Here is a 247744-nt window from a genome sequence, read left to right on the forward strand (position 1 = left end):
CCCTGGGATCATTAGCTGAGACGATTGAAGTCTGGAGCTGTCCCTGGTCATGCTCCATCCCCACCAGCCTGTAGAGGACGCTAGTGTGTAGTAAGAGAGAATACGATCAAAATACTGAAAAAAGCAGAGAGAGAAAAAGAGTAGGAGCAAAAGTGAGAATGAGTGTCGTGATGACTCTGAATGCCTGGATCCAGTCATTACTGAAGGAAGCCCTTATCCTTTCTCCTGTCTTAAGGTAGGAGTCAGCACATTGCCTTTTTTCCTCAAGCTAGTTTGATTTGGGATTTTTATCTAAATAAGCCATAAGGACAGCTACTGCTCTGTATTTCAGGAGTACTATCTATATTCCAGCTAAGACTTAAGCAGTGCCTGGTACATGGCAAGTGCTTAAGACATATGTGTTGAAAGAGCAGTAACTCCTCCTTGACAGTGGTTAAGCTCTTTGGTCATTCTCTTGATTTCTTGGTGCATTGATTAAAACAGGGATAACATTCATCTCCTTCACTCTCTTGTTTCACGCATATTACTGCTGGCTAAATTTGAGTGTCTCAAATATAGCTATTTTTGCAACTGGAAGCATGATTTTTGTACAGCTAGAAAAAGCTATTTCCAACACAGATTTCTAGTGCAGTTTTCTAAGAACTCCTTACGATATGCAGCACAGCGGGCCCACCACGAGGCACATCAATCATCTACCGTGTATCAGGCACCTTTTACAGGATTTTCTGTGATCTTGGTGTCAGTGCACATTCTGTATCAAGGCAGAGGTGATATGTAGGAATCTGGCAGCTATTTAGAAGGGAGGCCAGGCAGTGCTGTGCCAGTATAATTAATGAGAGTCATCGCTCTGGAAGCAAGAGGAGAGGGGGGTTGGGAAGGATGTCTTTCACCAGTCAATGGCATTTAAGAAAAATTGGTGCTTTCATAGCCCTTTTACTGCTGGGAGGAGGTTAAGTCAAAGGAGTGCTGTAAAGGGCTTTCTGTAACTCACTGCATGGATGGAGGTCCCTGTGTATGGGGAAGCTGAGAGAATTAAACCCCAGATTTTTCAGCAGGGCTGATTTCAACCTTGAATTGAGCTAGCAGCAGGAGTTCCTTACACTTGGAAATCCTTACTAAAAGATTATAGCTTACGTGACCAAGAGACCAGTCAAAAAAGTACTTTATTACCATATAAGACTTTTGTTTTACCTGCCTAAAGAAGTGTTAACCTAGGTCCCATTTTCTCCAATTCCCTTGTAACCAGTGAATGCAGAAGGGGGTATTATTTGTTTTGTTTTCCTATTGACTGTTCGGTAACCATGGAAGGGTTTGTGTAACCTAGAGAGGCTGTTTACTACCCACTGTCCTACCCACTGTCTAATCCCTTTGTTATTTTTCCCTCTGATTGTCACAAGCAGGGAAAAATGGTTCTGTCCTGCTTCTAAAAACTTAGCAATGAAACAACAACATTTTCTTGGCTTTAGTTAGTAATTTTTCTCTGATTAATGGTGAAAAAAAGACTCAGAGGGAAAAGCTACATTAAAAGATTTATGGATATATACGTTAGGACCATGATGAAGTATGATTCACACCAACTTCAGAATGGTTGCCTTTGAGGAGAAAGGGAGGGAGAAGGGCCAGGAGATGGGATTTTACCTGTATCTGTAACACTTTATTTAAAAAAGAAGGGGTGGGGGAGGGAGAGTATGATATGCATGTTTGCCTTGTTTTTGGTAGGTTTGAAATATTGCATAATTAAAAAAATTTAAGTTCTCAAAATTATGGAAATCGATTAAAACTATCAAAATAAAGAATGCACAGCAAACAAGTGCTATGTTATGAACTTTGTATGAGTTTATTTCACCATTTGCATCTGCAGTCTTTGATATGAGAAAGACAAACACAGGAGGTTGGGGGGTGGATAACTTCCGTGGTTGTGTGAGGGGGTGTCTTGGTATCTTTCTCTCTCTCTCTCTCTCTTTTTTTTTGTTTTTTTTGGCGTGGGTGGGGGCACTTCCTACTCACCATGGAGGTTACCAGTCAAACAAATCTCCAAAAAGCAATCTAGGGGAAGAAGGGATATCTGTTTAATTTCTTATAAACTGGGGATTTGCAGCTGGGCAAGAAAATTTGGGAAGGTTTCTTTCTATGGAGCCAAAGGACCTTATACATCTTTTCCCAGACTCATTTCTTCCTGGTACCCTGGCAGGAAGAAATCCAAGTGACTATTCTGGTGGCTTTTTCCTTTTTTCTGAAAGTCCAGGATTGCTTTCGGGATAAAGTTTCTTCTTGCCCATGGTGCTTTGCTGTGACATTGTAATTGCCTCTGTTGAATTGAATAATACAAATGGGTTGTTTCTATGGTATCGGCTAAGTGGGATGAAAAGGTGAAACCTTAGATCTTGCGCTGAGAGGTCACGGTGCTACCACCCCTCACACTAACTGTCCATCAAAGTTGACGGGCAGCCAAGCTCTCCGAGCTCCGGCACTCATTTGTAACTTCCTGAGCAAATTCACGCTTGAAAAAGAAAATGACTTTAGTTTATGTTGTCACTAAGCCCAGAAAATCCCTGCCAACCCCAAGCTGCCAGCTTTTCTAGGACCTTCTTATTGGTGGAGAATTTTAAACTGAAGGTGAGTGAGGAGCAGCGTCTCCCAGTCCCTCCCAGCCAGGCTTTGAACTAACAATAGGGCAGGTTGAATGAAGGCTGATAAATGCAAATCCTGGAATCCCGAAGCCGGATCACACTGCTGCCGCCCGGGCCAGCGGTGGTCAGCGTTCCAACAGCCGCAGCGACCTTGTCACTCACCACGTCAGGACACCCACTAGACTTCATCGTTTCAGCACCATTTGAGTGCCTACTGTGTGCAAGCTTTCCTCCGCCAGGGCCGTGCTCTCATTCACCGCTTGAGTCCACCTGCCATCAAATTGATCTGATTGAATAATTGGCCTGTTAGCGCTTAGGAGAAGCATCTGGAAGAAGAGATGGGGCGGGGGTGGGGTGGGGTGGGGCGGGAGGGAATAAAAGCAGTGTTAACTACCCTCTCTCTTCCTCAGTCTTAGCTGGACTTGACTCCCAACAGATCTCGTTGGTTATATAGCAGCATGATAGATGCTGTTTTTCTTAGAATGGTACAAAACGCGAGGGGAGAGAAAATGGGCAGTTCGGAATTTAAGATGTGGTTCTGACACTTTTTACTTTGGTACAACCTGCACACAGTCCCTGCGCCCTTCCTCTCCAACTTCATGTCGCCAAACTCCTGTACTTTCCCTCCACCGCTCTCCGGAGCACAGCCCCAAAATGAGTATCAAGGGGGTTTCCCTGGGTTTGAGAACCTTTGAAACTTGAGGAAGAAGAAGAAAAAGACTTCATTCCCAGTGCTTCTGGCCCTTGCCTGCCGGCGAGCCCCACAAGGAGGTGTAGGCCCAGGGGTCCAGGTCCGGCGCTCGGGCCCCTCCACCGAGCCGGCTGGGCCCAGTGTTGGCGGCGGGAGCTCCAGTCCGCTCTCCGTAGCTCCAGTTCCTGATTTCCGCGGGAGCTGCGGGGCTGGGAGGGAGGGGGCGCCGGAGTGAGCGTGAGCATTTGAATGAGAAAGCAGGTTGTGGCAGCGGCGCCCCACTCTGCCCAGCCCGTCTCGGGGGTTCTGCAGGCCGGTGTGGAGAAGGGCCCTTCTTGGGGGCTCTTCTGCTCCTCGACAGGGTTTTGAAGTTGGAGCCACAGGGGCCAGTAACTCATCACGCCAGCACTTTGGAGGCTGCTGCTCTGCCGGCGACTCCGAGAAGTCCTTCATCTCCCGAACACTCAGAAGTTGAGCAGGTCAGTGCTTTGGGGGGGAATGGGGCGGGGGACGAGAAAGAAGAAGAGGACTGTTACAGCAGTCCCCGTGTGCAAGTGAGCAGGTGACTCGAGTTCCTCTCGTTGCAGTTCCGGCCGGGACACGCTCTTTAGGACAGTGTGAGTGGGGATCCCCCAAACCCCTGTGCGGAGAACTGGACCTCGGCTGGTCTTGGGGATCCGTAATTCGGCAGAATGGGTGTGTGAGCCCGCGCCAGAATTTCATTCTCGGGTCTCTTGTGGTGGTGAGTGGGGTTTACGCCCCGTGGAGGGTAAAGCATCGCTCGTTGCAGGATGCTTCACCCCTAGGCGGGACCCCCGGGACCGGTCTCTGACCGCCAGACGCCGCAAAGAGAGCAGGTCCGCTTTTCCCAGCAAGGGGAGTGCGGTGTCCATTACACTTGGAGTCTCACGGTTCTTCCTGCGCCCGGTGACCCCACTCAGGGCGTTGTCGGAGAAGACCTGGTGCTCTCAGCGCGAGGAGGATTTACTCCATTGCCCCTTCCTGGAATAAACCAGGGGCAGCGGAGCGGCGCGGCGCTGAGCGGTAGAGGCAAGTCCGGGCCACACAGCGGCGCGCTCTGCGCCTGCGCGGGGTTCCCATGGCGACCGCGCCGCGAGTCCGCGACGCCACCCCGCGTGCCCCCAAGCCCTGTTCCCTGTTGGGCGTCTGCGGCGCCCTCTTTCGCGCTCCCTCAGACTTATTCTTTGTTGTTCGTAACTCGGAATAAGTTTATGATTTCATTTTGACGTTAGGAGTTCAGCATTCAAACAATAACCAGTTAAAATTTAAAAGAGGACTCCCACCTCCCATGGCAATACCACTTTGATCTTAGACTGAAGAGGTGAGGAATTGCTTATTAGGGCAGTATTTGAGATCCCCCCTCCCCCCTTCTAGCCCATGAAAGTGGAGACCAATAAAATATTTTTACTTGTTAAGCAGTTTAAAAAAAATTGGTCAGGTGTTTGCTCTTGAGCATTAAGGGGACAGACCTGTGCCGCCTTTCCGCAGGTGGAGAGCCGTGCGCGTACAAACTGGCAGCACCTGTGTCTTCCTTTTGGCTTGTTTACGAGAACGAGATGCGTTCCAAAATGGACCAAAGTAAAATGCCAAAGAAAAGAAACAAGGGCTTTCCCAGGGGAAGTGATTGTTTTTCCAGTTGCTCCGGCGTTTTGGTCACTTCTGGGTTTAATCTTCAGGGAATGTTCAAGAAGCCTTGATACGAACCAGTCAGATTCCTCAAGCTTTCTGTTAAGAGGTTGAGAGTCATTTTCCTTAAAATTGTAAGTCTTGACAGCTCCATCCCCCTTTAAAAGTTTCATTTGTTTACACACAGGTTAGCATTTGGCAAGGGTACACATCTTAAGGGGCATGTAGAATGAGCTGTAGCTTCCTGTCGCTCACTGTTTCTTAGGTTGCATCAGTATTTGGCAGCATGCTTGGTATACCTAGTTGCTGTTAACTAAACATTGGTTAGAATTAACTGCTAATAAAAGTTTTAAAATGAAGTTACTCTTCCTGGGATAAAGTGTGGCATAAAAATACCTTAGATGAAGTAACACATGAGTACTGTCTTGCAGTATCCTATTTTTAAATAATCTGCCTTCAAAAATAGCAAATGTTTATTAGTGGTAGAAGTTTTCAGACAATATCCTTCCACCATCAGCAAATGAAGTCAACGGTAGTATTTTTCAGATGATTAACAGATAACGTGCTGTTAAAGTTCTCTCTCCCATCGCAGACATTATAAGTGCCAAGACATTATGCAGTCCATCTAGCTCAAATGTTTAAAAATGTCCAATTAAATTTTTCTTTTTTTCATAATTAACAAAATAGAAAACCTCTTAATTTCCAGGTTCAGATACTTTGTGACCCTATTTGGTGGCTCATAACTGCCTCCAGTTCCCTAATTCTCAGTGACATGTGTTTCTGCTGGTTCCAGGAGGTATAAACTGCAGTTTAGCAGATCATGGGATAATGAGATTGGGAGTGCTTGGGGGAAGGCTGGGGAGTGGTGATGGGATGAGACAAAGGGAGGGAAGGTTGATGGGCAGAGCCAGGATTTATCGCTGCACCAGATTCTTCATAAAAGCTGTTACAGTCATTGCTTCTGTTTGATAACATTTTCCCACATCATCAACATCAGTTAAACTTATTTTTAGAATCAGTCTTCTAAATATAAGGATAGAATTATAGAAATAGAATATGATAAATGTGCTTTACGTTAGGGTGCTTTGATGTAATATACTAGGAAAACTGTTACATGCTTTCTACTTAATTTATTCATTTAGTCAACAGATATTTATTGAAAGCTAGTTATATATGATATAGACAAATAAACCTAGATTTGTCCTCAATGAACTGAGACTCGTGACTTCTGCAATAATTCTAATCCTGTTTCAGGTTTTCAGGGTACAGGTACTATCTGGTATTCTTAAGGGGAGCACTTAATTAAGTGCCAAGTAATCAGATGTCTAGATTCAGAAACAAATTTTTAAATTCTGATTTAAAAAACCCTGAACATTGTTTTTGAACATTTTAGATAAGAATCTTATATATATGGTAAGAAGCATTGTGTGCACCTATCTTTTTTACATCTTTGTAATGTAGTCTCGGCCCTAAAACCTTCCTCCTTGGCAAGTGCAGCTCTGAGTTTGGGAGCAACAGAGGAATCCTGTAATTCTCAGGTTTCTTAGATGAAGATAAGGTGAGTGATTCAGTAGTCCTTTGCTCTGGCTCCGTGTTTCACGACATAATAAACCTCCTGCAGCTCCCTTCTAAGAATAGTGTTGGTCTGCATGCTTGAAGGATCATGACTATCATTTCTCTAAGCAGAAAAAAACAAAAAGGATACAAAATTATGGTAGACGGATAAAAGGAATACAGTAGGGCATTTGAACGTTTTAACTTTTGAACTGGAATAATTCCTAGGCATTTTTCATGAGTTCAGACTCTATTGAAATCCATTACAGCAGTGACAAACCTCTGGCATAATATTGACCAAGGTTGACCAACATTTCCTATTGTCACTCCTAGGACATAGAAGATTAGGGAGACTGTAGCCTCCTTTCCTTCACCACCTCATGAGTCTACTATTATCAGCTCAGAGAAGCTTGCTGAAGATCATCCCCATTTGGTTATTGCTCTCTGTCTTGGAAAATCAGACTCAGCTGTGAATTGTGGCCCAAGTGGTGCAGAACTCATTACTTTGAACAATGCCTCCTTGGCCTGGGAAGCATGTTCTCTTTCCTCACTAGTAGGGGCTTATTCCAGGCCAGCTTTGCTCACAAGGAAAATCATTTAGACACAGTTCAGTGGACACTCACTCACATCTCTTTGACACCCGTGACCATTTTTGTTTAAGGAGAAATCCAGGACTGCTGTGGTAGGGTGTGCCGAATTAGAAGTGCATTTTAAGAAGCCCATGAAGAAGTTTACACAGCTTTGTGTTATTATCCTCAGGGTCTCTGTCTTCCGTGCTTCAAAGTAGAAGAGGACAGGATGAACACAGAGCGACAACTAAGAAAACTTTTATAGCAAAGTTAAAAAAGATTCTCATCAAGTCTGCATTTTAGATGCACTAAACTAAATGCTTGTGCCTCATGATCATCATGAAATTACAGAGCAGAAAAATACGTCTAACTATTTTTATTATATGAATCAGGACACCAGGGCCTAAGGTTGCTGAAGGATTTTCTTAAAGTCATACAGCTAATAAATGAAAGAACTGGGGTGAAAATGTTCTGATTTCTAATGATCCTGCTGTTTCTAGGAAATCTAGGGAGGACAGATATGAAATCCTTGCTCTCAACTTTGGGTATTTGTAACCGTATGAACTTGCTATAGTTGTAGTTATAAAATGGTCAAACACCAGCAATGTTTTATGACTTAATCTAATTTCACTGAGTGGAATTGACAGTGGGCACCTTCTGATATTTGGTTATAACCACGTGTATGTCATGAGAACGTATATGGTTCACATGAATAAACGCAAAAGAGATATTTTTCAGTATGTATTTTGGCCTGAGGAATTCTGCCATGATTGGGATTTAATACATGATAGAGCAGCTTTTCTGGTTATTTTCCAGTAAATATCTTAAACAAGGGACTCTGGAAGAAAAGGAGGAAATAAACATTGATTTATTCCAACCATGTGCCTGGGCATTTATTTTAGGTCAGTTTAAAATTCATAAAAAGACGCAGGAATTATTATCCCATGTTACTAGTGAGACCTGGAGATTAGTTTCTTGCCCAAGATCTAAGTGGGTACGGAATAGTCTTGGAATTTGAACACAGGTCTGTCTGCCTACGTGCTCTATTACATCATGATGCCACTCAGAAAGGCAAGGCTTAATTTATGAAAAATACTGAGTTTTCATTTCAAACTCACCATGCCAATCAAAATAGACGTTTAGAGGTCTTTCTGATCAGCTTTTTGGTGACTGGAGAAGCTGCATTCCCTCCATGGAGTTTAGGACGTTATAAATTCAGGCCTGGTTCCAGAAACACATTCAAGACTTTGTTTATAAACTGTGTTGGCTATTTGTTTAGAAGTGAGTGGTGTTTAGATTCTCTTCTGCAGATGCTTTTTCACATCAAAGTGGCCCACTTATCACTTTGAGATTGTGTTGTCAAATTGTCTAAGAGGGTCTAAGAGGACCCCTCATGATTTTAATGTGTATTTTCTGGCATCCCAAGACTTAGATGTTGATTTTTATCTTGCATAAACTTTACTGCTGGATAGAATCAGATGGTGTCTTTCTGTAATGCTTTTCAAATTGGAGACCTGAATCAACTTGCACAGTTGCTGAAAATTTCTAAACTTAGGCTAGAATCTGGAGTTTTGGTGCTTCTAAAACCACTCTGGCTGTGGTGTTGAGACTGTACTAAGCTGGTTTCAGATTTGCAGTATTTTTGAGTGGGTTTACCCATGAATAAACTGAGGCTCAGGAATGTCCACACTCTCAGAGCTGAAATGGGACTTGAACCTTGACATTGCCAGCAGACACCTGGTCTACTGACCTTATTAGTACACCACACCTTAAAAGCACATCTCTATCCTGGGCCTTCTTTTCTCCCTATGTCTCTGACTCCAGGGGAGAAGAAAAGGTGGAGGGTTTCAGAAGACTGGATGCCGGCAATTCATAGGGCCCTGGAGTGCTCTGAGTTTCCTTCTTCATGAGTTTTTCTGTGTCTTATCCTACTAGCAGCCTCTTTTCTCTGTGGCTCGGTCTTCTGAATTTAGCAAGGGACTTAGGAACCTGTCCAACCATTCAGGTGCCCATGCCTTAGCTTTAAATTGCCACTGGAAGGCAGAAAGATCTAGTTTGGTGCTATCGCATGTGAGTTACTGATTAACTGATCTAAGGCAATCATGGTTTCTCTTAGATCTGCCTTCACTTCCTTGTTGCTAGTCCACCAGAACCAAACATTTGAATTCAGCTTCCCACTTCCCTCTTCTCTCCCCCTTCAGTTTAACTGAAGGAGCCTCTGGATCTTGGAACAGGTCTCCGTGGAGTGCTAGCGGAACCTCTGGTGGGAACTTTGAAGACCTGTATGTTTTTTTTTTCAGGGGTCAGAATCCTGGACCAGAAGTTAAGTGAGTTGATTTGCTATGTAATTGTATGTTATTTAGTTCTCTAGACCTCCTATTTCTTTTTGCCAAGCAACTCTTTCTTAACTTTGAGTGATATGGGATTGAAAGGAAATTAAAAAAAAAAAGATTTCTTTATAGAAAAAGGAGTTAGTATCATGAAAAGATCCTTTGATTTTTATTTCAGTGTAAAGACTGTTGGTTCCATACAACCATTTGTGTAAAACAGAAAGGGCTGAGAAAAGAAGGGAGGGTTTTCTTCCATGCATATAGAATATTCCTTGAAGGGTACACTAGAAACTAATGTTAGTTGCGAGACAGATACCAGAGGTAAACTCTTCATTGTATACCTTTTTATGCCTTTAGATTTTGAAACTTAATAAGTAAAATTAAAGTAAGAAAAACAATACTTGGGTTTCAATAATAAAGAAATAAGTAACCACCTCCTGGGTCCTAAGTGGTAGAAGTAGGAAACTGGGAAGTGATTTCAAAGAAAAGAAATTCTCTTTTTCACTATCTTTTTAAGTCTCAAATTTCACGTTTAGTAATTTTTTTTTTGTATTTAGTCATTTTTAAATGTTTTTTTAACACTGGATTCCAATAACAGGGCTTGGGGAGGTTTGTTTTGAATTTTCATGGTTTTCTTCCCTCTCATAGAGCATCACCTATTGGCTGCCCCCAGACTCAGTGAGCCAATGCGAATCAGACCTGTCCCACTCCTGAATCACTAAACCTGTCTTATGCTGGCAGTGTGTTTATGGAGTCAAGCCCAGAAAGCCCCCCACACCCCGCCCCATTTTTTTCCCCATAGAGAAATCCCTATAATGTGATGATTTTATTTTGCTGAGCAGTGTCTGAATGTAAATGTTGGAGGAATCTTTTCTTCTCAAATTGAACAAGGAAAAAAAACCTTGTGTACAAATGTTTTACTGTGAACCACAGCTTTTCTTGTTTGAAATAGGTTGTGAATTGGAAGTAGTTTTCTGTTTACTGGGTAAATCATTAAAATACAGTCTTGGGGGGCTTCCCTGGTGGCGCAGTGGTTGAGAGTCCGCCTGCCGATGCAGGGGACACGGGTTCGTGCCCCGGTCCGGGAGGATCCCACATGCCGCGGAGCGGCTGGGCCCGTGAGCCATGGCCGCTGAGCCTGCGCGTCCGGAGCCTGTGCTCCGCAACGGGAGAGGCCACAACAGTGAGAGGCCCGCGTACCGCAAAAAAAAAAAAAAAAAAAAAAAGGGAAAATACAGTCTTGGAAGAGAGTGAACACAAACTGTGTACCAACTTCTTTTTCACTCGTCAAAAGAGAAATGTGAAATCTATTACTTAGTGTCCAGTTTCAATCAAAAGCAAAAACTCAAGTCAGGGTCAGCTCTCAGCACTTTCTTGAAAATTTCTCATCTCAAATTTGGTGAAGTAAATAAAACATTCTTTCCTCACAGAATTCTTATTACTCTGTAACTTTTGCTAGAAAAGAAGAACTGAATAGATCATACATTCTCATGTGTAAATTTTTTTTTTAAAGCTAAAAGGGCATATAGTGAAAATTCTCTCACCTCTGTCCTTCAGCCATCCAGTTCTTTAATAGACCAATAGTGTTATTAGTTTCTTATGTATTTTTTCAAAAAGATATATGTATATACAAGCAAATACATATGAATGCTTCCTTTTAAGAATCAAATGGTAATGCACCATCCATATGATTCTGCATTTTTTCTTGTAAGAATATATTTTGTATATCATTCTATATCAGCACATAGAGCTTCTTCTTTTTTTTTTTTTTAATTTTTATTTATTTATTTATTTATTTATTTTGCTGTAAGTGGGCCTCGCACTGTTGTGGCCTCTCCCGTTGCGGAGCATAGGCCCCGGACGCGCTGGCTCAGCGTCCATGGCTCACGGGCCCAGCCGCTCCGCGGCATGTGGGATCCTCCCGGACCGGGGCACGAACCTGTGTCCCCTGCATCGGCAGGCGGACTCTCAACCACTGCGCCACCAGGGAAGCCCCCGTAGAGCTTCTTAATTCTTTTTTCTTTTTACTTTATTTGAAAAAAGCAGTTGTAGGTACACAGCAAAATTGAAGGGAAGGTGCAGACTTTCCCATGTGCTCCCTGCCCCACCCATGCATAGACACCCCGTTACCAACAACCCCCAGCAGAATGGTGCATTTGTTACAATTGATGACCCACATTGACACATGATAATCACCTAGATTACATGGTTTACATTACAGTTAACTCTTGGTGTTGTGCATTCTATGGGTTTGACAAATGTGTAATGACCTGTATCCATCATTGTGATATCATACACTGTGTTTTCACTGCCCTAAACATCCTGTGTTCTGCCTTCACCTACTGCAGGATATCTCGATTACTTCCAAGTTTTGGCCATTATGAATCAAGTTGCTATAAACATTCATGTGCAGGTTTTTGTGTGGACATATGTTGTCAACTCCTTTGTGTAAATACCAAGGAGCACAACTACCGGATCGTGTGGTAAGAATATGTTTAGTTTTGTAAGAAACTGCCAAACTGTCGTCCAAAGTGGCTGTGCCATTTTACATCCCCATCAGCAAGGAAGGAGCACTCCTTCCTTGCTCTACATCCTCACCGACATTTTGTGGTGTGAGTGTTCTGGATTTTGGCCATTCTAATAGGTGTGTAATGGTATCTCGTTTTAATTTGCATTTCCTGATGATGTATCATGTAGAGCATCTTTTCGTATGCTTCTTTGCCATCTCTATATCTTTGGTGAGGTATCTGTTAAGGTTTCCGGCCCATTTTTAAATCAGGTGTTTTTTTTGTGTTTTAAGAAGTCTGTGTGTACTTTGAATAATAGTCTTTTATCAGATGTGTCTTTTGCAAATATTCTGTGCCAGTCTGTGGCTTGTCTTTTCATTCTCTTGACATTGTTTTTCACAGAGCAGAAGGTTTAAGTTTTAATGAAGTTCAGCTTATCATTTCTTTGTTTCATGGATCATCCCTTTGGTGTTGTATCTAAAAAGTCACCACCATGCCCAAGGTCATCTAGATTTTTTTCCTATGTTATCTTCTAGGAGTTTTACAGTTTTGTGTTTTAAATTTAGGTTTGTGATTCATTTTGAGTTAATTTTTGTGAAGGGTATAAGGACTATGTTTAGATTCATTTCTTTGCATGTGGATGTCCAGTTGTTCCAGCACCATTTTTTTTTTTTAAAGAACTGTCTTTGTTCCATAATATTGCCTTTGCTTGTTTGTAAAAGATCAGTGATTCCATTTATGTGGGTCTATTTCCGGGCTATGTATTCTGTTCCATTGACCTATTTATCTACTCTTTCTTCAATACCACACTGTCTTGATTACTGTAGCTTTAGTCTTGAGTAGGATAGTTTCAGTCTCCCAACTTTGTTCAATATTATGTTGGCTATTCTGGATTTTTTTTTAAGGGCCACATATTTTCCAATGTATGGATATACTAAAATTTAATCAGATTAATGGACAATTAGGTTGCTTCTGATCTTTTGAGAACAATGGTACAGTAAATAACTCTATATATACACTGTTTGCATGTTCAAGTATGGCTATAGAATATATTTTTGGAAGTGGGATTGCTAAGTCAAAGGTATGTACGTTTGTAATTTTGATAAATATCGTCAAATTGACTTCAATAGAATTTGTACAATTTTTACCCTTATCAGCAATGTATTACATGATGATTTCTCCACACCCTCACCAACACAGTTCGTCATTAAACTTCTTGATTTTTGCTGACCTGATAGGTAAAAAATTAGCATCTTGATATAGATAAAACTTGCTTTTCTCATATTCACTTACAGGTGACTTTACAAATTTCCATTTTGAGCAGAGCCTCAGAGTAGAAGGTGTCACTTCATTCTTTCTATTATAGATTAAAAAATCAGTTTTGAAGAAACAAATGAATAGGTTTCAGATCACTGCCTGATAGAGGATCAGAGTCAGCACACTTAACTTTTCTTATATGATAAGCATTTAGTTGCTTTTCACACTTCCTTCCAAGTCTCAAATATTTCACTCATCTCCTCAGGTCTGAGAGAGTTGGTGTCTTTGGAATCCAAAGTTATCTCCAGTCCTGGCAGGATGGTGTCAACACTGGGCTTGGCTATAGCACTGCTTGGTTCCCACTCCCTGGGATCGAAGCTAACTTGAATTCCTTATTGCCTCTTGTGGCTGCATAGGTTCTTGTGTCCTAGCATTATTGAAGGAAAGAAGAAATGTTGAGCGTTCAGACTTTGGTGGGTTCTGACTGGACACTCAGGAGAGCCCTGCTCTTCCTTGAATGTGGACGAGATTCTTTTGGAATAATGGAGGATTCTGAGGGTGGCCATGAACCAAGACCTGGCCGCTAGAATAGTCTCGGTCTGGTTCCCATGATTTTAGTGGGAACATGTTAGGTATTCAAGGGAAGGAAACTATGCAAGAGAATATAATAGAAAACATATAGGCCAGTGACAAATAACCAGGAGTTAGTTGCTGTGTCTCTAATCTATTTTGTTCTAGTTTAAAAAGAAAACATCAAATCCACACTATAAATTTCATTTGAGGAATTTGTAATACTGTTTGGGTTTTATTTCCCTATTTTTTCTCATTAATGCTTTCTATGACACCTTTTGTCAGATGGCAACTTCAAACAGGCTGTTTATTACCTAGACTTAAAGAATCAAGAACTTATAAGCTTGAAAAGAGTAAGTTAACATGAAATGTGTTAGATGCATTTAACTTGGGCTACCTCCATCAGCTTCGGATTTTTTTCCCCAGAGCTTCTTAAAAATTAAAGATTCGGCACATGAAAAACAAAGCTGAGTTTCCACAATTCAAAATATTTGACTAGATTTTTTTGCTGTTCTTTTGAACTTGAGAATTTAAATGAGCAGATTAGGTTTAATATCCCTTCTCCTTCTATATTGCTTTGAGGACATTTTACTTGTCCTTTTTATAATTTCTGATATTCTTATATTTGCATTGATATAAGTTCTCTGTTGAACAGTTAGAAAGTTAACATCTCTGCTGGCTTTAGAGAAACTAAACTTTAATTCTTAATTTTGCCACCATTGTCTTAGACTGAAATGTTTGCAAAATTGTCTTTGATCACTACCATCATTTTAAAGAGAGGCCTATTGCAGGATTTATATTCTGAATAAGTTATGTTTAGGCATTCTTGGTGAAATGTTATTATTGCCAATTTCCTTATATATACTTTGTTATATCACAATGTACTTTTTAATTTTTTTGGCTGTACCATGCAGCTTGTGGGATCTTAGTTCTCTGGCCATGGATCAAAACTGTGCCCTCAGCAGTGAAAGGGGGGAGTCTTAACCACTGGACGGCCAGGGAATTCCCTATCACAATGTATTTAAACATCATATTAACAATGTAAATTAGTAATTTTTACCTTGATAACTGAGCAGTATTTTGAGCATTCACAGTGCCTTCCTACTAAACTGCCCTTCCTATTCCCCTCCATCTCATCTTCCCTCTTTTAAACCTACTGATCCTTTGAGATCTAGCTCTATGCTCCCACCGTCCAGGAACTCTTTCCTGACAGCCTTGGTTTCTTTTCTTTGAACCTTTACAGTATGCTTCATTTGCCACCAATCATACATTCTGCCCTTTTCTGTGCAAGTTTTATATAAATCTTTTGTTTCTACCTATGCACTATTCTCCCATCTAGATCGTTGGCTTCTTGATGACTGGGATAGTGTTTAGGCATCTCTCCATCCCCTCAGTACGTATAGTAGGGCCCAGAGCATACTTGTGGGTTATTTGATTCATAAATTGATTTGATTATAGCTTTTTGCACATTAAGGGGTCCTAAGATCCTATTTTTGAACACAAAAAGGGGGGCACTTCCCCTACTCACCCTGCTGTGGTTGGGAAGGAGAGAAGGTATTGACTGGAGGTTTAATTGCCCAGTTCAAGGCAGATCTCCTGTTGGAGCCGTGCGTATTGCTGGGTGGAAGGGTTAGGGAAAGCAGGCAAAGTTGGGAATCCAACACATTCCTTGTGATAAGCTCCCTTCTGTCACTGGTGGGTAGGGAAGTGGACAGGAGAGAGGGTAAGATGAATTTGGGAAAGCTGGGGGATCTGCCCTTCTCTGGGGGTTGCCATTCTGAGACTGAATTTTGGGCATCCTTATGTATGAAGGAATTGTGGGTGGAGCTATTCTGAAGTCCATTTCTAATATTCAAAAAGTATGGAAATCACTGGTTTAGAGACAACTAGTATAAATCAAGGATTTTTTGGATGTTAGTGTGTCATCAGGAATAGTTTTCAAATGTGATCAAAGGTGTTAATATTTGGCTGGATTTCAAGACTGATGGCCACTGAGAGTTGAAATCTAATTACCAAACAGTCATTCCTTTGAGTGTTTTTTTTTTTCAATGTAGTTTTAATTTCCAATCTGCACTTCATGCCCACTTTTAAAATGAAGGAATATATTTTTAGAAAGATGAAAAATATCTCAACCCTTACATGAACATAGGGATTTGGAAAAGATTGTACATTGAAAAGTCTGGATCTCATTACTGAGTTTGCCATATCTAGTAGTGTGTTCACTCCCTTTCTCTTTCTTTTATTGTCTTTTTTTCTCTTTCCCTGTCTTATATTCATTATTTATTAGGGAGCAAAATTACATAGATCTTAAGAGTGTAATCACTGAAGTTAATTTTTATTTAGTTCAAGTACCAGTGCTGTCACTTGATAGCTGTGGACCTTAGGTAATTACTTAATCTCTCTGTGCTTCAGTTCCTCTATCTGTAAAATGGGGATAATAATTATAGCTAGCCCTTAGGATCACTGTAAAGATGAAAAAAATAATGTTTCATAAAATACTTACCACAATACCTGGCACATAGGAAGTGCTAAAAAGTATCAGCCGTTATTACAAATTAGCAGGCACTGAGCCTAATAAGCTCTTGGGTTACATCAGGTCCTGATTTGACTGTCAGATTGCAAGGTTCTGTGGCTTTGAATGTGAATTCCCAGGCTTGAATTCTGTTTCTAGCAATATAGTTCACTAATACTCCCGATGAAACAATTTGAATATGTTGGGTACAGTAGAAAGATTATTTTCTTAAGTGCAGTAACCTGTAAGAGAGCAATGAATATTCAGGCTTTAAATGCTAAGTGAAGAGGGGTCTACTGAGCAATGAAGCTGGCTTTTTGCCTTGAGGACATTTGCTAAACCAGGTTAACTTGAACTTCTGCTTTCATGGCCTGAGGGCACAGGGGACAAGAGATAAAGTTAAAACATCTGAGAGGGACCATTTGGTCATAAAGCTAGGACTTCAAAGGGCTTCTCCCTCATTGTAAGGGTGAATTAGAATAAAAACAAAAATAAAAATAATTATCTACCTTCTTTCTAACCCTATAATATTGTAAGGAAAATCACCTTTCAAAAATCTCGGTTCTGAGCAGATCCTGATTATTTGGTCCTGAGAATTTGTGATCCTGAGCCAGCTTTAATACAGATTTGCATCTGGAATCATAATAACTAGGTGGTCAGAAAAACCTCAAGATGAAAATTTGATTTAAAGAGTTCCTACATTGCAAGTGTCCCTGGTACTGAGCGAACACCAATTTTCCCCCTTCATTTGGAAGAATCTATTTTTATCCTAGACTTCAAAGAATCCCCACCAATGAAATTACTGGGTGGGCCAAAATGTGCCTTCTGTTTTTTAAGTAAAAATAAGACACATTTTTCATTTTCACCAAGAACTTTATTAAACAACGTATTCACCCTTTTGTTCCACTACCTTCTGCTATTTTTCATGAAACTTCATAATTTCTTCTTCCCAAAACTTTTTGATCAAAGAACTGTTCCAGGTGCCTTTTACAGTCTTCCAGGGAATTGAAATTTTTTCCATTAAGAGAATTTTTAAAGACCGAAATAAATGGAAATCTGAAGGTGCAACTTCTGGTGAATATGGCGGATGAATCAGAATTTCCCAGCCAAGCTGTAACAGTTTTTGCCTGGTCATCAAAGAAACATGCAGTCTTGCGTTATCCTGATGGAAGATTATGCGTTTTCTGTTGACTAATTCTGGGCGATTTTCATTGAGTGCTGCTTTCAGTTGGTCTAATTGGGAGCAGTACTTGTTGGAATTAACCGCTTGGTTTTCCAGAAGGAGCTCATAATAGAGGACTCCCAATCCCACCATATACACATTACCTTCTTTGTATGAAGACTGGCCTTTGTTGTGGTTGGTGGTGGTTCATTTCCCTTGCCCCACGATCTCTTCCGTTCCACATTGTTGTACAGTATCCATTTTTCATCGCCCATCAATTTGTTTTAAAAATGGAACGTTTTCATTACGTTTCAGTAGAGAATCGCATGAGGAAATACGGTCAAGAAGGTTTTTTTCGCTTTACTTATGTGGAACCCAAACATCAAAGCGATGAACATAACCAAGCTGGTGCAAATGATTTTCAGTGCTTGATTTGGATAGTTTGAGTATGTCGGCTATCTCCCTCGTGGTATAATGTTGATTGTTCTCAATGTCTCAATTTGATCACTATCAACTTCAACTGGTCTACCCAACCATGGAGCATCATTCAGCGAGAAATCTCCAGCACGAAACTTCACAAACCACTTTTGACATATTTGATCAGTCACAGCACCTTTTCCATCACTGCACAAATCTTTTTGTGCGTTTCGTTGCATTTTTACCTTTCTTGAAATAATAAAGCATAATATATGGAAAATGTTGCTTTTTTCTGCCATCTTCAATATTAAAATGGCTATAAAAAATTCACCAATTTTGATGCCTTTAAAAATTTTTATTTTTAAATAGATCTTTATTGGAGTATAATTGCTTCACAATACTGCATTAGTTTCTGTTGTACACCAGAGTGAATCAGCCATATGCATACATATGTCCCCATATCCCCTCCTTCTTGAGCCTCCCTCCCGTCCTCCCTATCCCACCCCTCTAGGTCATCGCAAAGCACCGGGCTGACCTCCCTGTGCTATACTGCTGCTTCCCACTAGCTAACTATTTTACATTCAGTAGTGTATATATGTCAATGCTACTCTCACTTTGCCCCAGCTTCCCCCTCCCACCCCGTGTCCTCAAGTCCATTCTCTGTCTACATCTTTATTCCTACCCTGCAACTAGGTTCATTAGTACCATTTTTTTTTATATTCCATATATATGCATTAGCATACGGTATTTGTTTTTCTCTTTTTGACTTACTTCACTCTGTGTGACAGTCTCTAGGTCCATCCACCTCACTACAAATAACAATTTCGTTTCTTTTTATGGCTGTGTAATATTCCATCGTATATATGTGCCACATCTTCTTTATCCATTCATCTGTTGATGGACATTTAGGTTGGTTCTGTGTCCTGGCTATTGTAAATAGTGCTGCAATGAACATAGTGGTACATGTCTCTTTTTGAATTATGGTTTTCTCAGGGTATATGCCCAGTAGTGGGATTGCTGGGTCATATGGTAGTTCTATTTTTAGTTTTTTAAGGAACCTCCATACTGTTTTCCATAGTGGTTGTATCAATTTATATTCCCACAAATGGTGCAGGAGGGTTCCCTTTTCACCACACCCTTTCCAGCATTTATTGTTTCTAGATTTTTTGATGATAGCCATTCTGACTGATGTGAGTTGATACCTCATTGTAGTTTTGATTTGCATTTCTCTCTTTTTTGACCCACCTCCTAGAGTAACGCAAATAAAAACAAAAATAAACAAATGAGACTTAATTAAACTTAAAGCTTTTGCATAGCAAAGGAAACCATAAACAAGAGGAAAAGACAACCCTCAGAATGGGAGAAAATATTTGCAGATGAAACAACAGACAAAGGATTTATCTCCAAAATATACACACAGCTCATGGAGCTCAATATCAAAAAAACAATCCAATTAAAAAATGGGCAGAAGACCTAAATAGACATTTCACCAAGGAAGACATACAGATGGCCAAGAGGCACATGAAAAGATGCTCAACATCACTAATTATTAAAGTCTTTTTAAAAATGCACACTGATATGACAGCTATCACATACAATTTAACAAAATTGTTTCAAATGAAGTTAAAGGCAACTAAGTGCTACTAGAGCCATCTTATGGAAAAAAGTGAATGAACCTTTTGTCCTACCCAGTAGAAGGAAAATGAGCATCTCATAGTTTGAAAAAAATCAGTAAACACAAGATTTAAGCTGAGAACCAGAAACTCTGAACACTAACCAAGCTGATTTGAGAAAGAACCAAATATTATAGAACTTGGGGGAAAAAAAAAAAACTCAGTGAACAGATTAACCCAGGCTGAACAGGGAAATTGTCAACTGAATGATAGATCTGAAGGAAATTTTCAGATGGCAACAGAGAGGTAAGACAATGAAAAACCCAAAATAAAGGTTAATCAATGTGGAAGATAGAGAATTCAGACTCAATGTAAGTTTAATTATAATTTCAGAAGAAGAGAGAAAATGGGAAGAGGCAACATTTAAAGAGATAATGACTGACAGTTCTCAAGGACTGATAAAAAGTATCACTTTCCATATTCATGAAGTCATCTGAATTCCATTCGGGATAAGGAAAAATCCACACAGACAAAATATAATTAAATTGCAGAACACAAAATATAAAGAGAAGATCTTAAGCAGGGTCAGAGAGAAGAGGCAGCTTATTTTCAAAGACATGACAAATTATCCTGACGGTGTGACAATGGAAGCCAGAAGACAGTAGAATATTAAATTTCATGCCCTGATAGAAATTAACTACCAGCTTAGGATTCAGTTTTCATTAAGAATATCTTTAAAAAGCAAAGACAAAGACTCTCAGACTTAAAACCAACCAACCAACAAACAAAAAAACCCCTAACAAACCCTAGAATTCTAGCAGATCCTCACAAAAAGGATACATTTCAGGCAGAAGAAAATTATTACCAGATGGAATGTCTCAGAAACAAGAAATGAAGAACAAAGAAAAGGAAAGTTTGTAAGTGAAACACACATTGACTGTATAAAGTAGTAATCATGTCTTCAGTGGGAACTAGGTAAAATAAGTGACATAAATAAATTGGAGAAGCAGGAGTCAATATCTTCTAAAGTTCCTGTATAGTTTGGGAGGAAGTTAAAGATACAGATTAAATTTATACTTTGATAAGTAAAGTGTACCTGTTAAAATTTCTAGGGCAACCACTAAAATTTAGTAAAAGAATGAATGAATAACTTTCCAACAGGGAAAATTGAAATGAAAAAACTATTAAATCTGAAGTCAAGAAAGTTGAGAAAAGAAATATAGAATAGGTGACTAGTAGCAAACACAAAATAAGATGTAGAAATAAAATCCAATGTATTACCAACTATAAAGAAACCAAAGATTTTTGGACTAGATGAAAAATGAAAATTCAGCTATTTGCTGTTTATAAAAGACATGTCTAAAACATAAGGGTACAGAAAGGTGAAGGTAAAATAATAGAAAAAGATAAATGGGTGATTACAAACTAAAAGCTGTCACTATTAACATCAAAAACTAAAAGCTGGCAATATTGATATCAGATGAAATAGACTTTAAATGTCAAGAGCATTTTTAGAGATAAAAGAAGGTCATATTGGTTCAAAAGTTTGAACTCATCAGAGAAAAACCTTTTGTGGTTTTTAAACATGGTCTCAATATATATTACGCAAAACATGGTCTCTAATACGTGGTCTCAACATATATTATGCAAAAATTGAGAGAACTACAATGGGAAACATATATTCCCAGTGATTTTTTTTTTTTTTTTGCTATACCGCATGGCTTGTGGGATCTTAGTTCCCCAACCAGGGATTGAACCTGGGCCCTCGGCAGTGACAGCATGGAATCCTAACCATTGGACCACCAGGGAATTCCCTTCCTAGTGATATTTTAATATACTTCATCAGTACTTGATAAAGAGGGGAAAAGGTCAGCTACCACATACAAGATTTGAGCAATACAGTTAGTAAGTTTGAGCTGATAGACATGTGAAGGTCATTGCATCTCAAAACTGCAGAATACACATTATTTTCAAACACACATAGAACATTATAAAAAGTGACCTCAAACTATGTCATCAAGCAAGTCTTAACAGCAAACAATGATTGGTATCATCCAGACCAGATCTGTGACCACAGTGCAGTTAAGCTAGAAACTGATAACAAAAGATGACTATGAATAATTATAGAAATATATTTCAAAATGACCCTTGGATCAAAGAAGTTGCAGTGGAAATCAGAACATATTTTTAACTGAATGATAACAAAAATATTTTGGGTCAAGACTTGGGGTGGGGATAAGCAGCTGAAGCATGTATAAATGCTTATATTAGAAAAGAAGAAAGCCTGAAAATTAGCTAGATGTTGAAGAGTTAGAAAAAGATGCAAAATAGACCCAGAGAAAATAGATGGAAGGAAATAATAATAATTCCATATTATTCAATGGAGAGGATCAAAAATGATACAGTTTGGCTCTTGGTAAAAGCTAGTAATGTTGATGAACACCTGGTGAGGCCAATTTCAAAAGAAGAGGAGAGAGGCACAATATTCCTAAACAATATTAGGAGTGGAAAAGCAGATGTTGTAGATAGTAAAAAAAAATTATGAAATACATTATGCTAAAACATTTGAAAGCTTAGAGGAAGTGAATACCTTTCTAGACAAGTATAACTTATTAAAACTAAATTAGAAAAAATAGGCTGAATAATTCTATAACTTTTAAATTAAATAAACCATTAGTCAAATATTTCTCTGTAAAGGAAGGTCTAGGTTTAGATGGGTTTATGAGCAAGTTCTACCAAGCACTCAAGGAAAAAATAATTTCAAACTTGCATAAATCATTCCAGGGAATAGAAACATATTTTTTGAAGCTGTGATAACCTCAGTATAAAAACTTGTCAAGAACAATATGAGAAATGGAAATTATAGGCCAGACTTACTTAGAAATATACATGTAACAATCATAAAACCTGAGCAGGCCAAATCTAGCAATGTGTTAAAAAGATAAATCCAGGGCTTCCCTGGTGGCGCAGTGGTTGAGAGTCCGCCTGCCGGTTCAGGGGACACGGGTTCGTGCCCCGGTCCGGGAAGATCCCACATGCCGTGGAGCGGCTGGGCCCGTGAGCCATGGCCGCTGAGCCTGCGTGTCCGGAGCCTGTGCTCTGCAACGGGAGAGGCCACAACAGTGAGAGGCCCGCGTACCGCAAAAAAAAAAAAAAAAGATAAATCCAATTTGTTCACAATGCATTATCTTGGGATTGCAGGGTTGATTTAACATTAGAAAATTCATATTAACAGATTAATGGAGACATATCTTATGATCTAAGTAGATGCAGAGAAAATGTCTTATAATGCTTAATATCAAATTATGCAAAAAGCTGTTCAGAAAATCAGAATAGAGGCAGTTTTCTTAACGTAAAGAATATTTACAAATAACCTATGGCAAACATTACACTTAGTGGTAAAATATTAAAAGCACGTTGTTTCTTAAGATCAAGATCCATTATTCTATGCAATACTGCTTTTGATGGTTGATATCATACTGTATCCTATTTTTTCACATAGCATCATATCATGAGCATTTTCCATGTTCACTTACAAAGTTTTTGCAGAACACAATTGTTAATATCTAACCTACAGTTAATGCTACCCCAGTAGCTGACTATTTAGTGCTCTAATTCTTCTGCATCATAAAAAATGATGCAGTGAATATTTTTTGTGTATACATTTTTGTATCTTTAAAGATTTCTTTTTGATATATTTCCAGCAGCTGAATTACTGAACCAAAAGGTATGAACTCTTTCAAGCACTGGATACATATTATTATATACTTGAAACCAGCCCTTTCAAATGAAGCATCCATGTGTCTTTGGAGGGTGATTGTATCTCACTGCTCAACTTAGCTCAGAGCATTTTCAGCTCCTGATGGCTTAAAGAAAACACACCGGGAACTTGGGGTTTAGTGGTGTCCCCTGTGAGCCTTAAAAAATGAACAAAGTACCCTTTTATTTCTTTCCCTGTGTGTACATAGCTGGGAGGGGGCTAGCTATGGAATTAGGCTGTTTGCAGAGCCCTTTAACAACCAGTTTGGCAGTGCTTGGAAACCTGTGGGAAGTGGGGGAGGGAGCTTATGAAGGGGGAGGGGAGGATAGTGACCTACCATCTGCGGAGTGGAGTGGGGCCCCTCTGACCAGGGCCTTCTGACCCAGGCATCTGAGCTGCTTTAGAACCTGTTAGTCTAGGCCTGGTCCAGGGGACAGGAGCCGTGGACCCTCCCATCCCATCCCTGCGCTGTGTAAGTCTCTTGATTTATTTGTCTTAAAATTAGTGGAGAAATGAGAGAAGAGCAGCTGTCTTTGAAATCTTAGCTTTTAACTGGACTGAGTTTGAATTCTCAACCATTAGAGAGACCTTGGTGCAGAAATTCCCAAACGTGTTGTGTCAGAGGCTGTGAGGTGCAGGACACAGTTTGGGGACTTTCCCCCTCTGCCTTCCTCTTTCTAAGCACTTCCTGTTTTATGAATATTGCTGTCAGAGCATATTAGTTACGTCTTTTGTCTCTCAGCGAGGCTTAAGGAGAAGGAAATCACTTCTCCATATGAGTTAAAGGGTATACTAATGGGAATTAACTCTGGTTTCTCAGGGCTATTTTAATTTATAATTACAGCTGAATGATGGGGATATTAGTCGGGGGTAGGGGTTGCCTATAGTCCTTATTAATGTAGAATATTAAGTTTGGAAGCTCTGAGAGAGCATCTCATTCACCACCACTCGTCTTTTGTTCCAAAGATGAGGCAGCCCGAGCACAGGGGAGTGAAGAGATTTACCTGACACTGTTTAGTCAGAGGGCGGACTGGGCTGCAACTCTGGCCTCTTGACATCCAGTCAGACATTTTCCCATTGTTCCTTGATGCCTTACTGCATCCCATGAAACAGTTACTCCTTTTCCAACAGCAGGGTGAGTTTATGCATTGTTCTAATTTCTGGCTATAGCCTTCCTCCCTGTTGTTAGCAATTTGGAAAGCACATGAACCCCTCAGATAGTTTTCACAATGATTTCTGGCTCGAAAATTTGGCCTTGGTGTTTCTGAGCTTGGTCCAAATAGCTCACTCAAATTTCATTGCAAAGAAACCTCCCACCATTTGATTCTCAAAGAACTGACACTTTGCTTGGATCCCCTCCAGTCTGTATACTCCAAAGTCTCCTGGCTGGAGGGACAAGGTAGGTATATTTTGAATAAGTAATGTTTCATTTAGTCATCTCTTCTCCTTCTTCTGTCTCTTCCCCTTCACTAACCCATAGTGGAGTTGGATTGAGTGGTGGAGGTGAGAAGAATTAACCTTGTATATTATGAGTAATACAACTCTAGGTTTTTTCCATAGGGAAGGAGTGTCAGGGAGGAAACACGGCTGGACAGAGTGTAGCCCTGGGACTGGGACAGTGGATTTGGAGTCAGAAGACATGAATTTGCAACCTACTATTTCCTATTAGCCTCTTTGAACTCATGCTTAATGATGCATGACTTATAGGACTATTGTAAGGATCATTTTTTTAAAAATACAAGATAGAAATGGAAATATTGTATGAACCATAAAATGATTTACAAATAATATATTATTTTTAAGAAAGAAAGAATATAAAGGAGTGGGAGTGGGAGTGTTGGTTTTTATGGAAGAGGGGTGCCAGAGAAGAATTGGCTGTGGTAGCAGCAGTCACAGTAGGTGAAGAGGTGGAGATAGTGTGTAGTAACAAATCCCTGTACTTAAAAAAAAAATGTGTGTGTGTGTGTATATATATACACATACATACACATATATGAATATATTCCCCCTTCCCCAAAGTTCTCTTTTAAGATTCTCCTATTCTTCCTTTTCCTTTGTTAGAACTCTGATTTCCATATATGAGCTTGAATAGTTTGTCTTTTATTAAGCCATTTAAGTGGCTTGAGCAGATTTGTAGTGTTCCATAAAACTCATGTTAAAGCAGTGATATAGATTTGCCTCACATGTAAAAACAGTTAAGAGAATTCTAAAGAAGAAAAGATTTCAGGGTTTGCTCTACTTAAATACACCTTCAAGGTGTGTGAGGGAATCCTTTACTACCAGAACAAAGGACTTGAATGCAGCATATCCCTAGGGAAAGCCCAAGTAAATATGGAGTCATATTTTGAAACTCAGAGGACCAGCTAAAAAACCTGGCCCAAGGTCCCCCAGTGAGTGAATTGTTAGAGATGAAACCAAAAAAGAGAGCTCATGACTGCCCAGTGGGCTCTCTTTACTCTGCTTTGCTGACATACTTCATCAGTCAGAACTCTCTGGTTGCAAGTGACAGTAAACCCAACTCAATATGGCTTAAACAAAACTAAACAAAGCAAGGAAGGGAATGTACTGGCTCATTTAAAAAGTACAGGGGGCTTCCCTGGTGGCACGGTGGTTGAGAGTCCGCCTGCCGATGCAGGGGACACGAGTTTGTGCCCTGGTCCGGGAAGATCCCACATGCCGCGGAGCGGCTGGGCCTGTGAGCCATGGCCGCTGAGCCTGCGCGTCCGGAGCCTGTGCTCTGCGACGGGAGAAGCCACAACAGTGAGAGGCCCACGTACTGCAAAATAAAAAATAAAAATAAAAAGTACAGGGAGAGATCTGGCTTCAGTTGTGCCTTAAATGATACCAGTAGGACTAAGTTTATCTTCATTCCTCTGGGTTGAATCCAGTCTCACATAGATTTTTTTCTTCTCTTGTAGTAACAAAATGGCTGCCAGGAGTTCTAGGTTTCTAGGCTTCACAGCCTCACAACCTTGAGTCCAACAGAAAAGAAAGTTTTTTTTTTCTCCAACAGTTCAGACAGACATCCATGCCTGGCTCTCAGTGGTCCGAATTAGGTGGGCCATGTGCTCCATCTGTACTAGTATGGCCTGGTGGAGGCAGTACTCAGCTTTGTCAGACCTAAACCATGTCCCCACCTGAATTGTGATGGAGCTGACACCAGCTAAGTCTCATGGAAAGAAAGTGGGAGAAGGTGTTTCCTAGATGAAAACCAGAGGAAGCAGGGGGACAACCAGTAGATGGCTGCCACTGTGTGTTTTTTCTTAGGGGACTTTAGTTAAAATGAGTGGGTGTTGCTGTGACGGATTTCTCTTTCCTTTGTGGAGTTTTAAATGCATTGACAAATGCTAATTAATCAAAATCGTTCCTGCTTTTCTTAGTGAAAAGTGTCCTCGAATTTCTAATATTTTCTTTCTTCATGGTGTCCTGCCACCACAGGTTTATGTCTGGTCTGTAGTTTGACACTGGCAACTTTGGTCATGTATCTATAGAAAAAAGTGACAAAAATAAAGAAATGTGGAATGATTATAAAAGTTACTAATCGCTTATAAAATGGGCTTAGGGGGGCTTTCCTGGTGGCGCAGTGGTTGGGAGTCCTCCTGCCAATGCAGGGCACAAGGGTTCAGGCCCTGGTCCGGGAAGATCCCACATGCTGCGGAGCGGCTAGGCCCGTGCACCACAGCTGCTGAGCCTGTGCTCTGGAGCCCGCGAGCCACGGCTGCTGGGGCCCACGCGCCTGGAGCCCGTGCTCCACGGCGGGAGAGGCCACCATAGTGAGGGACCCAGGCACCGCGGCAAGGAGTGGACCCCGCTCTCTGCAACTAGAAGAAAGCCCATGCGCAGCAACGAGGACCCAACACAGTCAAAAATAAATAAATAAAATAAATAAATTTTTAAAAAATGGGCTTAGGAACATTTCAACTTTTTAGATATTTTTAGTTCATCTGATGAATCCTCTGCATACTTGCTTGGCTTCTTTTATTTCTTGTTGCTGCTTTAGAGTTTATGGAGTTTGGAGGTTTTGAGTAGAGCTGATTACAATTTCTTTTTCAAGTCACATATGTATTCTGTAGAAGTATGTTTATTGATATGGCTAGAATGTCACAATATATTAGTAAGTTATGTGAAAAAAAAAAAAGGCTTCAAATTAATAGGATCTAGTTTGTTTAAAAAAAAGACCACAGTATCCATGGTAGTTGTCTTTGGGTGGTAAGTGATATCACTATATAAGGTTTTTTTTTTTTTTTTAGCTTTTCTGCACGTTTCAAGTTCTAAAAATGGATAAAAAGAAATTGTTAAAGATAAATACATACATATAGCATTTCCTATAACTTTACCATCCACGAAAAAAGTTCCTATTAACCTTGTTCTGAAGGCAGAATTTGAAACTAGTCTTAATAATGAGTTGTTTCTCTACCCGATGTTCCTAGTCACTGTCAGTTATTAATTTTTTACAAGGATTGGGGATCTGTATGTTCTATAAAGAGTTCCAAATGTAACATATATTAAATAGCAAATATTAAATCAATGAAAGTATATTTTAGTGGATATTTTCACCCATTATGTTCACACAAATGGGATCATGAAACACTCAAAAGATCCCTGCTTTGGTACTGCTGAGCCTGGGGTTCCTGCCAGCTTTCTCGAATAGCTAGCTAGCAGTGCTATCTTGCAAGTTACACCTACTTTCTGGGCCTCAGTTTCCTTCTGGCTACACCATGTGAGGTTTGTCTGAGCTCGTTTCTAAGGTCCCTTTTAGTTGCTTCCCCTTAGTGAGTGCTGGGCCGCTGGTTCATCTAAATCTGGTTGTGGCTGAGATTGGCTTTATTGCACAGCTGTCTCTTCCCCTGCCTCAGCCCTACTGACTCCATTCATTACCTCCACCTCCAGTATCTCTCAATTTTGAAATCATTTGCTGTGATCCTGGAGGCCAGAATGGGCACTTCCTTCCTTCAGTCTCAGACTGGAGGGAATCCAGGAAATGGGGCATAGAACGAGGACGTCACTGATGTTTACCGAGGGCCTGTAGTGTGTGCACAGCTCAGGTCTGGCACTCAGGGGTGGCTTACTCTCTGCCCTTCAGGAGCAAACAGATGCCGGGGGCGGGTAAGACATGCCAGTGATTAACCAAAATAGGGGGCACACAGCCTGGAGACCATAGGGTTCAATTACTTATACCTTTGTGTTCTAGTTCAGCCATTTAAACTGAGTCCCCTCTTCTTAAAAACACCTACCCAGAAGAGTTTGTAATCCAAAGGTACGATTTCAAGTCCCACTGCTGCTTTTTCCTAGCAGCATGGGTGAGTCACGGACTCTAACATCCTCTTCTCTCCTTTCATCTGGTTAAAAGGAAGGGCCAAATGAGAGTCAGGCATGTGCTTATGTTATGTTAACTATACACAAAAGCACCTTATTCTTTCATCTTCTGATTCCACTAACCTTCTTCCTTGGATTGAGAATGAACAGAGAGGGCAAAATAAAGAATGACACATGAGAAGCAACCTAAGTGTCCATCAACAGATGATTGGATAAAGAAGATGTGGCACATATATACAATGGAATATTACTCAGCCATAAAAAGAAACAAAATTGAGTTATTTGTAGTAAGGTGAATGGACCTAGAGTCTGTCATACAGAGTGAAGTAAGTCAGAAAGAGAAAAACAAATACTATATGCTAACACATATATATGGAATCTAAAAAAAAAATGGTTCTGAAGAACCTAGGGGCAGGACAGGAATAAAGATGCAGACGTAGAGAATGGACTTGAGGACACAGGGAGGGGGAAGGGTAAGCTGGGACAAAGTGAGAGAGTAACAATGACATATATACACTACCAAATGTAAAATAGACAGCTAATGGGAAGCACCTGCATGGCACAGGGAGATCAGCTGGTGCTTTGTGACCACCTAGAGGGGTGAGATAGGGAGGCTGGGAGGGAGACACGAGAGGGAGGGGATATGGGGATATATGTATACATATAGCTGATTCACTTTGTTGTACAGCAGAAACTAACATAACATTGTAAAACAATTATACTCCAATAAAGATGTTAAAAAAAAGAATGACACATGAAACCATAAGATCAAGTTAGTAAGGAAAAGTTAGCATGAATGCAGACAGTTCTCCTTAACTCTGTGTAACCTAAAATATTTCTTTTTTTGTAAAATATTTCTAATATAAATCATGAATATACTTTTGTAGGAAATAGTTATTACTGATATTACTGAAAATTATTTCCAATTCTTGAAAAGTATTCTTATTAAAAACATGTCTTCAAAATCGAATACATGAATATATGTATAAATTAATGCATAAAAAAGACTGGAATGATTCACACCAAGCAAAAGTGGTCATTCCAGGAGAGAGACATGAAATGAGGGAGGAGGGGATTTTCAATGAAAAAATTTTTTTGAGTTTCAGTATTGAGTTTTTTAAAACTGAGCATATCTAACTGTATAACTAAAATACTTTTTGAAAGAAATCCTTGTAGTATGGAGTACTGGGTGGGGAGGGGACAGGGAGGGTTGTCTCCGTAATCACCTGTTTTCTATCTTATTTTACAGTTGGTTCCGTGAGTGATTGTATCTTGGCGTGAAGGGACTCACCCTCAGCCCGAGGGAGTGGGAGAAGCAGCCAGATTTAGCCAGGTGGGGGTGGGGTAAGAAGAAGGGGGGGGTCAGGTCTCCTGGAGCCCGAGAAAAGGTAGGATAGGTTACAGTTAGGGGAGGGAGGAAGAATGAGGCGTAGGGAGCCCAGGAGAAGCTCTGGCAAGAGCTTTAGGAACCTGCACCAATTGTGGTTCCATTAATGAATAGGCACAGCTCTGATCATTTATTGTTTTCAGTACTGACTCCATCCTGGAGTGCCTTTACAAAAGTCTAGATTGCTTTAATAGGACAGATGACAAATTGTTTCCCACCTGTGGATTTTCCTTCATGTCAGCCTTGCTTGGTTTTGCCTGGCTTTATTCTGTGACCAGAAAAGAAGATGGAATTCTGAAAAGTTGCTTTAGCCAAATCCTGTGAACAAAGGGAGCCTTGTTCGGGGTTATGCACACCAGCTTTTGGAGGAGTCTAATTCATCAGCTGGCATCTCTACTTTTCAAGTCCTTGCTCTGGTGTTTCTCTGTCCGTGGAGGGGCGAGCCTTCTGGAGGAGCAGGCCTGCTGCTTGTTCACCCGGCTCTGGTTACAGGGGGCAGAGGCAGGCCCTAGGGGCCCTAAATGGACACCCATAGTGAGTCCAAGAGAGGGAGGCAGCCTTTGTTACTGTGTTTGCCTGGCCCATGGCTACATGGATGCCATTATAATTTCTAAGATTTCCCTGGATTGATCAGGTATGCAGTCCACCAGACTGGTGCTGACACAAAAGGCGGAAACTGGGAATGACAGTCACCCTCCTGTTAGTCTCCTCCCCGCCTGCAACTGAGATTTCCTGAAAAGCTACCAACACTGACTGGTTTGAGTCCTGGCTGAGTGTGGGCGAAGCCTGGAGCACATAAACCAGTTCTGAAACTTGTAATGGATTGATTTTTTCCCCCCAGGACAGCGGTAACTTTGAGCCCCGTAAGGTGCTATTAGAAAAAGCTCCTGTTGTGGTACGTTAAGTGACCTTCTATCCAGTGGGAAGACTTGTGGGGAATTTCTTGGAGCCTGGGGCATTCCAGCTCCCCACGTGGAGAAGGTGTGAGGCCTGCATGCCGCCCGCTAAGGCCCGGGGACTAACGGCGGCGTTAGGAGGCCAGCGAGAGCGTGTGGCTTCCGCCTTCTTCTTCTTCTTTTTTTTTTTTTTTTTTTGCGGTACGCAGGCCTCTCACTGTTGTGGCCTCTCCCGTTGTGGAGCACAGGCTCCGGACGCGCAGGCTCAGCGGCCATGGCTCACAGGCCCAGCCGCTCCGCGACATGTGGGATCCTCCCGGACCGGGGTACGAACCCGTGTCCCCTGAATCGGCAGGCGGGCTCTCAACCACTGCGCCACCAGGGAAGCCCCGCCTTCTTCATTTTTGTCTCCTTTTGTTTCCCTTGACAGAGCAATTTGGTTTTGATGCTGTGCCAGAAATCTTCTGACAATGAGTTACTGGAACTTGGAGAAAAGGAACTGTGTGCAGTACCGCAGGCATTTTCTGGTGGACAACAGTCTGTTTCACGGTGAGTTGCCTTTTCTACTCCTGTAGGCGGATCTTTTGTTTCTGAGAGCACTTTTATTCCAGCACTCTGGATGCATATGTGGTATGATTGTTGGGTTGAACCAAGAGCCTGAGTTAACATGTTGATGAAAAATTACCCAAGAATCCCCACTGGACTCATTCTGCAGAGTTGCAAGCTGTATGCCGCCCCTCAGCAACCATAACAGCATCTTTACTTTCTGCCTCTCAGGTTAGTTTATGTCAGTGCCTTTCCTCTTCTACACTGTCAACTCCAGTAATATCCCTTTCCGATGTTTGAAATTGGGGGAGCTAGACCCATAGGTAGTGCTCGGTTAATATCGGTGGATCATCAATCAGGGCTTATAACCAGCATGGTGTGTGCCTTCTATTAGGCTCCATATAAAAACAGAGCAGGTGAGGGCACTTAACCATAACGATCAGGGTGGATGACTGCAGCTGTAAATCAGAGAATAATCAACATTAGTCATTTTCATGGCAAACTAAGATGAATTGCCTTTACCCTGCTGGCATATTTGTTTTGTGATATACAGCCAGGAATAAGCTCTGTCAATCCTGATATCAGGATGCCCTTGAGTGAACTTTACTTAAGAGTCAGAGATTCATGTGTTGGTAGAATTTTTTGGAGTAATCTCCATTAAGAGCTGGTGGAATTGTAGAGAGAAGAGAGAGATTTCATGAGAAGTGGAGTGCTGCTGAACAGAATCCTTGATCTAAGCTGCCTTCAACTTTCTAAGTTTGGTTTTTCTTCCCCAATTTAGTACAGACTTACTGTTTTGTTTTTGTTTTTTTTTGCTTTAGATTAAGTTTAAAATAAAAAACTTAACCCTACTTACTTTGTTAAAGCACATTTTACAATGTTTTTTCACGTTCATTATGCCACCTCACTATCGGACTTTACTCTGTAGAGGATGCCTTCATTTACAGGTCAAGAAAGGGAAGCAGAGATGAAATGACCAGCCCAAGTTGGCATAGCCAGTTATTAACAAGGTCAGATCTAAAATTCTAGCCTCTACGCTTCCAGGCTGGCTCTCTTGGCATTGCAGTGGCGACAGACTCTTAGCAAAGGAGACTAAGATATGGTGACTTAACACGCTGGCACTGAGTTCTGCTTTGTTTTAATGGGAACCTCATCTAAGGACCCTGTTCGTTGCTTCATCTCTCACACAGTGTTTGCTGTGTGGTGCTTTCTGTTACAAATTTACTTGTATTAAAAAAAAAAGAATAAATATGATAAAGAAACACAGGAGTTAGAAAAATTAGCTTTATTTTTTCCAAGTTTTGTGCCAATTTTGAAAAAGTTCAGATTTTATTCATTCATTATTTTAGAATACCTTTGTCCAGGGATCTCAAAGCCTATAACAACTTAAAAACAATTTCCTATGTATTGTTACAGCTGTGTTACCACTTAGTGAATTACTGTATTGCTGATAGTTTTGCTGAGGGCTTGAGGAACATGATCCTATTGAATCCTTTCAACACCTTTGCGATAGTTATTATTCATCCCATTTTATGGATGGGGAAACAGAGGTTTGGGGAGGTTGTTGAAGTGGTGATCTAAAATCAAACTCATATCTGCTTAACTCCAAAACCCCACTATTTTTTTCCAGGCTGCAACTCCATTTTAATAGAAAAATTAGCACTCTGAGAAGTTTAAGTTCTATTCAACAGTATTCGCTCTGCTATTAACTAGCCATGTCTGATCTTGACCACGTTATATAATCCTTCAGGATCTCAGTTTTCTCCTCGGTGAAATGAGTGTGCTGGTCTCGATGATTTTTTAGATTCTTCCTAGTTCTAGTCCCTGAGATTCCATTGAAGTATTTCTGAGAATTACAGTTGCTGTATGATTTCGTGAGCTATCTTGTCTCTGAACATGAGATTCACAAGAGGGCAGTAGAATACTTAAAATATGAATTGGTTACTTACGTTGAAGAATTACTCATTTGAGAAGATTTAGAGAAATCAAATCTTCCCAAGATTAAAAGGACTAAAGCCAGTTAGAATTATGATTCTGTTCGTTTATAATAAAGCAGTAGCTTTAAGTATTTTTGATAGTTAAAATATCATTTTGGATCTCTATGCCAAAGGATATGTAATTCAGGAAAGAAGGATGCCTCTGCTCTTCCACTGTATTTACTTCTGCAGAAAAGTAATGTCTGTGAAGACAGGAATTTATTTAACTTTATGGAGGATTGTGAGGAGTCTTGGTATATTTTAAGCCAAGGGAGCACTAGTGATAACATCTTTGTAGATGATTTCTGAACATTTATGAGAAAAGATAGGGGACAGGACATGTTGAGTTAGAAAGGTCAGATTTCTTTTAGAGGGGCTTCTCCTGGTCTGCTGGTAACTCTCCTTACATAACCAAATCAAGCCAAACAAAAAGAAACAAAGTCCCTCCATTATAAACAGAAAAGAACCATTTCCTCTGCAAGATAATAGACTTTTAGAATATGCAGACTCAGATGTGCAAATTGTGCTAGCCAGACTTAGGCAGTATTCCCAGGAGAAAGGAACCACCTTAAAATGAGGACTAGGTGGGCAGTAGGGGGTCATTAAAAGTAAAAATAAAAATGTAATGTTTGTGTACTATTTCACAGTTCATAAAGCACATTCATAGCCTCCCTTTCTGAGTATAGAGGAGGTAGGTTCTCATTGGAAACAATGTAGAAAATTACCCACAATCTCACAACCCAAAGAGTAACACTAATTGTCTGTTTCTATCCGGTCTTTTATCTCCTCTCATCTTCGCAACAATCCTGATGTAGGAATGGAATACCTGGAAAAGGTAGGAAACGGTGGGTACTAGGCAACAGAAATGAGCTGGTTGAATTAACTTAATTCTGTGTCAGTGAGGAGAGGACCCCTGGTAGGTATTATGATGAGCTGTTGTTGTATTTCCCACTTGTCTGGCCTTTGCCCAGATTTTTAGGGAATCTTGAATCCAAAGGGATTTTGAGCCTATCCAAGAAGGCAATTGCCAGAGGTTTTCTCTAGTTGGCTTTTGTTTGAACATGTTTGATATAGAGAAAAAACTTGGGCAAAGAATAATTTGTGTAGTATGAACCTTGCTTTAATGGCTTATATTTTCATGAATTATTTTTATTTGAAAATTACCTGTACCCTCAGCTCTTTCTCTTGGCTGTTGTGAATTGCAGCATTTTTTTTCTGACCTGGGACACATATTCTTAAACCTGTTATCAGTGTATTTACAATTTATATATATCCAATTTCTAATGCACATAAGCTTTTTTCAAACATTTGATTTCCTACTTGGAGGTAACTTAATTTTTGTTTTCATGCATTGCTAGTTATAATTGTGATGTTGGAAAAATTGTGAGGTTGGAAAAAATTGTGATGCTGCTTTCCTGTAAGTTATATGGTATCACCCCTACTTACTATATTGAAATTTATTTCTGTTGCTCTCATGTTGTTATATGAATGTTTCTGAATGACCAAGGCAAATCTAGACTAGAAAGGTTTTGAATTGAATTACGAGTGTCTCTTACTATCTAGGGATAAAATTAAGGATAGTTCTGGTATTAAATATTTATGTAGTATGTCTTTTTAAAAAGTGCCTTATATGTACTTTGACTTTGCCTCACAACAAACTTCTAATCAAACTAATTAATTTAGTTTATTAAATAATTAGTTTTTAGCCAGCCTCCCCTTCCTGGCCAGAGGCCTAATTGGTGATGTAGCGCAGAAACTGGACTGCCAGTTTGTAAAGGAAAGTAGGCTTGAATTGGATCCCAGAGACTAGTTCTAGCTCCATTTTTTTTTTTTTTTTTCCGGTACGCGGGCCTCTCACTGTTGTGGCCTCTCCCGTTGCGGAGCACAGGCTCTGGACGTGCAGGCTCAGAGGCCATGGCTCAAGGGCCCAGCCGCTCTGCGGCATGTGGGATCCTCCCGGACCGGGGCACGAACCCGTGTCCCCTGCATCGGCAGGCGGACTCTCAACCACTGCGCCACCAGGGAAGCCCTCTAGCTCCATTTTTATGACTCACTTGTGTAGCCTTTGTCACCTAGGTGACCCTCAGTTTCCCTATTTCTAAAATGAGGGTTTTTCCGGATTCCAAAGTTCCCTTCTAGCAGCAACGTTGTGGTCTCTGTGTAGTCAAACAGGATGTGTGGTGAACGGGAGTGTCCTACAGGCCAGAACATGGGAAGAGAGGGCTGACAAGATGGCAATGAAGAGGAGTAAGATTCTTGTTTGATTGTAAACTTTGTAGTTACATTTGCACTGGCAAAAAGCTGCATTTCCCTTTAGGTGTGTATGTGCGTGCGTGTGTGTGTGTCGTGTGTAGGGTTGTTCTTGAGTCCCTCCCAAACATGGAGAGACCAGTAGCTAGGACTGACAAGCTTTCAGGACAAACGTCATTATACTCAAAGAAGAAGAGTGGAGAAGTTCTCACTGGAATTCCATCCTCATTGTAAAAAAGAAGAATGCCAGATCTGGCCTGGTAAATATGAAAGGAGAAGGAAATTATGCATGAATTTCAGTTCTCATTAATTTAGGCCAGTTTATTAGCAAGGTATGACTTTGGCAGCCTGCCTGCTTTAGCGGTTTGGGGCATTACTAGATTTTTTATCAGAGTGTCATTTCTTTACTGAGTCAAAGCCTAGCTTTTCCAGCCAATGACTGTATATACATCCTCTTCTAGGTCCAGAAAAATACCAGCGTACAGAGAATTCCTACTAATGCAATGATAGTCAAGATATTGTGAACATCATTAAGATCAAAAGTATTATCTCTTAGAGGAACACTGCATGGAAAAAATTTCAGAGACAGTTGAGAGAAAGTATATAAAAAAAAAAAAGATAGGCCTTAAAGGGAGAGAATGTACTCGAGTCATTTAAATGATATAATAGAACTAATTCTGGAAGCAGCCTTGCCCAGAAGATTCCTCTTTAGCCCCACACTCAAGTCTCCCCCTCCTCCCTCCACAGCCACCAGGCAGAAAGCACAGAGGGCAAGTATACTTTCAGGTCTGTGATGTTCAGGGGCATCTCGCGAACATGCCAGAGGCAGTGCAGGCTCAGCAAAGGGAGCAAGGCCTGTCCCAGGTGTGGCATCTTGCAGGGGCCACCCTCCCTCTGGGTTGCTTTGGATGAGTTGTTCCTTTGGGACTAAGTTTCCATGTCAGCAAAATGCTTCAATTTAGGACAAATGACCTCTAAACGTCTTCCTAAGTGGTAAAATTTCAAGAAATTCTTGTTTCTCCACTTCCCCTCCTCAGGCCACTTTTAAACAGAGGCCAGCTGGGGAATTTGCAGTGAATTAACTGACCACATTGATTCATGTACTTCTTCCCTTGCCCGAGACAAATTAGAGCCAGCCATTTAGGCCTTACAAACGTAGATACTTATATCTAGTTAGAACACAAACTTTAACGTGAGCTAGTATGAAACAATCTTATTCTATAACTTTCTGGGAACATGTGTTCTTCCTTCATCCCTTGGAGACAGAGAAAATTGTCAAGGAAAGTCTCAGTGAAATGCTATTTATATCAAAATCCAAAGTTCATTTCCTTTTTTTCTTTTCTTTTCTTGGTCTTTCTCCATGATGACCAAACTGGTTTATTGAACATTCTCAACTTAGTGTAGCATATAAACAAAATTGTTTTATTTTTCACCAATTACTACTTTAAAAAATACTCTTTGCAACATCTTGGGCAGATTCTATTACTTTCTGGCTACTTTTGGTTACTGAGGGTCTAATCCAGTTTAAAAGGTTAATCTCAAACTCATCTAAATCCCATCTTCTCCCTTCCCTGCAGCGTGGGCCTGACCTGTCTGTCAGGAGTTGGGAAGTGGGGAGGCGTTCATTTGGCTCTGCTATAGTTCTTCTCCTTGAAGAGGAATTCAAGGCCTAGATCCTCAGATTTTGGTACAAGGAAGAGAGATGGGGGAAAGCAAAGGTCTTTGAGCTGCATCCCGGCCAGTTTGTATGTTAGTGGCAGTGAGATGATCAAGACTCTCTCTCCTGTTCCATCTTCTGTGGATGTTTGGTTTCACCCTGACCCCACTCTGTCACGAAGGACTCTGCAGAGAGGACCCGCGGACTCCCTTCAGCCCCACCTATTGTCCATTTCCTTTTTTTTTTTTTTTTTCTTCTTCCGTACGTGGGCTTCTCACTGTTGTGGCCCCTCCCGTTGCGGAGCACAGGCTCCGGACGCGCCGGCTCAGCGGCCATGGCTCACGGGCCCAGCCGCTCCCCGGCATGTGGGATCTTCCCAGACCGGGGCACGAACCCGTGTCCCCTGCATCGGCAGGCGGGCTCTCAACCACTGCGCCACCAGGGAAGCCCCCCATTGTCCATTTCTTATTCCCTCTGGCTGAAGCCTGGCTGCCCTTGCCCGGAGGACTCTTGGGCAACTGCCTGGTCCCTGCCTTTTCTCTCATCTCCATGTTTCTGCACATGGAGTTCTGCAGGCTGCTGCAGGCTGTGGAGGATGGGCTGCTTATGAAGTTGCTCCTGTCCTCCTCCCAGACCTACTGATCTCAATCTCTCTGTTTCTTCTCACGCTGTTATGGGGGCTACTCCCACAAGACTTAGGAAGCCTCTGAATTATTCTTTTGTAGCTCTTCCCCTGCTTGTCTCTGGGAATGAGGGGCGCTCCGATTTTAATCCTCAGAGTACTGTTTGTGCCACTCCAGGTACCTAGACTGTACACATAACAGGGACTCAGGTCATGTGATTTTGAATGGATGGAATCCCACCCTCTTTACCCCTGCCAGTTCTCCTTGGACCTCTCTAGAGCCGCTCCAGGCTGGTCCTTGTCCCTGAACATTTTGGATTAGAGAGACTTCCTTTCCCCAAAGGTACTAGTGTTCTTTATTGTGCTTGCTTCTTGCAAGGTTGTGTAGCTGGATTGATTAGAGCCAAGCAACGATCTAGATTTATAAAAATCCATGGTGAGATGTCTCGGCCTCTTTTCCCCATCGGGAATCTAATTTGATGGGATTTTGCTGACAAAAGAGAGCCCACTGTGTTCTCTTTTGTCATGCTTTCTGTGTTGAGGTCATTCACATTCTGTAATGATGGAGGGCATAAAAAGATCCCGGTGGAATGCGTAGCAAAATGGCAAATTGAAGATCTGGATACCTGGGAAGCCCAGATGGATGAGAAGTTAACAGTGGTCAGTCTTTGAAGCTTTAGCTTTAGTCGTTGTTTGAAACAAGACTGTTGTGTTAAGTGATATCTTTGGCTGGCCTTTCCTGATAGACTCTCAAATTCTCTCAAACCTATGGCCATTGGGAGTCCAGTCAAGCAGAAGGGCCCTTGATTATTTTATTCCTTTATGCTTGGGAATACCAATGTTCTGGTTACTAAGTTAGAAGAAATATATCTAATAAACAGTCAATGTTTCCTTCAGATTTGCAGACTTCTCACGTTTTAAGTGGTTACTTAAGAGAATTATGTCCCCTTAGACGTGTGTTACGAATTTAAGCCTTTGTTCTTTAAGCTGCATTTTCATAATTATAATTAATTTTCCTCTGCTCTCTCATTTTCCCAGTTGTCTTTTCTACTCTGTGCCTAGTGTATGCACAGAGATTGATGGGAGGATGAAATGTCTTTCCACGGGTAGATTCAGGGTTCTTCCAGAGCAGCATAATTATTTAATTTAGTTATACAAAAGATCCAGATTTTTTTCTTGGACCACAGTAATAATTATTAGTGATTGTATTTGTAATCACAAAACCCTCTTTTCTCCCATCTATCAAAACAAAGATTAAAAATTCCAGTTTGGTCCTTTACACTGTGTAAATGAAAAGTCATCCCAGTGGACCTGTGATAGTTTATATATTTTTAGGGCTCATTCCTTTCAGCAGGTATGTTTGGGGTTGTTACAGATGCAAACTGTTAGTTTCAAAGGGATAGTCAGATTTTTAAAAAATTTAAAGCCCATAACCTAGTGTGTTTTTCACCCATTCCAGCAGCTTCAACTCCCATCTATGTGCCGATAGCTCCCAACAGTGTATTCCTGGCTTAGCACCATACCCAGTTGTCCATCCTCCTACCTGACAGCTCCACTGATGCCTGCAGGTCCTCAGACTCAGCATGTCTGGAGCAGAATTCCCTCTTCCGCACCGGTACCAGGCTGCCTTGCCAGCCTTATCTCTTGCTTCCCCTCCCTCTTTGCACCACAGCTACACTGACCTTCCCGTTCCTTGCCCACAAAACTTACCCCTTCTTTGCTTAGCTGGCTGCTACCCCATCCTTCAGACCCCAGAATAAGGGTCCCCTCTGCAGAGAAGCTTACACTGACTTCCCAGACTGGGTCAGTTCCCTTTTTATGCTCTCCTATCACCCTGCATTGCTGCCTCATTGCATTATCACTGTTGTAATAAAACAATTAATTTTGTGATAACCAGTTTAATTTTTGTCCTCCTTGTACTTCTAAGTTCCAGGGGAGCAGAGACTGTTCTCACTCGTATCTCCAGTACATAGTAGAGTGCATTGCATATGCTCATCTTAATTACAGTGGAGATAAGAACCACCTACTGTTTCATTATTTTTGCACTCTCAAGTTTGGCCTTTAATCTTTTTTTCTTAAATTAATTTTTATTGGAGTATAGTTGATTTACAATGTTGTGTTAGTTTCTGCTGTACAGCAAAGTGAATCAGTTATACATATACATATATCCACTCTTTTTCAGATTCTTTTCCCATATAGGTCATTACACAATACTGAGTAGAGTTCCCTGTGCTATACAGTAGGCCCTTGTTGATTTTCTATTTAATATATAGCAGTGTATATATGTCAATCCCAATCTCCCAATTTATCCCTCCCCCCAACCTTGATAACCATAAGTTTGTTTTCTACATCTGTGACTCTATTTCTGTTTTGTAAATAGGTTCATTTGTACCATGTTTTTAGATTCCACATATAAACTATATCATGATATTTGTCTTTCTCTGTCTGAATTCCTTCACTTAGTACGATAATCTCTAGGTCCATCCATTGCTGCAAATTACATTATTTCATTTTTTTCTATGGCTGAGTAATATTCCATTCTCTCTATATACCACATCTTCTTTATCCATTCCTCTATTGATAGACATTTAGGTTGCTTCCATGCCCTGGCTATTGTAAATAGTGCTGCAATGAATATTGGGGTACATGTATCTTTTCAAATTATGCTTTTCTCTGGATATTTGCCCAGGAGTGGGATTGCTGGATCATATGGTAGCTCTATTTTTAGTTTTTTAAGGGACCTCCATACCGTTCTCCATAGTGGCTGTACCGATTTACATTCCCACCAACAGTGCAAGAGGTTTCCCTTTTCTCCACACCCTCTCCAGCATTTATTGTTTGTAGGATTTTTGACTTTGGCCATTCTGACTGGTGTGAGGTGACAACTCATTGTATTGCATTTCTCTGATAATCAGTGACGTTGAGCATCTTTTCATGTGCCTCTTGGCCTTTCATCTTTGTGCTGTGGAATGCATCAGTTCCTTGGCTGCAGACCCTCTTCTTCCCTTCACTCATGCTTTTGCCTTGGAGAACAAAAGAATACACCTAAACCATTCCTTCCTGAGATTGAGAAGGGAAAGCCCACTTTGCTGAGAATCCTAGTGTGCTTTAGAAAAGATGATTACAAATGTATAATGCCTCCAAGTGGAAAAGGACAAACCCATTTCTTTAAAAGAATTTCTTAGACTTTTGGAATTCATTTAATAATACTTTCCAGGGCTTCCCTGGTGGCGCAGTGGTTGAGAGTCCGCCTGCCGATGCAGGGGACACAGGTTCGTGCCCTGGTCCAGGAAGATCCCACGTGCCGCGGAGCGGCTGGGCCTGTGAGCCGTGGCCACTGAGCCTGCGCGTCCGGAGCCTGTGCTCCACAACGGGAGAGGCCACAACGGTGAGAGGCCCGCGTATTGCAAAAATAAATAAATAAATAATACTTTCCAGAATTTCCATGTTGGTTATATATGGGTTTATTTTATTCAACTCTGAAAATGGAGGTTTTGCCTGTTAAAATAACCCTGTTAATAAAAGATGTTTAATTGCAGTATTTTGCATACTATTAAAATTCTCTGCTGCTTGAGTCTGAAAATCTTCAGGCACAGAAGTGAGTTGTCATCTGTAGGGTAATTCTTACCCCAGAGAGCAGAATAGACCTGCACCAAAACAAAAGCACCAGCTTTCTCAGTAAGAGAGGAGGAATCACCTGGGGGTATTGAAAAAACTGTTGTGTGGGTCCCAGCCCAGAGGTTCTGATTAATTGGTCTGGGTTATGGCTAGGGCCTGGGGGAATTTTTAGAACTCTGCAGGTAATTCCAGTGGGCAACCAATTAGATTCTGGTGTGTTGGATACTCGAGACTTAAGGTGGCAAATACATATTCTCTCAGCGGAACTATAGAATTCATGAATTTGATAATGGTTATTTTTCTGTGATGATAGACTATTTTATACTGAATCTTAAAGGCATGGGAAGGGGGGACATCTCATAAGAATATGGATGCAAGTATGTGTTTGAACATAGAAGCAGAAAATGTAGGAGTCATATATGCTTGGCATTGTATGGATGCTGGTTTTCTATAACTTTTTTTTCACTTAATTTTTTTCTGATAGCAATACAAGTTCACCATTGAAAAGTTGGAGAGTATAGAAAAGACTAAAGAAATAGGAAGAAATAATCTATAATCTCAGTATGTGTTTTAAGTCTGTACTTTCTTAAAGTGATTTAAAAACCAAAGACTGGACTTCCCTGGTGGGGCAGTGGTTGAGAGTCTGCCTGCCGAAGCAGGGAACACGGGTTCGTGCCCTGGTCCGGAAAGATCCCACATGCCGCGGAGCGGCTGGGCCCGTGAGCATGGCCGCTGAGCCTGCGCGTCCGGAGCCTGTGCTCCGCAACGGGAGAGGCCACAAGAGTGAGAGGCCCGCGTACCGCAAAAAAAAAAAAACCCAAAGACTAAGTAGTGATTCTTTATTTTTAAAATAATTAATTTATTTATTTAGGCTGCATTGGGTCTTTGTTGCTGCGCGTGGGTTTTCTTTAGTTGCTATGATCGGGGGCTACTCTTCATTGCGGTGCGTGGGCTTCTCATTGCGGTGACTTCTCTTGTTTCGGAGCTCGGGTTCTAGGCATGCCCGCTTCAGTAGTTGTGTCCCCCGGGCTCGCTAGTTGTGGTGCACGGGTTTAGTTGCTCCGCGGCACGTGGGATCTTCCCAGACCAGGGATTGGACCCGTGTCCCCTGCACTGGCAGGAGGATTCTTAACCACTGCACCACCAGGGAAGTCCTAAGTAGTGATTCTTAACTCTAGTTATACATTAGCATCTGCTGGGGTGCTTAAAAAATACTGGTGGTTGGGTTCTACCCGATCCTACTTAAATCATCTCTAGGCGGGTGGGGGTGGGTGCCTGTGTGTTCATCCTTTTATTCCTTATATCTGTGTCTTTCTGTTTAACTTCAGGTGATTTTGATGCACTGTGAGGGGTGAGAATCACTGGGCTAAAATTGTTGACTTACTAAAATATTGATCTAATCAGTAAACTAAATCGAATTAATTTACTGATTTAGAACAGTATGTAATTATTTGCTAGTTTGAGCAAAAGTGATGTATGAAACTCTTGATTTTATGCAGAGGAGTGGGAGGGGCAAGTGATATGCTCACCTTCATATGGTCATTTTCTTCCAACAGATTTATTTCATATTCCTTTTAATATCATGCTTTCTTAGTGCCCTTTAAGTATGACTTGTCTTAACATTACAGCTGATATATTTGTTGCATGATACAAATATATATCTTTTAGGCTTAACTGACCTCACAGGGTTATCCATGGCCTCCTGATGGTAAACAGAAATACTTTGGGAAGATTCTTAACAACAGGAAGCAGAATGTATTAAGTGTTTTGTTTGTTTGTTTGTTTTTTTGTGGTACACGGGCCTCTCACTGTTGTGGCCTCTCCCATTGCGGAGCACAGGCTCCAGACGCGCAGGCTCAGCGGCCATGGCTCACGGGCCCAGCCGCTCCACGGCATGTGGGATCTTCCCTGACCAGGACACGGACCCGTGTCCCCTGCATCTGCGGGCGGACTCTCAACCACTGCGCCACCTGGGAAGCCCAAGTGTTTTGTTTTGATTAATCCATAATGAGGACTGTACAGTTCACAACAGGATAATTTAAAGGATGGATGCAGAAATAAATATGAAACACAGGAATTGGGAGAACAGTACCATCATTTGGAGTACATCAGATTAATCTTGAGTATTATTAGAATTGTGTTTGTCTATCTACCCTGGAAAACTAAGGCAAACTTTGTCAGCCCCTGTAGACATATGTTCTGCCTTCATCACTTCACATGTGAGAAGACTGATTCTCAGTGTCCCTGTGTTATTCCTAGAAGTTCAGAGTTGTGAAGGAAAAATCTTGTCTTCTTAGATCACTCTTGTTTTGCCTGATAGTTCCTTCTTTGCACATTGGAGTCATACGGGGAACACAAAGAGGAATTTGGGGTCAATGTTAAGATAACTAAGTTTAGACCTTGTCAGGAGGAATCGGTGGATTCTGTATTCCAGTATTCTTGGGGCACCATCAGGAAATGTTAGGGCTGATGCTGAATCAAGGTTATCATTAGGCCTGGTGATGCTGGTTGCTTTACTAGCATTATCTCTTTTAAAAAAATTTTATTGAAGATTTACAATGTTGTGTTAATTTCTGCTGTACAGCAAAGTGACTCAGTTATAAATATATATATTTTTCATATTCTTTTCCATTATGGTTTATCACAGGATATTGAATATAGTTCCCTGTGCTATACAATAGGACCTTGTTGTTTATCCATCCTATATATAATAGTTTGCATCCAGCGTTATCTCTTTTAAGTCTTTCATCAGGACAGTTTTAGGGATGAAGCTCAGAGAGGTAAACATTTTGCCAAAAACCACGTTATGGTGTTCAAACCCAGGTTTGTCATACTCTAAAATCCAGAGTTTTTCCACTATTGTGACACAATGATGTATTACACGAAGTATTTTCTTTTAAAGCAGTTTGGATTTGGGGATGGGTAGGATGGATTCGAATGTTTTAAAAGAACTTCAGAACTTTTAGAGGTCACTAGAGAACTCCATAGAAACACCATGGTGAGCTGTCCTCAGGATGAGAAGGGAGCTTAGGGAACTGGGGTAGGGGCTGAGAGCTGGTATCTGCTGGAGTGGTCCCTGGGAGCTTGTTAGAAATGCAGACTCACAGCCCCACCTGGGACCTGCTGAATTGGAATCTGCATTTTCCCCAGATCTCCAGGTGATGGAGTGTACAGTAAAGTGTTGGCAGTGCTGCTCTGAGAGACTCACTGGGCTTGGGTGTGAGTCCTCATGAGTGAGGGATTAGTCCTTATTCTTCAAGGAACTGGTGGAAGAGGAATGGGGTTAGAGGGAAGAGAATAACTCCCACAAACCAACACATTTAGAGGATGGAAACTTGTGTATATAGTTAAGGATGTAAGCAACACCCTGGTCTGCAGTGTGCATGGCATAGCAGAACTAGAAAGGACTTGAGAAGCCATCTGATTGGGGAATTCTGAACAGAACCTCTAGCTAGGCTTCAGGAAGCTGTGAAATCTCTGAAAATATCATTCCAAACACTCTGTGTATATATGCATATACATTTGTTCATCCCCCTCCTATGAACAAAGTCCTTAGCTTTCATCATATTTCAAAGCAATCTGTTACTTGCCCCTTTGGAACATTATAAACCTTTGACTAAAACCACTCCTTTTATAGATGAGAAAGCATATTCATATTCAACCAGCTAGCTGCAGGGTTAATTCTAAAAGCCAACATTCTGCCATGCCAACTCAGCTGGCCTTTATGATCTGAGCTAAATATTATGAAATGGTAAGTGGATTTTCTGTGGGATCAATCTCACAAATCTCTGCATTTTCTGATTATTGGAAATGGTTACATCTTTATCGCATTGGACTATTGTGACATAAAAGCAATTTTACATGAAAGCATTTTAAAGCCTCTGTGTGTTGGCCAGGTGAGTGTGAAGTATTCATTGCAGAGCTGCTGGAGGAGGGGGTGTACTGAGCCTTACCCTGGTTTCTCCATCACTGAGGGCAGCAGGGCTCTGTGAGGCAAGACTCTCCTCACCTGGTGGCATCCAACTGACTTTTTTTGTCTTCATGGCTAATAAATGATTATTAACTCTCTATGGGGAACCAGGTGCTGAACTTTACAAATAAAGTCATATAATCCATGTAGCATTTAGATCAAGTAATGATTTCACTATCTGGTAATTTACTATCTGGTAAAGTGTTGACTCCATGAATCCAAAGGACATTTAGAACATTCTTCATTTCTAGTAATAAAACGTTGAAAGCTGCTGCTTTGTAAAACCACAGATGAATAGCCTTTAGTTGTGGAAGTTAACTCTTTAGTGGTCCCTCTTTGCATCTACCAAGAACTAGTAAGAGTGTCCAGACCTTTGTGAATTATGTTAGTGTCAGGAGAATGGTTGTTTTTCAAGGACAAATACTCAGTTTCAGTTATCTCAACTTGCAGCCTGTGATTGCAACCATCTTTCATAGATGTGTACTCCTATTTTAGCTCCTGAGAACCCATCTGGGAAATAATATTCTCATATGCCTCTTACTTTGATTTCTTTGAATCTCATAATTATATTTTTTTGATCCTCTACCCTTACCATTTCTCCTAAATTGTATAAAGCAGTGCAGATGTTTAACATCTGGCAAGCATAGGTACCATGTTTTCTGATACTGGTAATATAAAAATTTTTCTTGGCTAGATAACAAGTTCTGCATAAATCATAGTAAATTATTACTAAATTAGATTAATTTATATAAAGTGATAAAATGTTATTGGTTTCCTATTTTATCATCTTTAGTATTCATGAAGGAGCAATTCTTTCCTCTTTTCTCCAAAGTCTTTAACACAATTAGCCTTTGTAACCACTTTTGTGCTAGTTGACTGTGAATGAGGAGGACTGATGAAGCAGAAACTTAAAATACTTTTGATGCTGTAATTTTAATACTAATCATTAATCTACACTACAAAGTTGTTTTTCTCATTGATAAATTTATTGCTTTTAAAAATGTATTTCTCTCTTTATAATGTTTTTTCTATCTACAGAGCTCTGTTAGATTTTTGAAATTCTTGCTATTTATATAACTTTTCAAGGAACGAGAATTTTGGCAACTAAAATCAACTTGATCATTTGCAGAAGGCTTAATTATATATGCTCTTAGGCATTTCCCTGCCTGTGTATACAGACTCCTTTTAAGTTATGAACATAGGGCATCTGAGTATATTTTCACCTTTAAGAGAGTATGCATTTATTATGGGTACTTTAGAGAGTGGTTAAACTATAATATTCATTCTTATTTTTGAAGTAAAAAGCCACATAGGGCTTCTCTGGTGGCGCAGTGGTTGAGAGTCTGCCTGCCGATGTGGGGGACACAGGTTCATGCCCCGGTCCGGGAAGATCCCACATGCCGCGGAGCGACTGGGCCCGTGAGCCATGGCCGCTGAGCCTGCATGTCCGGAGCCTGTGCTCCGCAACGGGAGAGGTCACAACAGTGAGAGGCCTGCGTACCGCAAAAAAAAAAAAAAAAAAAAAAAAGCCCCATAATTTTTGCATAGAATTTTCAGGGCTGGAAGAGACATCAAGAAATTATTTAATGCAGTCAGTTGTGAGATCCCGTCTAGAATGAAAGCTCTAGAGAACAGGGAACATGACTTGAGGGCCTGGCCTATGGGAGACATCCGGTAAGTACTTGGTGAATGAGTTAGTAACCTTCCACATTTCATCAGTGAGGACCCTGAAGCCTGGGAAGGTTAAATGGTGGGCCCAAGCTGGGTCTAACCGAACTCTTAGTAAGCGGTGAGAACCAAGGCCCTGGTAGTGCAGTGTGCAGTATACACCATGTCACACCATGTGCCTCTGGTTGAGATTCCTTGGTCTTATTCTAAACAGAGGCAGCTCACTGATTCCCAAGGGCTGGTGTAACCATCAATCATTTGTCCTTGCCCTGAGCCCTTATTCTCCATGGGATGTTGCCCTTTTCTCCTTCCTGCCTTAAATATTTATTGACCTAGGTTCTGTGCTGCGGATTTAGCAGTTAACAAAGAATAAATGGCCCCTATCTAAACAGAGCTTTCAATCTCGCCTCTCTTTGCTCTTACCCTCTTCTTCCCTCTTCTCCCCCAGAGCTCACATGGGACCTTTATGTTACATTAGCTTTTTCTTTGGAAACAATTTTATCTTCATAGAAAAGTTGCAAGAATATGCAACAAAGAACCTCCATATATCCTTTACCCAGATTTATTTACTGTTGAATTTTACCCCATTTGCTTTATCACTGTATGCTTGCACACCTTCTCTTTCCACACACACACACTTATTTTTTCTGAATAATTTGAGAATAAGTTGCCTACCTCATAGCTCTTTGCCCCAAATACCTCATTGTGAATTTCCTAACAATAGGGATATTCTCTTACATAAGCAGGGTACAGTTATTAACCTAAGTAAATTCAACATCGATAAGTCTGTTTAATTTCTTTTTAAGGTCCTTTATTTATTTATCTATTTATTTTGCGGTATGCGGGCCTCTCACTGTGGCCTCTCCCGTGTGGAGCACAGGCTCTGGATGCGCAGGCTCAGCGGCCATGGCTCATGGGCCCAGCCGCTCCACAGCATGTGGGATCTTCCCGGACCGGGGCACGAACCCATGTCCCCTGCATCGGCAGGCGGACTCTCAACCACTGTGCCACCAGGGAAGCCCTAAGATCCTTTATTTTGGAAAGAACTTTTTTTCAGCCGATATCTATAGGGAAACAGAGAAGGAGAGTAACAAACATGGAGAAAATGTTACAGCATCACACAACCTACCAAGTTCTTAGGGTGAGGGCCAGCTTCACTTGTGTGTGATCTGTACCTTAGAAGGACTCTGTGCTTAGTTTAATGCTCTGCTGTTGCTGTCATTAAAACTCTTTATTTTTGGGGGAAAGCCCCATATTTCCATTTCACACTGAACTTGCAGATTATGTAACTGGTCCTGATTAGAGTCTTTCTGTACTGGGCTAGGAGCTTTTGCATATGTTATTGTAGGTACTGTTGGAGATGAGGAAACTGAGGCTTCGAGGGACTTAAAATAACTTGGCTCAGATTGCTGAGCTACCTGGTGGAACCCAGATTTGACCTCAGGTCTTTTTGATCCCATATCCAGTGGCTGTCACATCGCTTCCAATTATTATTCCATGCCTGCAACTCTCCCTGCACTGTGTTTAATTATTTCCGGATTTGGACTTGACCTGTCCTTTCTGTTTTTCTCCTTAGGAATTCTACCTTCTTTTTGGTACCACAGGCTGGCTCTCTTTCATCCTAAATTCCTGGAGTAAAGTGTTAACTAGAAAACCATTTGGGAAACTTTAATAAATCAGTAATTTTTGTCTCAAAGGAACTGCCTATGAGTAGTTTCTATATTAATCTTCTCCTATATTTGTAGAAAAAGGCTGCCTGTGGTCACTCCCTCATTCGCCCTTACTGTATATCACAATTCCAGCAACTGGTTTCCTTCATGCTCCTAGCTTTTGGAGTCCCTCTGTCATCATTTGGGGTCCAGGTCCTGCTTTATACCCAGTGTCTGTCTGAGAACTGGAGAACTGTTTGGAATCTGAGTTCCTGTGTTCGGTTGGGTCTTCCTGCTCAGACCTTCTTGGTGTCACTAAGGCCTGATCCATTCTAGGCCCAGGGATACATCAGTGAACAAGGAAGTCACCATTCCTGCTCTCAGGGAGCTTACATTATGGTGCTCTGTTTGCTGTGTCCCATCTTACCTGTTGGGATAGCTATTAGGCATAAAAAGAATAAATCAAGATCATTGTTGAGGAAAATAAGGAGAAAGGCTGAAGAAGTGAAGTTGTTTGACTTGGGGAAGAGAGACCACAAAATATTAATACGTGTGAAAAATGCGCTGCTGAAGTTGGGAGAACATTCACTTTCTATTTCATCAAGAAGGAGACAAAGGAGTCGATTTTTCATTTCTGTAGAGTAATCTACATTAGGAATTTAGACTGTTGTGATAGTTCTGTGTGCTGTGACATAATGAAAATTGTTATCAGAGGAGTCAGTACCATCTCTTACTTTGGTTTTCTTCCAGAAAGAGGGGTGATGTCTCTCTGCCTAGGTCATTTAAGGTCATCCCTTCCCTAAAGGTCATGTTGTGTTATGAAAATGTCCTCCTCAGCCATTACAGGATTAGATTTTCAGAGGAGTGCATCTCTTTTTCTGTCCTTCAGGGGGGTTAATGTCCACCCAGTTCTCCTGGAGACCAGCTTCCTATTCTCTGGAGAGTCTCTGGTCAGCTGCGCAAAGGTCAACAGCCCTGAAGCCAGATTGCTATGCTGAAGGAGCCTTGGGGTCTGGCCCCTCCTTAGCCAGGCCTTGGCTTGGGCTGGCCTGTGAGAGACTTTACAGAAGTGTGGCTTCTGTCTCTTGTGCCTGAACTTTTGTGGCTACTGACTCTGTATTCTGGGCACCTGAGTTGCTCTCAACTGTTTGTACTCAGAAGAGCTTTGTATAGAAGGAGGTTGTTTCTTAATCTAGAATCTCCTTTTCCCCACTCCTCTCTCCTCATAGTTATCTTTATGTTTGCATTCCTCATGGGATCAGTCTGTATATATAGTGTTCAGGGGTTCAGTATCACCAGATAAGGGGGTTGTGTTATGATGACCACATGTGCCTCCCATTTGAATGAACATATTGTAATCCTTCTTTAACTGGCTGTAAGCCAAGCAAGGCCTGGCACATAATATCATTTACCTTTTATTAGACCCAGGGATGTCAGGTTAAAGCATGGAAAAATTTCCTCTATTAAAATATCAGATATGGGGACTTCCCTGGTGGCGCAGTGGCTAAGAATCCGCCTGCCAATGCAGGAGACACAGGTTCGAGCCCTGGTCCGGGAAGATCCCACATGCCGCGGAGCAACTAAGCCCATGCACCACAACTACTGAGCCTGTGCTCTAGAGCCCGCGAGCCACAACTACTGAGCCCAAGTGCCACAACTACTGAAGGCCGTGTGCCTAGAGCCCGTGCTCCGCAACAAGAGAAGCCACCGCAATGAAAAGCCTGGGTGCCGCAACGAATAACAGTCCCTGCTCGCCGCAACTAGAGAAAGTCCGTGTGCAGCAATGAAGACCCAACACAGCCAAAAATATAAATAAAATAAATAAATGTATTAAAAAAATATCAGATACGCACAAGCATGGTTATTGTATAAGAAAACAGTCCTCCTTTAGCTGGAGAGTACAAGCACTTAGGGTTTCTTCCGGACTTTTATAGTCAAGCTGTCCAGCTCCTCCTCCCACGGGAGAAGTTTAAGGGGCTTCTCTGTTCAAGGTACAAGTGCCTCCTGAGTGCTTTGGGGGAGGTTGAATATGTAACTACTTCAATCTTGAGAATTTAATTAAAGCATTAGCCCTCAGGGTAGATACTTGTTTTAATATATGTCACTGTCAACAACCATTAGCGATTCCCACGTGCCTACCTGTCTCTGGTTAATTCACCTTCTGTTAATGTTATAATTAACACTGATCAGAACTGATGGTAGATATCCAAACAGTTGATGCTGATTTATAAAGTCCGGCTACCTTTATTTATATCTGGGTATGAGTTCATGAAACCCAAGTGTCAGTTGAATTTTCACATTTCTCAAGTCTCTATCAAAACCATTTCAAGTGCTGTATATGAGCACTGGCTGCAAGCTCTTGGGTTTCTTACAGTGAATAAGATCCTGCCCTTGAGGTCTCAGTTGTTTTCGTGGATAGTTCAAGCTGAAATCAAGCTCTGAGCCTACTAGGGATTTTATTTTGAATTATATTGACATCATCATCAAACTGATAGTGATGTGCGTATAAATTTTTATGCTAACCCATAAAATTTAAAGTGACATGACCAACAAATAGTCAAGTCTTTTAAAAAAAATGAGAATTTTATTTTAAAGCCAGGAGTCTTGAAGGGGAGATCAATAAATCATCAAGGAGGCATCATTTCAAAGAACTCTTGGCCTAAAGTGTGGCTCCTCTCTGTCCCGTGGAACACAGCAAAATTAAATATGGGTAATACTCAGTTTGTTTTGGAATTCAGATGCTTAAAAATGTGTAGCAATTGTGGCCTACTGATGTGTGTCAGGTTTCTAATATAGTGGAAGTCCAAATTGGTTTACTTGACAAGATGTGTGATCTATAGGACATGTTGTATATCATTAGAATGTATAGTTATTCTCTCCGATGTTGAATAAACAGCCATGTTAATCCTGCTGTCTAAATAAAACCCTTGTTTCTGCCATTCTCAGTATTAGTTTAACAGGCGCTGGATGGAAACCTACAGTTCTATCTCTGCTCTCAGCTGAAATTTTTGTTGTATACTGGGCTTGCAATTTAAGGGTTTTTTTATTTTTTATTTTATTTATTTTTTTGCGGTACGCTGGCCTCTCACTGTTGTGGCCTCTCCCGTTGCGGAGCACAGGCTCCGGATGCGCAGGCTCAGTGGCCATGGCTCACGGGCCCAGCCGCTCCGCTGCATGTGGGATCTTCCCGGACCTGGGCACGAACCTGCGTCCCCTGCATCAGCAGGCGGACTCTCAACAACTGTGCCACCAGGGAAGCCTGCAATTTAAGTTTTTGGTTACACTCTGTTGTCTAGCAATTGATGATTGCCGGCAATAATCTGTTAAGCACATATGCATGGTATGCAGGAAGAGCATGAGGTTATCATTATCATTGCTATTGAATATATTGGTACTTCGTGTACACCTTTGTCTCTGGGGCACCTTAACTCTTCCTTTGAAAATGAACTCATGGTAACATTTCATTTTGTTCCATGGGACTGGGTGGAAAAGTTCTAGCAGTTTTTCAGCATATTCCTGACAGGGGGTTCTGAGCTTTACATAATGGCGATTCCCTCAAATGCACTGGTGATGAATAGGCCACAGGCATGCACTGTGCTGGTTTGTTTGAATTGATATATCATCTCTACTCTTTTTAATCCATTTAACTCCAAATTTGCAGTGGCTGCAGCAGCTTTAATCTAGTGAGTTGAGTCCATTGTAAATATAAACTGAGAGCAGATTTTCAGTGCGAACCCATAGATTAATAGACACTCACAAGCTAAAGTCTCTACCCTTCAGTTAGCTGCTTTTTTTTTTTTTTTAATCTCTGTGATTCACATAGGCCAAGTAATGGGATGGTGGTGCCTCTACTTAAAAGCCAGATATTGCTCAGGACAGCTAGTTGAGTACAGAAGGCTTGAGTAGTCAGGGGATTTTGATGAAGGACTGGTGCCCAGCATCCCCAGAATGACCTGGAACAGCTTGGGGCTAAGCAGGGGGGCTCACACAGGACAGTGCTGCAGTGGTAGGTACCCTCTGTTTTCTGGAAGCAAATGTGTTTGCTCATCCTGGGAACACCTCCCTGAAGCATCTATGTGGGAATATCCCCACATCTAGCTCTTTTGGTTTGCACGTATATGTAGGATTCTTGTTTTGGGGTTTCATGTGTTTGTGTAGTTACACTGGTGATTTTGCTATATGACTTATTTTGAGGACTTTGGGTTTCCTGTGTAGTTTAGCACACAGTGAAATTTTCTGAAAGGATTTAAGCTCTAGTAGCTCTTTTTATTGTTCCACGGGGCTTTCAGATGAAAAAAACAGTTAGCAGGATATATATGACATGCTCAAGATCTCCGTGTTACCTTATCTGCTGAAGAGTACTGGCCCTGGAGACAGACTGTGGGCATTCAAAGCCTATGTCTATCACTCATTTGCTGTGCCAGCTCAGGGAAGTTACTTATCTCTGCTTCAGTTTCCACATCTGAAGCTGAAGAAAGGATTATACCGAATTCACTCACAGGGACACTGTAAGGATTAAATAAGGTGTGTACAATGCTAGGAGCAGTGTCTGAAACATAGTAAAGTGCTTCAGAAATGTTAGTAATCCTCAAAATTCTACATTGTTTCAACACAGCAGTGGGAAAGGATTATCTCCCCCCTAGTTGAGTGTTACTAAACTAGCTACACTGTAAAAAAAAAAAAAAAAAAAAAAAAAAGTTTTTTCCCCTGAATAAAAGAAAGAAATGCTGGTTCTAAAAAATTACAATAGGGCTTCCCTGGTGGCGCAGTGGTTGAGAATCTGCCTGCCAATGCAGGGGACACGGGTTCGAGCCCTGGTCTGGGAAGATCCCACATGCCGCAGAGCAACTAGGCCCGTGAGCCACTATTACTGGGCCTGCGCGTCTGGAGCCTGTGCTCCCAACAAGAGAGGCCGCAATAGTGAGAGGCCCCCGCACCGCAATGAAGAGTGGCCCCCACTTGCCGCAACTAGCCCTTGCACAGAAACGAAGACCCAACACAGCCATAAATAAATAAATAAATAAAAATTAAAAAACCCCAAAATCTTAAAAAAAAAAAAAAAATTACAATATAGTTAAATTTCAGAAGAAAATAAGAACACTTGGAGGTTCCATTGTTAATCTTTTCCACATGTTTTTTCTAGTCCTTTATTCTGTGTTTCTATACACATGTATTTTACATAATTAAACACGTATATTTAGTTTGGATCCTTTTTTCACATAGCTTGTCAAACATTCTCTAGGTAGTTGCAGTGTCTTAAAATCATTATTAATGGCTAGGTAGTATTCCAGAGCATGATTATATATTTTATTTAATCATTCCCTTGTTGATAGGCATTTAGCTTTATTTATTTACTATTATAGCTAATACTAAGGAAATATCCTTGTACATAGATTTTTATATTGCTGGTGATTGCTTTATGATAGCTTTCTAGCTATAATGATTATTGACTAAAATAAGTACAAACATTTTTACGAAACTTGCTACATCTTGCCTGATGACTGACTTCTTATTAAATTTGTTACGATTCATGATCTCAGTTTATAATACATTAGCCGTGTGTGAAAGTTCCTGTGAAATCCACCCCTCACCAAATTACCTAGGTGCTTTGAATGAAGGGCCAGAGGACAGGGTCTGTGGAAGGTCCAGGCTGGGCACCACCTGGAGGCTCTTACAGTGCGAAGCCACTGCTGCTCTGGCATTGTGTGGGAATATTCTAACTGGGAGAAGCAAGGAATTCTGAAATCAGGCCTGAAATCTTGCAGATGGTTCCCATGACCTGAAACGTGGAGCTGGTGGGAAGGGCCCAGATCTAGAGTTGGCCTGAGTTTGAATTTTTGTTCTAGCACATCTTGTCCACTTGAATATTTTTCTTGGACCTTAATATATCTCCTTGCAGAAGTTTCATGAAGATTTAGAGAAGGGCATGTTTGTGTAGTGGTCTTTGGTAAATGGTAGCTTTTATAATCATTGACTCATTAAGTGACGTGGCTGCCATGTTTGTGTCATCCAGTGTCCCTGCTGACTTTAGAATTGGTGTTTGTTTTATGACTTTTTTTGAATGGGCTGCACAGAAGGTTATTTACTGCTGCTGAGACATTGGGTATTTAATAAGGGGTAGATATTTCTGGGCTCTCAAAAAATCCATGAGTGTTCCTTGGTGGTCAAATGCATACTCATGGGCCATGCCTGCTTTTTTTTTTTTTTTTTTTTTTTGAGGTACGCGGGCCTCTCACTGCCGTTGCCTCTCCCGTTGCGGAGCACAGGCTCCGGACGCGCAGGCTCAGCGGCCATGGCTCACGGGACCAGCCGCTCCGTGGCATGTGGGATCCTCCCGGACTGGGGCACGAACCTGTGTCCCCTGCATCGGCAGGTGGACTTCCAGCCACTGCGCCACCAGGGAAGCCCCATGCCTGCTTTTTAAAAGTCATCTGCCTGCCCTGTGGAGCCACTGAGCGCTCACACTGGGTATCTGGCTTGGCCCTTGAGGGTGCCCCAGAGCCATTCAGGATAAACGCAAGGCACTGCCCATTGCTGTGGTGTTGGGCTCCATATCTAACCTGTGCACAAGCTTTTCCAGGGAGGAGCCTAGGGTGAGAGGACTGGAGAACTTTTGGGGAGGAAAAGACTCCCCTGTGGATGAGGAGGGTGAGGAACAGTTTGTTCCCTCCCCTCACACCCCCTTCTCTTGACATCACAAGATTGTGGTGGGGGATCTTTGTAAGGAAAAACAAGAAGAGAGGTTTTCCAAGCCTTCCTTGGGGCCACTTTGCTTTCCATCTCTTTTCCGGATTAAGTGGGAAATTGACCCAAAGATGCCTTTTGCTTTTCAGGTAGCTTTGGTTCTGGGAAGCTAAAGGAACTAGAAATCCATCACTTGGCACCAATTTTGTGTTACGGAAATCACTGTCTTTTTGTAAAAGATTATCTAGGAGTATTCATTATTTAACAGGAGTATTTCTGAGATATCTCAAATTTTGGGGTGCTACTGTGTGTTCAAAGTCCTGGTTAGTTCAGATTAAACAATAAAATCCACTTCTTTTCTGGGTTGACGTAAAGGATTTCAAGACTAATAATAATAGCATAACAATGATAATATAAAATAATTGTGAGTCTAAGCACTTTATTAAAATTTTGCAGTAACACTTTGAAGTGGGAACTATTAGTATGCCTATTGTACAAATAAGGAAACCAAGGAGCAAAGAATTTAAGTAACTTGCCCAAGGTCACACAGCTAGTTGGTGGCAGAGTCAGTATTTGAACCCAGGCAAACCTGGGGTCTTAAACTCCTTTTTTTTTTTTAAAGTATTTATTTATTTATTTATTTGGTTGCATTTGGTCTTAGTTGCGGCTGGGAGGCTCCTTAGTTGTGGCATGCAAACTCTTAGTTGAGGCATGCATGTGGGATCTAGTTCCTGGATCAGGGATCGAACCCAGGTCCCCTGCATTGGGAGCGCGAAGTCTTAACCTCTGTGCCACCAGGGAAGTCCCCATAGGCTCTTAAACTCTTAACTGCTGTTTTGTATAGTTGTGTATATATGTATGTCAGATAAAATCTTGCCAGAAGGATGTTTTAATTGTTTGTACCCCCACACACACCTTTGAAATTCAGATTTCTCAGGAATATTTAAGAGTGAATAGTGGGGTTTGCAAATTGGCTGAGAGGTAGGCCAATTGGGAAACAGGTGAATGGGAATTGGGGTAGAGCTTTGCATCTTAGAGGAGAGGGGTGGGTTAGGAGTCTGGGCTGGGTGGTCCTGATGGGAATGGAGTAAAGGGGTTGACACTGGCTTGGGAGGTGCTGGGAGTCTCAGGGGCCACATCTGAAGCCGGGAAGAAGAAAATGTTTAGAGGGGTTGATACTAGATAGAGAATTCTGGGAGTAAGGAAGTTAATGCTCAAGATGAAGAGACCTAGTTACAACGCTTAAATACAAGACTATAGTAAATTGTTTTTGAAATATCTACCTGTCTGTCTACCTGTCTCTATGAAGAAGTGGATTAAAACATGCAAATAATGCTTTTGTATACTTGAGGGAAAATTGTCCTCTGATAACATGCTGGTTCATTCACAAAAAACTGGCTGTTTCAGACCCATTCATGCTACTTACATTGCCCACAGGGATATGCTTTTTACCTGAGAAGTAACCCTCACTGCCTAAGTGTTTTGTTACTGTAACCTCATTCATTCTAAGTTGGAAACATGCCAGTCTTTTCTGTGATCGTTGCTATGTTGGTGTGTGGAATCAGAACAAAAATCAAGGAAAAGCTTCAACACTGTCAGTACATATGTGCTTAAGCTGACTGGCACAAACGCAGTGTGCAATGTACAGGACCACACGTAGCTTATTTTCAGTGGATTGTTTTTGCCTCAAATGGAGTGATGTTTGCTTCCGAGAGTGTGTGCGTGTCTGTGTGTGCTTCTGTGTGTCTCTGTGTGTGCATTCATTTTCTGCATTCAGCCTGCGTCACTACCATGGTAATCAGTGTTTCTCAATGGCCTCTGTAGGTGAGGAGGTTTCTTTGATGGTTAAAGACGTACACTTCCCAGACATTAAATGTGCATAATGCCTTGAGGGCTTTCAGCGCTGCACTAAGCATGCATGTCTCATACCCAAAGTAGCCACAGTGCCTGCATTCCCACAATAGCGGCAGCCCTGAGCAGATGCTTCTAGTGTTCTTATCTGGCTGTGCTTTTCACTTTGGGACAAAGTTCTGTAATCATATCTCATGGATTTATTTTTTCCACACTGTAAAGCCTGAATTGTGAAGACCTCATCATGCCATAAAGGGCAACATGAGTCAAGTTCTTGGGGCTGCTAAGGATTTCTTTGCCTTTTTTTTTTCCTTTTTCCCTTTTGGAGATGTGTATCAGGAAAAGGCTTTGCCTTTAGAGAGAAATTTTACTGCTCTTGCCAATAATGTTTAACAATATTAAATTTAATGGCAGACCTTGAAGTGTATAAAAACTTAAGTCCAGAAAAAGGTAAGAGTCATATTACCAGTTTTAAGGTAAGTGTAATAGTCCTAGTAAAAGATGCTATACATGTCATTTTATTTCATGTTGAGTTAAGTTAAAGATTTATTTGAACTCTTGACAACATATTTGAGGTATTGTATTTCAATATGAGATGAAAAGGTAACAAAGTATTTTTGATTAGTCTTTTTCCTTGCCAATGTGTGCTTTTATAATGGTAGAATTTGCATGCTGACAAATTGGAAGTGTATCATTATAGTAAAGTGGTCAGTGACAAAACCATTTGTATTCTTAGGATATAAGTCAAGGATACAGACGTGCTTAAAAATCTCATCTGTCCGATACTTATAAACAGTGGGTTTTAATTTAAACATTGTCTAGTCTTACTCAGTTTGAATAATGATGGATAAAACTCTATTTTAACTTCCTACAGTAATCTGGACAAAATCATTCCCAATTTGTATCAATTAAAGAAAGTCATGAAGAGTGAAAATAATTAGCTTTTGAAAATGAAATGGCATAAGTATTCAGCATGGATAAAATGGAGGCAGAATCCATGTATCATGTTCTCAGAGCCTATCTGTCAGCTCCCCTGCATGAAAGAAACATTTTAAAGTATGAGTTAGGAGATCGGAAATTTGAAATATATGGAGATTGTTTTTGAATTATAAGAAATGTTCCTGCCTGGTCAGACAGAGTAAATGACATGTCAAGAAATGTCTTCTGAACTTATCTTCAAACTGAAATTTGTCAGCCATTTAGATTATTCATGTGCGTCTACTCAAATGTAACTTTATCATGTGAATGCTCCATCTGAGAGCCTGTCTCGAGGTTGTTGCTAGTTGGTGATATCAACTTTAATGTGCCATGTTTGCAGTACCAGCAGGGATGCTTGCTTTTTATTCAAAATATAAATTAAACCATGGTTGAGGTTTTCTGGGTATAACTGACTTTTCTAGGACTTAGGAAGGAGCTTTTATACAGAAATAGGGTAGGATTTGGGTTACTCAGTATGCAGTTTGTCAGAAGGATTTTCCATTAGAGTTTTATCTTTTAATATGTTTGGAAACTCTTTTGTACGCTGAATGTGGGAGTCAATTGAATGGCATACCATAGCATCAGAATTGTCTTGCTTTACACATCATGGAAGTAATGATGAAAATGACTTCTATTACTTTTACCACATAAAGTAATCTTTAGGATTAAAGTTAAAATTAAGCTTTGATTCTTAAACCTAATGGAAATTTGAATGAATTTTTCTAGTCAGATAAGCCTTTAAAGTTGACAAATGTAAGGTGTCTTGTTTGAAGGTAGACGTAGTCACATAGAGATGGTCTTACTAGAGATTTTTTAAATGGGCATATACTTCATATTTTACTTAAAAGATTTTCATTTATTCATTTTAATGATGTATTTTGCTGAGTAAAAAATTTTCTTTATGGACTGTCCATCTTGGTATTAAAATCATCTTAGTGGGTAGCAAGACTTTTTAAGAATAAATCTTTCTTCTGAATTCCAAATCACTATTAAGTGGAACCTTTTAAATTATACAGATCAACTCCATTTCCAAGTGGGTAAAATTAATAGATTCTGAATTCTCTTGAAATCTGAGTTGCATTATTTAACAGTAATGTCAGTGGAAGTGATTTCAATTGATGGGGGTACAAAGTTCAAAAATGTTCATTCAGAGGCAGGAAGACCAGAAAGAAGAAACCTGAGTTTTGATGGTATATCCTTAGTCTTAAAACATCTATTAAGTGTAAAACTCATGTTTGCGCCTACATTTTGTATTTGTGCATATCCTTAGGGAATTATTCTTATTGTCATCATTTGCCTTATAATTTAATGCAATGTACTATAAACCTCCAAATTAGAAGGCATCTTTATTGGTTCTTAAAACAACACTGAATATGTAAGGGACTTGATTTGCAGCATAAAAACAGAAGTCAGAGCAAGCTTCGGGCATGTAAGGCAAGTGTTTTATAATCTCATCATGTCTAGGAACCCCAGTTTCCTTTTTAGTAACAAGAGAGAACACTGCTTTCTTGCTTTACTTCATAAGGTTGTTATAAGAATTACTGGTATAATGACTCTGAAAGCATTTGGAAGATGGAAAAGGACGACAGAAATGGAAAATGACATAGTCATGAAAATAAGGATAATGCATATTCTGTCTACTTTAGTTGAAAAGAATTTGCATTTGTTCTGGAGTGCAGATCAAAAGCACTTTGACCTAGAACCTTGGTACCATCTGCTACTAATTTTCCCCTTGGCTTAGTATAACCTACATGCCAGCAGTGTGTGTGCTGTGTATGAATGCCTTATGGAAGGGCTGATGTCAAGGTAGGAGTGAGTCCTAGATTCCTAGAGCAGGAAGAAACCATAGTAATCCTTCTCTTTTTAAAGGAGGAAAAAACATAGGCTGTGCAATTTTCTCTTAAGACATGGAGCAAATCTGTGACTGGAATCAGGCCCTCCAATTCCCAGATCATGATGGCTGGACCCACTCTCTTCAAATACAGATTTTTGCTTTTAGCAGATGCTAAACATTTAGATATTTGTGATCCCTCTCATCTTGTGTCATTTGAATTCTTTGTTCAAGTCCATTTTTAAGGAGGGGAAAACTGAGAGTTTCTTGTGGAATTCTTAACTGCTGAAAATGAATAACCAAATATATCAAATATATACTTTATTTACAAGGTTCCAATTGGGGGTATGAAAGTGAATAAAAGTATTAACCTCTTTTCCAGTAACTCATGACCTAGTGCAAAGACATGCTCATATCATTGTAACTATGGTAGCACTGTAGCAGAGGAGCATTCCAGTGTTACCTTGAGCATGGAGAAGTCAACAAAGGATTTCTGGAAGTGACATTTGAACTGAGCCTTGAAGGATAAGAAGGATTATATCAGGTGGATAGGCAAAGATTGAAGATGAAGTAGGCAAGGACCAATAAAAGACCTCATAATCCAGGTTAAGAAATGTAGGCATTATCAAAGAAAAAAAAGCCGATGGTTTTAAACTGAGGAGAGAGTAACCTGATTTGAATTTCAGATCTCTCTGACAACAGTTTAGGGAATGATGGGAGGGATGAGACTTGAGCAAGGGAGACCAGAAGGCTGTTGAAGTAAACAGGTGAGAATACAGTGGCCTCAACTTGGGTTTCTTAGCTTAGATGTTCTTTCAGGAGAAAACACTAGGCTCTCAAGCCCACATTGGTGTCCTTTGCCCTGGTCACAGCCGCCCTAGAACTCACACTGCTTCTTCCTCTGCATACGCTTTGTATCCAGTCACTGTCTTGTAGTTGAACTAAATTAACTACAAGTAGGTATTTGCCTTATACGAAATTTAACATTTCTGTTCTTACTAAGTTTGCAACCTCTTGCCCATTAGACAGAATTGTGCCTAATAATGAGTATCTCTGCTCTTCTCTTAGAACAAAAACCTATTTCCCCAAGAAGCTCAAAGAACTCCAACTCCACCTTTTTTAGGTTGTAGGACATTGGTTTCAGTGTTGTCATGTTGCGTGCATAATCACTCCAACTAAAACGTTAGAGTAGAGAGGTTGGTGGCCATTTCTTGGTACTTAATTTTGTTTTTGTTGAAAATGGCTATTTCCTTATTTAATGAAGATGATGCTCATGACGCTGTGTACTTTATTCTGATCCACAGATCTATCAGTCAATTTTTTTTTTACTTTTTATATTTTTTATTAGCAGTCATGCACATCTTGTCATACTTGCCTCTCTCCTTCAGGATAAACTCCAAGAAATGGAACTGCAGGGTCAAATGGGGCAAACATTTTTTTTTTAACTTTTTATTTTATATTGGAGTATAGCCAATTAACAATGTTGTGATAGTTTCAAGTGCACAGCAAAGCAACTCAGCTATACATATACATGTATCCATTCTCCTCCAAACTCCCCTCCCATCCAGGCTGCCACATAACATTGAGCAGGGGTCCCTGTGCTATATAGTAGGTCCTTGTTGGTTATCCATTTAAAATATAACAGTGTGTACATGTTGATCCCAAACTCCCTGACTATCCCTTCACCGCATCCTTCCCCCCGGTAACCACAAGTTCATTCTCTAAGTCTGTTTCTTGAACTATCTGTTAGGGCAAGTTCTCCAACATTGTCCTTATTCAAAAAATTTTGGCTCTTTTCATGTATTTTCTATTCCAGATGAATTTTAGAAATAGCCTCTCTAGTCCCAAGAGTAATTTTGTTGGGACTTTTTTTATTGGCATTGCATTACATTTATAAATTAACTGCGGAGAACCATCAACATTAAGATATTGAGTCCTCCTTTTCAGGAACACAGTAGAAGGCACCATATTTAGGTCTTCTTTTATGTCAGTGAAGATATAGAGTTTTCTCATGCAGGTTGTCCACGTTTCTTTTTAGGTTTATTCTTGTGGTTTTAGTTGGTATTGTGAATAGATTTTTTTCAGTTACATTTTCTTATTTTTGAAAATAGCTAAAATTTAAACATAGTAGTATAGAAGAATTAGCACAAAAAGTATAGTTCCCTCTCTTAGCCCTCTTCACCTCTTTCCTAAATAAACTACTTTCACTATCCTTTTTTGTAGAGTTTTAGTATTACTTTCATATCTCTAAATGATGTACTATACTATTTACTGATTTCAATTTTTGATATTGTCTATTGATTTTATTCTATGGTAGATGAGGAATTAACTCACTTATAACCCATGTCTCTCAGTTACCCCATTGCTTGCCTTTCTAACTTTAACAATTCTTTTATACTTTCATGTTCTCTGCTCTGCCAAATAGAAATACTCTATTCAGGGGGCTTCCCTGGTGGCACAGTGGTTAAGAATCTGCCTGCCAATGCAGGGGACACGGGTTCGAGCCCTGGTCTGGGAAGATCCCACATGCCGCAGAGCAACTAAGCCCGTGTGCCACAACTACTGAGCCTGCGCTCTAGAGCCCACGAGCCACAACTACTGAGCCCACGTGCCACAGCTACTGAGGCCCATGCGCCTAGGGCCCGTGCTCCACAAGAGAAGCCACTGCAATGAGAAACCCGTGCACTGCAATGAAGAGTAGCCCCCTCTCGCTGCAACTAGAGAAGGCCCGCATGCAGCAACAAAGACCCAAAGCAGCCATAAATAAATAAATAAGTAAATTTTTAAAGAAAGAAAGAAAGACTCTATTCAGTGATCATAGCACTCCCTTTTACCAATCCTTTCTCTCGGTTATCCCTCCTAATTTTTCTCACGTATAATAATTTGTCCATTCTTTTTTTTTTTTTTTTTTTTTTTTTTTTGCGGTACGTGGGCCTCTCACTGTTGTGGCTTCTCCTGTTGCGGAGCACAGGCTCCGGACGCGCAGGCTCAGCGGCCATGGCTCACGGGCCCAGCCGCTCCGCGGCACGTGGGATCTTCCCAGACCGGGGCACGAACCCGTGTCCCCTACATCGGCAGGCAGACTCTCAACCATAGCGCCACTAGGGAAGCCCTCCATTCTTTTTCTGTATTTATAAATACTCATTCCATGTTTCAATAATAGGTTGATTTAAAAAGTTTATTATTTTTGTTGGCTGCATTGGGTCTTTGTTGCTGCACGTGGGCTTTCTCTAGTTGTGGCGAGCGGGGGCTACTCTTCATTGTGGTGCGTGGGCTTCTCGTTGTGGTAGATTCTCTTGTTGCGGAGCATAGGCTTTTGGCGCGTGGGCTCAGTGGTTGTGGATCGCGGGCTCTAGAGTGCAGGCTCAGTAGTTGTGGCGCATGGGCTGAGTTGCTCTGCGGCATGTGGGATCTTCCTAGACCAGGGGTTGAACCCATGTTCCCTGGATCGGCAGGTGGATTCTTAACCACTGCACCACCAGGGAAGTCCTAAAAAGTTTATTATCAGTAAGCAAAGTTCATATACTATGATTACATACGTTTAAACAGTTTTGACTATATGAATGCTTACCAGAGCAAGGTAATTGCCTAAGTTAACTTTATTTAAGGGTAGTACTTCAGAAGTTGGTATATGAGGAAAAGGACAGATTCTGGAGATTTCTTTATCACATGATGGCATCAAATTCATTAGAGAAAATTGAGAACCTGATAATTTGACAACTAGCAGTCTTGATCATAGCCCAATGAGGCAAGTATAGGTATCTCCATTTTTGGGGTGAAGAATTTGAGGTGCGGAGAGAGAAAAATATTGTAACTTGCCCTAGGTCATAGTGTAATGGGTAGAGCTGACATTTGAATCCTGTTGGCTGACTTTGGAGTTCGACTTGCAGTCATGTTCCCTCTCTTAGTGATGATATTATTGTCCTGTAGGTGGTAAGATATGTAGTCAGGAAGCAATCGATTGCCTTCTCTGTACAGGGTTCTCTACTGTATCTCTACAGACATCTTGGTTTAACTTCTGCTTTCTGCAGATGTCTTTCCCCAGCCATCAGCCTGGCCTGACATTACCTTAAGTAAAGGGACCTGCAAATGAGTACTTCCTGAGTAAGAAACAGAAAGAAGAATGTGTGGTAGATTACATGGGGGTTGGTATAGGGAAGCAGTGGGATAAGAATGGTTAGTGTGGGACCAGATCACACAAGGTTTTTGATACGCCCATGAGGAGTTTGGGCTGGATCTAACAAAGAAGGGGAGAGGATGGTAAGCTTTGGAGTGAATGGATGATATAAAGGTGGTATTTTACAGAAAAAAAATGGTATTTTAGGAAAAAATAGGGTATTTAAGGAGAAAAGAAGTGCTGTGAAGGACTGATTCAACAGCCAAAGATAAAGAGGCCTTCAGTCTACTTGAGAAATTGGTTCAGGCATATCAAGGCCATGAACACTTGTCATTGAGGTTTTGACTAATGATCTGTTACTGTCTCTAATTACTTGTCAGCAAAACAGAAGCTACCATGAGTGAGCTAGAGTTACTTCAGCTGTCTCTTTGAAGAAAGGTGAATGATTGTTTCTACTGATCTGTTTAAAGAATAAGCCACAGTGGTAGATGTGTGTAACATAAGGTTTCCGTCTAATCCAGTGACCTGTTGCTTCTCACTTTTCTTTAAAATTGATGTCAGTATTGTCTGTTTTTCCCCCCAGGGAGGCTATGAAAAAATAAAATTTGAGAAAATATACAAGCAGGGGTCTGAGGCACCCACCCCTTCAAATGTACAAAATCAGGAGAAGAGATAAGAAGGAACGATGTAAAAGCTGTGAAGAACAATTTTGTTACTTTCCCTTTTATAGTTTCTCTTTGCACATTTTCCCCTCACGTCTAAGTTCTTCATTTGCCCTTTTCTTTATTGTTTATTTTGAATGTCCAAAGTTATGTCCAAAGACTGTTTAAAAAAACAAGCAATACTGATTTTATATTAAGTGCTAAGTGAAATTTCCCCTTGCTTTTCTCACTCCTCAGATAAAATTGTGCTTGGTATTTTGGCCTGTGGGTTTGCATCCTTCCAGGAGTGTGTGTTATATGTGTGCACACATATACAGAAAGGAGTTACATCAGTAGGGAAGGTTTCCTGGGGAATTAAATTTTTATGTAATCAGCAAGGAGGATGAAAAATATAAATTGTGTGGACCATTCGTAACTTACCTTCCCATCTTTTCTTGTTGAGCCCCAGTATGAACATGAGGTAGGACCTCAGCTATTACTTATTTAGCTAGAATTACTTAGTTACTAAGCTAGATTTAGAAACTAAGTTCCTCTCATACAATGAGCATTCTCCTAATACTGGGGTTTTAAGGTTAATTTATATTATTTCATCCTTATTCTCTCATTTTTGTACTTTTTATTTACTCATTTCTTTTCTCAGGTTCTCACTGATATTTCGAAAAATGAAGCTCAGAAAATCAAGTAGGAAAATGAAAGAAAGCAGGCATGGGGAGCGTAATAAATAGGAATATACAAATTTTGGTGGTGCAGTGGGGGGAAGGGGGTAATCATGTTTTATATTTCTTATTTACCACTTTATTTTCATCTTATTTAAAAAATTTGGTTGACCAATCTTATTTAATCATGGTGTGTAGTCATTCTGAACTTTAGTTCATATTCTTTCACTATTTACTTTTTTTCTGTCTCAAATTTACACCTATTTTTCCCCTGAAGATGTGGCAGATGGAAGCAAGATAGGCAGAAAGGAGCAAAGGAAGAATAAAATGAATGAAGAATGAAGCCACCCCATTCTTCTTAGGCTTGCATTTCTTTCTTTTTCTACTTTGAGCACTCACTCTTGTTGCTTGTGACCTCTCCTCCACAAATTCTTCTTTTTTGTTTTTAAACGTCCCTGCCCTAGTTTTCTAATTTCCTTTTGTTCTTTTTTTTTTTTTCATAGAAATAAAATTTCGAATGTATTTGATTTATAAAGCCACATACAGGTCCATGAAGATCAGAATCAGTGGTTGGTATTCTGGTTCAGACATGGTTAGCTGTAAGATCTTGGAGCAGTTACCTACCCATTGCGTTGAGTTAGGGAATCTTTCTAAGATGCTTTCTGTGATTTTTCTCATTCTGAGCTCAGAAGTGTTGTTAAGAACAAAAACAAAGCAACAAAAACATTGGCAGCCTTGGCAGAAGCCACAAGGATCTTGGAGAGCAACAAACTGATGAAAGTTCTAAAGTTATCGACCATTAGTACAAATAGTGTCAGCAGGCCATGGCTAACGTTCTCTTGGGATTTACTGGGTGGATGTGGCCCTTATTTGAAGAACGAGTTCAATTTTGGTCACTGCATTTAAAAAGGGTGGAAATTGGTGTATGGTAATGAATAGTAACAGAATGGAAAATGGATTCCTTTAGGAACAGGTCAAGATTAAGGGGCTGAACATACTGTTTCTTGGTTGAACAATTCAGTTTTGTAATTCTGAGGTTTCTAGCTATTTATTTACCTTTTTATACTTCTTAACTTCTTCATTTGACTAATGTGTGTTTTCTTCTATCTGTAATCTTATTTTATTAAATTTAAGTTTAATTTTTATTTTATATTGGAGTATAGTTGATTTAAAATGTTGTGTTAGTTTCAGGTGTACAGCAAAGTTATTCAGTTATACATATTCATATGTCCATTATTTTTCAGATTCTTTTCCCATATAGGTCATCACAGAATATTGAGTAGAGTTCCCTGTGCTATACAGTAGGTCCTTGTTGATTATCTGTTTATATATATAGTAGTGTGCATATGTTAATGTGGGTTTTTTTATGCCATTGTTTTGTGCTACTCTTTTATTCTTCTGGACACAGTTCCACATTTACACTCCTTTCTTCAAATTCTTTATTTTCTCATTTATTCAATGCATAATTTATTTTCCTTGTTCTTTTATTCATGTTGCTGGGACCTTCCCCCATTCTCACATTTTTAACTTTACCATTTCTTTGTTTCTTTGTACCCTTTAATGAGACACAAGGGAAACTGGTGGCAGGGAGAGCACAGGATTTCTCCAGTGCAGTGGTACACTGGGGGAGAATGTGGGATTTGGAATAAAATAGCAGCAAAAAACAACCAAAAGTTCTAATAGCAGTTTAGCCTTTTAGGTAATCACCTGGGTCAATTTCTCTGGCACTCTTTTCCTCATTTAACAAATATGGATTCCATGCATTTTGAAGAATTGTGAGGATTAAATTAGAAGATGTGTGTAACTAGTCTTGCCCAGTGCTTGGTACCTAGGGCTTCAGTGAATGTTGCATCCCTCCCCTAATAATACACGCCTGCTCATTTCAGTACCTGTGTTCTACACACCCCTCATCTGTGTCCCCTCCTTCCTTTCTCTCAGTGTTGACAACCTTTATCAGTTTCTATTTGTATTTTTCCACTCATTCTTGGGTACTTAGCCTTTTAGGTACCTACTATATAACCAAAACCAAAAATAAGTCAAGCATTGATAAAAGTATGAAAGAAAAAACCTAAGGAAGCAATAAGTTAAATAAAGTTGATTATAATTAGCAAAACAGCTTTTTAATTTAGAAACAGATTATCCACTCAATTCTGATAGTCATAGCTCACCTACAGTATGCAGTATCACTTGGGAAGTATCCCCTGAGAAGAGTTAATATTTGATTGTTCGTACTGATTTCTTCATGTTAAGTCTTTCAAATCCAGAAGTTGCTCTGCTTCTAGTCACTAAGACCAATTGTATAAATTAAGCATACTGTCACCTTAAAGATAACTTCTAAATGTTATGCATTTAGGATCTTCCACAGATGAAACAGGATGTTTTTTAAAAAAAATACAAGGAAGAGAACTAAAAAATTGTTTAACTGTGTTTTCAAAAATTAATTGAGAGGTTTGTTTTTTGTTTTTGCCTAACCTGACTGGCAAAGGATAAAAAAAAAAAAGATATCCAGTGTCAGCAGAGGTGTGGGAAAATGGACATTTTTATACATAGCTAATGGGAATCTGAATTAGTATTTCTGGAGGGCAGTTTGATCCTTGGTAAAAAGTCTTTTTTTTTTTTAACTTTGTAAAAGTACTTGCACATTTTCACAGATATATCTATCAATAGGAATGTATTGCAGTAATTTTTTTGGTAATAGCAAGAAAAGGGGAACAACCTAAATGTGCAATAGGAAATAACTGATTTTTGAAAAATAACACATCTATATCATGGGGCAGTGCAGCTACTCACAATGATGTGAAGATCTTTTGACATGAGGAGATTTCCCATGGTTATATTCATTGGAAAATATTATATTCCTATTTTTCTTAATGCCTACATATATGTGCATAAAAAGGGAAAATAAGTTCAGAAGTTTATGCCTCAAAGTTATAATACTAGTTACTTTTGACTACGGGATTATGTATGTTTTATTTTCTTCTCAATTCTTCATACATTTATAATTAGCACATATTACATTTATAATCAGAAAAAAACCCTAAAAAACAAGTTATGAAAAGAAAAATCTTCTGCTAGCTTACAGCTCTGCTCTGATTATGTCAGGACTATCCTGAGACTCTTGAGATGGTCTCACTGCCTTGAGCCTATTCTTCCTCTGGTTGGGTGTACTAATTAATGGCACTTCTCTTATTTTGGGCTGTCTCTTTTTCTCTCCAAGTCCTTTTTCTTTAGGGTTGTAGACAAGTCCCTTCCCAGTGCTTATCTTTGCTGGCTCTCCTTCCACTGCTTTGCTAATTTGCTATCTAACCATTTAGAACAATTTGTACTCTCTTAAACGCACCCCTTGCTTATTCTGATATATCTCCTGTCTGAAATATGATCTGTTCTGCTTCATCACCCTGATAAAACACAGCCTTTACATCTCTTCTATAGCTGACTGTAAACAGCACTGGACCTGGGCACAGGCTGCATTTGTTAAGGGAGTTTCTGTAACAGATAAAGCTCTGTATCTCCGTGGCTTAATGCAAATTTCCTGCAGCTTTCGTACTCTAATAATGCAGATGTTTCTGGTTGGGTGGCTCTCTTCCAGGTGGTGGTTCATGGACTCAGGCTCTTTCAATTTTGTGGTTCTGCTTTTGTCAATATGTGACTTACAAGGTTGCCCTAGGGGTGCCTCCTTCTCAGCCAACTGAAAAGTGTAAAGGAAAAAGAGAATCGTGTATAGGAGATTTTTATGAGGAAAATTGAGGGGCAAGGTGGAAATTCTACTGGCCAGAACCCAAGCACATGGACATACCTAACTGCAGAGGAGCCTGGGAAATGTAGTCTGGTGTGTGCCCTGGCGGAAGAGGAAATTACTTTTGGTGAACACATAGTAATCTCTGCCTATTATGCAGAAGATCAGATCCTACCTCCACTCCTTGTTGTGGGATGACTTAAAGTTCTTTATTTGAGCTTCAGTTTTCTCACTTATAAAATGAGGATAAGACCTACCCACTGCAAAGAGTTGGTATGAGGATTAAACTTTGAGTCATTATATATGAAATAGCTTCATTATTTCTGAAATGTTACACAGATACAAGGGGGAAGCTTTCACCAACACAGATATCTCTGTTTTGCGTTAAAGAATGTACTCGACCTGTGGATTAGACCACGAATTAGCAAACTACTATTGGCCTGTGGGCCAATCTGACCTGCTGCCTGTTTTTGTAAATAAAGCTTTATTGGAACACAGCCATGTTCAATAGTGTACATATTTTCTAAGGATGCATTTGTACTACAAGCGAAGTTGAGTGATTGCCACAGAGACTGTATGGCCCACAAAGCCTAAAACATTTACTATACGGCTCTTTACAGAAAATGTTTGCTGATCTTTGGACTAGACTGTGAGTGTCTGAGGTCTCATTCATTTGATATTCAGTGTAGTGTCTGAGATGTAGCAGATGCTCAGGGAATCTTTACTGAGGGGCTGAAATCTCTTTTTAGAGCCCTGCAGCTCAGAGATTATGCAGCTGGAAGGCAACTTTAGGAGGAAAGATGCCTCTCTGTCAGAGTGGATGAGCACTGTAGGTTCCTTTGCACTCTTTGAATAGCCAAAGAGCAAAAATAATCAGGCACCCTGAGTGCAGGCCCAGCTGAAGCCCCTCTACTATGCTGCCTTTGCCAGGTTCTTTTCTGAACAGAAGCAAATGCTCTTTCTCATCATTATAATTGGTCCAATCATCAAACTGTTTATGGTGCATCACTATTCAACTCATTATCATTGGCAAATATTAACTGAGTGATTATTGCAGGGAGTAAAAGGCAGAATAAGGGAGTTGACTGAGGAATGCTTTTATTTTACAAGTGCACTGTCTCATGAATGTTTGTTTTTGCTTGTTATGAAGCCTGACTTTTGCAAGTTTGAAGACATGACAGCCTGAACAATAGTAGTGCAAACTTGATAATAACTCTTTTCTTCTAATGATTGGCAAATTAAGAGTATATATCAGGGACTTCCCTGGTGGTCCAGTGGTTAAGACTGCACTCCTAATGCAGGGGGCCTGGCTTCGATCCCTGGTCAGGGAACTAGATCCTGCATGCTGCCACTAATATCTGGAGCAGCAGTCTATGCAACTGGAATAATCAGGAGGTGGAAAACCTTGGCTAGCTTATGGAAAGTGAAGGAGAGGGGCAGAAGAGGAAAGAGAAAAAAAAGTATAAGATTTCATCAGTTAGTTAGTGATAGAACTGGGTCAAGATTTACTTCTCCATGAATATTCTTAGTTACCCAAACCTAACCAAAGGCACTTGTCTAAGTTGATTAAATCACACGTTACAAAAGGGATGTTTTTACAGCTATGTATAGTACATATGTATTCGTAGCTTTTTCTCATTTTTGTTTTGTGCAGTTGTATTTTATAGTATAATCTTTGTAAAACCTAGCCATTGAAAATACGAGGATAGGAGATTGGTTCAAGATGGCGGAGTAGAAGGACGTGCTCTCACTCCCTCTTGTGAGAGGACTGGAATCACAACTAACTGCTGAACACTCATCAACAGGAAGACACTGGAACTCACCAAAAAATATACCCCACATCCAAATACTAAGGAGAAGCCACAATGAGATGGTAGGAGGGGCGCAATCACAATAAAAACAAATCCCCAAAACTGGAGAACACTTATACCACAGAAGTCCACACACTGGAGTGAAGGTTCTGAGCCCCAGGTCAGGCTTCCCAACCTGGGGGTCCGGCAATGGGAGGAGGAATTCCTAGAGAATCAGACTTTGAAGGCCAGCAGGATTTGATTGCAGGACTTTGACAGGACTGGGGGAAACAGAGACTCCACTCTTGGGAGGGCACACACAAAGTAGTGTGCACACTGGGACCCAGGGGAAAGAGCAGTGACCCCATAGGAAACTGAACCAGACCTACCTGCTACTGTTGGCGGGTCTCCTGCAGAGGTGGGGGGGTGGGTGTGTCTCACCGTGGGGACAAGGACACTGGCAGCAGAAGTTCTGGCAAGTACTCCTTAGCGTGAGCACTCCTAGAGTCCACCATTAGCCCCAACAAAGAGCCCGGGTGGGCTCCAGTGTTGGGTGGCCTCAGGCCAAACAACCAACAGGGAGGGAACCCAGCCCCACCCATCAGCAGGCAAGCAGATTAAAGTTTTACTGAGCTCTGTCCACCAGAGCAAGAGCCAGCTGTACCCACCACCAGTCCCTCCCATCAGGAAACTTTCACAAGCCTCTTAGATAGCCTCATCCTCCAGAGGGCAGACAGCAGAAGCAAGAAAAACTATAATCCTGAAGCCTGTGGAACAAAAACCACATTCACAGAAAGACAAGATGAAAAGGCAGAGAGCTATGTACCAGATGAAGGAACAAGACAAAACCCCAGAAAAACAACTAAATGAAGTGGAGATAAGCAATCTTCCAGAAAAAGAATTCAGAATAATGATAGTGAAGATGATCCAGGACCTCGGAAAAAGAATAGAGACAAAGATTGAGAAGATGAAACAAATGTTTAACAAAGACCTAGAAGAATTAAAGGACAAACGAACAGAGATGAACAATACAATAACTGAAATGAAAAATACACTAGGAGGAATCAATAGCAGAATAACTGAGGCAGAACGGATAAGTGACCTGGAAGACAGAATGGTGGAATTCACTGCTGTGGAACAGAATAAAGAAAAAGGAATGAAAAGAAAGGAAGACAGCCTAAGAGACGTCTGGGAAAACATTAAACGCAACAATATTCACATTATACAGGCCCCAGAAGGAGAAGAGAGAGAGAAAGGACCTGAGAAAATATTTGAAGAGATGATAGTCGAAAACTTCCCTAACATAGGAAAGGGAATAGCCACCCAAGTCCTGGAAGAGCAGAGTCCCATACAGGATAAACCCAAAGAGAAACATGCCAAGACACATAGTAATCGAATTGGCAAAAATGAAAGAAAAATTATTGAAAGCAGCAAGGGAAAAATGACAAAAAACATACAAGGGAACTCCCATAAGGTTAACAGATGATTTCTCAGGAGAAACTCTACAAGCCAGAAGGGAGTGGCATGACACATTTAAAGTGATGAAAGGGAAGAAACTACAACCAAGATTACTCTCACTGGCAAGGATCTCATTCAGATTCGATGGAGAAATCAAAAGCTTTATAGACAAGCAAAAGCTAAGAGAATTCAGCACCACCAAACCAGTTCTACAACAAATGTTAAAGGAAATTCTCTAAGTGGGAAACACAAGAGAAGAAAAGGACCTACAAAAACAAACCCAAAACAATTAAGAAAATGCTCACAGGAACATACACATCGATAATTGCCTTAAACGTGACTGGATTAAATGTTCCACCCAAAAGACACTGGCTCACTGAATGGATACAAAAGCAAGACCCATATATATGCTGTCTACAGGAGACCCACTTCAGACCTAGAGACACATACAGACTGAAAGTGAGGGAATGGAAAAAGATATTCCATGCAAATGGAAATCAAAAGAAACCTGGAGTAGCAATACTTATCTCAGATAAAATAGGCTTTAAAATAAAGAATGTTACAAGAGACAAAGAAGGACACTACACAGTGATCAAGGGATCAATCTAAGAAGAAGATATAACAATTATAAATATATATGCACCCAACATAGGAGCACCCCAATACATAAGGCAACTACTAACAGCTATAAGAGAGGAAATCAACAATAACACAATAAGAGTGGGGGACTTTAACACCTCACTTACACCAATGGACAGATCATTCAAACAGAAAATTAATAAGGAAACAGAACCTTTAAATGACACAATAGAACAGATAGATTTAATTGATATTTATAGGACATTCCATCCCAAAACAGCAGATTACACTTTCCTCTCAAGTGCGCATGGAACATTCTCCAGGATAGATCCCATCTTGGGTCACAAATCAAGCCTCAGTAAATTTAAGAAAATTGAAATCATATCAAGCATCTTTTCTGACCATAATGCTATGAGATTAGAAATCAATTACATGGAAAAAAACATAAAAAAACACAAACACAGGGAGGCTAAACAATACATTACTAAATAACCAAGAGATCACTGAAGAAATCAAAGAGGAAATCAAAAAATACCTAGAGACAAATGACAATGAAAACACGATGATCCAAAACCTATGGGATGCAGCAAACGCAGTTCTAAGATGGAAGTTTATAGCAATACAATCCTACCTCAAGAAACAACAAACACCTCAGAAAAACAATCCTTACACCTAAAGGAACTATAGAATGAAGAATAAACAAAACCCAAAGTTAGTAGAAGGAAAGAAATCATAAAGATCAGAGCAGAAATAAATGAAATAGAAAAAAAGAAAACAAAAGCAAAGATCAATAAAACTAAAAGCTGGTTCTTTGATAAGATAAAAAAAAATTGATAAACCATTAGCCAGACTCGTCAAGAAAAAGAGGAAGAGGACTCAAATCAATAAAAATAGAAATGAAAATGGAGAAGTTACAGCAGACACCACAGATATACAAAGCATCCTAAGAGACTACTACAGGCAACTCTGTGCCAAAATGGACAACCTGGAAGAAATGGACAAGTTCTTAGAAAGGTATAACCTTCCAAGACAGAAGCAGGAAGAAATAGAAAATGTGAACAGACCAAACACAAGCAATGAAATTGAAACTGTGATTAAAAATCTTCCAACAAAAGTCCAGGACCAGATGGCTTCACAGGTGAATTCTATCAAACATTTAGAGAAGAGCTAACACCCATCCTTCTCAAACTCTTCCAAAAAACTGCAGAGGAAGGAACACTCCCAAACTCATTCTATGAGGCCACCATCACCCTGATACCAAAAGCAGACAAAGATACTACAAAAAAGAAAATTACAGACCAATATCACTGATGAATATAGATGCAAAAGTCCTCAACAAAATACTAGCAAACAGAATCCAACAACACATTAAAAGGATCATACACCATGATCAAGTGGGATTTATCCCTGGGATGCCAGAATTCTAAAATGTATGTAAATCAGTCTGTGTGATACACCATATTAACAAAGTGAAGAATAAAAACCATATGATCATCTCAATAGATGCAGGAAAAGCTTTTGACAAAATTCAACACTCATTTATGATAAAAACTCTTCAGAAAGTGGGCATAGAGGGAACCTACCTCAACATAATAAAGGCCATATATGACAAAGCCACAGCAAACATCATTCTCAATGGTGAAAAACTGAAAGCATTTCCTCTAACATTAGGAACAAGACAAGGATGTCCATTCTCACCACTGTTATTCAACATAGTTTTGGAAGTCCTAGCCATGGCAGTCAGAGAAGAAAAGAAATAAAAGGAATACAGATTGGAAAAGAAGTAAAACTGTCACTGTTTGCAGATGACATGATACTATACATAGAGAATCCTAAAGATGCCACCAGAAAACTACTAGAGCTAATCAATGAATTTGGTAAAGTAGCAGGATACAAAATTAATGCACAGAAATCTCTTGCATTCCTATACACTAATGATGAAAAATCTGAAAGAGAAATTAAGGAAACACTCCCATTTACCACTGCAACAAAAAGCATAAAATACCTAGGAATAAACCTGCCTAGGGAGACAAAAGACCTATATGCAGAAAACTATAAGACACTGATGAAAGAAATTAAAGATGATACCAACAGATGGAGAGATATACCATGTTCTTGGATTGGAAGAATCAATATTGTGAAAATGACTATACTACCCAAAGCAATCTACAGATTCAATGCAATCCCTATCAAACTACCAATGGTATTTTTCACAGAACTAGAACAAAAAATCTTAAAATTTGTATGTAGACACAAAGGACACAGAATAGCCAAAGCAGTCTTGAGGGAAAAAAGTGGAGCTGGAGGAATCAGGCTCCCTGACTTCAGACTATACTACAAAGCTATAGTAATCAAGACAATATGGTGCTGGCACAAAAACAGAAATATAGATCAATGCAAATGGATAGAAAGCCCAGAGGTAAACCCATGCACCTGTGGTCAACTAATCTATGACAAAGGAGGCAAGGATATACAGTGGAGAAAACACAGTCTCTTCAATAAGTGGTGCTGGGAAAAACTGGACAGCTACATGTTAAAGAATGAAATTAGAACACTCCTTAACATCATATACAAAAATAAACTCAAAATGGATTAGAGACCTAAATGTAAGACTGGACACTATAAAACTCTTAGAGGAAAACATAGGAAGAGCACTCTTTGACATAAATCACAGCAAGATCTTTTTTGATCCACCTCCTAGAGTAATGGAAGTAAAAACAAAAATAAACAAATGGGACCTAATGTGACTTAAAAGCTTTTGCACAGCAAAGGAAACTACAAACAAGACGAAAAGAGAACCCTCCGAATGGGAGAAAATATTTGCAAATGAAGCAACTGACAAAAGGTTAATCTCTAAAATATATAAACAACTCATGCAGCTCAATATTAAAAAAAACAAACAACCCAATCCAAAAATGGGCAGAAGACCTAAATAGACATTTCTCTAAAGAAGACATACAGCTGGCCAAGAAGCGCATGAAAAGCTGCTCAACGTCACTAAGTATTAGAGAAATGCAAATCAAAACTACAATGAGGTATCGCCTCACACCAGTTAGAATGGGCATCATCAGAAAATTTATAAACAACAAATGGTGGAGAGGGTGTGGAGAAAAGGAAACCCTCTTGCACTGTTGGTGGGAATGTAAATAGATACAGCCACTATGGAGAACAGTACGGAGGTTCCTTAAAAAACTAAAAATAGAATTACTGTATGATCCAGCAATCCCACTACTGGGCATATACCCGAGAAAACCATAATTCAAAAAGACACACGCACCCCAGTGTTCATTGCAGCACTATTTACAATAGCCAGGTCATGGAAGCAACCTAAATGCCCATCGACGAATGGGTAAAGAAGATGTGGTATATATATATATACAATGGTATATTACTCAGACATAAAAAGGAACGGAATTGGGTCATTTGTAGAGACGTGGATGGACCTAGAGACTGTCATACAGAGTGAAGTTAAGTCAGAAAGAGAAAAACAAATATTGTGTATTAACGCATATATGTTGAACCTAGAAAAATGGTACAGATGAACTGGTTTGCAGGACAGAAATTGAGACACAAATGTAGAGAAGAAACATACGGACACCAAGGGGGGAAAGCAGGGTGAGGTGGTGGTGGTGGGGTGAAGTGGGAGATTGGGATTGACATATATACAATAATTTGTATAAAATAGATAACTAATAAGAACCTGCTGTACAAAAGAATAAATAAAATTCAAAAATTCAAAAAATAAAATAAAATGGGGAAAAAAGGAAACTACTCAGATATATTACTCCTAAGAAACTAATAGAAAAAGGATAGAGTCTCATTTCACTTGGCCCCCTAGAATCTACAACAGTGGGAGTTGGTCCTTAATAATTGTTTACTGTTAAAATATTGGGAATTTTAATTTAATAATCCTTTTAATTATTGAAAAAAGAAATACATAGACACAGGAGGCAAAGATCAATCTGTGAACAATTCAAAGTTCTCATTGGGACTGGGGATATTTGGTTGTAATGCATTCTCTGCTCTCTCTGGTTTCTTATTTTCTAGTCTCAGGCTTATGGTAAAAAATATATATATATTGCTTTTAGGTCATGGTAGTTTCTCTCTATAATTATGAATGTCCCCATGATAAGCTTGTACAAAGTTGTGCCTTCAAGGCCTTTTATTGAGCTGTGTGGGTGATGGGCCCCCAGCCAGGATATGGAGATGATAGCTCCATCTTGGGTCAGTTTTTGGGCTTTCTGTATTGATTCTGCTGACCTATCAAGGGGACAATACTCCCCTGTTCCTCAATATGCCAGTTTTCCATGTGACATTATGTTTGAAAGCCTCAAGCGGGTGGGGATTTGGGCTATATGGAATGTTCTGCAGAGCACAGCAGACCTTTGTCATTTGGTAAATTTCATATGAAATTCAATTACCTATGAAGTCACTCTAAGGGAGCCGCTCATCCTAAGGTACATAGGAAAAGGAAAATGGTCAATTCATTTTCCAACAAGGGATTTCTTTTTTTCTTTCTTTTTTTTTAAAAAATATCTTTATTGGAGTATAATTGCTTTACAATGGTGTGTTAGTTTCTGCTGTATAACAAAGTGAATCAGCTATATATATACATATATCGCCATATCCCCTCCCCCTTGCATCTCCCTCCCACCCTCCCTATCCCACTCCTCTAGGTGGTCACAAAGCACCAAGCTGATCTTCCTGTGCTATGCAGCTGCTTCCCACTAGCTATCTATTTTACATTTGGTAGTGTATATATGTCCATGCCACTCTCTCACTTCGTCCCAGCTTACCCTTCCCCCTCCCTGTGTCCTCAAGTCCATTCTCTATGTCTGTGTCTTTATTGCTGTCCTACCCCTAGGTTCTTCAGAACCATTTTTTTAAAAAGGGATTTCTTTTTAAAAGGAGCATGTTGATTTTCTTTTAATAATGTAAAATCCAAATGCACAAAAGGTGAAGCAAAACTCATGAGACTGATATGGGTAAATGTGTAGAAGGATTATTTTATGCCCCCTTCCCCACCTTCCCATTCCTGCAGTAGTTGAAATAATTTAACGAAAGTTCAGGTGTAGCTGTAGTTAGATCACTTCTAATATTAAGATATTAGGAGGAGTATATGTTTCTAAGGGACAGAAACAATGCTGTTTTCCTTGTAAATCCCTATGCTTTTTAATATAGTGCTGTGCACATAGCGGGTTTTTAAGGGCTATTAACTGTTAAAACATCCTTATTGTGTATGACCTACTGTAGCTGGCTGGAAATAGCCTTGGAGTTGGTCTGCTGCTGCAATCTCAATTTCACATGCCTTCAGCTTCTGTAGCATTCTTAAGAATTTCAGAATTTGCTCTGAGAGCTAGCTTAGAGAGAGAAGAGGCTGGTAAAAATGGCTGTTGACTTGTGCAAAGAATACAGTTCCCCTAAAGATGATGTGCACAGGTGGTCACGGGGTCTGCACTATTAGGAAAAGTGTTTAATTGTGTTCAGCCTGTTAGGCACTGAAGACTGCCACACAGAGGGGGCAGTGCCTTTATAATCCAGGTATGGATGCCTTTTCAAAAAATACTTCCATTCTTGGGCTTCCCTGGTGGCGCAGTGGTTGAGAGTCCGCCTGCCAATGCAGGGGACACGGGTTTGTGCCCCGGTCCGGGAAGATCCCACATGCTGTGGAGCGGCTGGGCCTGTGAGCTATGGCCGCTGAGCCTGCGCGTCCGGAGCCTGTGCTCCGCAATGGGAGAGGCCACAACAGTGAGAGGCCCACGTACCGCAAAAAAAAAAAAAAACAAACTTCCATTCTAGAAGACATCTAGCTCCCCCTTTCATGTGTATAGGTAATGAATTTAGAGATAGAAATGCTTTCCATGTTAAATAAGAGAAATCACATAGTAGGCACTTGATATACCCATGTCAAATGAAGCAGAAGGCCTCGTTCTCTCATGACCGACTGATGTTGGAAGAAGATTAAGGGTGAGTGAACATCTCACTGCTGTCAGGTGGTCAGGAACAATAAAGGAGTATTTTGCAATTTTGAGTTAGGGAAGTCTCCTTGGTTGTTGAGACATATCTCTTATCCTGATGACTAGGAACTTGTCCTTCACCATCTTCAGCTCCATTGCTTCTTCATGCTTCAAAGAAGCTGAGGAGGCTTGGTTTCCAGTGACTGATGCGTTGCAGTGGGCTCTATCCAGCTCCAAACAGTGGTGATGAGATAGCTAGGGAGACAATTTGGGTTTGTCTTTGTGAGTGTGGTACTACTGCTTTGACAAGTAGATAGGTTAGTTCTATGGGCTGCTGGGTAATTATGTTTTCTAAGTAAGATTAACTTCTTAATTGCTTCTGAAGGAGAAGCTGTAATATCAAACTGTGATTGTTTTTGGCAGGCAACCAAGGGAAAAAGAATGCAGCTAAATGTGTGACTACTTCTTTCCAAGTATGAAAGGCATACTTCTCAGTAGGATTATTTAACCATTAGATAAAAACAGACTTAAGTTGTTGCATCAAAGATGAATAGAGATTAACTATGGAAACATGCTTTTTTTTTTTTTTTTTTTTTTGCGGTACGCGGGACTCTCACTGTTGTGGCCTCTCCCATTGTGGAGCACAGGCTCCGGACGCGCAGGCTCAGCGGCCATGGCTCACGGGCCCAGCCGCTCCGTGGCATGTGGGATCCTCCCAGACTGGGGCACGAACCTGTGTCCCCTGCCTCGGCAGGCGGACTCTCAACCACTGTGCCACCAGGGAAGCCCCAGAAACATACTTCTTTAAAAGCAAGTTTTATTTTTTAAGAAATGTTCTTTACTAAATGACATTTAATACTCTACTAATAAAGCATAAGGAGTAAAAAATGGGAAATGATGGGGAATATCTTAGCTTTTTCTCAAAAGTATAGTTTCAGATTTTATAATTCAATAAATATTTTTGAAATAATATAGGTGAGGAAAAATTATATTTCCTACAACCCTCCTAGGTTCTCTGGCAGAGGGCCCTGTAAATTGGACTGCCACATATAGCATACAAATTTATTTAATGTAAGTTTTATATGACACAGGAGCCTTCATAAGGAAATGAAGACCTGAAGTACTGGTTAAGCCAGAGTGTTTTTATAGTAGGTTTGATGAAGAGTGGAAAAATGTGATAGGAAAAAAGGGTATGAGCTAAGGGTAGTAAACTAGGGGAAATTTAGCAAGGCCCGTGTATTTGGATTCCTCTTGGCATCCCTCTGTCTAACAATCCCCGGTAACCACCACTCCACTCTGTTTCTATGAGTTCAGTTTTTATAGATTCCACATATAAATGATATCATACCGTATTCGTTTTTCCTGGTTGATTTACTTCCCTTAGCATAACGCTCTCAAGGTTCATCCACGTTGTTGCAAATGGCAGAATTTCCTTCTTTCTCATGTCTGAATAATATTCCATTGGATATATATGCCACATCTTCTTTATCCATTCTTCCACTGATGGACACTTAGGTTGTTTCCATGTCTTGGCTATTGTGAATAATGCTGAAGTGAACATGGGAGTGCACATACTTCGAGATCCTATTTTCATTTCCTTTGGGTATATACCCAGAGGTGGGATCGATGGATCATATGGTAGTTCTGTTTTTAATTTCTTATTTATTTATTTATTTGTTTGTTTGTTTGTTTGTTTATTCTGCATTGGGTCTTCGTTGCTGCGTGCAGGCTTTCTCTAGTTGCAACCAGCGGGGGCTACTCTTCATTGCGGTGGCTTCTCTTGTTTCAGAGCACGGGCTCTAGGCTTGCGGGCTTCAGTAGTTGTGGCATGCTGGCTCACGGACTCTAGAGTGCAGGCTCAGTAGTTGTGGTGCACGGGCTAAGTTGCTCCGCAGCATGTGGGATCTTCCCGGACCAGGGCTCGAACTCGTGTCCCCTGCTTTGGCAGGTGGATTCTTAACCACTGTGCCACCAGGGAAGCCCTATTTTTAATTTCTTATAGAAACTTCATACTGTTTTTCCTGGTGGCTGCACCAATTTCCATTCCCACAAATAGTACATAGGATCCTTTTTTCCCCCTACATTCTAGCCAATACTTGCTGTCTTTTGACTTTTTGATGATAGTGTTTTAAATAGGTGTGAGGCAATATCTCACTGTGATTTTGATTTGCATTTCCCTGATGATTTCATGTACCTGTTGGTCATTTGTATGTATTCCTTTGCCCATTTTTTTTTTTTTTTTTTTTTTTTTGTGGCACACGGGCCTCTCACTGCTGTGGCCTCTCCCGTTGTGGAGCACAGGCTCCAGACGCGCAGGCTCAACGGCCATGGCTCATGGGCCTAGCTGCTCCGCGGCATGTGGGATCTTCCTGGACCGGGGCGCGAACCTGTGTCCCCTGCATCGGCAGGCGGACTCTCAACCACTGCGCCACCAGGGAAGCCCCCTTTGCCCATTTTTTAATCAGAGTTTTTTGGTGGCTATTATGTTAAATGAGTTCTTTATATATTTTGGAGATTAACCCTGTATCAGATATATGATCTGAAAGTATTTTATCCCTTTCCGTGGGTTACCTTTTCATTGTTTTTTTTTTTTCCTTTGGCTGTATTTTCTAGTCTGGTATAGTTCCACTTACTAATACTTGCTTCTGTTGCTTATTCTTTGATGTTAAATCCAAAAAATCATTGCTTTCCCCCTTTTTTTTGTTCTAGGAGTTTTACATTTTCAGTTATTATGTTTAAGTTTTTAATCCATTTTGAGTTAATTTTTGTGAGGAGGTATAAGATAGGGGTCCAATTTCTTTCTTCTGCATATGGTTATCCAGTTTTCCCAGTACCATTTATTGAAGAGGATACATTCCCTGTTTAGTATTCTTTGCTCCCTGGTCAAATATTAGTTGATCATATATGTGAGGATTTATTTCTGGGCTCTCAATTATGTTCCATTGGTTTATATGTCTAGTTTTATGCCAGTACCATACTCTTTTGGTTACTATAGCTTTGTAATATATTTTGAAATCATGAAATGTGATGCCTCCAGCTTTGTTGTGGTTTCTCAAGATTGCTTTGGCTACTTTGGATCTTTTGTGGTTCTATACACATTTTAGGATTGTTTTTCTTATGTCTATGAGAAAAAGTCATTGGACTTTTGTTAGAGATTGAATTGAATCTGTAGATTTTTGGGGGTAGTATGGGTATTTTAATAATACGAATTCTATCCATGAATATGGGATATCTTTCCATTTGTTTGTGTATTTTTCAGTTTCTTTCATCAATGTAATGTAGTTTTCAGTGTACAGATTTTTAACTTCCTTGGTTAAATTATTCCTGAGTATTTTTATTGTTTTTGATGCTATTGCAAATGGAATTGTTCTTTTTTGTTTTAATTTCTTTTTCAAATTTTTTTTTGTTGGTGTATAGAAACACAACTAATTTCTTCTTCTTTTTTTAAAGATCTTTTTTTTTGATGTGGACCATTTTTAAAGTCTTTATTGAATTTTTTACAGTATTGCTTCTGTTTTATGTTTTGGTTTTTTGGGCCACGAGGCATGTGGGATCTTAGCTCCCCAACTAGGGATCAAGCCAGCGCCCCCTGCACTGGAAGGGGGAGTCTTAACCACTGGACTGCCAGGGAAGTCCCTAGAAACACAACTAATTTCTCTATGTTGAATTTGTGTCCTGCAACTTTACTAAATTCTTTGATTAGTTCTAACCACTTTTTGGTGGCATCTTTAGGATTAAAAAAATATATATTTCTTAAAAAAATTTTTTTAATTATTAATTTATTTTTGTCTGCGTTGGGTCTTTGTTGCTGCGTGTGGGATTTTTCTAGTTGTGGTGAGCGGTGGCTACTCTTCGTGGTGGTGCACGGACTTCTAATTGTGGTGGCTTCTCTTGTTATGGAGCATGGGCTCTAGGTGCACAGGCTTCAGTAGTTGTGGCACGTGGGCTCTAGAGCACATGCTCAATAGTTGTGGCACACGGGCTTGGTTGCTCTGCAGCATGTGGGATCTTCCTGGACCAGGGCTCTAACCCATGTCCCCTGTATTGGCAGGTAGATTCTTAACCACTGCGCCACCAGGGAAGTCCCTAGGATTTTTTATGTGTATGATCATATCATCTGCAAACAGATAGTTTTACTTTTTCCTTTCTGATTTGGATGCCTTTTATTTCTTATCTGATTGCTCTGGCTAGGACTTAACAATACTGTTTTAAATAGGAGTAATGAGAGTGGGCACCCTCGTCTTGTTCCTGGTCTTAGAAGTAAAGCTTTCAGCATTTTGCTATTGAGTTATGATGTTGGCTGCAGGTTTATCATATATGGCTTTTATTGTGTTGAGGTTTGTTCCTTGTATACCCAATTTGTTGAGGATTTTTTTTTATCATGAAAGGGTCTTGTATTTTGTCAATTGCTTTTTCTCCATCTATTGAAGTGATCATATGATTTTTTTATCTTTCATTGTATTAATGTGGTGTATCACATTTATTTGTGTATGTTGAACTAGCTGCATCCCAGGGATAAATCCCTCTTGATTGTGGTGTGTGATCCTTTTAATGTGCTGTTGAATTCGGTTTCCTAATATTTTGTTGAGAGTTTTTGCATCTATATTTATCAGGGATATTGGTCTATAGTTTTATTTGCTTATAGTGTCCTTATCTAGCTTTAATATCAGGGTAATGCTAGTCTTTTAAAATGAGTTTGGGAGTGTTTTGTAAGAAGGACTTTCTGACCCCCACCCCCGGAAGCAAGTCATAAAGTTTTTATGTAAGAGGTGCCCATATAACCAGAGGAAAAGAGTTTCTTTATCTCTGAAGACAAAGGGGTACAGAGAGGAATCTGAAGAAACAGGCCTTGCTAGGTTTACCCCCATTAAATGAACTTACTTCTTACTCTTTGTCCTATCATATTGCTGCGTAACTTTCCACTCTTCACGAAACTTAGCATTAAAAACAATCAGGTTTAGGGCTTCCCTGGTGGTGCAGTGGTTGAGAGTCCACCTGCTGATGCAGGGGACACGAGTTCGTGCCCCAGTCCAGGAAGATCCCACATGCTGCAGAGCGGCTAGGCCTGTGAGCCATGGCCGCTGAGCCTGCGCGTCCGGAGACTGTGCTCCACAACGGGAGAGGCCACAACAGTGAGAGGCCCGCGTACCGCAAAAACAAAAACAACAACAACAAAAAAAACCAATCAAAGTCTTCATTTCCTTATGAAGCCTCCTGTGTCATGTAAAACTTATATTAAATAAATTTGTATGTTTCTCTCTTGCTAATCTGCCTTTTGTTGAGTTCCCAGTTGAGAATTTACAAGGGTAGAGGAAAATTGTAAATTCTTGTAAATTCTCCCCTATACTGAAGTCTTGAAAGTTTTTGTTTCATATATTTTGTTCAGTTTTTTTTTTTTTTTTTTTTTAAAGTGGGTTACTCTGTCTTGGTCAGAAGCAGAAATCCCTTTTCTGAGCTTCTGCTTGTTTATTTTTCTTTGTACTAAGAATCAACTTGTTTACCTGCAGAAACACCAAAAATTAAAAAAAAAAGGTTTTTTTTGTTTCTGCTTATGGTGTTTTCTTTCCCATTATATCTTCTAACTGGTTACTGCATAATTATGTGATTGTATGACATATGACTATATGTATGTTAAGTTTATAGCTCTATGCTTTACTAAATTATTTAAAATTTTATCTTTAATTATCTTGGGTTTTATAGGTATACTATTGCATAATCTACAAATAGAAAGGAAATGCAATTATATCTAATTTTCATGTCTTTAGTTGCTTTTTTCTTGTCTGATTACATTGGGTAATGCCTTTTCTAATACAATATTATATAAAGATAATGAGCATCTTTGCCTTATTTCAGACATTAGTCAAGTGATTCTAGCTGGCTTTAGGACTGAAGGACACACTTATACACTTCCATTAGTTTTTGAGTGTTTTTTTATTTTCTTTTTTGAAATCAGGAATGGTATTGAATTCTATCAGAGGCCCTTTTAGTATTTCTAGAGAAAATCATATGGTTTTTCTCCTTAAATCTGTTAAGATGGTAAATTACATTAATGAATGTGTAATGTCTAAAAGTGAATCATTCTTGCAGTCCTGGAAAAAAATTCCACTTGTTAATGCAATATTTGTATTTTTTGTTACTCACTTTTTATATATGGTTTTACATCAGTATTCATAAGTGAGATTTGTAGGGGTTTTTTGGCAGTCTTTTTAAAAGTTAAGTTTAGGTATCAGTATTATATCTGCTTCATAAAATGAATTTGGCTGTTTATGCTTCTTTTTGTTTGCTCTGGAGCAGTTTTATTAGCATAGCGATTATCAATTCCTTGAAGGTTTGGTAGAACTTCCCCCATAAAACTACATGGGTCTGTGGTGCTTTATGGCAGTAGTTTATATGGGGGAATAATTTTCTCTATTTCTTCTATGAAAATTGATGTTTAAGTTTGTGTTGGAAATGCAGAAAATGCATTGTTTTAAGGAAAGTATCCCTTTTATCTAGGTTTTCAGATTTATTTGCTTAGAGTTGGTGAAAGATTGTTTTTTGGTATTTTAAACATAACCTCTGTATCAATATTTTTTCCCTTTTGAAGTTTTTTATTTTGTTTTTATTTGAAGTTTTTTATTTTGCTTTCTCTCTTTTTTTTTTTTTCTTGAGTATGTTTGTTATTGGTTTTGGGGGTTTTTTTGGTCTGTTTTGTTGGTGTTTTCTACCAAGGAATCTGCATTTTAAAATTTATTTAGTAATCTTACTCAAAAATTTTCTTTTTTCCTTTCTGCTTTCTTAGGGTTTACTAGCCTTTCAGATGGTTCCTTTTCTTTCTGAGAGAGATTTTTGTCTGTTTTCCACCATTTCCAGGTCCCTACTACTACCCTCTTCTTTTTTTCATGCAATAGCTATCTGATTCTGGGACTGGCTATGTTTGGTTATGCCATGTATTTGATCGCTTTTATGTAAATCAAACTCTGTAGTGTACTCTGACTCCTAGCTATGCTCTGGGAGTGGGTTATAGATGGTATCAATGTTATTTGCTCTTCTTTGGTGGATGTATGGATTGATCTGGATTCAGGCAGTTTCTTTTATCTGCAAAGATTCTGAAAGTACAAGATCGATCCAAGTACCAGAGAGAAATAGCTACGAAACGGGAATATTTTAGATAGAAGGTTCCAAGAAGACCTTTATAAGAGGTGACATTTGAGCAGAATCCTGAATAATGTGAGAAAGTGACTGTATAAGAGCTAAAAGAATATTAGGACATGGAGTCAGAGAAGTAGCCACAGGTCCAACCATGGTATGTATATATTTTTTTTTTTTTTACTTTTTAAAAATATCTTTATTGGAGTATAATTGCTTTACAACGTTGTGTTAGTTTCTGTTGTACAACAAAGTGAATCAGCTATACATATACATATATCCCCATATTCCCTCCCTCTTGAACCTCTCTCTCACCCTCCCTATTCCACCCCTCTAGGTGGTCACAAAGCCCTGAGCTGATCTCCCTGTGCCATGCCACTGCTTCCCACTAGCTATCTATTTTACATTTGGTAATGTATATATGCCAGTGCTACCCTCTCACTTCGTCCCAGCTTCCCCTCCCTTCCCTCACCACCCCCATGTCCTCAAGTCCATTCTCTATGTCTTCGTCTTTATTCCTGCCCTGCCACTAGATTCATCAGTACCGTTTTTTTTTTTTTTTTTTTTTTTTAGATTCCATATATGTGCGTTAGCATACAGTAATTGTTTTTCTTTTTCTGACTTCACTCTGTATGACAGACTCTAGGTCCTTCCATCTCATTACAAATAACTTAATTTTGTTCCTCTTTATGGCTGAGTAATATTCCATTGTATATATGTGCCACATCTTTATCCATTCATCTGTTGATGGACATTTAGCTTGGTTCTGTGTCCTGGCTATTGTAAATAGTGCTGCAATGAACACTGTGGTACATGTCTCTTTTTGAATTATGGTTTTCTCAGGGTATATGCCCAGTAGTGGGATTGCTGGGTCATATGGTAGTTCTATTTTTAGTTTTTTAAGGAAGCTCCATACTGTTCTCCATAATGGCTGTATCAATTTGCATTCCCACCAACAGTGCAGGAGGGTTCCCTTTTCTCCACACCCTCTCCAGCATTTATTGTTTGTAGATTTTTTGCTGATGGCCATTCTGACTGGTGTGAGGTCACACCTCATTGTGGTTTTGATTTGCATTTCTCTAATTACTGTGATGTTGAGCATCTTTTCATGTATTTGTTGGCAATCTGTATGTCTTCTTTGGAGAAATGTCTATTTAGGTCTTCTGACCGTCTTTGGATTGGTTTGTTTTTTTGATATTGAGTTGCATGAGCTGCTTGTATATTTTTGATCCTTTGTCAGTTGCTTCGTTTGCAAATATTTTCTCCTATTCTGAGGGTTGTCTTTTCATCTTGTTTGTAGTTTCCTTTGCTGTGCAAAAGCTTTTAAGTTTCATTAGGTCCCATTTGTTTTTTTTTTGTTTTTTATTTCCATTAATCTAGGAGGTGGGTCAGAAAAGATCTGCTGTGATTTATGTCAAAGAGTGTTCTGCCTATGTTTTCCTCTAAGAGTTTTATAGTGTCTGTCCTTACATTTAGGTCTTTAATGCATTTTGAGGTTTTTTTTGTGTATCCAACCATGGTATTTAGATTTTTTCCTATGGGTAACTGGAAGCCATTGGAGGATGTTAAGGGGGAAGTGACAGAATTCTCTTTAGAGGGACCTCTTGGACTGCACCACAGAAGATGGACTTGATGAGTTGAGAGAAACTGGGAGACTAATTACAATGTTATTGTATGAGATGATGATGTCTAAACTGGAGTGATAACTGGGCATGTTATAAGAAATGATCAGTCTCAGAATATGTTTGAAAGGTTTACTGGATGCGACTTCCTGATTGGCTGGATGTGGGATGTGCCAGAGAACCATCCAGAATAAATAGGGTGATGGTGATGCCTTTTTCTGAGATGGAAAGGTTTGACTGAAGAGCAGATCGTGGTGGTGGTGGTGGGTGTCCACAGTTTTTCTCTGGACATATTAAGATTGAGATGTTTAATAGACCTCTAGGTGGAGATGTTGATAGGTGAGAGAGTGTAGCTTTGTAGATATACATTTTTGAAATTGTCAGCATACTTAAAGTCACAGTAACTTGCTAAGCTCTGTAAGGAATGAGTGAAAGAAGATGGATTTCTCCAGATTTGGAGCTCAAGGAAAGAAGGAACCAAACAAAAGAAACCAAGGAGGACTGGCCAGTATGATAGGAGAAACATTAGGGGAATATGGTGTTGCAGGAACCACTGGGGGGCAGCCTTTCAAGGAGAAGGTGTGGTCAACTGGGTCAAATGCCACTGTGGAGTTGAGTACAATGAATACTAAGAAGTGGCCGTTGGATTTGGTAACATGGAGGTCATGGGCATGCTTAATTAGCATGGTTTCAGTGGAGAGGTAGAGGGAAAGCCCTGGTTGGAATGGATTAAAGAGAAAGTGGGAGGGAAAGAAGTGGAGAGAGATAACCGTTTTTGAGGAGTTTTTTCACTAAAGATATATAGAGACATGGGGTGGTCACCAGAGAGGAGTATGGTGTCCAGGTGTAGAATATTTAAGGGACTTTTTATGGCACATTTGAAAACTATTACGTATCATCTAGTGGAGACAAAACAAATTGATGATGCAGGAGAGAGAGGAAGCAGTGCGTGTGGACAGTAGATAAAGATGGCAGGTGGAATGGGTGATTTCTCTACCTATTTCTCATATTGGTGAAATTAGAAGCACAGTTATTAGCTGAGGGTGGGAAGAGTATTGGAGATTTCAAGAGAAGAGTTACATAGAAGTCATTTTGGAGTGTGAGGGAATGAACTGAGAGGGAAATGAGGGCCCGTTTGAAAACCAATGGTGTAACTTTAAAAATGAGACTTGTTCCTGTGCTTTGTTCTTGCCAACCGAGTGCAGGCACGGAAGAAGTGGAGACAGGCACTGACGTGGGTGAGGGAGAGTAGGGTGAAGGAATTTTGTGTGCATGCAAGGCTGTCCAACCAACGCTGGGTAAAGAGGGCCATGAGGAAGGCGTACGGACAGTTTAAAAGCAAAAGCCAGAAACTAATGATGGGGTCAAGTAATTGGGATAACAGAGGAAGGGAGAAAACAAAACAAAACAGAACTGGTGGTGATAGTCTAGTGGAAAGCTTGAAGTGGAGATTTTAGGAATGAAACAATTAGTGGTAGTTGTATAATTAGAGGTCTAGGGTGACACCACTGAAGTGGGGGGCCAAGGTGGTTTGATGACAAGAGTTTTGGAAGTGAGGAGATCCAGGAACAAAAATGTCAGAGCCTTGGGTGTGTCTTCCAGCTCTAAGTGAGTGTCAACAGGAATGAGGACCAGAGTAGAAGTGGAGCTGGGTGCAGAAACTGTCAGTGGATAGGGGGAGTGCCTGTGTCCGCAGCAAGGCGAGGGTGTGGGTGTCATAAGCGGAGGTATGTGCTTCAGTTTTAGGCTGAGAGGGAGCGTGGTCTGAAAACAGCAGTGAAGAGAAGAGAAGTAAATGAGATCAAGCGCTTAAAGATCTTCCTGTGTGTAATAAGCACTCTGTGAAACGCAGATGGTATCTAGTCCTAAATGCTTGGTGAATGAATGATCTTGAAAATGTTGTGCTGTGTTCAGAGTGGGCTCAGAAGATGTGAATGTGTTCAACAGAGTCCCAAACAAAAAACAAAACAGAACCCTCTCCCTTTGCTAACCTGAAGGGGAATTCTGGCCTCCCAGAACTGAGTGTGGATTTGTCCTACTGACTCTGCAGAGCTCTGGTGGATAATAGTCTGAATCTAGCCATCTAGGCCATGCTGGCTTCTTTGTGTGCATTAGATAAATGATGCTGTGCAAATGTAGATTATTAGCTAGTTATAAAATGATCACGTGTAAGAAGTTTAATGTGGTGCTTTTTAAACGTTCTAGCCGTTTGAGGGATAGAGCAGCATGAGTGATTAAAGCTAACTGGCTCTTGTGGCCTAAATACTACTGGAATGCTTGGAAAAATGAGACCTAGGGTTAGATGTAAAGTCAAATAAACGCTAACATCCCACTTGGACTTTGCTGTGTCCTCCTGCTCATTTAGGATGATTTGATCATTATGTTCACCGAGAAAGTCAAATTAATCAGCTTGTTCTGCATGGTTAACTGCATGGGTCTAAAGGCTCTGAGGCATAACTTACATATTTTTAGAGATTCCTGGAGGGAGGAAAGCCTAGGAAGTTGAGACTTGAAAAATGGAGGCCAAGAGATAGATACTCAGATTTCCTTTTAGTTTATCTTAGCTAAGAATTGATCATTTCCGAGGACTGATTTAGAAAGAGCGGCACTTCAGAGAAGATAATTGGAACATCTAATCTGCCTAATGATAAAAGTGGAAGAAGAAAACAGCAATTTCTTGTTTCATGTGAGATTGGCTGGTAAGTAATTTCATACTGAAACAGAAAGTGATCCAGAAGTAAAGGGAATAAGAAGAGAGTATACTTACTCAATATTTTAGTTCACTTACTGAAGAACATTAAACTCCAGAGATTTTTTTTTCATATTAAGATATTCTTATTAGTTTAAAAATTATTAATATATGCTTATCACTGGAAATTTTAATGATACAGAAGTATATGAAATAAAATGTAAAAGTCCTTTTTTGAGCTATACTTCTCTGTTCCTCATGGGCTATTCCAACCTTTGTAGGTATTCACAATTGACAATTTTGTGTATCTTTCCCAACTTTACCTGTGCACATGCAAACATACATTATCTTAACAATAAAAATGTATGACCTTATACATTCTATTTAATTGGTTTTGTTTTACTTCCTTCTCTAGACACCCCCCCCCACACACACACTCATGTCATTAAATACACATCCACCTCATTCTTTTTAACAACAGTATTGTTTTCAATAATGATGGCTGTACCATATTTTAAGAAACTAGTTTTCTATTGATGGATGTTTAAGTTTTTTGTTCTTACTAATAATGCTATGACAAACATTCACTTACATTTGCCTTTGTACCCTTGTGCAGTATGTAAACTCCAAGCTTTGAAGTTGCAGGTTTAAAGAATAGGAAAATTTTTAGATGTGGCTAAATTTCCTCAGTCTATGAGAGTGCCTGCTTACCCACACTCTAGCCAACACTGGATGATATCAGCCAACAGTAGAATATTCTTGTTTTAATCTGCATTTCTGGAATCATTAGCATTGTTGAGCATCTTTCCACGTGTACTGGTAATTTCCTCTTCTACATATTATCTGTCCTGTAACCATTTTTGTATTGGTTTATCTTTTTCTTTTTGACTTGTAATAACTCATTGAGTGAGGCAAATGGAATATCTGTCGTATATATTGAAAATATATTTACCCATTTTCTTTTAAGTTCTGACTTTGGTGTGTTTTACTGTTTCTTCTTTAGTTTAAAATAAACATTCTAGGGACTTCCCTCATGGCGCAGTGGTTAAGAATCTGCCTGCCAATGCAGGGGACATGGTTTCTAGCCCTGGTCCAGGAAGATCCCACATGCCGCAGAGCAACAAAGCCCATGCGCCACAACTACTGAGCCTGTGCTCTAGAGCCCGCGAGCCACAACGACTGAGCCCACGTGCCACAACTACTGAAGCCCGCGCGCCTAGAGCCCGTGCTCCACAACAGAGAAACCACCGCAATGAGAAGCCCAAGCACTGCAACAAAGAGTAGCCCCCGCTCGCCGCAACTAGAGAAAGCTCGCGCAGCAACAAATACCCAATGCAGCCAAAATTAAATTTAATTAATTAATTAATTAATTAAAGAAGAAAAGAAGAAGAAGAAACGTTCTAGTTTGGTGACTTGAGGCTAATTCCAGGCTCCCAAGTAACATTAGACTGTGAAGCCTCCAGCCCCCTGGCCAGAGCAGTCCCCACTGAAGGCCTGCCAGCTTATCTCCTGTGGCAGCTTCTCCAAAATAACAGAAGCCCACCGAGTGCTTGTCTGTGGCACTGTTAGATTGTTGTATCACTTACAGGCAATGTGTTTTAGTAGCAAGAGTGTGGATTTGGATTCAGAAGTTCTTGGTTTGGGTTTTTTTTCCTGCTGTACCTAATTGTGTGGTCTTCTGTGAGCTTCACTTTTGAAACAAGGATTATGCCTGTCACATCTCACAGGACTGTTGTGATAGTCACATGATATACCCAAAATAAATTAGTATAAATTATAAAGGGCTCTATACAAGTTTTTATTAGTCATGTGACAGGTTTTTTTGGGGGGACTAGTAAGGAACCGTTTGAGGAAGAACCCAGGAAGTTGTAAAAGTGTGACTCTTCCCTCTTCCATGCCTGCCTATGTCACACACTCACTGAGTCTTACTAATTCTACTTCTTTTTTAAAATTTATTTATTTATTTATTTTGGCCACACCGGGTCTTAGTTGTGGCATGTGAGATCTTCAGTTGTGGCACATGGACTCTTAGTTGTGGCATGTGGACTTCTTAGTTGTGGCATGTGGACTCTTGGTTGTGGCATGCGTGTGGGATCTAATTCCCCGACCACGGATCAAACCCAGGTCCCCTGCATGGGGAGCGCCCAGTCTTACCCACTGGACCACCAGGGAAGTCCCTAATTCTACTTCTTAATAGACTTTGGAATTGTTCTCTTTCCCTCCATTCCCACTACAATCATCTTAGTCCAAATCAAAGCTGGATTAAAGATGGGTCAGCTGGGTAGCTCTGTGATAAGGGAGTGATGTAATCACTAGAAAGTTGAGATGGAGAAAATGGGTTGGAACTTGTTACAGGGTAGGAGGTGAGACCCTTGCTCCCTCCACACCCCCATAGCAGGTTTGCTCTGTACTGTTGCATAGGATGTGTACTGTGCTACTTGTGGTCTACACAGCCAGCCCACCACATGTGCTGGCCCTGCCTGAAGGGTATGTGCTCATCAGATGGTCCCTGACCTCCCTGTAAGGAGGACAAGGCCTGCTGAGTGGTAGCGTTTGTTCTGTTGATCAAGGTATTATTTGGGGGCTCTGGAGGAGAGACTTCTTTGCCTTACTTTCTTCGGGCAGTTGCAGACATGTCTTTAAATCAGTGACGAAGACCTCAAATTATGAGCCCACATAGCTCAGCTCTGCCCTGGTCTAAGTCACCCCTTATGTAGCTGTATTTCTCCGATTGTCCTCTCAGCCTCACTGTTGTCCTCCCAGACTGTCCTGATCTTTAGAAAAGATGAACCTCATCATGTCACTTCCCTGCTTAAAAGCCTCCAGTGGATTTCTGTTGCTCTTATTATGAAAGCCGAGATCCTTAGTGTGGCCTAGGAGACCCTACAACATCTGTCCTGCTCCCCCTCCCGCCACGTCCCAGCGCCCCGCCCGTGTCCATCCCTGTAATGGGCTGCTCCCACCTACCTGTTCCCTGTTAGCTGCTGCTCAGTCTGAACTCAGATGAAAAGCCACCTCCACAGAGAAGCCTTCCCTTCCCTGGCAGCCCAGGCTCTGTCAGGTCCTCTGTCATTTGCTTTCTCTTTATATCCTGCTCTTTTCATAGCACTTACGACAAATATTATGAAATAATTTGTTGTCTAATTTGTTGTGTACTGTCAATCATGCTTACTTAATTCTGTGTGTCATGTTCATTATTATATCCTTAGCACCTCGAAAGACATCTTGTACACAGTAGACACTATTTATTTGTTGAAAGATAAAATGAATGACTACATAAATAATTTGGCACTTAGGGAAATTTAAATGTGACCAGGACTTTCTCCCTGTTGGAAGCTGACATTTGCCAGAGAAGGAGGGGCCTTTGCAAAGGAGGATCCTCCTTTTTCTGGGAAGGATACCAAGACCAGAGACCTGTAACTGTACCTAGGCTATAAATGGTCCCACCTGCTCTTAAGCTGCCTTTTAGTGACTTCTTTTCCCTTTCGAGGCTACCAACATCTTATGGTGATGGTTCCTCTGCCTCTTTTTGTTTGTTTCTTGGTTTTTAATCTGACTTGATGAATGTAAGAGGGTTGAGGTTGGATATCAGGAAATCTCCAACAGCACCACCCTTGCCCCCTGGGGTTGAGGAAGAATTTAAATTCCTGAGCTGTGACCCTCTGGATACAATCTCCTGAGCCAGTATAGTAGAGCTATACTCCTAAGGCTGGGGGATTTTTATATGACTATATCACTGATTGTTATGCTTTTTCTCTCATTTGATCCAAGAGTCAAATTTTCAAGCCTTCTGTTTGCAAACATGTACAAATTCCTCTTTTACCACCTGTGGGTAAACTTGGCAGATTGAAGACACAAATTGCTCCTTCCAAAAACCCCGCCAAAATTCCTCTACTACATATAGTGAGGACAGTCAATACTAAGGAAATGGAAGAGAACAGGTTACCTGCCCAGGATTTAAGACTGTACCTCTGATTTAGGCTTAGAAATTCTTAGTACTGGATTAGATATTCCATATATGCTTAAAACTACTTGTTGACTGCATAAAAGAATTAATGTTTACTCTTCAGACAATCATCTCTTTTCCTCTTATCTCAGGAGTTTTAAATGTTAAATTTTTTCTTTATTTTTTAAAGGCGTTGGAAGTTCTTGTTAAATTTTAGAGGGCAGGCATGGGATTAATTTAAGTGTTTGCTAGTCATCAGTTAAAACCTTTTCCATGTCAAAAATCGTGTGGGCATTGTTTTACCAGGAGCCTCTGGATTCTGTATTTTTTCTAAAGCTCTGTGTACAACTTTTTTTCTCTCTGATCTCCTAAATTGGCTGCTTTTTTGATCTGCAAAGAAAATGCAATTTCCTGTTAATTGTGTCCTTTGATCTATCTAAAAGATTCTGCAAATTTGAGAGAAAGAGGTTCAGGAAATGTGCCTTGGCTGTTAGTGCTGTCCCAGGAACATTGTTAAGAGTACTTTTGAATGAAACCTTCAAGCATCTTTCATCCTGGGACTGTTAAAGTGTGTGCAGGGAGTTATTTAAATTGTTAGGAGCACAAATGCTTGTTGTTATGCTGGATAGGAGAGCACATGCATCTTCCTTATTGACTCTCAGGTTAAGAATACATGCATTAGCTAAGCTTTTGTATCTTCAGCCTACTGAATAGGAAAAACAAATGGGGTTTGCCCTGCATAATACTGCATTTATATAAAATTGCCTCACTCTCTGGGGAGAGTTGGAAATCAAGAATGAAGGTGGTGGTTAATTTTGCACAGCTGCAAGAAGTCTTGAGTCTATATTGGTATTTGTTCTGGTGTTGCGTTCTGATTGTCAGATGAGTCACTAAGGTGAAGCCATATCCAAGAGTTGGGGAATTGGACTTGATCTCTCAATGGCGGGAGTGACAAAGAATTTGTAGATATGTCTTAAACCACCACAGTTATGTATTGTAATGTCTACACTCCATTGCTTCACTGAACTCTTTTATCAAGAGCCAGCCCAGCAAAATCAGGTCAAAGACTATCAGAGGCATGATGTGTTCAGGGTTTACATTTTCAGAGTTAGTGGCGAGTCAAGGGCATGAACTTGGGGAAGGAGGCAGGCTGTGTGGGAAATGAGGCTGGCTGGTTAGGAGGCTGCTCCAGAAAGACCTTGATTTAGGTTCTCTGCTTAGGCCTGTGTTCCCCAAATTGTGGTGACATCACTCTCTGGGTCATTTGGGGGAGTGTCAGGACAAAAGGGGGCTATTCCTAGAAGGCTAGTTTTACTCAAGGATTTTGGGCCACTCTTATTAAGGAGCTGAGGATACAATTTCACATACTTTTTATAAAGATAAAAGTCTTCAAAGGATTTGAGCATGGGAGTTAAGTGGTTAGAGCTGCACATTGAAAGGTCACTATTGTCAGTACTGAGGAGGGGGGTGAGTGAGCTAGGACCATGACACTGGCTAGCTTTTCCAGGATAGCATTCCAAAGGTGTGGTGCGATAGCCAAGGTTAGAGATGAAGGACTGAGCAGGGTGGGGTCCGAGGGGAGATATCCAGGAGAGAGAAGGGAAGACGTGTGGTGTAGGAGAGTGGAAGAGTCAGTAGTAACAAGGTGTCTGGCTTGGGCCCGTGGGAGGTTGGTGATGCCACTCATTCATGAGACTGAAACCGGATGGGGAACGATGTGTAGGTAGGTGTATTAACCGTTTCTTTTTTTATTTTCTGTACTCTGATGCTTCACATCTGGGACCTTACCGACCCTGGGAGACTGCCCCTCCCAGGGTTAGCTAATTCCTGGAGCTAAAAACTCACCTGTGAGCATACTTTTTATATATTCAAACCAAGCACTCCAGAGTTGTCACCCCAACTGCCTCACTTATCAATCTCTTATACCCAGGTCACTATTCACCTGCCCTAATCACCCAACACCCAGGTACCAGCTAACTAGAGATAGCCCCTAAGTCCCACAGCCTGCTAAAATTACTCAAACTAGTGAATCCTCAGCTCATTCACCTGGCCTCACCTGATCCTTCCTGTGGAAGCCACAGGAAAGGCTCTTGCCCTCATTTCACCCTCGCCCCACTCCGAACCCCCCTCTGCCCTGACTGACCCTGGTCTTCCCTCTGTGCCCCCTGCCCCGCACTGCAGTGCCTCCTGTTTGTAGGGAGCTGAGAGCATACAAAACTTGTTCCTACATGACAGTCAGTTCTGTATCTATGTGTCCTACCAAACATACTGGAAGTTTAAAACAAACTCCAGGTACCCTTAAAACAATGGGGTTGATGGAGAGTTTGGTTTTATACTTGTTGAGTTTGAAGTGGTCTGGGGTACTGAGATATCTGGATGGAGAGGTCTAGGAGCAGTTGGACATATGGGTTTTGGGCTTTAGGGAAGAAATCTCAATATTTCCTTCGCATTATGCTTCATAGGGTTGCTGTGGGAAATAGGTAAGATAATGTAGGAGGAGGCCTTTGAAAATTATGAAGTGCTATGTCAATAAAAAAATTCTTATTTATCGCTTTCCTTTAGAGTCTAGGACTATATACTGTTGACATAGATGTACCTTGCTGAGAATAAGTGAAAAAGGAATTTTTGCCTTATCCGCTTGTTTGTCAGTCTCTATTTAGACAGAAACTTTTATAGGAGTTCCCTGGCAGGATGTTGCTACCACTATAATGGCTTGGGTTTGATATTTAAAAGAGCAACCTGGGCTTCCCTGGTGGCGCAGTGGTTAAGAATCCACCTGCCAGTACAGGGGACACGGGTTCGAGCCTTGGTCTGGGAAGATCCCACATGCCACGGAGGAACTAAGCTCGTGTGCCACAACTACTGAGCCTGTGTGCCTAGAACCTGTGCTCCTCAACATGAGAAGCCACCACAATGAGAAGCCCATGCATTGCAATGAAGAGTAGTCCCCGCTTGCTGCGACAAGAGAAAGCCCACGTGCAGCAACGAAGACCCAATGCAGCCAAAAATAAATTAATTAAATAAATTAAAAATAAATAAATAAAAGAGCAACCTGTCCTAACAGCAGAAGAGGGGAGTATTAGGAAGTGAATACAGTTGACCTTTGAACAATATGGGTTTGAACTGTATGAGTTGACTTATATGCAGATTTTTTTCAATAAATACTACAGTACTACATGTAGTTGGTTGATTGGTTGGTTGTTTCTGTGGATACAGAACCACAAATACGGAGGGTTGGCCAACTATGGGACTTGAGCAACTGCAGATTTTGGTATCCACTGAGAGATGACTGTATTTTCCTTTGTTCTGATCTAGAGATAGTAATTGGAGGACTAAAATAAGAATAAAAAAATATGATTTAGCATAAAATCAAGATTTGAATTTCCTTTCTTGGGAATTGTTTTCTTTCTCCTTCAAAAAATTGTTTTTTTTTATGGTATACTCTTTGGAGTTAGTAGTTTTAGACTTGTTGAATTCACCTCAAGTGCTTCTTAAATTGGGGATTAAATAGCTCTAGGTCCCAGAGATCACAGAGAGTGATTAGGGCTGTGACTCTGGAGAGTGGGACCATGTAACCCCACCCTTCACATCCCTTCATCTTCCCATAACTTTGTGTTTGTCACCTTCTCTGCTACAAGGTGCTACCTCTGTGATTATACCTATCTGTTAACATCGCTGACCCTTCATCCCAGTCGCTCTGTTTTTTATTTGGAATTCAAAACAAAATGGAATGGAAACCAATTCAGGATGTGATCTCAAGTTAATTTTCTTTTCTGGGCCTGGTGACAATCAAGGACTGGGCAGGCTCTTTCATGTATTGTACAACATGCCACTGGTCAGGCAGGACTAGCCAACAAAGAGAGAAGAAAATAAAAATCACACAACTAAATAACCTTAGTACCTGACTGCCACTATTCCTTCATTCTTCAGTCATACATTTATTTGTTCATTTATTCAACAAATGCTTACTGAACATGCCAAGTTCTGTTGCATATATTGGGGAAATACAATGATGAGCAAAACCAGACATGATCCTTAATCTCATAGAGCTTATGTGCTACAGGGCATCATGTTGGCAGGTCTAATAAAATGATAATGCAGAATACACTTGGCCCTCTGTACCAATGGAGTTTGCTTCAGGGTTGGTTGAATCTGCAGATGTGGAACCTGCAGGTATGGAGAGCTGACTGTGCTACACCATTTTATATAAGGGACTTAAGCGTCCATGGATTTGGTATCCACCAGGGGTCCTGAAACCAATCCCCTGTGAATACTGAGTATAACTAATGAAATAATTTTGAGCAGTTCAAGGTTAATTTCATGGGTGCTACATTATAATACCAGGGCATTCTGGAGGATTAATGCCAACAGACATATATTTTATTATCCATCACCAATAACAGATTACCCCCAAATGAATAACCACTTACTACCTTTCATAGTTTCTTTGAGTCTGGAATTCAGGAATGTCTGGTTCTGGCTTGGGGTGTCTTATGAGAATAAGTCAGATATTGGATGAGACTGCAATCATCTGAAGGTTTGACTGTGGAAGGAGGATCCTCTTTCAAGGTGGCTTTCTCGTGTGCTTCTCAAGTGGTTGCTGGTGGGAGACCTCAGTTTCTCTTCATGTGGGCATCTCCACAGGGCTGCTTGAATTTCCTTATGATGTTGTGACATTAACCCCAGAGTGGAATGATCCATGAAACCAGCTTGGAAGCTACAAGGCCCTTTATGACCTTTCTTTGGAAATCATAGGTCCCTTTTGCCATATGCTATAGGCTGCCTGATTCAATGTGGGAGGAGACTCTACAAAGATATCGGGTATAGTCAGATACCTTGACTCTCTGGCAGGGTGAGCTGTCTTGGAGGCTGGCTCCCACAGGTATTGTTTTGGGATTAAAGCCAGGTATATAACATGAAATCTAAATAACAGTGCCTTAAACAAGAATTCATTTTTCTACATGTAAAAATCTTGAGGATAGGCAGTGCAGGACTGTTGTGGCAACTCTGTGCCCTTCCAGGTTTCAGGTTTCTTCTGTCTTCCCTACATTGTTAGGACTTTTGTAATTACTATGCTGTGTGGTACAAGGGAGAAGAAGGGGGAGAGAGAAGGGAAAAGGGAAAGCTCTTGGTTCCTTGTTCAAGGAAGCCTTGTAATTACAAGATGATTGCTGCAGTTCCAGCCATCATAATCTACATTCAGATAGCAGGAAAGATCAATAACAAAAGGGCACCCGTTAACTGAATTAGTCCCCTTTTAGAATACTTTTCGTAGAAATCCACTCATGAACTTGCACTTGCATCACATTGGCCAGAAATTAGTAACATGACTTGGTATCCCATATGTGCAAAGGAGGCTGGGAAATATTTTTAAGCTAGGCACAAGGCCAAAGCATGCCTGAATAAGTAATGGGCAGTATCTGCCTGAGGTTAAATAAAAAAAACAACTCATGCTCTTTTGCTTCTTGTGTACATTGATTGTGGACCATTAAACCCACTTGTTTTCAGTAACAAACAATTTGCAAATGTGTGTTTTTGATCACAAGGGTTATTATTTTTAGGAAAATACCTAACAAAATAAAGCCAAAATGTTTATTTTTATGAATGAGATGATTTCTAGGGCCCCAATGTTTGAGAACCATTTTACCAGGAGAATTTGTTTTCCTAATATGCCCACAGAAATTCAAATACTGTAGATGAAGTTCCTGTATATAAGCAGCTTTTCAGGCGAATTTTCTGCCGTTGTTCATTCAAGTGCCTGACATCATCCAGAATGGACAGAGGGTGCTTGTGCATTCTGTTCTATATTTGGTAATTGGGTTAGCTAATTATCATGGCTTTTTTTTTTTTTCTTGTTTGCCTAAAGCCTTATCTCCCTGAACCAGAAAATAGGAATGTTTGGTCTTAGTTCTACATTTAGTTCTAATTCCCTGCTTATTTAAAAAGCCCAAACATAAATTTAATATCTAGAAGAGATGAGGGAAAAGGCAAAATTTTCTACTAGTTAGCATGGCAGACAGTTATTTGGAATAAATAGATTAATCACAAAGGATAAGAAGGGCTTTGGATCAGTGATTCTTAAACCATAGTCCCATAAAACAAAATTTGGTGAGCTAAATTCAAGTTAGTTAGTTAAAATTTGGTCAGTGCAGGTTCCCCCAACCTCCACTACACAAACTGTAGAAAAATCTTAAGTTAGTGGAAGGATATTCTCATGCATTAAAAAAAATTTCTTTTCGGTATCTGTTTCCATGTGAATATAGGCCATTGATAAAGGAACACTTGTTATTCTAAAGGGAACAATAGTACTAATGGGGAAAATCCAAATAGCTGATCATACTTGGTTAATTTCTTTGACATTTTGGCTGTTTGCTGTGTGATTGTTACTGGTATGCATGATAGAGTTAAGTGTATGGGTACTCCTTGAAGAGCCTCGGTCATGTCCCCCAAAGAACTGTGACCTTCTATTGACCTCCTGGCTTTGGGAAGATCCTTACTTGGGAAATGCGCTTCACCTCTGGGTGCCATAGGACTGTTCTACTGAATGTAATTTTAATATATAAAGTCTTGAGGTTGCCACTTGTTTATACATTTGTCTTTTTAAAATTGGTTATTTAAAATTGGCTATAGAAACTACTGCAGAGTGGAGTCCCTTAGGCTTCTTTCAATGAAAGTGATGGTAGAAGCATCGTGGAAGAGTCTGCAATTTACCCTGAATATTTTTTCTTTCTGCTTTCATTATACTAAAGAATGCAGCGATTTTTTTTTAACCCAAGGTAATATGTGGATCTTGGAAAGTAGTTCAGTGTGGATGCTCAAATCCTATTCTACCACTTCTTAGTAGCGTGACCTTGGGGAAATTACTTAGTTTATTTATGCCTCAGTATCCTCTGCTGTAATATAGGGATAATGATAGTACTACTCATAGGGTTATTTTGATTATTAAATGATCGAAAGCATGCCAAGCACTGTGAATAGTGCATTGTGGGTACATATTAAGTGCTTGATAAAGTTTAGCTCTTCTTTTTTATTATTGTATTAATGTTTTCACTATTCTTAGAACTGGAAAAAATTACACTTGACCCATTTTTTAATATGCCACCCTTCAGTAGCTGGTGAGTCTTTCAATTAGTGGTTTCATTAAGATTTTTGGCTGATAGTGTTTGATAACATCTCTGCCAGAATAAAACAGATTTTTTTTGAAGGTTTAGTTGAATTTTCTATTAGCAGGATTCAGGTGCCCTAAACTTGAGTTTTGATGTCCCAAATTTTGACCACAAAATGGATCAAGCATAGTTAGGGAAAATTTGGGCTTATTATACAGATAGAAATACAAGTCAGTATAATGTTCCTGACCATTTAACTCTCAAAAAAAAAAAAAAAAAGATCTGTAAAGACAGCTTATAGAAAATATTGACTTAAATTCTCAACATTTTTAATTAAAAAAAGATAAATGTCAGTGCCAGTGAAATAATCCTAAAAAGTATTTGTTTTTGTGGTTTATTTTTTAGAATGAAAATCAGTTTTTAAAATGTGTCCCAAGAGCTGCATCTGCTGTAGATCTTGAATAGTTGTAGAATGCGAAGTTGGTCCCCATTTCAATACCCAATTTGTGCTCTCCCTCTCTTTAGCCAACTTAAAAATCAATTATGTTTAGAAATGCACAAAGCACCCAATCTTAAGGGATTTAGAAAGATTCTGTGAAATTAGCAAAAGTATCTGCTACCAAGTAATACTATATGAATTCACGTGTTGAAATTTACTTTGAGAGGCTTAGGAAAGAAAGGAACGACAACATCGAGGAAGAAATGTTAGAGACCATGCTAAAAGCAGTAGAGTGATATTCTCCCTGGGCGATTCCAAACTACAGTGCTATTAAATAATGGAAACTCCCTAGTGACTTAATCTCTAATGCTAATGATTTAATTACATAATCATGAAGGTTTAGACTAACAATCTAATAATTCATTATGCTGGGGTGACAAAGAATGAGTTTTGTATAATGTTTAGAGATCTTACATAAAACATGCTCCTTTGAAGAGAAATAGACCATCTGTTTAAATTGTGCCAGCAGGCAGCATTAAACATTAGCAACAGATACTTCCCTGGGACCATAGGCTGTTAAATTACCACGAAACCTCCTCATTACAATCTTGCTCCATTTGAGCCCATTCTCAGTCAGTGTGGTATTTGTAAAGATGATTCCCAAATATGGGTCACTCTGTTTAAAGCCCTTCAGTGGCTCCCAGAGCCCTCAAAGGAAGCCCAGACTATCATTGAATCCTTTCTCTTATTCTTATTCTACCCCACCATTTTACTCTGCAGACATCTTGGATATTGAGTCAACTCAAGGAACCACATTGATGGCCAGGCTTCACAGGAGACTGGAACTAGGAGCATAGGCAGTCCTGGATGCCCAACTCTGATCTCCATGGCTCCGCCTACTACCTGCCTCATTCTCTTTTTTTGTAGACTGCTTTTCTCTGCTTTGGCATGCTAGGAAATGGCCATCTCACAACTCCTGGTTTAGATCTTTCCTGCAAGTGATCAGCAGAGATAGAAACTAATTTCTCAGCCCTGCTACAAGTTCTTGGGGAAGTGAATCTAATGGACAAGAGTAAGATGGGCTCATTGGTGCCCTGAGCCTGGGAGATGTTCACATGGGTGGTAGTGGTTGTGAAAACAGGCTGCCATTTGCTGGGTGGGACTGTTCAAAGGGCTCCCAGGTGAAAACACAGAGAACTCTTTTAGATATTCCACCTTTGAGTCCCCTCCCCCAGTTATCCTCAGACATCTTCAAATACACTTGGGCTTTTGTCTTTGGTATCAAAGACTGTGATTGCCTTATGTGTGGTTTATTTATGGGGGAGCCTAATGCCACCAAAAAGTTGCCTTTTCAACCAGGTGGTATATCTTGTGGTTTTTAAGATGTATTCGTTTTAATAAATATTTATTCATTACCTAGATTATTTAAAGTGCTGTAATACAGAGATGCATGGAATATAAGCATGTCTAAAGTCTATTTTTTGAGGAAACTAATGGCATATATTTAAGCTGCATTTACTTGCATGTCCAAGTTTATAATCCTTTATTCAGTAATATTTTCTCCCAGATCTTGTTCCAATATTGTGGAAGGCAGTCAAACTCTTTAATCATTTGCCTGTATGGATGCCTCTGATTTATTCAGAAATTTTACTCATTCTAGTTATATGTAAGAGAATAGACATGTTGGAAAAACAGAAATTTTCCAATAGCAATGTTGCAGGACATTATGAGTTTGAGATTAGTTAAATAACAAGAGATTTTTTATAATCCGGGAAGCTGGAGGCTTTATGATTATGAACATGGCAATTTGCACAAATCATTTCTAGATTTGCAGGTAGCTCAAAGTTCAAGACTTCACAAATAAACATTTACATGCAAAGAGAAAAATCATAGCCTAAAGCCCAAAATGAAGTCACAGCTGGCTGCTTGGAGAAAAGAAGGATGGGCTTTGATGGCAAAGTTAGCTATTCATGTCCAAAGTGTCGGTTCCAGAGTCTAAGAGGAATGGAGTTTTGTCTCTCCTATCAGGCTTAAATTTAGCTCTTTGTGGGAACTGGTACTTGTGGGAGGACTTGTGTGTGGTTGAAGGTATGGCATTGTATTTTTTTTCTTTTTTTTGCGGTACGCGGGCCTCTCACTGTTGTGGACCCTCCCGTTGTGGAGCACAGGCTCCAGACGCGCAAGCTCAGTGGCCATGGCTCACGGGCCCAGCCGCTCCGCGCACGTGGGATCCTCCCGGACCGGGGCACGAACCCGTGTCCCCTGCATCGGCAGGCGGACTCTCAACCACTGCGCCACCAGGGAAGCCCATGGCATTGTATTTTTAAGGTTTAATATGGGAACTGTTGAGGGGATTATTTCATGGGAATATTTCTTAGAATGATAGTGGATGAAAAGTAGGAAATCCTTACAAAAAGACCTGTTGGTAAACCTATTTGTTGAATATTTGAAATTACCTTCTCCTGCAGTAAGGGAGGGAGTGTACTTGAACTTGCATTCTTAAAATTGAATACCTTAAAAAAAGCATTTGGAGAGCTGTGCCAGGATAACCACTGGGAAATAAATAAGGAGAAGAAAGTGTAACCCACTAATAAATGCCATCAGTAGATGTGCTAAAGCTCAGGATGATCCTTGCTCTCAAGTTTCTGTCTGAGAATCAGTGTAGAATTCTTAACTGTTGAGCACCTTGCTTCCTTTATGCCCTGGTTAGTGCTCTCAGGGATGTCGGAGAGCTTTACATAAGAAGATGGTATGTTAATAATTTCGTAAAAACACCATACAAGAGCCCAATTTGAATACATTTTGAAATGGAATGTTTTTTCTGCAGTTGGTGATTTGAAAGTTTACTTTAAATCTACTGAATAAACATACTCAAGTAGGTGGAAAGTTTCTCTGGTTATGAAAATGTGCTCTTGATGTATACTAATTATGGCAAAGGTAATCTCCTAATCTTCAGTATTAACTACAGGTCTGTCCTGTCCTTTATGGAGAGGTGCAAGAATTAATTAATATGATTTCTGTCTGAGAAAATAAATATGATAAGATGTGGGACTATTTACAAAACACATTTTCCATAGCAGACGAGCTCAAGTGCTAATTGCATGTAGGTGATTTTCTCATTTGAAGGAAAAAGGGATATGAACTTTGAAACCAGTCCTTACCAACAATGGCATTTTGCTTATCCTAACGACTTTTCTCATCTTGTCTTAGGAGGGAACCTAACAGGTTTTTCTAGTATTAGTGGCCTGTTCAAATTCATACACAGCTCTCTTCTACTCCCGTTTTACTTGATGTGTCCAGGGGCTGGCCAAAGTTAAAGGTCTAGTTTCTTCTGGAACTGACTAGCCAACCGAGTAATGGACCTCTGACCTAGGGCTCAATAGTCCTAGCCAGTTTTATTTTTTAATACAATTTTTACATTCAAATATATTTTACAATGTTCAGACCTCAAATTTAGGTCTCAAAGTCCTAGACCTTAATCAGGTTGGGAGGAAAAAGCTGAGATTTTTTATGACAATTAAAGGTAAAATTTAAGTTGCTCTATGTATAACATTTAAACTAAAGTTAGATGCATTGCATGGGGTAATCGATTTCTGTTGAATGACTATTTGTTTTTTTGTGTTTTTTTCCCACACACACACACACTGTATTTTATTTCTACAAGAGATAAATAAACTGACACCAAGCATTGTAAATGGATGACCACAACAAAAGCAACAGTGATTGCAATTACCAAACACGAAACACACTCATACTATGTCATAATATTGACATTCAGTCCAGTAATCCTCCACTGTAACAGCTCCTTTACTTTGTAGTGAAAATTGATTTGTATATTTTTTGGCTCTGAGTCCTTGTGGGATTTTTTTTTTTAATTCAAACAGAAAGTCACAAAAATTAAAATCATCCTCATCAGTTCACTCAGTCCCATGTAATTAATTTTTTGTTCATCTTGATCTTTTGTTAGCACTTTTATGAATTCATCAGTTTTGCATTAGAGTTCTGAAAATGCTTATTCGTTGGGTTCAGCAGTATAGTCAGTTACCAGAAACCTGTATTTGTCAGAGTCTTTTCCATGAATTCCTTGAAGATGAAACCCTTTTATAGAAACATTTTTGCAAAAGCATCAGAGTACACCCAGAACTGTCTATAATGACAAAAGACTTAACAATGACCATGGTTAAAGATTTGATGAAAGTTCATAATAATGCAATTGACAAGGAAATTTAGTTATTTCTGAGATATAAATTTTAAAGTAATAACTAGAATTATGACTTATAACATTATACCAGAACATATAAGATTTTTAGAAATTTCATGTAATGTATGAAACATTTATATTAACATATTTCCATACAAATAACCCAAAGAAAGTTTAGTATTAGTTGTTCTTTTTTGTTTGTTTTTTTATACTGCAGGTTCTTATTAGTCATCAATTTTATACACATCAGTATATACATGTCAATCCCAATCACCCAATTCAGCACACCACCATCCCCATCCCACCGCGGTTTTCCCCCCTTGGTGTCCATACGTTTGTTCTCTACATCTGTGTCTCAACTTCTGCCCTGCAAACCGGTTCATCTGTACCATTTTTCTAGGTTCCACATACCTACGTTAATATACGATATTTGTTTTTCTCTTTCTGACTTACTCTGTACGACAGTCTCTACATCCATCCATGTCTCAACAAATGACTCAATTTTGTTCCTTTTTATGTCTGAGTAATATTCCACTGTATATATGTACCACACCTCCTTATCCATTCGTCTGTCGATGGGTATTTAGGTTGCTTCCATGACCTGGCTATTGTAAATAGTGCTGCGATGTACATTGGGGTGCATGTGTCTTTTTTTTTTTTTTTTTTTTGCAGTACACGGGCCTCTCACTGCTGTGGCCTCTCACGTTGCGGAGCACAGGCTCCGGACGTGCAGGCTCAGCGGCCATGGCTCACAGGCCCAGCCGCTCTGCGGCACGTGGGATCCTCCCAGAACGGGGCACAAACCCACGTCCCCCGCATCGGCAGGTGGACTCTCAACCACTGCGCCACCAGGGAAGCCAAATGTGTCTTTTTGAATTATGGTTTTCTCTGGGTATATGCCCAGTAGTGGGATTGCTGGATCATATGGTAATTCTATTTTTAGTTTTTTAAGGAACCTCCGTACTGTTCTCCATAGTGCTATCAGTTTACATTCCCACCAACAGTGCAAAACGGTTCCCTTTTCTGCACACCCTCTCCAGCATTTGTTGTTTGTAGATTTTCTGATGACGCCCATTCTAACTGGTGTGAGGTGATACCTCATTGTAGTTTTGATTTGCATTTCTCTAATAATTAGTGATCTTGAGCAACTTTTCATGTGCTTCTTGGCCACCTGTATGTCTTCTTTGGAGAAACGTCTATTTAGGTCTTCTGCCTATTTTTGGATTGGGTTGTTTCTTTAATATTAAGCTGCATGAGTTGTTTGTATATTTTGGAGATTAATCCTTTGTCCTTTGATTCATTTGCAAATATTTTCTCCCATTCTGAGGGTTGTCTTTTCATATTGTTTATGGTTTCCTTTGCTGTGCAAAAGCTTTGAAATTTCATTAGGTCCCATTTGTTTATTTTTGTTTTTATTTCCATTACTCTAGGAGGTAGATCAAAAAAGATCTTGCTTTTGTCTTTGCTTTTTTGTGATTTATGTCAAAGAGTGTTCTTCCTATGTTTTCCTCTAAGAGTTTTATAGTGTCTGGTCTTACATTTAGGTCTCTAATCCATTTTGAGTTTATTTTTGTGTATGGTCTTAGGGAGTGTTCTAATTTCATTTTTTTACATGTAGCTGTCCAGTTTTCCCATCACCACTTATTGAAGAGACTGTCTTTTCTCCATTGTATGTCTTTGCCTCCTTTGTCATAGATTAGTTGGCCATAGGTGTGTGGGTTTATCTCTGAGCTTTCTATCTTGTTCCATTGATCTATGTTTCTGTTTTTGTGCCAGTACCATATTGCCTTGATTACTGTAGCTTTGTAGTATAGTCTGAAGTCAGGGAATCTGATTCCTCCAGCTCCATTTTTTCCCCTCAAGACTGCTTTGGCTATTCGGGGTCTTTTGTGTCTCCATACAAATTTTACAATGATTTGTTCTAGTTCTGTAAAAAATGCCATTGGTAATTTGATAGGGATTGCAATGAATGTGTAGATTGTTTTGGGTAGTATACTCATTTTCACAGTATTGATTCTTCCAATCCAAGAACATGGTATATCTCTCCATCTGTTGGTATCATCTTTAATTTCTTTCATCAGTGTCTTATAGTTTTCTGCATACAGGTCTTTTGTCTCCCTAGGTAGGTTTATTCCTAGGTATTTTATTCTTTTTGTTGCAGTCGTAAATGGGAGTGTTTCCTTCATTTCTTTTTCAGATTTTTCATCATTAGTGTATAGGAATGCAAGAGATTTCTGTGCATTAGTTTTGTATCCTGCAACTTTACCACATTCATTGATTAGCTCTAGTAGTTTTCTGGTAGCATTTTTAGGATTCTCTATGTATAGTGTCATGGCATCTGCAAAAACTGACACTTTTACTGCTTCTTTTCCAATTTGTATTCCTTTTATTTCTTTTTCTTCTCTGATTGCCGTGGCTAGGACTTCCAAAACTATGTTGAATAATAGTGGTGAGAGTGGACGTCCTTATCTCATTCCTGATCTTAGTGGAAATGCTTTCAGTTTTTCACCATTGAGAATGATGTTGGCTATGGGTTTGTTGTATATGACCTTTATTTTGTTGATATAGGTTCCCTCTATGCCCACTTTCTGGAGAGTTTTTATTGTAAACTGGTGTGGAATTTTGTCAAAAGCTTTTCCTGCAGCTATTGAGATGATCATATGGTTTTTATTCTTCACTTTGTTAATATGGTGTATCACACAGACTGATTTACATACATTTTAGAATTCTGGCATCCCAGGGATAAATCCCACTTGATCATGGTGTATGATCCTTTTAATATGTTGTTGGATTCTGTTTGCTAGTATTTTGTTGAGGACTTTTGCATCTATATTCATCAGTGATATTGGTCTGTAATTTTCTTTTTTTGTAGTATCTTTATCTGGTTTTGGTATCAGGGTGATGGTGGCCTCATAGAATGAGTTTGGGAGTGTTCCTTCCTCTGCAGTTTTTTGGAAGAGTTTGAGAAGGATGGGTGTTAGCTCTTCTCTAAATGTTTGATAGAATTCACCTGTGAAGCCATCTGGTCCTGGACTTTTGTTGGAAGATTTTTAATCACAGTTTCAATTTCATTGCTTGTGTTTGGTCTGTTCACATTTTCTATTTCTTCCTGCTTCTGTCTTGGAAGTTTATACCTTTCTAAGAACTTGTCCGTTTCTTCCAGGTTGTCCATTTTGTTGGCATAGAGTTGCTTGTAGTAGTCTCTTAGGATGCTTTATATTTCTGCGGTGTCTCTTGTAACTTCTCCTTTTTCATTTCTAATTTTATTGATTTGAGTCCTCTCCCTCTTTTTCTTGATGAATCTGGCTAATGGTTTATCAATTTTGTTTATCTTCTCAAAGAACCAGCTTTTAGTTTTATTGATCTTTGCTATTGTTTTCTTTGTTTCTATTTCATTTATTTCTGCTCTGATCTTTATGATTTCTTTCCTTCAGCTAACTTTGGGTTTTGTTTGTTCTTCTTTCTCTAACTCCTTTAGGTGTAAGGTTAGATTGTTTACTTGAGATTTTTCTTGTTTCTTGAGGTATAGCTATAAACTTCCCTCTTAGAACTGGTTTTGCTGCATCCCATAGGTTTTGGACCATCATGTTTTCATTGTCATTTGTCTGTAGGAAATTTTTGATTTCCTCTTTGATTTCTTCAGTGATCTCTTGGTTATTTAGTAACGTAGTGTTTAGCCTCCATGTGTTTGTGTTTTTTACGTTTTTTTCCCTGTAATTCATTTCTAATCTCATAGCGTTGTGGTCAGAAAAGATGCTTGATATGATTTCAATTTTCTTAAATTTACTGAGGCTTGATTTGTGACCCGAGCTGTGATCTGTCCTGGAGAATGTTCCATGCGCAGTTGAGAAGAAAGTGTAATCTGCTGTTTTTGGATGGAATGTCTAGAAATATCAATTAAATCTATCTGGTATATTGTGTCATTTAAAGGTTGTGTTTCCTTTTTTTTTTTTGCGGTATGTGGGCCTCTCACTGTTGTGGCCTCTCCCTTTGCAGCGCACAGGCTCCGGATGCTCAGGCTCAGTGTCCATGGCTCACGGGCCCAGCCGCTCCGCGACATGTGGTATCTTCCTGGACCGGGGCATGAACTCGTGTCCCCTGCATCAGCAGGTGGACTCTCAACCACTGTGCCACCAGGGAAGCCCTGTGTTTCATTATTAATTTTCTAATTGGATGCTCTGTCCATTGGTGTAAGTGAGGTGTTAAAGTCCCCCACTATTATTGTGTTACTGTCGATTTCCTCTTTTATAACTGTTAGCAGTTGCCCTATGTATTGAGGTGCTCCTATGTTGGGTGCATATATACTTATAATTGTTATATCTTCTTCTTGGATTGAGCCCTTGATCATTATGTAGTGTCCTTCCTTGTCTCTTGTAACATTTTTTATTTTAAAGTCTATTTTATCTGATATGAGTATAGCTACTCCAGCTTTCTTTTGATTTCCATTTGCATGGAACATCTTTTTCCATACCCTCACTTTCAGTCTGTGTGTGTCCCTAGGCCTGAATTGGATCTCTTGTAGACAGCATATAGATGGGTCTTGATTTTGTATCCATTCAGCAAGCCTGTGTCTTTTGGTTGGAGCATTTAATCCATTCACCTTTAAGGTAATTATTGATATATATGTTCCTATGACCATTTTCTTAAATGTTTCTTAATTGTTTCTTTTTGTAGGTCCTTTTCTTTTCTTGTGTTTCCCACTTAGAGAAGTTCCTTTAGCATTTGTTGTAGAGCTGGTTTGGTGGTGCTGAATTCTCTTAGCTTTGCCTTGTCTGTAAAGGTTTTGATTTCTCCATTGAATCTGAATGAGATCCTTGCCGGGTAGAGTAATCTTGGTTGTAGGTTCTTACCTTTCATCACTTTAAGTATATCATGCCACTCCCTTCTGGCTTGTAGAGTTTCTGCTGAGAAATCCTCTGTTAGCCTTATGGGTGTTCCCTTGTATGGCATTTGTCATTTTTCCCTTGCTGCTTTCAATAATTTTTCTTTGTCTTTAATTTTTCCCAATTTGATTACTATATGTCTTGGCGTGTTTCTCCTTGGGTTTATCCTGTATGGGACTCTCTGCACTTCGTGGACTTGGGTGGCTATTTACTTTCCCATGTTAGGGAAGTTTTCGACTATAATCTCTTCAAATATTTTCTCTGGTCCTTTCTCTCTCTCTTCTTCTTGGAACCCTATAATGTGAATGTTGTTACGTTTAATGTTGTCTCAGAGGTCTCTTAGGCTGTCTTTATTACTTTTCATTCTTTATTCTGTTCTGCAGCAGTGAATTCCACCGTTCTGTCTTCCAGGTCACTTATCCATTCTTCTGCCTCAGTTATTCTGCTATTGATTCCTTCTAGTGTAGTTTTCATTTCAGTTATTGTATTGTTCATCTCTGTTTCTTTAATTCTTCTAGGTCTTTGTTAAACATTTCTTGCATCTTCTCGATCTTTGCCTCCATTCTTTTTCTGAGGTCCTGGATCATCTTCACTATCATTATTCTGAATTCTTTTTCTGGAAGATTTCCTATCTCCACTTCATTTAGTTGTTTCTCTGGGATTTTATCTTGTTCCTTTATCTGGTACATAGCCCTCTGCCTTTTCATCTTGTCTATCTTTCTGTGAATGTGGTTTTTGTTCCACAGGCTGAAGGATTGTAGTTCTTCTTTCTTCTGCTGTCTGCCCACTGGTGGATGAGGCTATCTATGAGGTTTCTATTTTGTTTTTTTTTTCAATTTTCATGCCATCATGGACTGATAATTTTGTGGAATACTATAAAAATAAATTACCAAAAATAAAAACCAAGACATAAAAAAGACAAGCTCCAAATTTTTATTAGACTTAACATATAAAATTAATCTGTTAAATGTTATAAAAGTACTATATTCTTTCAGTTTCTGCACATACCTCATTTTGGACCCATCACATCCAGCATGGGTCCTGGGGTTAGATTTTGAGACACTGAATCTAATTATATAGCTGAAGTTGAAAAAGTTACATCATGCCTAGATGTTCCTGTTTAAGAAATTTCTGAGAATTGTATCTTGACAAATTTGTTATATTAATATTGTTGCCTAAAACAGCTTCCTTTTTTCTGACAGAACCACCATCAGGTTAATCAGTCCTATTCAAGGGAAATCTGAGCATCTGCCCAGTGTGGGTGAATCTTGATCAGATTGGTTATTCCAGTTTCCTCTGAATAATTGGTTGTAGGCAGGGACACATGACACAATTCCAGCCAATTAGGTGTGAAGAAAATCAGGGCATTTTGGAGAATGTTTTCTTTCCTATTAAACATGACATTGTGATATGATAGGAAGACATGATGCCTGGAAATGCTATTATACATTTGGTGTAACCCATCAGTTGAGGAAGAAACTTGGATTTTATAATGAATTACTGAACTCCTAAATGAACTAACCATGTTACTACCTTTCAAACTTACTATGTGGAATTTAAAAATCCTCTTTATTATTTAAGCAGTTTGTAATCGTTGGTCTTTCTCTTGCTTGCAGCCCAAAGCATCTACACAGAGTAATTTAGGAGTAGTTGAATGCATATATATTTCTTTTCTATAAATTTTTTTGATTATTTTATTTTTGAAATTATGTACTAAATGCAGTGTTAGCTGAGATTTTTAAAACAACACTATGAGGAACTCCCATCCCTGCAAAAAAAAAATAGTAAGACTTTCACAAGGAGAATCCCAACTTCAATGCATATATTTTAATAGTGAGTTAACTTTTAAGGAAAAGCAAAAATCGATTGATGTTTAAAAATCAGTCTTCCAAGTAGTGCTCTACCCCTAGGCCTGTTTTTTCATCACGTGGAAGCTCCAAGACTTACAGGCAAAAAGCCTCCAACAACTGAATAGATCTCTGTAGGATTTGCTCTTCAAGCCATACGTTTCAGCACTAGCATATGTCATAAAAACCAGACGCATCACAGCTGATGTTTTTGTTTTGAGATACAGGGCATTTCTAATCTTTGGAGTGGGATAGGTTAAAATCAAGTCTTCATCTTTTGTTCAGAGTGTGAAGGAAAGCGCACAGTGTACATGGTACTCTCAGAGCAGGCTGTAGGATTTGGATTATCAATAACTGCTGGAAGCTCTGACTGAAGGATTGCACATTCTCTCCCCCCAGCGGGCACTCTGCTCTTAGCCTTTAAAGTTTACTGAAATGCTCAAATGGAGGAAGATAGAAGCTTCACAGCTTGAGAAACACCTTGGGGTGTAAAAAGAACCATTACCAGGCATTTTGGGAGTTGGAGTGTTTGAGGAGTGGCAATAGAGCTGGGAGATTTTAATTTTTAAATTTATGAAATAAATGGCATGTAAGAGTCTGACATTATGTGGCAGGTATTATTCTAAGCACTTATTCATTTAATCCTCACAACAAATCCATAGAACAGACACCATTATCATGCGCTGTTACAATGAAGGAAGTGATTCCAGGCAAGTTAGGTAATTTGCCCAAGGCCCACACCCTCCACAGTCCATGCTTTTTACCATTGACTCTCTCCATGTGGAATATTTCAGCTGTATGGACAAGTACACAGAATAGTTTAAGACTCACCCGGATATCCAGTGCTCCACTCTGTCATTTAGAGAGATTCAATGTTACCGACATAGTTGGTCCTTGAGCAACTCTCCCTGCTCCTACCCCTCCCTCTCTTTTTAAAAAAAATTAATTTTAATTTTAAAAAATATTTATTTATTTGTTTGTTTATTTAGGCTGTGCCGGGTCTTAGTTGTGGCACATGGGATCTTTTCTTAGTTGCGGCATGCAGAATTCTTAGCTGTGGCATGCAGACTCTTAGTTGTGGCATGCACGCTGGATCTAGTTCCCTGACCAGGGATCAAACGTGGGCCCCCTGCATTGGGAGCTCAGAGTCTTACCCACTGGACCACTAGGGAAGTCCCCCCCTCCCTCTCTTTCTGTGATCTTTCTTTCTCTGGCATGAAGTTTGGGTCAGTTTTTGCTAGAGGGGCTGGGTCTACTTTCTTATACCTCCTGGGCCCTGCTTACTTAATTAAGCAGCAGTTCTGAAGGCTACTGGAAGTCATTTTCTTGAGCCTTCTTTCTATAGCCCAGAGCCACACCTCAGCTCTGCATCCTAGACAGTGAGCCTAGCTCTGGACCACATAAGGTGGATCCTTTTAGCCTTCATTTAGTCCTCATTTCCCTGCCAGTGCTCAGTAACACCCCACTGCCCACTGTTGGTCCTGGTGACCAGCTGCCCCAACATTTCAGCCCCTCTCACCACTGCGAGCCTTATGGGAAAACAGAAAAGACCTAGTGGTTTGGGAGAAAAGCTACCTTTTTCATTGCTACCCTGGACAGTGCTTAATCCTATTCGCCAGTCATCAGTAGGTGGCGCAGATGAGCACTGTTTTTCCTCTGCTTACAGCACAGCTGCACCATCCTAGCACAACACAGTGCGTGTTTTTTCGGTGGAGGGGAGATGGCCAGCCTCCTTGCATCCCTCTTCTGGTCATGAATGTCCTGTTTCCTCTGAGCTGTTTTGATTCCAAGAAATTAGTTTGATCATTTCAGAAGGATTTGTGAGATTAGTTTAACAGTTAATTTGATATTGAAATGAAACTTTTCTTGCCACCCCAGGGTGATAAGCAGCACAGTGTTATAGGTCTGCTTAAGGCTTAGTTACTGATATGGTTAGACCACTCACAGGAATTTGGAGAAATCACGGATTTCAGCCCATAACCCCCTAAATGTATGTTTACCTTAATTTAAAAAATGGTTGAGTCAGGAATGCATCAGCATAGAGACTTTGCTATAATTTATCCTTTGATTTACTCATTAACTAGTTACAGAGTGTTTACTGACAGGTATGGGGGGGATAAAGCACTAATAAAACAGGTAAAAATTCTTTTTTTTTTGACTTTTCATGTTTCTTTTTAAACATTTTTATTGGAGTATAGTTGCTTTACAATGTTGTGTTAGTTTCTGCTATACAGCAAAGTGAATCAGCTACACATATACATATATCCCCTCTTTTTTGGATTTCCTTCCCATTTAGGTCACCACAGAGCACTGAGTAGAGTTCCCTGTGGTCTACAGTAGGTTCTCATTAGTTATCTGTTTTATACATATTAGTGTACATATGTCAATCCCAATCTCCCAGTTCATCCCACACACCCCTTCCCCCCTTGGTATCCATATGTTTGTTCTCTACATCTGTGGTATTTCTGCTTTGCATATAAATTCATCTGTATCATTTTTCTAGATTCCACATATAAGTGATATTATATGATGTTTGTTTTTCTCTTTCTGACTTCACTCTGTATGGCAGTCTCTAGGTCTATCCACATCTCTGCAAATGGCACAATTTCGTTCCTTTTTATGGCTGAGTAATATTCCTTTGTATATATGTACCACATCTTCTTTATCCATTTCTCTCCTGATGGACATTTAGGTTGCTTCTATGTCCTGGCTATTGTAAATAGTGCTGCAGTGAACATCGGGGTGCATGTATGTTTTTGAATTATGGCTTTCTCCGAGTATATGCCCAGGAGTGGCAGTATATGCCCAGTTTTAGTTTTTAAAGGAACCTCCATACTGTTCTCCATAGTGGCTGTATCAATTTACATCCCTACCAACAGTGTAACAGGGTTCCTTTTTCTCCACACCCTCTCCAGCATTTATTGTTTGTAGATTTTTTGATGATGGCCATTCTGACCAGTGTGAGGTGATACCTCATTGTAGTTTTGATTTGCATTTCCAGATAAAAATTCTTAACCTCATAGAACTTATTTCTAGTGGGAGAGACAGACATTATAAGTAAAACAGGAAGATTATAACATTTAAAATATGTAGCCTCTTAGGACATTTACGTTTTTGGACTATGACACATTTGAGAAGGTGGGCATCTTGACAGTAGGAAACTCTTGATACCTCCACCAGGGGAGCTATAGACCCCTCTCAACTCTCAAGAGTGGCGTTCTTCACGTTCTACCACATCTTCTGCCCTTTCTCTCCTCTGGCCCTGTCAGTAAAACTGATCATCGTAAAAAGGGAGATATTGTACTTAGGAGTTCTTCACACTTAAGGGAGGGGAAACAGAGTCATTAAAAAATAGTTTATGGTAGCTTGTTGTCGTCATGGGCAATGTTAGCAGTAGAAGTGAAAATGACTTTTGTTTTCCAGGAAAGAATTTTGATGTGTCATCTAAGAGGGATAGGGCAAGGAGGTCAGCCTAGGAATCTGGCAAGTTAGAAACAAGTTTTTTTATTAAGATCACAAACTCAAATGGGGGTTACTTCCCTAATGTGAATGCCATGAGCATTCATAATATTACTATTACAGGTCATGTGCAGGCTGTCCTCTTTTGTTTACTAGTAAGATTCCCATAAATCAGATGAAACTTTAAGAAATTCTTCCTTTCCCTCCTTGCTTCCTCTCTCTCTCTCTCTCTTTCTCCCTTTCTCCTTCCCTGTCTTTCTCATTTTAAATTAACTGCACCAGGGAATTTTTTTTTTCCTTTTGTAAGATCTTCCTTTAAGCAGAGCCCTTAACAATCTTCTGTGATCAGGCATTTTAAAGTGCCTACATGGGCATGGCTATATAGAGACACAGTTAAATTGACTTAGGCCCAGTCATCTCAGAATGACAGATGAGGAAGGCAGAAAATTGTATTACAAAAACCGCAGCTTGGACTGGGAAATATTTTGTCTCTAGTGATACACTGCTTTATAGCTGGTTTGTTCATGGATATGATGATGGCTCTAGAAGGTACTAGATACTTGATTCAGTTGTCCTGAATAATTCTAAATTCTGGACTAGAGCGTGGTAATTGATTTAAAGGACATGTGCCTTTTTGGTTTTGATAGAGATACAGGGAGTAGTGAGTGCTTGCAGTGGGTTGGAATAGGATACTTTATAACAACAAATCAGCTGGTTTTGTAGGGTTTCCACTTGTAGCCTTTTGGTAGCTGGGATACTTATGCCACTGAGAATAGCTCTTTTAACACAGTAATTATCATTTGCTGGTATGACCCTCTGAAGCCACATCCACCATCTGACAGAGCTGGTGGGCACTATGAAACTCCTGAAAGCTGCTTTAGATGAGTCAAGCTGGCTTGAACGGCTTAAACCTTGGATCCCCACATTTCAAGAACAGAAGGAAGGGTACATTGGTTGGAAATATGATTCCAGTTAAATGAACCTTGTTGATTATTTTTATGTTCCTGAATTGAATACTTAAAAACAAAGAAGAGTCCTTCTGGTTATTTGTTCACCTAGAATGGACTTGTTCAAATGGCCAGTAGTGGTGATTGTTTCCTAAATACTGACAGATGCTTTTGCATTATTCATCAAAAGTGTTTTCTATCATTAGAATCACACTGCTTTCACAGTGCTGCAAATGTTTTCTGAGATTTAAAGAAGATGTGGGCCTAGTTGGTGCTTTTTTAGCTTTCAGATCTGGATTGTGGGGATAAACTCCGATGTTTGAATTGCTCTTGTTCTGCTAGAGGAAAAGAATTTCTGATTACAGCACTTATTAGCAATTGGAGTGCTGAGTCAGTTGCAAAAATTTAAAATAGCATGCAGACTGGGATGTAATTGTCCTGTGAATAGATCTTTAGAGAAGCAGCCTAATGGGATGAGGGTCTATATGTTGTTGAATCCCATATGAATGTTGTCACCCAGGGCAGGGTGAGCAGACATCCTGGGAAGGCTTGTGCATCTCCTGGGTGTTGACTTATGCTGCTGTCTCAATGGTTTTTTTTGGACTGAAGTCCTATTGCTCCTGGTACATGCATTATGTTTAAACATAGCATAGCTTGAATTTGGCAATGATCCTAGCATTATAGTGAGGCTTATACAATCACTTATGTGCAAGAACACCATCCCATTTTTTTTTTTTTTTTTTTTTTGCGGTACGTGGGCCTCTCACTGCTGTGGCCTCTCCCGTTGCGGAGCACAGGCTCCAGACGCTCAGGCTCAGCGGCCATGGCTCACGGGCCCAGCTGCTCCGCGGCATGTGGGATCTTCCCGGAACGGGGCACGAACCCGCGTCCCCTGCATCAGCAGGCGGACTTTCAACCACTGCACCACCAGGGAAGCCCCATCCCATTTTTAAGGCTTGTGGTTTGTTTATTGGATCTACTACTATGCCTTTCTGAATTTACCAAAATTACCAGAATTGTTTTCTGTCTTATGCTTTGCTATGGCTCTAAGTCAGGCAAATGTGACTTAAATATGGATCAGTAAAATTTTTAATAATAAATTTGGATCAAACTTTAGGGTTAAGAGAAATGACTTTTAGGAATAAGGCAGATATTTTTCTCTTAAAAATTAAAGATTAGAAGTAGTTTTTGTGGTAACTGAAAAAGAATATTTTAAATTCTAAAAACTTTCTCCATCATATTAAGGTATTTTAGTATTTGTCTTTTAATTTTCAAATCTTTTTCAGTTCTTATTCCATATGGGCAAATAGCATATTAGATATTTAAACAAAAAAGTTATTTTTAGAATATTGCTTGTTAACTGTAAACAATGGAAAACACAGAAGAAAGTGAAGAAAATTATGAATCAGCCATAACCCTGTAATCCAGAAATGACTACAGCTGGCATTTTGGTATAAAGTCTTCTAGTCTTTTCTCCTTTTCTTGTCATGTACAGTATACAGATGTAATGTTGGAGCCTTACTTTTGTGTGATTCACTAAAGTGCAGGAGTCAGAAAAAAGCAAATGTAGATGGTAGATACCAAATGAGCGGATGAGTCATCAGAATAACTGAAAGGGCTTATAATAATGCTGCCTCATCCATAATACAGTGAAATCACATGGATAGCTCACGAACAGCTTTAGGAAGTTTACTTCTACTTAACTTGGAGTTCTGGGAGAATAAAATATTTTGATTAGATGAGCCCTGTGGCCAGCTAGGTGACTCCACTATACTCTGAAAGGTCTAATAAAAACACTTTCAGTCATATTATTCATTATTAGCAGAAATGACGATACATTGATTGTCACTAAGCTGATAGTTATCATTTCTCATCCATATTGACTCTTACTCTAACCTTAGTTTTAAATGCTAAAGAAATCACTGTTCCTGGGTTAAACACAAATCAATCCCCAGCTTTTATTCATAAATACTTTTTTTTCATGGCGACAGCTAACAGTCGGGGATCTCTTTTAGATCTGTTCATCAGGAACCACAAAATTGTTAATCCAATAAACAAAAACGTGTGGCATCACCACTGTGTGCCAGGCACTGTTCTAGGCACAGGGAATCATGAGTGAATAAAACATTTCTATTTTCGTGGAGCTAACATTTTAGTGGGAAATGACAGAAAATAAAAGTAAATGGCTGTTAATAATAGACAACCAGGAGGCCTCCCCAGTTTGGGTGATCAGGACCTATTCCTCTGGGTTGCTTAATTCTAACCTGAATTGCAAGAAGGAGTCAGTGTTGCAAAAATATGGAGGAAAAGCATTCGAGAGAGAAGGGACAGTGAGTCACAGTGAACTGGGGAACCACGTGGAGCCCAGTGATCATAGGAAGAGGAGTAAGAGAGACAGGCTGGAGGGAGATTGTGTAGGCCTGTAGCGAGGAGTTTGGGATTAATTATACTTATTGTGAGAGGCTGTTGGATTTTTCTGAAAAAGGCTACTTGACCTTTAAAAAATACCACATTAATAACAACAACAACAAAATAACCCAACCCAATCACAAAACGGGCAGAAGACCTAAATAGAGAAATGCAAATCAAAACTACAGGATATCACCTCACATTGGTCAGAATGGCCATCATTAAAAAGTCTACAAATAATAAATGCTAGAGAGAGAGTGGAGAAAAGGGAACCCTCCTACACTGTTGGTGGGAATGTAAATTGGTGCAGACACTATGGAGAACAGTATGGAGCGTCCTTAAAAAGTTAAAAATAGAGATATATGATCCTGCAGTCCCTCCCCTGGACCTACATCTGGAGAAAGCTCTAATTTGAAAAGATACATGCACCTCAATGTTCACAGCAGCACTATGCACAATAGCCAAGACATGGAAGCAACCTAAATGTCTCTCGACAGAGGAACGGATAAAGAAGGTGTGGTACATATATACAATGGAATACTACTCAGCCATAGAAAAGAATGAAATAATGCCACTTGCAGCAACGTGGATGGACCTAGAGATTATCATACTAAGTGAAGAAAGTCAGACAAAGACAAATACCATATGATATCACTTATTTGTGGAATCTAAAATATGATACAGGCGTTTCCCTGATAGTGCAGTGGTTAAGAATCTGCCTGACAGTGCAGGGGACACAGGTTCGATCCCTGGTCCAGGAAGATCCCACATGCCATGGAGCAACTAAGCCCATGTGCCACAGCTACTGAGCCTGTGCTCTAGAGCCTGCGAGCCACAACTACTGAGCCGGCGTGCCACAACTACTGAAGCCCGCGCTCCTAGAGCCCATGCTCTGCAGCAAGAGAAGCCACTGCAGTGAGAAGCCTGCGCACCTCAACAAAGAGTAGCCCCTGCTCGCCACAACTAGAGAAAGCCCTCACGCAGCAACAAAGACCCAATGCAGCTGAAAAGAAAAGAAAATATGATACAAATGAACTTATATAAAAAAGAGAAACACACTCACAGACATAGAAAACAAACTTATGGTTACCAAAGGGGAAAGGGGATGGGGAGGGATAAATTAGGAGTCTGTGATTAGCAGATACACACTACTGTATATAAAATGGATAAACAACAAGGACCTACAGAAAAAAAAAACAGGAAAAAGAAAAAAAATACCACAATAGCTATGACATGGAGAACTTTTATGAGGGGAAGCAGAGAGGTCAGCTGGAGTGCTTAGCCATCTAGGAGAGAGATGACGGTGGGGTTTGAATCACCAGGTTGCCATACTGACAGAAATGGTGGATTTGGGTTGTGCTTTCAATGAAGAGTCAAGACTTTGTGAAGGATGGAGAAAGGAAACAATGATGACTTCTTGGTTTTGGGCTTAAACAATTTAGGGGTTGGTGAAGCCATTTACTGAGATGGGGAGACTGGGGCAGGAGCAGGTTTAGGACTGATGTGATGTTTAAGATTCTTAGATATCCCAACGCTGTCATCCGGCAGTTGTACATAGACGCCTGAAACTGAAGGTGGAGAATGGTGCTGGAGATCTACACTTGGAGTCATCTGTGTGTGGAGTGGAATCAATACCCCAGGATTAGGCCACATTGCATAAGGTGGTATAGAAACCAAATGTTCCTTCAATATTTGGAAGCAGTTGTATTGTCCTGCCATAGAGTTTTCAGTGATTCAGAGTCTGCTGACAATACCCTGAGCTGCTAGTTTCTCTGAGCTCTGATATCATTTAGGAAGAAGGAGAGAAACTAGTGTTTGTTGAAGGTGCAATGTGTGCTGAGAATTGAGCATGACACTTATTATACTTCATCTCATGAATCTTTACCATGATTATTGTGTTTAACATGTGAGGTGACTGGCTCAGAGTCAGCTAGGTAGGCCAGGTGACAATGTGACTGATAAATGAACCCAGGATTTGAATGCAGGTCTTTGGACTCTTTTTTTTTTTTTTTTTTGCTTCATCATGTTTGCAGTTGGCAGAATTGCAAAGGAGTGGCAATATTTTATTTTGCTTGCTCTTGCAAACTACATGCAATTTTAAAGTAAATATAACACTTCCCATATGTTACAACAATTTTTTTTCAAAGCAGTACTGGCTCATGGCAAAGACAAGAAAATCCTGTAGCAGTACAGAAGGCTTTAAGGTAGGAATTGAAATACCCTTGTCTCTTCCTCTTTAAGTACCAGTACCATTACTTTTCCACAAATTCCAGAAATTTTCCAAGACTATATAACATATATTTATGTATGTTACAAAACTCAAATAGAATTGTCATACTCTAAATATTGCTTTGTAACTTTTTATTCACTTAATAATGTATCTTGTACAGCTTTCTCTTTTGGCAAATTTAGATCTATTGTATTATTTTAAATGACATCATAATATTTTATGATTAACTCATAATTTATTTAATCAGTCCTCATCGACATTTAGGTGGTTTCTAGTTTGTTTTTAGACAATTACAAACAAGGTGGTAGTGATCATCCATATTACCTCTATTTCTTGCTTTATTATGCCAGTATTTGTACAGGATAAAGCCCTGGTACTATGACTGCAAGGTCAAAATGCATGTTTATTTTAAATTTAGGTAAATATTGCTAAATTGATTCAAATAATGTTACCTAATTTATCATCTTATTATTAGCCCTGCAACTTCATCCACAATAGCTTTCTTCACATTAAAATTTGTGCTTATGAGGTGAAATATCATTTCACTTTTTACTTTAAGCTTTTAACCATGAGTAAGGTTAAACATTTTCTTCTATCTATTTACTGGTCATTTCTTCTGTGAATTGTCTCTTCTTATCCTTTTGCCGGTTGACTTGCAAGAACCCTTTAGATCATGGATATTAATCCTTTTTTCTGTTATGTCTCTTTGCAAATGTTTTCTCCTAATCTTTTGCTAATTTTGAATTATGTTTATGGTTTATGTAGATATTTTTACATGTAGTTAAGTTTATCATCCTTTTCCATTAGGACTTCTATCCTTTGCCTATGTTATAGAAAGTGTAGAATCCTTACTCTGGAAAAGCTTCTATGTGGACGGACTGAGTCATATAGCGTTGCTTACGTGCTTAAAATTGTGTAGACGATAGTGGCTGAAATAGGTCCTGCATTCCATTGACTACTGATGTCATATATGACTCTCCCAGTGTCCTGTGTTTCTGACATTAAGACAGCTGTCAGGTGTTCATCAACTTTCTGCCTACCTCCTACTTTTTTCCTGGGCTACAGCTCTTTCTTATCTTTTGGTTCTTTCTCACTGACTCTCTTCTTCACCATCGAAAGTTTTGCTTCCAGTTGCTGCTTCTTGTCCCTGCCACCATTGTGTTTAATATTTCCTCTTCTTTCTTGATGCATCCCTGACACTCTCCTGACCCTCCCTGACATTTTTTCTGTCCCTTGTCAATTCCTGTATGCTTCCCAAGGTTTACCCCACCAGTCATAGGGTAATCATGGACACTTCTCAGCCCTGCTTGTTCTTGCTTGGTGGGCATCCTTATACTGCTGAAGAAGTGTGAGAATGTTTGTGTTCACATGCTCATGCGTGTGTTAGTGTGTGTAATTATTTCTGAATGCAGAGAGACTCAAGGAGTCTTGTAACCAGTTAGTTTCGGTTTTAATGCTGGCCTTTTTATGGGGGGGGGACTGACTATTTAGAAAACTTTATAGCACATATGCTCTGATTATATATGCAAATTTTGCTTAAAAGAAGTTTTTGGGTTTTTTCATCTTTCTCCCATTTTTAGATCTTTCTACTTAAAAAAATGATTTTAAGATCTGTAGTCAGTGATTTGGGATAACGACTCTAATCAAAATGCCACAAATAAGCTATGGTGAATGCTCAGTTACTTAGTGATGTTTACGTGGTATTAAAAAAACAAAAATGGAAAAGCTTATGATATTAGGAACAGGGTTGCGGGGGGACAAACGATTTTTGAAAAATAAACCTGAGGGGATATGCTGAGGCATTTTCCTTACCACGGGGAGATCTATTATTATTATTATTTTTTTGCATGGATTTCCCCCCCGCCCCCCCACAAAACCACCTGCCGCAGAAATAAGGTGCCTGCTTTAAATGCCGTACAACTTGGTTTCCAACTGGCTGTGGCTGGAAGGTGCCAGGCCTGCTTCAGCTCAGCAGGTGGTCTCTGACTCCTTCAGCCCTTGGGAGACGGTTGGCCTGAAAGCAACAAAGCCTTGGGGGTAGGGAAGCTCTTTGTTTTCTAGAGAAAATGTGATCTCTTCCTCCATTGTCTGTTCTTTGACTCATAGACAGAAAGCCTTACAGGCACACAGAAGTAGGACTTCTGTGGACAAAATAAGGACAGTTTGCATGAAATCAGTTAAACTTTCTTGACTTTGTTGTTGTTGTTGCTGTTTTTGGCAAAAAAGGATCGATTCCACAAGCCAGTGGTTGCTGAGGGATATAGAGGCTTAAGTGTAAGAACTGCGAACTGCTGGGGGTTTATGAATTTGTTAGAGTACAAAATAGACGTTCTTTTAAAATGCAATTAAAATAAAACGCAGGAGGTAAGTGGAAAGTGTGTACAGTGACTTTAAGAAATAAATGAGACACTAACAACCTCAACAGACACTTACTCTGTGTTACTGTGTGTAGCCCACTGTGTAAGTTTCCTGTCGAGGTATCTTGCTTTTCAAAGAAATGTCTCTGGTTGGGGTGTAGGTGAGATCAGATAAAATGCGGACTGGTCATAAGGCTCCGAACTAAGAAAACACCTCTGCCCTACTTAGCAGCTAATTACAAGTTAGAGTAGATCTGAAATTGTGAGGTGCTGAGCAGCTCCCAAGGGGACAAAAAGTTATAGAGACATAATCAATAACGATTATTTGAAAGTCAGAATTTCATATCTTTTAACCCTTGCTTTAACTGGGATATTTCATATTTTTTTCAGTAGGGGATGAGACTTTGTGGTAACATCCTAATATACAACCGAGCTAGTAAGCCTTTGCTTCTTTCATTTAAGTGACTCTGAATTAAGTGCTGCACCTGGGAAACTGATGGCTCCCACTGACCACATGCTAAACAGGTACCGTGAGCAGTAATGGTGCCTGGAGCTGTTTCCCAAACTTAAATGGGCCTCAGAATTACCTGGGAGAGCTTTTAAAATACAGATTCTCAAGCAACAAGGATTTCTGGAGATGTGGTCTGGGAGTCTGTTATCTCAAAGAAAGCCAAGCTTGGGGACCGGTTGCTGCCTTAAGAGAAGCTGGATTTGTCCAAGGATCACATTTGACTTCCGTCTCCTAACAGCTGTGTACCCTTCCATTTTGACCTAACTATCAGTCAAACAACAAGCTAGCATTTTGAAATTAATGCATGGTATAGTAAACTTTTAATTCTTCTTAATATGCCCAGTAGAGATGCTTTTGTACTTTGACATGGCAGTTTTTGTAGAACTAAGGGAAAATATTTTACTGGTTTTAGGGAAGGTTAAGCCTCACTAAGTCCCCCTGTCCAGTGTCACCAAGGAAACAACTAAGATGAGGAGTAAGCAATAAATGAAACTGGCTTTCTAGTTACTAAGAAGAAATGCCAAGGTCTAATTTTTACTGTGTAAACAGAGTATTTATAATTCATTTAAAGTAATCACAGCTACTGTTTGCATACTCTAAGTGGGAAGAACAAATGTGCACAGACCTAGAACAAGAACAATGTAAAAAATGCACCAAGTGCTCTTATTATTTTCATCAGGGGTCAGGCTCAAACTCTGTCTTCTCTGGAGTTCACCTGATCCATGCCACATTCCCCACCCCTATTCCTTATTGTCCCTATTTTTTTTGCATCCAACCCCCTATTTTATTGTTATTTTTACATGCTACTTACTAGAGTTGTCATTCCCATGAAGTTGTAGTATCACTGTGATAAAGTTTATTTACAAAAGCTAGACCTGGTATATTATAGATTTTTAGTATTTGCTAGAAAGGGTCTAAGGAACCAGCAAACAGATTCCTTGTTTTTATAGGTGAGAAAATTGGAGGCAAAGCTGTTGGAAAGACTTATTATGAGTGATGAGCCAGTTAGCAGCCTAGACAGGACTTGAAGGCAGGCAGTCCACATCATGGAACAGAATGAGAGTTGCTCCAGGGCTCAGGGCACCTGATTTCAAACCTGGCTCTGCCATTTCCTAGCTTTATGATCTCAGACAGGTTCTTCATTTCTCTGACTCTATAATGAGATGCAATTAATTATCTCTACCTACTACACAGAGATATTAAGAGGAATAAGTCACATAATATATGTCAGTAGTCTTCAATCTGGATATCCAGTAGAATCCCTGGGAGGACTAAACACATCAACAAACAAAATAGATGCCCAGTCCAGTTGTACCCTGAGAGATGCTGATTTAATTGGTATGCGGTGGGGCTTTGTGATCAACACTTTTAAGGAAGTGCCCAAGTGGTTTTAATGTGCAGCCAGAGTGAAGAACCATGAAAGAGCCTTTTTGGATGGCAATGGTCTTTATAAATACAGTTCAGTATTTACTGTGGCTTGGGAATTTTGCTCCCAAGTATTCAGTACAATGTCATATCACTAAATAAATGAGAGAACAGGATCTATAGTCTACGTATGTATATATATACATACATACATATACATATATGTATACAAACCATATTGTTGAATGGTGACAACATTGTCATTTCTTATCTTATGTTGACTTAGAAAACTCTTTACATAGTAGATGGAACTAAATTTAGAATTTTAAAATTAATTCATATAGCCCTTCCCCCTGGGATAACATTAAAATAAAATCAACAAAATGATCTTGTTATGAATTCTTGTTTGTATTTCAATTGTTCCCCAGGGCTAACAATTATGGACCAGAAACAATTGTTGAATATAAAACAGGTCTTATTAAAAAAGAAAGTATCATGTGAAAGGCTGTAATAAAATAGAAAAAAGGTTCACATTTAAAAAATTACTGATTAATTCATTTCACCTTTCTTTGACCTAAATTCTCCCATATGTATTTATCAACTTTGCAAACATAGTGACTATGTGTATACAGAGTTTGCAAACAAGTTCTAGGATGTTACTGCGAATCAATTAATTTCTAAAAGCCTTTCAAATAATCTTATCTTCTACACAGGAGTGATTTAGACAATGAAAAAAAAATCAATGAACTTCACATTGTTTGCTCTTCACTGGGAAGAATCATGACTTAATAAGAGTGGAGCTCTCCACGGCTGTTTGTAAGCACACTTATAAGCTGATATTATTTGACTTTAAGGCCTTATTACTGGCATGAAAGAGCATTTCAAGTGGAAGCCATTCCCTGTGAGAGCAGTTATATTTTATATAAAGATCATTTAAAAAATTCATATCTATAGTAAGAGATCCGGATGTGAATCAGCTTTTTTTTTCCTTTAAAGTTATTCTAATAGGCTTTTGGATTGAACTAGGCTCTCAGCTTATCGAAAGGTAAAATAATATTTGTGAAAGCCAGATCAGCCAGATCACAGCACTTAGAGAAAAATGTACTTTTAGGTTGAGGGAAGTAGGATAATCAGCAATACTCAGTGACCTTGCGAAGTCCACACAGCTAGTTAGAGGCAGAACCCGAACCCGAGCTCTTCTTGCTACCCCTCCTTCTGTCCCTCAATCTGGACTGACTCTGTCATCCAGCCCATCAGCAAGGTGTCTCAGGACTCACTATGTACCAGGTCCCAAAATATGTGTTTGGTCTATGCTGAGACTTAAGCATACCCTTTACTTCTGCTCTGATGATTTTAGGAAATCTCCCTTTCCTTCCTTTGACAGAAACATTACCTGCATTGTTTGGTACTGTTTCCATATAGAAATGAAATTGTTTTCGGAAACGAATCCCTTTCAGCCACACAGATTTACTCTGATCTGTGGAAGCTGGCAAGAAATCAATTCACATTTTTCATGTACCTTTTGGCTGAAAAGATTCTCTTGCAGAGGATCTGGACTTTTTTTTTTTTTTTGCCCGCTCCGCACAGTTTTTGTTGATCAGTGTCCCAGAATAGATGTGTTTACAAGAGAGTGCAAGTGATATTTTTGTATGGCCTCAGCACAGGCATGGCCATGAGGCTGTATGTGAGAAACTGTCTCAAGGTGACCTTTAGAGCAGAGAATGAGCAGGGCACCAGGTGTGCTCATTACTATTGGAGGGGATTTTGCTTCTTGGCCTTTTAGAGAACAGATCTAGGAAATACAAGATCTGTATGCTTGTGTATATGTACACACAAGCATACAAATACATACACAAATACTTGTGTCTATGTGTGTATGAATTTGTTTACTTTTTGTGTTTGTTTCCACTCCTCTCATTCTCACTGATTCAATTTTAACTTTGAACATGTAGGATCCTACGAGCGGTATCAGTCCCTTCCTCACCCTCTTCACTCAATTCTCTCCCACCCTAATAGGTAACCAGCTTCACTGTTTTCTGGGCTATCCTTCTTATATTTCTTTTTGTAATGATAAACAATATTTGTATATTAAAAAAATTCCCATCCTTTTTTATTACACAAGAAGTAGCATACTATAAATGTATATATGCTTACTTAACACTTTGCCTTTTTCACTTACTGTTATCTCCTGGAAACTCCGTATCAGTTCATAGAGATCTTATTATTTTTTATAGTTGCATAGTACTGCCTTGTGTGTATGTGTATATTATTTTATTCAGCCAGTCTCCCATTCTGTATCATTTTTACCCTAAGTGACAGTGGAAGAGTTTCGTGTGATGTCAGGGAAGAAGGTGAAAGAGAAGACAAAACAAATGAACACAATCATCATAGGAACCTCAGAAACATTATGCTGAGTGAAAGAAGCCAGACACAAAAGGCTGCATATTGTATGATTTTCATTTATATGAAATATCTGCAAAAGGCCCATCTGTAGAGACAGAAAATAGGTTGGCCGGGATTCCCTGGTGGCGCAGTGGTTGGGAGTCCGCCTGCCGATGCAGGGGACACGGGTTCGTGCCCCGGTCTGGGAGGATCCCACATGCCGCGGAGCGGCTAGGCCACGCATACTGCAAAAAAAAAACAAAAAAAACCAAAAACAAAACAAAACAAAAACAGTGAGAGGCCTGCGTACTGCAAAAAAAAAAAAAAAAAAAAAAAAAAAGGTTGGTGGTTGTCTAGGACTGTGAGTGAAAATGGGAAGTGACTGCAAATGGGCATGAGGTTTCTTCTTGGGTGATGGAAATTTTCTAAAATTAGATCATCAGGGACTTCCCTGGTGGCACAGTGGTTAAGAATCTGCCTGGCAATTCAGGGGACATGGGTTCGATCCCTGGTCCGGGAAGATCCCACATGCTGTGGAGTAACTAAGCCCGTGCGTCACAACACTGAGCCTGTGCTCTAAAGCCATGAGCCACAACTACTGTGCACACATGCCACAACTACTGAAGCCCATGTGTTCTAGGGCCCACGTGCTACTAAGCCCATGTGTTGCAACTACTGAAGCCTGCACGCCTAGAGCCTGTGCTCAGCAGCAAGAGAAGCTACCACAATGAAAAGCCTGTGCACCAGAAACAGAGAAAGCCCACGTGCAGCAACGAAGACCCAACGCACCCAAAAATGAATTTTAAAAAAGAGTAAAATAAAATTAGATCATCACACAACTCTAAATATGCCAAAGCCATGGAACTGTACATTTAAAACATTTGAATTTTAATGTATGTAAGTTATATCTCAAAGCTGTCATCAGGTGGCATGTATGGCATTCTAACAGAATGTGATTTTCTCTGATTCGACCTTGGCTTAAAGACTTGAACCCACTTGGATGCCATATAGACTTAGTGGCAATGTTGGGCATCTCTCCTCCCAAATGATACTTTCTACTACAATGCTTCAAATAGGAAGTGTATTTCTTGACAGCATTTTCTGCTCGAGGAACTTAGTGAACTGATAAACCCTAAGGAAGTTTACTTATTTTAAACTAACTGTGGCAGAAATGATTGATTTAATCCCTTTAAAGAGATGAATTCTAAAGGACCTTATAGACCACTTTGTTATGCCTTTTATTTTACGGATGAGACTCTGAGAGTTTTAAAACTCTAATTACGTAGTAAAGTTAGAAATGTAGTCTTCTACTCATCTGTTCTGCTCTTTAAATATTTATACTATTCTGTTACGCTGCGATTAAAATAATAATTATTAAGAGTCTGGGGCTTCCCTGGTGGCACAGTGGTTGAGAGTCTGCCTGCCGATGCAGGGGACACGGGTTTGTGCCCCGGTCCGTGAAGATCCCACATGCCGCGGAGCGGCTAGGCCCGTGAGCCATGGCCGCTGAGCCTGCGCGTCCGGAACCTGTGCTCCGCAACGGGAGAGGCCACAACAGTGAGAGGCCCACGTACCGCAAAAAAAAAAAAAAAAAAAAAAAGAGTCTATAAAAACATGGAAAGCTGTTTACAATACAAATGAAAAAAAGCAGGGTGCCAAATGGCTGAAATATCGTGATTGCAACCAATATGTCAAATTTGTATTCATATTGAGGCCTGGAGCACAATAGACAAAAACAGTATATGTGTTATGTAATGGGCTGATGGGCGTTTCTCCCTTAATATTCTTGAACATTGTTGCATTGTATCCAAATAAACTTCTTTTCTAAAAATATTAAGGCTACCACAGGGAGAATGTGATATCAGAGACATTGTTTGTAGCTGCCTGAATCTGTAACCTGTATTTGCAGACTTTCCCCAGATACCTTGCAGCAGTGGAGAGGTGTGTGATGAGGTTACATCATCCTAAGCCTCTGGCACTCTTCCCTTGTTTTCCTGCCCCTGGAATTTTGCCTTTGTCTCCTTGTTTCTCACCCTATTTTATGGAATCTGCTGATCTGGCATGGCTGGTGAATGACTTTTATAGTGGGTACTGTTACCTATCTCAACTGAAGGTAGAACATGAAGAGATTATGCTGACCCTTAAGTAGTTTAGCTGACACTGGAAGAATATTTTGTTTCTAACATGGATGATTATTACCCAGTGGGGATGAGTTAGGAAGAAGGAGGTGCTCCTTCTCTGGTTAGCTGTACAGCTCCAACGGACTGTCTGGTTTGAGGAAGGGAGAAATGGGTTTAGATGACTTTCAAGACTTCACTAGACTTGATTTTTTCAAGGTGACTGACTTGTGGCTTTTTTGTGTGTGATAGGGAACATCATGGAGAAAGCATAAAGTGACTACATAAACACTTTAAGCAGTACATTGTTTCATACCTTAGCTCTGCCAAGTATATTTTGATCATACATACTTGTTCATGGCAACGGATAATGCTGGAGTTTTAGCCCATGGATGAGTTGGTGGGATAAATGTGAAGCTAGTGAATATTTAATGTATTATTCAAACACACTCCCTCTCTAAGGGGTTGGATTCCACTTTCTAAAATGTTTGGGTTTCGTTGGATGATGCTAAGTGATAGGCGGTATTTATTAGCTCAAGTAAGTGATTAAACTTTTATATCACTGTGCTTTTCCTGTTAAAATGCTGAGAATATTGTAGCCATAGCAGTTCCATTTCAGGGAAAAGAAATGGGACTGTGGGGCTTCCTTGGTGGCGCAGTGGTTGAGAGTCTACCTGCCGATGCAGGGGACGCAGGTTCGTGTCCTGGTCCGGGAAGATCCCACATGCCGCGGAGCGGCTGGGCCCGTGAGCCATGGCCGTTGAGCCTGCGCGTCCGGAGCCTGTGCTCCGCGGTGGGAGGGGCCACAGTAGTGAGAGGCCCGCGTACCGCAAAGGAAAAAAAAAGAAAGAAAGAAAGAAAAAAGAAATGGGACTGTGAAAAGTAAAGGGAAAGAAGGGTCAGTGTGAATACAGTAGAGGGCACCATGCCAGATATATAAACAGTCCTTTCCGTTTATAGGTCTGTAGTCTTTGCTTTAGATCTCTGATGGTACAGTTAATTCAATTTTCTGTTCTGGTATAAACAGTTCATTTTATTCTCTTTTCCCAAATAGACATCTTCCTGAATTATGTTTTTTTATCCCACTACTCCTTTGCTCAGGAATATCGAGTGAATCTCTTATTGCTGTTGGATTTAAATCTTAGGCCAGCATTCCTAACCCCCGACACCTAGTCTTATCTGGCCCAAAGAATCAAATATCCTGTTAATCCCCTTTTAGGTCACTGTAGACAGAGGACCATCTTTTCCTATCCTCTGATCATACTCCTGCTCTTTCCTGTCCCCAAGCCTCCGTTGACACTGTTTTACTACCACACTCCTCCCCATCCCAGCACACTGTATTCTCTTTTCACTATGGACTCTCATGTATTTTTGTCTTGGCATTTATTTTTAAAAATATCAGTAATAAAAGTGTAATAATAGCTACCATTTATAATGTTTATATTGTTCCAGGCACCATTTTCAGTACTTTACATGAATTAACTCATTCAGTCTTCAACAACATTTCAAGGGGTAACATTATTGCCATTTTATAGACAAAGACATAGAGGCACAGAGGGATTAAATAATGTGCCTAACCTCCTACAGCTAATATGTGGCAGATATGGAGGTCTATCCCAGGCTGTCTAGATCCAAACACTGTTCTGAACCATAGCTCTAAACTACCATTTATAAGTTATCTTTTTAAAGGTTTCATGCTCTTGAAATTTAACCTAAGTCAAAGTCTCCTTGTTCTCTGCTTCACCTCATTATATAGCCCTGTGCATGGTGCAGGGGGTGACTGTGAATATCTGCTTACTGATGTGACCTAAAGTCAGTGGCCAAAGAAGTTCTAATAGGTTTTTCTGGGAGTTTTGGCTTGCGTGGTTAGACTTGATGATTTTATCTTGATACACTGGCTGTCTTCTGTTCTCCCTCTAATTACTGGTGTGAGATGGTCAGGGTGACTGTCAAGAATTCAAATCTGTGGCTTTCATTACCTAAATGAATGGTGCTCAGTGGTAGGTAAATTTATTAATGTGCATGAAACCAAATCTCAAAGTTTGTTCTGGGCTTCAAAGTAAACATTTTAACTTTGCGTGTTTTTTTTTCTTAAGCAGTATTTTATTACTTGTATATTTGGTATGTCATATGAAATGGGTAAGAGCAACCTACACTTCACCTTTCTTGCAGTATCAAATCCCAAAACCATGCTTGATTTTGTGCAGTTCTTCCTTGATTTCTTTGGGAGAAGGAAAGGCTCTGCATGGAGGAAATAGTGGAAGTTGGTTATGTTGAAGTTACCTGGAGTACTCTGTGCATACAATGTTAAGCTTTGGGATCAGGTTTTTTCCTAGTAAAAACAAGTTAGCCAAAGAAGCCGAAGCCTAACATTGTTGGAGTTGACTTACTGCGTTTCTTTTATCTAACGGTAGGCTGCTTGATCAGGTAGGTACTCAGAGCCAGTTGTTCCTAGTGCTTTAATGGTTGCATCTGTGCCTATGTATTAGTCAGTGAAACAGAAGCTGTTTCTGGCTGATGCAATGAGAAAAGGGCATTTGGAAGAGTATTGTATAACTTGGAGAACCAAGGGGAAAATGGAATAATTTACCAGCCCCAGGAAGAGTAACTGTGACAATTGTAACATATTGGAGTGGCCAACCAGGAGTGTCTCTTAAATCTTGTGCTTTGAAATGACTCAGTTCTGTTTTCATTCAGTGCTCTACTCGGGGTTCGTGTTCCTTGAAAGGGAGTCAGATTTGCTCTCAGCTTAAGTCAGGTGCCCATTTCTTGCTTGGGGTGATTGACAGGCCACCAAAGGCACATGGAATGGGAAAGAAGTATTTCCAAAGGAAAAGTGGGTGCTATTAACAAAGAAAGGGAAACAGATAACACCAACAGATACAGATGCTCACTTCCATCAAGGTTCATCTCAAAGAGGAGAATTTAAATGATAGCATTAACTTGGATAATAAGTGATTTGGATTTAATCTGAGTTCAATCACCAAGTTATTTCTCTACTTAGAAAATCCTAGCAGCTAAATTCATTAACAAATATTTTATGTTTAATTGTGAAAACTTGATTTTTTTTTCCTCATCACATTTTAAAACATTTATTTAGCTGTTTTCAAGCATACACAAAATTATAATGTGAACCCATATACAACTTCAACAATTATTAAAACATTTTGCCAGTCGTGTTTTTGTTAATTGCATTTTGAAGCATTATCATAAGATGTTTTTACTGCTGGCTATATAAAAACTCACAAGTTCTTTTTGCTGTTGTTTTTTGTTTTTTTGCGGTACGCGGGCCTCTCACTGTTGTGGCCTCTCCCATTGCGGAGCACAGGCTCCGGACGCGCAGGCTCAGCGGCCATGGCTCACGGGCCCAGCCGCTCCGCGGCATGTGGGATCTTCCGGGACCGGGGCACGAACCCGTGTCCCCTGCATCGGCAGGCAGACTCTCAACCACTGCGCCACCAGGGAAGCCCAAAAACTCACAAGTTTTAACATGAAGTCTGAGAACTTGCTTTACGAACATAAATTCAAGCACCAAATTATCATTGATCTTATACCAAAAAGCATGTTGCCAGCTAGAACAAAAAATGCTTTGTTCAACAGTAATGCTTTGTTTATCTAGAAGTAGAATTTTATTTCTATCAGTAAGGCTTTTTACTGGTTTAAGCCTGATTAATCAATTCTTTAACAACTCTCTCTTCAGATTACCTCTTCTAAGTTTGTCTTCTGGATCTTGAGCCTTTAGGGTGTGATCAGAAATTTTATTTGACAGTAAGGTTTCTGAACACCAGAACTCACCTGCATTGTGTGAGAGCTGAATGTACTCTAATCTTGTTTGCAGTTGAAAGATGCATGAGTGTAATGCAGTCCGGGACACAGATGATCAAACTGAAGCGTGGGACCAAGGGGCTCGTCCGGCTCTTTTACCTGGATGAGCACCGGACCCGCCTCCGATGGAGACCGTCTAGGAAGAGCGAGAAGGCAAAAAGTAAGACTAACTTTTGAATTCCCTGTTTGGCTTGACAGAGGAACACATGGGTTCTATTGGGTGGGCTCTGAAGCTTCAGATCCGTAGACTTTTCATATTTTTGCAAGTTTTAGGGTCAGTTGTTAGAGAATGTGAAGAGACAGAATAAGTGATGACCATTTTTACTTTTGTTAATTCTTTGGAGGAATTTAAATCCATAAAAAGTTTTCTTATCCATGAGTGCTGTAAATGGTAATATTTCCCCTGTATTGGAGACGTATTTTTTTAGTTGGGATATGAGGTTTTATAAGTTGAGGTCTTTTATTTTCCTATAAAAAGTAAAGGACATCATAAATCCAGTGGGATTTAAAGTGTTTTGACATATTCTGAGCACAGTTAACTGATGAATGAATTAACGAAATTGTTTCAGTGATATCAAGTAAAGTAGTGTTGATCCGTCTCCTCTGTAAAGCCTCTCTCCCACACCTTCTACACTCAACACCAAGTCCTTGCTGAGTCCCCTGTAGTGTCTCTCTCATCTGCTTCCTCCCTCCTGTTTTCACAGGGGTCTTCTTCGTCCAGGGTCTCTTCACCTTTCCGGTAGCCTACTGCAAAGTCTCCTAACCAAGCTCCATTTTGCTAGTTTCTTCTGCCCCTATCAGAGAAGATGCTTTCCTCTTCAACTCATAGACCGCCTTGACTAATTAGGCTTACGTGATACACAAATTTATTCTCTCACATAACAAGAAACTCAGATTGGCCGGCCTCAGGCACGGGACATTGAGTCTCTAGCTCTGTTTTCCCTGAGTGCCCTTGGCTCTGTCCCTTGCGTGTTGACATCCTAATCGAGGCAGCAGCAACCTGGCTTCACAGCTGATAGGATGGTGAAGATGCAGAAAAGGACCTTCTCTTCAGTGCTTCCTTTTCAAGAGGGAAGAACCCCTTTCCACACGCTTCTCTCAAAGCAGGGTGCCCATGTCTCCTTGGTTAGAACTGGGTTATGTTCCCACACCTAAAGCAATCATAGGACATAGGAGTGGGGCCACCCCACTGGCTTGGACCCACTAGAACTTGCCCAGGGGCTGGGCATAGGCTCATTTCCCTGTGAGTCATGTGGAGAATGAGTTACAAAGACGAATTGGGACCGTGCCATTAAGGCAGAGCAGAGGCGTGGACGGTGTATATGGGCAATCAGTAAGATTGCAACCCTTCTGATTCATGCCCCCAAACAAGCAAGCAAACAAACAAAAAATACTGTCTTAGTGTAAAGTAATCCGCTCTGCAAGTGCTTCTCTGACACACACTTGCAGCATTGCTCCACTACCTAAATAATGCTAATCTCAGGTCTGTTATTCCAGCTCCTCATAATCTAGCCTCCAGCTCGATTTATTTCTTTCCAGCTTTATCTCCCATTACTCTCCCTCTTGAGCTTTTTTTTTTTTTTTTTTTTTTTTGAGGTACGCGGGCTTCTCACTGTTGTGGCCTCTCCCGTTGCGGAGCACAGGCTCCGGACGCGCAAGCTCAGCGGCCATGGCTCACGGGCCCAGCCGCTCCACGGCATGTGGGATCTTCCCGGACCGGGGCACGAACCTGTGTCCCCTGCATCGGCAGGCGGACTCTCAACCACTACACCACCAGGGAAGCCCTCCCTCTTGAGCTTTTCAGTCCAGTGTAAATGGCCTGTTCAACATCTGTGGAGTGGGCCTCATGTTTCTGTATCTTTATGTCTCTTTCCCTGGGCTGCCACTGTGTTTTCCCCTCCGCCTCTCTAAGCCCGGCTCTACCTTTACCATCATAGCTTTCTCTCTATAAATCCCAATCACTTTTAGCTATGCTATTTGGTTACCACCAAATTTTTTCCCCTTCAATTTTTAATTGCTGTTTTATGCATATTGCAAAACGTCAAAGTTGGCTCTAGGTCTTTGTATGTTTTCCTTGCATAAACGTATAAACTATACATTTGACATATTCATAGCCCCCTTTTCTACCAGCCTTCTTGTCCTGCTGGGCATATCTGTCTTCCTGTCATAAATTTCAATACATCCTGATGCAACACCTAGGAGGGTGTTGTCTGTTTGTCCAGGAGAGTAAAGTAGTACATGGAGAAGTTTACTAGCAGGAAATGACAGAGCTTGTATTTCACATTCAGGCTTAATATCACGATTCACAGGCAATGAATTTTATTTTTAAATTTTAAGATGACTTTGCTTTGCCTACATATCTTCACCTGCCACATAACTGTGTATCTCTTTCCTCACAGTACTTATTGACTCCATTTACAAAGTCACCGAGGGTCGGCAGTCTGAAATATTCCACAGACAGGCTGAGGGGAACTTTGATCCCAGCTGCTGCTTCACCATCTACCATGGCAACCACATGGAGTCCCTGGACCTCATCACCTCCAACCCTGAGGAGGCCCGCACCTGGATCACAGGCCTCAAGTACCTGATGGCCGGCATCAGTGATGAAGATTCCCTTGCCAAAAGACAGAGGACCCATGACCAATATCCTCCCTAGAACTTTAATTCTAAACTGTGTGTGTGTGTGTGTGTGTGTGTGTGTGTGGATTAGACTATAGTTTTCTCCCATACTTTTGAGGCTTAAATCCACTTTCCTTGCTGTTTTTTAAATTTAATTTAATTTAATTTAACTTTTATTTATTTATTTTTGGTTGCATTGTGTCTTTGTTGCTGCATGCGGGCCTTCTCTAGTTGCAGCGAGTGGGGGCTACTCTTCGTTGTGGTGTGCGGGCTTCTCATTGTGGTGGCTTCTCTTGTTGCGGAGCACGGACTCTAGGCGCACGGGCTTCAGTAGTTGTGGCGCGCAGGCTCTAGAGCACAGGCTCAGTAGTTGTGGCGCACGGGCTCAGTTGCTCCACGGCATGTGGGATCTTCCCAGACCAGGGCTCAAACCCGTGTCCCCTGCATTGGCAGGCAGATTCTTAACCACTGTGCCACCAGGGAAGCCCCCTATTGCTATTTTTATCTTTACCCTTAGTACCTTTCTGTCTCCTCCTCACTCCCACCCCAAGTAAATGAATGAATAGAACATGTAGAAACTTAAGCTTGCATGAACTGAGGTGCAGACTTCTTCTGAGGAGACTGGATTTACTTTCACAGTCTGTGACATGTATGGCCGTTCTGACCTCAGTTTCCTTATCTGTAAAGTGAGAATGTTAGGCTCGTTAACCGCTTTGCTTCCCTTCCTCACATTTTGAACGGTCTTAAGAATACATGTTCCCCCTCTCCATGTAGGAAATAGTACCACTTCCTTCCTTGGGTGTCATTGGAATGTGCACCCTAATTTTTTCCCAGAGTGGTGGTAAATTTGTGCTGCTCTAGCTATAATCCCTCACCAAGGGCATTGTTGGAGCAGACTGGAAATATTCAGCCCCTGAAAGGATGTTGACAGTGTAAAGGTCTAAGCTGATGAGCCATGATGTTTTTTCATCAGTGTTCACAGCATGCAGATAAATGCAACTGGGATTCATAAATGAACAAAACATAAACATAGGAATTAACTTTCTGTGCTTTTTCCTGCTAGTTTGGTTCCTAACTCCTTTACATTTGATAAAAAACAAATACTGAATCATTGAGAATGCTTTCTGGTGCAAGCCACAGAACCATCTAACAGTGCCTCAAACCATAAAGAATATTCATTTTCTCATGAACAAGAGATCTGAGATAGAGCGATTCCAGGGTTAGTTAATTCAGTGGCTCAGTAATGTCATTAGAGACCTAGGTTCTGCCATTCTCAGCATGTTGGCTTGGTCCTTTAGCTGGCTACCCTTTGGTCAAAGAGAAGTGCAGCAGCTCTAAACACAGAGAAGTCCTGCCTAGAGGGAACAAAGTTTCTTCTCATAACCACCCCCCCCGCCCTTTTTTTTTAAGAGCAAAGAAAAACTTCCCAGGAGCTCCACAAAAGACTACCTCTTATCAGTGGCCAGAAATGCTGTTACAGGTCCATTCCTAAACCAACCTCTGACAAGAGAAATTAACATAATTGGACTTTGATCTCAGGACCCTTTTTGCATTTTTAAAAACTGAAGACTCCAAAGAATTTTTATGTGGGTTCAATCTATTGATATTTGTCATATAAGACATTAAATCTGAGAATTTCAAAAATATCTCACTAAAAATTATAATAAACTATTACATGTTAATGTATTTTTTTGAAAAATAACTTTTTCAAAGTAAAAGAAATGATTGAGAAGTGTGGTATTGCTCTACTCTTCTGCCAGTCTTTAAGGTTTTCTACATGTAAGATCATATCATCTGCAAACAGATAATTATACTTCTTCCTTTCAGATTTGGATGCCTTCTATTTCTTTTTCTTGCCTAGTTGCTCTGGCTAGAACTTCTAGTACTATGCTGAGAAGAAGTGGTGAAGGCAGGCATCCTTGTCTTGTTACTGATCTTAGAGGAAAAGCTTTCAGTCTCTAACTATTGAATATAATATTTGCTGTGGTTTTTTCATATATTGCTTTTATTATATTGAGGTAGTTTTCTTCTATTTCTATTTTATTGAGTGTTTTTATCGTGAAAGGGTGTTGAATTTTGTCAGATGCGTTTTCTGCATCAATTGAGATGATTGTGGTTTTTCTCTTCATTATGTTGATGCAGCATATTACTTTGATCAATTCTTATATGTTGAACTATCCTTGTATTCCAGAACTAAATCCCACTTGGTCATGGTGTATAATCCTTTTAATATGTGGCTGAATTGTATTGCTGGTACAGCTGACCCTTGAACAATGCAGGAGTTGGGGTGCAGACCTCCTGAGCAGTTGAAAATCTGAGTATAGCTTTATAGTTGGCCCTCTGTATCTGAGGTTCTGCATCTGTGGATTCAACCAGCTGCAGATTGTATAGTATTTATTGAAAAAAAATTTCCCACATAACTGGACCCACACAGTTCAAACCCCTGGTGTTCAAGGATCAACTATATATTGTTGAGGATTTTTGCATCAGTGTAAATAAGGGATAATGGTCTGTAGTTATCTTGTAGTGTCTTTGTCTGCCTTTGGTGACCTCATAGAATGAGTTAGGAAGTGTTCCCTCCACTTTAATTTTTTTTGGAAAAATTTGAGGATTTTGGTATTTGTTCTTTAAATATTTGATAGAATTCACCAGTGAAACCATCAAGTCCAGGGATTTTCTTTGTTCAGAGATTTTTGATTACTGATTCAATCTTATTAGTTATAGATCTATTCAAATTTTCTATTTGTGATATAGTCTTGGTAGGTTTTATATTTCTAGGAATTTGTCCATTTCATCTAGGTTATTCAATTTTTTGGTGTATAATTTTTTATAGTAGTGTCTTATAGTCCTTTATGTTTCTGTAGAATCAGTAGTAATGTCCCCACTTTCACTTCTGACTTTAGTACTTTGAGTCTTTTTTTCTCTTCATCCATCTAACAAAAGGTTTGTCAATTTTATTGATCTTTTTGATAAAACTGCTTTTGGTTTCATTGATTTTTCTCAGTTGTTTTTCTACTTCATATCTGTTCTCATCTTTCTTATTTCCTTCTTTCTGCTATCTTTTTAAATCTGTTGAGACTTAATTCCTGCCCTCAAATGTGATCTATTCTGAAAATGTCCCATGTGCGCTTGGGAAGACTGTATATGCTGTTATTGTTGGGTAGAGTGTCTGTATATGTCTGTTAGATCTAGTTGGTTTATTGTGTTGTTTAAATTCTTTATTTCCTTAGTTCTGTCTAGTTCTATCCACTATTGTGAGTGAGGTACTGAAGTCTCCAAGTATTATTGTAGAATTATTTCTCTCTTCAATTTTCACTATTTTTGCCTTATATGTTTTGATGATCTGTCATTAGATGCATAAATGTCTATAACTGTTATATCTTCTTGCTGTATTGAGACTTCTATTAATACATAATATCCTTCTTTGTCTCTTACAGCCTTTTTTTGATTTAAAGTCTATTGTTTGATGTTAGTATAGCCACCCCAGCTCTCTTTTCGTTATGATTTGCATGGAATATCTTTTTCCATCCTTTCATTTTCAACCTGTTTGTGTTTTTGGATCTCAAGTGAGCCTCTTGTAGACAGCATGTAGTAGGGTTATAAGTTTTTATCTATTCTGTCAATCTGTCTTTTGACTGGGGAGTTTAATTCATTTACATTAAAATAATTATTGATATGGATTAATATCCATTTTTCTGCTATTTGTTTTCTTTATGCCTTGTAGTTTTTTGGGTCTCTTATTTCTTGCATTACTCTCTTCTTTTTTTTTGTATCAAAATATTTAAATCCCATTTATATAAATTCTATAGCTGTTTTCTTTGTGGTTACCTTGGGGATTACAATTAATGTCCTAAAGTTACAATACTCTAGTTTGAATTTTTACCAGCTTAGGTGAATAGTTTTTTGAACATGATTTGTTTGTCCATGTTTACTGGCAGTAGAAAGTTTTCATATGTGAATTAATCAGATTGACAGTTGAGGAATTTCATATTCTGAAAATATGCTGTCTGGAAAGTGAGTGTACCCCAGAATCACACAGAGGAACAATTTTATAAGCAATATTGAAGAGTTGATGTTTATGTCAGTGAGGAAAGAAAAGGAAACAGGAAATTAATGAATAATGAAGAGGAAGCTGATGTCAAAAATAGGGAATGTTATATTGAGTCAGAGAACCATTCTCATACAGATTTGTCAGAATTGGATAGGGGTTTAGATAATGTCTTAATATCAGAATGACATCCTTGATTGGATGTAAATTTAATAGCATTAATTGAGGAGAACAGAGCTGATATGTTCATTATCATTACATTTCAGTTAGGCCTGAAAATTTCAACTGTGAATGAATAATGAGAATAATGAATCTTAAATAGTTGTATGAAAAAAATCCATCCAGGGGCTTCCCTGGTGGCGCAGTGGTTGAGAGTCCACCAGCCGATGCAAGGGACACGGGTTCGTGCCCTTGTCCGGGAGAATCCCACATGCCGCGGAGTGGCTGGGCCCGTGAGCCATGGCCACTGGGCCTGCGCATCCGGAGCCTGTGCTCTGCAATGGGAGAGGCCACAACAGTGAGAGGCCCGCGTACCACACACACACACACAAAAAATCCATCCAGTGTAAAATGAAATTCAAGTTATTTCTGCAGTGTGGCCATGTTGAATGGAGGTAGATGAAGTACTCATGTCTATCAGAAGCGATACAGTATTGTGGTTTAGGAGCGTGACAGTGCTGCCCTGTCTGGGTCCAGCCCCAGCTCTGCCGTGTACTATGTAACTTTGGGGGACTTACTTAAACTCTTTTACTTCAGAGTCTTTATCTGTAACATGGTGATGATGATAATGATGGTGCCCGCCCTATGTCATTGTGTGACCATCAAATGAGTTGATTATACACAAAGTGCTTTGAACACTGTCCAGCTCATATTAAGCATTTTATAAATAGTAGCTGCTGTTGTTATTGCTAAAGAGAGATAAGGATTGGCAAATCTTTTGCTTTTCCTGTTCAGATAGATTGATGTCTGAAAACTCGATGGTCCCAGCATGCAAAGATGATGCTGCTGGCATATTCCTCCATCAGCTCATTCTCCTCCTTGGTGCCCCCACCTTACCTCTTGATGCCACTTGGGAAATTATTACCTGTAGAAGACTTTATGGGTATTGTAAACTGAAGCCTTACACCTTCCCTATAAATCAGGGGTCCTGCAAACTGCAGCCTATAGGTAAATCTGACCCACCACCTTTTTATATGGGGTCCTAAGCTAACAATGGGTTTTCAATGGTTGAAAAAATCAAAAGAAGTATAAAGTTTTGTGGCACATGAAATTTTATGCCAATTAACTTATGTATTATCTATGGTAGCTTCTGTGTAACAATGGCATAGTAGAGTAGTTGCAATTGAGACCAAATGGCCTGCAAAACTTAAAATATTTATTATCAGGCCCTCTTCAGAAAAAGTTTGCCCACCCCTGCACTAAATAATACCGTTCAATGCTTTATATTCTCCTAAAGTTTTTTGATTAAACAATACTAGGCCATAATTTTCATTCAGTTTTTACTCTCCTAGTTTTTCTTTGCAGAATTACTATTTCTTTTCTTAAATTTATCATGTATTGGCTATGAATCATTAATTCAGGGTTTTCTTGGGCACTCATGTCTTAATGATGAACAACAACTTTGAGGTATCAGAATACTTCTACCTGCAATTTTATCTTATACCATGTGTACTGTTACTGAGAGAGAATGGTATTTCCTTTCATAGAATCTTACAGTTGGAAGGGGCTTCAGGGTCATCTAGTTGTGCTCACTGACATTATACATGAAGAAATGGAAGCCCCAAGAGGTGGTGTAAGTGACCCACTGTCACAGGGCCAAGTTAGCATGGAATCAGAAGTAGTGTATATTTCTTGGTCTGAGTCGGCCTCTGTTTCTGTCTTACCAATCCCAGATCCCCTAAACCAGTTGTCAAGGCCAGCTTGTGTGTTGAGACTGAAGGCCTTGCAGACACAGGCTTACCCAAAAGGGTTTTTTTCTGCAGAATATTCATGCTTAGTGTCTGCTTGTACCTGCTTCTTCTCTGGAAAAGTCTTTGAGATGCTTTGATAAAGAAGTATAGAATAAAAGGATGAAAATGCTGCCATCCTTGGACTCATTTATTCATTTCTTTGAACTCTGGCCAAATATTTTGTGGGGCACAGAGCAGTGTTCACAGTCAAAAGAAATAGAGCTCATGCAATGGGTGCTGTATTCCCAGAAAACAGAAAAAAAATGAGATTCAGGTATTTACCAGTAACTGGCCCAAATGTTTCACTCTTTTGATTCTTCAGTTATTTTTCCCCTGGTCCTGGGTCACCCTTTAATTTCCAGGTATCATATATAATGAGGTCCTGCCTGAACTCTATGAGGAACAATTGAATTTGAAAGAACTGGGCTGGTTATATTCAAATGTTATAAAGGGAACAAAATGTGAAACAGATATTTACGATTGAAAAATCACTTCTATTTAACTTTAGGAGAAATAAGACTAATTTTCTAGTTTTTACTTTCTAAGGTATAATCTCCTATAATCATAGTTTGAATCACCTAAGAAGTATAAGTGTTCGAGTTACTACTGGGAAGTTAGTTAATATTTTGTCTTAAATGAAAATTTTTCAGTTTGATGTCACCTGTTTGATAAGCAAATGTTATTCTTTGACACTTTCCTTTGACCTACTCCCATTCTCCCATTTCTTAGATTTAAACCTGTCTTTCCCTTACTTTGATTCTGTTTTTCTTCCATCATCTTCATTCTTTTCCTCTTCATTACCCTTTGAATTTTGAAGCTCAATTTGGTTTTCTAAATATACATACCATTCCTACCTTCTGTTGTCTACCCCCTAACAACTGTGAATCATACATTTTAAAAAAGCCCTCTGCTAAAACTTAACTGGGAATTTTAAACTCATCCATTTGTTACCAGTTATTCTGCTTCCTCACTATGTAAAATGACCCAAGACTCATCCTCCTGGGGGCCTTTTAAAATCTCAGTTCACATGATGTAAATCCTTTGTATCTAAACTCATATCCTCAGGCACCTAGTATCATACCTGAGCTTTGAAGCAACCTCTATCATATCAGGCTTGCAGTTCCTATTAATGCGCTTGATTTAGGAGTTGAGGATATTAGGTAAGAATTGTCAAAGCTAGTCATAGGAAGAGGAGCAGTGTAGAGACAGGCCTTCTGTGCAGGAGAAAACAGTGCTAGACCAAGTTGAAGGGAGACCTGGGTTTGGGACCTGGTTCTCTTACTAATTCTTACCAAATTTCTCCCTCTCTTCTAGTTTTATATCCTCATCTGAACAATGAGGAGATTGAATGAGATGGTCTAAGCTTCTAAATGTAAGAGTGGGACTGAGAAAAGGGAATTGAAAAAATCATGTTGTGCAGGGGTATTGTGAAGGTAAAAAAAAAAATACTAGATGAAAGGTCATAGATGGAGAAGATAAGGCCTAAATTTGGTATACATGGGGCCTCATCACATCATAGAGATGCTTTAACAGTTTGGATAAAATGTTAAAGAAGCTCCTAGAATATTATGGTTTGACTCTCATTTCCCAGTGAAGGGAATCACCTATATGTGCTCTCTTTACCCCAGTTCCTTTTGTTGTTGTCACTGTTAGTAGCTCACTAAGAGCCTGTGGATTGCAGGTCCTCCTCAGAAGAATTTCTTCTCAAGTTTGGTGTTAATGATAAATGTCCTTGTGAGTATTCTGTGAAAGCAGTTTTTATTTTGATGAAAATGCAAGTGTTTTTCTTGACCTTTCTGCAAGTGGGTGAAGCAGACCTTTGAGGAAGCTGATAAGAATGGTGATGGCTTATTGAACATTGAAGAGATACACCAATTGATGCACAAACTAAATGTCAATCTGCCCCGAAGAAAAGTCAGACAAATGTTTCAGGTATATTTTCACAATTGGATTGGCCTTATGTAAAATACACGTTGGAGGTTATTGATATCGGTATTTCAAAAGGCTATTTTGTCTTGTTGGAAGCTAATATTACCACTCTGTATTGTTTTGCTTTTCTTTGAAGACAGAGGCATTTTAGTTCATCAAGGAAAACTTCCTAAACTTAACATGCATCCACAGTTTCACTTCCTGAAGTGCTTTGTTGTTATTGTTGCCATTTTCAGAGAGTAATTCTAAGCATTTAACCTGATACTTAAATAATGGGGTAAATGGGATCAAGTCACTTGGAGAGGATGATAACATCTCATCCACCAACCTCATGGTCTGTTGTGAGGATCAGAAAAAAGACTGAGTAACGTGACAAAATAGCACGTGTGGAAATCCTCAAGAGCCCTCTATTTTGTTACAGAGGAGTTTAAGATTTAGAATCCATAAGGCTTAGAAGTGCTGTATCACTTCTACCATTTAGGGAGCCCTCCAGAAGTTCACTTCACTGCTTGTTGGTGTTAGATGAGATGCTCTTTCCCTGTTGGTAAGTTCTGGGGGAAAATCCATGGGCCCAAACTTATTCTGTGGCCCCCAGCTGGGATTGTACTCAGTCTTCCACCTAAGGTGCAGAAGTGAGTTCTGTTAAGTTAAAGTTGGTGCAAAGACATGTTAGATTATTAGTAATTAGTAGCCTACTAATTTAGGAAATGCTCTTATTTGGAGATAAATCATATGTATAATCCATGTTTTGCAGTGATTTTCTAAGTGACTAGGTAGGTGATATTTTTAATGTGTAAAATTAAGTATAAGGGTTATATTTTATGATGTTTAATGTTTTGCGCTTCCTTTGTTTTCTAACCTCGTGTTATCAGAGATGGTAAGGGCAGAAACAGCATGAGGGGTGAGTTGCAACAATGAATGGAAGATGGAGGATGGCTTCGACCTATGACCTCTTTCGGTCACAGGTCCTGTGGTCTTGTCCTTGGAAGCTGGAGATGGTTTGCACTGGGGGAACTTGGTCCCATTGCACTAAAGAGAAATGAAAGAAGAGGAAGGAATGAGATAGTCTATAAAAGGAACCAGAGATGGAATGAGGGACTTTGGAGGGGAAATGAGTTGTCACAGAGTGAATTGTCTTTAAACTATATGGAAAGGTTTGCCACGTTCTTGGCACTCCCTGTGACACCTTACTTTTGTTCTGTTTCGAGCCCCACCTCCCCATGCGTTCCTTTCCATAGGAGATATTCATAGTACTGGAGAGATAGCTCTGATTAAATCAGAGAGGCCACACTTAAATAGGAGGGCAAAGTCTATACCTACAAAAATAATGATTTGGGGGGTACTTTTTGGAAATAAGATAGAGAAGTAACATAAGATATTGATCTGTTTTTACTTCTATATTTTTTCCTCCTTCAGACACATTTTATCTCTAATACAATAAGTATTTTAGAGGGTAAACCGGGAAATATTTATGTCAAAAGTCTTGTAAGTTCAAAGTTAATGCTTTAGAGAAGTTTTAAGAAAACAGTAAGGTCTCTTTTTATGACCTTGAATTTAAAGACTGAAAGACTTCTCAAGCCGGGAGTGACTAGAGAAGCAGCTGGGCTTCTATTGTATGTAGAATATTTCTATCATAGGTCTTGCATGTAGCAGAGTTCTGTGAGTGCTCAGGGTGGAGTGATGGAAACAAAGATCTTAGTATTATTTTAAGGAACTTTTTTTTTTTTTTACTGAATTGCTGGTAAAGACATTAAAGCCTTCCTGGAATTTTGTTTGCCTTTTTGTTGCAGTGCAAGATTCAACTGGTTTTTTAAAAAAATAATCTTTTAAGGTATGGATAGCTTCTTTTGAAGTCTTTGATGCTATTGCTTAAACCTTAGAGTTTTACTGCTCTTAATGGTTTAGGCATTTCCAAGGAAGTCTTGAAAAATGTATCATCTCTCTATCCAGGGTTAGATATTTTGAAACAAAGTTATGGCAGAAATATGAACATTAGACCTACTTTCTTTAGATGCAAAGACTCTACAACCAAGAGCCTCAAACACCAAAAATGTTGGTATTCTGTAGACCAATCTGTCTCTGCCTTTAAAATGACAGAAGGCAACAGCAACAGCATCACAAAGAAACAGTGTATGATTTAAATATTGGTCTAAGTGTTTGCTCATCATTGACCCAAAGTTAGCAAAGTTTAAAAAAGTATATTTTTATACACACTTTGACTTTCAAAACTGTATTTAAAACCACATACCAGCTGACTATATGTCACAACATCTATGAATTTCAAAATGCCATTCAGTCCTTGTCAGTTTTTGCACAGCTACAACTGTGTTCACTTAAAATAAAGGAGATCATGTAAATGGATTGGTTACTCATTATATATCCCCAACAGTTTTATGACAAATTCAGCCAATCCGAAGGCAGGTACGTGGCGACAGATCCTTGCTCGATAATTACTAGGAACAAATAATTTCAACTAGCGATCAGTCCAGATGGATTTTTCAGGCTTTTATGGAGGAAAAGGTACCAATGATGCTGATGGCTGTAAGAGCAATAAGCTACCTATGCAGAATTAAGAGAGATTCTATTATAGGTAAAAATTACATTTGATTGAATCGCAGTTCAGAAGCTGATGAGAGACTAGAATTTTCATCATGTATTAAATGTATTTTCTCTCTTTTGTTCTTGATTAGTCTTGTCCAAAATTTCTTTTATTAGTTTTGTCAAAAGACCAGCTTTTGGTTTAATTGCTCACCTTTGATGTTATATCTGCTTGTTTTCTATTTCATTGCTTTCTGCTTTTGTTTATAATTTATTTCCTTCTATTTTCTTTAGCTTAACTTTTTTCTAGCTTTTGGAGTTGAATTATTAGCTTCTCTGATTTTAATCTACCTTGCTTATACATTGAAAACTTCAAGTTTCCCTCTTAACTACTGCATCACACAAGTTGTAACATGTGGTGCATGCGTTTACTTCTGTACGTTTCATTTCCTATTTAGAAATGTGTCACTTTTCCAGACAGTTTTTTTTAAGCTTTGTTTGTTGCTTTATAAATTTACTGTGATGAGAGAAATTAGTTTTTATAAGGTTGATTCTTTATAATTTGAAACTTTTTTGTGGCCTAATATATAGTCAGTTTTAAAATTGATCCATGTGTGCTTGAAAAGAACTTGTTTACCATTTGTGAAATGTGTATTCGCCTTTCTTATAGTAAATATTATTTCCAGCTACTGAATTTCCCATTTCAAACTCTCACACTGCCTTTTTATTTTCTCTGCCTCTTTCAGGAAGCTGATACAGATGAGAATCAGGGAACTTTGACATTTGAAGAGTTCTGTGTTTTTTACAAAATGATGTCATTGAGACGGGACCTTTATTTGTTGCTTTTGAGCTACAGTGACAAGAAAGATCACCTAACTGTGGAAGAACTGGCTCAGTTTTTGAAGGTGGAGCAAAAGGTATCATTAGACTGTTAAACTGAATGTTTACTTAAAAATACTTGTGAAAGATAACATGAGTTTTTCTTGAGGTTGGGTGTAGGTATACTTTAAATTTAGGATAGAGAGGTAAATATCACAATTCCACAAAAGTCTTATCTATGAGTTATTTAAAATGTATTTCCAGCATCTTTAAAGAGGGAGTGACAAATTGAACACTTATGCAATTTTTAACCTTAAATATGCATATTTTTCCATAGAGTAGTGACAGTTAACTCATGTGTTTCCTTTCAGATACCATGGTAATGTTTTCTTTATAGTAATAATATAGCTAGACATTTATTAACTATGACATAATTCTTAACTAGCAGTATAGTAATTCATTGGTAAATATCTTCCTTTATAACTTGCCCTGTGCATCTCTTCCATTTTGGCTGAGCTGTATACTTTATAATTAATCAGTAATAGTAAGTAAAGCACTTTTCTGAATTCTGTGAGTCATTCTAGCCAATCTTGGAAACTGAGTTGTTGGAATTGACAAAGACTTTCTCCTTAATGAAACAAACTCTAAGCAGGCTCTTTTGAGCCATTTTTTCGAAGGTTCCATCCTTTGGCCTTGTCCTTAAGAGTCCAGCTGTGGCAAGAATCCTAAGTCAGTTTGACCAGAATCTCCATCCTCGATATCTAATTGCCCTCAATATCTGATAAAATTCCTTGCCTACCACTATTCCCTGGGTGATATTTGATCACCCTGGCCTGCATTTCAGGAAGAATCCTGTTAGGTCGGGCTAGCCAGAATCCCCTCTTATGCCTCCACTGACCCCTACCTTGCTCCTGGGCTACAAATCCCCACTTGTATTCGAAAATAAGCCAGTTCTGTACTGAGCTCTCTTTTTCCGTTTTGCAATAGTTACTGATTAAAATCTATTTTTACTGTTTTAAGTAATGTCCAGAACTACCAAATTTGTAGTAGGCCAGGCAGAAGTGGGGGTAGCCTGAGCACCTCATTTGCGGCTGGCATCTGAAGTGGGGTTAGTCTGTGGGACTGAGCCCTGCAGGGTCTAATGCTGATTCCAGATGGTTAGTGTCATGACTGAATTGCATTGTTGGATACCCACCTAGTGTCGGAGAGTCAGAGAGTTGGTGGTGTCAGAAAAAAGACACTAGACCTGGTAATATTTTACTTTATCCCATTACCACAATCACATACATTTTAGGAATTATAGATCCAGATTTTATACATTTTGTTGTTGCTTTAAGGATTAAGCCAGATAGTGTTAGCAAAATGTTTTATCAAAATCAGTTATTTTAGTTTGATAATTTGGCAAAGGCAGAGATTCTCCATTAATAAAGTTAGCTGTTAAGATAGGCAGAAAATGGGAATGGGGTAATAGAAGAATTATTTTCCCCAGAGAACATGCCCTTTATAAATCTCTATTCCCTGTTTCCTGCAATTATAACTACTCCTGCATTGTCATCAGAAGAACTCTTCACAGTATAGTGGAAAGAACCTTAGACCAGGAGTACAGAAAATCTGCATTTCATATCCTGCGAGCTTTATTGGTTGGAGAATCTTGGGCAGGCCATTCAGTATTGTTTCTGAGCCTTGGTTTCCTGATCTGTACAAAGGGGAGCTGATACCTACCTTTCTTATCTCACAGTGTCAGGTTGAAAATTGATTGGGATGATGAATGTGAAAGCCCTTTGACAGAGATATTCAGAAGCACAGCAGTGTGAGAAATTAAAATGTTCAAAGAAAGGGACTTCAAATTCATTTGTGCTAGTGGAATTTACCCAATCCATTTGAATAGCAATAGTGGATGTCACTTGCTAAGGGGCATATGTTTCTTCCCTCCTTTTGTTATATTGACATTCAACCAGTAAATTTTAGTTGGGGAAAACAGAAGCCAGTGTTCTGTGACATCTGCTCCTGGCAGATGATTACGCGTTTCCAGTTTAATTTTCTAAACTAGCTTGAAGCTACATGTCGGTATAACATGAAAGAAATTTTTTAAAATTATCATATATCAAGAGGCATAAACCATAAAGGAAAATATTAATGTCCTGAAACTTTATATGTGGTCCAATATATCAAACATCATAAAATGAATGTCAGGTACAAACTCGGAAAATATTTATAATACACAAAAGAGAGAAATAGTGAATTTCCTTAATATGGAAAGTATAGACTATTGAGGGAAAAGATGACTACCCAATAGAAAAATGTGCAAAACAATTGAAACATATAAAAAAAAAATTGCACAATGTCAATCTATTAAAAACGTTCATCCTTCACTAGTAATTTAAAAATGTGAAATAAAACCAAGACTTTCTTTTGAAGTTTACTTTTTATTTTAATATGCTTCTGCTTTATTTCCATTAAAAAAATTTTTTTATTGGAGTATAGTTGATTTACAATGTTAAGAGACCATTTTTCACCCATCAAATTAGTAAAGTTTAAAAAAATATACTACCAAACATGGTGTCCATTTCTTATATTTCTGGTGAAGCTGTGGAATGGTACAATCTTTCTATGGGCAGTTTTATCATTAAATTTTATATAATATATAAAATTTTTACCAATCCATTTTACATATAGTAGTTCATCCTAAGGAAATAATTGTGTATAGGAAAAAAAGGTATAAAGTTGTGCATTTCAGCATTCTTTAAAACAGAGAAGGGCTTCCCCGGTGGCGCAGGGCTTCCCCGGTGGCGCAGTGGTTGAGAGCCCGCCTGCCGATGCAGGGGACACGGGTTCGTGCCCCAATCCGGGAAGATCCCACATGCCGCGGAGTGGCTGGGCCTGTGAGCCATGGCCACTGAGCCTGCGCATCCGGAGCCTGTGCTCCGCAATGGGAGAGGCCACAACAGTGAGAGGCCCACGTACTGCAAGAAAAAAAAAAAAAAACAGAGAAAAATTGGACATGATCTAAAAGTGCAGCAGGAGAGTCATTAGTCAAGAGTTTTGTGGGGTTTTGAGTTTCAAAATGGGATTTTCACAGTGGAACGAATCTGAATCAATTTGATGATCCATATGGCAGTAATTCATTCGTTTCTGATGGCGTAAGATTGGTGTAGACACCAGAGTATTCAAATTTTACAGATTTACTCAGTTGTGAAATGAAATATCACTGCCGGCCACATATGCTGTCCGGGATTATGGGAGTTCAAATATTGGCCCGTGAGTCAGATTTTTATTCCACTGAAGCTCTTTGCAAATTGAATTTATGCCTTTGACAGGTCCAACTGCTGTTTGATTAGGACATTCATCCTTAAAATATGATGTGCTAAGGTAAATTCTTACTGTCTTTTATGTCTGTGAAGAAGTGCCAGTTAAGGAAGAAGACAGTTGGCTGAGGTTTCTCTTCCGTTGCTTCCTTGCATCCACAGATCAAGATCACAGATGTTCACTAGTCTGTGGTTCCAGAGTACGAGGGTTGGTTGAGGCTCTTTGTTTCATTTTTTCCCCTGTTTGCCAAAAAGCAACCTTCATCTCCTCCAGACTTCCTATCCATTTTTTGGCACTGGCGCTGAATGTGTTTTGAGCTCAATTCTTTTCAGAGTTTTGGTTCAGGAGCGAGAAATTGATTTCATTCCCCCCACTCTCCTTGACAACTTTTCTTAGTAAGCCTCTACCTTCTTTTTATCTTTTTGTTTCTCATGGATAGAAGAGCGAGGAAGAGAAGGCAGGAATATTGAAGAGCCCTTACTGTTTACAAACACTTCTAGCTGTTAACCAAGAGCAAAAGCTGCTTCCATAGATAAGTCAAAAGCAGAATTCTATTTATGTAGTGTTTTTATCTGAAATATGCATGTGGATGGTTAATTCCAGGGGAGTTTTCAGAACTTTTCTGATCCCATGCTAGAGCACCCTCTTCTTGCTGAACTTTATGGCATAGACCTATACATTATCACTTTGTGGTGGTTCTAACAGTTGCTCGTTTTGCTTTTTTATTCTTTCTGCTGAAATATTCCCTTGATTCTTCTGATCCAATTATAGGTGTCATTTGTTCCCTCTCCCTTCATTACCCTTTACTGAATCCAGACTGGTTTGGTGAGAGTCATGGTCATTCTAATCTTACTTCTCTTGTGAGAAATAATTATAAATTCTTCTTTGCTATAACTACCCCTTTCTGGTGCTAGTGTACCTTTATCTTTTTTTTTTTTTTTTAAGCATTCTCCTCATCATAAAAGCAGTCCTTTAAGAGGCTTTCCTGAATTTGTTTTATTTTTCTTAATTATTCACAGCTAAAGCAGTGAGAGACTGTTCAGAGTAATTATGTCATGTAATATTTTTTCTCCCTTGAATATAGTTCCCAAATGACATTTTTCTGTGAAATAGTCATGTATTTAAATGCTTTGAAATTTGTAGATTAATTTTTGGATGAGTGAGAGTAGCCATTTTGGGGAGATAAATAACTATCATGGTTGTCTTATTCAGCTGGAAACTGAATGACCATTCATTTAGAGATATTTCTCTACTCCCTGCTGAAATTACCTAAAATACAATAAAAAGACCTCTTCCCCCTGTAAAACCACAAGGACAAAGAGAATGGGGGAGGAAACAGAAACAACAAAATCTTAAAACTTGTCTGATCCAAAGGAGACTCCAGAGCACTGAAACTCAAGCCCACAGAGCAGGAAACCACAAAGCATGTTCATTTGCCCAGAAGAACCCAAGAAAGATCAAAAATGAAATTCACATGATACTCTGAAAACAGGAGAAGAGCAGGGGTTGAAAACACAGGCACTGGTTGGAAGTCTGATCCAGATGTAGTTAGGGCTCCACATTCTCTCCCCTACCTCTTGCAGCAGGACAGCTGTCCCTTCTCCACCCTGGCATAAAACTGAAAATAAGAGCTGGAGGAGGATGGACCAGAAGAACCTGGACTGAGTCATACCAGGCACACCTGAGTGTGGGCACTGAAACATGGGGAACATGGCAGGTGGTTTATAAAGATGGCTACAGTAGCTCCCACATCCCTGTATGTGTGTGGCTTTGCAGCATGACATTGCCTCTCCTCCCATCAAGAAGTGGAGTCTGTTTTTCTGCCCCTTGAATCTGGGCTGGCTTTGCGACCTGGTTTGACTAATGGATTGTAGCAGACTAGATGTGCAAGGAACGTAGGCTTCAGGGAGCCTTGGCAGTTCCACTCTTGCCCTGTTGGGGCTGTGAGACTATCATGTGAGGAAGCCAGGTAGTTTCTCTGAGGAGGAGAGACCACGTGAAGAGGCCCAGCCAACAGCCAGCACCAGCCACAGTCATGTTGGTGAGGCCATTTTGGACCATCTGACTATAGTCACCTGACTAGATGCCTGCAGTCACATGAGTAACCCCTAGGTGAAAACACAATAACCGTGTGGCTGGACTCAGTCCCACTTACCATCCTACACAATTGTGAACAAGTATTGATAAGTGGTGGTGGTTTTAAGTTTCTAAGTTTTGGGAGGTTTGTTTCACAAAAATAGATATGAATACAAAGATTAAGTGAACATTTATGCATTGAAGTGTGAGAGCCATGACCCTCTTCCAAGGTTCAGATCCCAGGTTTATCCCTTCCAAGTAGGACTTTGGAAAAATTTCCTTAGAGGCATATTACAGACTATAGTGGGTTGAATAGTAGCCTGAAAAGATATGTCCAAGTCCGAACTCCCAGTATCCGTAAATGTGACCTTATTTGGAAGTAGGGTCTTTGTAGATGTACTTAAGGATGTTAAGATGAAATTATCCTACATTTTGTGTGGACCCTAAATCCAATGATGAGTGTTCTTATAAGCAACAGAAAAGAGGACATAGATACACAGGGAAGGTGGCTGTATGAAGATGGAGGCAGAGATTGTAGTTATGAAGCTCCAAGCCAAGGAATGCCAAGATTTGCCAGCAGCCATCAGAAGCAAGGGGAGGAGAGGTATGGAATAGATTCTCCCTCCAAGTCTCCAGAGGGAATCATCCCTTTTAACACCTTGATTTTGGACTTCTGTCCTGCAGGACTGAGAGAGAATAAGTTTCTGTTGTTTTCAGTCCTGAGTTTGTAGTACTTTATTATAGCAGCCCTAGGAAACTAACACACCAACCCAAGGAAAAAAAACCCTAAAGATATTTACATCAGAAATTTCCTGAGTCCAGCCAGAGAATTCTACAGTGAAGCCCACTAGTCAGTAAGCTCTGCTCATGAATACAGAGCTTCCAGCCAATTTTTTCTTGCCTTAGTGTGAAATAGATTTTTAAATAGTCAATTTAAAAAGTGGATTTTAAATAACCAAGGCTTACCACGTTTGAGGAAATTCTCTGCTATAAAAAAGAGACAAAGGCAAACAAATAGAATCAAGAAACTTGGAGGAAATAGAGGCAATGCAGGGAGAAGGAAACTTTAAAAACTGACATTAATACAGCAGAGCGATTAAAAAAATTTCAGCCATGAAGCAAGAGAAAGATGCTATGAGAAAAGAAGATTCAGAGGAAGAAGAGAGCAGGGAACTAAATTCATTAGTTGGCTTAGAAGATAAAGTTGAGAAAATTTTCCCAAAAGGAGAACAAACAGGAAAGAAATGGAAAAAACATAAGGACATTAGTAGATGGATCCTGAAGGTCCGCTATCTGAATAACAGGAGTTACAGAAAAAGATAAAAAATAGAAGGGAAGATATTATCAAATAAGTAATACAAAAAATGATTAGAGCCAAAAGGGAGGAATGTCTAAATTGGCAGAGTCCACTGAGTGCCAAACACAGTGAATGTAGAAAGATCCACGCAGAGACAAATCAAAGTGAAATTTTGCAGTGCCAAGGATAAAATGAAAACCTAAAGACTTGCAGAAAGGGGGGAAAAAAGCCTTATCAAATTAATGAACAAAGACAGGTCCTGTAAAAAGGATTGGAATCAGAATGGCATCAGACTTCTCAACAGCAACTCTGGAAGCCAAAAATCATGAAGCAATGATTTCCAACCTAGAACTTTCTACCCGGTCAATTTGTCAACCAAATGTGTGCACAGAATAAAAAACACACATAACACACACAAAAATATGTGCAAGAAATAAATAATTTACCTCTCAAGTGCTCTTTGATAAGAGTGACAGAATGAAATTGGGACAAAAAGCTGAGTGAAATTTTAGAACTCAACCAGCCTGGAAAAAGGAGGACCTTTATAGTGGAAAAAATGGAATTCATGGATTCCCTCTTGCCTTTGATGTGGAAAATTATACCAAGAGACCATTAGAGTTATTGGGAAGAATTTGTGATAGGGACATTACAAATTAAACAAATGGATGGGAATTCCAGCAGTTAAATCAGAAGAAAATTCTATAAGAATAGAAACACAATCAGATTATACAATAGACCTAATGTTAACATTTGCATATTCAGGACAATTTACGCACTGAATTGTAGTTTAATAAAAGTTAAGATATAACTGTATTGGGAGGATGGATAGAGGGCGGAAGTTAGTTTTGCTGGCCCAAAAAAGTTGTCTTTATTTAAAAACAATAAAAGGTAAGAATGTTTAAAGTGTATGAAATAGAAAATAGCATCATTAACATAATAATTAGGAGTATAAAGACTCATTCCACAAGAAATATCTAGAGATGTTGACATTATTACCTCTGGACAGTGGCTCTGCATGTAAAGGGGGAATTCTGCTTTTAGTCATAAGCATCTCTGTTTTGACTGACTTAATTATGGATATGTTACTTTGGTAAAAATAAATGGAAAAGAGTTTAGGAACGTTAAAATTCTTTGCAAATTATATTATGATTTTGTGTTTCGTGTGTTTTGGGAGTCATTCCAATCTGGAATCATCAAAGAGGTCAAATTATGATAACTGATTTAAAAGTTGCAAAATTTTCAAAAGTTAAGATCCAGGAGTTTCAGCTATACTGAAGAAATAATCACTTTTAAAAGTAAGTATTTCAAGGCAGCTAGTGGGAAGCAGCCGCATAGCACAGGGAGATCAGCTTGGTGCTTTGTGACCACCTAGAGGGGTGGGATAGGGAGGGTGGGAGGGAGGGAGACGCAATAGGGGAGAGATATGGGAACATATGTATATGTATAACTGATTCACTTTGTTATAAAGCGGAAACTAACACACCATTGTAAAGCAATTATACTCCAATAAAGATGGTAAAAAAAAAAAGTAAGTATTTCAATTTCTTAGTAGAAATAAAGAAAACACCCAGACAGTAGATACAACGTAGAAGAGAAAGATTTGGACTTGAATTGAGAAGGTTGAAATTTGAACTTTGGTGCTGCCATTTAATGATTTTATGACTTTGGTTGTGATAATTAACCATTCTCAGTGTCAGTTTTCCTACCTACAGTATGGGGATAAAGGTACTAAGTTTACAAGAGCTATTTAAGATTATGGATGTAAAAACTTTTTATAAACTGCATAACATTGACTACATTATATAAACGTAATCAAGTTTTCCTCCAGTTCTTCTTTTAGCACAAATTGCCCTGTATAGAAAAAACAATCACTAGTGTTACGACACAGTGAGTGGCTCAGATACTGATAGCAAACAAGACTTTCAAGTGAACTCCATGGGAAACAGGGAGAAAATGTTTCTGGTGCATCTTATCAGCCATGTCAAATAGAAAGCAAAACAAGGGAAAAAAGAACAATAAAGAGCATTAAACTATGTTAAACCTTCATTCATACAGTAAAATCCCAATGTAACTTTCAAAGTGAGGTCCGAAAAAGTCAATTGTGTAAAATGCAAGATTTTGCTATTGGGAAGTTAATTAAATGAAAGCAGGGGTGGAGGAAGGATGGGAGCAGATTGACTTACTTTTTTTTTTTTTTTTTTTTTTTTGCGGTACGCGGGCCTCTCACTGTTGTGGCCTCTCCCGTTGCGGAGCACAGGCTCCGGACGCGCATGCTCAGCGGCCATGGCTCACGGGCCCAGCCGCTCCACGGCATGTGGGATTTTCCCGGACCGGGGCACAAACCCGTGTCCTGTGCATTGGCAGGCAGACTCTCAACCACTGCGCCACCAGGGAAGCCCTGACTTACATTTTAATTCTCATTGTTATGAGGTTTTAATGTATTTCACTGAGTTAATCATTAATACTTGAATTTTGGATTAGCTCCCATTATTTCTTACATGGTGCCCAGGAAATCTGGGGCTTCCTAGAATGCCTACTGATATTTTCACCAATTTAATGAATACTTTTCAAATATGATGATTTTTGTTAACACATTCTGCTTTGTATTTTGAGCTAGTAACATGTTCTCATCGGCAATTAGCTCCATCCCAGGATGCCGGGGTTTTTTTGTTTGTTTGTTTCCTTGAATTTTTTTAGATCTCATGGGCTCCTGGTAGACTACCTGAGTCTAGTGCAAGGCCCCAACATCTCTGAACAAATGGCCTCGTAAACCAAATAATTGCAATGTAAATTCAGTCTTCCAGTGGCACATACAATTTTTATCAATTTGGTTCTTTCTATTTTGTGAGAAATTTTTTATCTTTTAGACTGCACATGATAAATCTCTTTAGCTTATAGCAGACAAATTAATGAGCTGCTTAAAGCCAGACTAGGTCAGTTGAGTTCCTTGCAGGTAGCATGGTTTCATTTATTTATGGTATTTTCAGGTGGTGTCTGGTAATGTAGGCCTCTGCATGGAGTAAAGATTATAAAATTTACTCAAAGAATGTGTTAGCCATTTTGCAGCTAGTTTTAGGGGAAAAAAAGCATTCTGTGCTCTTTCAAACATGCAAAAAATGTTTGCATAACAGAGCTTTTTTTCCCCCTGCAATAAGTTAAATGCCATTAAATAGACAGTTTGAATTAGATTTCACTAAAGCATAGGTATTGAACCTAAGAGATAATGGAATTTTTGAGAATATCATTAAAATATAAAATACGGGCTCCCAAGTTAGCTTCCTCTATTATTATTCATTAGTGTATATATATTTATTGATTGATCTTTTTTATTTTATTAAAAAAAATTTTAATACAGCAGATTCTTATTATCTATTTTATACACATCAGTGTATACATGTCAATCCCAATCTCCCAATTCATCCCACCACCCCACCCCCCACTTTCCCCCCTTGGTGTCCATATGTTTGTTCTCTACATCTGTGTCTCTATTTCTGCCTTTTCATCTGTACAATTCATCTAAGTTCCACATATATGCATTAATATACGATATTTGTTTTTCTCTTTCTGACTTACTTCACTCTGTATGACAGTCTCTAGGTCCATCCACATATTGACAAATGACCCAGTTTCATTCCTTTTTATGGCTAACATTCCATTGTACATATGTACCACATCTTCTTTATCCATCCGTCTCTCGATGGGCATTTAGGTTGCTTCCATGACCTGGCTATTGTAAATAGTGCTGCAATGAACATTGTGGTATAAGACTCTTTTTGAATTATGGTTTTCGCAGGGTATATGCCCAGCAGTGGGATTGCTGGGTCATATGGTAGTTCTATTTTAAGTTTTTTAAGGAACATCCATACTGTTCTCCACAGTGTCTGTATCAGTTTACATTCCCACCAACAGTGCAAGAGGGTTCCCTTTTCTCCACACCCACTCCACACTTGTTGTTTGTAGATTTTCTGATGATGCCCATTCTATTTTTTTAAATTAATTTATTTAATATTTATTTATTTATTATTTTTGGCTGCGTTGGGTCTTTGTTGCTGCACGTGGGCTTTCTCTAGTTGCAGGGAGCAGGGGCTACTCTTCGTTGTGGTGTGCCAGCTTCTCATTGCAGTGGCTTCTCTTGTTGCAGGCTCTAGGTGTATGGGCTTCAGTAGTTGTGGCTCGTGGGCTTCAGGAGTTGTGGCTTGCGGGCTCTAGAGCACAGGCTCAGTAGTTGTGGCGCACGGGCTTAGTTACTCTATGGCATGTGGGATCTTCCCGTACCAGGGCTCAAACCCATGTCCCCTGCATTGACAGACGGATTCTTAACCACTGCTCCACCGGGGAAGCCCAATGATGCCCATTCTGACTGGTGTGAGGTGATACCTCATTGTAGTTTTGATTTGTATTTCTCTAATAATTAGTGATGTTGAGCAGCTTTTCATGTGCTTCTTGGCCATCTGTATGTCTTCTTTGGAGAAATGTCTATTTAAGTCTTCTGCCCATTTTTGGATTGGGTTGTTTGTTTTTTTAATATTGAGCTGCATGAGCTGTTTATATATTTTGAAGATTAATCCTTTGTCCATTAATTTGTTTGTAAATGTTTTCTCTCATTCTGAGGGTTGTTTTTTCATCTTGTTTATAGTTTCCTTTGCTGTACAAAAGCTTTTAAGTTTCATTCAGTCCCATTTGTTTATTTTTGTTTTTATTTCCATTTCTCTAGGAAGTGGGTCAAAAAAAGTTGTGATTTATGTCAAAGAGTGTTCTTCCTACGTTTTACTGTAAAAGTTTTATAGTGTCCGGTCTTACATTTAGGTCTTTAATCCATTTTGAGTTTATTTTTGTGTATGGTGTTAGGGTGTGTTGTAATTTCATACTTGTACATGTAGCTGTCCAGTTTTCCCAGCACCACTTATTGAAAAGACTGTCTTTTCTCCATTGTATATCCTTGCCTCCTTTGTCATAGATTAGTTGTCCATATGTGTGTGGGTTTATCTCTGGGCTTTCTATCCTGTTCCATTGATATATATTTCTGTTTTTGTGCCAGTACCATATTGTCTGGATTACTGTAGCTTTGTAGTATAGTCTGAATTCAGGGAGTCTGATTCCTCCAGCTCCGTTTTTTTCCCACAAAATTGCTTTGGCTATTTGGGGTCCTTTGTATCTCCATACAAATTTTAAGATTTTTTGTTCCAGTTCTGTAAAAAATGCCATTGGTAATTTGATAGGGATTGCATTGAATCTGTAGATGGCTTTAGGTAGTATAGTCATTTTCACAATATTGATTCTTCCAATCAAAGAACATGGTATATTTCTCCCTCTGTCTGTGTCATCTTTAATTTCTTTCATCAGTGTCTTATAGTTTTCTGCATATATGTCTTTTACCTCCTTAGGCAGGTTTATTCCTAGGTATTTTACTCTTTTTGTTGCAATGGTGAATGGGACTGTTTACTTAATTTCTCTTTCTGATCTTTTGTTGTTAGTGTATAGGAATGCAAGAGATTTCTGGGCATTAATTTTGTATCCTGCAACTTTGCCAAATTCATTTATTAGCTCTAGTAGTTTTCTGCTTGCATCTTCAGGATTTTCTACATATAGTATCATGTCATCTGCAAACAGTGACAGTTTTACTTCTTCTTTTCCAATTTGTATTCCTTTTATTTCTTTTTCTTCTCTGATTGCTGTGGCTAGGACTTCCAAAACTATGTTGAATAAAAGTGGTGAGAGTGGACATCCTTGTCTTGTTCCCTGATCTTAGAGGAAATGCTTTCAGTTTTTCACCATTGAGAGTGATGTTTGCTGTGGGTTTGTCGTATATGGCCTTTATTATGTTGAGGTAGGTTCCCTCTCTGCCCACTTTCTGGAGAGTTTTTGTCATAAATTGGTGTTGAATATTGTCAGAGGCTTTTTCTGCATCTATTGAGATGATCATATGGTTTTTATTCTTAATTTATTAATATAGTGTGTTGCATTGATTGATTTGCGTATACTGAAGAATCCTTGCATTGCTGGGATAAATCCCACTTGATCATGGTATATAATCCTTTTAACATGTTGTTGGGTTCAGTTTGCCAGTATTTTGTTGAGGATTTTTGCATCTATATTCATCAGTGATATTGGTTGGTAATTTTGTTTATTTGTGGTATCTTTGTCTGGTTTTGGTATCAGGGTGATGGTGGCCTCATTGAATGAGTTTGAGAGTGTTCCTTCCTCTGCAGATTTTTGGAAGAGTTTGAGAAGGATGGGTTTTAGCTCTTCTCTAAATGTTTGATAGAATTCACCTGTGAAGCCATCTGGTCCTGGACTTTTGTTTGTTGGAAGATTTTTAATCACAGTTTCAATTTCATTACTTGTGATTGGATTGTTCATATTTTCTATTTCTTCCTGGTTCAGTCTTGGAAGGTTATACCTTTCTAAGAATTTGTGCATTTCTTCCAGGTTGTCCATTTTATTGGCATAGAGCTGCTTGTAGTAGTCTCTTAGGATGCTTTGTGTTTCTGTGGTGTCCACTGTAACTTCTCCTTTTTCATTTCTAATTTTATTGATTTGAGTCCTCTCCCTCATTTTTTGATGAGTCTGGCTAAAGGTTTATCAATTTTGTTTATCTTCTCAAAGAACCAGCTTTTAGTTTTATTGATCTTTGCAATTTTTTTCTTTGTTTCTAATTCATTTATTTCTGCTATGATCTGTATGGTTTCTTCTAACTTTCGGTTTTGTTTGTTCTTTCTCTAGTTCCTTTAGGTGTAAGTTTAGATTGTTTATTTGAGATTTTTCTTGTTTCTTGAGGTAGGATTGTATTGCTATAAACTTCCCTCTTAGAACTGCTTTTGCTGCATCCCATAGGTTTTGGATCGTCGTGATTTCATTGTAATTTGTCTCTAGGTATTTTTTTGTTGTTGTTGTTGTACGTGGGCCTCTCACTCTTGTGGCCTCTCCCGTTGTGGAGCACAGGCTCCGGACACACAGGCTCAGCAGCCATGGCTCACGGGCCCAGCTGCTCCGTGGCACATGTGATCTTCCCGGACTGGGGCACAAACCGTGTCCCCTGCATCGGCAGGCACACTCTCAACCACTGCACCACCAGGGAAGCCCCTCTAGGTATTTTTTTATTTCCTCTTTGATTTCTTCAGTGATCTCTTGGTTGTTTAGTAACGTATTGTTTATCCTCTGTGTGTTTGTACTTTTTCCTTGTAATTGATTTCTAATCTCATAGTGTTGTCATCGGAAAGGATGCCTGGTGTGATTTCAGTTTTCTTAAATTTACTGAGGCTAGATTTATGACCCAAGATGTGATATATCCTGAAGAATGTTCCATGTGTACTTGAGAAGAAAGTGTAATCTGCTGTTTTCAGATGGAATGTGCTATAAATATCAATTAAATCTATCTGGTCTCTTGTGTCATTTAAAGCTTGTGTTTCCTTGTTAATTTTCTGTCTGGATGACCTGTCCATTGGTGTAGGTGAGGTGTTAGAGTCCCCCACTATTATTCTGTTACTGTTGATTTCCTCTTTTATAGCTGTTACTCTTTGCAGTATGTATTTAGATGCTCCTATGTTGGGTGCATATATATTTATAATGTTGTATCTTCTTCTTGGATTGATCCCTTGAGCATTATGTAGTGTCCTCCTGTCTCCTGCAGCATTCTTTATTTTCAAGTCTATTTTATCTGATATAAGTATTGCTACTCCAGCTTTCTTTTGATTTCCATTTGCATGGAATATCTTTTTCCATCCCCTCACTTTCAGTCTGTATGTGTCCCTAGGTCTGAAGTGGGTCTCTTGTAGACAACATATATATGGGTCTTGCTCTTGTATCCATTCAGCGAGCCTGTGTCTTTTGGTTGGAGTATTTGATCCATTCACATTTCAGGTAATTATTGATATGTATGTTCCTATTACCATTTTCTTAATTGTTTTGGGTTTGTTTTTGTAGGTCCTTTTCTTTTCTTGTGTTTCCCACTTAGAGAAGTTCCTTTAGCATTTGTTGTAGAGCTGGTTTGGTGGTGCTGAATTTTCTTAGCTTTTACTTGTCTGTAAAGCTTTTGATTTCTCCATCGAATCTGAATAAGATCCTTGCCATGTAGAGTAATCTTGGTTGTAGTTTCTTCCCTTTCATCACTGTAAATATGTCATGCCACTCTCTTCTGGTTTGTAAAGTTTCTGCTGAGAAATCAGCTCTTAACTTTACAGGAGTTCCCTTGTATGTTATTTGTCATTTTTCTCTTGTTGCTTTTTTTTTTTTTTTTCCTTTTTGCACTACACGGGCCTCTCACTGTTGTGACCTCTCCCGTTGCAGAGCACAGGCTTTGGATGGGCAGGCTCAGCGGCTATGGCTCACAGGCCCAGCCACTCCTTGGCATGTGGGATCTTCCTGGACCAGGACACGAACCCGTGTCCCCTGCATTGGCAGGCGGACTCTCAACAACTCTGCCACCAGGGAAGCCCCCCTTGTTGCTTTTAATAATTTTTCTTTGTCTTTAATTTTTGTCAATTTGATTGCTATGTGTCTCAGCGTGTTTCTCCTTGGGTTTATCCTGCCTGGGACTCTCTGTGCTTCCTGGACTTGGGTGGCTATTTCCTTTCCCATGCTAGGGAAGTTTTCAACTATAATCATTTCAAATATTTTCTCTAGGTTCTTTCTCTCTCTCTTCTCCTTCTGGGCCCCCTTTAATGTGAATGTTGGTGCATTTAATGTTGTCCCAGAGGTCTCTTAGGCTGTCTTCGTTTCTTTTCATTCATTTTTCTTTATTGTTTTCCGTGGCAGTGAATTCCACTGTTCTGTCTTCCAGGTCACTTATCCGTTTTCTGCCTCAGTTATTCTGCTATTGATTCCTTCTAGAATCAAAAAAAAAAAAAAAAGTAGAAATACCTTCTATTTTTCATTTCAGTTATTGTAGTGTTCATCCCTATTTGTTTGTTCTTTACTTCTTTTAGGTGTTCTTTAATTCTTCTAGGTCTTTGTTAAACATTTCTTGCATCTTTTCGATCTTTGCCTGCATTCTTTTTCCAGTATCCTGGATCATCTTCACTATCATTATTCTGAATTCTTTTTCTGGAAGGTTACCTTTCTCCACTTCATTTAGTTGTTTTTCTGCAGTTTTATCTTGTTCCTTCATCTGGTACACAGTCCTCTGCCTTTTCATTTTGTCTATCTGTGAGTGTGGTTTTCGTTCCACAGGCTGAAAGATTTTAGTTCTTCTTCCTTCTGCTGTCTGCTCTCTGGTGCTTGTTAGTATATTTAAATATCATTGTGAGATTGTGGGGCTGAATGGATTTTTGATAAAAATATTGCATCCTTTATTAGTATTAAAGAAATTATTCTCAAAGTGTTTGCTTTTTCCATGAAATGTACATGCAGCAAACTTGAGACTAACTCAGTAATATTAGCATATACTGCTCTTTGGTACCATACATTTTTCTTACAAATATTAATCCATCTAATCTCCACAACTACGTTTTAAGGTAGCCACAGAAAAGGTGAGTGACTTATTTAAGACCACAGTGCTAATAATATGAGCCAGCTGATTTGAATACAAGCATTCTCACTCCAGAATTCTCACCTACCTTTTTATTTTTATTTTCTTTTGCTAACCTTTGTGTTCTTGAGTCACCATGGCAGACTGCTCTCATGAATCGGTTGAAGGATCTGTAGCTATAAACACATAGGTGGATTTACCTAGAATACACTTCTTTGGTAGAGAGTCATTTTCTTTTTGCATACAGTTTCTGATTAGCAAACCTCAGTGTTTGTGTAGAAAGCATTACTTTTGCAGATAACTACTAGATTACAGTGAGTGGATACTTGGCAGTGCATTTGCACTGATTATTGACTTGGTTTTATTAATCTTGTTGCTTTATAGAGAACATTTGTCTAGTAGTTGAAGGACTGTTTTCACTGATTAAATCTGAAGGATACAAGGAATACTGAGATCATGATCATTTTCCAAAGGTTAAGTAGTTATGACACTAGTAACCTCAAATATGGCTCATTTAACCATTTTGCACTGTATCACAAATGCTTAAAAAAATCAGTATGCCCTTTTCGCACAAAGGAACACACCTCATGAAATTGCAGGTACTGTACTATCGTTCTGTTTTGTTTAGATGACGAATGTGACAACAGACTATTGTATTGACGTCATAAGAAAATTTGAAGTTTCTGAAGAAAATAAGGCAAAAAATGTCCTTGGCATAGAAGGTAAAATAACCAATATCCTTAATTTCTCATTTCTCAGTTCAGTTTGCTAAGTTACATTCTAGCAGAATTTTTAGGAAAAGAAATAGGGAGATAACCTTGGAATTACAGATGATTCAGATAAAACCCACGGCACACATATTTTCCTACAAAACAGATGCCATGATTTTGCTGTTTCTTTTACTTTTGCAAGGACAGTAGCATTTTCCACTCCAAGCAAGTCAACTTGATGCCACTATGTACAATAGATGCCAAGAAATATTTTAACTTTTCTCAAATGGTTAATTTTTAGAAATAGTCTCAACCAGATAATGTCATGAAGGGAAATTTGACCCTAAAATAAGTAAACATGTTTTTTTTCTTTAATGTTTGCAACTAATTTGTTTTCCCTAGTTGGTAGTGGTAGAGAGGTTGTAGGAACCACCAATTTTGTTAATATGACTATCTCATTTTATAATTGAGGAAAGTGAGGCTTAAAGAAATTAAGTAATTTGGGACTTCCCTGGTGGTGCAGTGGTTGAGAGTCTGCCTGCCAATGCAGGGGTCACGGGTTGGAGCCCTGGTCCAGGGGATCCCACATGCAGTGGAGCGGCTAGGCCCTTGCACCACGGCTACTGAGCCCGCATGCCACTACTGCTGGGGCCCATGCACCTGGAGCCTGTGCTCCACAACAGGAGAGGCTGCCTGCACACCACAATGAGGAGTGGCCCACATTCTCTGCAACTAGAGAGGGCCCGCACGCAGCGATGAGCACCCAATGCAGCCAAAAATAAATGAATGAATGAATAAATTTTAAAAAAAGAAGAAAAAAGAAATTAAGTAACTTGCCCAGTTATATATTCAGAATCTAGCTCCTAGGATATTACGTATAAGTGATATGACATGAATATAGCTACATGTATCTGTAAGTCATATGTATTTAAAATATGTAGGGGAAGAAATTTGTAGGCTGCTCTCCAAAAGAGAATAGGTCCCAGGCAGAGTAGATAATCTTAATAAAAAAACTACTGGGGCATCCCACTTCCTGCAAAAGCATATGATACCATGGTTTAGCTTACCAGTTTTGATTGTTGGCCTCCTATTCCCCCAAACAGGCTCAGTGTGGACAACGGGGTATTATACTGTATGTTTACTTCCAGGGATAGAGACTAATTAAAATGAAGAGAAATTATTTAATATTTATATAATTAAAGCTATTTTAAAAACAACCAAAGAAGATAAACTAATTTGGACCTTTCTTTACCAATAAATGAATCTTTTCTTTGGTGGGGCCTTAAAAGATGGAGTTAAACCTGATTTCTAAGTTATGGCCATAAAGATGAGCATGAAGAAATTCTCCAGAGTTTCAGAGCATATTTACTGGTAGTTTTACCACAGGATTCTTGAAGACTTGAAATAACTTACCCTAATAATCATTCCATGTAGGTACTTGTAGGACATTCACATATCTGTTAATATGTTAATGAATGCCTCTCCTACCCAGGCACTATGTTTTTGAAAAACTGATAGGGTTTTCTACATAATCTTGAAATACTTTTTCACATTTCTCAAATGTGCTAGCCATTAGTAGCATCTTGCCAAACCAGTTTCATAGTCAAATAACCACACCCTGATTTTAAGCTATGCCTAACTTCTGACCTGTTACCTCAGCTATGGCACTGACAATACTATTTTTCAAATCAACTTAATAACCTGTCAGGTTGCTGTTGATCAGTGTATCACTTAGGATAAATATGGCTTGAACACTGCATGAGCCACCCATTAGGTCACACTGAATAATCATAGCTTGAGTTCAGCAGTTACTGAAGAGCTTTGCAATAAGCCCCCGCCCTCCCTCAATCAAAACTCTTAAAAAGTCTGTTTTTCTGTAGGTTATATTTAAACTGCTAATCACCAAAGTCATATTTCAGTTTTTGACACTGTCTGTTTGATCTGAATCACATCTCCCATTGCCCCGGTATTCCCTGCAAAGGCTGTCCTGAAGGTAAATGAGGTAATCAGTATGAACAAACTTTGATCTCTTTTGTCCTTGTTAGAGTCGGTTAAGTATATATGCTTCAAAGCTATAGTACTTCACTCTCTCTCATTTCCAAAGGTTTCACGAACTTCATGCGTAGTCCTGCTTGTGACATATTTAACCCACTGCACCATGAAGTGTACCAGGACATGGACCAGCCCCTGTGCCACTACTACATCGCTTCCTCCCACAATACATACCTGACCGGGGACCAGCTCCTGTCTCAGTCCAAAGTGGACATGTACGCACGGGTGCTGCAGGAGGGCTGTCGCTGCGTGGAAGGTGCGTGCTTTGAGCGTGAGTGTGTGTGGGCGCACACGTGCTTTAGTCAGGCATGTCTAGTGTAAATAATGGAGACCTAAAAAAATGCACTCATGCTAATCAGAACTATTTTCCCACTCACTGTAAAGTCATAATCCTCTCTGGTTCCTCCTGATACTTCAAACAGGGAGAGAGATGTGTACTAGCATTTGGGAGGCACACCTCCAGGTGCTGAAAAATTGTGATGAATGTGAAAGTTTTTCTTAGAAAGAGTTTTTTTTCTTTTTGATTAAATAATGGTAAAAATGGTTCAGGATAGATATTTATTTTTAAGATACTTCATGGTCTATCAGTCAACCAATGCTTATTAAATTTCTAGGAGGTTCCTGGGGGTGAGGACACAGATGTAAGATGTGGCTTCTATCTTTAAGGTGCTCACAGTCATTAGAAGGGGTGGACAGTAAAAATCACAGTATGGTGTGAGAATTCCACCAGTTGAATCAAACATGGTTGCGAGGTGATACAGAAAGTGAGGGGTGATGTAAAATACGATGAGAAATCAGTTAGCCTGGGAAGGTAGACTTGGGTCAGCGATAAAGTGTTCTGAGTGCTGTGATAAGGAATTTCAGCTTAAGCTTTTGGTAACGAGGGTCCAGTGGATTGTTTTAATACCTAGAGTGATACGGTCAGACTTGCAGTTTAGAAAGATTGCTTGGGCAGCAGCGTAGGAAGATAATTTTTCTTTAAGATGTATGTTTGTGGCGGGGGAAGGGAGGTGAAACTAGAGCAAGGAGAATGGTGGGAAGGCTATTGAAATGGTTCAAAGGAAAGATCATAAAAGCTTAGACTAGGTGAGAGAGATGCTTATACGGATATTAAAGAAGTAAACTTACAGGACCTGGTGAGCAAAGTAAAGGATATAAGGCTTGAAGGGGAGAGCTGGAATTAATGATGGTGCCATCACCTACTGTGGGGACTGAGAGGAAGAGCATTAATGAGTTCAGCTTTCCATCGGTTGAGTTTATAGTGACTTTGTAATATTTATGTGGACATTTTTATCAGTCAATTAAATAACAATATGTGAACTCAACAGAAGGATCCAGAAAAGATAAAGATTCCACAATTCCGAGTTTTCTGTGTGTTAGTGTACAAGATCACTTACAGAGACCTTCATGTGTAAATGTACATCACAGTGGACAAGATCACTTAGAGGAGTGGCAAAGAGAACAAGGCCTGAGGACTTATGCAGTCCAACCTTTCGAAGCAGAAGGAACAAGGGGAACTGACAAAGACAACTAACACAAAGCAGTCACTTGGACCTAAGGGATGAAATGGTCAAAAATGTCCCATGCAATAGAAAAGTAAAATAAAGACTAAGTGTCCAGTCTGGTTGCATTTGACAGCTGGGAGGTTATTAGTGTCTTTTGTTATATAGTTTTGGTGGCCTTTCAGTGGGAAGGTCAGGCAGCTAATCTGCTGTGAGTTAGTCACTTGGCATTTTTCTGCATTAGGGGAAGACTTAATACAGGGCTGGGGAGCTTTTGAGACTTGGAAGAGGAGGGAATGAGGATTCATTCATTTTGTTTTTAGATGGGGTAGGGGACAAAAAATTTTAAAATGGTTCATGCCTGTTACCCTCTCTTTTCTCAGGATAGTAGGAGAGAACACCATCCACTAAGTGTAGAGTGGGTGGAGGTTGGCTGGGGGATGGGAGGCTTAAAAAGATCAGCAAATAATGAGAAAGGAGTTGACAAGATAAATTGGGGAAGGCCTGGCTAATTTCAAAAACAGTCTTTAACAGAACAGTCTTTTTGTTATACAAAATCTGCATGCTCAGACTGCCCCCCACCCCATTCCCAACAGACTAGGTATAGGAGCAGTGAAGACAGATTCTAGAATTGATCCATGCCTCTGGATTTCCAGGTCGTATAAAATATCTTCAAGATGTTGGTGAGAGCTCTTAAGTAAGTGACAGTAGGTCCATGAACTAGGAAAGGAAATGAAGGGGCCACAAAACGAGGTTAAGAGACTAGAAGACTCAAAGAAACAGAAATACTGAGAATGTCGGCATCACGCATACCATAAACAAGAACAGAGAATTATTATCACAAGGTGGGATTTTGGATATAGTTGAGGTAATGACTGTATGCAGGGCGTGTGGTGGGTGAGCATGATTAGAGTGAAGCAAGGAGCTGTTGGCATTGAGGTCAAGGTTAAGTGACTGGGTAGATTGCCCATATGGACTTTTAAGTCAAAGGATGCTGACAGGGAGATTCAAAGCTAAAAAATTAAAAGATCAAAAATTGGATATTAAAAACTGTAAACCACATACTTAAGTAGAAGAAGAATGCTACGGAAAAGGCACTTGGAAGATGCCAGGAAGGCAGAGATGGATAAAGTGAGGTTTAAAAGTGGGGGGATTTTTTAAATGAATGTAGAACAACAATTGTTTAAAAGTAGCATCCTCATTTTGTGATTTATACAGAAAAAGCATCTGTGGAGAAAGGAAGTAGTACCCTCCCAGGTAAACTGGTTGTTAGCCAAGATAAGGAGGTTGAGGAAGAATTCCAGAGTCTGATGATGAAAGGGGGTTTGTTTACACTGGAATGGAGATTCCATGGAGCAAAGGGGAATTGCTTTTTGGTGGGAGCATACGGGAGTCAGCAGTAGGTAGCAAGTTGTTCTTGGGGTGGTGGAATAGTGTAGGGAGATGAATAAAGCAGTAGGGCAGTGAGATAATACTGGTGAGTAGAGGAGCTCTTCTTTGTCAGATAGTTTCTGGCTTGAAGAATTTTCTGCTACAAAAGTAGCAGATGTAATGTTACAGTAATAGTAGTAGTAATGTTATAAAGGCAAATTGACATATTTTTTAAATGGACAGGTATTAAAAACTATCTGCATACAGAACCATTAGGAACACTACCAATTTAGCACTCTGGAAGTGTATGATTTAAGACATGGCATTTTTGCAGTAGATGCAGAGAACCTACTGACAGTAGTGACTGATAATTGAGTAGCTTAAGCAACTGGATAATGAAGATGCTTATAAAATATTAGCATAAAGGAAAACCTTTCGAGCAACAGAAGGTCTTGAGGTGACATTCTGTTCTCAGCCATTATTCAACCATTTGTTCACTCAGCACTCAAGCAGTTTTACAAGTCTGTCATGCATAGAGATGCCAGGGCACACACCCTTATTGGCTTCAGAGTGATGGTTGCCTATCATTTTAAATGGTGACATTTTCTTGGAGGCCAAATATGGAAAATGACTTCTGGTGACTCCATGAAGTGAAAGTCAACTCCAGGCAGTTTTGCAATTTTGTTACTTCTGTGCCCTGTACTGTTTCCTTTGCTTTTCAGGTCTTTCAGGTGCCCAATCATTTGTTTTTTGATTTCTCTGTCCAAAATCAGTGTCTTACCCAAGCTTAACCATGTTCTAATGATCAACTCCTTACTGAATCAGATCTTCTAATTCTCTGGCATTCCTTGGGCTATTAAGAAGGAAAGTTATCTGATTAAGATAATTATAGTAAGGCACAAATAATTTTTAGTTTTAGCTTTTTCAGGGATCTTTTAATTTTAAAATTAGCTTTTAGAAATTGTGTGCAGCAGATGACATTGAACATGGGCCTTCCCTTGTACCTTCTTTCTTCCTCTTTGCCAGTCACCAAAGTAATAGAAGCTATTGATTTTTGCTCTCCTTGTGTAAAAGGTGTTGCTTGCTCCAGACATTCACACAAACTGAGAAGATGCACAGCTTGGATATAATTGCAAAGGACGTGCAATCTCTCAAATATCTCCCTTGCCAAGCCTGCATCAGCAAACTTCTCCTCTGTTGTTTGGCTTGAAGTTTTCACTATTGGAATAATCTATGACTGGACAGTGAAAGTCAAGCTGCTATTTCTGGAAGGTTTTGTTGAGAAGAAGCATTATACTGTGTTTATCTAGGAGACTTGGTCAGCTTTGTACTTGCTCTGTTTCCTGTCTGAAACTATGGTTGTCACCTTGGCTTTGAATATACTGGGAAGGAACAGGGAAGCCACCATGATTTCGTCCCCTTTTGTGGGCTAGGTTCTGGTTAAGTGCTTTCCATACATTCTTCTTTAATTCTTACAACACTAAGGAAGCTGGAGTAATCTCCCTAAGAAGGCACCCCAATTTGGGGTAGGGTTGGTGGCTCAAGGTCCCATAGCTAGGAAGCTTGGAAGCTGGTATTTGAACCCAAGTTGTCTGACTCCCCCACTTTGCTTCTCCAGGAAGCCTTTGGGGTTTTTGGAAGAACAAGCATTGAATGACATGACCAGCCCAAGGTGGGGGATCAAATAAGGGCCATCAGGTCACATAAGGAAGACTAGGAAGCACAATGCACAGCACAGAGAGGAGGTTGGCTTTAATAGGAGGCATTTGCTTACTTGTGATTAGGCTTGTCATCTAAATATCTAGATGTTCCTGAAGACTTTAGAACTTGATAACATGATTTTTCGTGCTCTCCTGACAATTTCTGTCAGCCCTGTAATTTGAAGATCTTAGTTTACACTTCAAGCTTGGACCTGGAGGCACCAATCTATATACACCCAGTGGTGCTTTATCTACCTTGCTTCTGGATGAAGTTGTTTTTATTCTTAAACAGCTGCAGCTAGGAGTTAAAGAACCTGATTTATAGAATGTAGCAGGTCATGGATTAAAAATTTCAGGTCCCACAGATAATTTTCTGAAGCAGCTTTTGCCAAGTATAGTTCCTAGAGATGGAGAGTAATGATTCTGGACAGTTTTTTCATGGTATTGTGACCTGAAGAATCTCTCCACTTTCAAGCTTCTATTTAGATAATACTGTGTTTTCCATCTCCATTAGTTCAGCTGCAACAATGTCCTCGGTCAGGGTATATATGGTGTCTTGGGGAAGACGAATAAGTCTTTTGTTGGTGAAGTGGGTTTGCCAGCAACTCAGATTGATGACATTTTTTACACGACCTTTCATTTCCCTTGATTTTCAGCCCTAGTTGCTTTATGAATATGGATATTCTGTCCAGGGGATTTTCACTTTCATTGTGGAACTGACGTATTGCTGTTGTAATCGGTTTATAACTTTTCCTGTTACCTCTGGGAGCACTATCAGGGTGAAACATTTTGAGTTCCACTATGAAAAGCTGTCATGTTAGTCTCTCAGCTGGACTTCAGATCTGACCAGCTGTTTGTCAGGGTGCTTTTGGGGGCTTCTAACATGTGGTCTGATTGCAAAAATGGGCCTGGCTATTTTGTGGCTAGGAAATTGGTTAGAGGATTTCTACTTTGCCAACATTCTCATCATAGCACTAGCTCTTACAGGAGCTCTTCATGGCCATTTGAACTTGGCTATGGATGCCATGTGTTCAGATGGCAGCACCATTTGGGGATGTTGCTATCCTCATTTAACAGACAAGTGAAAAAATAGACCTAAAAAGTGAACGTTAGGAGAACCATCCTCAACCATGCATATTCTGCCTGTGTCATAAATGTTAGCAAAAGGGCTCCTTCTTTCATTACCAAAGTAGTTTCTTATGAAGAGATATTTTTGTGTGTACATGACCATCAAGTCAGCTGTGGCATTGCCTCGTCTACTTTGCATTCTTTCTGAAAATATATTAGCTCATTTATGAGAAACCCTCCTAAGCCGTTTTTCTTCTAAAATGGGGCATAAATTGGGGTATATTGTTTAAGTTACATACTTTTGAAACATCTGTTTATTCTTTTCACGCTTATATCCGAAGACAAATTAAAGAATGTCAAGCACATGTCAAAAGAGGGATGGAGCCTCTCTCCCGAGAAGATGCCTTTATATGTTTGACCTCATTTACAGGCCCAAAGGAACAGTATAACACTGTATGATAGCATCCCAAAATATTTGTTCTTAAACTTTGTTTCCAGTATTCCTATGGTTTTAACCTTGAAAGTACTTTCTCCTTTTCCTTTTTCCATTTCCGCCCCCCAAGGATATTTTAATAGGCAGTATTTAATTGATATATGTAACTGTATTAGTTAGGGAACAGACCGCCCCCCCCCAACTCTCATCTATCTAGAGAGAGAGACAGAAAGAGAGAGGAAAGAGACCTTTGACTTTTCTCAGATCTGGTAACTGGGTCCTTATTCCTACTTAGAAGTGATTGACTGACAGTGAGAAATAGTTACCTCATTTAGACACACATTTCCTGTAGGGCTGCTACATTTATTTATGTGACCTGCTAGGTTCTTGTTGGTATTTGAATTTGTGACCCCCTGTCATAAGGAAGGGCAATGTCATGAGATCTGGCACAATTCTATGGGGGATCCTGGTTTAGGATCTAAATCCTTAATCAAGGATTTGACCCTTGGTTGAGATTGAGATAAGCAAAGTGAAAGAGGGCACTTCAGTTGACCTTAAATGAAAGAAGCAAAGGCATGGAAGTAGGATCATATGTGAGGAAGCTTGCCTAACTGGAAGAATAAGTCTGTGAGGTTGGAAGTAGGAGGAAATAAGTTTGACCTGTCAAACAGGAGCTAAGATATTAATTAACTAGTTCCTTTAACAGTTAAGCCTAAATCTCTGTGCCCTAAAACAACTGAAGTTTATTTCTTATGTGAAGTCCGAAATAGCTGTTCTTAATGGGTGACTCTTTCAAGTAGTGATTTAGGGGTACAGGCTCTTTCCTTCTGTGTCTGTGCCATCTTCAGCACGTGACTTCCAAACTCACTGCAGAAGAGAGGGCATGGATAACTGTGGGGGCAGGGTTTCATAAAGCAGACCTGGAAGTGGTGCACATCATTTCTGCCCACATTTCAATGGCCATGTCCTACTGCAAGGGAAGGCTGGGAACTGTAGTCTAGCTGTGAGCTAGGGCGAGAGAGAAAACAGGCTTAGTTGAATGGCTAGCCAGTCTCTAGCGCCAGAGATAGGGGCCCTGGGGTTAAGCAGGCAGGAGCTGCTATAAGTTGTTTATTAATAAATTTAACATAGACCTACTGAGTACATACTATGTGTTGGATGCTATGTTATGCACTGAGTAGGCTTTTGAGCAAAGTAGTGACATGGAGAAAGCAGTGTTTTGAGAAATTAGTCTGGTGGCAAAGTGTAAAACAAGGGAAGGCAAACTCTAAGTTGGGGAGGGTGGTGAGGAAGCTGTTGTCTTTCTCCAGCTGCGGGTCAGTGAGGTTGTCCATACACATAACAGTATCAATAGTATTAATAACAATAATGATTACTGTGTACCATGCAGGTTTATAATCAACTTTTCATGTACTTATAAATCACTCAAACTTATGATTCAAGTCCTGTTCTTAGTCTTCCTTTTATGGATGGGGAAACAATACTTTAAATTATTGAATCATTTGCCCATATTCACATAAATCTTAGCAGGGCCTGAAGATTCAAAGTTAAGAAGTCAATGCTATTTTAGAACTACTGTCGAATTAATCAAATGGAAATAAATCTAATGGAAACATAATGAGTTTAGGAGGACAATGATGAAAAACCCTGTTACTGATTTGAGAGGGTCATTGAAACATTAAAAGACTATAGTAAACTGAATAAGAAGAAGTAAAATTAGAGAAACAACCTGTTAAGAAATATCACTATGCTCAGGCATACTCGATTGGATTTAGATAAGTTTCTAATGAGAGTTCTTGGTAAATGCTAAGCTGCTTGTGTATATGACCTCTTTGTTAACTATAAGCACTTGCAGTAAATCATTTATAATCTCTAATTCCTTATTTTGATAAATATGCCAGAACACTCATTTCGGTCTGACATCTTTGTCATGATCATAGTATGTATAAGCTCAAACAATAAACTTAATACTTGTGCTATTTCCAGAACTATCAGGACACACAAGAAACTTTGGGTTGCTGATGTGACATTCTGTTTTTGGCAGTTGACTGTTGGGATGGCCCCGACGGAGAGCCGGTCGTACACCATGGTTACACGCTCACTTCAAAGATCCTCTTCAGAGATGTTGTGGAGACCATCAACAAGCATGCCTTTGTGAAGAACGAGTAAGTAGAGCAGCAGCTGGGAGCCAGCCTCAGCTGGCACATGCAGCACTGCCTGATGTAACACGGCCACCAAGCCACACACTTCCCTGGAGTCTACATCTCGCTTTCTCCTGCCCTGGTTCTCTCCTTCCTTCCCAACAAAACACCAAGCAAACAAGGGCCGCATGTACATACTTTCTTGTGCTCCCTTTATTCCTTACCCCATTCTCTCTCAAGATGTTGCCTCCTCGAAGCACGTTCTTACAAAGAGTGACCTCAAAATTTCTAAAGCCAGGGTGTACAGAGTGTCTGTAAAGTTTAGAAACACAGCTTACTATACATAATAAATAGCTTATTGGGATTATACTGCAATACAATAAAATAATAATATCTTGGTTTCCAGACTTGCTGGATGTCCTGTGTATACTGAAGCGCCTAGAGTCCTTATGTTACTTGACCCCTCCTTGGCATTTGATAATGGTTATAATTTTCTCCTTAATACTTGCTTTTGGGGGGACTCTATTACAGCATTCTCTCCTCTATTGCTGCCATTGCTTCTCGACCTCTTTCTTTAGCCTACGGTCTTCTAGTCCATTTCCTCACTCCTTTAATAGTCACTATTAGTCCTAAGTTGTTGTCCCATAGATACCTGAAAATTAACAAATTTCATTATTTATTCAGACATTTACTTAGATATTTAAAGTTGCCCACTCTAAGCCAGGCATACTATAAGAGGTTTGGGGAGCCCCAACACTGAGTGAGGATAAGACTCCTACCAGCACGGGGCCTCCACCCCAAACTGAACTCAGCATTTCATTCTGCCAAGCTTCCTCTTGCTCCATTTCCTTCTAGTTAGGAGGGTAGCACTGTTTACCAATGGTTTTACCTAGAAACTGGGAGCCCACTCTCGATTCAGCCAATCTTTTCAATTCTAGTTGCTAAATTATCTTTTGACTCCACTGCCTCCTCTTCATTTTCATTTCTCTTTGGTTTATCCTCCACGCTGGTGTAGTATGTTTCTTTCTGAAAATATAAGCTGATGTTGTAATTCTTAAAGTCCTTCAAAGACTCCCTGTTGTACATGGTCATGCCTTCCGTGCCCTTCAAGGCCTGGCCTCTTCCTGCTCTTCCAGTGTTGTCTTCCACTGTTGCTCCACAGAGACTTGGGCTTCTGCTGTCACTGACTGTCTTCCGGAGGCCCTGGGGAATCTCAGTGCTTTCACAGACCCTACCCTCACTTGTGCCGTTCTCTCTGTCTGAAACACTCATCTCCATTATTCCACCTGCCCAATTCTTGCTTATCCTAGAAGACTGCTTAGGCATTGTCCCTCTGGCAAACTTACCAATACTACAACTGATTTAAATGCTTCTTTTCACTGTCCTTAGTACTCAACATATTTCTATCATATCATACAGCACCTTCTTGCAATTGTTGGTGACTTGCCTCCTTTTAAGTAGTTAGGACCATGAACTCCTTGAAAATATGTGGCTATGTCTTATTCATTCATTTTTAAAAGAAATTAAAAATAAAACTTTATTCCCCCCCCCCCTTTTTTTTGGCTGCTGTGTGCATCTTACAGGATCTCAGTTCCCCAGCCAGGCACTGAACCCAGGCCCCAGCAGTGAAAGCCCAGGATCCTAACCACGAGGCCACCAGGGAACTCCCCCTTATTCATTCTTTATTGCCTAGCCAGTGCCTGCAATATACCAGACATTCAAGAAATGATTTTTACATTAAAAGAGGCAAATTAAAATTACAATTGCAATTGCATGAAATTAATTTTGTAGACATTAGTAGCTTTTAAAATTTCTAACATTTCGTCTTCTCATTAATTAAATATGAAGTTAAAATGCTGTTCTGATAAGAGACACTTGCTGCATAGCAGGTTTGGTTTGTGCTGTCTTCCACATGGAAGAATCCAAGTACTAAATTCTGATGGGTCTTTTTACCCTGATTGCTACTAATCTTAGCCAAGTTGATGAAGTGATTTGCCGTTATTTTCCAACATGTGAAGTAGGGCATTGAGAAGACCTGCTGTCTATGTACTTCGGAGGACCCTCTGGCGACTTGACTATGCTTACTTAAAGTCTGGGGATCCTTAGGAGAAAAGCACTTCAAATTAAAACAGTTAATAATCTTGTTTAGCACATTTTAAAAGTGCAACTTTAGGCTTCCCTGGTGGCGCAGTGGTTGAGAGCCCGCCTGCCGATGCAGGGGACACGGGTTCGTGCCCCGGTCCGGGAAGATCCCACGTGCCGCGGAGCGGCTGGGCCCGTGAGCCATGGCCGTTGAGCCTGCGCGTCCAGAGCCTGTGCTCCACAACGGGAGAGGCCACAACAGTGCGAGGCCCACATACCACAAAAAAAAAAAAAAAATAATAATAATAAAAAAATAAAAGTGCAGCTTTAAGTTCTAGTTGCATCTTTTTTTTTTTTTTTTTTTTTTTTTTTTCCTGGCCGTGCCGCCCAGCATGTATCTTAGTTCCCCAACCAGGGATTGAACTCACACCCCCCTACAGTGGACGTGCAGAGTCTTAACCACTGGACTGCCAGGGAAGTCCCAAACTGAAAATGTTTTTTTTTGTTTCACGTGTGGTTTTTTTTGGCCTCAACACACCACACGTGGAACTTCCCTGACCAGGGATCGAACCCACGACCCCTGAGTGGAAGGGCAGCATCTTAACCACTGGACCACCAGGGAAGTCCTTAGTTTCATCTTTACACCAGGGTTTCTCAACCTTGGCACTATTGACATTTTGGATCAGATAATTCTTTGTTATGGGGAACTGTCTCGTGCGTTGCAGGATGGTGAGCAAATTCGTGACTTCTACTCACTAAACACCAGTAGCGGCCCCCATCCCCAACATTGTGACCACCAAAAATGTCTTCAGACATTGACAAATGTCCCTTTGGAAAGGGTGCCACACAGTCGCCCTAGCCCCTGTTGAGAAGCACTGCTTCATACACCAAGCATCATTAGACACTGATAGCCTTTTTATAAACAGATTGATAATTTAAAAATCCATCACTAGAACTCCCTCATGTGACTGCGCAGACAACTCAGGTTGCTAGTCTGCAGTTTTTCTTTCTTTCTAACACTCTGGGGTAAAACCCATGTGAGGACACAGGATCAAACAGATTATAGTCTGGTAACCAAACCGACCTCAGTCACAAAGGTTCATCTCTCATATTACCTCTGGCATCAGGTTTACTAATGAGGATAGAATGTAATTTCAGGAGGTCACAGCCTGTATTGTGGAGTTTGTGCTTCTCATACAAGTGCATAAATAAAATTTTTTCTCCATATAGACATATTAGGCAACTTAAATATTGGTGTGTCTATTCCGGAAAAAAATTTATTGCCTAGTACTTCAGAAGATATGTGATGGAAACTAGAAAAAAAATGAAAATAAGCCTGAATTTGTTTTTCTGAGGAAAAAACAAAGTCAGAAGAGGAGTAAGGTCATGGAATCGTTGCTGGTTCCTAAGGCTGTCTGTACTAATCGCTCCGTTGGGGTCTCACATTCTCTGCACAGAGCCCTGAGTGCTGGAGGAGAGTGAATGCTTGACTTTTTTTTTTCCTTTCTGAAAGTAAAGACTAGCATATATTTCTATACAAATGATTTTGAAATGCCTGACATAGGACGCTATAAAACACAAAATTTCATTGTGTTATTTTATCCTCAATAGTAATTTTCAAGCTGTGTGTTGAATATATATTTTTAGGGTAGATATCTTCATTTAATGATAGTGGTCTCCTAGATGTTTCTAGACTTTTGAATAAATAAGACAAAATTACCTTATGAGTTTTCTTTCTTTAGGTTCCTTATCTCTCAAAATTTTCTCTTGTATTTTTTCTTGTAAAAGAGACAAAATATATGTACTGTGTGTGTGCATGTGTGTGTGAGGGAGAGAGAGAGCTACAAAATATTAGACTAAGTCATCTCATATGGATTGGTATTTTGTTCACCCCTTATGCCTGGTTAAATATATTTAGCCAGAGGAGTTTGTTATTTTTTTTAATGCATCTCTCATCTTTTTCATTTTAGAAGCATTTTAATGATCACCTCTCTCACAAATACTGTCACTAGGCTTGTAAGAACATAATGAATACAGAATAATCTTCAAAAGTCCCTGTGAGTTTCCGTACTCAACACCTTTACAATGTGCTGCTGTTCTCTCAGGTTCCCGGTCATACTGTCTATCGAGAATCACTGCAGTGTCCAGCAGCAAAGGAAAATTGCTCAGTACCTGAAAGGAATATTCCGAGACAAACTCGACCTGTCATCTGTTAGCACAGGAGACACCAAGCAGCTTCCAAGCCCTCAGAGTTTGAAAGGCAAAATCCTGGTGAAGGTAATTACCTCAGGAATGCAATAAAAGGCACTAATGACCTGCTAAGCCCTCCCTCCCTTAAGGACTGAAAACTGGTTTATCAAGAGAATAATAGTCAATACATGAAGGGTTGTCTAGATTTGTGCATGCACCTTGTTCCAACTTATTTATAGTCATACCTTCAGAAAAAGCTTGTTACTGACTGGCCACGTATTCTGGGATTTGTTTTTATGAAGTGAGAACCTCAGTACTGTAAACCAAATACTGAATATTTTAGTCGGTAGTAGTTGACGCTGGAGAGGGGTCTGTGTACGGGAGGCCTGGATTACATGTGTCCGTATCCAAAAGCATTTCTTTCAGATTTTTCTCTGCCATTTCAAGCTCCAATAACTGTCTGTCAAAAAAAGTCTTCATGGTTGGTCAGCCTTGGTTATGTAAGTGAGAAGAGCTCGTTTCAAAGTGGAGCACACGTTCAGACATAGTGCCCCATAGGATTCGTGTGTATGTGGAGGAGCAGTGGGTGAATAGAATGGCATTTCATAAACAGATCTTCTGAGGGAGAAAACTTACTACCTGAAATGAATATTATTAATGCAAGGAATAGCCAGAAAGACAGCTCCTTGTGTTCTCAGATTGCTGCTGTGATTTTATTTAATTCCAGTTAATTTTGTGTGTTTGGACCAAAGCATCTTGGATAGTTGTATTGTTTTGAGACTAAAAACCTAAGGAAAAGCAGTAGAGTATTAATGATCAAACGGGGTTATATTTTACTTAAAAAGGGTGTGTACAAAAACCAAATATCACAGAGGAGGCACAGGAAAGTCAGATAGTGTAATTTCATAGCAAGACTTTAACTGGGGCTTTAAGAGAGGACAGCACATGGGAAAGATGTAAAGTATTCATCTTTAGAATGGGTCCAAACCTGTTTTTCTATCAGTTAAATGAGAGTTATAGGCTGAATCCATCAAAGGGGTGTCATTGGGCATTTGTATGTGTGAAAGCATTTTGAATAAAAGCTCCAATTATATAATGCGAGAAATAACGTTAAGGTCAATTTTCCTGAAGTCTTGCTAACGCAGTCTCTTGTGGTGAAAACTGATTGCTAGGTTAGAAAGCTCAGTGTCAGCTTTATAGCCTTGTAAATGTTTCCATGTTCCCAAATGGTCTTTAGCCAAGCATCAGAAGGTTAAATGCCGAATGAGTCCATCTGATTGAAATACTTCTCATTTGGACAGTAGAACTTAAGGAATATTTGATATGATCTTACTGAATCCCTTGTGCATAACTGGGCTTTGGATCATTGGGCATAGAATGTCCTAGGGCAAATGGGCACCAGGGTGAATTGAAGCCAGAAGACCTGAGGCACTTATTGGAAGGAGTGGCAGCAATGTGGGCTGTGGGTATTTCAAAGCAGCTGCAGTCCATTTGCTAGTAGTAACCTTCTCCAAACTTTAAGGAGATTTCTTAGATCTCTGGACCAACACACTCCCATTTGAAGCAACAAAAAGGGAACTGATTTTCCTAAGTTCCTTTAGCATCAGAGCAATCTGTGATCCAAAAGGCAGCATTTGAATGGCTACTTACCACTTTGGAGATGGGCAAGTTGTTTATTATTATAACTGTAACACACAAACTTTCCAACCTTGTGTGTATACACACACACACACACACACACAGATATATATACTAGTCCCTCAGTACCCACAGGATTGGTTCCAAATCCACAATGCTCAAGCCCTTCATATGAAATGGCCTAGTACAGTTGGCTCTTCACATCTGCGGATTCAACCAACCCTTGGGTATGGAGGGCCAACTGTGTGTGTATGTATTTCCTAAAAATTAAACAAACATTTGCTTTTGAACAAAAATAATAACGAACTTAGTAATTTTCCATAGACTCATTACTGAAAGGAAACTTATCTGGTCCAAGCATTTTACTTTTACAGATGTGTCATAGAGCAGTTATTACTGTCCTGGGGCCATGCAGCTAAAAGCTAAGAGATGGCTCTGGTTCCAGTCTCTAGAAATATTTCCATGTACCATGGAAGAATTAATCTAATTCTTGAGTGTGACTCCTGCATGAAATAGTATGTAGATCAGAAGGGGACTTCTAGGTCATTCTTTTTTTTTTTTTTTTTTTTTTTTTTGCGGTACGCGGGCTTCTCACTGCTGTGGCCTCTCCCATTGCGGAGCACAGGCTCCGGACGCGCAGGCTCAGCGGCCATGGCTCACGGGCCCAGCCGCTCCGCAGCATGTGGGATCTTCCCAGACCGGGGCACGAACCCGCGTCCCCTGCATCGGCAGGCGGACTCGCAACCACTGCGCCACCAGGGAAGCCCTAGGTCATTCTTTGTTTACACTGGACCACTGTTAAGTTCATAAAATTCTACCTAAGTTTATTATATAATTTTCCTCAGGCATAACACTGTTCATAAGAGGCGTTAAGAAACAATGTTCTGTGGTGTTGCTTTTCTTCCTATCTGCCTGTATAAGGTATCTTTCAAAGACCAGGAATGTGGAAAAAGCTGGCAGAAGATATGGCCCTGATGTCTTTTAATGGGATTTTGAAAGGACTGAAAATGAGGGCGCCTTGTGAATACTCTAGATGGCAGCTTTCTCTCCTTGCTTCCCCACCTACTGCCACATTTAAGTAAAGGGGATTTGAAGCTTAATGCCATATTTATATATCTATAGCTCTATATATTCCTGTGGAAAAGAATGTAGTTTTCACTTTGCAGATAGCACATGCAAATAAGAAATATATTACATAGGGGTATGAAGGCAAATTAAATACCACCTTTTTAAAACTATAACCATTCTTTTGTAAGTTGAAGAAAATATTGAAGTATTCAAATTCTGAGTTTGGATTCTTAAGATAGATTTTGTTTTCATTACATAAATGATTTAACCAGCTTTAAATCTATCTCTTTGCCAAGCCCTTTAGGTCAAGAGCTTTGGGTATCAGGGAAGATACAGGAAACTGGGAGGGAGAGTTCTCTGAAAATCTGACTGTGCTTGTGGCCCTGTGGAGGGAGGAGAAGTGGATGAGGGGAAGATCCAGAGTGCTGAAGGTGGGCCAGTCATGGTGTGAAGAGCAGGAATATATAACAGAAGTCACTGGAGCTCTAGTTTAGAGAAGATCAGCCTGGGTAGTAGTCTGGGATGATATTTAGAAATTTATCATTATTTTTGGCTGCCAAGCATATGACCATCCTTCCACGTTTAAAGAATTTCCCCCATCTTTATGCTTTTGCTGTATTCCATTCATTCAACGGGGTCACTAGGTCCAGCCCACACTCAAGGGGAAGGGATTATCGAAGTACATGAATACCAAGAGGTAGGAACCATTGGGGGTATTTTAGAGGCTGTCTACCACAGTGACCTTGGTCCCTTAGCCACAGAGTCTGGTTCTGCCCCCTCTGCTCCCCAAGATTCTGGGAGTGATTCAATTTCCTATTAATATTCCTTTCTGCTTACAAGTAAGATGCTTTTACTGATACAGATGGTTAGCCGTCCTGGAAGCCCTTATCAGGCCCCTGGGCCATGCCTCCTTCTTCTGCTTTTTATTTACTTTTACTTTTTCTGAATATAAATTGGGAAATGTAGAAAAGGAGAAAATAACTATCACCCATAATGCTGTTACCCAGAGATTCGTACTCCTAATAATTGACCATACTTCTTGCCAGATTTTTTTCCCTGAGTTTTTATATATCATTGAGATCATAATGTGCATATAATTCTATAACTTGGGTTTTCTACCATTTTGTTATAAGAATTCCCCCTTGTTGTCCAAAAGCCCCTGATTCCTAAAGTGTGTTGGTGAGTGGTTGCGAAGGGCATGTTCTGGCTGGGCAGGAGTGTCATTGCATTGTCCATAAAAGCAGGTCTGGTCAGTGCAGAGGACACAGCCAGCAGGAGAGAAGGGCGTGTTTAACCTGCTCAGGAGAACAAGCTGCTCTAAGGACATGGGATGGGGTGATGCCTGATTATGATGAGTCATATATTCTCGAACAGAAGCCTGGTCTGATTTTTACTTGTAAATATAGTATACCTAATTAATTGTATTTAATTGGAAGTAATAAAACTGCCTTTTCTCGAAAGTCTCTTCTCCCTTTGTTTTGCCCCTAATTCAAGCGATCTGCCTTCAAGTCGGTCTGAAGTAACGATTGGCAAGGGGATAACAAATTTTATTTTCATTTTTATTTTTTTTTAAAAACCTTTTTACTTTATACTGGAGAATAGTTGATTAACAATGTTGTGATAGTTTCAGGTGTACAGCAGAGTGATTCATTTATACATGTACATGTATCTATTCTTTTTCAAATTATTTCCCCATTTAGGTTGTTACATAATATGAGCAGAGTTCCCTGTGCTATACAGTAGGTCCTTGTTGGTTATCCATTTTAAATATATTAGTGTGGGGCTTCCCTGGTGGCGCAGTGGTTGAGAATCTGCCTGCCAATGCAGGGGACACGGGTTCGAGCCCTGGTCTGGGAAGATCCCACATGCCGTGGAGCAGCTAGGCCTGTGATCCACGTCTACTGAGCCTGCACGTCTGGAGCCTGTGCTCCGCAACAAGAGAGGCCGCGACAGTGAGAGGCCTGTGCACCGCGATGAAGAGTGGTCCCCGCTTGCCACAACTAGAGAAAGCCCTCGCACGGAAACGAAGACCCAACACAGCTAAAAATAAATAAATAAATAAATTAAAAAAAAAAAAAAGAAATGTTTAAATATATTAGTGTGTACACATCAATCCCACACTCCCTAACTATCTCTTCCCCCGCTCCCCCGTCCCCATAACCATAAGTTTGTTCTCTAAGTCTATGAGATGTTTCTGTTTTATATAAGTTCATTTGTATTATTTCTTTTTAGATTCCGCATTGATAACATACAGTATTTCTCTTTCTCTGTCTGACTTACTTCACTCAGTATGACAGTCTATTTTCATTTTTCAATTTTTAAAAATTATTTTTAATTGTGGTAAAATACAACATACATAAAACTTACCATCTTAACCAGTTTTAAGTGTACAGTTCAGCTGTGTCAAGTACATTCGCATTGCCATGTACAGAACTCTTTTCTTGCAAAACCCAAACTCCATACTCATTAAACAGCTCCCATCTTCCCCACCACCTGCTTCCTCCAGCCCCTGGATACCACTGTTTTACTTCCTGTCTCTATGAATTTGGCTACTCTGGGTACCTTATATAAGTGGAATCATACAACAGTTGTCTTTTGTGACTGGCTTATTCCTTTTAGCCTAATGTCCTCAAGGTTCATCCATGTTGTAACATGAGTCAGAATTTCCTTACTTTTAAAAGCTGAATAACATTTTAGTGTATGCGTATACCACATTTTGTTTATCCATTCACCTGTTGGTAGACACTGGGTTATTTCCACCTTTTGGCTATTGTGAATTTTCATTTTTCATTTCCTATTTTATTTTTTAACTGAAGTATAGTTGACTAATATTATATTAGTTTCAGGTATATAACATAGTGATTCAATATTTTTATAGATTAGACTCAATTTAAAGTTATTATAAAATAATTGCTGTATTTCCCTGTGCTGTACAATATATCCTTGTAGCTTACTTTATACATAGTAGTTTGTACCTCTTAATTCCCATACCCCTATCTTGCTGAATTTTCATCTTTAAATTGAGTGTTTTGTTTCATTTCAGGGCAAGAAGTTACCTTATCACCTTGGAGATGATGCAGAGGAAGGGGAAGTTTCCGATGAAGACAGCGCAGATGAAATCGAAGATGAGTGCAAGTTCAAGCTCCATTATGTAAGTTACAGGCTTGGCCATAATTTTTACCCTCTGTGTGCTACAGTAAAAATTGCTGCTGTGTTGGAATCTTCACAGATATGGTGGCTGTAGTGTAAAAAGGATATTTATTGAAAATTACTTTGTGTGCTGGCACAAAGACTCCCAAATGTTTATTGAGTGAGTGAGTCAAGGATTCTTGTGTCCTAGAGTTGGAAGCAATGTTAGTGATTAACCCATCTGACCCTCTCTCCAGGGACAAATTCCCTCCTATTACAGCTTGGTCAAAATTCAAATTGCGGTTGGAAATGTCACTGTCTGATGGCATAAATGGGCTTTAAGCCCCGCCATGCTGCCTGTCAAGGCTGGCTCACAGAACCCAGCTGCAAGTGTGTGTGCTTCTCTAGAATGCTCATCCCCTCCCTAAGAGAATGTACCTTGGACCAGAAGATTTCCAAGCTCTTCCAGACATGGATCTCTTGGCTAAATCTTAAATTTGCCACATTTCAGATAAAATGGCATAGAATAGTTTGCCACCTGCATAGTGCTTCAGACCTCTGTCCTAGATCAAGGAGTTGCCTTTGTAGAAAAGCACCATTTAGCCAGGTAATCCAATGGAAATGCAAACCTGGGAGAAATGTAAGGCTTAAAGACCTCCCCCACCCCCCATCACTATGGGGGACTAGGACTTCTTGACTTCCCCCACCTCTACAACTCACGTGATTTCCAGGAACATATGACAATCTGAGAGTAACACCTGCTCATGTTAATTTGTTGTAAGGTTTACAATTTTATTTCTACAGAAAAGTAGTATTCCTCTTTCTTTAAGCTTTATTTTATAAGCCAGATTTTTGTCTCTGAATTTCAATATCTTTGCCTCTTGTTTCCCAAAACTCTTGGTTGCCAGCCTCAGAGTAGTCTATCATTTAGAAGCAAGGAGCAGAGAGTCTTGACTAAGTTATGTGTTTAGGGAATGTAGTTTTTAGTGAAAATGAGTGGTGGAAATTTAGCTATTGATACTATCACAATAGTCATTTATTGCTCTGAGTAAAACCCAAGTTATTCTAGTTTCTAAATCCATCCAGTAATATAAAATTTCTTCTGATATCAGTGAGCCTCCTAACTTTCTAAGTTAAATATCTACAATTATAAAAGAGAAGTAGGTATAGTTTTATGGAAACAAACCAATAAATTCACCTGTGATAATATCCAACTGGGTTCCTCTCAATCTTCAAAGTCTCTTGGTTGATGTCTAGGAACCCATATAGGTTGAGAGTTTAGAATGTGATTCCATAAAGATAGCCATGATCTTTCATTTGGATTCTTTGATTTGGGCTTAAGTGAAAGTGGAGAGCACCTTACCTGTAACGTTTTACAGGTCTCTTTGTTAGACTTTAGGAGAGAAAATATATAAAGAAATCAACATTCTAGTGGAAATATATAAGGTTTTTACGCATCTTTTTCAAATCTTTTTTTTCTATTTTTGAGCTCTTCTGAGAAAAGGCAGTGCTGTATTGAGAAAGCCAAAGTGTTATCCGTAATCAGTCAATTTCTAGTTCTATTGTCAGCAGAGGGCTCAGATGCCTTATTTGAGTGTTGAATGTAAATTGTCTGATCTAAATCGAGTGTCTGATCATATTTCTGCAAAGGCGGATGTACTGTGCATAGTTTGTATGAAACCAATAATTACCTTAGAGGAAGTTCTTAACCTCAGTTTTAAGTTAACAGAATGTGGTTAGATTTATAAGTTATATCTGAATTATTGCAATAAATAAAGATTTTCAGCTTAGCATTCACGAACACTGGAATGCTAGCTGTCATGGGGCTTATGCAAGATTCATTGGCACATTCAAAAGATTTTTATGGAGGAACTCCTGTTGGAGATGCACCAACATGCTATAGGTGTTGGGGCATATATCAATAAACAAAACAGACAAAAATCTTTGCCTTCGTGGAGTCTCTACATTGGTGGGAGATGGGAGGATAGACAATAAGTAACGTGTAGTGTACTAGGCAGTGGTAAGTGCTAAAGGGAAAAAGGGAGGGAAGAAGTGTAGAAAGTGTGTGGGTAAAGGGTCTGTTGACGTTTTAGATGGGATGGCCAGGAAAGGTCTCACAGAGAAGGTAACACGTGAGCAAAGACCAGAAAGAGGCGAGGTTAGCCATGCTCATATCTGGGGGAGGTTGTTCCAGGCAGAGGGAACAGCAGATGCAGAGGTCAGAAGCAGGATCTGTGGCTTGCCCAGCTTTACCCGGACTTTAGAACAGAGAGGGAGGCAGGACCCTCACGCTGGCCTTCTTACTCCTCCTAGTCTACCGTCTAGCTAAGGGATTCAAACCACACCGAAAGCTTTTGCTCTTTTAAGAAATGCTTTCTTTTGAATTAGTTGAATCCTTTAAGCTTCTACCTCATTAATTTGAGGCTTCAGCCATAGAGAAAATCTGGCTCATAGTGTAATAAGCCATAGGTAAAGCCGGTGTGTTCAATGACCCAAGAATCACACAGCTCAAAGACTCTGGGGACAGCTTCCTTTCAACCACAGCACAGTAATCTAACAGGTTTGATTCAGTGGGGCCAGCTCACCATTATTCATTTTTATGGGGTCCTCTAATGTCAGTGTGCCTTACAGACTTTCCACCCCCATGGTTCAACCTCACTGATTATTTGCCTCTTCTGCTGAGCTATTCAGTATCTTTTTCCTTGCGCTCTCTGAATCTGGGTTCAGCCAGCTTCTTAGGCACAAATATCAAGCTGTCTATCTCCTACATGAAGCTCATCCCGTGAACACCAAGCCTTCCAACAAGTTTAAACAAGCCCTAGTAGAGTAACATGTAACCACTTTTTGTGTTATGTTAGTACCCTAAAACCATTATTCACTCTGCATGTCTCACACTAAATACTTTAATAGTTTCCTCCCTCCCTACTACCTTAGATTGACCTTCTTTCCTAAGTTATTCATTTTATGATTTGAGCCATTTTAAGGGCGATTATGAATCTTGTTGGTTTAAGACTTGTCAGCACTCATGGAAAGGATGAGTTACCTCATGATGTTGTGAGGTCCTGTTCCTCGGTAAACACCCACGTGCTGGGCATGCTGTTGCATCCTTGTGACAAGGGGTGAGGAGTGGAAGGTGAGCTGAAGATTCCAGTTGTTTTCTAGTTTATGATACAATTTCTTCCTCCCTGCCCTGCCAGAGAGTTAAGGTAATGAACATTTAAGGTCTAATGTACTGTATGTATTATTGATATGTGTATGTACATATTTCCCTTATATCTCAAAGTTATTATCTTCTGAGAATTATTGCCGAGAACTCAACTATCCCTGTTGTTTTTTTAAATTATTTTTTATTGGAGTGTAGTTGATTTACAGTGTTGTGTCAGTTTCTGCTGTATAGCAAGGTGAATCAGCTATACATATACATATATCCACTCTTTTTTAGATTCTTTTCCCATATAGGTCATCACAGAGTATTGAGTAGAGTTCCCTGTGCTATACAGTAGGTTCTTACTAGTTATCTGTTTTATATATAGTAGTGTGTCTATGTCAATCCCAAGCTCCCAATTTATCCCTTCCTCTTTCCCCCTTGGTAACCATAATTTTGTTTTCTACAACTATTTCTTGTTGGTAATATGTCTTTCCTTTCTATTCTAGCTGTTCTGTGACTTCACTATTAAATGACGAGGAGTAGGTTTATTTTTCTTAGCACTCCATATTCACTTCCTACTGGAGAACTCATGTTTTCTTTCATTCTAGAAAATTCTCAACAGTTTTTTTCTTTAAATATGTTTTTATGCCATTTCATCAGTCTTCTTTTTCTGGAAGTATTATTAGATTTAGGTTAGAATCTTAATTTTCTATATCTCTTAATTCTTTAATGTTTTCTTTATGTCTCTGCTGATTCTGGGTACTATATATTTACAGTATAATTTTCCAATTCATTAATTATCTCTGACTACGTCTGGTCTAGAGTTTATCCCAGTTATTCTTTTAATTTCAATGACTATATACTTGATTTACAAAATTTTTATTTTATTTTTTTTTCATAAACACCTGTTCTTATTTTACTGTTTGGCTTCTTAGTTTCTTGTTCTTTTTATGGAGCTATTTCTGTATATCTTTGAGCATCTAAACATACTTATTTCAAAGTGAAAGAGTGAGTCTCCTTTCCATGTGTTGATGTTTTTAGCACTCCATCTTAGCATTAGTTTTTCCACATGGGTTTTAGAATTTCAGGTTGAATATTCAGTTTTGAGTGGAATGTTTTTTCCCCTTCCATTCTCCTTCTTTCTGTATTTAACCTTCTTATCTAACGGTTTTGGGATTGCTTCTACTTGAACGCTAAGCACCCCCCACCCCCATGGCACCCACACATATACACACAGCCCACCTGTGCCCCAAGTTCCTAACCAGACCTTACATTGATTGAGAGTTCTCTGCCACTAGAGATGTTGAAGATATTACCCATTCAGTCACCAAGCAAACCAACACTTTGGTTGTCTTCTTATTCTTGCCTCTTTTGATATTAAAATTTGAATCTTCCTCACAGTAGTTTTATTTTTTTTTAATGTTTCCTATTATAAGCAAGGATCCCATTCCAGCTTTCTTCACCAACTTGGTTTCATGTTGAGAGACCAGCTCTAATCTCCCACAGCATGTGGAGCACTTTTAGTTTCTATTGTATTGTAAGATATAAATTCTTGGCCACCTTTGCCCACTGTGAATGTGGAGCTCAGCTACATTTATGATCTGCAGTGATCTTGTTTATTTTATTTTGACCAAGATTATGACTTTTCTCTTTGTTAGTTCTTCTGTCATTGGAGCAGTGGGGGACTTCAAAGCATGAATGTACACTGTCATATATAAACCCACATGTATGTACAGATGCACAAACCCAGACTTACATTCATTTTGGACAGTATTTTTTTGTTTTTTCTTAATGTATATGAAGAATGTTTGCTCTAATAACATTTAAAAATGTATGCTTAACAGCTCTGAAGAAACATTATCTTTTGCTATTTTTCTGACATTGTACTATTATTTTTTTATACCTGAGCTAAAATCAGCTTTTAAATATGAACCACTTGTTGAACCCTTACTAGCACCAGCACTATGCTAAGGATTTTATACTTATAGTATTTCATTTTATTCCTATAGCCATGGGGATGGGGTTGAAACTATCCTTTCTAATGTTTTACAGATTAGGAAAATGGGGTTGTGATAAAGTAATTAATCTAGTGATTAATTTAGAGGAGGAAAATTATATGGGCCATCCTTGCTCTCAAGCATGATATTTTATATGACCTCTCAGATTTATGTCTTTTGGGGAGTTCATCTAGCTGGAGAGACACACTTATCACACTGGCAACAAATAATAACAAACTTGACAAATTGTTATGTTATGTGGAATTGACTTAAGAGAATGTGAATTCAGAGGAAAGAGAGCTGAGGGTAGCCTGGAATACCCAGAGTAGGTCAGATGACATACTGGGTAGCAGTCATCAAACACACAGGCTTTGGAGCCTAGGTCAAAGCCTGGCTCTGCCACTCTAGGCCTCAGTTTCTTTATCCTCATTTTCTAAATGGACATTAAAATAATATGTCAAAATCTTCTTCTGGCTCTCTGACCTGCCTACCACCTTCATAAGTTGCGTTCACACTCCTGGGAAGGGGTTGTCCCAGTTGGCTCTGAACTGTGGTAGGCGTGTCCTCTCCTGGCTGACATTGACCTCTGACCTGGGGAAGGAGCAGGTCTACAAACCTAGGTGACTCTCATGACCTTGCACAAGTACATTGTGTGACTGGCCATAATATCTTGAGAATCTTGAAGTCATCCATTTTATCTCCTTATCTTCCTCGGGATCTCTACTCTTTAAAAAAGCTATTACTACGTGAAAAAATCTTGAGACAAACAGAAAGAATAAGGGTTCTAAATTCTGATTCTTATTGACAGCAACTAAATTAATAGGCTCTATATTATAAGAATAAGCAATTTATTTTTAATTTTTAAATTTTTATTTTATATTGGAGTATAGTTGATTCACAATGTTGTGTTAGTTTCAGGTGTACTGCAAAGTGATTCATTTCACAGAATTAGAACAAAAAATTTTACAACTTGTATGGAAACGCAAAAGACCCTGAATAGCCAAAGCAATTTTAAGAAAGAAAAACAGAGCTGGAGAAATCAGGCTCCCTGACTTCAGACTATACTACAAAGCTACAGTAATCAAAACAATATGGTATTGGAACAGAAACAGAAATATAGATCAGTGGAACAGGATAGAAAGTCCAGAGATAAACCTATGCACCTATGGTCACCTAATCTATGACAAAGGAGGCAGAATATACAATGGACGAAAGACAGTCTCTTCAATAAGTGGTACTGGGAAAACTGGACAGCTACATGTAAAAGAATGAAATTAGAACACGCCCTAACACCATACCCAAAAATAAACTCAAAATGCATTAAAGACTAAATGCAAGCCTGGGATACTATAAATCTCTTAGAGGAAAACATAGGTAGAACACTCTCTGACATAAATTGCCTTAAGATATTTTTTGATCCGCCTCCTAGAGTAATGAAAATAAAAGCAAAAATAAACAAATGGGACCTAATTAAACTTAAAAGCTTTTGCACAGCAAAGGAAACCATAAACAAAATGAAAAAACCCACAGAATGGGAGAAAATATTTGCAAATGAATCGACCGACAAGGGATTAATCTCCAAAATATATGAAGAGCTCATGCAGCTCAATATCAAAAAAAAAAACCCAATCAAAAATTGGGCCGAAGATCTAAACAGAAGTTTGGGCAGAAGATCTAAATGTCTTACTGTATAGCACAGGGAACTATATTCAATATCCTCTGATAAACCATAATGGAAAATATGAAAAAGAGTGTATATATATATATATATATATGTATAACTGAGTCACTTTGCTGTACAGCAGTAATTAACACAACAGTGTAATTCAACTATAATTCAATAAAAAATATATTTTAAAAAAATGGGCAGAAGATCTAAACAGACATTTCTCCAAAGAAGACATACAGATGGCCAAAAAGCACATTAAAAGATGTTCAGCATCACTAATTATTAGAGAAATGCAAATCAAAACTACAATGAGGTATCACCTCACACCAGTCAGAGTGGCCATCATCAAAAACTCTACAGACGATAAATGCTGGAGAGGGTGTGGAGAAAAGGGAACCCTCCTACACTGTTGCTGAGAATGTAAATTGGTACAATCATTATGGAGAACAGTATGGAGGTTCCTTAAAAAACTAAAACTAGAGCTACCATATGATTCAGTTATACATATACATATATCTATTCTTTTTCAGATTCTTTTCCCTTATAGGTTATTACAGAGTACTGAGTAGAGTTCTCTATGCTATACAGTACGTCCTTGTAGATTATCTATTTTATATATAGTATATGTGTTAATCTCAACCTCCTAATTTATCCCTCCCCCCTACCTTTGCCCTTTTGTAACCATAAGTTTATTTTCTATGTCTGTGAGTCTGTTTCTGTTTTGTCAATAAGTTCACTTGTGTCATTTTTTTAGATTCCACACATAAGTGATGTAAGATATTTGTCTTTCTCTGACTTCACTTAGTATGATAATCTCTAGGTCCACCCATGTTGCTGCAAATGGCATTATTTTGTTCTTTTTTTTATGGCTGAGTAATATTCTATTGTATTATATATGTACCACATCTTCTTTATCCATTCCTCTGTTGATGGACATTTAGGTTGCTTCCATGTCTTGGCTATTGTAAATAGTGCTGCTATGAACATTGAGGTGCATGTATCTTTTCAAATTATAGTTTTCTCTGGATATATGTCCAGGAGTGGGATTGCTGGATCATATGGTAGCTCTATTTTTAGTTTTTTTAAGGAACCTCCATACTATTTTGCATAGTGGCTATACCAATTTATATTCCCAACAGTGTAGGAGGGTTTCCTTTTCTCCACACACACCCTCTCCAGCATTTATTGTCTGTAGATTTTTTGATGATGGTCCTTCTGACCGGTGTGAGGTGATACCTTATTGTAGTTTTGATTTGCATTTCTCTAATAATTAGTGATGCTGAACATCTTTTAATGTGCTTTTTGGCCATCTGTATGTCTTCTTTGGAGAAATGTCTGTTTAGATCTTCTGCCCATTTTTAAAAATATATTTTTTATTGAATTATAGTTGAATTACAGTGTTGTGTTAATTACTGCTGTACAGCAAAATGACTCAGTTATACATATATATACACTCTTTTTCATATTTTCCATTATGGTTTATCAGAGGATATTGAATATAGTTCCCTGTGCTATACAGTAAGACATTTTTGTTTATTCTGTATATTCCAGTTTGCATCTGCTAATCCCAAACTCCCAATCCAACCCTCTCCCACCCCTCTCCCCCTTGGCAACCACCAGTCAAACACTCTGTGTTCCTGATTCTGTTTCTGTTTCATAGATAGTTTCATATGTGTCATATTTTATGAGTGATATCATATGGTATTTGTCTTTCTCTTTCTGACTTACTTCACTTAGTATGATAATCTCTAATTGCATCCATGTTGCTGCAAATGGCATTATTTCATTCTTTTTTTATGGCTGAGTAGTATTTCACTGTATATATGTACCACATCTTCTTTATCCATTCATCTGTCAGTGGACATGTAGGTTGTTTCCATGTCTTGGCTATTGTGAATAGTGCTTCTATGAACATAAGGGTCCATGTATCTTTTTGAATTATAGTTTTGTCTGGATATATGCTCAGGAGTGGGATTGCTGGATCATGTGGTAATTGTATTTTTAGTTTTCAGAGGAACCTCCATACCATTTTCCACAGTGCTTCTGTCCCTTTTTTGATTGAGGTGTTTGTTTTTTTGATACTGAGCTGCATGAGCTGTTTGTATATTTTGGAGATTAATGTCTTGTCAGTTGCATCGTTTGCAAATATTTTCTCCCATTCTGAAACTAATATAATATAATATTGTAAATCAGCTATACTTCAGTTTTACAAAAAGTAATAGTGACTTCCCCTGGTTGGAAATATAAGCCATTCTCATCCTCTGCCATAGTTGTATAAATTTGACTCATTATGAAGTAAAGGAATGAAATCATTATTTAACTGAAGAAAACAAAGGAAAATGATTATCATAAGGGTTAAGTTCATACTCTGTAAAGAACTCAGAACACTGCCTGGCACATAATTTGTACTCAGTAAATGTTAGATACGATCTGTAAGAAGAATAGCAGCTGTAGCATGATTATCACTAATGTAAGTCCTGAGCTGGTCCTTGAGCAGAAGAAGGTGTTTTAAGGGAGCTAAAGGAGCAGGCAGGAGACAGGAGAGGACAGGAGTAAATGCACAGCCTCGGATGGCTGAGAAGCAGCTGCTCTTCAGCCCAAGACACTCAGGTGGCCAGCTAGGAGAGCTCTAAGGCACTCACAAAGGGCAGCTAATATATTATCCTTCCTGTCTGCAACTCTAGCCCAGAGGGGGAAAAAAGCCATTTTGGGACAGTGAGATATTCCAGTGTTTTGTTTTTCATTTTTAAAGCAAAGGCCCCAGCTGTGGCTGCACATTGGAATGACAGGGGAGCTTTCAAAAATCCCAATGCCCTGGTCTTCACCCAGAGATCCCATGTAATTCGTCTGGGGTGGGGCCTGGAATTTTGCCACATGCCCCTGGTGATTCCAGAGTGCAGCCCAGGTAGAGCACCACTCTGCATGGTGGCAGAGAGAGTCCCTCATTAAGGGGCAGCCCCTCCAACCCACTCCCTCCCCTTTCCTGCTGCTTCCCAGCCTGGAAGTGGTCAGCCCTCTCTGTTTCCAGTGATCCTTTCATTTCACGCTGGAGACAAAACAAGAATGTGTTTTGTGTTTGACTTATTTATTTGTGGTTGATATTCCTAGATCATATTTGCTTCTCAGAAATGGGAATTAGGAAGCCTGATTGCGGCTCAGGTGGAAACTACTCCAGGCCATACTGAAGGGCTGTTCTCCCCTCCCCCCAACTCCAGCTGCAATATCCTCCCTCTCCCACCAGGGAGAAACAAAAGAGCAAGATGCTTATGGCTTTCAGCTGTGGTCCCTCCTGCAGCTGCACGGTGGCTGACTCTTGCCAGGTTAAGTGTGTCTCAGCTTTCTTTCAGTAGTGCTATTGGGTTCCGGAGCCGAACGATAATATATTAATGAAACCTCAGCCACACATTTATTTATTCTTGTGCTATAAATCACAAGGAAGAAAAAGATCAACAGGCAGAAATATCGTTCCTTCAGCAACTCTCAGTGTTGAGACGATGTAAAGTGAATAATTATAGCCTTTGTGTTAAGCATTCATTATCTCACCAGCAACAGTCGGTCGGGCTTTGTATCTTTAGCCTTGTTTTGCTGACGCTGAAAGTGTTTGGGCATAACTGCCACGGTTCATTTCCTCACTGTCTCTGACTCCTCATGTGGCCCTGAGCCAGGCAAGGAAACTGATGCTTACTTATTTGGGGCATTTGTGCGACACCAGGCATGCTAGGCGCTCTTATACCCTTTCTCTTTTGGATCTTTCAACACACGTGCTCCCTGCCAGGCTCTGGATCACTTGATGAAACGTATTGGGAGTTTGAGACCTGGACTTCCTTTTTCGGATTCACTTCTTTTTTGTTTGTTTTTGTTTTGCGGTACGTGGCCCTCTCACTGTTGTGGCCTCTCCCTTTATGGAGCACAGGCTCCGGACGCGCAGGCTCAGCAGCCATGGCTCACGGGCCCAGCCGCTCTGCGGCATGTGGGATCTTCCCAGACCGGGGCACGAACCTGTGTCCCCTGCATCGGCAGGCAGACTCTCAACCACTGCGCCACCAGGGAAGGCCGGATTCACTTCCTTTTAAAAGAAATTTATTTATTTATTTATTTTTGGCTGCATGGCACGTGGGACCTTAGTTCCCCAACCAGGGATCAAACCCTCGCCCCCAGCATTGGAAGCGTGGAGTCTTACCCACTGGACCGCCAGGGAAGTCCCTCTTGGATTCACTTCTGACCTTAAGTGAAACCTACTATTGTATATTTTTCTACAGAGGGATTGTGATGCTTTATTTCCCAGATGTCCTGTAGGAATAAAGATTATTTAAAATATGATTAATTTTACTCAGGAATTTATCTTTTTCTGTAACAGTAGAAAAGGGATGACTGCAGCACTGTATGGTGAAGTAGACACAGAATTTTGAATTGGAAGTCTTAGGTCCCAACTCAGCCACTTCATAGGCATGTGTGTTTGGACAAGGTGTTGAATCTTTCTGCCTCTGCATCATTATGAGTTAAATTTGGCTAGTCTTTTTTTTTTTAACTTTTTATTTTATATTGGAGTATAGGTGATTAACAATGTTGCATTAGTTTCAGGTGTACAGTAAAGTGATTCAGTTATACATATACATGTAGCTATTCTTTTTCAAATTCTCTTCCCATTTAGGTTGTTATATAACATTGAGCAGAGTTCCCTGTGCTATACAGTAGGTCCTTGTTGGTTATCCATTTTATTTTATTTTATTTTTTATTTTTTCAGTTTTATCTATAGTTTATTAATAAGTCAAAATAATTTTTTTTTGTTTTTAAAAGAGAAGCATCATAATTTGGCTAGTCTTATGCTGCCTTAAAGGGTCTTGGGTGGTTCACAATGTTGTTATATGACAGTGCTTTGTAAGCCTTAGCACAACATATAAAGTCTTAGTTGCTTTTTCTGTGTTTCCCGGTGCTCTTTTCTCCATGTTCATATAGGTTACTAGTGCTCATACATACTGCTTTGCTCAAGTTTTGCTCATGTTGGAATGCTTTTACCCTACTCTTTGCCAGATTATCAACTCTTATTCATACGACCCATTGTAGAAGGTTGATTTGTGGCCAGGAAAAGACATGTCCAAGTCCTACCATTTGGTACCTATGAGTTTGACCTTATTTGGAAAAAGACTCTTTGTAGATGTAATTAGGTTAAGAATCTTGAGATAAGATCATTCTGGATTAACCGGGTGAGCCTTAAAAATCCAATGACAAGTGTTCTTATTTTGTGGGAGCAGCTCATCCTTTATTAATGTTAGGAGTGGGGACAACAGGAGAAGGCCATGCAAAGACAGGCAGAGACAAGAGTTATGTTGCCACAAGCCAAGGAGTGCTTGGTACCACCATAAACTGGAAGAAGCAAGGAAGGGTTTTTCCCTGAGAGCCTTGGGGAGGCTGAATGTAGAACTGACAACAGCTTGACTTTATACTTCTGGCCTCTAGAACTGTGAAAAAATAAATATCTCTTCATTTTAAGCTACCAGGTTTGTGGTAACTTATTGTAGCAGCCACAGGAACCTAATACATGCCTCTTTTAAGGCTCGGCTCAAGCATCCTCTGCTCCTGGAAGTCTCTCCTGCATTCCCAAGGCTGGGTGAGGTGCCCCTCCTCTGTGTGCCCATCTGTCACCCTACATGCACCTGTTGTGTAATTATGCACTAATGTGTCTGTCTCCTCTGTGACACTGAGAGTTCTATAACAGTGGGATTGTACCTTATCAATGTTTTCACCTTGCATATAACAGCTCGATATATGTTTGTTTTATGCAGAATGCCCTCAAACTCTCTCTCACCTGTATTAACTCCCCCACCAGCACATTGGTCTTTGTGCTCGTAGTGGGAACCAATGCATCTGGCTTTTCTTTCTTTTTTTTTTTTTTTGAATTTTCGAATTTTATTTTATTTATTTTTTTATATAGCAAGTTCTTATTAGTTATCCATTTTATACATATTAGTGAATATATGTCAATCCCAATCTCCCAATTCATCACACACACACCCTCCAGCCGCTTTAGCCCCTTGGTGTCCTTACGTTTGTTCTCTATATCTGTGTCTCAATTTCTGCCCTGCAAACCGGTTCATCTGTACCATTTTTCTAGGTTCCACATATATGCGTTAATACACAATATTTGTTTGTCTCTTTCTGACTTACTTCACCCTGTATGACAGTCTCTAGATCCATCCACTTCTCTACAAATGACCCAATTTCATTCCTTTTTATGGCTGAGTAATATTCCATTGTATATATGTACCACATCTTCTTTATCCAGTCGTCTGTCAATAGGCATTTAGGTTGCTTCCATGACCTGGCTATTGTAAATAGTGCTGCAATGAACATTGGGGTGCATGTGTCTTTTTGAATTATGGTTTTCTCTGGGTATATGCCAGTAGTGGGATTGCTGGGTCATGTGGTAATTCTATTTTTAGTTTTTTAAGGAACCTCCATAGTGTTCTCCATAGTGGCTGTATCAATTTACATTCCCACCAACAGTGCAAGAGTGTTCCCTTTTCTGCACACCCTCTCCAGCATTTGTTGTTTGTGGATTTTCTGATGATGCCCATTCTAATTGGTGTGAGGTGATACCTCATTGTAGTTTTGATTTGTATTTCTCTAATAAGTAGTGATGTTGAGCAGCTTTTCATGTGCTTCTTGGCCATCTGTATGTGTTCTTCGGAGAAATGTCTATTTAGGTCTTCTGCCCATTTTTGGATTGGGTTGTTTGTTTTTTTACTATTGAGCTGCTTGAGCTGTTTATAAATTTTGGAGATGAATCGTTTGTTGATTTGTTTGCAAATATTTTCTCCCATTCTGAGGGTTGTCCTTTCATCTTGCTTGTTGTTTCCTTTGCTTTGCAAAAGCTTTGAAATTTCATTAGGTCCCATTTGTTTATTTTTGTTTTTATTTCCATTACTCTAGGAGGTGGATCAAAAAAGATCTTGCTGTGATTTATGTCAAAGAGTAGTCTTCCTGTGTCTTCCTTTAAGAGTCTTATAGTGTCCGGTCTTACATTTAGGCCTCTAATCCATTTTGAGTTTATTTTTATGTATGGTGTTAGGCAGTGTGCTAATTTCATTCTTTTACATGTAGCTGTCAAGTTTTCCCAGCACCACTTACACAGTGGAGAAAAGACAGTCTCTTAAATATCTTTGCCTCCTTTGTCGTAGATTAGTTGACCATAGGTGTATGGCTTTATCTCTGGGCTTTCTATCCTGTTCCATTGATCTATATTTCTGTTTTTGTGCCAGTACCATATTGTCTTGATTACTGTAGCTTTGTAGTAGAGTCTGAAGTCAGGGAGTCTGATTCCTCCAACTAAGTTTTTTTCCATCAAGACTGCTTTGGCTATTCGGGGTCTTTTGTGTCCCCATACAAATTTTAAGATTTTTTGTTCTAGTTCTGTAAAAAATGCCATTGGTAATTTGATAAGGATTGCATTGAATCTGTAGATTGCTTTGGGTGATATAGTTGTTTTCACAATATTGATTCTTCCAATCCAAGAACATGATATACGTCTCCATCTGTTTGTATCATCTTTAATTTCTTTCATCAGTGTCGTATAGTTTTCTGCATACAGGTCTTTTGTCTCCCCAAGTAGGTTTATTTCTAGATATTTTATTCTTTTTGTTGCAATGGTAAATGAGAGTGTTTCCTTAACTTTTCTTTCAGATTTTTCATCATTAGTGTATAGGAATGCAAGAGATTTCTGTGCATTAATTTTGTATCCTGCTACTTTACCAAATTCATTGATTAGCTCTAGTAGTTTTCTGGTGGCATTTTTAGGATTCTCTATGTATAGTATCATGGCATCTGCAAAAACTGACACTTTTACTGTTTCTTTTCCAATTTGTATTCCTTTTATTTCTTTTTCTTCTCTGATTGCCGTGGCTAGGACTTCCAAAACTATGTTCAATAATAGTGGTGAGAGCGGGTATCCTGTCTTCTTCCTGATCTTAGAGGAAATGCTTTCAGTTTTTCACCATTAAGAATGATGTTTGCTGTGGGTTTGTCATATATGGCCTTTACTGTGTTCACGTAGGTTTGCTCTATGCCCACTTTCTGGAGAGTTTTTATCATAAATGGGTGTTGAATTTTGTCAAAAGCTTTTTCTGCATCTATTGAGATGATCATATATTTTTTTATTCTTCAATTTGTTAATATGGTGTATCACTTTGATTGATTTGCTTATATTGAAGAATTCTTGCATCCCTGGGATAAATCCCACTTGATCATGGTGTATGATCCTTTTAACATGTTGTTGGGTTCTGTTTGCTAGTATTTTGTTGAGGAGTTTTGCATCTATATTCATCAGTGATATTGGTCTGTAATTTTCTTTTTTTGTCGTATCTTTGTCTGGTTTTGGTATCAGGGTGATGGTGGCCTCATAGAATGAGTTTGGGAGTGTTCCTCCCTCTGCAATTCTTTGGAAGAGTTTGAGAAGGATGGGTGTTAGCTCTTCTCTAAATGTTTGATAGAATTGCCCTGTGAAGCCATCTGGTCCTGGACTTCTGTTTGTTGGAAGATTTTTAATCACAGTTTCAATTTCCTTACTTGTGATTGGTCTGTTCATATTTTCTATTTCCTCCTGGTTCAGCCTTGGAAGGTTATACCTTTCCAAGAATTTGTCCATTTCTTCGAGGTTGTCCTTTTTTTTCCCATAGAGGTGCTTGTAGTAGTCTCCTAGGATGCTTTGTATTTCTGCCGTGTCTGTTGTAACTTCTCCTTTTTCATTTCTAGTTTTATTGATTTGAGTCCCCTCCCTCTTTTTTTCATGGGTCTAGCTAATGGTTTATCAATTTTGTTTATCTTCTCAAATAACCAGCTTTTAGTTTTATTGATCTTTGCTATTGTTTTCTTTGTTTCTATTTCATTTATTTCTGCTCTGATCTTTATGATTTTTTTCCTTCGGCTAACTTAGGGTTTTGTTTGTTCTTCTTTCTCTAATTCCTTTAGGTGTAAGGTTAGATTGCTTATTTGAGATTTTTCTTGTTTCTTGAGGTAGGCTTGTATAGCTATAAACTTCCCTCTTAGAACTGCGTTTGCTGCATCCTGTAGGTTTTGGATCATCATGTTTTCATTGTCATTTATCTCTATGTATTTTTTGATTTCCTCTTTGATTTCTTCAGTGATCTCTTGGTTATTTAGTAACATATTGTTAACCTCCATGTGTTAGTTTTTTACTTTTTTTCCCTGTAATTGATATCTAGTCTCATAGCGTTGTGGTCAGAAAAGATGCTTGATATGATTTCAATTTTCTTAAATTTACTGAGAGTTGATTTGTGACCCAAGGTGGGATCTATCCTGGAGAATGTTCTGTGTGCACTTGAGAAGAAAGTGTAATCTGCTGTTTTTGGATGGAATGTCTAGAAATATCAATTAAATCTATCTGGTATATTGTGTCATTTAAAGCTTGTGTTTCTTATTAATTTTCTGTTTGGATGATCTGTCCATTGGTGTAAGTGAGGTGTTAAAGTCCCCCACTCTTATTGTGTTACTGGCGATTTCCTCTCTTATAGCTGTTAGTAGTTGCCTTATGTATTGAGGTGCTCCTGTGTTGGGTGCATATATATTTATAATTGTTATATCTTCTTCTTGGATTGATCCCTTGATCATTATGTAGTTTCCTTCCTTGTCTCTTGTAACATTCTTTATTTTCAAGTCTATTTTATCTGATATGAGTATAGCTACTCCAGCTTTCTTTTGATTTCCATTTGCATGGAATATCTTTTTCCATCCCCTCACTTTCAGTCTGTATGTGTCCCTAGGTCTGAAGTGGGTCTCTTGTAGACAGCATATATATGGGTCTTGTTTTTGTATCCATTCAGCAAGCCTGTTTCTTTTGGTTGGAGCATTTAGTCCATTCATGTTTAAGGTAATTGTTGATGTGTATGTTCCTATTACCATTTTTTTAATTGTTTTGGGTTTGTTTTTGTAGGTCCTTCTCTTCTCTTGTTTTTCCCACTTAGAGAAGTTCCTTTAGCATTTGTTGTAGAGCTGGTTTGGTGGTGATGAATTCTCTTAGCTTTTGCTTGTCTATAAAGCTTTTAATTTCTCTGTCGAACCTTAATGACATCCTTGCCAGCTAGAGTAATCCTGGTGGTAGGGTCTTCCGTTTCATCGCTTTAAATATGTCATGCCCCTCCCTTCTGGCTTGTAGACTTCCTGCTGAGAAATCAGCTGTCAACTTTATGGGAGTTCCCTTGTATGTTATTTATTGTTTTTCCCTTGCTGCTTTCAACAATTTTTCTTTGTCTTTAAGTTTTGCCAGTTTGATTACTATGTATCTCGGTGTGTTCTCCTGGGTTTATCCTGTATGGGTCTCTCTGGACTTCCTGGACTTGGGTGGCTATTTCCTTTCCCATGTTGGGAAGTTTTCAACTATAATCTCTTCACATATTTTCTCAGGTCCTTTCTCTCTCTCTTCTCCTCATGGGACCCCGGTAATGTGAATGTTGTTGTGTTTAATGTCCCAGAGGTCTCTTAGGCTGTCTTCATTTCTTTTCATTCTTTTTTCTTTATTCTTTTCTGCAGCAGTGAATTCCACCATTCTGTCTTCCAGGTCACTTATCCGGTCTTCTGTCTCAGTTATTCTGCCATTGGTTCCTTCTAGTGTATTTTTCATTTCAGTTATTATATTGTTCATCTCTGTTTGTTTTTTCTTTAATTCTTCTAAGTCTTTGTTAAACATTTGTTTCATCTTCTCAATCTTTGCCTCCATTCTTTTTCTGAGGACCTGGATTATCTTCACTATCATTATTCTGAATTCTTTTTCTAGAAGTTTGCCTATCTCCACTTCATTTAGTTGTTTTTCTGGGGTTTTATCTTGCTCCTTCATCTGGTACATAGCCCTCTGTCTTTTCATCTTGTCTGTCTTTCTCTGAATGTGGTTTTTGTTCCTCAGGCTGCAGGGTTGTAATTCTTCTTGCTTTTGCTATCTCCCCTCTGGTGGATGAGGCTATCTAAGAGGCTTGTGAAAGTTTCCTGATGGGAGGGACTGGTGGTGGGTAGAGCTGGCTGTTGCTCTGGTGGGCAGAGCTCAGTAAAACTTTAATCCACTTGTCTGCTGATGGGTGGGGCTGGATTCCCTCCCTGTTGGTTGTTTGGCCTGAGGCCACCCAACACTGGAGCCTACGTTGGCTCTTTGGTGGGGCTAATGGAGGACTCTGGGAGGGCTCACGCCAAGGAGTATTTCCCAGAACTTCTGCTGCCAGTGTCCTTGTCCTCACAGTGAGACACAGCCACCCCCTGCCTCTGCAGGAGACCCTCCAACACTAGCAGGTAGGTCTGGTTCAGTCTACTGTGGGGTCACTGCTCCTTCCACTGGGTCCTGATATGCACACTATTTTGTGTGTGCCCTCCAAGAGTGGAGTCTCTTTTTCCCCCAGTCCTGTCAAAGTCCTGCAATCAAATCCTGCTAACCTTCAAAGTCTGATTTTCTAAGAATTCCTCCTCCTGCTGCCAGACCGCCAGGTTGGGAAGCCTGACATGGGGCTCAGAACCTTCACTCCAGTGGGTGGACTTCTATGGTATAAGTGTTCTCCAGTTTGTTAGTCACTCACCCAGCAGTTATGGGAGTTAATTTTATTGTGATTGAGCCCCTCCTACCATCTCATTCTGCCTTCTCCTTTGTCTTTGGATGTGGGGCATCTTTTTTGGTGAGTTCCAGTGTCTTCTTGTCGATGATTGTTCAGCAGTTAGTTGTGATTCCGGTGCTCTCTGCTCTCGCAAGAGGGAGTGAGAGCATGTCCTTCTACTCCGCCATCTTGAACCAATCCTCGCATCTGCCTTTTCATTTGTAAGGTATCTTTTCTCTTTCTGTATATGCTGCCTGGTTACTGTTATTTCTGAAATGCAGCTCAGGCACTTGTCTACCTAGAGACTCTCAGCAACTCCACACCTCTTGACTTCTTGCTTTCAGGCACCTCCACAACCTGTTCCCAAAGTACTTTTCCAACTTTATCTGCCACTAACCCCCTTCATGAACTTCTGCTCCAGGAAAACGAATCTGTTCCTATATTTATAAAACATGCTTTGCTAAGGTAAAACCTTTGCTAGAGTGATGGATGACATCTCTTCATCACTGTTGAAGTTTTAGTTACCATACAGAGTCCCCCCTGTTCTTTGAGGTCTTCCTGGTCACTCAGGCGGGAATACCGTGTTCCTTCTCAGAACCACTGTTGTGCTGGTCATTTGTGCTTTTGCAGGCAGCTGTGTGGACCTGGGTAGGGTATTTGGGGACATGCCTTTGTTAGCCTAATGGGATCTTTGCTCCTGATGTCAAAGGCCAGCTCTTTTCCACCTCTGCATCTCCTGCAGGACCTGAGGGCCTCCAGTGAAGAGGAGTGCCTCATTCACTGGGTATATTAAGGATATTCATGCATGTGATAGTAATACAGGGAAATTCAATAACCTATTCTGATGTAGCTTTTTTTTTCCAGTTTCCCTTTGTATTTATATTGCTTTGCTCTTATAAGATTTTGTGAAAATGAATGCATTACTGGAAAACTGCCTATTCTCTTGTTTAAATATAACGACCTCATAGTAACAAATTTGCAAATGGATCTTAAACTTTTGGTGAGGACTAGGGGCATTGTTCTGGTGGAGGAGCGCCCCTTCCTTGCCTTTGGGTGGGTTGGCCTTTGGCAAGTGGCTGAAGAGTTTATGGAAAGGTGTTGGACATAGGGGGAGGGGGAGGGAGTTGAGAAGGGGAGAAGCAGTGAACAGAGCCTGGGCCGTTGGTTTCAGGTAGAATAAGGGGTCCAAAAACCTGCACTAAGCAGACTTCTAGGAAATCTGGGTCCCTTGATCACTTAAACATTGTGTAAATTATCTCCTGGACACAGGCAGAGCTTTGTTATCCAAAACACTTGAAATTAGTTGGGATCTTAAGGTAATTACAGTGCTGAGTCACAGCGCAGGTCAGCAGTGAATTCCCTCCAATTACATAGTGGGGCAGAGATAGGAAAGAAATTTTATCTCAGAATAATCCTCCTTTCCAAAGATTTCCATAGCACTTTTTTCCCTTCAGTGAAGGAAGTGATTTGTTTTAAATAGCATATTCTTGTTCAAATTTCCCTATGTAGGTACAGAAAACTTATTCTCCCAAAACTTTCCCTGGCCTTCCCTCTAGTGAAAGTGTAAAGTAGTGTGGAGAGAAGGACTTAGGAGCCCTGAGTTGGAATCCTGCCTCAGTTCTTTGCTAGCTTTGTAACATTGATCAACTTATTTCTCTAAACGTCAGATTCTGTGTCTCTGAAATGCGAATGATAATAAGACTATAGGGTTGTTAAAGGTTGAATGCAGTCATAGTCATCATTATTTTATGGGATTGGTGGAGGGCTGGTGGGAGAAGGACAAAAAATGGTACAATAAGCTTAACTTCTTACAGGTAATTGAGAGAGAAATTATAGCAGCAATGTTGGCTTGAGTGAAGGCTGTGTTCTAAGTGATTCTGTGTTCCTTAAGGGAAATTATTTCCACTGTTTAATTCTTCACAGAATAACGGGACCACTGAGCATCAGGTGGAATCTTTCATAAGGAAAAAACTGGAGTCGCTGTTAAAAGAATCTCAAATTCGAGACAAGGAAGATCCTGATAGTTTCACAGTGAGGGCACTACTGAAGGCCACGCATGAAGGCTTAAATGCACACCTGAAGCAGGTATACATTTCCCTCTTGTACTTGTCCTTCAACAGGAAAAAGAAAGCACCTCATGCTTTGTTTCTGATCATTTGTCATTTGTAGAAGGCTTCTCCAGTTTCTTCCATTTCTATCCTCATATTGCTGGAAAAATGAGAATCTCCTCCTGCAAAATGGAGAGAAATAGTGAATAATAGATTAATGTGCATGGGTGGGTGTAGAAATTATTCATATACTCCTTCACTGGCACCCTCAGGACAAAGCCCAGTGCCCCTGCATTCACCTTCCCCACTTGTGCTCAGGTGAGGGTGGGGACTCATTCAGGCGGCCTCCATGCCCTGTTGATCACACCTTCTGAATGTGTATGTCTGTCCACTTCTTCTCCATGGCTGTGTCCTAATTCAGGCCAATGTTAACTCTCACTTAGACTTCTCTTGCCCTCTTTAAATCTAACCTTCACTCTGAAATCAGCATGATGTTTTAAAAATGCAAATCTGATCGTGTCACTCCACTGTTCAAAATTTTTCAGTGACTTCCTGTTATGCTTGGGATAAATTACAAACTAACTGGGCTTTCAAGGAACTACATAATTCCATCCTTGCCTACTTCTCCTGTCTCAGATCTCCCCATTTTCCCTGTCACACCACCACCCACGACATCACACCAGCCACAACCATCTAAATGCCATGGTCTTCCTCACATTCTATTTCCTCTGCCTGGAACACTCCATTTCCACATCTACTCTAGCTAACTCCTACTTAGGCTTTTAAATTCCAGCATCCATGTGGTATTCTAAATGAGTCCTGCCTTGACCCCTAGGTTAGGTTAGCTATCCCTTTTATACTGTTGATGGTAGCCTGTTATATCTTCTTTTTTCAAGAAGTTTTTTTTTTTCCCTACACATTTGCATTTATTTGTTCAATATCTGTCTTCTCAACTAGACTGTAGATTCTATGAAGGCAGGAACCATGTCAGTCTTGATAACCAGTCCTGACTTGTATAGTGCCTGGGACTTAGTGTGACCTTTATATATAGTTGCTGAGTGAATGAATGGTTTGGGCTCTGGCTGAGGTTTTTATTCTGTTTTCTAATAAAAATATCATAAATGGACAAGGAAGAGGGATAGTGGGTTTGCTGATGTTATCATGGCAGGACATTGAGGGCATTTATTCTGGACCAGAGGAGATCCATGTGGTCACTGGCTTAGCTGATAGCAGCCTCCCCTGCTACTGCTGCCTATCCTCCAGGGCTCAGCGCTCCCCAGGCAGAGGGAAGATCATCACTTTTGGATCTGAGCAACCACTCAGCTTTGGTGGTTATTTTCTAGACTCTACAGAAGTCCAGCCATTCAAACGCCTGGCTGTTTCTCAGGTCTGTTTAGTTTCCAAACATAGAAAACCTAATTCAAAATGGCTTAAATAATGAAGAAAGGCATTGGGTTAGGCAAGTGACAAGTTCATTTGCAGAGTGGCCTTCAAGGTGGGCTTAATTCAGAGGCTCAGCAGGGTCATCAAAGACCTGTCTTTCTGTTCTACCTACCACGTGATTAGCATCATCCCATGTCGGTTCCCCCTCTCCTGGTGGTTGCAGGGTGACTGCCAACAGGCCCCTGAGCTATGTGTTTCTTGGTCCAAGTACAGAGAGAGTGAGACAGTGTATGTGCCTCATCCAACAGACCAGAGTTTGTGCTGAGCTCTGGTTGGACATCTTAGCTCACGTGCCCACCCCTGAGTTGATCCCCGTGGTGGCCTTGCATATGTGTCCTTCTTGGAACAGTAATTTGGCAAAGGCATAGGATACCATTGGCTTGCTGATGCCAATGAGAACTTACCCATGGAACTGGCACCAAGGTCTGCCCCTCTGAAAATGCATTCTGCCCCTGCATGCTGGAGAGGCAGAATGGAATGTTGGGAGACAACCAAAATGTCAGTTACAGCATTACTGCCCTTACAGTTTATCATACAATTTTGAATTTTCTTGAACATTTCTATAAATACCAGTTAGCTTCTCCCTTTCCTCCCTGACCCTCCAGCCTCTTAGTTTAAACCACACAAATGTCTGTAAAATCACATTCGGTTAACCCAGCTTGATTTCTGCTTCTTGTCCCTGGTGAACTCTCTTTGACTAATCTGGACCAGTCACTTCCCCTTATGCTTTTGGAGAAGTCTTTGCTTGCTCCATCCTAGATCATTCCAACTGGAAAGACAACAGCAGGTCTTGGGGATTTTTGAAGAAACAAATCAAGCCCACCTTTTTATGGAAGAGATCCCAATGGTAATTTCCCCATCAGGTAAGATGGTAAGGGACTTCAAATTTCAGATGTGGTAGGACAAAGCTCCTCCTCCTTTTTCTTATTTTTTACTCTCCCTTAAACCTGGGACTGCAAGAATGTATCAGACTTGCAGAAAGTAAATGGAGGCTGCAACTTTAATAAACTGGACTATGAAGTGTTAAGGTTTTTAACCCTGCTGTTGTGTTAGTTTTTAAAACATGGTTTTGGTTCAGTGGCAAGCAAAGACAAGTTACTGTTGAGACAAGACCACCTGTGTCAGATACATATGCACAGGTAGAGCCAAGGTTGAGAATGTGCTGTGGGGTTCAGGACAGCTCATCACTTCAGCTCCCTTCCCTCCTGGATCATCACTCAGCAGTGCAGTACTGTGTGCTACTGGTGCCAGCTCTTTCCTGGAGATCTCCAAAGTAAAATAAAAATGAAATTCTCATCCTTCACGCTAGAAGAACTTAGTAGAAGGATGCCTGCCTTCTTTAGAGTTCTGAATTCACTTCTTTGTTTACATCCCAGCTACAGCCATCTGGGTAGCCTTAATTATTCCTTACATGAACTTTTGTACCTCTCCTGCTGTCCCCCTCCCTCCAGTCTCTCATTTATACCACTACCATAGCAATATTTCAGAAACATGCATCTGATCACATCATTCTCCTATTTTAAACCATTCAAATGCTCTTCATAGTTTGGAGGATAAAGCTCAAATTGAAAGCTATACCCAAAAGATCCTTTCTCCATCATCTGACCCCAGCTCTGATTTGTCCACTAATGTGCATGTGTACAGTACAAATACACAACCCAACCCCTGCCTTTCTTTGTTTCCTGGAAAGTGCCATGTTCCTGGCACTTGGCCTTTGTGTTTGCTTTTTCCTTGCACACTTCCTCTTCCTCACTTCACATAGACAATGTCTACCTGCCTTCTGGCTTCAGCTTTTGTAACATGTCCCCTTAGAAGTCCTCCTCGATTCTCAAGTCCAGGTAGATGGCCTTCCTGTGCCCTCAGGCAGTACCCTGAACTTTCCCCATCATAGTCTTATTATACTGTGTTATGATCATTTGTCTCCATCATAAGAGTGCAAGCCCAGGGAGGACAGAGTCTACATCTCTCTTGCTTGCTGTCTCCCTTGTATTCATGGTGAGTTCCTAGCACAGTGTTTGATCCATGGATTCAATGAAAGATGCAGTGCTGATGCTCAAGGAGAGGTCAAGTTGGGGAGAGATATCTGTGTGCCTTCCTCTGGTACATAAAGAAGGAGTGTAGAGTTGGGGAGGGGGAGAAACCAAGAGAGGAGACAGAACTACACAGAATCCCTGTTTTATCACCAACTAGCTTTGTAACTTTGGGCATATTATCTAACTTCACTGTACTTCTGTTTTTCTTAGCTGCGAAACTAGGATTTTAATTATACTTATCTCCAGGGATGGTTGTATATATTAAGTGAGAATATATGTAATACAGTTAGCATAATCCTTGGGGCATAGCAGATGCCTATTAAAATGGATGACCTTATACCTCAACTTGCCTGGGGCAACCTCGCTTTATACCTATTGTCCCAGCGTAATTATTAAAGGCGCCTCATTTCACTCTTTTTTAAAAAAAATAAATTTATTTATTTTATCTATTTATTTTTGGCTGCGTTGGGTCTTTGTTGCTGCTAGCGGGCTTTCTCTAGTTGCAGTGAGCGGGGGCTACTCTTCGTTGCAGTGCGCAAGCTTCTCATTGCGGTGACTTCTCTTGTTGTGGAGCTTGGGCTCTAGGCGCTCGGGCTTCAGTAGTTGTGGCACGTGGGCTCAGTAGTTGTGGCTCACGGGCTCTAGAGCACAGGCTCAATAGTTGTGGTGTATGGGCTTAGTTGCTCCACGGCATGTGGGATCTTCCCAGACTAGGGCTCGAACCCTTGTCCCCTGCATTGGCAGGCGGATTCTTAACCACTGAGCCACCAGGGAAGTCCCCATTTCACTCTTAAGAGTCCTGTTTTGGACAATAGATGACATGGTCTCCCTACTAATAGATGAGCTACTAAAACTGGAGAGGAACTCAGAGGTTAATTGGTCCATTCCTCCCCCATGTCACAGATAAGAGGACTGAGGTCAAGAGGTGGGTGTTTGCCCCAGAGGAGCACGTCTTTAGCACAGAGTGTGTGCTGGAATCTCCTATGTTTTGCTTCACCTATTAATTCCTCCCTTTCCATCTGATTCTGAGTCCCAGCGTATTTCTTACATGTTCAGCTTCTGTTTCCCATCAATGTATTGATGTGTATAATTTCATGCTTAGACTTAAATCCATCAGAGAGACTCTCATTCACCTTAAAACACCGTTTCAATTCTCTGTTCTTCAGACTGAATAAGCCTAGTTCTGTAAAACTTTTCTAATAGGTTAAAAATGATCTTTTAAATCACCTTAAAAAAGAAAGAGATGGGGGACCTGTGGCTACATGGTGGCAGAACTGGGTCTCCTAACTTGAAGAGCAGTGTTACTTCTATTACCATATCTTACTACTTTCTTAATTCTAGAGTTTTTGAATAGTTAGTGATCAGCTTGAATTGATCTTCAGAGGCAGTCAATATATATAAACCAGTCAACAAAAATTACCCTGTAAACCTGCCACCCACCTTCCTCCAGTATTTTCTGAACTGCCTTTTCCCCAACCCAGTTCTCACTGTTCCCCCGCCCCCCACCCCGACAGATCCCGCATTGCATCTTTGATTAGTTTCTATGGATATATGTAGATGCTCTTCCTGACCTTTTGATTTCGGGTGGTTTTGCTCACCTACATTTATTCCATTTATGAGATTATCTCTGTTCAGCTGAAAGTCCTGGGAGGGCGGGGCCTATTGGTCTCCTCTTACATCATGTAATTATCAGTGAATCATCTAATACATATTTTTAGGGATGACAATTGGAAAAGAGTCTAAACCCTTTTAGCAGAGTGGTCTTTTTTTTTTTTTTTCTGTCCCCTAGAGTAAAGAGATCCGTAGCCTGGAAAATTAATTCACATAAGGAGGAATTCAGAATCTACAATACATCTTTCCTGTGCTCACCACAGAGGGAATGATTTTAATGAACAGATAAGCTCTGCTGCAGTTTACTTAAAGAAAAACAATCTTATTGCCTCATAGATATACTTGGATTTTATTTGTTTTTAATGTTTCCAAATTCTAAATAGTAATTAAGTGGTCGGTCTGATTAGTTTTTTTTAGTCAACTGAATTGGCTGTTAATGACTTTTGGCCATTTTTCAAAATTAAATCTACTTTTAACTGTAGATGATTTATTCCCCCTCAGGGCATTGAAAAGAATACATCCTGTGCTGTAGAGAGCCTTGTGAACAGGCACTAGAGAGGCCTGCACACCTGGGCATTACTGAGAGGTCCTTGACCCCAGCTGTGGGGAGCTGTTGGCAGCTGCCATCTCCTGGTGGTGCCCAGGTCTCTCTGTGCAGCATCCCCCCTCTCTCAAGGCAGACACAGCCACCTTCAGGGAAGTGGAGTGTAGAGCAGGAGGAAATGAGCAGGACCTGCCGGCTGCCCCCCTAGAGATGGAAGGAGAGAGGGACTACATGCCCTTCCACCAGAACTAAGGAGAAAATAAAAGCAAAGAAGAAAAATAGTCATATTATGCTTTATTTACTCAGCATCCAGATGTGAAGGAAAGTGGAAAGAAAACACATGGACGATCCCTCATGACCAACTTCGGAAAACATAAGGTACGAATTAAGAAAGATAAGTGTGCATAATTCAGGTAATTTAAAGAGTCTAGAAGGTGACAGGAGACTATCATCATGAGCTTGGAATAACTGCAGATTTCTCAAAGAGGACCCCAGAAAAGGAAAAAGTTGATAATTAAACTATTTTAAAATTTAAGAACTCCTGTTCATCAGAAGTATCAAAGAGCAAATAGCATACTGGGAAAAAATATTTTCAATATTCTATACAAGTCCACAAAGGATTTCTTTCCTGAATATATAAAGAATTCCTATAAATCAATAAAAAAGGCACACTAATTTTTAAAAAACAAGCAAAAGGCTTAAATGAACTTCACAACAGAAGATATGCAAGTGGCTAATATGGAAAAGGTTCTCCCCCTTAACAGTCCTCTGGGAAATGCAAACTAAAATGATGATGTGTATACCCACCACAACAGCAACCATAAAGAGATTGACAACAGCATGTTAGTGAGGATGCTGGGCAACTTGAACTCTCATCAACTGCTAACGGGAACCTGCCTTTGTGCAGCTACTTCCACACACTGTTTCACAGTACCAACTAAAGCCGCTCTATGAACCATGTCTTATCAGTTCCATTGTTAGGTGTGTGTCATGAGACTGAAACAACAATATTTACAGGGGCATTAGTTGCAATAGTACAAACAGGAAACAGTTCAAACGTCCATCAACATTAGAAAGAATAAAAATTGTGGCCTATTCACATAAGGGAATATTTATCAGCAATGAGAATGACAAAATTACAACTACATGCAATAGTGTGATCTTTGTAAACATGACATTGAGCAAAAGAAGCCAGACCCAAGAGAGTACATACAGTTTGAGTCCATTTATATGAAGCTCAAAAACAGGCAAAAAAAAATCTATGGGATAAAAGTCAGGTTAGTAGTTACCTTTGGGGAGAAGGTGATGACCAAACGGGAGAATCTGAAGGCTTTGGGGCAGATAATATTCCATTTCCTCATTTGGGTGGTTTCACTTTGTGGAAAGCCACCATGCTGTACACTTTTGATTCCTGTGCTTTTCTAAGTGTATGCTTTATCTTCAATAAAAAGGTAAAACATGTTAAACAAGAAGTCAATTATTGGGTGATGAACTTTATGCATGAGGTTTCTCCAAGGCCATTTCTTGTACTTTAATGAATGTTGTATCTGGAATTTCCTGCCCCATCAATAGGATAATTTATTAAAAGTTTGGACAAAATAGTCATAATAAACTGAAAACAACTAAAATGTTCTCCCATAAAGACTGCTTAAGTAAATCATGATTCATTCACACAATGGACAATTATGCAGCCATTAAAAGATGATCACTCTGACGAGCTCAACATGCAAAACATTAAATAAAAAAGTAAGATGAAAAGCTGATTATGTCGTATGTTAACTGTGATAAGATGTGTCAAAACTGTATGTAGGGCTTCCCTGGTGGCGCAGTGGTTGAGGATCTGCCTGCCAATGCAGGGGACACGGGTTCGTGCCCTGGTCTGGGAGGATCCCACGTGCCGCGGAGCAACTAGGCCCGTGAGCCACAACTACTGAGCCTGTGCGTCTGGAGCCTGTGCTCCGCAACAAGAGAGGCCGCGACAGTGAGAGGCCCGCGCACCGTGATGAAGAGTGGCCCCCGCTCGCCACAACTAGAGAAAGCCCTCGTGCAGAAACGAAGACCCAACACAGCCAAAAATAATTAAATTAATTAATTAAAAAAAAACCTGTATGTAAAGAAAATATATCATCATTTCTCCAAATATCTATCATTGGCGATTCATTACTTATTTCTACTTTCTGCATTTTATATTTTAAAATGAACCTGGGAAAGACAGATTTATTATTGTAACACCTCAAATTACTAACTATATGTGGAATTGGAGAATATTTCATTTCTTGATTACAACCACTCATTTAAATTAAAATTATTTTCCAAAGTAAAGCTTTTAGGGAGTACCTTTGCTACTATAGAATTAGAATTTATTATGTCTCAAGTCATAAGAGTAAATGTTTACAAGACTATTTATAGGTTATTTAAATAAGTATTAATAGTATTTTAAATTGAAAGTTAATATTATGTGGTTTACAGAATGACTTTCCATGTCATCTCATTTAATCATCACAAAAATAATAATCCTTTAGAACAGGTGTTTTTGTCCTACCCTTTAAAAAAGCACAATAGGAAGCTTGAGAGATTAGCCAATTTATCAGCTTGGTGAGAGGCCAATCCGGAACATGAGATCATCAGATGCCTGGGTCCACGCCATGTGTACTGAAGTTCTCAAGGCATAAATAAGACGTAAAAATGTTCTAGACTAAATTGACACCTTGCTGTCAGTGCAGTAGAGTTGAATGTGATTATGCCAACAGTGTAGTTTGATTTTTTTTTATTTGTTGAGAATGAGAAAATCTGGAAGTTGATTTGGTCCCATGGTAATGTGGGGATGGAGTCCCTTTCCTTTGCTAAGCCATGTTCCCAAAATGTCCAGGGTACTCTGTCTAAAAGTCTTACCTTTGTTTGTAGAAGCTGTAATTTTAGTGGCAAGTTTTTCTGCAATTACTAGGGCCCCTCCCCATCATTTGTATTGTTGAGATGTATGTTGCCAAATATTGGGGTTATCTCCAATGTGGTGGGGCTGAAAGTGCATCATTCCTAAGAGGTTTTATGTCTAACAGCTAATCTGTCCAAAGACACCAGGTTAGTCCTACAGTCTTTCAGCCTGACTCCTGTAGGTAACAATTTTCATTCTGCTCTAGAAATTAAAATGGGTCAAAGTCTCAAATGAACAGTTTGATTTAGATGGGGTTTTTAATGCATACTGAACAAAAGCAGGAGTGGTAGTTATTCATTTAAAAATTACTACTTGTCTTTTTTTTTAATCAAATCTGCCTTTTATAAGTAAGTCAAAAGGAATAGTGAGCTTCCTATATAAGAAGCCACTTTATCCCTTATAATCGTTTAAATAGATATTACAACTTTAACCCTACCCCTCATAGAGACCTTCAGTGCATGACTAATAGTCTAAGACCTGCATTTTATGTGGCTTAGAAGTCAATGTTAGAGCATGAAACCCTCAGTTTTGCCTCGACATTTTAAGATAATTTTGGCCACAGACATGCTTATTATTGATGGTGAGGCAAGCTGCAATATTTGGTCAGTTGTTTTTCTCCAAGTAATTGTCCTTGTGTGTGTGTGTGTCTGTTTTAAAGCTCATTTCTCCGTGTGTTGTAGACGTACCTGATGCACTGAGTTTGTGTTAAGTGAACTCTGATTTTTCCAGCAGAAAACCACAAAATCACGGTCTAAGTCTTATAGTGCTGATGAAGAGGAAGACGCACAGCAGAATCCTGGCAAGGAGACCAGCCAGCTGTACAGGTAAGAAAGCTCTCCATGTTTCTTGCTCAGGCTCCTGGGGCCTCTCCATCCACATCAGCTTGGCTGTTTTAGTTGTACGTGTCTAGGATATCAGATTGCAAGGTAAAGAGCTCTGCAGTGGAACACGGGAAGATCAACAGGATGTGAGATTATAATACATGTAGGGGACTTGTGCTGCCTGGCACACAGTGAGCTCTTAATAAATGCTGGCTGTAGCAGTTGTCAGGTAAAAGATATCTTCAGAGAAGAGAGAGGGACCACATGAACTAGTACAGCGGGGCTCTCACAGGAGACTGAAGGAGAAGATAAATGACAAGAACATGTTAAGAGTCAGGGATCTGAAATCAGCCAGACTTCAAACTCTTGTTCCTCCAACTTTAAGATGGGGCAAGTTAGGCTCCTCATTTGTATATATTTCTTAGGGTCATTGTAAGGATTAAAGGAACTAAACTATTTAGCTTGATGAGTCCTACTCCAGTTAACTAAGTGCTCAAAAATATTAGCTGCTGTTTTCTTTATTATTGCCAGTAGAATTTGGGATGAGTAAAATGGCCAAAATTTTAGAACCCAAATTGTGACACATGATTTGATACAGGATTTTCTGGCAAATTGTGTATACAGTAAGTCTCACAAAGGAATGTAAAGTATATCCTTCATAGATAGATAGATATACAAACACGTGCACATGTACACACACACCCCTCTGTGACTTTATGAAAAGACTGAAACTAAGCGAAATTGGAGGCATAGAGGTCCTATAGGAATGAATCACATTTAGTGTTCAATTAAATTTTATATTTGAGCTTCACTCCAACAGAATGTCCATACATAAAATAGTAACTAATTTTTTTTTTTTTTTTTTTTTGCGGTAGGCGGGCCTCTCACTGTTGTGGCCTCTCCCCTTGCGGAGCACAGGCTCCGGAGCACAGGCTCAGTGGCCATGGCTCACGGGCCCAGCCGCTCTGCGGCATGTGGGATCCTCCCAGACAGGGGCACGAACCCGCGTCCCCTGCATCGGCAGACGGACTCTCAACCACTGCGCCACCAGGGAAGCCCAAAATAGTAACTAATTAGTGAGGGCAAAGGAGATGTGTATGGTTCCTACCCTTAGGGTACATAAAATTCAATATGTAGTTACAGTAAAGGATATAAGAGAAATAGAATTACCTTCCAGGAGACCTCTGCTGTGACTGTTCTCAAATATAAGTTTGAGAAAGGCTTGACTCTGAATCATATAGCCAGGGAAGCTATCACATGAAATCACGTTGCATGCTGCTCTTAAGTCAATTAGAGATTTGCCCGTAATAGCTATTGAGGCTCAAGCATCGATGACGGTGTCCTTTTGGGACTTCAGTAAACTAATTCAATTTTAAGATAAGGATTAAAAAGAGCTAACTTTATACAGAAGTTTTCTGTGTTATGGAGTGTCCTGGGAGTTTTACTTGTCATTTCCAGGCATTACCTCCCTCACATTGATTTATAATCATTTGCTTTCACAAAACCAGATTTTTACCAATGGCTAGAGAATTTCCTAATTACATGGTAAAGGGGGAACATGGACTCTTCTTCCCACTGGTTTTTATACCTGTCTATGTGCATGTCTTCTTTCTTGGCAAAATGAGTTGTTGACACATTTTGTCCTTAATTCTTTTGTTGAATGTATATAAGTATCATTACAGTAAGAATTTTTGTCTGGTTTGTTCACTATTTTATCTCCAATAGGTGCTCAATAAATATTCACTGAGTGAATAAATCTATATCATCACTATCTAATTCCAGAACATTTTCATCACACCAAAAAGAAACTCTACCATTAGCAGCGACTTTCCATCTCTCTCTCCCCTGGTCTCTGGTATCAACTAATCTACTTTTTGTCTCTATAGATTTGCCTTTTCTGGACATTACATATAAATGGAATCCTACAATATTTGGCCTTTTTTGTCTGGCTCCTTTCACTTAGTATAATATTTCCAAGATTCATCCATGTTGTAGAATGTATCAGTACTTCATTCCTTTTTATTGTTGAATAATATTCCATTGTATGAATATATTGCATTTCATTTGTCTATTCATTAGCTGAAGGATATTTAGGTTGTTTTCACTTTCTGGCTATTATGAATAATACTGCTATGAACATTCATTTCTAAGTTTTTATGTGGACATAGGTTTTTATTTCTCTTGGGTATATACTTAAAAGTGGAATTCCTGGGCCTCCCTGGTGGCGCAGTGGTTGAGAGTCCGCCTGCCGATGCAGGGGATACGGGTTCGTGCCCCGGTCTGGGAGGATCCCATATGCCGCGGAGCGGCTGGGCCCGTGAGCCATGGCCGCTGGGCCTGCGCGTCCGGAGCCTGTGCTCCGCGGCGGGAGAGGCCACAACGGTGAGAGGCCCGCATACCGCAAAAAAAAAAAAAAAAAAAAAAAGTGGAATTCCTGAGTCACATGGTAACTGTTTAATTTTTTGAGGAACTGCCAAACTATGTTGGCAAAGCAGTTGTACCATTTAAAATTCCACAGCAATATATGAGCATTCCAGTTTCTCCTCATCCTTGCCAACACTCATTATTGCCTGCCTTTTTGGTTATAGCCGACCTAGTAGATATGCAGTGGTATCTCACTGTAGTTTGGTTTGCATTTCCTTAATGACTAATGTTGAGCTTCTTTTCATGTTCTTATTGGCCATTTGTGTATCTCCTTTGGTGGGGATTGAAGTTTTTAATGATTATATGTTTTCCTAGAGGAGAAAAGTGTGTCTGTGAGGAGAATTGATAATCTATGGAGAATTTTACTGTGGCAAAGAGTAAGTAGCAGAATTTGTAAAGTTGTACAGCAGATCCTAGGAGTGGTTTATGGGATACAGAAGATATAGACGTACAGAGAGAGTAAGTAATGGATGTTTGTCTTAAGAAGTTGAAGAATATAGAAAAAACATAAAGAAGAAAACAAAAATCACTGTAATTATACCTCTAGAAGATAATGACTATGGAAAGTTTGGTGTATTTATCTTTAGATATGGGATTCTTGTGACTGATAGTACAGTATCCCTACTGCTTTTTAGTCCAGGTTCTCCTTCTCACAAAGCAGACTGATTCCCTGCTAAATTCTGGTTTACTCCATAGTTGGGTAATGGTGGGAATCAAGCCCTTCACAATAGAACTCACAAATTCAAGAGAAGAGACTGTGAATAAAGTCTGGCTGAGCGGTGAAAAAAGTCACATGAGTACGGTGTTGTGGTGGAGAGAATGCTGAACTAAAAATCACACTTGGTTTCTAATCCTGGCTCCATCAGGAGCAGGTGGGGAAGGTGGAGTAACCAAAAGCCCAAACCTCTTCCAGCTCTAAAATGTCATGAGTCCTGGTGTGTATTTTACAGGTTGGGCCGCCGAAGGAAAACCATGAAGCTCTGTCGAGAGCTCTCTGATTTGGTTGTGTACACAAACTCCGTGGCAGCCCAGGACATTGTGGATGATGGTAAGGCCTGAGTGTTTTTTCTTCTGGATACACACTCCTGACCTTTCTTTGTCAATTGTTAATTAAACTTTTGTTAATCGGATCATCAGCACACATTTCTGGAACTGTGTAGAATCCAGCTTGAGTGTCAGGAAACTGATTGCTGGTACAATGCTTAGCTTACAGGGAGGGCTCTATTGATTACTTTGCCTAATTGGCTAGAGGTCAGAGAAATTTCCAACAGGGCAGAGGAAGACTTTATTATTATTAAAGACAAATGAATCAGAGCAAGGTTTTCCCAGTCTTCAAACTATGGAGACTTGACCTAGTTTGATGGCCAGATCACAGATGGCTGTTCCAAGTGTGAATGACTAGAAGAAAGAGGAAATTAATTGACAAATATAACATCTTGAAACGCCCTGTATTTTCTCACTGAAAATTTTGATCTTGATGAAAATAATTTAATACACAGATTGCAATTTTAACAACAAGAGCAGAAATTTCAGAAGCATTGACTCTTTCACAGTTTCTTACCCATCAGTTGCTGTATGTGGAGTTGAGAAATTCTAGTTACAACTGTTCTTACCCTGAGTTTCCTGCTAGCTGCTCTTTCTCTTTATCCTCCTTTCTCACTTGTATTTTGTTCAGTTAATGGGTGCTTATGAAAATAAACTGAGGTCATATGGGTTTTCAATCTAATTGTAATTTTAGTGGAAGAGAAATGTACATCAGACTCTCCCATTTTCTCATGTCTCAGTGAAGGGAAAACAACATTGTGCTGAGTCTTATGTCCTCACAACCTCCAGGATTCTTTCCTCAGATCTTTATTTTTTCCCCCCCATTCCACAAGTGTATCTTTTTCTATCTGCAGATTTTCTTCCCTTTGGTGTTGATTCCTTCTTTAGATGGTGACAATTATTTAAAAAAATTAATCTCACATGTGTGAACATGAGAACCTGTAGGATTCTCAGCAAGTGAACATCACATTCTTTTTTATTTCCAGACTCTTTTCCATTATAAGTTATTACAAGGTATTGAATTTAGTTCCCTGTGCTACACAGTAGGACCTTGTTCTTTATATTTTTATCTATATTGTGTGTATATATTAATCCCAAACTCCTAATTTATCCCTCCCCTTTCCTCTTTTGTAACCATAGGCTTGTTTTCTATGTCTATGAGTCTATTTCTGTTTTGTAAATAAGTTCATTTGTGTCATATTTTAGATCCCACATGTAAGTGATATCATATGATATTTGTCTTTCTCTGTCTGACTTTGCTAGTATGATCATCTCCAGGTCCATCCATGTTGCTGCAAATGGCATTATTTCATTCTTTTATTATGGTTGAGTAATATTCCATTGTATATATGTATCACATCTTCTTTATCCATTCCTCTGTTAATGGGCATTTAGGTTGCTTCCATGTTTTGGCTATTGTAAATAGTGCTGCAGTGAACATTGGGGTGTGTGTATCTTTTCGAATTAGAGCTTTCATCTTTTCTGGATATGTGCCCAGGAGTGGGTTTGCAGGATCATATGGTAACTCTATTTTTAGTTTTTTAAGGAACCTCCATACTGTTCTCCATAGTGGCTGCACCAATTTACATTCCCACCAACATGTAGGAGGGTTTCCTTTTCTCCACACCCTCTCCAGCATTTATTATTTGTAGACTTTTTGAGATGACTGTCTGACCAGTGTGAGATGGTACCTGAACGTCACATTCTTATAATATCTGCCCACAGCTAGAAAATAAACTCAGGAAGTATTTTAATGGAGTTAAAGGTATATTTGGTTCATAGAAATATAATTTCTACTATATGCCTTAGGTAATCATAATCCTATTAGCTTAATGGAAAATAATATTGAGGACTATTTAGTTCTTGAACTTTATCTGTTTTTGTCTTTTGTATGTGTGTGTGTGTGTGTGTGTTAGCCACAAAATAAGCAATAGATAATGAATGCATGGCTCATCCTAATGCAAAGCAACTCAACTCTATTAATATACTAATTGACATGTACCTAATTACCAAGGTCATCTTATTGATAATGTGGTGTTTGTAATTTATGTAGAGAGACAGAGAAAATAGTGGTACTAATTTTAGTGCTACTCCACCTGAATGTGGTTTGTCAAAAAGACTATATTTTCTCTATCCTGTTCAAACTATTCCTCATCAAAATCTACAAATATGATCATTTTTAGTATGCTTGAGATTTGTAAACTATGCTAACTTATATCAATAAGATATTGATATATGTGCTAAGGAAAGAGTCTATATGAGGGAAATCATCAGATTAAACACTGTAATCCTCTAATTTCTTTGCCTCCCACTTGTGTTTATGACTGTTCCATGTTGTACAGTGTAGTTGCTAGTCATTTGGCCAGTGTTTAATAACTAAGGCTGTACAACCCTAAGGACAACAAGGGCCCTGGGAGACTGTGTGCATGAATAAACATGCAGAGTCTGGATACAGTTCAGGATCAGTAAGATTGTAATTCACCTCCTTTGTTTCATGGGCCATGTCCCTCAATCTGGGTTCAGAGCACACATTGGAATGAGAATGAGACTCTGGGCAAGTTTGGATCTTTATCTAGGCTGGTATATTCCAACAGGTCCAGATGACATGGGGTGGTCATTTTGGGGGTGGGGTATGGATGTTTGGTGAAGGGGTGGGAGCATTTTAGATGTGGTACAAAAGGTAGTACTGGGAGAAAAGGGTAAGATATTAAATAATTGGAGGTTTACTCCATCATGACCCCCTAACTTGTAGCTTCGTTGGTCCTGGATTAACCCTTTCTGATGATGTTCCAAGCAGAAACTTTAATATAGGCTTCCTGTTTTTTTTACCTCCCTTTACTTTTCCATTATTTATAAATCTGGCTAGGTGGATGGCTGTTCTTGTTTCTGAAACTTTTATTTCTTTATAATGTTCTTTTGAATTCTTTTTCGATTATTATTCCTTTCTCCCAAATAGGCTTTGACTGGTTTCATAATTCTATTCAAAGTAACTTTAAAACCCAATTTTTCTGCTTTGGAATTGGTCTTTTCCCTTTATTTTCTTCGACTCTGAATGCTGTCACTTAATGTGTTTCATATGTATGCTTTTTAGATGAATGCCTTCAACGAATGTCTCCCTTTTATCAGGAATGAGTTACAAAGATAGTTTTATTTATCCATAGGTGTCTTGAACTCTGGCAAAGCTATTCTGTTTGAATCATGCGCCTAGAAAATAATTTTCCTGTCTGTCCTCTTCATACTAGTCAGATAGACATGAAGTAGTGAGATGATTGAATTCTTGGGATAATATGGGATCCAGAAATAGGCAGTAATCTGAGCAAGATGCACAGCTCTGATCTGAAATGGCAGAAGAGTCCCGAGAGTGGAACTTTATTAGACCTTTCTTACTCAGGAGCTGTGCCTGCTCTGGTTGAATTCACTCTTTTGCTCTGCCTTTTATTATGGGTGTAATCGGACATCATTATAAGCTCTTTTATGAGTGGTGTTTTCTTTGCAGCAGTTCTCACGTTTCTGTTTTCTTTGTTAAAAACTTCTAGGAACCACAGGAAATGTGTTATCATTCAGTGAAACAAGAGCACATCAGGTGGTTCAGCAGAAATCTGAGCAGTTCATGATTTATAATCAGAAGCAGCTTACGAGGATTTATCCCTCTGCCTACCGCATCGATTCCAGTAACTTCAACCCTCTGCCCTACTGGAACGCAGGTTGCCAGCTAGGTGTGTATGCCTCGGGGAGGAGCGGTTCTCCATGTGTCTTGACTCTATGCTGCTGTCTTGCCTAATTCTCTTAAACTTTGAACTTGCACAGTGGCATTGAACTACCAGTCTGAAGGGCGAATGATGCAGTTAAATCGAGCCAAATTCAAGACAAATGGCAATTGCGGCTATGTCCTCAAACCCCAGCAGATGTGCAAAGGTGTGTGTTAATTTCATAGTCGCAGCTCTGAACGCAGGAGACCTCTATTGAAGGAGCTCTGTGGAAAGTGTGATGCCTCTGTTTTGCAACACGATTTTTAAAAAAGAGATAAATAACACCTGAAACAATTTTATCAAGCCCTTTTTAGTCAGTTTATTCCAATTACAAAGCAGTGCTAACAACAACAACAAAAAAAGATAATGCAATGTTATATCAAAAACACTTCCTTTTGGTTCTGCTCATTAAAATTCTTTTTAAAATTTCCAAGTTGGATTTTTAACAGTTCAAGTAAAAACTGTTGACAGATGTGTCTTCAGAATTTTGTGCTTTGCATGTTTTCTTGCTATGCTGTTTACTTAATTTCAGCATAATTACTTAAACTATACCTGCAGTAGTTTAGGATAGAAAATTATGTGAATCTGACAACTGCCCCCCTTCTCTATACTATGGACATTCAAATAAAATGTTCCTCTTACCCCCTGCCTTTGTTGATAATTGCATCACAGACGCTTGTTTTAAGTTGGTCCATTCTTCTGGCCTTTGGGAGCGTAGATTCTAACAAAAAAAACCCACAGCTATGGAAATGCCAGCTGGCATTGCCTTCAGGCAAAAGCCACGCTGATAGTTATGTGATAATTTCTTTGCTTTAAGAAACACTATAGTAATCCAGCATTTATTGTTTCTTTGTTCTACAAGCTTAAGGTGTGTGTGTGTGTGTGTGTGTGTGTGTGTGTTTCCATGCTACCAAACCTAGATTTTTAACCCCTGCTTTACTTGGCTTAGGTACTTTCAACCCTTTCTCTGGTGATCCACTTCCTGCCAACCCTAAGAAGCAGCTCATCCTGAAAGTGATTAGTGGACAACAACTCCCCAAACCTCCAGATTCCATGTTTGGAGACCGAGGCGAGGTAAGCTGTATACGACCAAGTGGTTAATTATGTGATTTATTTTATTGTATTTACATTTCATCTGAAATGTCTTAAGGGTTGTGTGTGTGTGTGTGTGTGTGTGTGTGTGTGTGTGTTTGTAAATGAGCACTGACCTCAGCTCATCAGATATTAACTGACTTATTGGCAAAACACACACAATTCTTTCTGGAGTGCAGTGCATCATCTATTTTTGAGGCATGAGTGCAATACAATTCAATTCACGATTCAAGACTGACACTGGCAATGCTAAACTGAGATGCAAGGAGCAATTTTGTTATTAATAGACACATTGCCTAGGAGAACATCTTAACCTTCCATCCGCCTTTCTCATCCACTGTGACCCTCATCTCTGCTGCACATCAGCCACCTGCTCCCTGGCCACAGGCTGGCTCTTGCCTTGCTGCATTTCTGTTGTGTGATTTTAAAATGTCTCCCTCTCTGACCACAGCCTCTGCTCTTTCTAGAGCTTTCATTCCGTTATTCCCATTCCACCTGCTCTTGGCCTCCTTGACCTCCATTTTCTCCCTATCTGTCAGCCCCTCCTCTGTTCATGTCCTTCCTCTCAGGAGTGGTCCATCACTTCAGGCTCTTTGCCACTCCCACCTGTTAAACTATCCTTTCTGGATCTTGAATGTCGATGGTGAAACCATGCAGCTCTGCGATGGTCCCACCATCAACTCTGTCTCAAATCTCCACTGACCCACACGTAGTGCTGCACTGCCATCCCAACTCCGCCTGATCAGTCCTCTATCCTATTCTCCACAGTGGCTATTTTCAACCTCGTCTCTCCTCAAACATTTGTTCTCATCACTTTCTCCAGTAGATGGCCCCATGTCCTCCCTCTCAGAAAGTAGGAGCTTCAGGTGGGACCATGTCTTCCATCTGCATTGCCTTCAGCCTAATCCAAGCCACCATCATCTCTTGGCAGTTCTGCTGCAGTAGCCTCCCAGCTCACTGGCCTCCCTGCTTCCAGTTCTGTTCTCTCAGCAGCAAGAATAGTTATTTTGGTAGGATCAGAAAGTTTATCCTTACTTCCTCTTCTTTCCATTTTTCTTTATTGTCTGCAAAAAGGAAGACTCACTTCCTATATTTTCCCCCAAACTTTTTATTTTGAAAAATTTCAAACCTCAGGAAAGTTGCAATAATAATAAAATGAACACCATATCTCCAGCACCTAGATTCACCAATTAACTCATTAAATTTTGTTACTTTTGCTTTATCTTCCTTTCATGTGTAAATGTGTACATAAATATACATATACACATACATATATACTTATCCACATGAAAGGGAGAAATAAAGCAAATATAACAAAATTTAATTATATATATGTGTGTGTATATATGCATTTTCTTTTCTTTGGAGAGTCATTTGAGAGTAATTTAACATCATGACCCCAATCCCTAAATACTTCAGCATTTGTCTCTTAAGAACAAGAAGGTTATCCTGTATAGCCACAATACAGTTGTTACACCCATGACATTTAATATCGGTACAATAATATATTTTTTTCTATTTTATTTTATTTTTTTAGACCATTAGAACTTTATTCATTTTTTAAAATTTTATTTAAAAAAATTTTTTATACAATTTTTACAGGTTACTGTCCATTTACAGTTATTACAAAATATTAGCTGTATTTCCCACGTTGTACAATACATCCTTGAGCCTATCTTATACCCAATAATTTGTTGGTACACTAATGTTATCTAATATAAAATCTATATTCAGTTTTCCCCCATTGTCCCCAAATTGTTCTTACATCTTCTTTTTTTCTTTTTAGATTCAGAATCCAATGAAGAATCACACATTGCTTATAGTTATCATTTCTCTTTGGTCTTTTAAAATATAAAACAGTTCTCCAGGTTTTGTTTTCATTATACTGATATTTTTTAAAATGTCCAAGCCAGTTGCGTCCAGAGTGTCCTTCAGTTTGGATTACCTGATTGTTTGTTCATGATTAGAATCAGACTAAACATATTTGGCATGAATACTACATGGGCAATGTGTATCCTTCTCAGTGTATCATATCAGGGGCCATATTATGTCAGTTTATCCCAGGATTGATAATGTTACCTGGATAAGGAGATTTCTTCCAGGTGTTTTTCACTACATCGGTATTTCTTTATCTTTGTAATACATAGTCTGTGGGGTTAGAGTAATCATTTAAATGTATGAGGTTTATCTTTCTTTTATAATTAAAATAAAATCCAACCTCCTTATTGTGGTTTATGAGGTTCTCTGTCATGAGATTTTAACTCTTTTTTGAGCCATAGAACCCACTGGCATCTGATGAGGCCTTTGGACCCTTTCTCAGAATAATGTGTTTAAATGCATAAAATAAAATAGATAAAGGTACACAGTAAAAATTATATTGAAATTCACTTATCAGTATATTAAAAACAAACTGTGACATACAAATATGTATGCAATAAATAGCAGGATCTAGAGGGGGGTTGAATAGCTATTAGAATTTTGAAGTCGTGATAAGTATGGGTGATACACGGAGATTTCTGCAACAACTATAATGTGACTTGAAAACATCTGTGATTTCTGCCAGGCACAAATTACAGTACTAATACTCTACTATTTGTGCTTTAGTCAGAGGCTAATGAAAATATAGTTTCTCCCCACCTCTAGTCCCCCTGAATTCTCAGCCTGTGATCTCTCACATTGTTCATATCTCTGAGAATGAAATAATAATTTTTCTTGCTCCTAATCAGAAAATTGATTGTCATCTTTAATTTTCACCTTTTCTTTGCTCTCCACATCTACTCAATTAGCATCTCCTGGACATTTTACCTCCCAAATCTCTCCCTAATCTTGCTACCACTATCCAGTTCCATTCTCCCAGCATGTCACCTGGATTACAGCATGATGAAGCGGACACTGTTATCTTAGGTTTACAGATGAGGAAACTGAAGCACAGACAGTTACACGACTTGCCAAAGTCCAGCACAGGAACCAAGTGTCGAAGCAGGAAGTTGTAGCTGCCCCCAAATCCAAGACTCCCAATGGTACAGTGTTACCACAGTGTTCTAGTCTAAGGAAAAACTTCTAGCATCAAAGAATTAATGGAAAACTAGTAAACTTTAGCTGTGATTTATTTAGTAAACAAAAAGTGTGTCTATCCACCTAACTGTCTCAAAATGTTTTTCTATCATACCTCTAGTTCATATTCCATGAAGCTCCCTCCAAAACTGTATTCTCCTTACTCTCCAAGCTCCTAAAAATATGTTTTCCCAGACTTCATAATTCTCTCCTTTCTGGGTTCCTTAGGATTTTATTCCTTCATTACTACTTATCCAGTACTGGCACTACAAAGGAGAGCTTACAGATGACAAACAAAGCAGGATCCCTCTCCCAGAGGGCAGGGGATATGGGGGAGGTAAAGGTGAGGAGGAGGGGAACTAAACACTCATATTTTTCTTTTGATTACCTTTTCATCTTTTTATTTTTAAATACTTTTAAATGTACATCATAGTACACAATTGATTTAACTACATTAAAGTGCACCAATCAAATGTGGATAACTTGATTAATTATTATGTAAGCAGATCAAGGTAGAACATATCCAGAACCTCCAGAAGGCTTCCATCCACCCTCCCAGTCAATATCTACTCCCAGCCCTCCCCTCCCCCCATCAAATACCAGTCCCTGTCAAAACAGATTAATTTAGTCTGTGCTCAAACTTTATGTAAATGGACTCTGACGGTATACACTCTTTTGTGCCTGGCTTGTTCCACATTATGGCTATGTAGCACAACTTTGTTATATTTTCATTGCTGTGTAGTATTCATTAGATGAATATTCCACAGTTTATCCATCTTACTCATAATGGATATTGAGGTTGTTTCCAATGTGTGACTATTATGAATTCACCTGCTCTGAGCATTTCTGCGTAGATAGACGCTCTCATTTCTGTTGGGTATATACCTTCAACTGGAATTGAAGGTTCATTGGGTTAAGTTTTTGTAGCATTAGTAGATATTGGCAAATAACAATGTAATCTTTTTTTTATTCCCGCTTCATAGTTGACTCTGTTAAATCTGGTACAATTTCTCTTTCTTAGTAAGCACCTAAATAAATGGGTTGCTGTTGATATGTGATATTTTGGCCAATATTCTTAAATTAACATGTGTAGAAATTTATCAGTTGTAGTAATACTTTCTTTATCTATATAGATCATTGATCCTTTTGTAGAAGTTGAAATTATCGGATTGCCAGTAGATTGTTGTAAAGATCAAACTCGTGTGGTAGATGACAATGGTAAGATTATAATAATCTCTGTTCACTTTTAATAAGGATGCTCTAGAAATAGAGTTTGCACTGAAAAAGAGAATTTGTCTTCATGAAAGAGAAACAAATTTCTAAAATCTGTAACTGCCATCTGAGTTTTGTTAAGATTTTTCAACACATAAAACTAAGTAAATATGGTATTGATGCATGGTATATTTTGATGGATGATGTCTAGGCTCTCAAGACTTCTGCTTTTGAAGCAAATGTTTTTTTCTAGTGAAATGAATGATATTTTAAAGATCTGGGTTAAAACTTCATGTAGGAAAATGACTCGTTATATTTTTATATTGTTTTCATGACATGAGTTGCCTCAAAGTTCTCATTTGTGAAGCCCACATCCTAATGATTTCTCATTTTTTTCTGGAGCATGCACAACTGTAAAGGCAAGTGCAGCATGCTCTGGCAAGTTTACTTCTTGAATATGTACTTGTGGTGCATGGGCAGCATTCTTCTTCTGTTTTGGCCATCATGTAAAGAAAACTTTCTTTACTCAAGCCTCATGTCTTTTTCTTAGTAATCTTCTAAGGTTGTATTTATTCATACATATGACAAACATTATTGCATGCCTGTTTTTCTTAATCTCTAGTCCTTAATACTGTAAAAAATCTAAACCCCAATCCTCAAAACGTTTGGGAAATTAGAGGTTCCTAGAGAGACCTTAAGAGGAGCTTAAGGAAAGGAATTTGAGGGTTCAAGAGTAGCACAAACCTGTTACTTAGGAAATGACATGCTTAAAATAAGCGAACTTCCCATACTGCATTTTCCTACCAGTGCTCAATATATTTTTTTTGGTCTCAGAAATAATTGAGATGTCATCACTAAGTCAACAAAAAGTATCTCTTCTTCAGGAGGAACATCTCAATGATTTTCAGTCCATAATTATTTCATTAGCTAAGGCATTAGGGTTAAGTGGCTGATGCCTCCTGAATGCATACATTTAATAACATGAATTTTCATTTTTAGAAAAGAAAAACTTATAGAGTACTTGAACTTTTCTCAGTTTAGTTATTTTATCTGAGAGAATTTTACCAAGAAATAAACTTGGTTTTGCCTTTTAGAATTTGAGTTGAATTATATGCCTTTCCTATTTATTTTCAGTAGTGATGAAAATATGTCATCTTTCATGTATTAAGGTCTTGCTTCACGAGAAGCCACTGGAAGTCAGCAGTGCCTCGTCTCCTTTGGCTCTGTCACTAGTTGTATGATGTTAGGCATGTTATTTTCTCTGAACATCAGTTTTCTCAACTATAAAACGAGCATTATATTTCCTGTGTTAAAAAGTGAGCATGGGTGACTTGTGTAATTTTTAAGAGTTATATATTTTTGAAAGTCAGTAATATATACTTTTTCTTAATTAGAAAAAATCCTCTGCCCTGCCACCCTTAGAGGATTACCATAAGAATTAAATAGGATGGTATATGTACCATAGCATTGAAACCTTACAAAATGCTTGCTGGTGATGCTTACAGCAGCAGAAGCTTTGGTGGGTGAGAAGCATCATTCTACTGGGGTGGGATGGGAGTGGGGGAGAGGAATCATTCTTTATTGCTTTTGCTAAAACATTATTCTTAGATCACTACTGTAGATACTTTTTGAGCTTATTGAAACATTCTTGATATTGTCTAAAAGAGCTTTCTCTACAATGCAATTTGACATCAAAGATTATTAGAATTGATGTAATAATTTACAGGCAATTTCTTACCAATTATTTTCTAGCAATGGGGTAAACTCCAAGGCTTTATTTCAGTAAGGCATCCCGGGGTGGCTCAGTCATCTTCACGAGTTTAATAACCATTGCAAGCAATTTTCACTGTCTGCTTTGCAGATGTTGCTGCTAAATCATTTTTAGCCAACCCCTTTGCTTTTCTAATTTGTCTTTTCCTATTTCTCTGAGGATTTAACCCTGTGTGGGAAGAAACCCTCACATTTACAGTACACATGCCAGAAATAGCTTTGGTTCGGTTCCTTGTGTGGGATCACGATCCGATTGGACGAGATTTTGTTGGGCAAAGAACTGTGACCTTTAGCAGCTTAGTGCCTGGTAAGTCTGGCTGGCCTTTTCTCTCTAGACTGACCATTCCTTTTCTTTGGAAGATTTAATATATGATATGTGATATACATGATACATGGCATATATGATATATAAAATATGTGTTATATGATAATGTGAGTGTTAACATAAAGAACTATAGTAAAGTCAGGTATTTAATTCTGTTGCACCCATGGGAAAGCCAAATGCAAGTTCAACTAAAAGGAAACTACTTTCTCTACTTTTATCAGGCTACCGGCATGTCTATTTGGAAGGACTGACAGAAGCATCCATTTTTGTCCACATAACAATCAATGAAATCTATGGAAAGGTAAGAAAGATCACAGGGCTTAAAGCCACATGCAACAATAATATGGTCCTTAATAAAGTTTTCTAATTCACTGCATAAAAGGGAACGTGTATCTTGACAAGCTGTTTTTTTAACAGAAAACTCTAGTGAAGCCCAGCCCACACTGTGCTCAGTGTGCTCTCCTGCCCACAGGTCTCCATCCGTGTGTGCTCCTTCCTCTTTTTAGGGGTGTGTACTCATTCCCTCCACCTAGGGGCCCCCTCTGGGCTTAAAAGAATTGAGAAAACTATTACTCTCTAGGGCAATCATTTGTTTGACTAAAACAGTAAAGATAGACATACATATTTGAATTTTATTATAATCCTTAAAAAGACCCAGCTGGCTGCAGTGGGAAATGTAGTGTCAGATGTTTGAATTACCTGTACTAACTGGGCTATGATCCCAGCCAGTTCTAGGCAGGATGCATTCATTTAGTACCATTGTATTCAACTGGGAACCTAAAAATCATGAAGGAATTAAAAGCCACCCACAGGACTTAAAAGGAAGAGACCATAAAAGTGTATTCTAGCTCTTTGCTGATGCCAATTTCTTCATTGCAGAGCTCACTTGAGATTTACAAATCAATAGGCTGTCCTCTGGTAATGCCAAGTAATTGGGGACTTGGCCACTGGAATCAATTTTCAGGACTAGATGTGATTTGGAGGGACTGTAGCATTGACCAGGGCCCGGGAATGTCCAGTGCTCTTTATCAGAAGGTCTGCATTGCCTGGAGCTCCTCCTCCAGAGGTATATACATTCTCTGTGCTTCTGTTTCCTTATTTGTACATGTGGGGTAAAAATAGTACCTACTTCATAAACAAATACTTTATTTTTAAAAAGCTGCCTGGCACATAGTAAATGCTCAAAAATGTTGGCTAATATTAATATTATTAAAGACTATAATCCAACTGGCAGGTAGTGGACCAGTTTGGCCTGAAATAGGAGGTATGTGTTTATTCTCACATCCATCAGTTGGGAGGGGTGAGGTGCTAAGGATCCTAATTTCTAAAGTGATAAAGTTTTATGACTTTCTGTGTTTAGTCCTGGGTTTCTATTTGTGCTTGTTGGGCTCTCTCCTCTGGCCTAAACATACACAAATGTAAATGATCGAAAAATGATTCTTGAATTTCTAGGAATCCCAGGTGAACAAAGCAGCATCTCTAGCACTTAACATGCTTGAGGGAAATAATAAAAATCAGTTTGTTAAAAACTTGAGCCAGCGGTGGTTTGTGACCACCTAGAGGGGTGGGACAGGGAGGGTGGGAGGGAGGGAGACGCAAGAGGGAAGAGATATGGGAACATATGTATATGTGTAACTGATTCACTTTGTTATAAAGCAGAAACTAACACACCATTGTAAAGCAATTATACTCCAATAAAGATGTAAAAAAAAAAAAAAAAACCTTGAGCCAAGAAGGTGTTCTGTAGGACTTGTGTTCTCTCTCCTAAATAAATGTCCACTTGTAAGTCATTTATTACTTTCAAGGTGTGTTTGGGTTGATATGCATAAACCACAACATGATGGTGGTGAACTGAGCAATGAATGAACTTGTGACTAAAAATCCAAAGTGGGAGAAAGGGTTTATAGAGCATATGTGTTCTATCTCCTTCTGTTTTACTTGTGCAGCCTTCTTGAATGAGCCCAAATTGTGTTTTGTTGTGCTTTTTTCCCCCTTGCAGTGGAGCCCTTTAATACTCAACCCCAGTTACACTATATTGCACTTTCTAGGAGCTACAAAGGTAGTTTCTCAGCATGGTACTTGGTTCTTGCTGGCGCATTTCTCTTTCAGTGGTCATGGCGGCATGCTCTCTCACATCGCTCCATCTTCCTGCTTACCACTTTAAAACATGTATCTGTTGCTTTAAGGTGGCTCAAGTTCATTATAGTCTTTTCATTGTGGAAACTCTTCCTACCACCTTGTCATCTTTGGGCAGGAAACTTGTGGGAAAGCTTGGTTGTGAAAATGGGAGGCTGCCTTCCTCCCAAAGTCAGGTTGATAAAATGTGCATGACGTTGTGCAAACATGCTGTGAGCTGCTGTTTTCTTGGTTTGAATATTCTTCAGTGGCTGTGAGATTTCGTTTTGTATCCATTTTTCATGGAGCTGTCATTTAAAAGGCAAGCAGTTGACACAGTGGTATTTGCTTAACTTGTGCTTGGTCCTTTTGTGTCTTCAGAACAGACAGCTCCAAGGTCTGAAGGGGCTGTTCAATAAGAATCCCAGGCACAGCTCTTCAGAAAACAGTTCCCATTATGTTCGGAAGCGATCGATTGGAGATAGGATTCTGCGACGCACAGCCAGTGCTCCAGCCAAAGGCAGAAAAAAGAGCAAAATGGGCTTCCAAGAAATGGTAGAGATAAAGGATTCTGTGTCTGAGGCTGCAAGAGATCAAGATGGGGTCCTGAGAAGGACCACACGGAGTTTGCAAGCACGCCCTGTCTCTATGCCTGTTGACAGAAGTCTTCTGGGGGCTCTGTCGCTGCCTATATCTGAAACTGCAAAAGACACAGAAGGAAAAGAAAACTCTCTGGGTAAGATGCTTTAAGTTTCTCTAAGAATACACACCTTTAAGGCCCATTTTGGTCCCTAATTACCATTGTTACATGGCTGACATTTTGTAGTCAAAGTAAAATATACTGAAAAATAACTCATTACAGTACATTACAGTGTTACCTTTTAGACCATATTTTAAACTCTGGGGAGTGGGTGGTAAAAAAGCTATCACCTAGTCACCTAAAGCCTCAAAATAACATTGACATCTGAAATTGACAGTGAAGGATCAGGTGTGATGGCATGGAGCCTACGGGTCTATGAGACACAACAGAGGGAGGTGAAACCTGCAAAATATGAGCAGAGATCATGGTTTTCTAAGTGGGTACAATATTTACTGATTTTCTGAGGAGGAATAGAATTAAATGGAGTTTTCTGAGGTTGAGTTTAGTTATATTTCTTTCCCACCATATAACATGTTTTCTACAATTGGAAATGTTTATGGAGAAAGAGGAAAAGCCAGATGTTAAAAGTAATCCACCTTCTTCACTTGAGAAATCTTTGCTTTCTCAAGAGGTAGCTTATTAGCTGTTTTCCTGTGGCCTCGTTTCCCTGACCCCTGGATGTTGACAGGGAAGGAAGCATGTCTGCAGCTCCTGTCCATTCATAGATTCCTCAGGCATAGGAACCAGGCATTGCCCACCTTTTCCCCTAATTTGAGCATAATGCTTCACTCATATCAAGAACGTGATAAAGAGTGATATCTCCTTTACAGTGTACCAAAGAGCTCTTGCCTGGTGTCGGTGACTCTTCCCCCACCCTATTTTAGATAATTTAAGCACCAAAACTGTGTCCATGTGAGGTCTCTGCAACAAATAAGTTTTAATTAAATCAAAATCACTTCAGACAGTAGAATGTAATACCTGTTTCTTTTAGCAAAATTCTTTCATCATGCAATCTAATTTCAATGATCTATTTTCTCACAAACACCACTTTGCTTGTATTGATTTTTATTGTAAGATGTTGTAGGGAGACAAACCAATTTTTGAATGGTTTATTTGAAGGAGAAAAAGGCAGTTAACAAGTTTGAAATTTTGCTAAGAGCAGTATCAGAGAAGAGATGAAATATATGCTTTAAAATTTATTTCAAAATTCCATTTTAGGGGAAAGTAAACTATATATAAATATAAATAACTCCATTTGGGGGGGAAAATAAAGCAAAAGAAATTAGTAATAATTAATCATGTAATGCCACAATTAAGATGTTACTACCATTAAGGTGAGTTAGAAAGCAACAGCTATGTTTCTTTCCTCCCTTTAAAAAACAGGAAATTTATATAAGTTATTCATATATATATAGCATAATATATTTAATAATACTTAAGTATAAAACGTATAAATATGGAGCAGTACATAACCATGCAATGATTCAAGTTATCATGTAGAAGAAAAATTAAGTGGAAAAAATTCAGAATAAAAAATTGTATACATAATTCTATCCCTCTACAAAAGCTTACAGTGGCTATCTGAGTGGTAAATCATATAATCTTTATTTTTTTCCTTATAATTTTTGGGTTTATCAAATTTTTATGGTGAACTTTTTAGTTAGGAAAATATTTAATAAAAAGTTAAACATATTTTCTTAATTCTCGTAACTGAAAGCATAAAATCCATTAAAATAATGTGATTAAGAATACCTAATATCAATATTGAACACCTAATATCAATATTGTCTTAGCACTATACTAAGCAGGATGGGGTACCCCAATTTTTATAGTTTTCCTTACTGTTCCTGATATCTTACTGCCTCTTTTAGGGGAGAATGCAATATGAAATTTATGTATTAAAACCAAAAATATAGGATCAATGGAAAATTAGATATTAGCAATGGTATAAAATTGGTGACCAAGTCTTTATTTTTATATTTTAAAGTCAACAGATACTGATATTTTAATGCATCTATTGCACCCTCCAATTTGTTTTAGAAATTAATTGGTTAAAATCAGTATTTTGACAAAATGTTTTTCCAAATGATTTGTGTGGGTTTTTTTTTTTTCTCTAACACATGTATAACTTTGAAAGCTTACAGTATCTTGCTTACAGGTACCACAATACTTTGCTTAACAGAGCTGTCTTGTTCTGTTTTTATTGCCATGCTTCTGTGTAGTACAAATCTGAATAGGAAACAACTTAAGGTAATCTTCACTGTAAAAGTACGGTAACTCATTGACATTTTTTTTTACAATGACTATTACATCCTTAGCTGATGTAATAGCTATTCAAAGGGAAGTTTCAGTGAAATTTTGCCATTTGTCCATCACACAGACACTTTGTTGCAAATCTATGCAATCCATAATTATATTGTCACAATGTAACAGATTTACATTTTCCATTTGTCTGTCTGAAGACAAACATGAGTGTTTGCAGGTCCTACATAAAGTGATACATGTCACTTAAAGTATTGTTTGTTTCGTTCAGCAGGAGATAAGGATGGCAGAAGAGATGGGAAGGCAAGTATAAAAGACCAACATTTTCCAAATTTCAACAAAAAGTTATCCGCTTCCTCCAGTGCTCTCCTCCACAAAGACATCAGCCACGGGGACTCTGCTGTTTCTACCGCCAACTTGTCAATCACAGAACAGTTGGTACCAGATCCAAAGGGTGGGAGAACCAAATCAAATGTGTTAAGTGATCGCCAGGAACACCAGTGCACCAACAAATCCCTCTCCCCAAGGCAGCATTTGGCTCGTGACCCTGCAGTTAGCCTAACACAGGATCTATGTGGTGTGAAAACCAAGGGAAACGGCAATGCTGGGGGCTTCGTGGTAGGGAAAAGCGCATTGTCAGGAAGCACCCTTTCTCAAAGCAATCTGGAGATTAAGAAGCTGGAAGATAATTGGGATAAGGACAGAGCTGCAACATCCTTTTCTTTGTCAGACGTCTCTACGCTCTGTTCTGACATACCTGACTTACATTCCACTGCAATTCTCCAGGAGAGTGAAATTTCCCATCTTATTGATAATGTCACTTTGACAAATGAGAATGAGCCTGGCAGTTCCATCTCAGCACTGATTGGCCAGTTTGATGAGACCAGCGACCAGGTTAACCCCATAGTTGTGTCTCATCTTCAGAGCCCCAGTGTGATAGCGGGCCATCCTCCGTTGCCTACCATGGACCTAAAAATGCCCTTCAAGCATGGCTTTTCCAGTGGAAAACCCAAGTCATCCTTCCTGTGCTCATCTCCTGAGCAGATTGCATTCTTGGGGCACGAGAACTCTGAATGCTCAACACTTGCAGCTGTTTGTGAAACTCTCTGCACTCCTGTCCCTAAAACTAAAGCAGATGATGATCTTTCTGGGAAGACCAAGACAGGGACCATGGAAAACAGTCTGCCTCTGTCCTCTAATAATCCTCACTGCTGGTTACCAAAAAGTCCCACCCACAAAAAAGACTGGGAAATACCGAAGAACCACAGCCCTGCCACTTCCACTGACTTGACACTGAAAGATGTAATGGTGGATCCCACTCTCTGTTTAAATTCTGGGGAGAGCAGTCTCGTGGAAATGGATGGAGACTCACAAAGTCTGCCTTTAACAACCTATGGATATAGGAGAGAGGGCACAAGTCACCTCGCTTCTCCTTTAAAACTGAAATACAGTCAGGATGTGGTGGAACATTTTCAAAGAGGCTTGAGAAATGGCTACTGTAAAGAGACTCTCCACTCTTCTGTCTCTGAAATATTCAACAGTAGTATTCAAGATGTCAAAAATCAAAATATTTCTCATCTAGCCTATCAGGGTGCTGGTTTTATGCATAACCATTTCTCAAATTCAGATGCAAAAAAGAACCAGACCCCTGGGCCCCTGCCTAGCGTTCAAGACATGCATGACCCTGCCCCCGAGCGGTCCACACACCCTCCTCTGCCTGCTCTGAAGCTGCCCAGTCCTTGCAAATCCAAAAGTCTGGGGGACTTAACATCAGAGGACATCACCTGTAATTTTGAAAGCAAGTACCAGTGTATTAGTAAGAGCTTTGTTACAACTGGCATCAGAGACAAGAAGAGCGTAACTGTGAAAACAAAGTCGTTAGAGCCTATAGATGCCCTGACCGAACAGCTGCGGAAGCTTGTGTCCTTTGACCAGGAAGACGGCTGCCAAGTGCTGTATTCCAAGCAAGATGTCAGTCAGTTCCCCAGGGCACTTGTCAGAAAGTTGTCATCCAGAAGTCAGAGCAGAGTGCGCAATATTGCCAGTCGCGCCAAGGAAAAGCAGGAAGCCAACAAGCAGAAAAGTGTGAACCCCAGCCCCGTGGGAGGAGTGGTTCTTCGAAGCAAACCCTGCGCGCCGGCGCCTGTGGGGAACCGGCACTCCACTGGCTCATACATCGCGGGCTACTTGCGGAGCGCCAAGGGCGGCTGCGGCGGCATGGAGGGCCGCGGCATCCCCGAGGGCGCGTGCGCAGCCCTGCGCTCCGGGCATGCCGACCAGTTCTGTTCACATCATTCCGTTTTGCAGACCGAGCCGAGCAGTGATGATAAACCAGAAATTTATTTTCTTTTGAGACTGTGAATTACATAAAACTGCATTTTTTTTTTTTTTACATTTTAAATAAGCTGCATTTTCACTGTTTACAAGATATTCTGTAGAATGTCCGAGTTTTCAGTAAATACGGCCCTTGGCTTTGAGATGATTTTAAAATGTATTTTTAAACTTGTATTACCGTCTCCCTTTGACTCCATGTGTTCTTCTTGTTCATGCGTTTGTATATAGCTTCGGGTGACATTTCCCGTGTACCTTTCTGATCTTTCTCCCCTGAGGTATAAACTCTATTGGTATGATGTATGCGCATGCCCTAGATGTGAAACTTCTCAGCAGCTTGGTTTCTACCGTCCGTATGTTTCACCAAGATGCTCTTTATTCTGTGTCCTCAGATCACAGTCACAACTGTAGTCATTTTTACTCTCTGTTAAGAGATTTTACAAAGGACAAAGGGATGAATTCTTTATTTTAAAGCCATTATCATTTTTCCTAGTTTTTGTTCTTTATTAAGAAGCCCAGATGCATTTTTGTAACTCAGTTAAAAGAAGATTAAAATAGTTAACTTACCTTTTAAGATTTCTCTACCCCACCCAGAAGGAGAGTTCAAAGGAGATTGGTACCGGCTCCCTCCACACCCTCTCATTTTTGAGTAGGCTGTGAGGGTATGAGGAATAAAGCAAACTTCTGTATATAAGGACAAAATTGTTTGTTTCACATAAATTTTGTTACATATTTTTGCTAATGGCTTTATATGTAACAAGAACACAGTTGCCAAGCTATTTGTTGTACTTTTGAATTTTCTGATTAAGTTATAGACTGCAAATAATGGCTTTCAGAATGAGGGACTTCCAGCAGATGCTAACAATAACAGTAGCACAAATTGAAAACGTCCTAAAGCTTTCCAGAAAAAAAAAATTATTTTCTCATGATAAAACCCAAGTGAATAGATAATGAGAAGAAAGCTTTTCCCTTCAGGGAGCCAAGTAACTATATTTTAATACCAACATACATTATTTTCACTGTGAAACCATTTTTTATTGCATGTTCAGATGTCCCTCTTTGCTTTTTTGGAACATTAACTGCAATGATGTTCTTCTTGGCGTTCATGAAAATATAATTAAAGGAGATTTTTAAACACTTCGTGAATTTTTTTTTTTTTTTTTTTTTTTTTTGCAATTAAAGCTCATGTGATGACTGTTGAGTAGGGAACCCGAAGCACTCAGAAATATTTGCCTTTTCATCTCTTTGCAGAAGAAGAGATCACTTCTAAAGGGACAGTTTTAAGCAGCATTTCATGTCTTTGAGTGTTTTCACTGTGCTTTAAAGAACATATTTGTAAGGCGACTTGAGAAGAAATTCAATGTAATGAGTTTATTTGCATTTGGTGATGGTGTTGCTAGTTTAAAAATCCTTCCCAAACCCTGCGTGTGACAGGGGGTTGGGTGGGGGGGGGGTGGTGTGGAGGGTATGCAGACAGTGCAGGCAAGAGGCTGTATTTGGCAAATTAGGCGACCTGAATCTTTGTTGTGTGTGGGGAGAGTGGGGAGGAAAGCAGTTAGACTCTGCTTTCTCTCAGTTCCCAACCCTGAACTTCTCCCCAGTGCTGAGGGTCTTCCTCTCTTTGGACAAGCACTGGGATGCTGGTTGGGGTAGGGGTGTAATAGTGAAAGGAGAGGGACCCATTTTCCATCCCTTAGTGAACCTGAGATACTTCATCATCTTGGGGGTTCTGAACCCACAAAGTTCCATCCTTAGACCTTGGTTTGTTTTTAAAGTATCTTTGTCTTAAAGAGATTAACATGGTATAAAGTTGTTGAAATTCATTTGCTAAAAGGTATAGAATTTATCTGCCTTTTATAATTTGATGGAATATGTATTCTTTTTTTTTTTAATGGATATAGAGGCATTCTGATTATTTATTTATTTGGTTGCACCAGGTCTTAGTTGCAGCTCATAGGCTCCTTAGTTGCAGCTCACGGGCTCCTTAGTTTTGGCTCGCCCACTCATTAGTTGCAGCACATGGGCTCCTTAGTTGCAGCATGCGGGCTCCAGTTGTGGCATGTGAATTCTTAGTTGTGGCATGCATGTGGGATCTAGTTCCCTGACCAGGGATCAAACCCAGGCCCCCTGCATTGGGAGCGTGGAGTCTTAACCACTGTGCCACCAGGGAAGTCCCAGAAATCTGTATTCTTAAAAAAATCCAGGAGTTTACATATGGATGTCAACCCTATCTCAAGGTGATTTAGTAGTAACATAAATGGTTGGTGCCAAGTGATGGGTTATGAGACCAATCCCCCAGGTACCCTGTGTGTCTGTCGCCCATACATGAAGTATTCTTCTACTGATAGACTTAGGAAGAGGAGGGAAAGTGAATTCTTGATTACTATTTGGGGGTTGCCTAATAAGGAAGAGGAAGCAATAAAGCTTAAATTTTTACCGCAAGCTTTCAGTTCTCAGGTTAGACTCCTGACTAGGGTTTCATTTGTTTGGAGTATGGATCAGAGACTCACTCAGTCACAAGGAAATCACACAGCCGGTGAGATCTCAAGCAAGATATTAACAGGCTTTCTAATTTTTTTCTTTTGAGAGCTAGAGAGTCCAGGAAGCCCCCATTCTCTGCCAAGTCTGACTAGAGCAAGCCCTGTGAGGTTTCGAAGTTCTCTCGTTTGACTCCTTTCTTAGAGGCTGGATGGAATATTCCAAGCCTGGGCAGGGACAGGTGCCTGGGAGAGTTGCCTGCAGCAGTGGCAGTATCCACAGAGGACAGAGTAAAGCTTCTTTTTTTTTTTTTTTTTTTTAGTGAATCAGCTATACGTATATATATATCTCCATATCCCCTCCCTCTTGTAAAGCTTCTTAACATAAATCTGATCGAGCCATCTTTCCCACTTAAAACCCTTTAGTGGATCCCCATCTCTTATGGAATAAGGTTCCATAGCCTTTGCATATAAGGTCTTCGATTCGGTACCTTTGTTTCTATAGCCTGGTCTCCTCTGCCTTAGACTGCCCTTTCCTCCTTTACCCACTACATTTTCCAAGATGTATCCTGGAGGGTCCTTTCCTCTATAGAACCTTCTCTGATTGTCATCTCCTCTTCCCTGGTTGTACCCAACCCATCAAGAATCCCTCAGCTCCATTTGGGGGCCTTTGACTGCCCTCGATTGTATCAGTCTGTTCACTTGTATACCTCCCCCACTAGACGTAGACCTCTCTGAGGGCACTGATTAGGCCTTGTGCCCTTTCCTAGCTCAAGGCCTGGTACTTATTTGTATTCAGTAAATGTTTGATACATTGACGAATGAGAACTTAGGGAAAATGTGAGAGAAAACCTGTGTCTGCTGTTACAGTTTGTTGTGTGCAGGGAAGGAGGAAGAAGCACAGAATCTTGTTTCAAGTGTGGTGATGACTGAATTTATCTTTGTTTCCCTTTAATTTTTTCATTTCCCTTTTTCCGTCCAGCCCATATTTTTCTCTCCTTTTTAATTTAGTATCTATTTAGTCATTTCCCATGAGTAAGAGTAGCTGATTTTTGTAAAGGATTCTGTGATTTAAAAATAGTTTTATATGTGGTGCATCTTGCTTGGTCCTTACAACAATTTTGTGAAGAGATGAGGTTATCACCATTTCATAGCTTCCAAAAATTAATCTCAGTGAACGTGTGATTTGCCCAAGGTCATGGGGCCTAGGAAATCACCAAGAAAGGTTAATCCAACTCCTACTTTGGTTCTCTTTCCTCTATACACCATTGCCTTTCCTGAAGATTTTAGTGCATATTTGATTAGCATCCCTTCTGGGCTAGAGACTCAGCTGGCTGCTGGGATTTTGAGAATAGGGACTTGTCTTTAGGGAGCCACCAGCTGGTAGAGATGCTGAGACATAATGTATTGGTTTTGTTCCAAATGTCCAAACATTTAGAAATAATATTAAATGTGGTAGTTGAAAATATAAGGAAAAAGAATCAGAAAGTTATGTTGCCATACCTATGACGTCCATGAATAACCCGGTTTTTGAAAGTTAATAAACTTTATTTTTTAGAGCAGTTTTAGGTTCATGGCAAAACTGAGCAGGAAGGACAGAGATTTCTGCTATGCCCTCTGTTCCCACCCATATGGCCCCATCCACAACTTCCTCCAGTGTTGACATCATCCGCTACAGTGGCTGTATTTACTACAGTTGATGAACCTACAGTGACACATTGTTATCACCCAAAGTCCATTGTTAACATTAGGCTTCACTCTTGGTGTATTGCACATTCTGTATTGCACATTGATGAATGTATAATGATATATATCCACCATTGTGATATCATACAGAACAGTTTCACTGCCCTAAAGATCCTTTATGCTCTGCCTATTCATCTCTCCCCCCACTCCACCCCCAAGCCCTAGAGACCATTGATCTTTTTACTGTCTCCATAGATTTTCCTTTTTCATAATGTCATATACTTGGAGCCATACAGCTTTTTCATATTGGCTTCTTTCACTTAGAAATACTCATTTAAATGTCCTCCAGGTCTTTTCATGTGTGATAGCTCATTTCTTTTTAGTGTGAATAGTATTCCATTGTCTGAATGTACTACAGTTTATCCATTTACTACTGAAGTACATCTTGGTTGCTTCTAAATTTTGGCAATTATGAATAAAGGTGCAATAAATATCAATGTGTAGGTTTATGCATAGACATAAGTTTTCAACTCATTTAAGTAAGTACCAAGGAGCATGATTACTGGATCATATGGTAAGAGTATGTTTAGTTTAATAAGAAGCTGCCAAACTGTCTTCCAAAGTAGCTGTACCATTATGACTTCCCACCAGCAATGAATGAGAGTTCCTATTGTTCCACATCCTCGCTAGCACTGTTCTTCTCCTTCAATATTGAATTGGTTGTTCTGGGTCTTTTAATCTTCATATAAACTTTAGAATTAGTCCATTGATGTCCACAAAATGCTGGGACTTTGATTGGAATTGTGCTGAATCTATAGATGAAGTTGGGAAGAACTGACATCTTGACAATATTGAGTCTTTCTATCCATGAACATGCAATCTCTCCATTTATTTTATTCTCCTTAGATATATTGATATTATATTGGAATTTTGAGGTTTGCTTCATAGAGATCTTGTACACATTTTGTTAGGCTTATACCTAAGTATTTCATTTTTGGGGGTGCTAATGTATAAGGTAGTGTGTTTTTAATTTCAAATTCCACATGTTCATTCCTGGTATAAGGAAAGCAATTGATTTCTGCATATTAACCTTGTATCCTGCAACCTTGCTATAATCATTTATTAGTTCCAGGAGGTTTTTTAAATTTTTTTGTCAATTCTTCTAGATTTTCTACATAAAGAATTATGTCATCTGTGAACAAAGACAATTTTATTTTTTTCAATCTGAATACCTTTATTCCTTTTATTGTTCCCTTTTCTTGTCATGTTGTATTAGCTAGGACTCCCCGTACAATATTTAAAAACTGAGATAAAAGTGGACATCCTTGCCTTATTCCTGATATTAGCAGGAAAGCTTCGAATTTCTCACCATTAAGTGTGATGTTAGCTGTTGGTGTTTTGTAGATATTCATTATTAAGTTGAAGATGTTCCCTTCTATTCCTGGTTTGCTGAGAGTTTTTATCAGAAATGCATGCTGGCTTTTGTCAAATACTTTTTTTGCACCTATTAATATGACCATGTGATTTTTCTTCTTTAGCCTGTTGATGTGATGGGTTACATTAATTGATTTTTTTTTTTTTTTTTTTTTGCGGTATGTGGGCCTCTCACTGTTGTGGCCTCTCCCGTTGCGGAGCACAGGCTCCAGACGTGCAGGCTCAGCGGCCATGGCTCACGGGCCCAGCCACTCCGCGGCATGTGGGATCTTCCCGGACCGGGGCATGAACCCGTGTCCCCTGCATCGGTAGGCGGACTCTCAACCACTGCGCCACCAGGGAAGCCCCAATTAGTTGATTTTTTAAATGTTGAAACAACCTTGCATACCTGGGATAAAGCCCACTTGGTCATAGTGTATAATTCTTCTTACACATTGTTGGACTTTATTTGCTAATATTTTGTTGAGGATTTTTCCATCAATGTTCATGAGAGATATTAGGCTGTAGTTTTTAAATAATGTCTTTGTCTGGTTCTGGTATTAAGGTAATACTGGTCTCATAGAATGAGTTAGGAAGTATTCCCCCTGTTTCTATCTTCTGGAAGAGATTGTAGAGAATTGGTATAATTTCTTCCTTAAATGTTTGGTAGAATTCACTAGGGAACCCAATCTGGGCCTGGTGCTTTCTGTTTTGGAAGGTTTTTAATTATTAATTCAATTTCTTTAATGAATATAGATTTCTTCTTTGATTCATAGGTTATTTAGAAGTGTGGTGTTTAATCTCCAAGTATTTGGGGATCTTCCAGTTGGCTTTCTATTACTGATTTCTAGTTTAATTACATTGTGGTTTGAAAGCAGGCATTGTATGATATATATTCTTTAAATTTATTAAGGTATGTTCTATGGCCCAGAAAGTGGTCTATCTTGAATGTTCCATGTGAGCTTGAGCAGGATGTGTAATCTGCTACTGGATGAAGTAATCAATAAACGTCTGTTATATCCAGTTGACTCATGATGTTATTGAGTTCAACTCTGTCTTTACTGAATTTCTGCCTGCTGGCTCTGTCCATTACTGATAGAGAAGTATTAAACTCTCCAGCTCTATTAGTATATTCCATCTATTTTAGTTTTTTGCCTTATATATTTTGACACTCTGTTGTTAGATACATACACATTAAGGATTCACCCCTTTATCATTATGTAATGTGCATCTTTATTCCTATAACTTTCCTTGTTCTAAGTCTGCTGTCTGAAATTAATGTAACTATTCTCACTCTTTTTGATTAGTGTTAGCATGGTATATCTTTATCTCTTTACTTTTGATCTCTATGCATTTTTATATTTAAAGTGGGTTTCTTGTAGACAACATATAATTGAGCCTTGGTTTTTGATCCACTCTGACAATCTATCTTTTAATAGGTTTATTTAGATCATTGATATTTAAAGTGATTATTGATATGGTTGGATTAATATCTACCCTATTTGTTGCTATTTTCTATTTGTTGCCCTTGTTCTTTGTTCCTATTTTTGTCTTTCACATTTTTTTTTTTGCCTTTTGTGGTTTTAATTGATAATTTTATGATTCCATTTTCTCTCTTACTATTTTTAGTGGTTGCCCTAGAGTTTGCAATATACATTTACACCTAATCTAAGTCCACTTTCAGGTAATACTACAGACATACCCTGGAGATTTTGGGGGTTCAGTTCCAGACCTCCACAATAAAATGAATATCACAATAAAGTGAGTCACATGAATTTTTTCATTTCCCAGTGCATATAAGTTTATGTTTACACTATAGTGTAGTCTATTAAGTGTGCAATAGCATTATCTCTGAAAAAATGTACATACCTTAATAAAAAAATACTTTCTTGCTAAAAAATGGTAAACATCACCTAAGCCTTCACCAAGTTGTAATGTTTTTGCTGGTGGAAGGTCTTGCCTCAGTATCGATGGCTGTTGACTGATCAGGGTGGTGTTTGCTGAAAGTTGAGGTAGCTGTGGCAGTTTCTTAAAATCAGACAGCAATGAAGTTCACCACATTGATTAACTCTTCCTTTCATGAATGAGTTCTTTGTAGTGTACAATGATGTTTGATAGCATTTTACTCACAGTAGAACTGCTTTCAAGATTGGAGTCAGTCCTCTCAAACCCTGCCACTGCTTTATCAACTAAGTTTATGTAATATTCTAAATCCTTTGTTGTCAATTCAACAGTCTTCACAGCATCTTCACCAGGAGCAGTTTCCATCTCAGGAAACCACTTTCTTTATCATCCATAAGAAGCAACTCATTCATTAGAGTTTATCATGAGATTTCAGCAATTCAGTCACATCTTCAGGCTCTACTTCTGGTTCTCCTGCTATTTCTACCACATCTTCAATCACTTCCTTTAATAAAGTCTTGAACCCCTCAAAATCATCTATGAGGGTTGGAATTGACTTCTTCTAAACTCCTGTTAGTGTTTATATTTTGACCTCTTCCCATGAATCACAAATGTTCTTAATGGCATCTAGAATGGTGAATCCTTTCCAGAAGGTTTTCAATTTACTTTGCCCAGGTCCATCAGAAGAATTGCTATCTGTGGCAGCTATGGCCTTACGAAATATATTTCTCAACGAATAAGACTGGAAAGTCAAAATTACTCTTTGATCCATGAGCTGCAGAATGGATGTTGTGTCAGTAGGCATGAAAACAACATTAATCTCATTGTACGTCTCCATCAGAACTCTTGGGTGACCAGGTGCATTGTCAGTGAGCCATAATATTTCAAAAAGAATCTTTTTTCTGAGGAGTAGGTCTCAACAGTGGGCTTAAAATATTCAGTAAATCATGTTGTAAACAGATGTGCTGTCATCCAGGCTTTGTTGTTCCATTTATAGAACACAGGCAGAATAGATTTAGCATAATTCTTAAGGGCTCTAGGATTTTCAGAATGGGAATGAGCAATGGCTTCAACTGCAGTTCACCAGCTGCATTAGCTTTTAACAAGACTCAGCCTGTCCTTTGAAGTTTTGGAGCCAGACATTGACTTCTCCTCTCTAGCTATGAAAGTAATAGATGGCATTTTCTTCCAATATAAGGCTGTTTCATCTACATTGAAAACCTGTTATTTAGTGTAGCCACCTTCACTAATTATCTTAGTTAGATCTTCTGAATAACTTGCTGGAGCTTCTACATCAGTACCTGCTTCTTCATCTTGTACTTTTATGTTATGGAGAAAACATCTTTCTTTAAACCTCAGGAGCCAACCTCTGCTGGCTTCAAATTTTTCTTCCACAGCTTCCTCACCTTTCTCAGACATCAGAGAATTGAAGAGAATTAGGGCCTTGCTCTGAATTAGACTTTGGTTTAAGGGAGTGTGATGGCTGATTTTGATCTTCTATGGAGACTAATAAAACTTGCTCCATATCAGCAATGAGGCTGTTTTGCTTTCTGATCATTCATGTGTTTGCTGGAGTAGCACTTTTAATTTCCTTCAAGAACTTTTCCTTTGCATTCACAATTTGGCTGTTTGGCACAAGAGGCCTAGCTTTCAGCCTATCTCAGCTGTTGACATGCCTTCCTCACTAAGCTTAATCATTTCTAGCTTTTAATTAAAGTGAGAGATGTGCAACTCTTTCTTTCACTTGAACACTTAGAGGCCATTGTAGGGTTATTAATTGCCCTAATTTCAATATTGTTGTGTCTCAGGGAATAAGGAGGCCTGAGGAGAGAGGCAGAGAAACAAGGAATAGCTAGTAGGTGGGGCAGTCAGAACACACACATTTATTAAGTTTGCTGTCTTATATGGTTGCAGTTCATGGTACCCCAAATCAATTACAGTAGTAATATTAAAGATCACAGATCATCATAACAAATATAATAATGAAAAAATTTGAAATATTACAAGAATTACCAAAATGTGACATAGAGACAAGAAGTAAGCAAATGCTCTTGGAAAAATGATGCCAGTAGACTTGCTTCACTCAGCGTTGCCACAAACCTTCAATTTGTAAAAAGTGCAATAAAGCAAAGCACAATAAAACAAGGTATGCCTGTGTACCACTCCACAGGTAGTGTGAATACATTATAATAGCAAAATAATCCTAATTCCTCTCTTCCCTTGTTTCATTGCTGTCATTCATTTCACATATATATGCATATATAAGCACATATACATATATACACACATATATGTATGTTTTATATGTATACACATAAGCATACATAATCAAAAGCATTATTGTAATTATTTTGAATAAATCACTAGCTGTTAGAAGAATTATGAAAAATCAGTTTTTATTTGGTCTTCACTTATTCTCTGATATTCTTCTTTATGTAGATATGAGTTTGACCTATATCATTTCCCTTCTCTCTGAGAATTTAACATTTCTTGCAAGGTAGGTCTACTGGCAAGAAAGTCCCTCAATTTTTGTTTGTCTGAGAGTGTTTTTATTTCTCCTTCACTTCTGAAGTATATTTCAAAGGGTACAGAGTTCTAGGATAATAGGGTTTGGTTGTTGGGTTTTTTTTTTTCTCAACACTTTAAATATTTCATTCCATTCTCTTTTTGCTTCTGTGATTTCTGGGGACAAGTTGGTTGTGACTCTTATCTTTGTTGCTCTATAGGTAAGGGTTTTTTCCTTTCAGCTT

The 247744-nt window shown here is 39.5% G+C and overlaps 1 protein-coding gene across 7 annotated transcripts; it reads left to right on the plus strand.

Annotated features, from left to right (window-relative positions):
• Window positions 1-31288: 31288 nt before the first annotated feature.
• PLCH1 (phospholipase C eta 1) lies at window positions 31289-237546 on the plus strand (the record flags this gene model as incomplete). Of its 7 annotated transcripts, none has more annotated exons than XM_079704977.1 (23): window positions 31289-31367; window positions 134550-134696; window positions 136936-137180; window positions 144956-145084; window positions 148366-148536; window positions 165212-165305; window positions 167398-167601; window positions 175464-175584; window positions 179748-179919; window positions 185582-185689; window positions 205990-206151; window positions 212052-212123; window positions 215410-215501; window positions 218873-218970; window positions 222503-222682; window positions 222774-222881; window positions 223665-223789; window positions 227995-228079; window positions 230004-230150; window positions 230390-230469; window positions 232168-232227; window positions 232665-233019; window positions 235457-237546. In XM_079704977.1, 23 exons carry the CDS (start codon window positions 31289-31291, stop codon window positions 237544-237546), a joined length of 5124 nt encoding a protein of 1707 aa, XP_079561103.1. The 7 variants fall into 7 exon arrangements, with proteins under 7 accessions (XP_079561103.1, XP_079561104.1, XP_079561107.1 ...); XM_079704978.1 differs by having other exon boundaries at window positions 235460-237546; XM_079704979.1 differs by lacking the exon at window positions 31289-31367 and adding an exon at window positions 57717-57759 and having other exon boundaries at window positions 215407-215501.
• Window positions 237547-247744: the final 10198 nt, after the last annotated feature.

The sequence above is a fragment of the Hyperoodon ampullatus genome (assembly GCF_949752795.1).
Source record: "Hyperoodon ampullatus genome assembly, chromosome: 5".
Classification (NCBI taxonomy): Eukaryota; Metazoa; Chordata; class Mammalia; order Artiodactyla; family Ziphiidae; genus Hyperoodon; species Hyperoodon ampullatus.